Source organism: Tamandua tetradactyla, chromosome 2, assembly GCF_023851605.1.
Source record: "Tamandua tetradactyla isolate mTamTet1 chromosome 2, mTamTet1.pri, whole genome shotgun sequence".
Taxonomy (NCBI): Eukaryota; Metazoa; Chordata; class Mammalia; order Pilosa; family Myrmecophagidae; genus Tamandua; species Tamandua tetradactyla.
In genome coordinates, this window is record NC_135328.1 from 51375293 (window position 1) to 51627676 (window position 252384).

General features: G+C 41.9%; 6 protein-coding genes and 1 pseudogene across 27 annotated transcripts; 4 read left to right on the forward strand and 3 right to left on the reverse strand.

Moving 5' to 3' along the window:
* Positions 1–12429: 12429 nt before the first annotated feature.
* Positions 12430–110046, forward strand: SPTAN1 (spectrin alpha, non-erythrocytic 1). Of its 9 annotated transcripts, none has more exons than XM_077146491.1 (58): positions 12430–12562; positions 23693–23932; positions 25099–25224; positions 30533–30673; positions 31062–31208; positions 41992–42125; positions 42287–42431; positions 42510–42664; positions 43473–43608; positions 47960–48061; positions 52468–52605; positions 54279–54389; positions 55561–55638; positions 55778–55933; positions 56833–57037; positions 57598–57779; positions 58112–58355; positions 58544–58666; positions 59207–59424; positions 59728–59820; positions 60150–60284; positions 61456–61604; positions 62736–62795; positions 63887–64085; positions 66074–66178; positions 66672–66695; positions 67548–67583; positions 68013–68060; positions 68944–69035; positions 70841–70985; positions 71122–71303; positions 73518–73617; positions 73761–73958; positions 74058–74204; positions 74921–75024; positions 75196–75358; positions 75886–75900; positions 77532–77663; positions 77937–78074; positions 79233–79337; positions 80409–80617; positions 92359–92479; positions 92706–92827; positions 93113–93245; positions 94599–94697; positions 100988–101147; positions 101856–101932; positions 103319–103528; positions 103958–104254; positions 104475–104587; positions 105084–105101; positions 106367–106429; positions 107755–107809; positions 108264–108460; positions 108599–108652; positions 108742–108888; positions 108978–109125; positions 109562–110046. In XM_077146491.1, the coding sequence occupies exons 2-58, from the start codon at positions 23696–23698 to the stop codon at positions 109685–109687; spliced, it is 7497 nt and encodes a 2498-aa protein (XP_077002606.1). In that variant the 5' UTR covers positions 12430–12562; positions 23693–23695; the 3' UTR covers positions 109688–110046. The 9 variants fall into 9 exon arrangements, with proteins under 9 accessions (XP_077002606.1, XP_077002614.1, XP_077002633.1 ...); XM_077146499.1 differs by having other exon boundaries at positions 66675–66695; XM_077146518.1 differs by lacking the exon at positions 106367–106429.
* On the reverse strand, positions 110035–169318 carry DYNC2I2 (dynein 2 intermediate chain 2). 2 transcript variants are annotated; one of them, XM_077146568.1, is made up of 9 exons: positions 169118–169318; positions 146444–146692; positions 114025–114134; positions 113318–113475; positions 112608–112717; positions 111929–112096; positions 111409–111641; positions 110894–111051; positions 110035–110444 (listed from the first exon to the last, which is right to left on the reverse strand). In XM_077146568.1, exons 1-9 carry the CDS (start codon positions 169301–169303, stop codon positions 110206–110208), a joined length of 1611 nt encoding a protein of 536 aa, XP_077002683.1. In that variant the 5' UTR covers positions 169304–169318; the 3' UTR covers positions 110035–110205. The 2 variants fall into 2 exon arrangements, with proteins under 2 accessions (XP_077002683.1, XP_077002681.1); XM_077146566.1 differs by having other exon boundaries at positions 113318–113487.
* Positions 159580–160070, forward strand: LOC143660112 (peptidyl-prolyl cis-trans isomerase A pseudogene; annotated as a pseudogene).
* Positions 169319–188829: 19511 nt separating the features above from the next.
* On the forward strand, positions 188830–199186 carry SET (SET nuclear proto-oncogene). Of its 6 annotated transcripts, none has more exons than XM_077146604.1 (8): positions 188832–188955; positions 195172–195229; positions 195876–196018; positions 196349–196452; positions 196564–196677; positions 197252–197422; positions 197507–197653; positions 198278–199186. In XM_077146604.1, the coding sequence occupies exons 1-8, from the start codon at positions 188847–188849 to the stop codon at positions 198299–198301; spliced, it is 870 nt and encodes a 289-aa protein (XP_077002719.1). In that variant the 5' UTR covers positions 188832–188846; the 3' UTR covers positions 198302–199186. The 6 variants fall into 6 exon arrangements, with proteins under 6 accessions (XP_077002711.1, XP_077002719.1, XP_077002735.1 ...); XM_077146620.1 differs by lacking the exon at positions 188832–188955 and adding an exon at positions 190811–190889; XM_077146617.1 differs by lacking the exon at positions 188832–188955 and adding an exon at positions 193136–193582.
* A 4122-nt stretch (positions 199187–203308) lies between these two features.
* On the forward strand, positions 203309–214356 carry PKN3 (protein kinase N3). 3 transcript variants are annotated; one of them, XM_077146574.1, is made up of 22 exons: positions 203309–203481; positions 205374–205602; positions 205850–205995; positions 206483–206594; positions 206695–206822; positions 207030–207213; positions 208612–208755; positions 208842–208951; positions 209069–209212; positions 209639–209714; positions 209812–209980; positions 210157–210259; positions 210381–210448; positions 210756–210819; positions 210991–211082; positions 211513–211689; positions 212411–212473; positions 212609–212685; positions 213127–213269; positions 213359–213466; positions 213628–213708; positions 213816–214356. In XM_077146574.1, the coding sequence occupies exons 1-22, from the start codon at positions 203458–203460 to the stop codon at positions 214026–214028; spliced, it is 2655 nt and encodes an 884-aa protein (XP_077002689.1). In that variant the 5' UTR covers positions 203309–203457; the 3' UTR covers positions 214029–214356. The 3 variants fall into 3 exon arrangements, with proteins under 3 accessions (XP_077002689.1, XP_077002701.1, XP_077002694.1); XM_077146586.1 differs by having other exon boundaries at positions 213628–213664; positions 213816–214015; XM_077146579.1 differs by lacking the exon at positions 203309–203481 and adding an exon at positions 203689–204621.
* Positions 214357–214485: 129 nt separating this feature from the next.
* On the reverse strand, positions 214486–217806 carry ZDHHC12 (zDHHC palmitoyltransferase 12). 4 transcript variants are annotated; one of them, XM_077146636.1, is made up of 5 exons: positions 217628–217806; positions 215975–216111; positions 215539–215616; positions 215170–215375; positions 214486–214946 (listed from the first exon to the last, which is right to left on the reverse strand). In XM_077146636.1, the coding sequence occupies exons 1-5, from the start codon at positions 217725–217727 to the stop codon at positions 214619–214621; spliced, it is 849 nt and encodes a 282-aa protein (XP_077002751.1). In that variant the 5' UTR covers positions 217728–217806; the 3' UTR covers positions 214486–214618. The 4 variants fall into 4 exon arrangements, with proteins under 4 accessions (XP_077002751.1, XP_077002764.1, XP_077002757.1 ...); XM_077146649.1 differs by having other exon boundaries at positions 215170–215333; positions 217628–217805; XM_077146642.1 differs by having other exon boundaries at positions 215170–215336; positions 217628–217804.
* Positions 217807–222401: 4595 nt separating this feature from the next.
* ZER1 (zyg-11 related cell cycle regulator) lies at positions 222402–251873 on the reverse strand. 3 transcript variants are annotated; one of them, XM_077146673.1, is made up of 17 exons: positions 251739–251873; positions 251507–251577; positions 240300–240551; positions 238814–238964; positions 238155–238591; positions 237645–237821; positions 236994–237108; positions 236696–236842; positions 236107–236280; positions 232970–233185; positions 232073–232114; positions 231785–231904; positions 230964–231079; positions 230423–230611; positions 229286–229383; positions 226044–226146; positions 222402–224125 (listed from the first exon to the last, which is right to left on the reverse strand). In XM_077146673.1, the coding sequence occupies exons 3-17, from the start codon at positions 240455–240457 to the stop codon at positions 224068–224070; spliced, it is 2301 nt and encodes a 766-aa protein (XP_077002788.1). In that variant the 5' UTR covers positions 240458–240551; positions 251507–251577; positions 251739–251873; the 3' UTR covers positions 222402–224067. The 3 variants fall into 3 exon arrangements, with proteins under 3 accessions (XP_077002788.1, XP_077002797.1, XP_077002782.1); XM_077146682.1 differs by lacking the exon at positions 251507–251577 and having other exon boundaries at positions 236113–236280; XM_077146667.1 differs by lacking the exon at positions 251507–251577.
* Between the last annotated feature and the right edge of the window lie 511 nt (positions 251874–252384).

Here is a 252384-nt window from a genome sequence, read left to right on the forward strand (position 1 = left end):
ACCCTATACCTTATAAATTGCATCATTTTCTGTGTGTCTCTTGAAGGAACAAGTTAGGTAAACAGGTTATGACAAAGGACATGCCAAGAGGACAGAACTCAGCCCATGCCTTCAGGTAACATGGGAGATATATGCAAAATTTGAAAAGGCACCCCTTTCAAGATACTACTGCAATCCCCTGGAATATTGTTCTGTTAATGATTATAAAATCTATGATGACTAGGAGGTAGATGATGCCCTAGTACTAGAGTTGTACAGTTCATCTCTTGTACAGCCATTAAATTGGGACCTAATGAAGCTCTGGGAATCTCCCTACCACAGCATTTTTGCTTTATATGCTTTATGTATTAGGGTTCCATGGAAGATTATATATGGGTGAAGTTCTGTTAAAAACATAAAAAAATCACTGGACAAGATGATCTCTAAGGTCTCTTCCACTTTGAATTTCTAGCACCCCATAGAAAATTTGATAGAATTTGAATATTCTTTCTCTAAATATGTTTAACATTCTTGTCTATGTCATTTGATGCTGGTATTTCTAATGGATTCTCAATGGTAAACGAAGAAAGGAGAGCATTGGGGAGGCTAGGTTTTTGATACTCACTGATAATGGCACCCTTACAGATAATGACTTCTAGTGAATAGGTGCAACTCCTGATGGGCGCTAGCATCAGATTCCTTGAAGTAGAACACTAAGGACTGAATTTAGTTTCGAATTCAAGTACTAGCCTGCTTGCTTCCCTTCAAGCTTGACCTCATTTCTCAGACTGGCTGCTCATATTTTTGTCATACCATTTTCCTACATCATCTTAAAGCAAATTTTTTTTTGTTTTTTTTTTTAATTAAAGAAAAAAAGAAATTAATACAACATTTAGAAATCATTTCATTCTACATCTTAAAGCAAATTTGATGATGAATTGCAAATTCCAACAGAGCAGAAATACTACACATCCTTTATAGGGAAGAATTGAGTTGTTCTGGGTATTTTGCATCCATGCACTGGGAGCCTTCCCCTACTTCCAAGCTTCCTGTAACGTTAGCAGTGACATACTTAGATTTGTGTCTCTTCTGTCTTAGTGCCAGCACAATCAAAATGGATCCATAAATCTTCTTACAGATACCTTATTAGTCTTGGTCATTCACTTTTTTCTGTCCTTCCTAATGAGTTCCTGATAATAGAATGCCTATGGACCTGCAGAAAGCTGATGAGATCTGTGGTCCTCCAACTATATGATTAGTGTAATAACACTCATTATAAAGGGATTTGGCCTCTAATTTACATTCAACCTCCATTTTTTTAAATAATAGTTTACACAGATCCATGTATTCGAGAAAAAACTTATTTTTTTTTTTTAGCTCTTTCAGGATGTTTACATTAAATGCAATACATGACCCTGGATTGGAAACTGGAACAGAAAAAAAAATTTTTTTTTGAATTTGTTTTGTGCTTATAAAAGATACTGGGACAATTGGCAAAATATGAATCAAGGTCTATACATTAAATAATAGTATTAATTCAACATAAATTTTCTGATTTTGTTCATTGTACTGTGATTATGAAAATGAGTGTCTTTGACCTTAGGAAAGAGACTTTAGAATACTTAGGGGTAAATAGACATGATGTCTGCAATTTATCCTCAGGTGATTTGCGGGGAAATATATCTGTTCATATGCATGCATAGAATGATAAAACAAACATGGCAAAATGTTAATGATTGGGGTGTCATGTGGAAGCATTCTTGTAACATTTTTGTAAATTTGAAATTATTTCCAAATTAAAAGATACCCCTTTCCTCCCCCCAAAAAGATGCCTGCAGTTCTGATGAAGTGACAGAATCAAGCTCTAGAACTCTGAAAACAGGACCTTGGTGACTAATATTGTCTTGAAGCTCTCAACTTGTGCCAAGGATAGAAAGTTGACTATGAATATGTTTTGCAAAATATTTTTCTAATTAAAGTAAAATATGTGACATGGGGGAAGAACTTTAATTTAATGGAAAATGTCTTTAAGCACTTGTACAAATGCTTGGTAGTTTGAGCTAAATGCTATAAGATCGTAAAAGGTAGGCTCATTTCCTGTTTTTTTGGTTTTTTTTTTCACATGGGCAGGTAGCAGGGATCAAACCTGGCTCTCCAGCATGGCAGGTGAGAACTCTACCTGCTGAGCCACCGTGGCCCACCCAGGTTAGGCTCATTTCTGTCAAGTAGAGCAGCTTTTCCCAGAGTTTTATGACCAGGATCCTAAAAAAGGGTTTTATAGTAAAATAAGTTTGGAAAATATTGTTTCAAATAAACCAGGTGCCCTTACCTCACACCTGACAAAAATTAACTCAAAATCATCAATAACCTAAATATACCAGCTAAAACTATAAAACTCTTAGAAGAAAACAGGAGAGAATCCTCAGGACCTTGTTTGGCAATGTTATCTTAGATATGACACCAAAAGCACAAGCAACAACAACAAAAAATATGTACATTGGACATCATCAAAATAAAAAACTTGTGCATTACAAGGACATTATCAAGAAACTGAAAAAACAACCCTCAAAATGGTATAAAACATTTGGAAAAACAACCCAGTTTAAAAGTGGCTGAAGGACTCAGACATTTCTCCAAAGAAGGTGTACAAATTGCCAATGAGTATATAAAAAATGTGCACCCTCATTAGTCATTAGAGAAATGCAAATCAGAATCACAATGGTAACACTTCACACCTACTAGGAAGGCTATTATTTAACAAAATGGAAAACAACAAGTTGACAAGGATATTGAGACATTGGAACCCTTGCACGTGGTGGTGGGAATGTAAAATTGGGCAGCTAGAAAATAGATGATAATATTTTAAGATTTCACCTTATGTGTGAGACTAAAGCAAAAACTGTTTATTTGATACAAAATTTATATTTTGACTAATGCATTTCCTAATATAATTTATGTAGATACCTTGATTGAACACCATAAGTACTTGGAACCTTGGTTAGGACATGAGATTTGGTTGGTTTGTCCAGAGATGCCCCGATGAATCCCAGAGCGATTCTGTTAGTGAGTGAATAAGTATTTGCAATGTCCCCTTCGGGGAACGGTGAGAACGGGGAGAAATTCAACTTCCCCAAGTTGAATTCTTGATATTCTCAGAAGCAGTGTGGACAACCAAAGCTATAGGCTGAGCCCCCAGTCTTGGGGTTTGTTCATACAAAACTTAACCCCACAAAGGATACATCAAGCCTACTTAAAATTTAGGCCTAAGAGTCACCCCCAAGAGAGCCTCTTTTGTTGCTCAGATGTGGCCTCTCTCTGCAGCCAACACAACAAGCAAACTCACCACCCTCCCCCTGTCTACTTGGGACATGACTCCCAGGGGTGTGGACCTTCCTGGCAACGTGGGACAGAAATCCTGGAATGAGCTGAGACTCAGGATCAAGGGATTGAGAAAAACCCTAGAATGAGCTGAGACTCAGCATCAATGGATTGAGAAAACCCTCTTGACCAAAAGGGGGAAGAGCGAAATGAGACAAAATAAAGTGTCAATGGCTGAGAGATTCCAAACAGAGTCAAGAGGTTATCCTGGAGGTTACTCTTACGCATTAAGTAGATATCACCTTGTTATTCAAGATGTAATGGAGAGACTGGAGGGAACTGCCTGAAAATGTGGAGCTGTGTTCCAGTAGCCATGTTTCTTGATGATGATTGAATAATCATACAGCTTTCACAATGTGACTGTGTGATTATGAAAACCTTGTGTCTGATGCTCCTTTTATCTACCTTGTCAACAGACGAATAGAACATATGGAATGGGGATAAATAATAGGGGGAACAAATGTTAGAATAAGTTTGGTTTGAGATGCTGGTGATCAGTGAAGGCGAGGAGGGGTGGAGAGTATGGTATGTATAGTCTTTTTTTGTTTGTTTTTGTCATTTCTTTTTCTGTTGTCTTTTTATTTCTTTTTCTGAATTGATGTGAGTGTTCTAAGAAATGATGAATGTGCAACTGGGTGATGATATTGTGAATTGCTGATTGTATATGTAGAACGGAATGATTACTTGTTAATGTTTTAGTTTGTTGTTAATTTTTTAATTAATAAGTAAATAAAATAAAATTAAATGGGGCAGCTAATGTGGAAAACAGTTTGGCGGATCCTCAAAAAGTTAAACAGAATTACCATATGCCCCAGCAACTCCACTCCTGATTAAATACCCCAAAGAATTTAAAGCAGGGACTCAAATAGGTACCTTTATACCAATATTCATAACAGTTTTATTCACAATTGCTAAAAAGTGGAACCAACCCGTGTCCATTGACAGATGAATAGATGAACAAAATGTGGTTTATCCATTCGATGGAACGTTATTCAGCTGTAAAAAAAGAAATGAAGTTATGATACATGATACAACATGTGTAAATAAGTTAGGATTTAATAAATGATTATGATTACTGAATTATTTTAATGATTTTTCTTTTTTACTTTATAGTATATTAGAATAACTAGAGGGAAATACCTGAAATTATTGAACTGCAATCCAACTGCTTTGACCCCATAATAATTGTATAACTAGCCTTTCTCTTATGATTGGAGAAAAAAAACCTTGTGGCTGATGCCTACTTGTACCCTCTCATCCTGTTTTTCAACTTCAAAGTCTCATGATCACTAAAGACAGCCCTAACATTTATTAATGAGGGAACTAGAGTCAGTCAGAACTAACCCACCCCAATTCTAAAACTATCTTGCTTAATGGATCTGACTCTAACCAAAATTGGCCTGCCTGACATGCACAGTAGCTTAAACTTTAAATCCTAAACCCTGCCCATTCTTTGATACTATAAAATAATGAGACTTTGAAGTTGAAAAACAGGATGAGAGGGTACAAGTAGGCATCAGCTACAAGGTTTTTTTCTCCAATCCCAAGAGAAAGGCTAGTGTTCTAGTTTGCTAGCTGCCAGAATGCAATATACCAGAAACGGAATGGCTTTTAAAAGGGGTGATTTAATGAGTTGCTAGTTTACAGATCTAAGGCCGAGAAAATGTCCCAATTAAAACAAGTCTATAGAAAGGTCCAATCAAAGGCATCTGGGGAAAGATACCTTGGCTCAAGAGGGCTGATGAAGTTCAGGGTTTCTCTCTCATCTGGAAAGGCACATGGTGAACGCAGTCAGGGCTTCTCTCTGAGCTGGAAGGGCACATGGCAAATACAGCATCATCTGCTAGCTTTCTCTCCTGGCTTCCTATTTCATGAAGCTCCCCGGGAGGCACTTTCCTTCTTCAACTCCAAAGGTTGCTGGCTCGTGGACTCTGCATCGTGGTGCTGCAGCATTCTCTGCTCTCTCTGAGTCTCTCTGAATCTCTCATTCTCCTCTTTTATAGGACTCCAGTAAACCAATCAATACCCACCCAAATGGGTGGAGACATGTTGTCCCTTAATCCAATTTAACAACCACTCTTGACTAAACCACATCAACCAGGGAGATGATCTTATTACAGCTTCAAATATACAGTATTGAATAGGGATGATTCTACCTTTTAGAAATGGGATTTATATCAAAACATGGCTTTTCTTAGGGGGCATACTTCCTTTCAAACCAGCACAGCTAGTTATACAATCATTATGGGGTCAAAGCAGCTGGATTGCAGTTCAATAATTTCAGGTATTTCCCTCTAGCTATTCTAATATACTATAAAGTTATATTATACTAATATAATATAACTTACTGCAGTTCAGGAAAACAGATTTTTAGGCCAGTAGGTCGTCTGATCTACTTTGCACTTAACAATAAACTCTTTCCCTCTTTGAAACCCGGGTGTCTAATGAATTGATCATTTGAGCACATCAGGCAGAGAATGCACTGCTTTTGATCTGTATAACACAGATGAACCTTGAAGACATCACGTTGAGTGAAATAAGCCAGACAGTAAAGGACAAATGTATGATTTCACTTATATGAGACAACCAGAATAAGCAAATTCACAGAGTCAGAAAGTAGATTAAATGTTACTAGGGGAAAGGGTGATGGGAAGTTATTGCTTAATAAGCTCAGAGGTTGTTTGAAGTGATGAAAACATTTTGGTAATGGATGGTGGTGATGGTAGCACAACACTGTGAATATAATTAATGTCACTGAATTGTATATTTTAAAAAAGGTTAAAATAAAGAGATGGAAACAGCCCCAAAATCCATCAACAGACAAGTGGATAAACAAACTGTGATATATACATATGATGGAGTATTATGCAACTGTAATTCAGAATAAAGTTATGAAGTATGTAACAACATGGATGGACCTTAAGGACATTATGCTGAGTGAGATTAGCCAGAAACAAAAGGACAAATACTGTACGGTCTTACCGATATGAACTAACATTAATGAGTGAACTTGGAGAATTTCAGTGAAGAACAGAGGTCATCAAGAGATAGAAATAGGGTAGATATTGGGTAGTTGGAACTGAAGGGATACAGAAACATGCAACGGGACTGATTGTAAAAATTGAGAAATGGATGAAATGCTAGTGATCAATGAAAGCAAGGGGTAAGGGGTATGGTAGGTATAATCTTTTTTTTTCTTTTCTGTGTTCGTTTTATTTCTTTTCCTGTATTAATGCAAATGTTCTAAGAAATTATGAATATGCAAATAAGTGATGATATTGTGAATTACTGATTATATATGTTGATGTTTTATTTGGTTTGTTAATTTTTTTAATTAATAAATTTTTTAAAAATTGAGAAATGGATAGCACAATACTACCTAACTGTAATACAATAATTTTAGAACACTGAATGAAGCTGAATGTGAGAATGATAGAGGGAGGAGGCCTGGGGGCACAAATGAAATCAGAAGGAAAGATATATGATAAAGACTGAGATGGTATAATCTAGGAATGCCCAGAGTGTATAATGATAGTGACTAAATGTACGAATTTTAAAATGTTTTCCACGAGGAAGAACAAAGGAATGTCAATAATGCAGGGTGTTGAAAATTGATGGTAATTAATATTTTAAAACTTTACCATATGTGTGAGACTAAAGCAAAAAATGTTTATTTGGTACAAAATTTATATCTTGACTAGTGCATTTCCTAATATAACTTATGTGGACAGCTTAATTGAACACCAGAAGTACATGGAACCTTGAGTAGAGCATGAGATTTTGTAGGTTTGTCCAGAATGATACCTTGATAAATCCTGGAAGGATTTGAACAGTGAATAAAAAAGTATTTGCAAAGTCCCCTTGGGGGAATGGTGAGAAAAGGGGAAAATTCACCTTCCCCAAGTGGAGGATTCTTGATATTCTCACCAGCAGTGGGGACAACCAAAGCAATAGGCTGAGCCCCCAAACTTGGGGTTTGTTCATATGAAACTTAACCCCTCAACAGATAGGCTAACCCTACTTAAAATTAGGCCTAAGCATCACCCCAAGAGAACCTCTTCTGTTGCTCAGATATGGCCTCTCTGTCCCAGCCAACACAACAATCAAACTCACTGCCCTCCCCCTCTCTACATGGGACATGATTCCCAGGGGTGTGGACCTTCCTGACAACGTGGGACAGAAATCCTAGAATGGGCTGGGACTCAGCACCAAGGTTTTGAGAAAACCTTCTCAACCAAAAGGGGGAAGAAAAATGAGACAAAACAGTGTCAATGGCTGAGAGATTCCAAACAGAGTCCAGAGGTTATCCTGGCGGTTATTCTTATGCATTAAGTAGATATCACCGTTTTAGTTAAGGTGTAACAGGCTGGAGGAACTGCCTGAAATGTAGAGCTGTGTTCCAGTAGCCATGTTTCTTGAAGATGATTGTATAATGATAAATCTTCCACAATGTAACTGTGTGATTGTGAAAACCTTGTGTCTGATGCTCCTTTTATCTACCTTATGGACAGATGAGTAAAACATACGGATTAAAAATCAATAATAGGGGGAACAAATGTTAATATAAATTTAGTAGATTGAAATGCTAGTGATCAATGAAAGAGAAGGGTAAGGGGTATGGAATGCATGATTTTTTTCTCTTTTTATTTCTTTTCTGAATTGATGCAAATGTTCTAAGAAATGATCACGATGATGAATATACAACTATGTGATGGAAAAAAAGAATGTTCATGTTGTATGTTGATTGGTTTTATTAATAAAAATTTTTTTAAAAAGACTACTCCAAAAAAAAAAAAATTAAAACTAATGGTGTCAAATAAGAAAAAAAATAAAAAGAACAACAGCAAAAAAAAGCTAATAGTGCCTAAGAGATCTGTGGAACACCATCAAGTGTACCAATATACTCATTATGGGAGTCCCAGAAGGAGAAGAAAGAGAGAAAGAAGTGGAATGAATACTCAAAGGAAAAAAAAATGTTAATATATAAAATTTTATGATATAAATATATATTTGTCACCGCACTAAAAAAAACAAAACTAAATCAGGTGATATAATAAATGGAATAAGAATGAAAGTTGATAATTGTTGAAGCCAGGTGATAATCATATGGAAGTTTACTATATCTATCTTTGAAATAGTCTAATAAAAAGTTTAGAGAGTAAAGAAAATAAAAACTCTGTCTTCTAGAATTTTTTAGTGCTTTAATTGTGCTCCTTCGAGTTATTAACCTCCAAGAGTTTGCATTGTGTACCAAACTGACAGTGGGACTTCTATTTCCAGAGCTTCTCTTGGGATTAGTGTTTCTGGGAATACACTTTTTGAAATGCTTTGCTTGTAGGTTGGGATAATCAAGAAGGTATCTTGTGGATAGTATTTGATCCAGATACTTGAAATTTTAAAAAAGATAATAAGACCGGGTTCGATTCCCAGAGCCTGCACATGCCAAAAAGAAGAGAGTAAGAAAGTCCCACAAATATTTTCAATTTTAGTTACCCATTTTGAAAGTTATTTTAGTCATGTCTATGCACAGATACACAGATATATGAATATAGTTCTTAAGTAAATGGACTCAGTACCCATATTGTTCTGTAACTTGCTATCATTCAGTAATATCTATTTTTTCATGTCAACCTATATGAGTTTACATAACCATTACAGTCTGTTGAATTTATGAATCATAATTAGCCAGTTTTCAATCGATGACTAGGTTGTTTCTAATTTCTTATAATTATTACATTCTTCAGTCTTGTCCTACTTCCTTAGGATAAATTCCTAAATGTAACATTGCTGGGTCAAATGGTATGTAGAGTTTATATTTTGATCCATTTTGCCAAGCTGTTCTTCCAGAAAAGTTCTGACTACACATATTCAAAATGGCTAAGATTTGCCAGGCAGAAATGAGAGGTGGGTGTCAGGGAAGAAGGACATTCTAATTAGTGGAAAAAGTAAAAGCAAAACCATGAAGTTGGAAAATACACGATGTGTTTAGGAAGTGGCTAAACTCAGGGTTAGTGGAGAAAACAATGAGATACGATGCCGGGAAGATAAGTTGGAACAAGATTGTGGAGGCTCTGGACTCTAAATAGTTTGGGCTCTCCTATAGGCAATGGAAAGCTATTAAAGGTTTAGAGAAGGTTTGATGTAGTTTATGCAACTAGTTCTAATAGTGTGTTCAAGATGAATGTGAGGGAAGGAGACTGGGCCTAACAGGCAGTCCCACAAGAATACAGATGTGAAATGACCCTGATTAGGACAATGAAGGTAGGGAGGGAGAGGAGTTCACTTCTTTGCCATTACATGGAGGTCCTCTTAAGCAAGCCAGCCTGGCAACACCACGCTCCAAGGTATTGGGATTCTTCTTCCATCAGCCTCTGCTCTAATGCCCCCTCTTTCAGAAGCAGTAACTGCGTTTGAAGATCTGTGCTATTCCTTGTTGGCTCTGATACTGCAGAATGTCACCAGGGAAAAAGTACAGTCCGCTTGCCAGCCCATGACTCTTCCCAATCAGCTCCCTTGAAGAGAGGGTAAATAGTGGAAGTGCTTGCCTGTCAGCTTTGCTGTGTGTGTGTGTGTGTGTTCCCTCCCAGGGAGTGGCAACTGACTTTACATGGCTGCAACTCATTACAATTAGTGTATTTCCCAGTGTTTGTCCATTCTGAACAACTTAAATAGATACTGGGATACAGAGATGCTTAAGCTTAAAAGGTGCATGTCAAACCTTCCGAAGACTGCTGTAGATATAAAGGAACTTAAAATTCAGTCTTGTGGCTGCTATTCCAGCAACCAAGAGAGATGTGATTGAGAATGTGGAATTGATTGTTTACAGAGCTGCTGTACCAATGTGTGTTTCCTATGTGTGTGTGTTTCTGAATGAGTCTCAGAAAACGAAGAGGGTCGTTATCTGCTTTATCCTTTCCCTCTCTGCACACCTAAGCAGAGTGTTAGGCTTTCAGTGAAATAGGTAGGAGGTGAGGTAGGCAGACAATAGAATTACGTGAAGAAAGAATGCTTTTTAAATGTTTTATTTCCAGCATCAAATGCAGAATAGAGTGGATGAGCGAGTAGGAGGTAGGGAGGACCGGGAATACTGTTTCTTGGTCATGTTTCAGATCAGACAAAAGATCAACAAACAAGATTTTAGGTTTTGTATTCATTCAGGAGCCCTTAATCTCCAATCTGTTTTACATTTGGCAAAAGCAGCAAAACACTCATTTCACTGAGGCCAGGACGATTTAAAAGAAAAATTCTCTCTCTTTATAGCTCCTACCCGCAGCCTTCAGATCCTATTCCTTGCTGGAGCAGAGTGGTCTTGGCAATTTTAGAATAAAAAACATTTTGTGTTAGCCATTTTGTACCCATGTTTGATGAAACATTTTGCTGCTACTTACTAGAGAGGAGGCTTGACGCCATCAGCTGTTTGCAGAAATGCACACACTCTAGGGAGGAGTTACCAGGCTTTGTTTTCTCTACATAGAAGATTGCAGGAAATGCCTCTCAGCTCCTACATGTTTCCTTCACATTTCTGGGGTGTGACCACTCCTTTTCTTTTTCCACCACTCTGGTGGAGTGAGGGACTGGGGGAATTTTTCCTCACTATCATGGCTATAACCAAGGCAGCTTAGAAACTAGATTGCAGATTCCTGGCACAGAGAAAGAAGACAAACTGAAGGGGACCAGGAAGCTCAGGGCTGGGCCTGGCCCAGGTTCTGGTGCAGTGCCCAGTGCCTTTATATTTATTTAAAGAGGAGGGCTGCTTGGTAACCAGGAGGCTGAGACCTTCATGAGCTGCTTTCATGAGTTTCTAGTCTGCCTGGCTGCACAGGAATGACCTGAGTGTTGCACAGGAATGACCTGAGTGTTGCTCTCAATGCCGTGACCCAGCTGTCACCAGAATGGGGATGAGAAAGGTTTCTGGTTTAGAACCAGGCCCTTAAACTGCTAGGAGGTATCTTATTTTTCCCTTCTAAGCAGCCCAGCATTCATCTGCACCACAATGCCTCCCTTTCCTGTGGAAAGACAGTATAGCACACTGTTTGAGAGAAGATTCTGACCACTTGGATTCAAATCTAGATAGTTTTTCTGCTTGCTAGCTTTGTGACGTTGGGCAAGAGGCCTCTGTCAGGGTGCTCATTTGTAAAATGCGGGAAATACTATCTACTTCATACATTCATTGCAAAAATAATTTTTTTAAGGTAATATACATGAAGTGCTTAGCAGACTGCCTAGTACATGAGGATAGTTGAGTTCATTGTGGCAGAGAAAACAATGTGTTGTTTATAAAATAAGATTAATACATCCTATTCTATTGGCAACTGAGACCGTGAGAATGCTTTTGTTGTAAAAACATAAGAAATTAACTCCCCAGATTTCAGAACGACAGATTTACATTCCAGTAAATAAACCGATTTTATTTTTTTATGATGTAGATCTGACCTTTTCTCGTTACCACCCTCTCAAACTGGGCCCAGTATCATTGTCGGTTTTTTTGACCCTTGTCCCCATCAGAGCATGGCTGCGGGGAGAGCAGACTGGGCTCACCAGCAGCAGCCTCCTCCTACCGAAAGTGGGCAGGAAAAAGAAAGCTTACTGGTGACCTCACCCTTTGGGACTAGGCGTTTTTCCGGCGCGGCGCAGCATCCCCAACCAGACTGCAACCATGGCCCCTGCCCCGCCCTTCGCCGCAGTCCTGGAAGGGCTCCCAGGGGCGGAGGGGTGGGGTGCAGAAGATCTCTGCAGGGAACGGAGGGGCAGGATTAGAGGACCTAAACTCCACGGATTGGGGTGCAACTGAAGCATCTCGGTCCCATGGGCGAAGGGCACTGACGCCGGTGCACCACCAACCCCCACTCCTTGCGCGCGCCCAGTTTCCCCACCGATCTGCTTCCCTCCCCACCCTCGCCTCTTCCTCTGCCTCGCCTCTTCGGCTCCTTCCGGGAGCGTTCGGCTCTTTCCGCCAGGCGGTGGCGAGGCGAAGCCGCAGGAACTCCGCCCCCTTTGCTCCGCAACAGCTCTCCCCCGCCCCTTGAATAGCGTTAGGGCGCTTCCCCCGCGCTCGCGCCCGCCGGCTGCCAGAACGCGCTTGGCCGTCTATAAAAGAGGCAGGGCGCGCGCGTCGCCGCCACTATCCGCTGCGGAGCGAACGGCGAGGATCGGAGGCTGAGGTGGCGGGTCGGTCCCTCAGCACCCTCTCATCCCCCAGGAGCGGGTGAGAGGGAGTGCGGGGTAGCTCGGGGTGGGAGCAGGGCCCGAAGGCAGGAGACCTGAGGTCCGAGAGCCGGGCCACCGGGAAGCGGCGAACAGGGAAGCCCCTAGGGCGGGGCGGGGCCAGCGCGCGGACAGGTGAGCCGAGCCCGCCTCACTGCTCCCTTCGGTCTCCAGGAGCCGGCCGAGCCGGCCGCGACCGGCTTTGTGGCGCGTGGGTTGCGGATAGGCAGCCTGGCAGAGCTCCGGCGCCGGCGGCTGGAATGTCATTTACTGGGGGGAGGGGGGAAGTGCCGTCGGGTTCTTCTCAGCACCCTCCTCTCAGTCCCAGCCGGGTTGCGGCCCCGCCCTGTTCCACCCGGCTGCGGCAGGTGGGGTGGGGGCCCTCGTCGGGATCTTTACCATCCCCGTTTTTGAAGAGTGCCCCCATCAACAGCCCCAATCCTTTCCCTCTGTGGGAGCGACTCCTGCAGCTCATTTTCCCAAATCACCGCAAGATTGAGGTTCAGCAGCAGTGCCTGCCCGACCCCTGAAGGAGGAAGGGCCCAAAAAGCATAAGGATCTCTTGGAACTTCATTTCATTCTGTATGGCGATTCTTGACTCACTCTAGGCGCGGAAAGGTCCGAGACTAGCCGTCTCGTTTTCTTCCTTGTAATAAACATTTCTTTCCTCCTCAGTTGTGCTCTCCTTGTAAACAATAGGTAGATGCAGTGCTTGCTTTGTAGAAGACCCAAATCGAATAATTTAATGTCTTAGGGTCTTTTTTCTCCCGAAGGCCGGGTCTTTCGGTCGAGAGCAGTATGTTACTAGACAGAATTTTTACAATCATGCTAATGTTGAATAATTGGGCAGTCTTTTGTTTGAAAGCCGTGTCTCAGAATTTGGTGCTTTCCAGTGAAATTTGCTTTTCAAGATCTCTTTACTGTATTGGGATAAAAGAGATTTGTTAAAGTTAAGGGTTGAGATGTTTCAAAGGAAAGCCTGAGTAGCCCATGGAATTGGGCTGAGATGATGCTTGAACTGCTGTAACACCTTGTCAAATGTCTTTTATGTAATAGATCCTAAAATATTTAAGGCCCTTTATTCTGTCTTCATCATGGTGTTTTAGAAAAACGTAGAATCATGGCTGTGAGGGGAGAATAGAAAAGAGACCATATGAAGTATTTTCATAATGTGTTGAGAAATTGCGTCGTCATAGCAATTGGACTTAAGTGAAGCAGAATGTATCAAAGATGGAAGGGTGGGGGTGTCCTGCACAGCCAAGGCCCAGCAACAATCCCAAGAATAGCAGTGGGAACACTAGCTGTATGAAGCCATTGAGCCAAGGTTCCAACTTAAACTAGAAAATTTACCTTTCGTTGTAGCTAATGTCTTAGATTTTGAAAGGTCAAAATGAAGTCAAAGTTATTAAAAAAAAAAGTGCTGCAGGAAAAAAATATGCTCTGCAGTAAGTGCCTCTGTGCAGGAAATTAACAATCCCTTTTTAGTAACTGGGCCAATAATTACTCAAAGGGACCCTCAAAGTGTGTTAGCAGTTATCTAGGGACCTAAAATGGAAAGATTCAAAAGGAGGATTTACTCGATAGTGGACAGGTGTGAAGCGTTTCTTTTTTTTTTTTTTTTAAAGGAAGGAAAGAAAGACAGAGAAGGAAGGAAGGATGGGAGGAAGAAAGGGAAACATCTTTATTTTTATTATATTTTGTTTGTTTGTTTGTTTTTCACATGGGCTGGGGCCGGGAATCGAACCGGGGTCCTCCGGCATGGCAGGCAAGCACTCTTGCCCGCTGAGCCACCGCGGCCCGCCCTGAAGCGTTTCTTGTTGGTAAACTATCAGTTTAGTAACTAATTCTGATATGCTTTTTTCTTGGTGCAGTGTGTTTTGTAGTAATCTAGTATTTGGAGAAATATGGTATGTCACAGGCTCTAATGTGAGCCTGTGAAGCAATCCGATGAATAAATTTAGGTGTGGAAGAGCTGTTTTAAGTATATCGTTTGGTTTCCTGGGTCAGAATTTTCCCTACTTTTCCTACCCACCTTCATCCCAAAGGGAGGGGCCAGTTGCAGATCATGAGAAATGGAGCTCTGGAATATTCCACCACAGTCCTGTCATTGCTGAACCTACACTAAGGACAGGGGGCCTGAAGCCGGCCTGCCTGTGTAATCAATCCTCAGTGGACTGTGCGAGGACTTCACTAATTATGCACGCCTGCCTGCTTCAGCTTTTCAGCTGTGGTTGTCTGAGTCCAGGAGAAGAATGCAACACCCTGATTGCAAATGCTGACTCTAGGAATGCAGAGAAAGAAGGCATAGTTGATCACTTGGAACCAGTTGACTGGAGCAGCTGTGCATTTGAACCATCATCCCCCTTCCACCTTTTTTGCGTATTCTCTTATACCATGTTTGAGCAGGAAGTAGTATTTGCTGGAAATTTACCTGCAAACTTGGCCCAAGTCAGATGTTTTTAGCTTGAGTTCATTCTTGTTTCTGATAATTTCATGAAAGCATGCTATTTTATTTGTGAATGAGAGGGAGTTTAGGAATCATCTAGTCCTGAGATTCTCAATGAACTTGGAGTGTGGGTCGTGGGGGGAGGCATGTTTTGTTTTAAAGAGTATTGTAAATTTATTGGATGAGTGGGTAAACAGGCTGAAAAGGAGCCGTGACTTGGTTGAGGCAGCACACAGAGATACTAACAGTTAAAGATCAGAGAACCTTGGTTCTCTTTCCACATTTTAAATCCCTGGTGAGATAGAGATAGAAACTGTATAGAATGTCAAAGGAGATAGGAAAATATCTGAAAATTGATTTTTATCTGTATTCATGTATTTTTAAAGGTCTGTTTTCTTCATTTTGAAATTTTGTTCAGTTTGCCCATAGATGCTTGTTATTTTGCTCTTCCCCCTCCCTCTTTAGACTCCGCATTCCTCCATCATGTTGTCATCATTTCGTAAACGCAGAGTCCAGGTATTTGACCAGCATGCAGGAAATGTGTTGCCTTTTGAGTTTTGCCTGGCTTGCGGTGAAGATACATTTGTGTCAAAGAGGTTGAATGATAGAAAGAGGGTGGGGGGAATCCTTGCTGGCATGCCTTTCTGTTAGGCAGATTAATTAGGGTTTTTTGGTGTTACCTGAGCAGAAGTCTTAGTAAATTTACTCTAAAATTTCCTTTTTTTACCTTCCTCTCTTTAAGGCATGAATATTTATATATATATAATAATATATATATATATATATATGTTTCTTATCACCCTACCATTTGCATGTAGTGTTTGCTAATTTTTTTTTATTGATGGTTACTTGGTTCTTTAGAACCAAGGATCTAAACAGATTATCCTAGATGCTTGGAAATAGTAATAATCTGAATGTACTAAAAGTGATATTTTTAATTTGGCAAATATTATAAACATGGGTTACCTATTCCCAGTGACTTATTTCTTCTGCCGAAATCCCTACAATGAAGTAGAGCTTGCATTTTCTTATTTAAAAAGCTCAGTATATGTATCTGTTTTGTTTGTGTACAGCTTTTGATGTTTGCTAAATTGGACCTTCCTCAGAAAGAAAAAAATGCTTTAATTATGTCTTGATATCCCATAATAAGAAATATAAAGTTTACAAATTTCTAGTGATTATAAGTCATAAATCCAAGGCAGGCCCTTTTATAAATTGAAATTTAATTATTCGAATGAGGTTTATGAAAATGGGCCACATTATAACCTCTTTGTGTTTTTGAATCATAGTAACAATATGTTGCACTTAAATACCTCTCATCTGAATTTTGCAGGTTAAAAGGTAAGTAGCAGCAAGATAGTTTTTGGGAAGCATTCAGAAGTAAGTTATTTCAGTGTTGCTCTGCATTTCTGGATTTTGATGCAATGCAGTATGAACCTTTTGCTTTCTTAGAGCTAAGTCCCTACTCATCTTTCTAGAATTCTGCTAACAAGTTGAAATGAATTAATCAATTTGAAGGCTGAAGTGCAGATCCACAATCCTGATTGGAATGTGGTTTAAGCAAAAATATTTGTTGTTTTTATTATGGCATCCAAAGTCTTAACTTATGTATTATTTACCTATCTGCTTATCAGACCTGCCACTAAAATCTGCAGCTAAGCTGGTTTTGAGTTAATTTGTTTGATCTGGGAATCAATTTGTATAAAATTTTTTGGGTGCTTAACCAATTCTTTGGTAATTTGTTCTCAGGGGAGCCCTTTCACATACATGGATTTAGTTCTCTTGCTTTGCAAATCTAAAATTTGGTAGTAGGCTGACTTTCTAAGCCATGGAAAATGGTATTGTCAGTTCTGCACATGTGGGCTCTGACTAAGCACAAAAACAAAAATGATGAATAGTTTCTGTGACCTTTGCTTTGGATGATGTTTATGAATTGTTCCATAGAGCAGTGATTTGTTCATCCTGTTAGTGTGTCCCCAACATTCCTTTCCTTACAAAATGGTTTATCTGGTACCCTTCCTGAAAATTGGAATTCATGATAGTATTCTAAATGCCTTTAAGTCCCAGCACATTCAGCTTGGTGAAAGAATGACAGTCCCAATACTTTGTTTTTAATAGAGACTTCCATCTTCCTTACAATTTTTTTTTCTTTTCTGGGGTTCCGTGGAGAAACTGTAATTACCAAATTCTTTTTTCACTCTTTATGAGGATCCTAACCACTCGATGCAGATGCCAAGTTTGCAAGACCAAAACATTTGACCTTTGATTTGAAAATGTTTGTATCTACAGTCTTTTGTGTTGCTTAACACAGTGTGATTCCCGCCCTCTGCTTCCTTCTCTTCCAAAAATAAATGTATTCTATACAAGAGCATATAATTTCTCTAGATTAGATTAAGACATTTAAAAAGTCCCCGAGTACCAAGATCTGCCTCGGTTTTCTCTTGGCATTTGTCAAGAGGGCAAATATATTAATGACTAACCTCTCTTGTAGGGGTCCATTTTCAGCAGATAATGTGTATACATTTGTATTATATATGAGCAGTCATTCCTAGGCATGTTAAATCTTTGGATTAAACTAGAAATTTTTAGCCAACGTTCATATCTTTGGACCCCCTCTGTTATATCACAGAGATTTGGCAGTATTGTGAGAATGCTGATGAGTCCTTTTTACTCATTACAGTAGATGACATAGTTGTAATTCCTCTTTCATCCCCCTGAGATCAATTCACATTACTTGCTGAATGATGCAACTAACATTTTGACTGCTGCATTGCAGCATTTATAAATAGCATTACATCTTCAGTCTTCTCCAATATATAATATTTGAAAAAATGTGGCCTTTTTTTTTAAGCAGTCCATTGATTGCACTCCTAGGAAGTCTTCTCATTTGTGGTTTTTAGACAATTAGTGGAATAGATACCACTATTAAGCTAGTAAGACTGGAGATTGTTTTTTAATGGCATATTTCCCAAATTCCCTTTCTAGCACCGGCAGAAGGCGTTAATCCCATTAGAACTGGGAATAGCTTGGAACTTTCTGGAATCTGCCTTTTTAGTCTGCTGCATATTTCCAGGGCAGGGGCGGAGTTTTTGCGGTATGCAGCTTCAGTCGTGAAAGGAATGTGGTGTGCTCAGGCAGGGTCCAAGAAATTCCAGTAACTCGGACATAGTTTTGGCTGAGAGATTGTAGCACCTTTGGGTAGCAATAGCTCTTAGTGATAGATATGAATACTTTTCCTGTTTTTAATGTAGTCTCTACTCCCTTTTAGGAGCAAAAAGAAGGTGGAACTTGTTTAGATAAACTAGAAACAGCTCCCTATCAGGTTAAGAGGGGGAAATTCTATGTGATGATATTAAGAATTACTGATTGTACATGTAGAATGGAATGATTTCTAAATGTTTTGTTAATTTTTTTTAATTAATAAAAAAAAAAAGAGGGGGAAATTCTTATTAACCCATAATCTTAGGCCCCTGAAATTATGGAAGTGAAAACTTCTAATGCCAACAGCAATGGGAGAGCATTGATAACTTGCCAGTTGTGGCTTGGCAAATGTCCCACCTCCTGACGTCAGCTGTTCTACTGCAGGAAAGAAAAGTCCATTATTACTTGACCAAAGCACTTGGTATAGAATTGACTTGTTCTACTTCACTGGGGTGACAAAGAGGTCCTTTTAGGTTGGTTAATTTCAGCAGAGCCTCCTTGGACTGTCTCCCTGAATTCGTAGGGTCAGATCAGCAGGCTGCGTCCAACCAGGCAGATTTGCTCAGGTGAGCCTTTGTGACATAATGATGGAGATTCCTTTTTCTTGGGAAAGGGCTGCTCCCCAAAAGTGATTTCCATAGCATCTAAAGGATTTTAGTAATGCAGTGAATCTGTGATATGAGAAGACAGGACAAATTCCATAAACATTAATCCTGAAAACTTTGATATCTTTCTTTCAGGAACTCATGTACAGTATAGTTATTGTTTCCTACATAAACTATACCTTTCTTGGTATTTGTAAGCAAGCAAATGAGATGCATCATTCCCCTATTTTTATATCTTTATTTCTCCTGAGGGATGAGAACAAAGGAAGTACATAAATATGTGATTCTTAACTCTGCTTGTTTACTAACTTAAGTTTTGATCTTGAAAACAAAAATAATTTTTATTTTTAAAACTTAATGTATCTGGATATGTGACAGTGACTCAGTGGCAGAATTCTCGCCTGCTATGCCAGAGATCTGGGTTCGATTCCTGGTGCCTACCCATGCAAAAAATAAATAAATATATATATAATCTCCCCATTTTCCTCTCCAGAGTGGGCATGAAAAAGATAAGGGGGTGGTGGTGAAAGGAATAAATAAATAACCAAACAGCTTTCAGTAAAGAAAACTAAACATGTTAGGAATCACTGGTGCTAGTGAGCTAGCCTGGGAACCAGACTTCATGGGCCACCTTAGACTCCATGACTTGTTTACTAGCTTGTGTTTCTGAACACTTAATTATAAAATGAGCAGTTTCTTTATTTCCAAGTTTAGAATATGATTGACTCTCTAATATATTCCAAGTCCTGAGTTCTGAGTAGATCCAAGTTAGAGTAAGTTATGATTTACCCTTAAGGAACTTACAAGTATGGTAAGGAGAGAACAATAATTAACACAGCAAAATGTGATTATGCTGTAAAAGGGGAACACAGAGGGAGTGAGGACCCCTGATTCAGAAAAACTTAATGGAGAACCAGAGATTTGTTTTAGACTTTGAGAAATGTATATGATATTAAATGGCAGAGTTGGGAGAAGGAGAGAAGGGAATATTCCTGTCAAAGAGAACTTTTTGAAAAAGAGCTGGGAAATGGACCCTGCTCAAGGCCTATCATATGGAGTTAGTAGAGGAGTTTAATTTGAGATATGGCTGGAGGAGACAACTGAAAGGTAAATCAACGAGGCCATGTTTAAACTCTAGGAAATGTGGCTGGTGATGGTAGTGATCCTTTGTCAGAATCAGCCTTTTTCCAAAATAAGCTGATATACTTAGGGCAGGCAGTGGTATAAACCAGAACTGCCTTGCTAGTACTTAATTATTACAGAAATTCTGCTCTGATCAGACACTTAGTTTTTCAAGGTTACCCTCAATTTTTTATTTTAAGGACTCTTTTGAAGCCTGTTTTAAGAATAGAACATACTGTTTTTAGACATAGCTGTCGTACTGATAGAAATTGTGCCTCCTTGAGCTTTATTTCCAAAGTACCACTCTACCACATCAAAAGAGCAGCTATTTTCTCAGAATATGCTATCATTTGGTATATTAATATATATGTTCTTAATCATTAACAATCATTATTAACATGTACTTAATCATTTATTCAGTAAATACTTATTAATGAACTCTGCTGTAAATTGGGGATTTGACGAATGGGTTGCTTAGTCTGTGGGAAGTGTATGTCAGTGCTCTGTGAATCTACAGAAGAGTGTGATTAAATCTGGAAAGACAGGAAGGAAAGAGCATTGAGTATAGCTTAATCCTGCAGTTTGCTCATTTTAGTTGGGCAGTCAAATATAAATAGGAGTTATCCAGGGAGAGAAGAGATAGACATTCTAAGCAAAGGAAGCTTGTATAATACCTTGGCATTTTTAAAGGGAGGTGTGTATTTTGGAGAAGGAATATTTTCATATGGCAAGGGGGTAGGGCACAGGTGAGAGATGATACCAGATTGAGATTTTGAGCCAGATTTTGAGGAGCCTTAAACGTCCTGATAAACAGGTAGACTCACTCTTCAGCCAGACAGGACCAATAAAATTATTTAAAGCATGGGAGTGTCATGGCAAAGACATTTTTTCTTATAGTTAAAAAAAAAAATTGGACTTTGTTTTTAAAATATACAATAAAAATAATTGATTATTACATGGAGAGTAATTTGGAAAGAGTGATTATATGACTAAAATTACCTTATGTACTCTTCCCAAAGAAGATGCTCTCTTCATAGAAAGGTAGCTTGCAGAGTTGATCAGGTGCAAACAATGTTTTCTTACCTCCTCTTGGAGCAGCTAAAAAGAGCTGGAATGTGAGCTAGAAGCTCTAATCTCATCCAGTTCTCACCAGTGTTTGTTTATCTCAGAGCTGAATGTGTGTGCGCACTCTCACCAATTTCCAATTCCTAATCCTTAGTCTGCTTATCCTTTTCTATTAACTGGGACAGTCTAACAGGAGGATAGAGTAACTCCCAAATGTTACCCAGGTGACACAGTTTTTCTACTTTTTATTAATAATATAACAACAGCTGGAAGGAACCATAAAACTTATCTAGACTGCTTTCTTCCAAATTTCAGAATCCTGTCTGTGTAATTTTAAAATTGGAAAAGATTTGAGAGACAATCTCATTTAAACCTACCATTTTTAGTAGGAAATTGAGGTGTAGAGAGGCAAAGTAGCTCATACAAGATCACACATTACTGACAAATTTAGCTTTCTGTCATTCATCTGTACCTATTTCCTTCTGTGATCCTTAGAAGATAAAATGACTTCTTTTTTAAAAACATTTTTTATTATGAAATATAACATATACAAAAAAGTTGCAACCTTCCAAGTACCTTATAACAAGTAGTTATAGAACAGATTTCAGGGTCTGGGATGGGTTATAGTTCCACAATTAAAGGTTTTTCTTTCTAACTGCCCCAAGACACTGGAGACTAAAAGAATTATCAATATAAAGACTCAGCAGTCATACTCATTTGTTAAATTCTCTCTTTGTTGTAACTTCTCCTCCTTTGATCCTTTTCCCAGTCTTTAGGGGTATTGGAGCCATGCCCATTCTAACTTTTTCATGTTGGAAAGGGCTGGTGATAATATGGGATAGGGGTATGAACCTAATTGATGTTTTTGAAGAGGCTAGCTGACTTATCTGGCCTAGGAGCCCATCTGGAGGTTGTAGATTTCTGGAAAGTAATCTTAGTGCATGAAATTTTGTAGAATCTCAGAGCCCTAGTTGTGCTTTAGGGTTAACAGGAATGGTTTTGTTTTAGGATTGGCAAACTGTGGTAATTAGCAATATCTAGTTAAAGCTTGTGTAAGAGTAGCATCCAGAATAGCCTCTCCACTCTATTTTAACTATTTTAGCCACTGATACCTCATTTTATTACATTACTTTTCCCTCTTTTTTGTTAGAAAGGTGTTGTCTATCCCACAGTACAGGGCCAGGCTCATTCCTGGGAGTCAGGGCCCACATTGCTAGGGAAACTTTCACCCCTGGATGTCATGTCCCATGTAGGGGTAAGGGTAATGATTTTCTTTGCAAAATTGGGCTTAGGCCACATCTGAACAACAAAAAAAGGTTTTCTGGAAGCAACTCTTAGGCATAACTATAGGTAGGCTTAGTTTCTCCACTATGGAAATAAGCTTCATAAGAGCACATCTCAAGATCAAGGGCTTAGCCTATTGACTTAGGAGTCCCTAATGTTTGATACAGTATCCAGGGTTTCCCTACCATAAAGTTTAATAGTTCCATATTTTTTTCTCCAGTTCCTCCCTCAAGTGACTTTGCCAATACTTTTTAATTATCTGCCCAACATACTCTGGGATGTATCTGGGTATTACATTAAGCTATGCAGAATTCAGGCCTTCATTCCCATTCTGGGTTCCATGTGTTTGGGTTATTTGAATGAGCTATCCAGACAGATTGAGTTAGATTATGTGCTAAAGAAAATTTAGGTTTTGGACAGAGTAAACCTTTCTTCCTTTGGTCCCATACAGTAGATGAAGTTCTAAAATACGTCATTCTTACTCCGTATTTTGATTTACCTTAGTCCTGACTGGTTGGCTTCATTCTTATCTCTAATTGAAGGCTGATCTCTTTTTTGGTTTCTTTAACAGTTGAGTACTACAAAAAATGTCCGTCTGTCTGATTAGCCTGCATTTGCAGTTAAATTGACATTGATGCTGGAATACACTGTCCTTACTTTCCAAATTAACAGGTAGTCTATAACAAAATAAGGCAAATCTTTCCCAACACCCTTTTTTTTTTTTTTGATACCCCTTGAGTTGGTTTTCTTTTCATTGTGCCCATTTGAATGAAACTGAGCCTGTTCATTGCCCCGGCATTCTGATAATCTGAAGGAGACTTGGAGGGGTGACATTTGGGGGTAACCAAGAAATCAGTTCCTTTGTCTAAATAACTTTTATTAATTGTTGATATTAAGGATCCAATTATTTTATATTATTCCCCTTTTTTTCATTGAATAACAGGCTGAGATCTGGAAAGAGAGAAAAGCTGATTTAACTAAGGGTAAATTATTTCTAATCCTCACACAAAGAAATTCAGAGACCAGATGAAAGGTATTTTGAATGAACTTGTTAATAATTCTTTGAGTAAGAAAATTGTTTCCTTTGAATCCTAAAAACCCTGTAGGATTAACAACATGAACCATAGTCCTCCCATTCATATTTCTCCCTTGGTTTCATTGCCATATGGGCATCCTTGCAGGGAGTGGTGGGGCACCTGTGTAGTTAGGTGTTCTGGGAAAGTGGATAGCCATTTTATAAAGGAATAGAATGAGTTTATTGTCAGATCCTTAGGACGGGCTAACTTCTCAGTTCATTTGTTTGCCAGGACCATCTGAAAATTCTTTCTCTTTCCTTCAGAAAGGTTGATTCTATTGAATCTATTTTGGTGTCTTGTGGTGCTTATCTTAGGGTATTCTCTCTTTGCAGAAAATGGACCCAAGTGGGGTCAAAGTGCTGGAAACAGCAGAGGACATACAAGAGAGGCGGCAGCAGGTCCTAGACCGATACCACCGCTTCAAAGAGCTCTCAACTCTTAGGCGCCAGAAGCTTGAAGACTCTTACAGATTTCAGTTTTTCCAAAGAGATGCCGAGGAGTTGGAGAAATGGATTCAGGAGAAACTTCAGATTGCATCTGATGAGAATTATAAAGACCCAACCAATTTACAGGTGTGTCTGAGCTCCTTGACATTCCTGCCAAAATTCAAAGAGCACAAATGTTCTTGCCCTAAAATCAGACAAAGAAAGTTATATTAATTATGACCTTGAGAGATTGAGCAGCAGGAAGAATGTAGATCAGACCTAGGAAGTGCTGACTCACTATTCTGAAAAGGCCTTAGTGTAATAGAGTGAACGTGGAATCTTACAGGTCTTTAGTTATTTTTTCTGAATGCTTGGGCCCTTTGTTCTTTAGCTCCACTGCCTTGCAACCATTAGTGATATTGAAGCATTTTTCAGAAGTGTGAAGTGATCTCTTGGAATATATGTTTTTGAGAAAGACAAGCTAACAATATTGTGGCTGGCAAAAATTCATAGTTATAGTCCATTAAATCCCATTTGAGAGATTCATTGGTAAGTTTTAGCAAAAGCAAAACTTTTTTTTTTTGAAAAAAAGCAAAGCTTTTAAAAATCATTGAATTGTGTATTTAATATGAGTGAATTTTATGGTATGTAAATTATACCTCAATTAAGTATTATAAAGTAAATATTAAAAAAACCAAAGCCTTTCTTTTCATTGATTTTGGTGAAAGTCTTTTTTTTTGTTTGTTTGTCTTTACATTGTTTTGGTACTGCACCAAAGTATTCTAAGAACAGACAATTGATGAGCACTAGCTTAAGTACAATCCTGTGTGGCAGACCCCTTCCGAGCTCGTGGTTGATGAAAAAAGAGGTATTGAGACGCAGAACACATGCAGGATCAAAGAGTGGCTTCTAAAGTAGTTTGAATAAAGTGTCATGAGTGAATGTGGATGGATCATTCAGGAGTAAACACTGCATGCTAAGAAAACCGTCAGTATGGTTCTATATTTATAGAAGAGATTGCGTGTCCATTTAAGGCTAATTTCCTGATGCACAACAAAATTAAGATATTTTATAACATCGTCCTGTATGCAAAGTTGGTGGTTCTCTGTGGTTTTAAGTTTTCAGAGAGCCAGTGTAGATGCAGTCAAAATACTTGAGTAATTGGGCAGTTAGGGGGATGGGTGAGATGTTGAGTGATGTGTCCATAATTAGAGGGTGTAGTATTAAGGAGAGGAGGAATAAAGGGGATGAGGACCAAAGATGAAGTGCTGTGTTGGTTGCACCTCTTGGCTCACTTTATGGTTCACCAACAGGGAAAGCTTCAGAAACATCAAGCCTTTGAAGCTGAAGTACAGGCCAATTCAGGAGCCATTGTTAAACTGGATGAAACTGGAAACCTGATGATCTCAGAAGGGCATTTTGCATCTGAAACCATAAGGGTAAGTATGAGTAGTGCTTGATATAGATGGCCTTCATCTGGTTGGTAGAGGAACATGAATTAAAGTGACAGGTCAATTAGGTTTCTTAAAAAATAGACTTCACCAACATTTTAAAAGAATTTATGAAGTCTTTTAAAAGTATTATCAAAATCACACCTTTGGAATATGATGACTTGACATGAATTTAAGCAGGGGTTTATATACTCAGTGAAGAAAGTAATATTCTTTTTGTAGAACAAACTAGAATGTGATTACAACGCAGCGCTTTAAAGAAAATCGACTAAATTGAACTCCAACTACAGATGATAAAAAAGTGGGAGAGCATATTACTGAAATAGAGAATTAAGGGATTAGAACACAACAATAAATAGGATCAGTCATCAACACTATGAAGAAAGTTCTCTGTTGGAAAGCTTGCTGTCTGAATCTCAGTGGCTTATTTATTGAGCTCCAGTCAGCAAGCCAGTTAAGGGTCCAATTGCGTAATATCTGTTGGTCAGTGACCATGGTGATGTGACTGACTTTGAGAACAAGTCCTCAAACTCTGGTCTGGCTCATTTTGGGGTTGGTTCACTGAAGTTGGGGCAATAATTGATCTTTCTGTTTGTTTCACATTTCTAAGACCAATGTATTTAAAGCAAAACAAGCCTTTTTAGGGTAAGGTATGCACACTGAGTTTCTCAAAACTGGAAGCTCTTGTGTATTTTTGATATACCCTGCAGTCTCATATTGAACACTTGGAATTATCCCTAAACTTATTAGTAATAATTATTGATTGTTGTTAGTGATTGTAAATAGGAAATAAAAGTAAATCCTAAATGCTATTTGACCAGCTATTTCTTTAATTACGTTCTGCCTATTTCAGTAATGTAATGTCTTTGCAGTTAAATGCAAATATCTGCCCATTTTACAACTATTTTGTATAGTCTTATAGCAGATGAAATCAGCATTCCTTATTGTTGTAGTTTGCTAGCTGCCGGAATGCAACATACCAGAGATAGATTGGCTTTTAATAAAAGAGCATTTATTTCGTTAGTTCTTCAGAGGAAAGGCAGCTAACTTTCAACTGAGGTTCTTTCTTAGATGAGAAGGCACAGGGCGCTCTCTGCTGGCCTTCTCTCCAGGCCTCTGGGTTCCAACAACTTTCTCCAGGGTGATTCCTTTTTGCATCTCCAAAGGCCTGGGCTGAGCTGCGAGTGCCGAGATGAGGTATTCTGAGCTGCTTGGGCTGTGCTACATTGCGCTCTCTCATTTAAGCACCAGCCAATTAAATCAAACATCATTCATTACAGCAGGCATGCCTCTTAGCCGACTGCCGATGTAGTAAGCAACAGATGAGGTTCATGCACCATTGGCTCATGTCCACAGCAAAAGAACTAGGTACCATCACCTGGCCAAGTTGACAACTGAATCTAACTACCACAGTTATTATTTCCCTAATAGAAATTATACTTCCAGAGAGAATGGGACTACTTTGTAGTATAACCAGTAAACAGATGGCTTCATGAGGATAGAGTAAAGGTTTGTCTTGGGTAATTGATCTGGTCTGTAGTACCGTCTGCCCTGTTTAGAGAGCTTATTAAAACAACATTAAAAAGTACTAAGAGATGTTTATGCAGCTCTGGTTTAATTTTTTAAATAGACATCTACAGACTGAAGAGTATGGTTTTACTCCTATACCCATCTAGCTTCTCACATTTCTGTTCCCTTGATCTTCCCAAGTGTTGATTAAATATTGTATTTACATTAAAAAAGAAATACTGTTAGAGGAGTTGGGGGCATGGGGATTCCAACCTAGGGGCCCTTGAAGGCCCTTGAGGTAGCAGCAGGCAGCTGAAGAGACTTTAGAGATAACTGTGTATGATGCAGAGGTACCTATAAAACTATGAATGATCTAAGAACTTTACTCGAAATTAAAGAGTACCCTGATAATTAGGTGCAAAAACACTGAGTACTAATTCTGAAAGTGGGAGAAAAAAAGTGGATGAGCCACAAAATTGGATTTCATAAGAACAAGGACATGGAAGAGGTTTTTAGATACTTTCCTTAATGGCAAGAATGGACTCAGGGTATTTTTTCCTCGCTGTGTAAAAGCAGTTGAAATGAGATGGTTTACAGACCAGGGACACAGTGAAAATCAGTGAACTTGGAATCCAATAATTTTTTACAGAGAGGAATCTTTCTCACTCTGAAGAATCAATTGTTGAAATCCCTGGAGCTAGAATATTCAAGAGTTCTTCAGGGAGTTTTCATTGCACTGTTACAACATATTTTTGTTAATATTGGCAAGTTTGGCAGGATTTGGGATAGAGGAGCATTAGTCACTATTAATCAGGTGATTGAGAACACTATGCTGATATAATGTTGTCTCTAGCAAGAAAAGGGTTTCACTACCTTGTGCTTCACTACCTTCTTATGATCTCACTAAACATGTAATTAAAAGGTCTTTAATGGAAATGAAAAAATTATTTGGAATAATATGCAATATTCATTGTAATGAGAAGATTGATTCTGAAGAATGACATAAAAGTTGGGAAATTTATTTATAGAAAAATAAACTAGACAAAGTCTAGTATATCAACATGTATTTCTAAACAATTGAAATTATGCTCAGGCATGAAAATATAATCAATGACTAAAAAAATCATTTACAAATCATATAACAGGTCTGTTCAAAAATACATACAACTTTTTAGAGAAAAACACACACTAAAATGTTAAAGTGATTACCTTTGAAGAGAAGAGTGTAATTAGGGGGTGAAAGCATACTATATCTGTCTGTTTTATTTACCGATTGTAAAAAGTTTTTACCATTAGCACATGTTACTTGTATAATTAACGTATAAAATAAATGCAATGAATATAACTTAAAGAAATATAATAGACATTAAAAAACTGACATTGAGTGTAATACTTTAATAAGGTACAAGGTAAGAAGAAAGTAATCTAAGAAATTATATAAAATGTTAATTTTGGGTGCATGGGTGGTTCAGTGGTAGAATGCTCACCTTCCATGCGGGAGACCCGGGTTCGATTCCTGGACCATGCACCCACCCCACCCCCCCAAAAAAAGTTAATTTTTACTATCAACACTCATTATGCTCAAATCCTAGCACCCCTTTTCACATTTTGTCTCTTTATATAATAATTTTATATATAAGAGAATCAAGACACAAATTAAAAATTTTCAGTCAACCTATAAGATGCAAAATGTTTTCCCCAAAACTAAAAATTTAAAACAAAATTTTTTTTAAGTACTATTAGCTGCCATTTGTTGTATAGCTGTTAGTAGCTGTTTATGTGCAGATACTTTGCTAGGCTTTTTTCATGTGTTATCTCTAATGTTCCAAAAATCTTTCAGGAAGCCATTATCCCCCATCGTTATAGAAAGAGTAAGGATAGAAACTGAGGGTGAGAAGTTTGAGTAACTTGTCCAAAGTCCCACAGTTAATAGGCAACAGAACTGGAATTTCATTCTTCTTTCTTTTTCTAGTCATAACTATTTGCTTTATTTTTCCAACCTACATTTTATTCCCATTGGCTTTCCTTAATTTTTCCTCCAACTCCTTCTCTGTAAGCTTTTGCTGCTAGCTCATGCCTCTGCTGAGAAATCTGAGTCAGAACCAGGATTTCTTCTCCTCCCTGTCAGCTTTCAGCGTGTCTCTTAAGTACACCTGTAATGTTTTGGGATTTTTTTTTTCCCTGACTAGAAACACTACCTTCTTGCCCCCCTTCTCTCTCAAACAATAGTAAGCTTGTGAAACTGGACGCTCTCTAGCCAGGATTATTTATAAGATCAGACACAGCAGGAAAATTGTTCCAGTACTGGAATGGGCCTTGCTCTAGTTCTTAACTTGAAAGTGTGAAAATGAAATTTGTGAGAGATTCACAATTGATTTGAATATGAAGTTTTTGCTAGCCTTCTGTGTCCTTATTTTTAATTTGAGCAGAGGCCTCTCATTTAATTTTTATTTTTGTGCTTACAGTTCTTACAGAGTTCTTGGCTGGCTTGGTAATTTATCTGGTACCATAAGTTAATAACTAAGTTTGTCAGACAGAATTAACGTAGAAGAAAGTGGGTGGAGTGCAAAGGCTATTTTTCCTGGATAACCTTTCTATCACTGGTTTAGACTTTCACACCGTACCGGACAGCGTGGCGCCCCATAGTCACTGCCACCCACATTGGGTCCCATATCCGAGTAGGTGGAGTATTATTGTGGTTGCCTTTTCCCTCTTGCTTTGGAATGCCTTTCACTTCGTTTTCATTGGTGGGTTACAGTTTAACAAACAGTGGTAGAAGTGATTGCAGTGGTAGAAGTGAATTGTGTGAGCATTTATTCCCCCCCCACTCCCACTGCTTTCTCCTTTCAAAATAAGCATCTAAGCTTTTTTATAAGAGAATCCACCCATGTTGACTATCCCATGGCTTTCAAGTATTTATTTTGCTGGGAGTGGCATCTCAACAATGGGTGGATCCCAGGCTTTTTTTCTGTTAGTGTAAATCGTTTGTGTTTGTTTTTCTTATGTCTGTCAGTGTTATATAGAAACTCCCAGTATCTTGGGTAGGCATAATTAAGGTATTGAAATTGGAATGGAATATAGAATATTTTACCTAAACTGGGATTGATTATCAATTTGCCCCACTTCTTACAAGCCCTTACTGGGCCTATGCTATGAGAACCCAAAGATGCTGGGAAGTGAATATGTTTGGGCCTGTGTTTGAAATAAACTTAAGATGTATTTTGCCATAAACTATGTATTTTCTCAGAGGTTCTGAAACTTTTTCTGTCAATAATCCTTTTTGATAGTGGATTACATTTTAGGAAAACATCTTTTCTACTTTGATATGAAGGTTTTTTTCTTTACATATGCCTCATAATTATTTCTTTACATTTTTGATGTCTGGAGAATCTATTTTTGTTTTTCCCCCTCTTTCCTCCATGAATTCAGAATATATTCTTCAGTGATTTCTTTTCAGTTTTCATGTTAATTGCTTCTTTTTCCCTTTATAATAGTATTCTGAAGTAGGAATCCCATTTGGGGGAATAATTCCCCTGAAGTAAACGAGATTAAATATACTTATGGAGGATCAGTTATTTTGTAACTTTAAGACCTACCAGACTACTATAAAATGTGAACTTTTTTCCTATTCTCAGTTAAATCTGTACTTTCCTCTGAGTTTAGGGATTATTTTTAAAAAGATTTTTCTTCAGAGTTCCATGTGGTTTTTATCTCAAAGGAACTTTTTAGAAGAGCCAGATGCCATAGAACTGGTTGTAATCTATAGGGTTGAATTTTCATCCTCCAGACTCGTTTGATGGAGCTGCACCGCCAGTGGGAATTACTTTTAGAGAAGATGCGGGAAAAGGGAATCAAACTGTTGCAGGCCCAGAAGTTGGTGCAGTATTTACGAGAATGTGAGGATGTAATGGACTGGATCAATGACAAGGTGTGTTTTGGGAAGAAAGATTTGCTAAGCTTTACCGAAAAGAATGGAAGAAATTAATCTGTCATTTGCAGCTGAGCGACAGTGTTTATGACAGTTGTAACCAGTTTAAGCAGAAGGGGTGGGTGGGTGGGATTGGGATTGTTATATTTCTAGCTCTCTCTAGGTCTGTTCTCTTCTGCAGTCCTGAAATCTTTAGTCTCTGAGAAAGAAATGACGTGAAGTCAAGCTCGTATCTGTGAGAGGAGCTGAAATCACAGACCACACTGATAACTGCTTCCACTAAGCTAATACAGCCCCTTCCTAATGTGTCTGTTTCACAATAAAGTTCTGGGAGGCATTGTTAACCATATGTTGGTTGGTGACTCTGGCTCTGTTGGTTCCTAAATAGGAAGCAATTGTGACTTCTGAGGAACTGGGCCAGGACCTAGAACATGTGGAGGTTTTACAGAAGAAATTTGAAGAATTTCAAACAGATATGGCTGCTCATGAAGAAAGAGTTAATGAAGTGAACCAGTTTGCTGCCAAACTCATTCAGGTAAATAGCAGGGAATGCTGTTTCTTGCAGTATCATTATGCTAACTTTCTAGTGTATTTAGAAGCAAATTTTGATGATCACTTCCTTAATTTCTGAGTGAGCAAGTTTCTGTAAGCATATATAAGAGTTTTGTTTAGATCTAAGTAGGACCACAATATTGAGTACTCCTAAATGCTTTTTAACTTACTGTGGGCAGGAAGGGCAGAGTTCGTTTGCTATGTTTTTTTCATCCACAGAGTTTCTTAGAAAAAGGTGGATGTCTGATTGGCAGAAAAAAATGCCTGATTGCTCTTCCTCTTTGATTTGACACTTCCTTCAGCTCTTTTGGAAGCCTGGAGAAACCTTGCAATGAATAGACTATCCACTGGTAGTTCTGGAGCCCATTAAGTGGGGAGTGACTCCAACTAACCTTTCCCTATTGCCAATATGTGCAATTCCATAAGCTGCTTTTTTATTCTCACTTTCCACTATGGGGTTTAAAGTGTTCCAAAGACATTAAGTAGTAGCAATTAGTTTTTGTTTTTAAGGAAATTTGATTTTAGGGATACAAATTTTATATTTATGGCTGTCCTTCAGAACTGGTGGTCCTTTTTCATTGGTGATGAAGATGGAATATCTAGTCATTCCTCAAAAGTACCTTACCCATATTCACAGATGTGCTGCCCCCCAGAATCCTGAGCCATCCCAAGGTTCTGCTTTATTAGAGTAGTCGGCCAAACTCATGGTTTCCACACATGGACTTAAGAACCCTGAAATGCTTGACCTTTTTACTTTATATTTACGTGTAATTTTTTTTGTTTGTTTAACTTTTTTATTGTATAGTGTAACATATATACAAAGCAAATAAAAAAGCAATAGTTTTCAAAGCACTCTTTAACAAGCGATTACAGGACGGATCCCACAGTTTGTCATGGGCTACCATACGATCCTCTCATATTTTTCCTTCTAATTGCTCCAGAATATTGGAGGCCAGAGGGCTTAAATAATTTTTGTTATCACAATCGACTTGTTTTTCCTTTTTTGGTGTGTGTGTGAACAATAACATATATACAAAACTATAAATTTCAAAGCACAGCGCCACAGTTAGTTGTAGAACATATTTCAGAGTTTGATGTGGGTTACAATTTCACAATTTTAGGTTTTTACTTCTAGCTACTCTAAAATACTGGTGACTAAAAGAGATATCAATTTAATGATTCAGCATTCGTAGTCATTTGTTAAGTCCTGTCTTCTACGTATAATTCCCATCCCCTTTGATCTTTCCATACCTCTCTTTGGGGTTGTTTGGGCTATAGTAATTCTGAATTTTTGATATTGAAAGGGTCTGTCACTAATATGGAGTAGGGAGATGGAACTAGCTGATGTTCTAGAGAGGCTGGGCTAGGTTTCAAGACTTATCTGGACCAGGGACCCATATGGAGATTGTAGGTTTCTGGAAAGTTACTCTCATGCCTGGAACCCTTGTGGAATCCTATATATTGCCCTAGGTGTTCTTTAGGATTGGCTGGAATGGTCCTGGTTAGGGGTTGGCAGGTTATGATAGGTAGCAGGGTCTAACTGAAGCTTGTGTAAGAACAATGTCCAGAGGAGCCTCTTGACTCTATTTGAACTCTCTGCCTCTGATACTTTATTAATTGCACTTCTGTTTCCCCTTTTGGTCATGATGCAATTGTTCATCCCTCGGTACCAGGTCTGGATTTATCCCTGGAGATCATCTTCCATATCACCAGGGAGATTTTCACCTCTGCATGTCATATCCCAAGTAGAGGGAGGGCAGTGATTTGCAGAGTTGGGCTTAGAGACACTGAGACCACATCTGAGCAACAACAGGTTCTCAAGAAGTTACTCTTAGGCATGCCTATAGGTAGTCTAAGCTACCTACATAAGCTTCACAAGAGTAAGCCTCATGATTGAGGGCATGGCCTATTGATTTGGGTGTCCCTAAAGTTTGACACAGTATCAGGGGATTCCCTAATGGTAAGGTTTAATAGTTCCATAGTCTTTCTCTCCTCCCTCAGGGGACTTTGCCAGTACTTTTTGATCATCTGCTTAATATACTCTAGGATGTTTCCAGGCATTATACCTGTAATTTTTAATTAGAACAAAACTAAAACCAAAATGTAATTGGTAGAGAGAACTACTTTGTTTTCCCCCTATTGTTTATTTTTATTCCATATGTTCTGCTCATCTGTTGACAAGGTAGATAAAAGGAGCATCAGACACAAGGTTTTCACAATCATACAGTCACATTGTTACAGCTGTATCATTCAATCATCCTCAAGAAACATGGCTACTGGAACACAGCTCTACATTTTCAGGCAATTCCCCCCAGCCTCTCCATTACATCTTGAATAACAAGATGATATCTACTTGATGCATAAGAATAATCTCCAGGATAACCTCTCGAATCTGTTTGGAATCTCTCAGCCATTGACACTTTGTCTCATTTCCCTCTTCCCCATTTTGGTCAAGAAGGTTTTCTCAATCCCTTGATGCTAAGTCTCAGCTCATTCTAGGGTTTTTCTCAATCCCTTAATGCTGAGTCTCCACTCATTCCAAGATCTCTGTCCCACATTGCCAGGAAGGTCCACACCCCTGGGAATCATGTCCCATGTAGAGAGGGGTAGGGTGGTGAGACTGCTCGTTGTGTTGGCTGGAGAGAGAGAGGCCACATTTGAGCAACAAAAGAGGCTCTCTTGGGGGTGACTCTTAGGCCTAATTTTAAGTAGGCTTGACCTGTCCTTTGTGGGGTTAAGTTTCATATGAACAAACCCCAAGACTGGGGGCTCTGCCTATAGCTTTGGTTGACCACACTGCTTGTAAGAATATCAGAAATTCAGCTTGGGGAAGTTGAATTTCTCCCTGTTCTCACCACTCCCCGAAGGGGGCTTTGCAGATACTTTTCCACTCACTGATTGAATCACTCTGGGATTCATTGGGGCATCACTCTGGACAAACCAACAAAATCTCATGTCCTACCTGAGATTCCAAGTACTTATAGCATTCAATCAAACTATCTACATAGGTTATATTAGGAAATGCACTAGTCAAAATATTAATTTTGTAACAAATAAACATTTTTTGCTTTAGTCTGACACAGGTGACATTTTAAAGTATTAATTATCATCTGTTTTCAGCACCCTGTAATAATGACATTCCTTTGTTCTTCCTCATGCAAAAACATTTTTAAAATTGTACCTTGTACATTTCACTATTATTATACACTCTAGGTATTCCTAGATTATACCATCTCAATCTTTAACATCTATCTTTCTTTCTGATTTCATTTATGTCCCCAGTCCTCCTCCCTCTAACATTCTCACATGCAGCTTCATTCAGTGTTTTAACATAATTATATTACAGTTAGGTGGTATTGTGCTGTCCATTTCTGAGTTTTTGTATCCAGTCCTGTTGCACACTCTGTATCCCTTCAGTTCCAATTACCCAATATCTTACCGTATTTCTGTCTCCTGATGGTCTCTGTTACGAACAAAATATTCCAAGTTTATTCACTAATGTCAGTTCATATCAAATGAGACCATGCAGTATTTTTCGTTTAGTTTTTGGCTAGTCTCACTCAGCATAATGTTCTCAAGGTCCATCCATGTTGTTACATACTTCATAAGTTTATTCTGTCTTAAAGCTGCATAATATTCCATCGTATGTATATACCACAGTTTGTTTAGCCACTCATCTGTAGATGGACATTTTGGCTGTTTCCATCTCCTTGCAATTGTAAACAATGCTGCTATAAACATTGGTGTGCAAATGTCCGTTTGTGTCTTTGCCCTTATGTCCTCTGAGTAGATACCTAGCATTGGTATTGCTGGGTCATATGGCAATTCTATATTCAGCTTTTTGAGGAAACACCAAACTGCCTTCCACAGTGGTTGCACCATTTGACATTCCCACCAACACTGAATAAGTGTGCCTCTTTCTCCACATCGTCTCCAGCACTTGTCATTTTCTGTTTTGTTGATAATGGCCATTCTGTGAGCCATTCTGTGAGATGATATCTCATTGCAGTTTTGATTTGCATTTCTCTAATGGCCAGAGACATTGAGCATCTCTTCATGTGCCTTTTGGCCATTTGTATTTCCTCTTCTGAGAAGTGTCTGTTCAAGTCTTTTTCCCATTTTGTAATTGGGTTGGCTGTCTTTTTGTTGTTGAGTTGAACAATCTCTTTATAAATTCTGGATACTAGACCTTTATCTGATATGTCGTTTCCAAATATTGTCTCCCATTGTGTAGGCTGTCTTTTTACTTTCTTGAGAAAGTTCTTTGATGCACAAAAGTGTTTATTTTATTTATTTTTTAAATTTTTTTGCAGCTTCATTCAGTGTTTTAACATAATTACATTACAATTAGGTAGTATTGAGCTGTCCATTTTTGAGTTTTTGTATCTAGTCCTGTTGCACGGTCTATATCCCTTCAGTTCCAATTACCCATTATCTTACCCTGTTTCTAACTCCTGATGATCTCTGTTACCAATGACATATTCCAAGTTTATTCTCAAATGTCGGTTCACATCAGTGGGACCATACAGTATTTGTCCTTTAGTTTTTGGCTAGACTCACTCAGCATAACGTTCTCTAGGTCCATCCATGTTATTACATGCTTCATAAGTTTATTCTGTCTTAAAGCTGCATAATATTCCATTGTATGTATATACCACAGTTTGTTTAGCCACTCGTCTGTTGATGGACATTTTGGCTGTTTCCATCTCTTTGCAATTGTAAATAATGCTGCTATAAACATTGGTGTGTAAATGTCTGTTTGTGTCTTTGCCCTTAAGTCCTCTGAGTAGATACCTAGCAATGGTATTGCTGGGTCGTATGGCAATTCTATATTCAGTTTTTTGAGGAACCGCCAAACTGCCTTCCACAGTAGTTGCACCCTTTGACATTCCCACCAACAGTGGATAAGTGTGCCTCTTTCTCCACATCCTCTCCAGCACTTGTCATTTTCTGTTTTGTTGATAATGGCCATTCTGGTGGGTGTGAGATGATATCTCATTGTGGTTTTGATTTGCATTTCTCTAATGACCAGGGACATTGAGCATTTCTTCATGTGCCTTTTGGCCATTTGTATTTCCTCTTCTGAGAGGTGTCTGTTCAAGTCTTTTTCCCATTTTGTGATTGGATTGGCTGTCTTTTTGTTGTTGAGTTGAACAATCTCTTTATAAATTCTGGATACTAGACCTTTATCTGATATGTCGTTTCCAAATATTGTCTCCCATTGTGTAGGCTGTCTTTCTACTTTCTTGATGAAGTTCTTTGATGCACAAAAGTGTTTAATTTTGAGGAGCTCCCATTTATTTCTTTCTTTCTTCAGTGCTCTTGCTTTAGGTGTAAGGTCTATAAAACTGCCTCCAATGATAAGATTTATAAGATATTTCCCTACATTTTCCTCTAACTGTTTTATGGTCTTAGACCTAATGTTTAGATCTTTGATCCATTTTGAGTTAACTTTTGTATAGGGTGTGAGATATGGGTCCTCTTTCATTCTTTTGCATATGGATATCCAGTTCTCCAGGCACCATTTATTGAAGAGACTGTTCTGTCCCAGGTGAGTTGGCTGGACTGCCTTATCAAAGATCAGTTGTCCGTAGATGAGAGTGTCTATATCTGAGCACTCTATTCGATTCCATTGGTCAATGTATCTATCTTTGTGCCAGTACCATGCTGTTTTGACCACTGTGGCTTCATAATATGCCTTCAAGTCCGACAGTGTGAGACCTCCAGCTTTGTTTTTTTACCTCAAGATACTTTTAGCAATTCGGGGCACCCTGCCCTTCCAGATAAATTTGCTTATTGGTTTTTCTATTTCTGAAAAGTAAGTTGTTGGGATTTTGATTGGTATTGCATTGAATCTGTAAATCAATTTATGTAGAATTGACATCTTCACTATATTTAGTCTTCCAATCCATGAACACGGTATGCCCTTCCATCTATTTAGGTCTTCTGTGATTTCTTTTAACAGTTTCTTGTAGTTTTCTTTGTATAGGCCTTTTGTCTCTTTAGGTAAATTTATTCCTAAGTATTTTATTCTTTTAGTTGCAATTGTAAATGGAATTTGTTTCTTGATTTCCCCCTCAGATTGTTCATTACTAGTGTATAGAAACACTATAAATTTTTGAGGGTTGATCTTGTAACCTGCCACTTTGCTGTACTCGTTTATTAGCTCTAGTAGATTTGCTGTGGATTTTTCAGGGTTTTCGATGTATAGTATCATATCATCTGCAAACAGTGATAGTTTTCCTTCTTCCTTTCCAATTTTGATACCTTGTATTTCTTTTTCTTGTCTAATTGCTCTGGCTAGAACTTCCAACACAATGTTAAATGACAGTGGTGATAGTGGACATCATTGTTTGTTCCTGATCTTAGGGGGAAAGCTTTCAGTTTTTCCCCATTGAGGACAATATTAGCTGTGGGTTTTTTATATATTCCCTTTATCATTTTAAGAAATTTCCTTGTATTCCTATCCTTTGAAGTGTTTTCAATAGGAAAGGATGTTGAATTTTGTCAAATGCCTTCTCTGCATCAATTGAGATGATCATGTGATTTTTCTGCTTTGATTTGTTGATGTGGTGTATTACATTAATTGATTTTCTTATGTTGAACCATCCTTGCATACCTGGGATGAATCCTACTTGGTCATGATATATGATTCTTTTAATGTGTTGCTGGATTCGATTTGCTAGAATTTTGTTGAGGGTTTTTGCATCTATATTCGTTAGAGAGATTGGCCTGTAGTTTTCTTTTCTTGTAATATCTTTGCCTGGCTTTGGTATGAGGGTGATGTTGGCTTCATAGAATGAATTAGGTAGCTTTCCCTCCGCTTCAGTTTTTTTGAAGAGTTTGAGCAGGGTTGGTACTAATTCTTTCTGGAATGTTTGGTAGAATTCACATGTGAAGCCGTCTGGTCCTGGACTTTTCTTTTTGGGAAGCTTTTGAATGACTGATTCAGTTTCTTTACTTGTGATTGGTTTGTTGAGGTCATCTATTTCTTCTTGAGTCAAAGTTGGTTGTTCATGCCTTTCTAGGAAGTTGTCCATTTCATCTACATTGTTGTATTTATTTGCATAAAGTTGTTCATAGTATCCTGTTATTACCTCCTTTATTTCTGTGGGATCAGTGGTTACGTCTCCTCTTCCATTTCTGATCTTATTTATTTGCATACTCTCTCTTCTTCTTTTTGTCAGTCTTGCTAAGGGCAAGATCAATAAGAGAGAAATCTTATTGATTTTCTCATAGAACCAACTTCTGGTTTTATTGATTTTCTCAATTGTTTTCATGTTCTCAATTTCATTTATTTCTGCTCTAATCTTTGTTATTTCTTTCCTTTTGCTTGCTTTGGGGTTAGTTTGCTGTTCTTTCTCCAGTTCTTCCAAGTGGACAGTTAATTCCTGTATTTTTGCCCTTTCTTCTTTTTTGCTATAGGCACTTAGGGCAATAAATTTCCCTCTTAGCACTGCCTTTGCTGCACCCCTTAGGTTTTGATATGTTGTGTTTTCATTTTCATTTGCCTCGCGATATTTACTGATTTCTCGTGTAATTTCTTCCTTGACCCACTGGTTGTTTAAGAGTGTGTTGTTGAGCCTCCACATATTTTTGAATTTTCTGGTGCTTTGCCTATTATTGATTTCCAACTTCATTCCCTTATGATCTGAGAAAGTGTTTTGTATGATTTCAGTCTTTTTAAATTTGTTGAGACTTGCTTTGTGACCCAGCATATGGTCTGTCTTTGGGAATGATCCATGAGCACTTGAGAAGAATGTGTATACTGCTGTTGTGGGGTGTAATGTCCTATAAATGTCTGTTAAGTCTAGCTCATTGATGGTAATATTCAAATTCTCTGTTTCTTTCTTGATCCTCTGTCTAGATGTTCTGTCCATTGATGAGAGTGGGGAATTGAAGTCTCCAACTATTATGGTAGATGTGTCTATTTCCCTTTTCAGTGTTTGCAGTGTTTGCCTCATGTATTTTGGGGAATTCTGGTTCGGTGCATAAATATTTATGATTGTTATGTCTTCATGTTGAATTGTTCCTTTTATTAGTAGATAGTATCTTTCTTTGTCTCTTTTGACTGTTTTACATTTGAAGTCTAATTTGTTGGATATTAGTATAGCTACTCCTGCTCTTTTCTGGTTGTTATTTGCATGAAATATCTTTTCCCAACCTTTCACTTTCAACCTATGTTTATCTTTGGGTCTAAGGTGTGTTTCCTGTAGACAGCATATAGAAGGATCCTGTTTTTTAATCCATTCTGCCAGTCTATGTCTTTTGATTGGGGAGTTCAATCCATTAACATTTAGTGTTATTACTGTTTGGGTAATACTTTCCTCTACCATTTTGCCTTTTGTATTTTGTATGTCATATCTAATTTTCCTTCTCTCTACACTGTTCTCCACATCTCTCTCTTCTGTCTTTTTGTATCTGTCTCTAGTGCTCCCTTTAGTATTTCTTGCAGAGCTGGTCTCTTGGTCGCAAATTCTCTCAGTGATTTTTTGTCTGAAAATGTTTTAATTTCTCCCTCATTTTTGAAGGACGATTTTGCTGGGTATAGAATTCTTGGTTGGCAGTTTTTCTCTTTTAGTAGTTTAAATATATCATCCCACTGTCTCTCGCCTCCATGGTTTCTGCTGAGAAATCTGCACATAGTCTTATTGGGGTTCCCTTTTATGTGATGGATTGCTTTTCTCTTGCTGCTCTCAAAATCCTCTCTTTCTCTTGACCTCTGACATTCTGACTAGTAAGTGTCTTGAGGAACATCTATTTGGATCTATTCTCTTTGGGGTACGCTCCACTTCTTGGAACTGTAATTTTAGGTGTTTAATAAGAGTTGGGAAATTTTCAGTGATAATTTCTTCCATTAGTTTTCCTCCTCCTGCTCTCCTCTTCTCCCTCCGGGACCCCTACAACACATATATTTGTGCGCTCTATATTATCATTCAGTTCCCTGAGTCCCTGCTCATATTTTTCCATTTTTTCCCTATAGTTTCTGTATCTTGTCAGATTTCAGATGTTCCGTCCTCCAGTTCACTGATCCTAACCTCTGTTTCTTGAAATGTACCACTGTAGGTTTCCATTGTTTTTTCATCTCTTTTACGGTATCTTTCATCCCCATAAGTTCCGTGATTTGTTTTTTCAGACTTTCCATTTCTTCTTTTTGTTCGTTCGTTGCCTTCTTCATATCCTCCGTCAATTCATTGATTTGGTTTTTGATGAGGTTTTCCATGTCTGTTCGTATATTCTGAATTAGTTGTTTCAGCTCTTCTATCTCATTTGAACTATTGGTTTGTTCCTTTAACTGGGCCATATCTTCAATTTTCCTGGCATGATTTGTTATTTTTGCTGGCGTCTAGACATTTAATTACCTTAATTAGTTTATTCTGGAGATTGCTTTAACTTCTCTTACCTAGGGTTTTCTTACTAGATGAATTTGTTTTCTATCTGTTCTTTGACCTGTTCAGTTCAGCTTTTTCTGGACCTCTAGCTTAGGTTTCGTTTAACAGAGGATTATTTTTCAGTTCTTGTTTTCTTGTTTCTTGCCCTGCTTGTATGGTGCCTTTTCCCTCCCACCCTTAGGAGGGTCTACATAGGTATTATAGACTAAACTGGCCTCCTATCAGGGGCAAGGAGTGACCTGCATCAGTTTTCCCTGAGGGTGAGACCCAGCAGGTTAAAAGACTTTCCTGTGAAGTCAGTGGGCTCTGTTTTTCTTATCCTGTCCAGTATGTGACGTGTTTGTCTGTGGGTCGCACCAGCAAAAGATGTTTATATAACTTTGGAAGATGTAGGCTGGTTTTAATGGCTTCAAATTGCCATGCCCTGGGGTCTGAATTCCTTGAGGGAGGGATTCCACCTGAGTTGGGCTTCACCCCTCCCCTGGGGAAGGGGCAGGTGGGAGACAGTCCTGAAAGCAGCCCATTTCTGCCTATGCCTGGGGCAGTTTTGCAGCCCAAGAAGTCCTGCCGCTGAATCCAGAGACTGCCAAGTCTCCATAGAGACACAACCACTAAAGCCTCTGTTTCCTCCCCTTTCCTCTTTTTTCGTGAGCCCAATGAGTGACCTCTGCCTTGACCAGGTTTAGAGTCTCTTTCCTTTCCCTCTGGGAAGCCACCTCTGGGGGAGGGGCGCTAGCTGCTGTGGCTTGGGGAACTCACGGTTTTGGGGAGGCCTGCAGCCGGTCCAGCTGGTCCACACTGGGGTACGCTGTGTGTCTAGTCACTTACGTGGCTCTGGGAGCTGTTTGGTACTATTTCTGTTTATTTAGTAGTTGTTCTGGAGGACGAACTAAAACGCACACATTGCTAAGCCACCATCTTGGCCTCTCTCCGAGAGGACTACTTTTAACGAAATGTTTCCAATCTGAAGTCAGGAATAAATACTTAGATCCCTGAAAACCATGTGTTTAGGCAGGGATGCTTGGCAGCCTCATGAGCATTTGAAATTTGGGGCAGGTGGTTACATGATTAAGCTACTACAAATTTGCAGTTGAAATTTCTCAGCTAAAACTTTTTCGTAGATGTATAATCATTCTCTATAGATTCATCACCTTACTCTAAGTGGTAGATAATAGCGCTTCCCTTTTTATAGAAGAGGAAACCAGTTCTTTTAAGATGTAGTTCAGTTAATTTCCCAGAGAAGACCATTTTTTCTGTCATTGATTTTCTTCAGAATGGTGGAGATTTACAGTTTAAGGAGCTGACCCTAGGGTAACTAGTTGTAAGAACCAGAGTTATAACCAAATTCAGGCTCTTCTACTGCTTCTTGTTTAGGAACAGCATCCTGAAGAGGAATTGATCAAGACTAAGCAGGATGAAGTAAACGCAGCCTGGCAGCGACTGAAGGGACTAGCTCTTCAGAGACAGGGGAAGCTCTTTGGGGCAGCTGAGGTTCAGCGCTTTAACAGGTACCAAGTCAAAGTGGACATCCACCTAAAGGGGCTCAATAAAGTATGTGGTATATGTTAACAAGATGCCATAGTTGGCTGAAACTTGGCCCAGTATGGCTGTCCCAGTTCTTTTAGAGACTGATCATAACTGTGGGTTAACTGGCGCCTTTAATCCACAGGGATGTGGATGAAACTATTAGCTGGATTAAGGAAAAGGAGCAGTTAATGGCCTCTGATGATTTTGGCCGCGACTTGGCAAGTGTTCAAGCTCTGCTTCGGAAGCACGAGGGTTTGGAGAGAGATCTTGCTGCTTTAGAGGATAAGGTGGGTTTTGAAAGCAGCTGATTTTGTACATATGTTACCAAGGGTTAGGAGAGTAGTTCTGACGGTATATATCACTAGGTCAAAGCCTTGTGTGCTGATGCTGACCGCCTGCAGCAGTCCCACCCTCTGAGCGCAACTCAGATTCAAGTGAAGCGAGAGGAACTGATTACGAACTGGGAACAGATCCGCACTCTGGCAGCAGAAAGACATGCACGCCTTAATGATTCATACAGGTAGAAATAATCATCCTGTGCCCAATAGCCTGTATCTTTTTAAAAAAATATATTCTTAAATATGGTTTAATGCTCTCCTCCATTTCTGTACATTGCAATGCCAAGATAGCCTGTTATCGTTTATCTGTCTTAGAAAACAGGGGAATGTATAGTTAAGGGTCATTTCTATATATTGGAAAAAATTTCTGTGTGCCTGCCAGGTTTCACTTAAGAAAATGCAGGTGATTTTTTCTTATCGATATTATATTAGTTTGGAGATTGGCAACTTTATAGTACTCTAAATATCTTTTAAGCATTCAATATCTTTGGATTATAACTGATAAAAATGGAAATATCCTCTAAGCCATCCGAGCACTACATGAAATATCCAATTAAAATTAATCACATTGTAGTGGGAAAAATGCTTCTTTACTAAATCGGAGTTGAACATGAAAATAACAGGGAAGTTGAAAATGGACAAGATTGGAGCTCTATAGGGATGGATGGAATCTGAGTTTTTTTTTTTTGTTTTTTTTTTTTTCTTTTTTTATTATCACTGTATTTCTACTTTTCACACAAACTACTAGCTCTGCAAAACCCTAAAGCAGAGCCTCCAAAAATTTTAGGAATCTGAGTTTTAAGGACTGATTTCATCCTTCCTTTTGCTTTCCTTTTCAGTCTAGAGTGGGAGGCTCCTGTATTTCCCAGGACTAGAGTTTTGTATAGTTTTAGACTTTTGAGAACATAGAATTCAGATGTTTTAGAGAAACTTCTCCCACCTGGGACCTCCCCAGAAAAAGTTTAATGACTTAACTTTGGTTTTCTCAAGGCTTCAACGCTTCCTTGCCGACTTCCGTGACCTTACCAGCTGGGTGACTGAGATGAAAGCCCTCATCAATGCAGATGAGCTTGCCAATGATGTAGCTGGGGCTGAAGCTCTGCTGGATAGACATCAGGAACACAAGGTAATGTCTCCAGAATGTTCCAGAAATAAAGACATTAGCTTATTGTACATTAGAATGTCATTGTCCAGTGAGGTCATTTAGTCAGTTGTTAAAACCTTGTTCACAGGTAGCACTCATCATAAGAATGGTTATTGGCCTTACTTTTGTAGATTTCTACTACTTCTAGTAGATTGCAGAAATCTTGGGTTAAATGTCAGGGGCATATCATAATAATCTGTAAAAGCAAAGAGACAAGCTCTGGCAAGATAGAGGTGCTACTATTTTGCACACATCCTTTGCTATCTTAAAAAAAAAAGTCTTAGATTAAATGCTAAATTTCATAGTTGAGTACTATGAAATACTAGTATTACCCTAAGGACTGTTCCATGGAAAACTTAGTGACATGAAATCTTAGTAGGTCTTACCTTTAAAAAGAAAGGGGGTTTTCTGTGGCAGAGTAATTTGGAAAACACTGTTGAACAGAATTTTTTAAATAGCTGTTACTAGAGAGGTTTTAATATGCTAGGTATAAAATCAGTGTACAAAAGTTAAGCATGTTCCTTTACACTAAGAACAGAGTTAGAAAGTGATTCTTAAAGATACCATTATATTGGCATCAGAAACCATAAGATATTTGGGAATAAATCTAGCAAAAGTTATAAGACATTTGTAGAGAAAGGTACATAGCCTTTTTTTTTGAATATTTTTATTGACAAATCTTCACAAACATACAGTCTGCATATGGCATACAATCAGTGGCTCAAAATGTCATGACATAGTTGTGTATTCTTCACCATAATCATTTTTTTTATGAAACATAACCACATATAAACTCAAACATTCTTACCATGTGATCATTCCATTCTTGTTATGTAATCAGTAACTCAAAAAATCATCACATAGTTGTGTATTCATCATCATGATTATTTCTCAGAACATTTGCATCAATTCAGAAAAAGAAATAAAAAGAAAACAGAAAAAAATTCATACATAACATACCCCTTACCCCTCCCTTTCATTGATCACTAGCATTTCAACCTAAATTTATTTTAACATTTGTTCCCTCTATTATTTATTTTGAGTCCATATGTTCTACTTGTCTGTCAATAAGGTAGGTGAAAGAAGCATCAGACACAAGGTTTTCACAACCACGCAGTCACATTACGAAAGCTGTATCGTTATACAATCATCTTCAAGAAACATGCTACTGGAGCACAGCTCTGTATTTTCAGACAATTACCTCCAGCCTCTCTATTACACCTTAACTAAAAAGATGATATCTATTTAATGCATAAGAATGACCTCCAAGATAACCTCTGGACTCGGTTTGGGATCTCTCAGCCATTGACACTTTATTTTGTCTCATTTCACTCTTCCCCCTTTTGGTCTAGAAGGTTTTCTCAGTCCCTTGATGTTGAGTCCCAGCTCATTCTAGGAATTTCTGTCCCACGTTGTCAGGAAAGCCTACACCCTTGGGAGTCATGTCCCATGTAGAGAGGGGGAGAGCGGTGAGTTTGCTTGTTGTGTTGGCAGACAGAGAGAGGCCACATCTCAGCAACAGAAGAGGTTCTCTTGGGGATGACTGTTAGGCCTAATTTTGTTTTTTTGACATGTAATGATTTGTTATTATTATTATTTTTTTAGACTTTTTTTATTAATTAAAAAAATTAACAAACAAAACATTTAGATATCATGCCATTCTACATATACAATCAGTATTTCTTAATATCATCACATAGTTGCATCTTCATCATTTCTTAGTACATTTGCATCAATTTAGAAAAAGAAATAAAAAGACAACAGAAAAAGAAATAAAATGATAATAGAGAAGAAAAAGACTATGCATACCATACCCCTTACCCCTCGCTTTCATTTACCACTATTTCAAACTGAATTTATTTTAACATTTGTTCCCCCTATTATTTATTTTTATTCCATATGTTCTACTCTTCTGTTGATATAGTAGCTTAAGGGAGCATCAGACATAAGGTTTTCACATTCACAGAGTCTCATTGTGGAAGCTATATCATTGTTCAATCATCATCAAGAAACATGGCTACTGGAATACAGCACTACATTTTCAGGCAATTCCCTCCAGCCTCTCCACTACATCTTGAACAGCAAGGTGTTATCTACTTAATGCGTGAGAATAACCTCCAGGATAACCTCTCAACTCGGTTTGGAATCTCTCAGCCATTGACAGTTTGTCTCGTTTTGCTCTTCCCCCTTTTGGTCGAGAAGTTTCTCTCAATCCCTTGATGTTAATTCTCAGCTCATTCTAGCGTTTTTCTCAGTCCCTTGATGCTGAGTCTCAGCTCATTCCAGGATCTCTGTCCCACCTTGTCTTAGGCCTAATTTTAAGTAGGCTTAGCCTATCCTTTGCAAGGTTAAGTTTCTTATGAACACACCCCAAGATTGGTGGCTCAGCCTATTTCTTTGGTTGTCCCCATTGCTTGTGAGAATATCAAGAATTCTCCACTTGGGGAAGTTGTATTTTCCCCTTTTCTCACCATTTCCCCAAGGGGACTTTGCAAATATTGTTTAAATCACTCTGGGATTTATTGGGGCATCACTCTGGACAAACCTACAAAATCTCATGCTCTGCTCAAGGTTCCAAGTATTACGGTATTTAGTTAAGCAGCCCACTAAGTTATATTAGGAAATGTACTAGTCAAGATATAAATTTTGTCCTTTGTCCTTTGAGTAGATACCTAGCAATGGTATTGCTGGGTCGTATGGCAATTCTATGGCACAACAATGTTTATAGCAGTATTATTTACAATTGCAAAGAGATGGAAACAGCCAAAATGTCCATCAACAGACGAGTGGCTAAACAAACTGTGGTATATACATACGATGAAATATTATGCAGCTTTAAGGCAGAATAAACTTATGAAGCATGTAATAACATGGATGGACGTAGAGAACATTATGGTGAGTGAGACTAGCCAAAAACTAAAGGACAAATACTGTATGGTCCCACTGATGTGAACCGACATTCGAGAATAAACTTGGAATATGTCATTGGTAACAGAGACCATCAGGAGTTAGAAATAGGGTAAGATAATGGGTAATTGGAGCTGAAGGGATATAGACCGTGCAACAGGACTGGATACAAAAACTCAAAAATGAACAGCACAATACTACCTAATTGTAATGTAATTATGTTAAAACACTGAATGAAGCTGCATCTGAGCTATAGTTTTTTTGTTTTTTTAATATATTTTTTGTATTTTTTATTTTTATTTTTTTCTCTATATTATCATTTTATTTCTTCTTCTGTTGTCTTGCTATTTCTTTTTCTAAATCGATGCAAATGTACTAAGAAGTGATGATCATACATCTATGTGATGATATTAAGAATTACTGATTGCATATGTAGAATGGAATGATTTCTAAATGTTGTGTTAATTTTTTTTAATTAATAAAAAAAGATATAAATTTTGTACCAAATAAACATTATTTGCTTTAGTCTCACGCGTAAGTTAAAGTTTTAAAATATTCATTACCATCTATTTTCAGCAGCCTGCATTATTGACATTCCTTTGTTCTTCCTCATGCAGAACATTTTAAAATTTGTACATTTAGTAACTATCATTATACACTCTAGGCATTCCTAGACTATACCATCTCAGTCTTTATCATCTGTCTTTCCTTCTGATTTCATTTGTGCCCCCAGGCCTCCTCCCTCTATCCTTCTCACATTCAGCTTCATTACATAGTTTTTTAAAAGACATTCAAGAAAAACTAAATGAGGTTACTTATCTATTTCATGATGGATTGATCTTTATTCTTTTGCTTTTTTAGAGCAGTTGTAGGTTTACAGAAAAATTATGCAGAACGTACAGGTCCCACATACCCTCTGGAACAATCTTTTTTTTAAAGGTATAACTCTCCCCAAAGTAAGTAAATTCAGTGCAATTCCAGTCAGAGCGCCAGAGGGTTTTCTGTTTATTTTTAGAATGAGACAAGCTGATTCAAAAATTCGTTTGGAAGAAAACCATAGCTAGGACAATTTTGAAGAACAAGGTTGGGTTTTGAGAGGAACTTTCCATACTAGTAATATAAAGTCTTAGCAAAGAAGACCATTTGGTGCAAGGAAAAGAAATAGACGAGTGGAACAGAGGTGAGAGTTCGGTCCTGTGGGAATGTATGGAAACTCAGAGGTATGAAAAATCAATAGGAAAAGGACATATGAATAAATGATATACTCATGTTTGATGAATTAGACTGATTATTAGGAAACCTGGCCTAATTTCTTGTTCTAATTCTTCTAGATGTGATGTTCTGACTACTAATGACTATGTGAAATGTGACATGTAATTGTTCTTTTACAAGATGTTGAACATAATTGTGCCTTTTTTGTACATAGGGTGAAATTGATGCTCATGAAGATAGCTTTAAATCTGCAGATGAATCTGGACAGGCCCTGCTTGCTGCTGGTCACTATGCCTCAGATGAAGTGAAGGAGAAGGTAAGAGGAGAAAAGGAGTTTTCAGAGGAGAGACTTTTTTTTCTTTTTAGTCTCTCATAGTTTCCATCCTTAAATATCCAGACATTGCATATCGCTGTGATGTATGAGAAAAACTTAGATTCAAATTCCATTTCACAGTAATGCAAATGTTCTAAAAATGATCATACTGGTGATACATGAGCTAATGATTGTACACCGTGTATGGACTATATGTGTATGAAGATTTCTCAGCAAAAATATATTTTAAAAAACAGCAACTTTATAATAAGAAAAAAAAAAGAAATCAGTTCTACTTTGCTAGCTGCTAGAATGTGATATACCAAACAGAAACAACAGAATGGCTTTTTTTTTTTTTTGGTTCCCCCTATTATTTATTTTTATTCCATATGTTCCTCTCATCTGTTGACAAAGTAGATAAAAGGAGCATCAAATACAAGGTTTTCACAATCACACAGTCACATTGTGAAAGCTGTATCAGTATATAATCATCATCAAGAAACATGGCTACTGGAACACAGCTCTACATTTTCAGGCAGTTCCCACCAGCCTCTCCATTACATCTTGGATAACAGGGTGATATCTACTTAATGCATAAGAATAACCTTCAGGACAACCTCTCGACCCTGTTTGGAATCTCTCAGCCATTGACACTTTGTCTCATTTCACTTTTCCACGTTTTGGTCGAGAAGGTTTTCTCAGTCCCTTGATGCTGGGTCTCAGCTCATTCTAGAGTTTTTCTCAATCCCTTGATGCTGAATCTCAGCTCATTCTGGGATTTCTGTCCCACGCTCCCAGGAAGATCCACACCCCTGGTAGTCATGTCCCACGTAGACAGGGGGAGGGTGGTGAGTCTGCTTGCTGTGTTGGCTGGAGAGAGAGGCCACATCTGAGCAACAAAAGAGGTTCTCTTGGAGGTGACTCTTAGGCTTAATTTTAAGTAGGCATGACCTATCCTTTCTGGGGTTAAGTTTCATATGAACAAACCCCAAGACTGGGGGCTCAGCCTATAGCTTTAGTTGTCGACACTGCTTGTGAGAATATCAAAAATTCAACTAGGGGAAGTTGAGTTTCCCCTGTTCTCACCATTCCCCAAAGGGGACTTTGCAAATACTTTTCCACTCACTGATCAAATCACTCTGGGATTCATCAGGGCATCACCTGGACCAACCAACAAAATCTCATGTCCTATACAAAGTTCCATGTACTTAAGGTGTTCAATCAACTATCTACGTAAGTTATATTAGGAGATGCACTAGTCAAAGTATAGATTTGTACCAAATAAACATCTTTTGCTTTAATCTCACACATTAGTTGAAATTTTAAAATATTAAGTACCATCTGTTTTCAGCACACTGCAGTAGGGAAATTCTTTTGTTCTTCCTCATGCAAAAACATTTCTTTAATTTGTACATTTAGTCACTATCATTATACACTCTGGGCATTCCTAGATTACACCGTCTCAATCTTTATCGTCTCTCTTTCTTTGTGATTTCATTTATGCCTCATCCCTCCTCCCTCTCATTCTCATATGCAGCTTCATTCAGTGTTTTAACATAATTGTATTACAGTTAGGTAATATTGTGCTGTCCATTTCTGAGTTTTTATATTCAGTCCTGTTGCACAAACTGTATCCCTTCAGCTCCAATTACCCAACATCTCACCCTATTTCTATCTCCTGATGGTCTCTGTTACCAAGGAAATATTCCAAGTTTATTCACTAATGTCCGTTCATATCAGTGAGACCATACAGTATTTGTCCTTTTGTTTCTGGCTAATCACACTCAGCATAATGTCCTTAAGGTCCATCTATGTTGTTACATACTTCATAACTTTATCCTGTCTTACAGCTGCATAATATTCCATCTTATGTAAATGTCACAGTTTGTTTAGCCAACTGTCTGTTGATGGACATTTTGGCTGTTTCCATCTCTTGGTAATTGTTAATAATGCTGCTGTAAACATTGGTGTGTAAATGTCCATTTGTGTCCTTGGCTTCGTGTCCTTTGAGTAGAGACAGCATATAGATGGGTCCTGTTTTTTAATCCATTCTGCCAGACTATGTCTTTTGACTGGAGAGTTTAATCCATTAAAATTCAGTGTTATTACTGCATGGGTAGTACTTTCTTCTACTATTTTGCCTTCTGGATTTTATATGTCATATCTAATTTTCCTTCTTTTTACCTTTACTCATAGTCTTCCTTTCTACACTCTTCTCCACACCTCTCTCTTCTGTCTTCGTATCTGTCTCTAGTGTTCCCTTTAGTATTTCTTGCAGAGCTGGTCTCTTGGTCACAAATTCTCTCAGTGATTTTTTTGTCTGAAAATGTTTAAATCAGTTCTACTTTGCTAACTGCCGGAATGTGATATACCAAACAGAATGGCTTTTAAAAGGGGAATTTATTAAGTTTCGAGTTTACAGTTCTAAGGCTGTGAAAGTGTCCCAATTAAAGCAAGACTATAGAAATGTCCAATCTAAAACATCCAGGGAAAGATAACCTTGGTTCAATAAGGCCGATCGCATTCAGGGTTTCTCTCTCAACTGGAAAGGCACATGGCAAACATGGCAACTTCTGTTAGCGTTCTCTCCAGGCTTCTTGTTTCATGAATCTCCTTCAGGGGTGTTTTCCTTCTTCATCTCCAAAGGTCTCTGGCTGTGTGGTCTCTTGTGGCTTTGGTGGCTCTGATGCTTTCTACAAAATGCTTCCTGTTTTATAGGATTCCAGTAAACTAATCAACACCCATCTGAAATGAGTAGAGTCACATCTCCCTCTAATCAAAGGTTAATACCCACAATTGGATGTGCCACATCTCCGTGGACATAATCTAATCAAGTTTCCAACCTATAGTGCTAGAATAGGCCTTAAAAGAAGCAGCTGCCTCCATAAGATGGATCAGAATTAAAGCATGGCTCTTCAGGGTACATAATCCTTTCACACCAGCACAATATCTGTCTGCTCCAACTTTCTTTAAAATTGGTAGGAAGAGATTATGCCAATAGGGAGTTGGATACATAAGTCTGGAGCTCAGAAATGAGCCTGGAGCTGGAAAATCAAAATCAGAAGGATACTTCTGTGATCCTGGTAATGTTTCCTGACTTGGGTGTAGGTTACTTAGGAGAATTCACTTTAATATATTTCTGGGCTGTACATTTATGATTTGTGTACTTTTTTCTATGTATGTTAATCTCAATAAAATTTATGTTAACAGCAAAAAAAAAAAAAGATTCCATCTCACAGTTGAGGAGCAACTTCTTTCTTCAGAGAGTTAAAGAGAAACATTTGTGGTATGGTATGGTGATTTGTGTCTGATAGGAAAGAGACTTTTTTTTTTGCTTTGCTAAAGCTGCCAGAATGCAACCTACCAGAAATGGATTGGCTTTTACAGGGGAGAGTTATTAAATTAAAAACTACAATTCTAAGGCCATGAAAATATACAAATTAAGGCACCAATAAAGAGCGGTTCCTCTGTCACATGGGAAGGCACACGGTGACATCTGCTGATCCTCTCCAAAATGTCTCTGTGGGCATTTTCTTTCTCTCTTTGCTCCTCTTGGCTCTGGGGTCTCACCAAAATGTCTCTCTTAAAGGACTCCAGCAAGCAGATTAAGACCCACCTTGAATGGGCAGGCAGGGACACATCTCCATGGAAACACCTAATCAAAAGGTCCCACCAAGAGTAGATCTTTCCCTGACAGTATTGGATTAAAAGAACATAGGCTTTTCTAGGGTACATAACACCTTCAAACCAATACAATATATTTGTCAAACATGTGACACGTTTCCTACTTAAAGGGGACTTTGCAGGGACCTGAGTCCTACATTAGTAGTTAAGCCAAGAGCCAACAAATTTTTATGAATTTATATACATAAGCGTTTATGTGGGCCTGTCTCTGAATATAAAGTTGCCTGGGGAGCATTAGAGGAATAATATCTTTTTAAATATATGATACATACCAAGAGAAGGCATTTCATAGACATACTGAAAATAACTTTGGAGCCTAAAGCCTAAAACTTGTGTCTAGGGCGTTGGTGGGTTTTTTTCTTTTTAACATATTTTGTGGAGCATACACTCAATTGGCATTCCTCAGGTGAGAGTCTCTACTCCATTTACACTGCCTCTTTTCTAGATGGATACACTTTTTCTCCTTTCTAGGGGTTTACTTAGCATTTTTACCTAGAATCCTTTGTGATAAATTCTATATTAGTTAGAAGAGGCCATCTTTTTTATATTCAACATAAACATGCAAGTTAGTATTTATGTTATTCTTCCCGTTTTGCAAATCAGTAAAAAGGCTTCAAAGTTTAGTGTTAGGATTAGAAGTTCTGTGGCAGCCTTCTGTCTGACTAGAGGGCATTAGGAGTGATATTACATCCAGTAGTGAATCTGATGTTTCCTGTCTCTTCTAGCTGACCATCCTTTCTGAAGAAAGAGCTGCCCTGCTGGAACTGTGGGAACTGCGCAGACAGCAGTACGAGCAATGCATGGACCTGCAGCTCTTCTACCGAGACACTGAGCAGGTGGACAATTGGATGAGCAAACAAGAGGTAATTTGTGAGCAAAACTCTTTGCCACAGAGGTGAAAGAGAAGTGTTTGTTTTGTTTCTCTTTCAGATAGTTTGCTTTTTCTGTTTAGGAAATCAATGCCATGTCAGTTCTGAATCAAATGAAGAGACGATGCTGAGCAAGCTTTCAGTTAGCTATACCAGCATTTCTTCCTGCTGCATTTGCAAGTTCCTAAGAAGAGGCCCCAGTTTTTTTTTTTAAACTTTTTTTATTAATTAAAAAAAATTAACAAAACATTTAGAAATCATTCCATTCTACATATATAATCAGTAATTCTTAATATCATCACATAGTTGCATATTCATCATTTCTTAGTACATTTGCATCGATTTAGAAAAAGAAATAAAAAGACAACAGAAAAAGAAATAAAATGATAATAGACAAAAAAACTATACGTACCATACCCTTTACCCCTCACTTTCATTTACCACTATTTCAAACTGAATTTAGTTTTAACATTTGTTCCCCCTATTATTTATTTTTATTCCATATGTTCTACTCGATATAAAAATAATATGGAATATTTTTATTCCATATGTTTATGACAAGGTAGATAAAAGGAGCATCAGACACAAAGTTTTCACAATCACACAGTAACATTGTGAAAGCTATGTCATTATACAGTCATCCTCAAGAAACATGGCTACTGGAACACAGCTCTACATTTTCAGGCAGTTCCCTCCAGCCTCTCCACTACATATTTTTTTAAACTTTTTTTTATTAATTAAAAAAAATTAACAAAACATTTAAATATCATTCCATTCTACATAAACAATCAGTAATTCTTAATATCATCACATAGTTGCATATTCATCATTTCTTAGTACATTTGCATCAATTTAGAAAAAGAAATAAAAAGACAATGGAAAAAGAAATAAAATGATAATAGAGAAAAAAAACTATACGTACCATACCCCTTACCCCTCGCTTTCATTTACCATTATTTCAAACTGAATTTATTTTAACATTTGTTCCCCCTATTATTTATTTTTATTCCGTATGTTCTACTCTTCTGTTGATGTAGTAGCTAAAAGGAGCATCAGACATAAGGTTTTCACATTCACAGAGTCTCATTGTGAAAGCTGTATCATTGTTCAATCATCATCAAGAAATATGGCTACTGGAACACAGCCCTACATTTTCAGGCAATTCCCTCCAGCCTCTCCACTACATCTTGAACAACAAGGTGATAGCTGCTTAATGCGTAAGAATAACCTCCAGGATAACCTCTCGACTGTTTGGAATCTCTTAGCCATTGACACTTTGTCTCATTTCACTCTTCCCCCTTTTGGTTGAGAGAGGCCCCAGTTTTTTGATAGGTGTGATGGTGTAAAATTATTTTTTATTAAAGAAGATCATTTTTTCTTAGAATTTAGCATTATGCATAATCTATAATATTATAGATGTTTTTAATATATTGAAGCAACGAAATTATTTGAAAAATGTTTCAGTGGAATATGGAATAAAGATTTCCTGGTATTGTTGAACTGGTTTTAAGTGGATCCAAAAGGACTTTTAGGCCTTCCAGAGGAGATCTTAGAAATTTAATAGCTATAGACTCTTTTCCCTCCTTTCTGTATTTGGCAAAATTATCCTTTGTTTTCCAGTTGAGAAGATAGGACATTATTCTGAACACTTTGCTTTCTTTTGCAAGGCATTCTTATTGAATGAAGACCTGGGAGATTCCTTGGATAGTGTGGAAGCACTTCTGAAGAAGCATGAGGACTTTGAAAAATCCCTTAGTGCCCAGGAAGAAAAGATTACTGTAAGGGTCCTTATTGTTCTCAGTGCCTTCAAATGATCCTTAGAATAAGCCAGAAGTCTCTTCTTTTCTCGAAAGATTCTGGGCAGATTTGTGAGTGCTTAAAACCTCATGGTGATGATATACCATCTTGTTGGAAATACACATAACTTTATAGAATGAAATTTTTACTTGCTGTAAACCTCCAAATTGAGGTACAGTTTTCACTAAAAGTAGTTAGGAATTACTGTAGGAGGTGATCTTCCAAGTCAGAACATATCTTTGAAGTAGGATTTGGGAGGCCATCAACTTGCATCTGATCTCCTATAAAGAAATCGTGTTGTGGCTAAGGTCTCCAGTCTACAGTGGAGCTAGCATAATATTGTTATATCTGGCTAATAACCTCAAGCAAAAATTCTAAAGCTAAGGGAAAGCAAGCGTCCATCAAAACTTACCAGATAAGCAAAATGTGGTATATACGTACAGTGGAATATTATACCACTGTGAAAGGGAACATCATCTGATACATGGATGAGTGTCAAAGGCATCATGTTGAATAAGTGAGACACAAGGACAAATATATAATCTCACTGATTTGAGATAATTAGAATAAGCATATTCTTAGACTCAGAAACTCAATTAGAGGTTACCAGGGAGTTGTTAAAAGAATTTCTGTTGGGTTTGGAGGATGGTGGTGACAGCATAACATTGTGACTGTAATTACAACCACTGAATTACATATCTGAGTGTTGTTTTAAGGGAGAAATTCTAGGTTGTGTGTGTATTACTAAGATAAAAAAAAAGATTGACATCAGAAAAGATGGAAAGTTATTAAATCTCAAGAAAAACCTGAGCATCGTGCTTGAGGTTGAAAAAATAAGCATCCTAATTTAGTTAGTCCTGCCAAAAAATATCTCTCTTGGAACTCTGTCTCTTTTTGAAGTGTCCTTGTTAATATTGGTGTTAAAACCAGGAATCAAAATGAACTGAACTTAAGACTAATGTTTTAAATCACAAAGTGTTAAAAAAAAAAAAAAAGTTAAGGGAAAATGTCATACAAAACTTTAGAATGAAACCTTGTTCCATGTTAGGATTAAAAGTGTTATGTGACCTGTACAGCAGTTACTTTTTTCTGGTAGCTAAGCTACACAATAGTATGCTTATTAGTGAAGAATTCTTTTATCTTCCTTCCTAGGCATTAGATGAGTTTGCAACTAAGCTAATTCAGAACAACCACTATGCAATGGAAGATGTGGCTACTCGCCGAGATGCTGTAAGTCTGTAGGCTCTTTATACTTCTTTCTGTATGTGTATATCCCTTCTAAGACAGATATCAAAGTTGTCTCTTCAGCTGGAAATTACAAAATCTTGGGAGTAAGAACAAGAGATTGACATGGATCCTTGCCTTTCAGCTGTTGAGCCGCCGCAACGCCCTTCATGAGAGAGCCATGTATCGCCGGGCCCAGCTGGCTGATTCTTTCCACTTGCAGCAGTTTTTCCGTGATTCTGATGAGCTCAAGAGTTGGGTCAATGAGAAGATGAAAACTGCCACAGATGAAGCTTATAAGGTATTGTACTGTTAGCATTGTCATGTAGTTCTTGGTTAATAAAGCTAAACACAGGGTAGTTCTCCAAAGTTCTCACAAATAAATTGTAGCTAAAAAAAAAAAGAGGATTGTTCTGGTTTGCTAGCTGTTAGAATGCAATATACCAGAAACAGAATGGCTTTTTAAAAGGGGAATTTAATGAGTTGCTAGTTTACAGTTCTAAGGCTGAGAAAATGTCCCAATTAAAACAAGTCTAAAGAAATGTCCAATTAAAGGCATCCAGGGAAAGATACGTTGGTTCAAGAAGGCCGATGAAGTTCAGGGTTTCTCAAGTGAGAAGGCACATGGTGAACACAGTCGGGGCTTCTCAGCTGGAAGGGCACATGGCGAATACGGCGTCATCTGCTAGCTTTCTCTCCTGGCTTCTGGTTTCATGAAGCTCCCCAGGAGGCATTTTCCTTTTTCATCTCCGAAGGTCGCTGGCTGGTGAAACTCTCTGCTACGTGGTGCTGCAGCATTCTCTGCTCTCTCTAAATCTCCCATTCTCCAAAATGTTTCCTCTTTTATAGCACTTCAGAAACTAATCAAGACCCACTCAAATGGGTAGAGATATGTCATCCCCTAATCCAGTTTAACAACCATTCTTAACTAAATCACATCAACCAGGGAAATGATCTCATTACAGTTTCAAATATACAGTATTGAATAGGGATTATTCTACTTTTATGAAATGGGATTTATATCAAAACATGGCTTTTCTTAGGGGGCATACTTCCTTTCAAACCAGCACAAGGATTCAAAAACCCACGCTATTTAATATAAATTGACTGTTTTATACATCTCCCCCATAAAGATAGATATGAAGGTAACTTGACATGTTCAAGTTTAAGGTAGAACGCCCATCTTTCTTTTATTGGCAGGACCCATCCAACCTACAAGGAAAAGTGCAGAAGCATCAGGCTTTTGAGGCTGAGCTCTCAGCAAACCAGAGTCGCATTGATGCTCTGGAGAAAGCTGGGCAAAAGCTAATCGATGTCAACCACTATGCCAAGGATGAAGTAGCAGCTCGTATGAATGAGGTCATCAATTTGTGGAAGAAGCTGCTAGAGGCCACTGAACTGAAAGGTAAGAAGAAATGTTTTCATTAGATTATAACTGGAATATTCTAGGAACTCAGTCTTCTTTTTTAGTTCGGTGTTTTAGGGGACATTGTCCACCCAGTGAAGTGAATTACCACTTGGGCATTAGGGCTAATTTCTTGTGTAGGAGTTACTTGATTTAGGCTCTGATACTTAGTTGACTTAGTAAATATGGTTGAGTGTGCTGATTGGTGGGGGAGGCCTGACTAAGAAGTGAATGAATTGGCCAGTCTACCTGGATTAAATTGGGCCTCATCACAGAATATCAAGGTTCAGCTGTAAGCCAAGGGCATTTGATAATTCTCAGGTGTCTATCTCACAGAGGTTCGAATACTTTTCAGACAACTTCTAATTCTGCCTCTAGAAGGTAGAGAGGTGATTGGAATTCATATTTTCATTACCTGTGAGACAGAAACTAAGCAGTAACTAAAATTCTAATCCATAGTCTTTCATTGTTTATGAGCAAGATATCATTGTTTATGAGCAGTGTTCATAAACACTTTGTCATGTTAACAAAAAGAAACTTAAACTTGCTTCTTTGAATAGGAATAAAGCTTCGTGAAGCCAACCAGCAGCAGCAGTTTAATCGCAATGTGGAGGATATTGAATTGTGGCTGTATGAAGTGGAAGGACACTTGGCCTCGGATGATTATGGCAAAGATCTTACCAATGTCCAAAACCTACAAAAGAAGCATGCTTTGCTGGAGGCAGATGTGGCTGCTCACCAGGTAGAGTGTGAATTGGGGGCTGTTGAATGTAAAAGCAATAGTAGTGAAGAATGGCAAGCAATTTCAAGATCAAACTAGTTTGTGGAGGGATGAAATGAATTGATTTTTTTAGATAATCTTACATATTCTGTATGCTTCTGCAAATTAACTCTCTTTCCACAGAGCTTTCTGGGAGCCAAGATGTGGGAAAGATATCAAAAAGAATACTCTCAGTGGTGGGAGGAGGACCATATTAATTTTTCTTCTTATCTGATAAAAACCACACCTAGAAATATCACCCTAGAACTGTATATAGTCAGAGCTTTCAAGTTTCTATTCTTTCCCATTCCCAGGATCGAATCGATGGCATCACCATTCAGGCCCGCCAATTCCAAGATGCTGGCCATTTTGATGCTGAAAACATCAAGAAGAAACAAGAAGCCCTTGTGGCCCGCTATGAGGCTCTCAAGGATCCTATGGTTGCCCGGAAGCAGAAACTGGCTGATTCTCTGCGTTTGCAGCAGCTCTTCCGTGATGTTGAAGATGAGGAGACATGGATTCGTGAGAAAGAGCCCATTGCTGCATCCACAAACAGAGGTCAGTGTGCCTCCAACACGTAAGAATTTATTTGGGAAGGACTATATCCTTGTAGTATTAAAGCGACACATCTCAGAATGAGCAAGGGAAAGTTAACGTTATTAAACTGGAATCATGGTAGCTAAGTGATGTTAATGCTGACATTTCTTTCATGGCTTGGATAACTAGGGAGTGCTTTCTGCTTTTAGGCAAGGATTTGATTGGAGTCCAGAACCTGCTAAAGAAACACCAGGCCCTGCAAGCAGAAATTGCTGGTCATGAACCCCGCATCAAAGCAGTTACACAGAAGGGAAATGCTATGGTGGAAGAAGGTGAGTATTGTGGAGATTATCATCAGCAGAAGTGGTTTTGCTTTTGTTTTTTCTATCTCCTATTTGATTAAATGTATGGCCTTGAGTGAGACCAGGCTGTGAGGTTGAATACATACCCATTCTTTCCTAACAGTGTGACCTTGACTAGACCTTAATCTCACTAAACCTCAGCAGCTTATCTATAGAACAGGGTAATAATACCTAGTGTAGTTGAGGATTGAATGAGATCAAGTAGGTGAAGTGCGTGGTACAATGCCTGATGCACATAAGGCTCATTCACTGATAACATTAGTAATGCCACATTTGGATTATCTGCTTCTTAGATTCTGTACTGAGGTCACAGTTTGAGGAAACAAAATGAGACAGTCTCTTAAAGTGTTGGAACTCAAACCTTTCATAAAACTTGGAATTAGAACAGGGCCTCGCTTAACAAAATGTAATTAAGTTCCATGAACGCACGGAAAGAAGACCTCTTTTTATCTTCCTATAATGTGTCAATATGCATTACATTGTCTTCCCTTCCCTCTGCCCATCTTCCAGGCCATTTTGCTGCAGAAGATGTGAAGGCCAAGCTTAATGAACTGAACCAGAAGTGGGAGTCGCTGAAATCCAAAGCTTCCCAGCGTCGGCAGGACCTGGAAGACTCGCTGCAGGCCCAGCAGTACTTTGCCGATGCCAACGAAGCTGAGTCCTGGATGCGAGAGAAGGAGCCCATTGTAGGAAGCACTGACTACGGGAAGGATGAGGACTCTGCTGAGGTAATCCCTGAGCTAGAGAAGCATTGTGCTTTCCAGGGAGACTGATCAAGGCTTGGATTAGGAAGCAAGTTAGGGAGAAGTGATAAAGTATAGAACGTATGGCTTCATAGTTGATCACATAGTTGTATATTCATCACTGTGATTGGTTTTTTTTTTTTTTAAGGGGGGAAAAAGTGCAGTATGAGAGGTGATCAAATAATCCTGTAATTAAAGATTTCAGAGGGAGGATGGCATGTTGGTGGGAGCCAGGACAGGAGGCTCAGACTCCTTGTGCAAGGTGTCCATGTATGATTTTGGTTTCAGGCACTACTAAAGAAACATGAAGCTTTGATGTCGGATCTCAGCGCCTATGGCAGCAGCATTCAGGCTTTACGAGAGCAAGCTCAATCATGCCGGGTAAACTTGGCTTTATTTTCAGCAGCTATGGGTTATTTGAAGGGGCAGGAAAAGTTCAGGAACTCGGGATACTGACAGCAGCAGGTGTTATGGTCATAGATAACATTTTTTGTGACTATTACTGTTAACTCGCGTGAGGTGTTTTTTTGTCTTTTTTTTTTAACGATATCAGACAGTTAAAGTTCTTGAATAGTTTTACTGGTTGTTTCAGGCAAGAACTCATAAATGCATATTTAGTAAATTTGATATAGCCATTGAAGTTGGGATCTGTTGTATACTTAGATGATATGTCATAGACATACTTTAACAATGTTGCCCTGGATTTTTAGCAACAAGTAGCCCCCATGGACGATGAGACAGGAAAGGAGCTGGTCTTAGCTCTCTATGACTATCAGGAGAAGAGTCCTCGAGAGGTCACCATGAAGAAAGGAGATATTCTTACCTTACTCAACAGCACCAATAAGGCAAGGCATAGAAAGTGGTTGTATGTTTGTTCTTTCACCACCACCAAGTGTGCTCAGTTGGGTGTCCTTGGGTGGTTATGCCTCCCCAAATGTGGCTGATTTAGAATTTGAAGTGATAAAAAGAATTTCCTTGTTGAATCTCTCATTTAGTATAGTTTTATTCTTTATTGCATATAAACAAGAAGTTATTAAATTTGTCTTCTTGAATACTTGTAAATAGTATAGAGACTCACTCTCAGTGGTTGCTTTTTTTTCGTGATCGAACACCTTCAGGTGGATTCTTTCTCATTTGAGTCAGTCTTCTTCTCTGTAACTTGCACCTATTGGTTCTTAGTCCTAGACTATGCATCTGCATCTCAGCCCAGGAGAGTTTTGAAGACAGCTGTGACAACACCCTACAGCTTTGTCTTCTCCAAGTCAAATGCCACTTGGTTCATCAGCCTTTTTTCCTTGACACATTTTGTTCTGATAGTGGCCTGGAAATGAGGTGTATGATACTCCACCAATTATCTGACTGATCCAAAGGAGGCTATCTCCCATCTTGGTTAAGGCTAGAGAAATGTTCTCAGCTATTGTTAAGAACCTCCTTATTCCCACACTTTCAGTTTACCCTGGTCATGAGACATTGAGAAAACATGACTTACATCTTTCTGCTGATTTACTAACCTAAACCAACCTGGCTGGTCTGACTTCAGTTTATTCAAGAGTGGCATTGTCCAATAGACAATTCTGTGGTGACAGAAATTTTATATATGTCTGTGCTGCCCATACAGTAGCTTCTCCCCATGTGTGGTTATTTAACACTTGAAATGTGGCTAGTCCAACTGAGGAACTGAATTTTTTATTTAATTTTAATTTATTTTAAATAGCCGCATTTGGATAGTGGCTTCAGTATCAGACAGCATAGTTTTTGAGTCTCTAAGTAAAGAGAAGGATGCCTTTCATGTTTGGGTGTCAATTATTTATATGCTTGGCAGGTCATGAAAAGATGGGACCACAATTTCAGTCCTTGGGCAAGAGTGACTTTGAAACTGTAGCAGAATCCTCCTAAAATGATTACAGCTCTCTTTTGTGTATGCATGTGTGCAGACACACACATCTTTGAATTCTCCCTTCCTATGGGAAGTATTTTTCTTTCAGCTTACTCTCACACATACCCTTTGTTCTTTAGGACTGGTGGAAAGTCGAAGTGAATGATCGTCAGGGTTTTGTGCCAGCTGCATATGTGAAGAAATTGGACCCCGCCCAGTCAGCATCCCGGGAGAATCTTCTGGAGGAGCAAGGCAGCATTGCGCTGCGGCAGGAGCAAATTGATAATCAGTAAGGGCGGTATAGTCTGATCACAAAAGTCCAGTCAGCACAAGGGGCTTAATCTGCAATGCACGTGGGCACAGTCTTTAAGCAGAGTGTCCTGAGGCTTCTGGAGTGAATATTTCTTCTGGTTCCCAACTAAATTCAAAGGCTTATTCTTCCTGCTTTTCCCCAAATCATTTTTAACCTGCAAAATTCTCTGTTTTAACCTAAAATCCCCGATATCTTATTTTCCTTTTTTTTTTATTCCCCTGAGTTCATGGGTTTCTTTTCCTAAACAGCATTTTTTGTAATCATTGCAATCTTAACCTCATCCTTTGGTTTGAGATACTTTTTGAAATTGGGATTTTAGAAGTTCCATATCCCTACAGCTCTACCCCTTTTTTCAGGCTGCTACAGAGCTTATCTCTCGTACCATGGCTTTCTGTTCTGAGAATGGAATTTATTTTAATGAAATGGCTCTGTCTTCTTTCCTATAGCTAAACCACCACTTAACCCATGTCTCTCTTTTATGGCATATCTTACTCTATTGATGAAGTCACTGGCTTTGGATACTTGAGAAATTCAAGGAATTCACATTCCCTCTAGAACTGAAACTGATTTAACATTTCTGACTCTGACGATCCTTGAAAAAGGAATCAGAGTTACTTGCATACTCACAGTCTCCTTCTCTTGCTTGTTGAGACAAGAATGAGAGGTGTTGGTTTGTATTCTTACCAATGACCTGAGTCATAATGTGAGAGCAAAAAATATATATAGCCAAAGTTGCTTGTTAGCTCTCAGCAAAAATTTCTTTTAGAGGTAGTTTTATTCTCTGACCTTGCTTTGTGAAATTACTGGTGTTTACAGTTCAGGAAAATCTATTGCCTTAGGCATGACAGACTTCTCAGGAAAATAAAAGTGAAACAACCCTCTAATTTAGTTTCCTACTATTTCTTAACTGTGATTTCATTCGTGCCATGCTTCTAATAGCTTTCGAATGACTCCTTAATTTTCCCTACTAATAGCTTTCGAATGACTCCTTAATTTTCCCTACTTAAAGCATCCACCATCATGGCACTAACTGGAGCTGCCACTATTCATTCCTGTGGATTAATCCCACTAATTTGTGCATGCTTTTGCTGTGCCCCCTCTATGCAGGACACGCATAACTAAGGAGGCCGGCAGTGTATCTCTGCGTATGAAACAGGTGGAAGAACTGTGAGTAGGCTGAAAGCTTTGCTGAGCACTCTTGTCCATTGCTATACTTGTCCATTCTCCTTTTGCACTTCTCTTGAAGGCAGTTGTTCATCCAGAAAAGATGAGGTGGTGGGAGGAACTGTTTCTGTGCTGCAACTTTCGCTCACAAGGGAAGAGTTTTGGTGAAGCTGTGTAGTTGATGACCGCTTATCTCATTGGTTGCTTCCATGTGCTCCCCCTCCTTTTGGTTCTTCATGATAGCCCAGCCACTATCAGCAGCAAACCTGAAAGCTGATTATAGTCTTTCTTGGTAGAAAGGAAATTAAAGACCTCTCTTAAAGAGCTCTGATCTTGGTAAATCATTGCTTTTTTATTTCAATACAGGAGATTTAGATTTGATGATTCTAGATTTTTTTTTAAACTTTTAACTTAGTTTTATTGAGCTTATCATTTTTATATCTCCAAAGATAGTAGTGATAAAGTGATGCAGCTTTTTATAGTTTAGTTTACAAAGGTTTGGAATGTACTTTGATTCTTCTTAACGTATCTTCTGGATAACAAAATGGTATGGGTATTCTGTACTCTACCTGATTTTCCTTCTGAAGTTGCCCAAAATTTCTGAGAGGTAAGCATTATTTCAGAAAATTCCTGCTGATCCAGATACATCCTGAAGCTACTGGAAAGCTCAGTGTACCTTCAACTTCCCCTGTCAGCCTGGAGCTCTTCAGAGAATTATATGAGAGGAGAAGAAAAAAACCTCTGTATACCTTATGCCCAGCAAATTCAAGTCATCTCTCAGCTATAGTTGCATGAACCCGGTGTTACTGTGCTAATGCTTGGTTTCAGTCATTTGTGGTTGTAATAAGTGCAAAATTTATCTGGGGCTAAGTGTACCTGGTTGTTGTAACCACTCAGTTGTGAACAGTACAGCATATGCTTGTCCTGGAGCTGTGGTGTGGGTACTTCAGTTCTCCATCTTCATTTACTTTGTCACGAGACAAACTCATAGCCTTGGATCCACATCCTGGAGGCACCTGGTGGTTTGCCATTATATCTATAGGAAGCTAACTGCCTTCCTTGCCCCTTCTTGTCACCTTCTTGAATTAAATCAGATATCATTCTCTGCTGGAACTGGGTGAGAAGCGTAAAGGCATGTTAGAGAAGAGTTGCAAGAAGTTTATGTTGTTCCGTGAAGCAAATGAACTACAGCAGTGGATCAATGAGAAGGAAGCGGCTTTGATGAGTGAGGAGGTCGGTGCAGACTTGGAGCAGGTTGAGGTGCTACAGAAGAAGTTTGATGACTTCCAAAAGGTAGGGGAAGTCTCAAGTATGCTGAAAAATATCACAGATAATAACTAGAATGAAAATTATATAGATTATATTCCACCATTTCTGTAGCTATTGTTTTGAAAACTTTATTTTGAAATAATTTCAAACTTATGGTACATGCAAAAATAATACAAATCCAATCAAAAGAACTCCAACATACCCCTACATTTCCAGATCCGCCACTTTTTAACATTTTCCCATTTCTGCTGTCTGTCCCACTTTGTCTATTTTCTGAATATTTGAGTGCTGATTGCAGCATCATGTTCTTTGAATACACACTTCCACGTACATTTCTTACGAACAAAGATATTCATGTATGTAATCACCTTAAGTGCATTTGTCATGTTCAATAAATTTAACATTGATATAAAGCTTACGTTTTATATTCTGATTTCTTTTATGAGCCCACATGTCCTTTTGAGCCTTTACTCCTCCATTCTTAGATCCCATTCAGTATCGTGTATTGCATTTAATTATCATTATCTCTCTCTTTTTTTTTAATTTTGGAAACAAATGTACAGCATAAATCTCTCCATCCCAGCCCATCCCTAGCATACCATTCAGCGTATTAAGTGCATTCACAATATTGTTGTACTGTCACTACCATCAATTACTAGAACTTCCCTCCACTACAAACAGAAACCCTATACTCATTTTGCGTTAATTCCCGTTGCCCCTACCTCTCAACCCTGGTAACCTGTACTCTGCTTCTGTTTTATGAGTTTACACATTCTCTGATATTTTCTTTGTGATTGCCATGAGTTTAAATTTAACATCCTCAATCTATAACGATCTTGTTTGCTTTGATACCAACTTAACTTCATACAAAACTATGGTCCTTTACTCCTTCACCCCCCTACCTTTATATAGTTCTTGTCACAGATTTTGTGTATTTATACATTATAATCCAAAACTATTGATTTATCCTTACCTTTTATTCATTTGCCTTTTAGATCCTATAGGTAATAGGAAAAGAAGTGTAACAAATAAGATGTCAGTGGCTGAGAGAGTTCAAAGAGTCAAGAGGCTACTCTGGAGGCCACTCTTATGCAAACTTCAGTTAGACATTACTACCCACCATAACTTGCCAAACCCCAACCAAAACCATTCCTGCCAGTCCTAAAGAACACCCAGGATGTTATATAAGATGCTATAAAGGCTCCATGCACCAGGGTAACTTTCCAGAAACTTATAACCTCCAGGTTGTAAGTTTCGTGGACCAAATAAGTTCTGAAATGCAGAGAAACCAGCCTCTCCATAACATCAACAAGTTCATCCCCCTATTCCATATTATCAACAGCCCTTCCAACATGAAAAAGTTAAAATAGGCATAGCCCAAATACCCCTAAAGAGTGAGATAAAGATCAAAAGTGATGGTGAAGTTAAACAGAGATGGTAGGGTTTAACAAATGAGTATAGCTACTGAATCATTATATTGATATTTCTTATAATCTCCAGTACCTTAGAGCAGCTAGAAGTAAAAACCTAAAATTGTGAAATTGTAACCTGTACCAAGCTCTGAAATCTGTTCTATAACCAGTTGTGATGTGCTTTGAAATTTATTGCTTTTTTGGTATGTATGTTATGTTTCACAAAAAAATAAAAGACCTCTGCTTGACTAGAGTGATGGTCACAGTTAAGTAAAATTTGAAATGGTATTCTATTATTTTCTTCCTTGATAGTAGCAATCACTATTTCCTGATTTAGGTCACTGGTTTAGGAATAGAAAAACCAATTGAAAGAATGCCTATTGAGCAGAAATTGAAAATGATACGTTCATGCTATAGTTTATGAATATCGGTTGTGTTCCTTCCCTTTTTTTTGGAGGCATGGGTGGGGTGGGATGGTGGTGCATGGTCTGGGAATCGAACCCAGGTCTCCCACGTGGAAGGTGAGCATTCTACCAGTGTTCCTTCTCTTTTGACTTGCTCTTATGGGTTTTAGTGATGATTATGGCTTTTGCTTTAAAGGATCTGAAGGCCAATGAGTCGCGACTGAAGGACATTAACAAGGTATCTGAAGACCTGGAGTCTGAAGGTCTAATGGCAGAGGAAGTGCAGGCAGTACAACAACAGGTGGGTATGTCAGTATTGGCTCAAAGCTTTGTTGCCATAAGGAAGCAACTTGTTCCTTCCTGTGCCCTTCATACGCCAATAAGCAGAGTTTCATAGTATAGAATTGTAGCTAGGATGTAGTTCAGGTCCCTTAGTAGACCTGAACCATTTTGTTTAGCTTCCTTGAGCCAATATCCTTTACCCTCCTACAGGGGTAGGAAATAACTCCTATCTTCTCCTTAATCCCATTGAATATTGTGAAAGTTGTTTAATATTTCTATAGTCATTAACTAATAATAAACTCATGAGTTCCTTAAATAAATAAAAGGGTTTGCATGTAAATATGTGGCCTCTCTAGTGGACAGTAGATCTTAAAAAACTTGTTCTAGCCAACTGGATCAATATTTCTATACGCTTTTGTATAACTCTCATATCTCCAGATTTGGGAGTAATGAGTATTCCTGAGGTGTGTATTTCCTCTAATCATGAAACTGGTATCCCTCTCTCCTTGTAGGAGGTGTATGGAGTGATGCCCAGGGTAAGTCCTAACTATTCCATGTGGAACTTGAAAATAAGAAGGATTAGATCTTGGGAAGAATATAGAGTCAAAGCCTCTTATGGATTTCTGTCCCTGGACCTCAGAAATGCCTTTTGTCAAAGTATAAAAGCCTGTGGAAAAGAAATACCAGAAATTAGTTTCCATTTGCCATTTTCCAAACGACCAAAAAGGTCTTTATTTCTACATTTTTCTTTACTTTTTTTTTTTTTTTTTTTAAATATTTTTGTTAGGACATAACTGCACATGTACAGTCCAACCGTATTATATAATCAGTGGCTCACAATATCATCACGTAGTTGTGTATTCTTCACCATGACCATTTTTAGGACATTTGTATCACTCCAGAAAAAGAAATAAAAAGAAAAAAAAGACCTCACGCATCCCATCTCCTTTACTCCTCCCTCACATTGACCTATAATATTTCAGTCTACCCAATTTTTACCGTTTACCTCCACCTTATTTCTTCATTTTTCTAAGACTTTTCCTCCATCTAACATTTGTTTTTTTTTTTAATTACCCTTTTGAGAGAATCCTGTGAATATGACATAAAAAAAAGTTGGTCATTTTATTAATAAATTTCCTCATTCTCTCCAATTCTTCTATTGTGATAGAAAAAATAGTTTTTTGTTTGCTTACGTCTTTCATCTAGCCTAGCAATTTGCTACCAGCTAATTATAAACTCTAAATTATGGAGGGACAATGCTGTTCTGGATAATTTATCTATGAACACTCCCTTGGAAAATAATAGGATTATTAAAAGGAAAGGTTGAGGCTGTTACATTGTTTTGTGGTCAGTTGCATGGTAGCCTAAACTATTCCTCCTTTGAATAGGATGAAAGTGATTCTAAGACAGCCTCTCCATGGAAGGTAAGGACTCCTTTGCATATTACTGTTTTCAAAGGTTTTATAGGAGCATAAATATATTTTATGTCCTGTGTTTGCATTTTTTCTGTCCATCCCAGCTATTAAAACCGTGGTTTTTGCCATTACGTTTCACTATTCATTGGGTAAAGTTAGTCATTGATCTGGGTCTAACTGTGCACTTTGAGTGTTTTCATGACTTTCTAGTGGTCAATTCTTTTATTAATGCCTCTGCTCAGAATGCTGAAAATTTTCAAGTTAATTATAATTTTGTTAGGACATAGACTTGTTAATAGTATTTTTCTAGAAAAACAAAAAGGTTATTTTGGCTGACAGTTGGGACCTAATTAGTGGCACTTGCATCTCAGATTTCTGTATTTTTATTGGCTAACATTTGATTAGTTTTGCTTTTCTGCTTTCTTTGCCCCTACATAGTCTGCTCGCATGATGGTTCACACCGTGGCCACCTTTAATTCCATCAAGGTAAGAAACTGATGCCTTCCTTGCCTCCTGGTTTTCTTCACTCTCCTTCCCCTGACTATAGTGAAGCTCTTGTCCTATTTCGTTATGTGGGCTATAGCACTGCTAACTCTTCCTGGGTGCAAGAGTGTCCCAGGCAAATATCAACACTTTTTGTGGCAACCACGAGGTTTGGTTGGTTCTAAGCTATGAATGCAAGCCTTTATAGGTATTGGCATCTTCTAAGCTTGGGGAAATAGTCTCCATTATTTATTTGGGATCTTTTATTATCATTGGCAATTTCCTGGTTTGAAAAATATTCATCCTTAACAGTAAAGTTGCCTTCCCTTTGGTTTCCAGTAGGGCTGGGATCTATAAAGAACATACTCTCAAGAAAGAAGAGAATGCCTTCCTTACCTCCTCACAGGAGAGGTTTTGCATTTCTTTTTCCGGAACTCAATATAATTTGTCTCTTCTAGTACAAGGTCTTGTAGCAATCCAGCTTTTGTTTAGGCCTACGAGTAGCTATGTTAAATGTTTGGAGGCTGTAGACTCTTTGGGATTTATCCACTGAATTGTTTATGAAGCAATTGCTACATTCCTGGCACCAAGCTAGGGGTTGAGAGTGAGGACAAGTCAGCTGCATGTCCTACTTCAAAGGCAATTCTTTGACAGGTGTTTGTGGTGTGACGAAACCACAGCTAACTTTGTCTTGGTTCTAACTTTGAATTTTTGCTGTAGTGTATAATTTATTTTACTAGGAAGGTTGAAAACAGGAAGTTATATGTGTCCTAAACATTTCCATTCATATTAAGCAACTAGTCCTTTGGCCCTTTTCCCCTAGACTGGTGTGGGCATAACAGAAGAGGGGTTGCTGCAGAGCTAACACTTTGCTGTCCTCCTGCAGGAGCTAAATGAGCGTTGGCGGTCTCTGCAGCAGCTGGCCGAGGAGCGGAGCCAGCTCTTGGGGAGTGCCCATGAAGTGCAGAGATTCCATAGGTGAGGTGTCCAGGGTGGGGGAGTAATAGGTGGCTGTTGTTTTTACACCAGTCAGTCTCCAAATTTGCTGATTGAGATCGCTGAGTGATGTCTAGATCTTGTTCATATTTGTGCTCTAGCATCTAGGACTACATCTAACACAGAGTTGGTTCTTAAAAAATATAGCTGAGTGTCTGAAGTTGTTTTCTATCTTTTCTTTCAACATTTTTTTATTGTGAAATATAACATATATACAGAAAAGCTTAATAAATTACCAAGTATGTTTCAGCAAGTAGTTACAGAACAAATTTAAAGTTTGGTATGGGTTACACTTCCATGATTTTTCTTTTTTTCTTCTAGTTGCTCTAAGACACTGGAGACCAAAAGAAATATCAATATGATTCAGCAGTCATACTCGTTTGTTAAATCCTGTCTTCTCTGTATTATTCCTTCTCTTTTTTTTTTCTTTTTTGTGGAAACATATATACAAAAAAGCAGTACATTTCAAAGTGCATTGCTACAATTAGTTGTAGAATAGATTTCAGATTTTGGTATGGGTTACAATTGCACAATTTTAGGTTTTTACTTCTAGCTTGCTCCTAAGGTTCTGGAGCCTAAAAGAAATCTCAATATAATGATTCAGCACTCATACTCATTTGTTAAACCCTGCCATCTCTGTATAACTCCACCATCACCTCTGATCTTTCTCTCACTCTTTAGGAGTATATGGGCTATGCCCATTCTGACTTTTTCTTATTGAAAGCGGCTGTCGATTACATGGGATAGGGGAATGAAACTAATTGGTGTTCTGGAGAGGCTGGCCCCTCTTCATTTCAGGACCTATCTGGAGGTTGTAGGTTTCTGGAAAGTTAACCCAGTGTATGGAACCTTTATAGAATTTTATATGATGCCCTAGATATTCTTTAGGATTGACAGGAATGGTTTTGGTTGGGGTTTAGCAAGTTACGGTAGGTAGCAATGTCTGACTGAAACTTGCATAAGATTGACCTTCAGAGTAGACTGACTCTGAACTCTCTCAACCACTGCTACCTTGTTTGTTACACTTCTTTTTCCCTTTTTGGTCAGGATGACATTGTTGATCTCATGGTACCAGGGCCAGGCTCATCCCTGGGAGTCATCTCCCATGCTGCCAGGGAGACTTTCAACCCTGGATGTCATGCCCTTCAAAGAGGGGAGGGCAATGGTTTCACTTGCAGAGTTGGACTTACAGAGAGAGACCATATCTGAGCAACAAAAGAGGTTCTCTGGAGGTGACTTTTAGGCGTACCTATAAGTAGGCTAAGCTTCTTGGCTACATACAAAGTTTCACAAGAACAAGCCTCAAGATCAAGGGCTTGGCCTATTGATTAGGTATTTGACACAGAATACAGGGTTTCCCCAGTAATGAAGTTTAATAGTTCCGTATTTTTCTCCCATCCTTCAAGGGACTTTGCCCGTACTTTTTTTTTTATGTTGTACTTTATTGTGAAATATAAAATATATACAGAAAAGCAGTGAATTTCCAAGTACAGTTTAATAAGTAGTTATAAAACAGATTTTAAAATGTGTTACAGTTCCATGATTTTTCATTTTTTCTTCTAGCTGCTCCAAGACACTGGAGAGCAAGAGACCTGCCGATACATTTTGATTATCTGCTTAATTTATTCTGGGATGTGTCCATGTGTTTTCTAGGTTTTTAGAGCTACTGGTAGTAGCCACTAACAAATGTACAAATGCCAGTAAATTGATTATGTTCCTGTGTTTGTCCTATAATCAAGACAACTATACTCAGCATTTGCTAACTTGAATGTATCCCTCACCTATAGAGATGCTGATGAAACCAAAGAATGGATTGAAGAGAAGAATCAGGCTCTAAACACAGACAATTATGGCCACGATCTGGCTAGTGTTCAAGCCCTACAGCGCAAGCATGAGGGCTTTGAGAGAGACCTTGCTGCTCTTGGTGACAAGGTGAGAGGATGTAAAGTTATCTTCTGGCATTTTCGTCCAATGCAGAGCAAAATCTTATGTTCTGCAGAATGGAGCTCCCTTATTTCTTGCTTGGTTTTTGTTTTTGTTTTGTTTTGTTTTTAACATCTTCCCATAGGTAAATTCCCTTGGAGAAACAGCAGAGCGCCTGATACAGTCCCATCCTGAGTCAGCAGAGGACCTACAGGAAAAATGCACTGAGTTAAACCAGGCCTGGAACAGCCTAGGAAAACGTGCAGACCAACGCAAAGCCAAGCTGGGTGACTCCCATGACCTACAGCGCTTCCTTAGTGATTTCCGGTAAACAGCAAAGTATTTGCTCAGAGCTCTAACGATAGAACTTTCTTTTTAATGGTGTTTTTATTATGAGAATCAAAAAATGCTCAGTGTAAAATATAGACAGGGCAGTGCATCGGTGGCTCAGTGGCAGAATTCTTACTTGCTGTGCCAGAGACCCAGGTTGGATTCCGGGTGCCTGCCCATGCAAAACAAACAAGCAAACAAAAAATATACAAACAGTGCCAAATGCCAAACAGTCAAAAAATTAAGTTTCTACTTTCTTGTCCAAGCACATATAAATACAAATACATCTCCCCCTGCTGCCACCATATAGTATTATATTTTTTCCTCAAACTTACTTTTCACTTAATGGATATAGATACACTTTAGTATTTTCTGCCAATTTTTTTTATTTAGAAGAATTTCAAGACTGCAGAAAAGCTGAAATAATTTTTAGCCAGGATTTGTTTTTGATCCAGGATCTAATCAAGGATTACGCATTGCATTTGGTAGTCTTGTCTCTCTGGTCTCCTATAATCTAGAACAGTACCCCTCCACCTTTTTGGGGGGGAGTTTCCACAGTACTGACGTTTTTGAAGAGTCTAGGCCTTTTGTCTTATAGAATGTCCCATAATCTGGTACCTCAGATTTTTTAACCACAACATAGCATTCCACTGAATTACAAGTTGTTTAATGGTACCAATTTAAGATAGATATTTCTTTTACATATTTTTCTGCTAACAGTATTCTTATATACAGTCATCCATACCACCACCACCCTCTATGTCTCTCTATATATATTATGGGCATTTCCTCCACTTATATGGGAGTAGGCAGGCAGTAATCCTCCCATTCACTGGCCTGTGGTAGTAGATATCAGTGCTTGTTTGCTTTTTCAGGTGAGAGTCACATAACATACAATTAACCATTTTAACGTATACAAATTCAGTGGTATTTAGTGTCCTCACAAGGTCAAGTAATCACTGCCTCTCTCTAGTTTTGAAACTTTTTCATCACCCCGGAAGAATACTCCCATACCCATTCAGTAATCACTCCCCATTGTCCTCCATCTCCATCCCCTGATAACCACTAATCTACTTCCTGTCTCTTTAAATTAGCCTATTCTGTATACATCACATGAAAGGAATCTTATAATATGTGATCTTATACATATACTTTTGTACTTTGTGTCTATGCATCTGTAAGAAGCCATATTAAAAGTATGAAGTGGGCCTAGGTCTTTATTTACTTTTAAATTTTTTTATTTTTTTTTCAACATAGCAACATACAAACATGAACATTCTTGCCATATAATCATTCCATTCTTGGTATATAATCAATAACTCACCATATCATCACGTAATTGTGTATTCATCACTATGGTCATTTCTTAGAAAATTTGCATCAATTCAGAAAAAGAAATTTAAAAAAAGAAAAAAACTCATACATACCATGAGCTTTTACTTACCCCTCCCTCTCATTGACTGCTAGTATTTCCATCTGCCCAATATAATTTAGCCTTTGTTTCCTCTATTTTTTTCTATACCCCTTATCACTCCCTTTCATTGATCACTAGCATTTCAATCTACCAAATTTATTTTAACATTTGTTCCCACTATTATTTATTTATTTTTAATCCATGTGTTTTACTCATCTGTCCATACTGTAGATAAAAGGAGCATTAGACACAAGGTTTTCATAATCACACAGTCACATTGCAAAAGCTGTATCATACAGTCATCTTCACGAAACATGGCTACTGGAACACAGGTCTACATTTTCAGACACTTCCCTCCAGCCTCTCCGATATACCTTAACTAAAAAGGTGATATCTATATGATGTATAAGAATAACTTCCAGGATAATCTCTCGATTCTGTTTGAAATCTTTCAAGGCCTAGGACTTTTTAAAGCTTAATCCTAATAAAAGGGTTTCATTTGAAACCACAGAAAATGCAATCATAAATTATCGCCTCTGTTAAAGCCTGTTATTCTGTAAGGTGAAAAGACCTTAATTATAAAGCTATTCATTTTTGCTCTAAGAAATTCTTGAGGAATTTTTTTTTTTTAATATCCCAACAAGAGGAAAAGAGACTGCCCAGAGATCTAGCCCCATTAGATTAAATTAAACCAAAATAACCTTCTGAGGCAAGAATTACATGGTTCTCTTTTCTGGGGCAGAAAGCCTACTTGCCAGATAATGTAATAGCTGTTTGTCTGTGGATCTGGGTTTCAGGGACCTCATGTCTTGGATCAATGGAATACGGGGATTAGTGTCCTCAGATGAGCTGGCCAAAGATGTCACTGGAGCTGAAGCTTTGCTGGAGCGACATCAGGTGGGCAAACCTGTCTGCTGAGTAGCAAAAACATGGCTGCTCTGCTGGCCGTGGAAGACCTTACGCCTTTACCTTTTGTTTTGCATTGATGGTTAAGTGGGCATCAACTGCCAGTAATTTAATCCCTTCCCTCCTCTTGGCAGGAACACCGGACAGAAATTGATGCCAGGGCTGGCACTTTCCAGGCATTTGAGCAGTTTGGGCACCAGCTGTTGGCTCATGGACACTATGCCAGCCCAGAGATCAAAGAGAAACTAGATATTCTAGATCAGGAGCGTGCAGATCTGGAGAAGGCCTGGGTTCAGCGTAGGATGATGTTGGATCAGTGCCTTGAATTGCAGGTATGTGTGCTCTGGACAGTAGCTGTATGTATGCTACAGGGTTCCGACTAGGTATTCACTGACAGAGCTTCCACCTCACCTGCCTCTCCTCTTCCTTAGCTCTTTCATCGGGACTGTGAGCAGGCTGAGAACTGGATGGCTGCCCGGGAGGCCTTCCTGAATACTGAAGACAAGGGAGACTCACTGGACAGTGTGGAGGCTCTGATTAAAAAACATGAAGATTTTGACAAAGCAATTAATGTCCAGGTGATATCTTTGTGCCTTACTTTGAATCTGAATTTTTCCAGATTATCTTCTCTTTTTGTTGACTTTCTCCTTTCTTCTCTTGATGATTAGAATAAAAATAATCTGGGTTATTTCAGCTAGAGGGCTTTTGCAGCTACCTTAAATTAAAATACTCCATATCGATCACACAAAGGAAGCAACATAGTCACTGTATATCTCATAGGAATCCTTTTGTGGTCTGTGAAAAATGATATGCCTATAAATAATAGAAAACACTTTTTAAATGTAAATTCTGCTACTTCTGAAGTTTCAGTAATGGGAATGTCACAAAAAAATTTATTGTGAAAACAAATTCATGGATAGGTAAGGGAATACATGAACATAAACAATTCAAGATATAAAACTATTTGATTTATAAATGGTTTTGTTGAAAATCTGATACCCTTTTCCTATTAAGCCTAATTTTGCATATGACATCTACTAGAGTTCTAGTCCCTGCCTCACCCAATGTGACCTGGAATCTTCTTGAGTTAACCTCTACCCTAGTAATGATTGAAATCAAGCCTTTCTGGCGTTTTATGCTCCTGCTTCTAAAGTTTCAATGTATTCTGATCCTGTCGCCAACTAGTTGCTCCTAGTTACCCAAAACAACCATTCTCTCCTCAATACCTGGTTCAGGTCTAAGCAAAGCAGAGTTGTCTGCCCCACCTTGACCTTTCACCTTTGTTTGCCAACAGGAAGAGAAGATTGCTGCTCTGCAATCCTTTGCTGACCAGCTCATCTCCGCCGGTCACTATGCTAAAGGAGACATTTCTAGCCGGCGCAATGAGGTTTTAGACAGGTGAGGTTTCCGTAGTGCTGAAGTACCTCTTCAGCTCCGAGCAAACACGTACTTTTGTGTGACAGCTCTGATCTGTTTGGTTCTACAGGACCACAGATTGCTCTGTTTTCCAGTCTGCTTCTCTACAAGAGAAGGCGTGTTCACATTGATCTGATGGTTTCACTTTCTCAGGTGGCGTCGTCTGAAAGCACAGATGATTGAGAAAAGGTCAAAGCTAGGAGAATCTCAAACCCTCCAGCAGTTCAGCCGAGATGTAGATGAGATTGAGGCTTGGATCAGTGAAAAATTACAGACAGCAAGTGATGAGTCCTACAAGGATCCCACCAACATTCAGGTGAGCTGAGCCTGTTTGTCTCTGAGATAGCCCTGTGCTATTGAGCAGGTTTTGTTAAATCTGGTGCTTTGTTATGCATATATTGGGCATATACATATAAAATAATCTACTTGCCCCCATGGTACGTGTGCTCTGGACAGTAGCTGTCTGTATGCTACAGGATTCTGACCAGGTATTTCACTGGCAGAGCTTCCACCTTCTCACCTGCCTCTCTTCTTCCTTAGCTCTTTCATCAGGACTGTGAGCAGGGTGAGAACTGGATGGAAACCAGTGAAAATTATTTTGACAAACTGTGCCAGGGGATAAGTCCCAAGAAGTTGTCAGAGCCATGTAAAAAGTGCTTTTCTTATGTCTGTATTGAAACCATGCCTGCTCTTAAAGTCTATATAATCACCCTTTTATTTACTGTTCCCAAGTGCTGAGCTTCCCAGAGGAAGTATGACAGCAAAATGAATTTCTGTTTAATAGCTGATATGTATATTCACATCAGTATACTGAATTTTTGTTCTTTCAATCTATTTTTGTAGCTTTCCAAGCTGCTGGTAAGTTTTTTTGTTTCTAATTAAATGAGCTCCAATATTTGTGTTCTGCTATACAGATTATTGTTATTGTAGTCACACACAGTCTGCTAGTGTCTCTTCATCCTTTCTTTTCATTTCTAATCACACTCCATTCAAATGTCCCCGCGGGATGTGGCTTTCTCTGTTTAGCCTGCAACCCCTCACTTCCCCTCTCCCCTAGTTTATCACTTAGGCAAATTTTGTGTACAATGTTTGATTCTGGAGGCAGTAGTTGCTTGTAGTCTTTCTTTCAGGAGGTGCTACTTTTAAAAAATGAAATAATCAGCTTTTCCTCTGTAGACTGTGGTTCAGTCTTGTCTGTAGAATCATGGTAGGGCATCTAGTGGTCTGTGGGAGTTTCATTGTATCCCCAGTCGGGCATCCAGAGGTACTGGTCAGTGAAGAGAAACCACTAGAGAACTACAGAGGATGAGAGGCTACATAATTGGGGACATTTCTCAAGTGGCAGGGCAAGGCACCTTTCCAGTCAATGTGTAACTCAGAAATTGCTTAAATAGGTGAAAGAATTAAGTAAATAAAAAAGAATGAACTAAAGAGTGATCAGAACAAGAAACAGAGGAGGGGGGAAATCGGACTTCTGTCAGGATAAATGAGTCTTTGAGACCTTTTTTGTTCTTGTATTTTGAGTCAGGTGGTTAGAATACTTAAAAAGTGTATTTCATGTGAGTGCTGAATTTAACCAGCCAGATGGCTCCATCCTTTCACAAATGCTGCCTCTGAAATGAAACATTTGATGTAAAATTTTTCCCCACCTATACTGCTTTTTTCTTTTTAATTTTTTACCCAAATAACACTTTCTCTTAAGACTGTGTTTCTCAGCCAGCCAAATGTTTTTACCCTAGTATTGTGCCACAGCTGCCATGTCCTTGCGGTTGTCTTTTGTTGGTAATGTTGCCACACTTTCTGTTCCTCTATGATGCTTAAAAAACATTCCATTATTCTCGTGGCCCTCTCTTTTCCTAGCAAATATAAATGGCTACCTGCAGGCAAGCTTGACTTTTTACAGTATTTTGAAATTTTTGATTAATGACAGTTACCAAATGATAGTCAACGAAGCCAAGGGCTATGGCAGCTGTAGACTTTTCCTCCTTCAACACAGGTGTAAGACCAACTGTCAAATAATGCTTTCTAGTGATTGCTGCCTTACATCATGAGATATCTGTATGTGTGTGATTTGTTAAAGCTCCTGTCCAATTAGGAGAAAGCCATGAATGGAAATTGATGTACTAGTAGATTCAAACAGAAATTGGCCATAGCCATCTTCTGCAAAATGTTAAAAGTATAAAATTCTAGGACTTAACTCCCAAAAAACCTAGCCTAGCTGTTTTCATATTGACTCTCAATTCACTTGAGCAGATACATTTTGTTTCTGCTCTCACACAAACTGTGCTGAACCCCCTTATATAGTGACTCCTAAAATATCTCACATAGATTCTGTGATTACCTTCTATAAAAAAATATTGTTCCTTGCCCCAGGTTTTTAGATTTACTACCACTCTCTCCCCTATAAGAATCCCTTCCTTCAAGAAAACATGTAATGTAGCAAAATCTGGTTTTTCATTTTTTTTTGTTGTTTTTTTTTTTAACTTCAGAGCAAGCACCAAAAGCACCAGGCCTTCGAAGCAGAGCTGCACGCCAATGCCGATCGGATCCGTGGGGTCATCGATATGGGCAATTCCCTTATTGAGCGTGGAGCCTGTGCTGGCAGTGAAGATGCGGTCAAGGTATAGTCCTGTAGCTCCTCTTCTCTTGGTTCCAGGAAGCATAGGGGCTGGATTTGACTGTCAGTGTGTTATTGTCAACTTACAATTTTGAAATATGGTTTTAAGAAAATAAGCAGAGGGCTTTTTGCTGCATTATAGGTAGTTAAGTGCTGGTGAGAATGACTCTCCTACACATGATTTCCTTTCTTTTAGATCATATCAAATGCGGCTTTAGGAGAGGAGGGAATTCTTCAAGGATTTCACCATCTCTGATGGCTTCCTTTTCTTCCCCAGGTCCGGCTGGCTGCTTTAGCTGACCAGTGGCAGTTCCTGGTACAGAAATCAGCAGAAAAAAGCCAAAAACTCAAAGAAGCCAATAAGCAGCAGAACTTTAACACTGGAATCAAGGACTTTGACTTCTGGCTCTCTGAGGTAATGCTAAATGATTTTCCCTTTGCACCAGTGAGGGATTTATAGTCATTTGGGATGATAAGTCACAACTTTGAAAAAGTAGGGCATGCTAGATGCCACTTTAACAGAAGTCTTCATTATCGTGGTATAAACTGTGTACTGCAAGAGACTTATAAGCCGAAGGAATGAATGTTAAGAGAGAGGGCGGGCCACGGTGGCTCAGCAGGCAAGAATGCTTGTCTGTCATGCCAGAGGACCTGGGTTTGATTTCCAATACCTGCCAATGTAAAAAAAAAAAAAAAAAAAAAAATAGAGAAGAGAGAGCTCATTTTTAGTGGGACTTGACCACAGATCACTAATCTTCATAGGATATGCAAATTGAAAGAAATCATGGAGTCTGTGGCAGACAGCTCTAAAGAGCCTATACTGAGATAGAAGCCAAAATAGCAAGGAGCCAGGAAGCCAGAGTCAGTAATGCATTTTCTCTGTAGAAAATTTGGGTAGTATGTAAAGTAAAATAAGCAGAAATCTTTCAGAGATCACCATGGTTAACATTTTCAGAGTATTTCTTTACATATATTTCCATGAATGTTCGTGTAGATATAGTTTTGTATATAGATGAATTCACAATGTAATGTTTCCTTTATTAGTATATATTGGGGGTATTATCTAAAAGTTCTTCTTAAATATTTGAATAGTTACATAATGGTTCCAACACAGAATTATGCCATAATTTAACTTCCCATATTGTTAGACATTTAGATGTCCACAGCTTTTTGTTAGTATTAATTTTGCTGTGGGGAACTTCTTTGTATATTAATTTTTGTCCATGATGCTGATTGCTTTACTAGGAGAGTTTCCTTGAAGTAGCATTACTGTGTAAAGGTTCAGTGACCTCTGCCTTTAGCCATGATATTTAAATTAAAAGGCTCAAAAGTCTGCATTGATTTGACAGTGGAGATAGGTGCCCTAGGCCCTGCAGGCTAATACAAGTGAGTAAGTAGGTATAACAAGCTTGTTGTGATCAAGAAGTGTCCGAACAGGAACCTGGAATAACAGCTACAATGGGGACATCCTGAATTTTCCAGAACCCTTAGTATGTAGCATACAATAGCCTTTTTCAGAACCCTTAGTATGTAGCATCCAATAGCCTTTTCCTTCTGTGTTTCCACTGCCAAGGTGGAGGCCCTTCTGGCATCTGAAGATTATGGCAAAGACCTGGCTTCTGTGAACAACCTGCTGAAAAAACATCAGTTGCTGGAAGCAGACATATCTGCTCATGAGGTGAGTAGAGAAAGGGACATGAGGACACAGGGTATCTGGGGCATGACTTTCCATGGCTTCTAAGGAAAACAAATGCATTTGAGGAAGGAGAGTAATGTACATCAATTAAAGCAGCAGTTCTCAAATATTTTAGTCTCAAGACCATTTTCTATTCTTAATTATTTGGAAAATATTGGTTTATTGAGCTATGCAGATCATCCAAATGTTGATGTTTTTTCATTATTCAAGACCAAATATTACAACCAATCTCATTAGAAAAATCTTTACATAGTGAAAACTTGTCAAGTTCATGGTGATAGATACAGATTTTCCAAAATTCTAATTTTCTCATAAAAGCTCATATTTTATTGTTAACAGACTTTCAGGTTTCCTTGACATGTAACAGGCTTAATCCATTGATTTTCAACAAAATATCTGCCAAATACCCAAGTCTAAATGGCCCTCCTTTATCTGTTGTTCTTTCAAGTAAAAATGGTAGATCACCAAAAAAGCAGCTAGTTCACCTTGCAACACGTTTTCCTCAAGATAGTCCTTGAACTTCTGTTCAGCATGGGTAGCTTTATGTGTATTTCCCACTTTGTCACACATAATATTAAAGTGGCATGTACTTAAAGGTGGATATTTAGTAAAAGTAACAACTTCTGTTGCTTTTTCAAGGATGTTAGGTGAAACCAGCATTTTTTATTGTGAGTGCATGGCAGTGAGGAATCTGATTTCTACTATTACAGTTTGCCACTGCTGAGTCACCAGCAGTTTTACCCCTTCCCCAACCCTATTGCTTTTGTGCCATCACTACAAATGTCTATACAGTAAAACAGGCAATAATGTCCTAATATTGTTATGGAAATAATTTTGCCTCAGAATCCCAGGGGTTCATATATCACTTTTTTGAGAGCCACTGTGCTAAAGAATATTAATACTCCATGGGATGGATTGTAAATTGTGGATTGTTGTTACACAAACCTATTAAATCTCCTGGTTCCATCACCTTAGTGAGGAATTCCTGAGTTCTTGGTTTTAAGCAGCTGTACATGGAAGACCCAGAGATTTCCCTTTATGTTCCTTGCTCAGGATCGCCTGAAGGACCTGAACAGCCAAGCAGATAGCCTGATGACCAGCAGTGCCTTTGACACTTCTCAAGTAAAGGACAAGCGAGACACCATCAATGGTCGCTTCCAGAAGATCAAGAGCATGGCAGCTTCCCGGCGAGCCAAACTGAATGAATCCCATCGCCTGCACCAATTCTTCCGTGATATGGATGATGAGGAATCCTGGATCAAGTATGTATTCCTGGAACTTCATGTTCAGGATGCTCTGGAATGACCCTTTAACTTTTAAATTTTTATTTTATTTTAATTGTTTAAAAACTTTTCATTTTGAAATATTTTCAAATTTACGTGACCTATTTTACATTCTGTATTTACATTTTATATTTTAGAACCACACGTATTTGAGACCAAAGGAAGAAAGTTTTATTTGGGCTGGAACATAAATTTTCTGTAGCATATAATCTAACTCATCCTATCTGTATAGCTCACTTGAACAATTGAAACACAGCCCAGAATAAGAAAGATGTCCTTTAATCCTGTATAACTTAATATAATGCCTAGATACATCCTATAGTATGTTAAGCAGATAATCAAAAAAATATTGGTAAAGTCCCTTGAGAGATGGGAGAAAAATATGGAACTATTTAACTTTATCATCAGGGAATTCCCTGATACTGTCAAACTTTAGGGACACTCATATCAATAGGCCAAGCCCTTGATCTTGAGACTTACTCTTGTGAAGCTTATATTGGTAGTGGAGAAGCTTAGCCTACCTATAGGTATGCCTGAGAGTTATTTCTGGAGGACCTCTTTTGTTGCTTATATGTGGCCTCACTCTCTCTAAGCCCAACTCTGCAAGTGAAATCATTGCCTTCCCCACTACATGGGACATGATATCCAGGGGTGAAAGTCTCCCTGGCAGCATGGGAGATGACTCCCAGTAATGAGTCTGGTCCTGGCTCTGTGAGATCAGCAATTCTAATCCTGACCAAAGGGGGGAAAAGAAGTGTAACTAATGAAGTATCAGTGGCAGACAGAGTTCAAATAGAGTTGAGAGGCTACTCTGGAGGTGTTTTTATGCAAGCTTCAGTTAGACCTTGCTTGCTACCTATCATAACCACCAAACCCCAACCAGGACCATTCCAACCACTCCTAAAGAACACCTAGGGCAATATATAATAGATTCCACAAGGGTGTTCCATGCACTAGAGTAACTTTCCAGAAACCTACAACCTCCAGATGGGTCCCTAGACCAGATAAGTCCTGAAACCTAGAGAGCCCAGCCTCTCCAGAACATCAGATAGTTCCATCTCCCTACCCTATATTATTGACAGACCCTTCCAACATGAAAAAGTTAAAATGGCCATAGCCCAAACACCCCTAAAGAGAGGAATAGAAAAATCAAAGGTGATGGTAGAGTTATACAGAGAAGGTAGGATTTAACAAATGGATATGATTGCTGAATCATTAAATTGATACCTCTTTTTTTAGTCTCCAGTATCTTAGAGCAACTATAAGTAACAACCTAAAATTGCGGGATTGTAACCCATGCTAAAGTTTGAAATAAGTTCTACAACTAATTGTGGTGCTGTGCTTTGAAATTTATTGCTTTTTTCATATATATATGTTTTTTTCACAAAAAAAGGAAAAAAAGTCCACTGTGAGGATTTAAAAAAAATTTACATGACACTTTCAAAATAAATACAAACTCAAAAACAAGGATTAAAAGAAAATACTAATAAATACGAACTCCAACAAAGCCATACCCCAGATACCCAGATCTATCAGTTTTAACATTTTGAAACATTTGTTGTATCATTCTGTCTATCCAGCATTTGTTGAATCTATCTGTCAGTCCATTTTCTGAACACTTGAGCGTAGGTTGTATAGCCCATGCTCCTTGGACACTTAATATTGTCATGTACATTTCCTCAGAACAAGGACATTCATTTATGCAACCACTGTAAGTACAGTTATCAAGCTCAAGAAATTTAACATTGACATAAACCCTACAGTCTGCATTCCAATTTATTCATGTCCCAGTAATGGCCATTTGAGCCTTTTCTCTTCCCTTGTTAGATTCTGTGTGGGATCACATATTGCATTTAGTTGTCATTGTCTCGATACTGTCTTTTTTTTCTGTTTAATTGTGGGAACATATAAACATAAACTTTCCAATCTCAACCGTTCTGAAGCAAACCATTCAGGTGGGATTGATCACATTGTCAATGTTGTGATACCCTCATCACCTTCCATTACTAAAACTTTCTTGGGGGCGTGGAAGGGGGATGTCAGAGTACTCCAGTGGGGTTTGTACTATTTTTACGGTAAGTTTGAAATCATTTCAAAATAAAAAGTTGAAATAATTAAATACAAAAACCATCTCCCTAAATTGAAACTCCCATTATACATTAACTTCTCATTCCCTGTGCCCCACCAACCCTGGCAACCTCTCCTCTAAATTATTTTGGCCCTTGAGCTTTTTTTTTCTTTGGTTCTTTTTTTTTAAAATTTATTTATTAATTAAAAAATAAAGAAACAAAATAAAACAACATACATAATCAGAAATTCACAATATCATCACTTAGTTGCATATTCATCATTTCTTAGAACATTTGCATCGATTTTAGAAAAAGAAATAAAACGATAACAGAGAAAAAAAAAGTTATACATACCATACCCCTTACCCCGTGCTATCATTGATCACTAGCATTTAAACTAAATTTATTTTAGCATTTGTTCCCCCTATTATTTATTTTTATTCTATATGTTCTACTCCTTTGTTGACAAGGTAGATAAAGGGAGCATCAGACACAAGGTTTTCACAAACACAATCACATTGTGACAGCTGTATCATAATTCAATCATCCTCAAGAAACATGGCTACTGGAACACAGCTCTACATTTTCAGGCAGTTCCCTCCAGCCTCTCCATTACATCTTGAATAACAAGATGATATCTACTTGATGCATAAGAGTAACCTCCAGGATAACCTCTCGACTCTGTTTGGAATCTCTCAGCCATTGACACTTTGTCTCATTTCCCTCTTCCTCCTTTTGGTCGAGAAGGTTTTCTCAATCCCTTCATGCTAAATCTCAGCTCATTCTAGGGTTTTTCTCAATCCCTTGATGCTGAGTCTCCGTTCATTCCAAGATCTCTGTCCCACGTTGCCAGGAAGGTCCACACCCCTGGGAATCATGTCCCACGTAGAGAGGGTTAGGGTGGTGAGACTGCTCGTTGTGTTGGCTGGGGAGAGAGGCCACATCTGAGCAACAAAAGAGGCTCTCTTGGGGGTGACTCTTAGGCCTAAATTTTAAGTAGACTTGACCTATCCTTTGTGGGGTTAAGTTTCATATGAACAAACCCCAAGACTGGGGGCTCTGCCTATAGTTTTGGTTGTCCACACTGCTTGTGAGAATATCAAGAATTCAACTTGGGAAAGTTGAATTTCTCCCCATTCTCACCACTCCCCAAAGGGAGATTTGCAGATACTTTTCCACTCACTAATGGAATCACTCTGGGATTCATCGGGGCATTATTCTGGACAAACTAGCAAAATCTCGTGTCCTACCTGAGATTCCAAGTACTTACGGCGTTCAATCAAACTACCTACATAAGTTATATTAGGAAATGCACTAGTCAAAATATTAATTTTGTAACAAATATTTTTTGCTTTAGTCTCACACAGAAGGTGACATTTTAAAATATTAATTACCGGAGCAGACCGTGGTGGCTCAGCAGGCAGAGTACTCGCCTCCCATACTGGAGACTGGGGCTCGAGTCCCGGTGCCTACCCATGCAAAAAAAAAAAAAAAAAAAAAAAAGATTGATTAAAAAAATAAATTAATAAAATATTAATTACCATCTATTTTCAGTACCCTGCAATAATGACATTCCTTTGTTCTTCCTCATGCAAAAACATTTTTAAAATTCTACCTTGTACATTTTACTATTATTATACACTCTAGGCATTCCTAGATTATACCATCTCAATCTTTAACATCTATCTTTCTTTCTGATTTCATTTATGTCCCCAGTCCTCCTCCCTCTAACATTCTCACATGCAGCTTCATTCAGTGTTTTAACATAATTATATTACAGTTAGGTGGTATTGTGCTGTCCATTTCTGAGTTTTTGTATCCAGTCCTGTTGCACAGTCTGTATCCCTTCAGCTCCAATTACCCAATATCTTACCCTATTTCTGTCTCCTGATGGTCTCTGTTACAAAGAAAATATTCCAAGTTTATTCACTAATGTCAGTTCATATCAATGAGACCATACAGTATTTGTTCTTTAGTTTTTGGCTAGTCTCACTCAGCATAATGTTCTCAAGGACCATCCATGTTGTTACGTACTTCATAAGTTTATTCTGTCTTAAAGCTGCATAATATTCCATCGTATGTATATACCACAGTTTGTTTAGCCACTCATCTGTAGATGGACATATTGGCTGTTTCCATCTCCTTGCAATTGTAAACAATGTGGCTAAAAACATTGGTGTGCAAATGTCCGTTTGTGTCTTTGCCCTTAAGTCCTCTGAGTAGATACCTAGCAGTGGTATTGCTGGGTCATATGGCAATTCTATATTCAGCTTTTTGAGGAACCGCCAAACTGCCTTCCACAGTGGTTGCACCATTTGACATTCCCACCAACAGTGGATAAGTGTGCCTCTTTCTCCACATCGTCTCCAGCACTTGTCATTTTCTGTTTTGTTGATAATGGCCATTCTGGTGGGTGTGAGATGATATCTCATTGTAGTTTTGATTTGCATTTCTCTAATGGCCAGGGACGTTGAGCATCTCTTCATGTGCCTTTTGGCCATTTGTATTTCCTCTTCTGAGAAGTGTCTGTTCAAGTCTTTTTCCCATTTTGTGATTGGATTGGCTGTCTTTTTGTTGTTGAGTTGAACAGTCTCTTTATAAATTCTGGATACTAGACCTTTATCTGATATGTCATTTCCAAATATTGTCTCCTATTGTGTAGGCTGTCTTTTTACTTTCTTGAGGAAGTTCTTCGATGCACAAAAGTGTTTAATTTTGAGGAGTTCCCATTTCTTACTTTCTTTCTTCAGTGCTCTTGCTTTAGGTGTAAGGTCTATAAAACCGCTTCCAATTATAGGATTTATAAGATATTTCCCTACATTTTCCTCTAACTGTTTTATGGTCTTAGACCTAATGTTTAGATCTTTGATCCATTTTGAGTTAACTTTTGTATAGGGTGTGAGATACGGGTCCTCTTTCATTCTTTTGCATATGGATATCCCGTTCTCCAGGCACCATTTATTGAAGAGACTGTTCTGTCCCAGGTGAGTTGGCTTGACTGCCTTATCAAAGATCAGTTGTCCATAGATGAGAGGGTCTATATCTGAACACTCTATTCGATTCCATTGGTCAATATATCTATCTTTATGCCAGTACCATGCTGTTTTGACCACTGTGGCTTCATAACATGCCATCAAGTCCGGCAGTGTGAGACCTCCAGCTTTGTTTTTTTACCTCAAGATACTTTTAGCAATTCGGGGCACCCTGCCCTTCCAGATAAATTTGCTTATTGGTTTTTCTATTTCTGAAAAGTAAGTTGTTGGGATTTTGATTGGTATTGCGTTGAATCTGTGAATCAATTTAGGTAGAACTGACATCTTAACTATATTTAGTCTCCAATCCATGAACATGGTATGCCCTTCCATCTATTTAGGTCTTCTGTGATTTCTTTAAACAGTTTCTTGTAGTTTTCTTTGTACAAGCCTTTTGTCTCTTTAGGTAAATTTATTCCTAAGTATTTTATTCTTTTAGTTGCAATTATAAATGGAATTTGTTTCTTGATTTCCCCCTCAGATTGTTCATTACTAGTGTATAGAAACACTATAAATTTTTGAGGGTTGATCTTGTAACCTGCCACTTTGCTGTACTCGTTTATTAGCTCTAGTAGATTTGCTGTGGATTTTTCAGGGTTTTCGATGTATAGTATCATATCATCTGCAAACAGTGATAGTTTTCCTTCTTCCTTTCCAATTTTGATACCTTGTATTTCTTTTTCTTGTCTAATTGCTCTGGCTAGAACTTCCAACACAATGTTAAATGACAGTGGTGATAGTGGACATCATTGTTTGTTCCTGATCTTAGGGGGAAAGCTTTCAGTTTTTCCCCATTGAGGACAATATTAGCTGTGGGTTTTTTATATATTCCCTTTATCATTTTAAGAAATTTCCTTGTATTCCTATCCTTTGAAGTGTTTTCAATAGGAAAGGATGTTGAATTTTGTCAAATGCCTTCTCTGCATCAATTGAGATGATCATGTGATTTTTCTGCTTTGATTTGTTGATGTGGTGTATTACATTAATTGATTTTCTTATGTTGAACCATCCTTGCATACCTGGGATGAATCCTACTTGGTCATGATATATGATTCTTTTAATGTGTTGCTGGATTCGATTTGCTAGAATTTTGTTGAGGGTTTTTGCATCTATATTCGTTAGAGAGATTGGCCTGTAGTTTTCTTTTCTTGTAATATCTTTGCCTGGCTTTGGTATGAGGGTGATGTTGGCTTCATAGAATGAATTAGGTAGCTTTCCCTCCGCTTCAGTTTTTTTGAAGAGTTTGAGCAGGGTTGGTACTAATTCTTTCTGGAATGTTTGGTAGAATTCACATGTGAAGCCGTCTGGTCCTGGACTTTTCTTTTTGGGAAGCTTTTGAATGACTGATTCAGTTTCTTTACTTGTGATTGGTTTGTTGAGGTCATCTATTTCTTCTTGAGTCAAAGTTGGTTGTTCATGCCTTTCTAGGAAGTTGTCCATTTCATCTACATTGTTGTATTTATTTGCATAAAGTTGTTCATAGTATCCTGTTATTACCTCCTTTATTTCTGTGGGATCAGTGGTTACGTCTCCTCTTCCATTTCTGATCTTATTTATTTGCATACTCTCTCTTCTTCTTTTTGTCAGTCTTGCTAAGGGCAAGATCAATAAGAGAGAAATCTTATTGATTTTCTCATAGAACCAACTTCTGGTTTTATTGATTTTCTCAATTGTTTTCATGTTCTCAATTTCATTTATTTCTGCTCTAATCTTTGTTATTTCTTTCCTTTTGCTTGCTTTGGGGTTAGTTTGCTGTTCTTTCTCCAGTTCTTCCAAGTGGACAGTTAATTCCTGTATTTTTGCCCTTTCTTCTTTTTTGCTATAGGCACTTAGGGCAATAAATTTCCCTCTTAGCACTGCCTTTGCTGCACCCCTTAGGTTTTGATATGTTGTGTTTTCATTTTCATTTGCCTCGCGATATTTACTGATTTCTCGTGTAATTTCTTCCTTGACCCACTGGTTGTTTAAGAGTGTGTTGTTGAGCCTCCACATATTTTTGAATTTTCTGGTGCTTTGCCTATTATTGATTTCCAACTTCATTCCCTTATGATCTGAGAAAGTGTTTTGTATGATTTCAGTCTTTTTAAATTTGTTGAGACTTGCTTTGTGACCCAGCATATGGTCTATCTTTGAGAATGATCCATGAGCACTTGAGAAGAATGTGTATACTGCTGTTGTGGGGTGTAATGTCCTATAAATGTCTGTTAAGTCTAGCTCATTTATTGTAATATTCAAATTCTCTGTTTCTTTCTTGATCCTCTGTCTAGATGTTCTGTCCATTGATGAGAGTGGGGAATTGAAGTCTCCAGCCATTATGGTAGATGTGTCTATTTCCCTTTTCAGTGTTTGCAGTGTTTGCCTCACGTATTTTGGGGCTTTCTGGTTCGGTGCATAAATATTTATGTTTGTTATGTCTTCTTGTTGAATTGTTCCTTTTATCAGTATATAGTATCCTTCTTTGTCTCTTTTAACTGTTTTACATTTGAAATCTAATTTGTTGGATATTAGTATAGCTACTCCTGCTCTTTTCTGGTTGTTATTTGCATGAAATATCTTTTCCCAACCTTTCACTTTCAACCTATGTTTATCTTTGGGTCTAAGATGTGTTTCCTGTAGACAGCATATAGAACGATCCTGTTTTTTAATCCATTCTGCCAGCCTATGTCTTTTGATTGGGGAGTTCAATCCATTAACATTTAGTGTTATTACTGTTTGGGTAGTACTTTCCTCTATCATTTTGCCTTTTGTATTTTGTATGTCATATCTAATTTTCCTTCTCTCTACACTCTTCTCCACACCTCTCTCTTCTGTCTTTTCGTATCTGTCTCTAGTGCTCCCTTTAGTATTTCTTGCAGAGCTGGTCTCTTGGTCGCAAATTCTCTCAGTGACTTTTTGTCTGAAAATGTTTTAATTTCTCCCTCATTTTTGAAGGACAATTTTGCTGGGTATAGAATTCTTGTTTGGCAGTTTTTCTCTTTTAGTAATTTAAATATATCATCCCACTGTCTCGCCTCCATGGTTTCTGCTGAGAAATCTACACATACTCTTTTTGGGTTTCCTTTGTATGTGATGGATTTCCTTTCCATTGCTGCTTTCAAGAGCCTCTCTTTTTCTTTGACCTCTGACATTCTGACTAGTAAGTGTCTTGGAGAACGTCTATTTGGATCTGTTCTCTTTCGGGTATGCTGCACTTCTTGGATCTGTAATTTTAGGTGTTTCATAAGAGTTGGGAAATTTTCAGTGATAATTTCCTCCATTAGTTTTTCTCCTCCTTTTCCCTTCTCTTCTTCTGGGACACCCACAGCACATATATTCGTGCGCTTCATATTGTCTTTCAGTTCCCTGAGTCCCTGCTCATATTTTTCCATTTTTTCCCCTATAGTTTCTGTATCTTGTTGGATTTCAGATGGTCCATCCTCCAGTTCACTGATCCTAACCTCTGTCTCTTGAAATCTACCACTGTAGGTTTCCATTGTTTTTTCATCTCTTTTACTGTATCTTTCATCCCCATAAGTTCCGTGATTTGTTTTTCAGACTTTCCATTTCTTCTTTTTGTTCGTTCCTTGCCTTCTTCATATCCTCCGTCAATTCATTGATTTGGTTTTTCATGAGGTTTTCCATGTCTGTTCGTATATTCTGAATTAGTTGTTTCAGCTCTTCTATCTCATTTGAGCTATTGGTTTGTTCCTTTAACTGGGCCATATCTTCAATTTTCCTGGCATGATTTGTTATTTTTTGCTGGCATCTAGACATTTAATTACCTTAATTAGTTTATTCTGGAGATTGCTTTCACTTCTCTTACCTAGGGTTTTCTTACTAGATGAATTTGTTTTCTATCTGTTCTTTGACCTTCAGTTCAGCTTTTTCTGGACCTCTAGCTTAGGTTTTGTTTAACAGAGGATAATTTTTCAGTTCTTGTTTTCTTGTTTCTTGCCCTGCTTGTATGGTGCCTTTTCCCTCCCCACCCTTAGGAGGGTCTACATGGGTATTATAGACTAAACTGGCCTCCTATCAGGGGCAAGGAGTGACCTGCATCAGTTTTCCCTGAGGGTGAGACCCAGCAGGTTAAAAGACTTTCCTGTGAAGTCATTGGGCTCTGTTTTTCTTATCCTGTCCAGTATGTGGGGTGTTTGCCTGCAGGTCGCACCAGCAAAAGATGTTGCGGCACTTATAACTTTGGACGACTCTCCCTGCTGGGGGCATGGTGGAGACCGAGGAGAGGTTGTAGGCTGGTTTTAATGGCTTCAAATTGCCATGCCCTGGGGTCTGAATTCCTTGAGGGAGGGATTCCACCTGAGTTGGGCTTCACCCCTCCCCTGGGGAAGGGGCAGGTGGGAGACAGTCCTGAAAGCAGCCCATTTCTGCCTATGCCTGGGGCAGTTGCAGCCCGAGAAGTCCTGCCGCTGAATCCAGAGGCTGCCAAGTCTCCGTAGAGACACAACCACTAAAGCCTCCGTTTCCTCCCCTTTCCTCTTTTTTCATGAGCCCAATGAGTGACCTCTGCCTTGACCAGGTTTAGAGTCTCTTTCCTTTCCCTCTGGGAAGCTGCCTGTGTGGGAGCGGCACCAGCCGCCACGGCTTGGGGAACTCGGTTTTGGGGAGGCTTGCAGCTGGTCCATCTGGTCCACACTGGGGTACACTGTGTGTCCAGTCACTGACGTGGCTCCAGGTGCTGTTCTGTACTGTTTCTGGTTATTTAGTAGTTGTTCTGGAGGACGAACTAAAACGCGCACATTGCTAAGCCACCATCTTGACTCCCTTGAGCTTTTAATAGCAGGTGGTAGGAGCCATAGGTCTGCTTTTGTGAGTCAAGACTTGGTCTGCGTTGCCGTAAGGTTTCGGTCTTTCCTGGACTGTATTGGGAATAAAGGGAAGTATGGCAGGAAGGAGGCAGGCTCAGAGGCCATCCTGGGTTGGGATCTCTGCTCTTCCACACACTCATGTAGGGCACTTTCAGTTTCTTCATCTAATGTCCAGGTGTAAAGTAATAATTATCAGTAATAAACTCTAAAATGGTAGTGATTCATGATGAACACACTAGACCCTATCTAAACCCTACCTTTTATTCACTGGAAGAATTAATGAACTTTGTATTTGGAACAGGCATTCTGATCTCCTGGTGAAGAGCTGAGCTCCTTGAAAGGAAATTGAATTTTGTTTAATCTTCTCCCTCAGAATTTCAATCTACCTTTCTGATGTAGCATACAAATTTTTTTAATGTTTTTTAAACATAACAGCGTACAAACATTCTTAACCATATGATATATATGATATATATATATATATGATATATATATGGTATATAATCAATAACTCATCATCACATGATTGGGTATTCATCACCAAAGATTATTTCTTAGAACATTTGCATCAATTCAGAAAAAGAAATAAAAGAAAAAAAACTCATTGTTTGCTAGTATTTCCATCTACCCAATACATTTTAGCCTTTGTTTCCCCTATTTTTTTCTATATCCCTTAGCACTCCCTTTCATTGATCACTAGCATTTCAATCTACTAAATTTATTCTAACATTTGTTCCCCCTATTATTTGTTTATTTTAATCCATATGTTTTACTCATCTGTCCATACCGTAGATAAAATAAGCATCAGACACAAGGTTTTCACAATCACACAGTTCACTTTGCGGAAGCTATATCATTATACAATCGTCTTCGAGAAACATGCCTAGTGGAACACAGATCTACATTTTCAGGCAGTTCCTCTAGCCTCTCTGTTACACCTTAACTAAAAAGGTGATACCTATTTAATGCGTAAGAATAACATCCAGGATAACCTCTTGACTCTGTTTGAAATCTCTCAGCCATTGACACTTTATTTTGTCTCATTTTGCTCTTCCCCCTTTTTGGTCAAGAAGATTTTCTCAATCCCTTGATGCTGAGTCTCAGCTCATTCTAGGATTTCGGTCCCATGTTGCCAGGAAGATCCACACCCCTGGGAGTCATGTCCCATGTAGAGAGGGGGAGGGTGGTGAGTTTGATTGTTGTGTTGGCTGAGAGAGGCCACATCTGAGGAACAAAAGAGGTTCTCTTGGGGGTGACTCTTAGGCTTCATTTTAAGTAGTCTTAGTCTCTCCTTTGCCAAAGATAACTTTTATATGAATAAAACCCCAAGATTGAGGGCTCAGTCTGTTGCTTTTGTTGTCCCCACTGCTTATGAGAATATCAGGGAATCTCTACATGGGGAAATTGAATTTTCCACCTTTCTTGCCTGTCCCCCAAGGGGAATTTGCAAATTCTTTTTTATTCACTTAGACCATTTTTAAAGATAAAATCCCCTCTTTCTTTCTTCCTTAAAGGAATATGTATTTAAGATAAATAGGGTCTCCCGTGTTCTCTAATGCATTCCCAGCCCTCTGCACAGAGTCTAGACCCAGTAGGTGCTCATAGATACATATATCAGTAGAGGAGATTCTTAGATATTGTTCATTTGAGAAATGCAGTGTTTGTTTACCAGAAGACTGGTAAGGGTTTTCCCAGAATTTGGTAGGTGTAGATCAGAGCATCATGGGGTCTATAAATTTCAAAACTCTTTTGACTACACATCTCATAGTGAAAACAAGGAGGAGCAGACTGACCCTCTACCTGCCTGTGTTATCCAGAGAGAAAAAATTGCTGGTGAGTTCTGAGGACTATGGCCGAGACTTAACAGGTGTTCAGAACCTGAGGAAGAAGCACAAACGGCTGGAGGCAGAACTGGCTGCTCATGAACCAGCAATTCAGGTGAGGCCCTAAGAGACCAGGGGAGCTTGAATGGGCCCAGAAATTCTTTGCTTTTGTTTATTTCTTTGAGATCATTATTAGTATTCATGATGTACTAGCCCAAACCAGGTAGGGGCATTTTTGAATTTGATGTTGAGCCCTTTCCCTTGAATCCTAGAGGGGGAGTAACCAAGAACAGGCGACAGAGGACCTCCCACTATTAATCTAATCATTTCTTGCCTGTCAGGGTGTCCTGGACACTGGAAAGAAGCTGTCTGATGATAACACTATTGGGAAAGAGGAGATTCAGCAGCGTCTGGCACAATTTGTGGAGCACTGGAAAGAGCTGAAGCAGCTGGCAACAGCCCGGTGAGTGGTTAGAGGGAGGGGCATGTTCTCCTGCTCTTGGGTAGAGTGTAGAAGGAAGGCCAGCATCCTGAGGTCAGGCTGGCCCAGTTGGCTAGCACCACAGTCAGCTTGTGCGAAAACCACCTTGAACAGGCCAATACTGAGCTGTCTCATTACGTGAATCTCTTATTTGTAGTATGTGAAGGCTGGACTGAAACGTTTACATGCCACCCTCTTCCTAAAAGATTATGGCTGATTTTTTTGTCCCTGTTTTTTTGCTATTTTTTTCCTTGTCTCCTGTATTAGGGGTCAGCGGCTAGAAGAGTCCTTGGAATATCAGCAGTTTGTAGCAAATGTGGAAGAAGAAGAGGCCTGGATCAATGAGAAAATGACTCTTGTAGCCAGTGAAGATTATGGAGACACTCTTGCTGCTATACAGGTCAGAGAGAAACTAAAGATGCCACCGGCTTTCCCTGTTAAAAGTGCCTGTGGTTCATCATTTTCCTGCTGGTTTGCTAAATAACCTTATTCTTACCAATAGAGTATTCACAGAGCGAGCAGCCATGGCCTCACTGGTTGATTTTAGCCCTCAAGATCCCACGCTAGGGATGTTGCCCCTTTGTAGGTAAAATTGGCCTGACTTGTCAAGCCCAGTTCCTAGAGCCCTATTGTCAGTCAAGCAGTTACCATAGGTTAGTTGTAACCCCTAAATATATCGGTTAACTGTTGCTGTGTAACAGCACACCTAATACTTAACCAATTGAAAACAACAATTGATGATTTCCCAGGATTAAGTGTAAATTGGCAGGCATTTCCTGTACTGCTTTCACTTTGGATTGGGATCACTCATGCAGCTGCATTCAAATGAAGAGTGGGCTAGACTGAAAGATCCACTATGGCCTCACCCACACATCTGACATCTGACCCTGTCTGTTGGCTGGGATGAGGATAGCCTCTCATCCTCTGTAGGTCAGACCAGCTTCGGCTGTGGTGCTTTCAAGGCAGCATTTAAAGAGGCAAAAGTAAATGCCGCAAATTCTCTTAAGGCCTAGTCCCAGACATCATCCATCATCATACTCAGTGCGTTCTACTGATCAAAGCAAGTCACAAGGCTGTCCAGAATCATGTGGTGGAAACACAGGCTCACTTCTTGATGGGAAGGAGTTATAAAATACCATAGCCATGCTTTTCAGTCTACCAAACCAAATGTTTCTAAGTTCCTGCCACCAGATGTGAAAGCAGAGTCTGCATTCCCCAAAATCAAGATATTCCCTGAGCCACATTTCTCTCAATTGGAATCATTTCGAGCTAAGTTTAGGATGATTTGGGTAGAATTCAGGTGAAGTAAATGATATCCTATCTTTACATACCTTAGAAGCAAACAAAAAAGGACATTGTCTTCAATGTTCAAATTGTACTAAAGAAAAGAAAGGACTTGATAGGTCCTTTATGAATTTTGCTCAAGTTAAGTCTTAAAAATAAGTGGCATTATTTTTTTGGATGTTTATCATAAGCTCCTTTTTGTTCATTCTTGTAGTCTCCTAGAGGGAAAGAGGGACATTATACAGATTGATAGGAAGAGCTCAAATGTAAACCCCTTCAGAAAAGCCTTCTTTAACTGTAGGTTCTCAGCCCACATCCCACCACAGGTTATTTCCTGTGTTTGTTGTAGTCCCCAACTAGATTGTCATGTGTGTCGGGGTAGGGGCCATAACAGTTTCCTTGCCATCTATCCCCTATACACTGGCATAAAATAGGCTTTTAATAGCTGGCCTTGTTGCTTCCACTCTAGGGCTTACTGAAGAAACATGAAGCTTTTGAGACAGACTTCACTGTCCATAAGGATCGTGTGAATGATGTCTGCACTAATGGACAAGACCTCATTAAGAAGGTGAGCCTGGCCCAATGGCAAAACCCTCATTTCCCATTTCAGGACAGTAGATGCTGATATAACAGTTGCCGTACAAAGCTCATCTCCTGGGATAGTCATGAAACAAAGGTTTGCATGAAGAATAATAACAATTCCATTACAGAATTTCCAAAATAAGACAGATTAAATCCTGAATTGGATATTTTCTTCCTTTTCCTATCCAGTTAGTAAAGTTAGTCTACAACTCTTATTTTTTCTGCCTTAATTAAGCAAACAGAGAAGCATCTTTGTTGTCTTATCTGCTACTCTTTCTAAGACATTGGCACTCCCAAATGGCTGCTCTCTTAGTTTATTATTTCTCAAGTGATATAAGTTCATTATAGCAATAGTAGAAAATACAAATAAGCAAAACATTTTTTAAAATCAGCCATCAACCCACCACCCAATATTACTAAGATTTTGGTGTCTAAACTTCCAAACTTTCTTTTCACATATATGGAGTTCCCACTGTATAAAATAGATGGATACCTGTTAAATAGGGTTATCCTGCTTTATAACATTATCAGAGACCTGGCTGCTATAAAGGAAATATAGAAATGAATCTGTTAGAATCACAAGGTTTATTTTGTTCAAATGAAATTTTTCCCTTTATCTCTTTAGGGATAAAGGAAAAAATAAATCGCCTTGATACTTTTTCACTAGCAAGTCAAGTCACTTACTGAAGTGGAAATTCTAGACTAAAGGCAGTGTAGTTGTCGGTCATGAATTAATCACCACTGATCACTTAGGTAAATAAACTCAATGCCACAGAATAAACATTTTAACAAGCATAATTTCCTGTAGAAAACAATTATGAGTAAATAAAATTTCTTATCAGAAAATATGGCCTTAGGGAAAATAAAAAAGAAAATATGGACTTGAGATTAGGATTTTGTTCTATAGGAGGTAAAAATGTAGTTTAAAACTTTTCAATGGATAGTTTATTTTGCCTTGCCCGTACAGCAAATAAACTAACATGAAACTTATTTCTGATACTGATGTAGGTGCTGATAGAGATGTAGATGTAGCCTTAGGTAAGGAATCCCTCACTCCCTTACACTGTTCTTGTTCTCTCTCCACCACCCCTCCCATCTCTCTCTCTCTCTCACACACACACATATAAACCTGGATAATGTTCTCTGTTCTTTAAACCTGTGAGATAACAGGTTTGTGAATATTCTTCAGCCTTCTGGCAAAAAGTTCAGTACTTTATTCCCAGCAGCACTTGGGTCAACAACTTTGTTTCCTCTTTATATTCTATGGAGACTTGTCATCTCCATTTTCAAATATGGTTTTAACCCAGGCTGAATCAAAGTGTTTGCTGCTTAACAATTTTCTGTCTCGGCAGTGTCAAATTTTTTTTTAACCATTGATTTCATTGCATATATATAGTAGCCATTCTTGGGTGATAGTATTTTAATCCATATTTTTCCTGTCAAAAATAATACTTGTAGATACATCATTATGAGTTAACATTTAAGCATTTTCCTTATTATGTCTTTAGAAGAAATTTCTCAAAGTAGAATTACCAATATAAAGAGCATTTTTCTTTTTAAAAGGCTTTTACAGTGTTACTCTTTTTTTAACTTTATTAATTAAAAAAATTAACAAAACATTAAGATATCATTCCATTCTACATATACAATCAGTAATTCAGTAATTCTTAATATCATCACATAATTGCATATTCATCATTTCTTAGAACATTTGCATCGATTTAGAAATGAAATAAAAGGACAACAGAAAAAGAAATAAAACGATAACAGAGAAAAAAAAAGATTATACATACCATACCCCTCACCCCTCGCTTTCATTTACCACCAGCATTTCAAACTAAATTTATTTTGACATTTGTTCCCCCTATTATTTATTTATTATATATATATTTTTTTTATTAATTAAAAAAATTAACAAAACATTTAGATATCATTCCATTCTACATATATAATCAGTAATTCCTAATATCATCACATAGTTGCATATTCATCATTTCTTAGTACATTTGCATCGATTTAGAAAAAGAAATAAAGACAACAGAAAAAGAAATAAAATGATAATAGAGGAAAAAAAGACTATGCATACCATACTCCTTACCCCCCACTTTCATTTACCACTATTTCAAACTGAATTTATTTTAACATTTGTTCCCCCTATTATTTATTTTTATTCCATATGCTCTGTTCTTCTGTTGATATAGTAGTAAAAGGGGCATCAGACATAAGGTTTTCACATTCACAGAGTCTCATTGTGAAAGCTATATCATTGTTTGATCATCATCAAGAAACATGGCTACTGGAACACAGCACTACATTTTCAGGCAGTTCCCTCCAGCCTCTCCACTACATCTTGAACAACAAGGTGATATCTACTTAATGCGTAAGAATAACCTCCAGGATAACCTCTTGACTCTGTTTGGAATCTCTCAGCCATTGACACTTTGTCTCATTTTACTCTTCCTCCTTTTGGTCGAGAAGGTTCTCTCAATCCCTTGATGTTAATTCTCAGCTCATTCTAGGGCTTTTCTCAGTCCCTTGATGCTGAGTCTCAACTCATTCCAGGATCTCTGTCTCACATTGCCAGGAAGGTCCACACCCCTGGGAGTCATGCCCCACGCAGAGAGGGGGAGGGTGGTGAGACTGCTTGTCATGTTGGCTGGAGAGAGGGGCCACATCTGAGCAACAAAAGAGGCTCTCTTGGGGGTGATTCTTAGGCCTAAATTTTAAGTAGACTTGACCTATCCTTTGTGGGGTTAAGTTTCATGTGAACAAAACCCAACACTGGGGGCTCAGCCTATAGCTTTGGTTGTCCACACTGCTTGTGAGAATATCAAGAATTCAACTTGGGGAAGTTGAATTTCTCCCCACTCTCACCATTCCCCGAAGGGGGCTTGCAAATACTTTTCCAGTCACTGATCAAATCATTCTGGGATTCCTCGGGGCATCACTCTGGACAAACCAACGAAATCTCATGTGCTACCTGAGATTCCAAGTACTTACGACATTCAATCAAACTATCTACATGAGTTATATTAGGAAATGCTCTAGTCAAAATCTAAATTTTGTAACAAATAAACATTTTTTGCTTTAGTCTCACACATAAGGTGACATTTAAAAATATTAATTATCATCTATTTCAACACCCTGCAATAATGACATTCCTCTGCTCTTCCTCATGCCAAAACATTTTAAAAATTTGTACATTGTACATTTCACTATTATTATACATGCTAGGCATTCCTAGATTATACCATCTCGATCTTTACCATCTATCTTTCTTTCTGATTTCATTTATGTCCCGAGCCCTCCTCCCTCGATCATTCTCACATGCAGCTTCATTCAGTGTTTTAACATAATTACATTATAGTTATGTAGTTACGTAGTATTGTGCTGTCCATTTCTGAGTTTTTATATTCAGTCCTGTTATACAATCTGTATCCCTTCAGCTCCAATTACCCAATATCTCACCCTATTTCTATCTCCTGATGGTCTCTGTTACCAAGGAAATATTCCAAGTTTATTCACTAATGTCAGTTCATATCAGTGAGACCATACAGTATTTTTGTTTCTGGCTAATCACACTCAGCATAATGTCCTTAAGGTCCATCCATGTTGTTACATACTTCATAACTTTATTCTGTCTCACAGCTGCATAATATTCCATCTTATGTAAATGTCACAGTTTCTTTAGTCACCTCTCTGCTGATGGACATTTTGGCTATTTCCATCTCTTGGTAATGGTTAATAATGCTGCTATAAACATTGGTGTGTAAATGTCCATTTGTGTCCTTGGCCTCATTTCCTTTGAGTAGAGATAGCATATAGATGGGTCCTGTTTTTTAATCAGCTCTGCCAGACTATGTCTTTTGATTGGAGAATTTAATCCATTAACATCCAGTGTTATTACTTTCTTCTATTATTTTGCCTTCTGGATTTTATATGTCATATCTAATTTTCCTTCTTATTACCTTTACTCATAGTCTTCCTTTCTACACTCTTCTCCACACCTCTCTCTTCTGTCTTCGTATCTGTCTCTAGTGTTCCCTTTAGTATTTCTTGCAGAGCTGGTCTCTTGGTCACAAATTCTCTCAGTGATTTTTTTGTCTGAAAATGTTTTAATTTCTCCCTCATTTTTGAAGGACAATTTTGCTGGATATAGAATTCTTGGTTGGCAGTTTTTCTCTTTTAATAATTTAAATATATCATCCCACTGTCTTCTCACCATGGTTTCTGCTGAGAGATCTGCGCATAGTCTTATTGGGCTTCCCTTGTATGTGATGGATTGCTTTTCTCTTGCTGCTTTCAAGATCCTCTCTTTCTCTTTGACCTCTGACATTCTGATTAGTAAATGTCTTGGAGTATGTCTATTTGGATTTATTCTCTTTGGGGTATGCTGCACTTCTTGGATCTGTCATTTTAAGTGTTTCATAAGAGTTGGGAAATTTTCAGTGATAATTTCCTCCATTAGTTTTTCTCCTCCTTTTCCCTTCTCTTCTTCTGGGACACCCACAACACGTATATTCGTGCACTTCATATTGTCTTTCAATTCCCTGAGTCCCTGCTCATATTTTTCCATTTTTTCCCTATAGTTTCTGTTTCTTGTCGGATTTCAGATGTTCCATTCTCCAGTTCAGAAATCCTACGTTCTGTCTCTTGAAATCTACCATTGTAGTAGGTTTCCATTGTTTTTTTCATCTCTTCTACTGTGTCTTTCATTCCCATAAGTTCTGTGATTTGTTTTTTCAGACTTTCAGTTTCTTCTTTTTGTTTTTTCCTTGCTTTCTTTATATCCTCCCTCAATTCATTGATTTGGTTTTTGATGAGGTTTTCCATGTTTGTTCATACATTCTGAATTAATTGTTTCAGCTGCTGTATGTCATTTGAATTGTTGGTTTGTTCCTTTGACTGGGCCATATCTTCAATTTTTCTAGTGTGATTTGTTATTTTTGCTGGCGTCTAGGCATTTAATTACCTTAATTAGTTTATTCTGGAGATTGCTTTCACTTCTTTTATCTAGGGTTTTCTTGCTGGATGAATTTGTTGTCTGTCTGTTCTTTGACATTCCATTCAGCTTTATCTGGACCTTTAGCTTAAGTTTTGTTTAACAGAGGAGAATTTTCCAGTTCTTGTTTTCTTGTTTCTTGCCCTGCTTGTGTGGTACCTTCCCCCTCCCCCCACACTTACGAGGGTCTACTTAGATATTATATACCCCAGCCAGATTTTCCCAGACCAAACTGGCCTCCTGTCAGGAGGAAAGAGTCACCTGCGTCGGTTTTCCCTGAGGTGAGACCCAGCAGGTTGAAAGACTTTCCTGTGAAGTCTCTGGACTCTGTTTTTCTTATCCTGCCCAGTATGTGGCACTTGTCTGACTGCAGGTCCCACCAGCATAAGATGATGCGGTACCTTTAACTTTGGCAGACTCTCCCTTTGGGAGTGTGGTGGAGACAGAGCAGAGGATGTAGGCTGGTTTTAATGGCTTCAAATTACCAAGCCCTGGGGTCTGAATTCCTTGATGGAGGGATTCCACCTGAGTTGGGCTTCACCCCTCCCCTGGGGAAGGCACAGGCTCCAGACAAGCCCCCAAAAGAGCTCACTTCTGCCTATGCCTGGGGCAGTTACAGCCTGAAAAGTCCTGCCGCTGTATCCAGAGGCAGTCAAGCCTTTATAGATACACAGCCACAAAAACCTCTGTTTCCTTCTTTTTTTTTTTCCCCCCCTTTTTCTGTCAGTCCTGCCCCCTTGGCGCTGGGGCAAAAATGAGCAACCTCTGCTTTGATCAGGTTCACCTAAGCTGGGGGCCTATTTTTAGTAGTCAGAATTTGTTAATTAGTTCCACAATTGACGTTTGATTGTGCCCAGTCCCTGCTGCTGGTAAAGTCCTTTCCTTTCCCCTCTGGGAAGCAGCCTGTGGGGGAGGGGCGCTGGCCACTGCAGCTTTGGGAACTCACGGTTCTGGGGGGTGCTCGCAGCTGGTTCAGCTGGTCCAGACTGGAGTACGCTGTGTGTCTGGTGACTGCCGTGGCCCCAGGAGCTGTTCTGTACTGTTTCTGGTTATTTAGTAGTTGTTCTGGAGGACGAACTAAAACGCGCATGTTGTTAAGCCGCCATCTTGACCCGGCTGTGTTACTCTTACAAATTATTCTTCCCCTGGCTGTGGACAGGGGAACAAATAGTCCTTCTTATTGAAATTGAGAGCCTTCCCAACGAGGGCACGGATCAGGTGACAGCAGCAGGAGGGGAAGCTGACCACTGTGTGTTCTTCTCTTTGTGGCCTAGAACAATCACCATGAGGAGAACATCTCTTCAAAGATGAAGGGCTTAAATGGAAAAGTATCAGACCTGGAGAAAGCTGCAGCTCAGAGGAAATCTAAACTTAATGAAAACTCTGCTTTCCTTCAGTTCAATTGGAAGGCTGATGTGGTGGAATCCTGGATTGGTAAGCACTATACCAGTAAGGCCCGAAGTTTCTTAATCTATTCTTCTAAGCCAGCAAGATTGTTCCCAGAACTATTTCCCATGCAGCTGTTTTTCTTCTGCAGAGAATAAACTAATTGAATGCAGGAGTATCCAAGAACCCTGCCAGTGGGGTAGACCATTGGCCACCAGCTAGAAGACAACCAGAGAGTTGGGGTCACAACAGTACCTGGCACTGGACTAACACTAGGGTTAACAACACAAAGACCCATAAATGCTGAATGCTGAAGTGAGTTGTAGACATCATAGCACAAACAAAATGGAACACTAAAGGCAACCTAGGCTGCATGAGAACTGTCCCCCCACCTCCTCCGCCAGCTACACGGGTCACATGTATGGTCTAGTTCCTTGATGAGAAAGAACTGGATTCTGATATCTGGACCTATTTGTCCTTGGTAGCTGCTTTTACCTAAGTAGCAACTGAACACATCTAGTACAGGCTGAAGGGCCCAGTCAATGTGATAGTCCTGGCCAGCCTCTTCATGGCATAGATGGAAAATGGAGCCTGTGGTGCAGGAAGGAGCCAGCTAATGTGGGTCCAGAGTTTCCTGTTAGTAATTCTTGGAACTTAATTGTAAACAAAATAATAGTTTACTTTCGTTTTTGATGTCTTTAATTTACCTCACTGTACTGAGAAGGGTTGGTGTATTTTCCACACTTGATTTTCTAGGTGAAAAGGAGAACAGCTTAAAGACAGATGATTATGGCCGAGACCTATCTTCTGTCCAAACTCTTCTTACCAAACAGGTCAGTTGTGGCCAATTTATTGATAGATTGAAAATTATTCAAATAGTATTTCCTGCTAGAGGAATGATGATCAATATCTTTTTCACTGAGATGTTTGACTGTTTTATGTTAGGCACTAGAGATTCAGCGGTGGTAAGATAGAGTCCTGGTCCTTGGGGAGCTTCCAGACTCATTTGGAAAACAAGTAACCAGGCACTTATGCCATGGTATGGTCGGTGCTAACAGGGATGAGCATGGAGAACACTGTGAACTTACATGGAAGAGGCATCTGACTCAGTTTTCAGCAGGAAAAGGTTGATCAGGAATGTCTTCCCAGGTGTATTAGTTTGCTAAAGCTGTCAGAATGCAATATAATAACAGAAATCAAATGGCTTTTATAAAGGGAATTTATTAAGTTGCATATTTACAATTCTGAGGCCATAAATATATGTAAACTAAGGTATCCAGAGAAAGATACCTTGGCTCAAGGAAAGCTGATCTGGAACAGCATGTGGCTGGCATCTGTTGGTCCATGTTCCTGATTTGTTGCTTCCACTTCTGATGCCAGTTTCCTCTCTAAGCATCTGTGAGCCTTCACTTTGTTCCTCTGGGTACAATACTGGGTTCTGGCTTGCTTAGCATCCAGAAGACACATGGCAATGTCTGCTAGGCTCTGCCTATATTTAGGCACCTTCTCTCTGTCACCACTCCAAACATCTCCAAACATCAGTGTCTGTCAACTCTGAAGCAACTGCCCTCCAAACATCTGCAGCTTAGGTTTCTCTAAGATGTTTCCCCTTTTAAAGGACTCTGGTAAACTAATGAAGACCTACCTTGAATGGGTGGGGTCACATCTTCATCTAATCAAAAGGCCATACCCACAATTAGGTATGTCACATCTCCACGGAAACAATCCAAAGTTTCCCACTCTAAACAAAGGGTCTGGCCCCATAAGACTGGATCAGGATGAAAACATGGCTTTTCTGGGGTATATAATAGTTTCAAACTCGTACACCAGGGAAGACTACATCTAAGCTAAATCATGAAGGATACACTGAAACTAGTCAGGTAAAGAGACAGGGCAAGTGTTCCAGGCAGAGGTAATGCTGAGACCCTGGCATGTTTAGGGAACTCTGGTGTATCAGCCTGCCTAGAGCCAGGAGTGCTAGTGTGGAAGAAGGGAGACTGGGAGGATGCTGCGCATTCATTTGCATGAGAGAAATGGTCTCAGAGAAATGCAGGAAAGGGGGCAGGACAACCAAGTGTCAGGAGAAGGGGGGAACCTCGGATGACAGTCTGGCTTGGTCTTTGGCAGACAGAGATATTGGTGCCATTCTGAGCTGAGATGCCCAGGAGGAGCAAGTTCCAATCTTAATGCAGTCGCTGTAAATTGTTTCCTTGTTCCAGGAAACCTTTGATGCTGGCCTGCAGGCCTTCCAGCAGGAAGGCATCGCCAACATCACTACCCTCAAAGATCAGCTGCTGGCCGCCAAACACATTCAGTCAAAGGCCATTGAGGCCCGGCATGCCTCTCTCATGAAAAGATGGAGCCAGCTTCTGGCCAACTCAGCCACCCGGAAAAAGAAGCTGTTGGAGGCGCAGAGTCATTTCCGCAAGGTGACGATGAAACCTGTCAAAGCTCAGCTGGCCCCAGTAGCACAGGAAAGGCCAACCCAGCTTCTGTTTACCATAAGCTCCTGTTTTTAAGGTATAACTGAAGCAATGCAACCTAGAGGTTCCAAACATGGTCATGGAGTCGACATAAATCGAGGCAAATGGGACCTTTGCCTTCATAAGGCTCCCCTTCAGTAGCACAAAGGACAAACTTGAATTTGAATTTATACTTAGGGCAAAGGGTAGAAAGGTTTAATGAGAGAAAGGAGGGGTTGAATGGAGCTAAGACCCAGCAGACTGTACTGAAGCTCTGATTCTCTTTAAACTACCCTCTGCCTTTCCTGTCATCACAGCCCACAGTCCCTGCCCTCCTGCCAAGGAAGGCCCATCAAGCCCTAGCAACTTTCCTAAATTGGTCTCTTTTCTTTCCAGGTAGAGGACCTTTTCCTGACCTTTGCCAAAAAGGCTTCTGCATTCAATAGCTGGTTTGAAAATGCAGAGGAGGATTTAACGGACCCGGTGCGCTGCAACTCTCTGGAAGAAATCAAAGCCTTACGTGAGGCCCATGATGCCTTCCGCTCCTCCCTCAGCTCAGCCCAGGCTGACTTCAACCAGTTGGCTGAGCTAGACCGTCAGATCAAGAGCTTCCGTGTGGCCTCCAACCCTTATACCTGGTTCACCATGGAGGCCTTGGAGGAAACCTGGCGGAACTTGCAGAAAATTATTAAGGTATACTTTTTCTCCTGTTTCCCTCCCATTTGGTACCCTACTCCTTCAGAGAACTTTCAGACTGGGAACCCTTGTCAGAGGAGCCCATTCTCTCACATTTTAAGACCAGCTGATGAGTTGCTGAAGGTAGAGCCTTCTTTATCCCAAAGTCAACTGTGAAGGAGAGGCTAGGGATGAAGACCCCAACAGTCCATAGTATCTGCTTCCCTTTGGTCCTTAGGAAAGGGAGCTGGAGCTGCAGAAGGAACAGCGCCGACAGGAGGAGAATGATAAGCTGCGCCAGGAGTTTGCCCAACATGCCAATGCATTCCACCAATGGATCCAAGAGACCAGGTGCCCAGCCCTTGCAGAGCCCCTGGGGACAGAGGGATGGCTGGGCTGCAGCAAGTCCCCATTGTGCTTGGGCTCTAGGGAGCACTCTGGCCCCCAAGGCTGAATCCCCAGGCCTCCAGCTCCACACTGATACAGTGAAGGACAAGGTATCACATTAGCTTCAGGGTATGGGCTTTAAACCAGAAGCCAAGCCTAAAGGAAGGGTTAGAAACACAGCCTGGTCTGGCTCTGGAGCCATAAGGAGTGGGCAGAGTTAGAAGCAGCACTGAACAAGATTCATTTCCCCAAAGGTTATATTATTAGATTTCCTAGGATTGGGTCAGACCATGGTCAGCCCCCCAACAGCAACCCAGAGACAAAACAGGATCAAATGCAGTATGGGTACTCATGTTGTTGATTTTTTATTTTCTTTTGTCTTCTCGCTGTTCTCCACCTCCCAATGCTGATGTCCTGGACACCACCTCATCTTGCGGCTGCTTGGCTCACATCTCCACAGAACATATCTCCTCGATGGGTTAATATCATCTTATTATTATTCTGGGCTCATGATGTAGTAGTGTCTCATGTGCTTGCCCCTCTGCCCTTCCATCCCCCTGTGGCCTGGCTTGCAGAGGATCCCAGGATGGGCCTTCCTACCCAGAGTGGGCTGCACTTCCCTCAGCCTGTGTGATTCTCTTTACCCTACAAGGAATGTGTTCCTTGCCCCACAGCCCACTGTCTTTGACAGAGCCTGCAGTCTGGGGAGAGGAGCCACTCCTACTTTTCTTTTCTGATTCTAAGGGTTCTCTGGTTAGGTATTGTGACCAGGCAAAAGGCCAGAGTCTGAAGCCTCTGAGAATCCTTATACTTGTTCAGCTACTGGGATTATATTGGACCTCTCTTTTGTCTCTATTTCCCCAGTGTCCAAAGAGATTGTATTTAGCCCCTAGGTGGTCATCAGGCATAAAGCTGGTTGGCAGTATTTTCAGGACTCAGGCTGGGTGCAGTAAGTCCACAGCTCAAAGAAAGGACTGTGCATGATCCCCCAGGCTGAGGCTATCCCCTGGCTTTTCTGGAGGGAGGGAAGTAAAAGTGCTGTTGGCCTGAATAGAAGACCAAAAAGCACGTTTATGATGCGATGGAGTTAACAGGGCTTAGAAGGAGCCAGCAGAGAGCAGAGCTGTCCCATCCAGATGTGGTTAGGGGCCCCTCCTCTAGGCTCAGCCTCTGCCTGGGTCAGGCCCTGCTGCACTCTCCGACCCTCTATAAATCTCTCTATGTGCTTAAAGAGGCCAGTATTGGTGGGACTCTAGTAGTGCCTTAGACTAGCAATTCTAAGGTCTTGCTATCAGGTAAATTAGGCATTTAAAGGTAGTAATGGGGAGAGAGCTGCCCAAATCAGACTGCACATGCTAAAGCCAGTGCAGGTTAAGGATTTAAGGTTTGTAGTTTCTAGTTTGAGGCCCCCAAGATCCCCTAGCCATTTGGCTCTTCTCCCCAGCCCCCCAATGGCTGTGTCTGCTGGTTTTGGTCTTGTCTGCTTGAGATGCAATGTTCCACTTACCTGGTGGCTCCTCCCAAGCCCTGTCCTGTCTTGCCCAGCCCCATTGTGAGCTGCCCCGAGACCACCTGTCCTCCCAAGTCAGCCATCGGGTCTACCACCAGGTACATGCCTGGGCACCATGTTGCCATATCCTGTGCACTGCGAGCTTAGACCTTGTGCCATGTGTGTCTTGATGTGTTCTTGCCTCTTCCTCCTTTCCCTCTGGTATATTCATTTGGTTTCTTTTCTTTGAATAGCATAGCATATCGTCGGGTCATTCGTGTCTATCAGTATGAAGTTGGGGATGATCTGTCCGGAAGGTTTTTCTCCTCTTATTTCTCTTCTTACCTCACCATGGTTTTACCAATGCACTCTTGACTTCCCCAGGCGGCTCCGCTTTCTGACTAACCCACCGCCCTCGGCCGCTTGGGAAGGAGGGGTCTGTCCTCCTCCCACTGCACCGGCACCCAGCCTCCTGCCCCCAGATTCTGGGGGTGTGCTTTTTTCCCTTGGGGACATGGCGTGACTGTGAGTCTGATCTGCTGGGGTAGGAGGAAGCTTGGTGCCTTGCCTTGCCATAGAGCACTTTGAACTTGGGGGAGTTTCAGAGCTAACCCTGGCTCGCTGGGTTTTAAAAGGGTAGGTTGTGGGGGGCGGAAACAGGCATAGGGGAGGCTGGGCTAAAATCACACAAAGGACACACGAGCACAGTGTGAACTGCCCCTGCACTATAACCCCTTGTTTGCTGTCATTGTTCACTAGTAGCCTTCTGTGACCTTGTACCATGTTATGTTAGGAATATAGAAGCTTTCCAAAGCCCACCTGTTCTTTAGAACTTGACCTGGAAAGGAGTCTCAAGTCTTGGCTGTTTTCTCTAGAATATGAAACATGAATTCCAGGGCTTAGCCAAAGACATCTCCCTCCTTTGGGCTAAAACTAATTAGAACCATTGTCAGAACCCAAATCTGGTCACGATCTCTTAGTACTCCAGTTGTTTTTTTCTCTGAGGGGTCAACTGACTATTCCCCCAACTGCTGTCACTCACCCTAGAATGTGGCTCCCCTCCTCAGAAACTGCAAGGAGACTCCAGTGTTTTCTGGTGGGTGGTTGTCAGGTTCTGAGCCTCCCTTCCTTCATAACATCTCCCTGTTGGGTATTCGAGTTACATGGAGTGTCTGTCTCCCATGTAGCTACAGAGGGGTCTGTGCTGTGGTCAGACCTGCAGCCTCTCTCTGTTGGTATCAAGGAACTTAAGATTGATTCCTGAGTCACCCTTTAAAGGCCTGCCTTGGCTTGGGTCAGGCACCATGTTGCAGTCTGGCTGAGTCTGAGGACCCCCATGAGCAAAGGTCCTGGCCTGGGAGCACCGTGGGTGGGTCTTAGCCATTGCCCACCACTTGACCTTGGTCATGTGACACACTGCAGCAAATAGCAGGTGCCTGTCTCTGACATAGGGGCAAGATTACTGGCTCTCCCTGGTTCACAGGGCTGATTAGGAAAAGATAGCCTATAGCAGATAGGTTTTATGTTCCTTAACAAAAGGGATTTGAGACTGCAGGCATTGTTTTATCTGAGAAGGGAGTTAATTTTGAGCTCTTGATCTATTGTGGTTAGCCTGCTGTCCTCACTGTGTCTCTGTGTTTAGGTCCTGCATGGTGGAAGAATCGGGCACCCTTGAATCCCAGCTTGAAGCTACCAAGGTATGTGATCGTAAGACTTCTGGCCCACTTAAGACCCTTAATCCCAGCACCCCTGAATAGGCCTGCTAGTTCCTTGGCTTAACGTGAGAAGAATGAGATAGGCCAGTTAAGCCTTGTCTCTTAGCTTAAAGCAGTGTGGGATCCTGTCCTTCTAAAGATGACAGTTGCTACCTGGAGCCCTACTTGTAAAGGGACAATCTGCTTTGGTCCTCAATATATACTCTTTCCTGGGAAGTCTACCACTGGTTTGTAATTCATTACATTCAGTCTTTCCCTGTTCTGAGGCTGTTTTGGATTTCTTGATTTCACCCTAGCCTGCCTTTTTCATTTTAGTTAGCAGCAACACACTGGGTCCTGGAGGCCTCAGGCCACGTTGGGTGGCAGAAGAGGGGCAGCCCGGTGACTGAGGCAAGAGCTCCTATCCTAAGAATCTTTGCTCCCTGACCCTTTACAGCGCAAGCACCAAGAGATTAGAGCCATGAGGAGTCAGCTCAAGAAAATTGAGGACCTGGGGGCTGCCATGGAGGAAGCACTTATCCTGGACAACAAGTACACAGAGCATAGCACTGTGGGCCTGGCCCAGCAGTGGGACCAGCTGGATCAGCTGGGCATGCGCATGCAGCACAACCTGGAGCAGCAGATCCAAGCCAGGTACTTGCACTTTGAGCTGGGTAGGCACTGGTAGTAGGAAAAGTCACCCCAGAATCCAGTGGTTAATAAAGCCCCAGACAGCAAAAGAAAATCAACTGCTGTGAAGGGGCTGGTCCCTAATTCTGTACTTACTTCCAGGAACACAACAGGGGTGACTGAGGAGGCCCTCAAAGAATTCAGCATGATGTTTAAGTGAGTATATCCCTCACCCTCCTAGGTATGGGGAGATGGGTTCTGAAGCAGGGCCCGTGTGCTGAGCAGCCCTTGGTTTTGTGCTGCAGACACTTCGACAAGGACAAGTCTGGCAGACTGAACCACCAGGAGTTCAAATCCTGCCTCCGCTCCCTGGGCTATGACCTACCCATGGTGGAGGAAGGGGAACCTGACCCCGAGTTTGAGGCAATCCTGGATACTGTAGATCCAAACAGGTGAGCTTCAGGGAAGGTATTGAAACTTCTGCTTTTGGCATCAGTCTTTCTTCCCTGCTCACTCTGCTTGTTTCTCTGCCATCTCTCAGGGATGGCCATGTTTCCCTGCAAGAGTACATGGCTTTCATGATCAGCCGTGAAACTGAGAATGTCAAGTCCAGTGAGGAGATTGAAAGCGCATTCCGGGCCCTCAGCTCTGAGGGAAAGCCTTATGTGACCAAGGAAGAGTTATACCAGGTATGTGAGCTCTGTTATCTAAGACCTTCCCTTGTCGCTTGGGAGGTAGGTTAAGATGTCCCTTTGAAAAATAAAGCTGAAAGTTGCCTTTGAACTAGTGGCAGAGCCAGGTAGAGAGTGAAAATCTTCAGTTTTAAGCACCTAGCACAGGGTAAGACTCAAAACACATAGCTTACTTGATCCTTCCAAATCTTACCCTGTCAGATTTTTCCCCGTTTACAAGCGAAACTCAGTAATTGACCACAATCCCAAAACTGTTGGTAGAATTTGCCTTGATACCCCAATTAAACTGTACACTCTGAGCATGTACTTGGTATTACTTCCCTAAGGCAGAGCTTCTTGAAAATGGGATTTAAGAAATGTTTGAAGTCAGGTCATCTATCCCTGCCTTGGTGTAGGTGTGGCTAAGTTGACAGGTGCCTTCTTTTTCCCTCAGAACCTGACTCGGGAACAAGCAGACTACTGCGTCTCCCACATGAAGCCCTACGTAGACAGCAAGGGCCGTGAACTGCCCACTGCTTTTGACTACATTGAATTTACCCGCTCACTCTTTGTGAATTGATCCTCAGCTTTTAGGGTTAGCTTGGCCCCACACTGCTTGTTGTCAGCCTTGCTGCATGTCAGTTCATGTTTGTGCTCTTAAGAAAAATATTCCAGACAGTGTTACTTTCCAGTTTAACCTTAAAACTGCTTAGCTTGGGATACAACTTAGTAGAAAATGGTGCTTCAATAAAACGCTTCTGGTCCAATCACAATTGCCATGTTGCTGTGGGGACCCAGGGCAATGTCTTGAAGCTACTGCCTTCATTCTGCCTTCAGAAAAATCTAAAAGCTGGATAGTTCCCTTCTTGTTCTCCCTTCTTCTCCCAAATTTCTCTTTTCACATAAAAGATAAATAAATGACTTGACTCTCTACCTAAACCTTTTATTTTCATTTGGTTTACATCAAATATATACACGCAATAGATCTAGGCTCATAACCAGTTGCCTCTGTGTTTGGGGCCACTCCCACCTAGCCAAGGCCTCAGCGATTCCTGTCAGCCCCGTCCCCACTGAAGGAAGCTGAGCCGCAGGAGCATATCAGGTGGCCACCTCTGTTGCCAGCTGGTCCAAGTCCTCTGCTTCCCGGGGTCCTTGTTCTGTGAACTCTGTGCTAAGCTGCCAGATCTTCACTATGCCCTTGGCATCACCAGCAGCCAAAAGCTGAGTCTGTTGGCTGTTAAATTCCAGACAGTAGACAGGGCTTTCATCCTGGGTTTGCTTGATAGAAACTCTGGGTTTCTGGGAGCTTTTCTGGAGATCAAACAGCTGAACATTCCCTTCACGGAAAGAGAGTTGTGGATTAAGAGGGGCCTAAAATAGTGGCCTCTGAGCCTCTTAAATTAGTTCCATGTATACTACCTTTAAAAAAAAAAATCAGGGCGGGCCGCGGTGGCTCAGCGGGCAAAGTGCTTGCCTGCTATGCCGGAGGACCTCGGTTCGATTCCCGGCCCCAGCCCATGTAACAAAAACGGAGAAACAGAATACAATAAAACAAGAAAATGTTTAAAAATGTTTCCCTTTCTTCCTTCCTTCCTTCCTTCTATCCTTCCTTCCTTCTCTCTGTCTTTAAAAAAAAAAAAAAATCAGTCTACCATATATGCAACTATGTTTTTTGAAGTTGGGTTTCTGGAGAGGAGGCATCCTAGGTCCATGTGAAAAATTCCCATTACATGCTAGCTCGTAATACAACTTAAAATTGGTCCAGGCCTGGTGTCCCATTTCTTACCTTCCCCAGAAGCAGCTGCAAAAACCAAGGGGCGCACTGGAGACCAGCGCACGGCAAACAGGTACTTGTGGGACAGCTGCAGCGAAGTCAGGGGCTGGGCCTGCAGCATGGAGTAGAGGTGCACATGGCCATCGGTCCCTGCACTCAGGAAGAGATTCCTGGAATGGATGGGGGCCAGGAAGAACAAAGAATGTGGATCAGTGCCAGGCATCCTGGGACATTCCCTAAAGACTCCAGGCTGTCAGGCTGGTGAAAACACCTCCCTTGGCCCCTAAACCTGGGGTCTGTCCTCCACCATATAGAGGGAAAGACTCCCTGCAGCCAAGTCACCAAAGCTCTAAATACTAGAGTTCACATGGGGAAGATGTAGACTCAGAAACAGTCAATAGGCCCATTAAACATTTCTGTTGAGCGGCCTGTTGGGCAAGAGATCTGTGCTGTGAGGACACCTCCTTTCCCTGTCCCAGAGGTGCTTTGGCTGATGGAGGTAAAAAGGAGCTCCAGGCCTTTCTTACCTGTGGAAAGGGGAACAGCTCACAGAGTAGATAGGACCACCATGGGGAGAGAAGGTAAATTGTGCAGGTGCCCGCAGGGGCACCGAGCTGGGCATCCGCGTGAGGGCTGCCTCTTCTGCTGCTAGAGAACACTTGAGCGGGAAGCCGCCTTCAGTGCCCAAAACAAAAAGGCTGGGGTCAAAGCTGGAGAAATCCACAGTCGTGACACCCACTTCAGTCTCACCCCGGGTAGGCTGTGGAGAAATAGCAGCACTAGGGTCAGAGCCACGGGACTTCCAGATCTCTCTGTCCCAACAAGGCCAATGTATGGGAACGTAAGCTGTGGCCCTAAGGTCACAACCCAGCTGACAACAGTGGCTACAACAACCCGGGAGGCTTGGTGCCCTTGCCTTCCCACCACTCCCTGCCACCAAGGCTCACTCATGCAGAGAAGCAGACTCTTCCAAGCCCCAAAGTCCCCCAGCCCAGGGGCTGCCTTCAGGACCTGTCTCCAGGTACAGCAGCACAGCGCCCAGCATACCTTTTTTAGCTTGGTGTTGCGTGGGAGCTGCTGCACAACCAAGGCAAAGCCCTCCGTAAGCTGCAGCTGGCCCACCCCGACCCCCTGCCAGAGCAGCACCTTCCCGTCGGTGGCCACACTTAGCAACTGGAAGCGGTGGCTATGCTGGGGATCCGGTAGCCAAGCCACCTGGGACAAAAGAGTGACAGTGACAACATCTAAGAACAGAGATGCCTGACCTCAGCAAAATCAGACATCTTCCTTGGCTGGGACTCAGGATCCACTTCTACCCTCCCCTTCTCTTGTAGAAAAAGAAGGGAGAATTCTGGGAAAGAGCAGCCTCACCCATCGGGTGCAGTCACGGAGGGTTCTCAGGTCCTTCCCCTAGTCCTAGAATTCCAGTGCCAGCAGAAATCTGGACAACTGGGAGCCACTCACTGCAACTCCCATGTAGGAGGCTGGGAGTGGACACAGGGTGGTTCCTGCTGGGACAGAGAGGTCTGACGCAGGCCATGGAGCGTTAAGAATACAAAAGGCTATCCAGCTGCCAACTCCTCAGTGACATTCCTAGGAGAGCAGGCCCACAACTATGCCAAGTGGCTGCCTTCTCTCCCACTCTGCTTCTAGGGTGAGGCCCACGACAATGAAGTCCCACTCACAGAGGAGGTGGAAAGATCCCACCCAGCCCCACTGCCCTGACCTGGTAAACGGGATCTGTGTGGGTGTCGTCCGTAAGGCCTGTGCGCCAGAGCAGTGAGTCATCAGGCCGGCTCATGTCCCACACCAGCACTTCGCCACTGTACAGCCCCCCTGTGGAGAACAAGTGGGCCTGGGCAGAGGCTTACCCACAGCCCACAACCTGCCATCCTGGCCAAGCATTTGCTCCCTCCTGCCCAGTGAGCCAAGCCCAAAAAAAGTGAGACACTTCCCAAAAAATCACCCCTAAGAAGAAAAAGTCCTTGGCCCCCAGGCCTCAACCTCAATCCCTCTTTGCTCCATGACCTATCAACCTGCCATCCCATTGCCAGGCTGGTCTGCCCCTATCAGTCCCTCTAGCCTCATCTGCTCTTTTGCCCAAAAATCATTTCACACTACCAGTAGGTTCCCTGCTGCTTCTGTCTACTTTGACCAGACTGCCCCTCTGTCAAGGCCATATCTCTGTCCACTCCCTTTTGAGACTCAGCTAAGGACACCACTTCCTCTCCCTCCATGCTCCCACTCCCAGAAGCACCCATTTAATTTTCTCTGCCTAGCTGAGCTCAGAGGCCTTGCTTCCCCTCTGCCTCCAAGTAAGCCTGGCCCTGGTTGTGCTCAGAGACGAGCTGAAATTTGTGTTTCCCTTTCCTTAGGGTTCTGAGAAGAAGTGAGTCAGGCCAATGGCAAGTGGAGGGGTGGGGGAGTCAGACTTACCAGCAATGTGGGACGGCTGCATGGGGTGGAAGGCCAGGCACATGACCGCACTGGGTACCTCCACCACTGCTGACGGCTGCCTGGGACACAGGCCTCGTCTGTCCAGGTTCCAGGTGCACACGAAGGACTTCAAGGTGCTCCAGTCACCGTCATCCAGTCTGCGCAAGGACCTGCCTAATGGCACAGCCCCTAGGCCAGGAGCTTCATGCCAACCTGCCCTCTCCCTACCTTGTTCCTAACACCTAACCCACCTCTTCCCTGGCTAAACCCAATCACACCTAGGCACTGTATGTGGGCATCGAGGCGGTACCCCAAGGGCATGACTTTCTCTGGAAAGGGGGTCCCCAAAAACCAAGGATGGGTTCATGCATTGGGTAGGGAGGAGGAACCCTGTTGCATCAAGGAACAGGGAAATGACTCGAGGAGAATATGAGAAAGGCCCAGGTTTCAGTGTCCCATGCTGGCAGGTGGGCACCAGGAGTCCTGGGGTCTCAGGCCCTCCCACCCTTGCTCTTTCCCTAATCCTTTGCTAACCCTGCCCAGGCAGCCCTGAGAAGACAGAGACTCCCCAAATGACCAAGTTCTCTGGGTTAACCCTTCACTGCAGATAAGGAGACAGAGGCCCAGATAAGGATCAAAACAAGCCTCCTTAATGCTTAGTCTAAGGGTCTCCCATCATTTCACCTCCGTACCCTACTGCCACTCACCGACCATAGGCACAGGCCACCACAGAGCCAGTGGTATTCCAGGAGATGCTGGTCACATGCAGGCCCTGTGCTTGGGCTGGAGGGTAGCACAGGGTGTGCAGGCAAGACACCTGCAAGAGACAGGCCACCCTTAAGCCCCAAGAACCACCCTTTAGTTGGCTCATGGCACCTGACAGAAAACCACACACAGTCTTGGGCAGACCAAAGCCCAGCCCTAATGGAAAATATGGAGGCTTCATTCTAATATCTCCCACATAAGGATACTCCTGGAACCCAGAAGGAAAGGCTTTAACAGAGAAGGACAGACACAGACTCCAGAACAGAGCTGTGTCCTTGTCTCACATATGTTCTATACACAATTTCAAAAGCTTTGGCACTTATTTCCTCAGCCTATAGCAACTGAAGCAGCAAATGAGAAGGGCTGAAAATGCTAGTAACAACGAGGGGATCAGCACAATTTTCCAAGTGGTACTATGCAGTGCAGGTCAAAACTTACCTTAAAAAGTTCATACCTGGGGAGAGGGGCCAAGATGAAGGCTTAGTGAAGAGTGGGATTTAGTTCGTCCTCCAGCAGAACATGAAAACAATTGAGAAAATCAACAAAACCAGAAGTTGGTTCTATGAGAAAATCAGTAAGACTGATGGACCCTTAGGTTGACAAAAAGAAAAGAGAGGATGTAAATAAATAAAATCAGAAATGAAAGAGGAGACATACCACTGACCCCACAGAAATAAAGGAAGAAATGAGAGAATACTATGAACAACTTTATGCTAATAAACTCAACAATGTAGATGAAAGGGATAACTCCCTAGAAAGTCATGAACAATCAACACTGACTCGAGAAGAAACAGATGACCTCAAAAAACCAATCACAAATAAAGAAATTGAATCAGTCATTCAAAAGCTTCCCAAAAAGAGAAGTCCAGGACCAGATGGCTTCACATGTGAATTCTACCAAACATTCCAGAAAGAATTAGTACCAATCCTGCTCAAACTCTTCAAAAACATTGAAGAGGAGGGAAAGCTACCTAACTCATTCTACGAAGCCAACATCACCCCCATACCAAAGCCAGACAAAGATATTATAAAAAAAGAAAACTACAGACCAATCTCTCATGAATATAGATGCAAAAATCCTCCACAAAATTCTTGCAAATCGAATCCAACAGCATATTAAAAGAATTATACACCATGACCAAGTAGGATTCATCCCAGCTATGCAAGGATGGTTCAACATAAGAAAATCAATTAATGCAATACACCATATCTACAAATCAAAGCAGAAAAACTACATAATCATCTCGATTGATGCAGAAAAGGCATCTGACAAAATTCAACATCATTTCCTATTGAAAACACTTCAAAGGATAGGAATAGAAGGGAACTTCCTCAACATGATAAAGGGAATATATGAAAAACCCACAGCTAACATCATCCTCAATGGGGAAAAACTGAAAACATTCCCCCTAAGATCAGGAACAAGACAAGGATGTCCACTATCACCACTGTTACTCAACATTGTGTTGGAAGTTCTAGCCAGAGCAATAAGACAAGAAAAAGAAATACAACGCATCAAAATCAGAAAGGAAGAAGTAAAACTCACACTGGTTTGCAGATGATATGATACTATATGTTGAAAACCTAAAAAAAATCCACAGCAAAACTACTAGAGCTAATAAATGAGTACAGAAATCTGGCGAGTTACAAGATCAACACTCAAAAATTTGTAGTGTTTCTACTGTTGGTATGAAATGTCAAATGGTACAACTGCTGTACAAGGCAGTTTGGTGGTTCCTCAAAAAGCTAAATATAGAATTGCCATATGATCCAGCAACACCATTGCTAGGTATCTACTCAGAGGACATGAGGGCAAGGAAACAAACGGACATTTGCACACCAATGTTTATAGCAGGATTATTTACAATTGCGAAGAGATGGAAACAGCCAAAATGTCCATCAACAGATGAGTGGCTAAACAAAGTGTGGTACATACATACTATGGAATATTATGCAGCTATAAGACAGAATAAAGTTATGAAGTACGTAACAACATGGACGGACCTTAAGGACATTACGCTGAGTGAGATTAGCCAGAAACAAAAGGATAAATACTGTATGGTCTCACTGATAAGAACTGACAGTGAATAAACTTGGAGAATTTTGTTGGTAACAGAGATCATCAGGATATAGAAATAGGGTTAAGATATTGGGTGACTGGAGCTGAAGGGATATAGATTGTGCAACAGGACTGAATGTAAAAACTCAGAAATGGATAGCACAATACTACCTAACTGTAATACAATAATGTTAGAACACTGAATGAAGCTGAATGTGAGAATGATAGAGCGAGTAGGGCTGGGGGCACAAACTGTTGACTGGAGGAGAGAGAGGCCACATCTGAGCAACAGAAGAGGTTCTCTTGGGGGTGACTCTTCGGCCTAATTTTAAGTAGGGTTAGCCTATCCATTGCGGGGTTAAGTTTCATATGAACAAACCCCAAGATTGGGGGCTCAGCTTATTGCTTTGGCAAACTCACCACCCTCCCCCTGTCTACATGGGATGTGACTCCCAGGGGTGTGGACCTTCCTGGCAACGTGGGACAGAAATCCTACAATGAGCTGAGACTCAACGTCAGGTATTGAGAAAACCCCTAGAATGAGCTGAGATTCAGTATCAAGGGATTGAGAAAACATTCTCGAACAAAAGTGGGAAGAGTGAAATGAGACAAAATAAAGTGTCAATGGCTGAGAGATTCCAAACAGAGTCAAGAGGTTATCCTGGAGGTTATTCTTACACATTAAATAGATATCACTTTGTTAGTCAAGATGTAGTGGAGAGGCTGGAGGGAACTGCCTGAAAATGTAGAGCTGTGTTCCAGTAGCCATGTTTCTTGAAGATGATTGTATAATGATATAGCTTTCACAATGTGACTGTGTGATTGCGAAAACCTTGTGTCTGATGCTCCTTTTATCTACCTTGTCAACAGACAAGTAGAACACATGGAATAAAAAACATAAACAATAGGGGGAACAAATGTTAAAATAAATTTAGTTTGAAATGCTAGTGATCAATGAAAGGGAGGTGTAAGGGATTTGGTATGTATGAATTTTTTTCTGTTTTCTTTTTATTTCTTTTTCTGAATTGATGCAAATGTTCCAAGAAATGATCATGATGATGAATATGCAACTATGTGATGATACTGTGAGTTACTGATTATATATGTAAAATGGAATGATCAAAAGTTAAGAATGTTTAGGTTTGTTTGGTGTTTTTTGGTGTTTTAAAAAAATTAATTACTTAATTTAAAAAAAACTACAATGAGATATTATCTCACATCCACTAGAATGGCCATTATCAATAAAACAGAAAACAACAAGCACTGGAGAGGATGAGGAGAAAGAGGCACACTTATCCACTAGTGGTGGGAATGTAAAATGGTATAATAACTGTGGAAAGCAGCTGGGTGGTTCCTCAGGAAGCTAAGTATAGAATTGCCATACGACCCAGCAATACCATTCCTAGGTATCTACTCAGAGGACATAAGTATTTGCAAAGTCCCCTTTGCGGAATGGTGAGAAAGGGGGAAAATTGAGCTTCCCTAAGTGAAGAATTCTTGATATTCTCACAAGCAGTGGGGACAACCAACACAATAGGCTGAGCCCCCATCTTAGGGTTTGTTCATATGAAACTTAACCCTACAAAAGATAGATCAAACCTACTTAAAATTAGGCCTAAGATTCACCCCAAGAGAACCTCTTTTGTTGCTCAGATGTGGTCTCTCTCTCCAGCCAAGAGAACAAGCAAACTCACTGCTCTTCCCCTGTGTACGTGAGACACGACTCCGAGGGGTGTGGACCTTCCTGGCAACTTGAGAAAGAAATTCTAGAATGAACTGAGACTCACCAAGGGATTGAGAAAACCTTCGTGACCGAAAGGGGGAAGAGAGAAATGAGACAAAGTGTCAATGGCTGAGAGATTCCAAACAGAGTCGAGAGGTTAGCCTGGAGGCTATTCTTACACATTAAATAGATACCACCTTTTTAGTTAAGGTGTAACAGAGAGGCTGGAGGGAACTGCCTGTAAATGTAGCACTGTGTTCCAGTAGCCATGTTTCTTGAAGATGATTGTATAATGACAGAGCTTTCACAATGTGATTGTGTGATTGTGAAAACCTTGTGTCTGATGCTACTTTTATCTACCTTATGGACAGATGAATAAAACATATGGATTAAAAATAAATAAATAATAGAGGGAACAAACATTAAAATAAATTTAGTAGATTGAAATGCTAGTGATCAATGAAAGGGAGGGGTAAGGGATTTGGTATGTATGAATTTTTTTCTCTTTTCCTTTTATTTCTTTTTCTGAATTGATGCAAATGTTCTAAGAAATGATCATGAAGATGATACACAACTATATAATGAAAATAAGAATGTTCATATTATATGTTGATTGGTTTTATTAATAAAAATTTTTTTTAATGTTCATACTTTTCGATCTTATAACCTCAGGCAAACAGCTACTCAATGGAAAAAATCTAAAATCCATAAAAAAAACTACTCCATGGGAACCCTCATACACTGCTAGTGAGAATGTAAAATGGTATAGCCACTTTGGAAAAAAAGCTTGGCACTTCCTAAAAATGGTTAACATGGAGTTATTTCCTGACCCAGCCACTCCACTCCTAGGCCTAGGGTGTGCCTAGTCCTGTGCCCGGGAGCACACTCAAGAGAACTGAAAACGTCTTTCAATGTAAAGACTTGTACACCAATGTTCTCAGGAGCATTTTCCCTAAATCAAAAGGTGGAAATAACCCAAATCTCCATCAATAAATATGTGGATTTAAAAAATGTGGCATGTCCATATGATGGAATATGACTCAGCAATAAAAAGGAATGAAGTTGTGATACATGCCATAACAGGGACTTATACTAACTAAAAGAAGTCAATCACGAAAGACCACATATTGAATGATTTTTTTTCATATGAAACATCTGGGATAGACAAATCCAGTGAGAAAGTAAATTAGTAGATGTCAGGGGTGGGGAGAGAGGAGATGCTAATGGGTTTGCTTTTTAGGGTGGAAAAAAAAATGTTCTAAAACTGTGCCATAAAAGTTTAACATAAAGTATTTTGGAGAGGGCTGTTCATATCAAACTTATTAACCCCACAAAGGATAGCTCAAGTCTACTTAAAATTTAGGCCTAAGAGTCACCCCCAAGAGAGCTTCTTTTGTTGCTCAGATGTGGCCTCTCTCTCCAGCCAACACAACAAACAATCGCACCACCCTCCCCATGTCTACGTGGGACATGACTACCAAGGGTGTGGACTTTCGTGGCAACGTGGGACAGAAATCTTAGAATGAGCTGAAAATCAACATCAAGGGATTGAGAAAGCCTTCTAGATCAAAAGAGGGAAGAGTGAAATGAGACAAAGTGTCAATGGCTGAGAGATTCCAAACAGAGTCGAGAGGTCATCCTGGAGGATATTCTTATGCATTAAGTAGATATCACCTTGTTGTTCAAGATGTAGTGGAGAGGCTGGAGGGAATTGCCTGAAAATGTAGTGCTGGGTTCCAGTAGCCATGTTTCTTGATGATGATTGAACAATGATATAGCATTCACAATGAGAATCTTTGAATGTGAAAACCTTATGTCTGATGCTCCTTTTAGCTACTATATCAACAGAAGAGTAGAACATATGGAATAAAAATAAATAATAGGGGGAACAAATGTTAAAATAAATTTACTTTGAAATGCTAGTGATCAATGAGATCACATCAAGGGATTGAGAGAACCTTCTCGACCAAAAGGGGGAAGAGTGAAATGAGACTAAGTGTCAATGGCTGAGAGATTTCAAACAGAGTTGAGAGGTTATCCTGGAGGTTATTCTTATATATTAAGTAGATATCACCTTGTTGTTCAAGATGTAGTGTAGAAGCTGGAGGGAACTGCTTGAAAATGTAGAGCTCTGTTCCAGTAGCCATGTTTCTTGATGATGATTGAACAATGATATAGCTTTCACAATGAGACTCTGTGAATGTGAAAACCTTGTGTCTGATGCTCCTTTCAGATACTGTATCAACAGAAGAGTAGTACATATGGAATAAAAATAAATAATAGGGGTAACAAATGTTAAATAAATTCAGTTTGAAATAGTGGTAAATGAAAGCAAGGGGTAATGGGTATGGTATATAATCTTTTTTTCTCTGCTATCATTTTATTTTTTTTTCTAAATCGATCCAAATGTTCTAAGAAATGATGAATATGCAACTATGTGATGATATTAAGAATTACTGATTGTACATGTAGAATGGAATGATATCTTCATGTTTTGTTTGTTAATTTTTTTAATTAATAAAAAAAGTTTAAAAAATTAAAAAATTAAAACATTTGGACTGCTGAGTATAAGCTCCAAGCACAAATAAAACCAGAGAGGGCTTCCGGAGAAGATGGCGGCTTAGTAAGGCATGCGGGTATTAGTTCCTCCTCCAGAAGAACTAATAAAGAACTATAAACAGTACAGAACAGCTCCCGGAGCCACGACTGAGAGCAGACACACAGTGTACCCCATTCTGGAATGGCTGGACCAGCTAAGAGACTCCGCTCTGGTGAGGTCCCCGAGAGGCGCGCACTTCCCCGGGCCGCAGCGGCTGGCGGCTGGAGCCCCTCACTCCCTCCTTCCCGGGCCTGCTGGGGGCTTCAGATCGGCGGTTCCCCAAGCCACGGCAGCCGGTGCCCCTTCCCCAAACGCGGTTTCCCGGGCCAGCTGGGAGCCTCGGATCGGCAGTTTCCCAAGCCGCAGTGGCCGGCGACCGGAGCCCCTTCCACACACGCAGCTTCCAGGGCCAGCTGGGAGCCTCGGGTCAGCGGTTCCCCAAGCCGCGGCGGCCCTCCCACACATGGCTTCCCGGGCCGGCTGGGAGCCTCGGATCAGCAGTTTCCCAAGCCACGGCAGCCGGTGACCGGAGCCCCTCCCCCCACGCGCAGCTTCACGGGCCAGCTGGGAGCCTCTGAACAGCAGTCCCCGAAGCCGCGGCGGTCAGCGCCCCTTCCGAACAGGCGACTTCCTGGAGGGAAAGGAAAGAGTCTCCAACAGTAGTAGAGACTGAGCCCAACCTAACACCAATAGTGGCATTAATGAACAACTTCTGACTACTAAAAATAGGCCCTCAGCTCAGGCGAAACTGATCAAGGCGGAAGTCGCCTATTGGGCTAACTGAAAAAGAGGAAAGGGGGCGAAACAGAGCCTCATGTGGCTGTTTCTACGGAGGCTTTGTTGCCTCTGGACTCAGCGCTGGGATTACACAGGTTGCAACAGCCCCAAACGCAGAAACAGGCTGCTTTCAGGGCTCTCTACCACCTGAACCTTCCCTGCGGGAGGGGTGAAACACACTCAGGTGGAATCCCTCTCCGAAGGAATTCAGATCCCAGGACTTCACAATTTGAAGCCATTAAAACCAACCTACAACCTTTCCTCTGTCTCCACCACACACTCAGCAGTGACAGTCTTCCAAAGTTAAAGAACCACAACATCTTTTACTGGTGGGACCCGCAGACAGACAAGCACCACATACTGGGCAGGATAAGAAAAACAGAGCCCAGAGACTTCACAGGAAAGTCTTTCAATCTGCTGGGTCCCACACTCAGGGAAATCTAATTAAATGCCCAGACGCCAGCAAAAAATAACAAATCACACCAGGAAAATTGAAGATATGGCCCAGTCAAAGGAACAAACCAATAGCTCAAATGAGATACAGGAGCTGAGACAACTAATTCTGAATATACGAACAGAAATGTAAAACCTCTTCAAAAACCAAATCAATAAATTGAGGGAGGACATGAAGAAGGCATGGGATCAACAAATGGAAGAAATGGAAAGTCTGAAAAAACAAATCACAGAACTTATGGGAATGAAAGACACAGTAGAAGAGATGAAAAAAACAATGGAAACCTACAATGGTAGATTTAAAGAGACAAAGGCTAGAATTAGTGAACTGGAAGATGGAAGATCTGAAATCCAAAAAGAACAGAAACTATAGGGAAAAGAATGGAAAAATTTGAGCAGGGGCTTAGGAAATTGAATGATAATATGAAGCGCACAAATAAACATGTTGTGGGTGTCTCAGAAGGAGAAGAGAAGGGAAAAGGAGGAAAAAACTAATGGAAGAAATTATCACTGAAAATTTCCCAACTCTTATGAAAGACCTAAAATTACAGATCCAAGAAGTGCAGCGCACCCCAAAGAGAATAGATCCAAATAGGCATTCTCCAAGACACTTACTAGTTAGAATGTCAGAGGTCAAAGAGAAAGAGAAGATCTTGAAAGCAGCAAGAGAAAAACAATCCATCACATGCAAGGGAAACCCAATAAGACTATGTGTAGACTTCTCAGCAGAAACCATGGAAGCTAGAAGACAGTGGGATGATATATTTAAATTACTGAAAGAGAAAAACTGCCAACCAAGAATTCTATACCCAGCAAAATTGTCCTTCAAAAATGAGGGAGAAATTAAAACATTTTCAGACAAAAAGTCACTGAGAGAATTTGTGACCAAGAGACCAGCTCTGCAAGAAATACTAAAGGGAGCACTAGAGTCAGATACAAAAAGACAGAAGAGAGAGGTATGGAGAAGAGTGTAGAAAGAAGGAAAATCAGATATGATATATATATACAAAAGCCAAAATGGTAGAGGAAAGTATTACCCAAACAGTAATAACACTAAATGTTAATGGACTGAATTCCCCAATCAAAAGACATAGATTGGCAGAATGGATTAAAAAACAGGATCCTTCCATATGCTGTCTACAGGAAACACACCTTAGACCCAAAGATAAACATAGGTTGAAAGTGAAAGGTTGGGAAAAGATATTTCATGCAAATAACAACCAGAAAAGAGCAGGAGTAGCTACACTAATATCCAACAAATTAGACTTCAAATGTAAAACAGTTAAAAGAGACAAAGAAGGATACTATCTACTAATAAAAGGAACAATTAAACAAGAAGACATAACAATCATAAATATTTACGCACCGAATCAGAAAGCCCCAAAATACGTAAGGAATACACTACAATCACTGAAAAGAGAAATAGACACATCTACCATAATAGTTGGAGACTTCAATTCGCCACTCTCATCAATGGACAGAACATCTAGACAGAGGATCAAGAAAGAAACAGAGAATTTGAATATTACAATAAATGAGCAAGACTTAACAGACATTTATAGGACATTACACCCCACAACAGCAGGATACAACTTTTTGTCAAGTGCTCATGGATCATTCTCAAACACAGACCATATACTGGGTCACAAAGCAAGTCTCAACAAATTTAAAAAGATTGAAATCATACACAACACTTTCTTGCATCATAAAGGAATAAAGTTGGAAATCAATAAGGCGGAGTGCAAGAAAATTCACAAATACGTGGAGGCTCTACAACACACTCCTAAACAACCAGTGGGTCAAGGAAGAAATTACAAGAGGAATTAGTAAATATCTCGAGACAAATGAAAATGAAAACACAACATATCAACACCTATGGGATGCAGCAAAGGCAGTGCTAACAGGGAAATTTATTGCCCTAAATGCCTATATCAGAAAAGAAGAAAAGGCAAAAATTCAGGAATTAACTGTCCACTTGGAAGAACTGGAGAAAGAACAGCACACTAACACCAAAGCAAGCAAAAGGAAAGAAATAACAAAGATTAGAGCAGAAATAAATGAAATTGAGAACATGAAAACAATAGAGAAAATCAATAAGACCAGAAGTTGGTTCTATGAGAAAATCAATAAGACTGATGGGCCCTTAACAAGATGGACAAACAGAAGAGAGAGGACGCAAATAAATAAGATCAGAAATGGAAGAGGAAACATAACCACTGACCTCACAGAAATAAAGGAGGTAATAACAGGATACTATGAACAACTTTACGCTAATAAATATAACAATGTAGATGAAATGGACAAGTTCCTAGAAAGGCATGAAAAACCGACTTTGACTCAAGAATAGACGACCTGAACAAATCAATCACAAGTAAACAAATTGAATCAGTCATTCAAAAGCTTCCCAAAAAGAAAAGTTCAGGACCAGACAGCTTCACATGTGAATTCTACCAAACATTCCAGAAAGAATTAGTACCAACCCTGCTCAAACTCTTCAAAAACATCGAAGTGGAGGGAAAGCTACCTAATTCATTCTATGAAGCCAACATCACCCTCATACCAAAACCAGGCAAAGATACTACAAAAAAAGCAAACTACAGACCAATCTCTCTAATGAATATAGATGCAAAAATCCTCAACAAAATTATATCAAATCGAATCCTCCAACACATTAAAAGAATCATATATCATGACCAAGTAGGATTCATCCCAGGTATGCAAGGATGGTTCAACAGAAGAAAATCAATTAATGTAATACACCATATCAACAAATCAAAGCAGAAAAATCACATGATCATCTCAATTGATGCAGAGAAGGCATTTGACAAGATTCAACATCCTTTCCTCTTGAAAACACTTCAAAGGATAGGAATACAAGGGAACTTCCTTGAAATGATAGAGGGAATATATGAAAAACCCACAGCTAATATCGTTCTCAATGGGAAAAAATTGAAAACTTTCCCCCTAAGATCAGGAACAAGACAAGGATGTCCATTATCACCACTATTATTCAACATCGAGTTGGAGGTTCGAGCCAGAGCAATTAGACAAGAAAAAGAAATACAAGGCATCAAAATTGGAAAGGAAGAAGTAAAACTATCACTGTTTGCACACGATATGATACTATACATCGAAAACCTGGAAAAATCCACAACAAAACTACTAGAGTTAATAAATGAGTACAGCAAAGTAGCAGCTTACAAGATCAACATTCAAAAATCTGTAGTGTTTCTATACAATAGCAATGAACAAGCTGAGGGGGAAATCAAGAAACGAATTCCATTTACAATTGTAACTAATACTTAGGAATAAATTTAACTAAAGAGACAAAAGACCTATACAAAGAAAACTACAAAAAACTGTTAAAAGAAATCACAGAAGACCTAAATAGATGGAAGGGCATACCGTGTACATGGATTGGAAGACTAAATATAGTTAAGATGTCAATTTTACCTAAATTGATTTACAGAATCAATGCAATACCAATCAAAATCCCAACAACTGAGACTTCCGCAGAAGATGGCGGCTTAGTAAGACGCGCGGATCTTAGTTCCTCCTCCAGAACAGCTACTAGGGGAGTAGAAACGATACAGAACAGCTCCCAGAGCCACAACAGAGATCAAAAAGACAGCGTACCCCATCCTGGAACGGCTGACTGGCTGAGAGAACCCGCTCCGGTGAGATCGCCGAGGGGCGCGGGCTTCACCGGGCAGGGCGGCAAGCGGCCGGTATTCCTCCCTTCCCCCTTCCCAGGCTGGCTGGGAGAATTGGACAGGCAGTCCCCTCAAGCCACGGCGGCTGGCGCCCACACCACGCGCGACCCCCGGACAAACTGAGAGAATTGGATCGGAAATCCCCAGGCCGTGGAGAGCGGTGACGGGGGAGGCCCCTTCCAAGTACGTGACTCCCCGGGAACGGTGCACTCTCCCGGGCGGCCCACGGCGGCTGGGGTCCTCCCACCACGCTTGGCGCCCCGGGCCGACTAGGAAATTCGGACGGGCGCTCACCCGGGCTGCGGCGGCCGGCGACCCTCCCCGCGTTCGGACCCTGGGCCGGCTGGCACACTTCCAAGCCGCTTGGGCTGGTGAACCTCACCGACGGCGAGAGTTTTCCAAAGCAAAAGGACCCACAGCACCTTTTACTGGTGGGACCCGCAGACAAATGTGTGCCACGAGCGCAACCTACTGGGCAGGATAAGAAAAACAGATCCCAGAGATTTCATAGAAAAATCTTCCAAACTGTTGGGTCCAGCACCCAGGGAAATCTGACTAAATGCTTAGACGCCAGCAGAAGATAACAGATCACGCTCAAAAAATTGAAAACATGGCCCAGTCAAAGGAACAAACCAATAGTTCAAATGAGATACAGGAGCTGAGACAACTAATGCTGAATATACGAACAGAAATGGAAAACCTCTTCAAAAACGAAATCGATAAATTGAGGTAGGACATGAAGAAGACATGGGCTGAACAAAAAGAAGAAATAGAAAAACTGAAAAAACAAATCACAGAACTTCTGGAAGTGAAGGATAAAGTAGAAGAGATGGAAAAAACAATAGATACCCACAATGATAGCTTTAAAGAGACAGAAGATAGAATTAGTAATTTGGAGGATGAAACATCTGAATTCCAAAAGAAACAGAAACTATTGGGAAAAGAATGCAAAAATTTGAACAGGGTATCAGGGAATTCAAGGACAATATTAACCGTACAAATATACGTGTTGTGGGTTTCCCAGAAGGAGAAGAGAAGGTAAAAGGAGGAGAAAAACTAATGGAAGAAATTATCACTGAAAACTTCCCAACTCTTATGAAAGACCTAAATTTACAGATCCAAGAAGTGCAGCGCACCCCAAAGAGATTAGACCAAAATAGGCCTTCTCCAAGACCCTTACTAGCTAGAATGTCAGAGGTCAAAAAGAAATAGAGGATCATGAAAGCAGCAAGAGAAAAACAATCTATCACATACAAGGGAAACCCATAAAGACTATGTGTAGACTTCTCAGCAGAAACCATGGAGGCTAGAAGACAGTGGGATGATATATTTAATTTACTAAAAGAGAAAAACTGCCAACCAAGACTCCTATATCCAAAAAAATTGTCCTTCAAAAATGAGGGAGAAATTAAAACATTTTCAGACAAAAAGTCACTGAGAGAATTTGTGACCAAGAGACCAGCTCTGCAAGAAATACTAAAGGGAGCACTAGAGTCAGATACGAAAAGACAGAAGAGAGAGGTATGGAGAAGAGTGTAGAAAGAAGGAAAGTCAGATATGCTATACATAATACAAAAGGCAAAATGGTAGAGGAAAATATTATCCAAACAGTAATAACACTAAATGTTAATGGACTGAATTCCCCAATCAAAAGACATAGATTGGCAGAATGGATTAAAAAACAGGATCCTTCTATATGCCGTCTACAGGAAACACATCTTAGACCCAAAGATAAACATAGGTTGAAAGTGAAAGGTTGGGAAAGATATTTCATGCAAATAACAACCAGAAAAGAGCAGGAGTGGCTATACTAATATCCAACAAATTAGACTTCAAATGTAAAACAGTTAAAAGAGACAAAGAAGGACACTATATACTAATAAAAGGAACAATTAAACAAGAAGACATAACAATCATAAATATTTACGCGCCGAACCAGAATGCCCCAAAATACGTAAGGAATACACTGGAAACACTGAAAAGGGAAATAGACACATCTACCATAATAGTTGGAGACTTCAATTCCCCACTCTCATCAATGGACAGAACATCTAGACAGAGGATCAATAAAGAAATAGAGAATCTGAATATTACTATAAATGAGCTAGACTTAACAGACATTTATAGGACATTACATCCCACAACAGCAGGATACACCTTTTTCTCAAGTGCTCATGGATCATTCTCAAAGGTAGACTATATGCTGGGTCACAAAGCAAGTCTTAACAAATTTAAAAAGATTGAAATCATACACAACACTTTCTCGGATCATAAAGGAATGAAGTTGGAAATCAATAATAGGCGGAGTGCCAGAAAATCCACAAATACGTGGAGGCTCAACAACACACTCTTAAACAATGAGTGGGTCAAAGAAGAAATTGCAAGAGAAATTAGTAAATACCTCGAGGCGAATGAAAATGAAAACACAACGTATCAAAACTTATGGGACACAGCAAAGGCAGTGCTAAGAGGGAAATTTATTGCCCTAAATGCCTATATCAGAAAAGAAAAAAAGGCAAATGCACTTGGAAGAACTGGAGAAAGAACAGCAAACTAATCCCAAAGCAAGCAAAAGGAAAGAAATAACAAAGATCAGAGCAGAAATAAATGAAATTGAAAACAAGAGAGAAAATCAATAAGATCAGAAGTTGGTTCTATGAGAAAATCAATAAGATTGATGGGCCCTTATCAAGATTGACAAAAAGAAGAAGAGAGAGGATGCAAATAAATAAGATCAGAAATGGAAGGAGACATAACTACTGACCTCACAGAAATAAAGGAGGCAATAACAGGATACTATGAACAACTTTACGCTAATAAATACAACAATTTAGATGAAATGGACGGGTTCCTGTAAAGACATGAATAACCAACTTTGACTCAAGAAGAAATAGATGACCTCAACAAACCAATCACAAGTAAAGAAACTGAATCAGTCATTCAAAAGCTTCCCAAAAAGAAAAGTCCAGGACCAGACGGCTTCACATGTGAATTCTACCAAACATTCCAGAAAGAATTAGTACCAACCCTGCTCAAACTCTTCAAAAACATCGAAGTGGAGGGAAAGCTACCTAATTCATTCTATGAAGCCAACATCACCCTCATACCAAAACCAGGCAAAGATATTACAAAAAAAGAAAACTATAGACCAATCTCTCTAATGAATATAGATGCAAAAATCCTCAATAAAATTCTAGCAAATCGTATCCAACAACACATTAAAAGAATTATACATCATGACCAAGTAGGATTCATTCCAGGTATGCAAGGATGGTTCAACAGAAGAAAATCAATTAATGTAATACACCATATCAACAAATCAAAGCAGAAAAATCACATGATCATCTCAATTGATGCAGAGAAGGCATTTGACAAGATTCAACATCCTTTCCTCTTGAAAACACTTCAAAAGATAGGAATACAAGGGAACTTCCTTGAAATGATAGAGGGAATATATGAAAAACCCACAGCTAATATCATCCTCAATGGGGAAAAATTGAAAACTTTCCCTCTAAGATCAGAAACAAGACAAGGATGTCCAATATCACCACTATTATTCAACATTGTGTTGGAGGTTCTAGCCAGAGCAATTAGACAAGAAAAAGAAATACAAGGCATCAAAATTGGAAAGGAAGAAGTACAACTATCACTGTTTGCAGATGATATGATACTATACGTCGAAAACCCGGAAAAATCCACAACAAAACTACTAGAGTTAATAAATGAGTACAGTAAAGTAGCAGGTTACAAGATCAACATTCAAAAATCTGTAGCATTTCTATACACTAGTAATAAACAAGCTGAGGGGGAAATCAAGAAATGAATCCCATTTACAATTGCAACTACAAGAATAAAATACCTAGGAATGAATTTAACTAAAGAGACAAAAAAACTATATAAAGAAAACTACAAAAAACTGTTAAAAGAAATCACAGAAGACCTAAATAGATGGAAGGGCATACCGTGTTCATGGATTGGAAGACTAAATACAGTTAAAATGTCAATCGTACCTAAATTGATTTACAGATTCAATGCAATACCATTCAAAATCCCAAGACCTTATTTTTCAGAAATAGAAAAACCAATAAGCAAATTTATCTGAAAGGGCAGGGTGCCCCGAATTGCTAAAAACATCTTGAGGAAAAAAAACGAAGCTGGAGGTCTCGCACTGCCTGACTTTAAAGCATATTATGAAGCCACAGTGGTCAAAACAGCATGGTATTGGCATAAAGATAGATATATCGACCAATGGAATCGAATAGAGTGCTCAGATATAGACCCTCTCATCTATGGACATTTGATCTTTGATAAGGCAGTCAAGCCAACTCACCTGGGACAGAACAGTCTCTTCAATAAATGGTGCCTAGAGAACTGGATATCCATATGTAAAAGAACGAAAGAGGACCCATATCTCACACCCTATACAAAAGTTAACTCAAAATGGATTAAAGATCTAAACATTAGGTCTAAGACCATAAAACAGTTAGAGGAAAATGTAGGGAGATATCTTATGAAACTTACAATTGGAGGCGGTTTTATGGACCTTAAACCTAAAGCAAGAGCACTGAAGAAGGAAATAAATAAATGGGAGCTCCTCAAAATTAAACACTTTTGTGCATCAAAGAACTTCATCAAGAAAGTAGAAAGACAGCCTACACAATGGGAGACAATATTTGGAAACAACATATCAGATAAAGGTCTAGTATCCAGAATTCATAAAGAGATTGTTCAACTCAACAACAAAAAGACAGCCAACCCAATTACAAAATGGGAAAAAGACTTGAACAGACACCTCTCAGAAGAGGAAATACAAATGGCCAAAAGGCACATGAAGAGATGCTCAATGTCCCTGGCCATTAGAGAAATGCAAATCAAAACCACAATGAGATATCATCTCACACCCACCAGAATGACCATTATCAACAAAACAGAAAATGACAAGTGCTGGAGAGGATGTGGAGAAAGAGGCACACTTATCCACTGTTGGTGGGAATGTCAAAGGGTGCAACCACTGTGGAAGGCAGTTTGGCGGTTCCTCAAAAAGCTGAATATAGAATTGCCATACAACCCAGCAATACCATTGCTGGGAATCTACTCAAAGGACTTAAGGGCAAAGACACAAACGGACATTTGCACACCAATGTTTATAGCAGTGTTATTTACAATTGCAAAGAGATGGAAACAGCCAAAATGTCCATCAACAGACGAGTGGCTAAACAAACTGTGGTATATACATACGATGGAATATTATGCAGCTTTAAGACAAGATAAACTTGTGAACCATGTAATAACATGGATGGACCTAGAGAATATTATGCTGAGTGAATCCAGCCAAAAACTAAAGGACAAATACTGTATGGTCCCACTGTTGTGAACGGACATTCGAGAATAAACTTGAAATATGTCATTGGTAACAGAGTTCAGCAGGAGTTAGAAACAGGGTAAGACAATGGGTAATTGAAGCTGAAGGGATACAGATTGTGCAACAGGACTAGATACAAAAACTCAAAAATGGACAGCACGATAATACCTAATTGTAAAGTAATCATGTTAAAATACTGAATGAAGCTGCATCTGAGCTATAGGGTTTTTTTTTGTTTTTGTTTGCTTGTTGGTTTGTTTGTTGTTGTTGTTTTTTACTATTACTACTACTTTTATTTCTTTTCTTTATATTGACATTTTATATCTTTTTCTGTTGTGTTGCTAGTTCCTCTAAACTGATGCAAATGTACTAAGAAACAATGATCATGCATCTATGTGATGATGTTAAGAATTACTGAGTGCATATGTAGAATGGTATGATTTCTAAATGTTGTGTTAATTTCTTTTTTTTCTTTCCGTTAATAAAAAAAAAAAAAAAAAAAAAAAGAAACAGGGTAAGATAATGGGTAATTGGAGCTGAAGGGATACAGACTGTGCAACAGGACTAGATACAAAAACTCAAAAATGTACAACACAATAATACCTAATTGTAAAGTAATCATGTTAAAACACTGAATGAAGCTGCATCTGAGCTATAGGTTTTTTTTGTTGTTGTTGTTTTGTTTTGTTTTTTGTTTGTTTTTGTCTGTCTGGTTGTTTTTTTTGTTTTTTTATTTTTTTTTACTATTATTATTTTTATTTTTTTTCTCTATATTAACATTCTATATCTTTTTCTGTTGTGTTGCTAGTTCTTCCAAACTGATGCAGATGTACTAAGAAACGATGATCATGCATCTATGTGACGATGTTAAGAATTACTTATTGCATATGTAGAATGGTATGATTTCTAAATGTTGGGTTAATTTCTTTTTTTCCGTTAATTAATAAAAAAAAAATCCCAACAACTTATTTTTCGGAAATAGAAAAACCAATAAGCAAATTTATCTGGAAGGGCAGGGTGCCCCGAATTGCTAAAAGTATCTTGAGGGAAGAAAACGAAGCTGGAGGTCTCACGCTGCCGGACTTTAAGGCATATTATGAAGCCACAGTGGTCAAAACAATATGGTATTGACACAAAGATAGATATATCGACCAATGGAATCGAATAGAGTGCTCAGATATAGACCCTCTCATCTATGGACATTTGATCTTTGATAAGGCAGTCAAGCCAATTCACCTGGACAGAACAGTCTCTTCAATAAATGGTGCCTAGAGAACTGGATATCCATATGTAAAAGAACGAAAGAGGACCCATATCTCACACCCTATACAAAAGTTAACTCAAAATGGATTAAAAATCTAAACATTAGGTCTAAGACCATAAAACAGTTAGAGGAAAATGTAGGGAGATATCTTATGAATCTTACAACTGGAGGCGGTTTTATGGACCTTAAACCCAAAGCAAGAGCACTGAAGAAAGAAAGAAAGAAATGGGAGCTCTTAAAAATTAAACACTTTTGTGCATCAAAGAACTTCATCAAGAAAAAAAAAAGAAAGTAGAAAGACAGCCTACACAATGGGAGACAATATTTGGAAACAACATATCAGATAAAGGTCTAGTATCCAGAATTTATAAAGAGATTGTCCAACTCAACAACAAAAAGACAGCCAATCCAATTACAAAATGGGAAAAAGACTTGAACAGACACCTCTCAGAAGAGGAAATACAAATGGCCAAAAGGCACATGAAGAGATGCTCAATGTCCCTGGCCATTAGAGAAATGCAAATCAAAACCACAATGAGATATCATCTCACACCCACCAGAATGGCCATTATCAACAAAACAGAAAATGACAAGTGCTGGAGAGGATGTGGAGAAAGAGGCACACTTATCCACTGTTGGTGGGAATGTCAAATGGTGCAACCACTGTGGAAGGCAGTTTGGCGGTTCCTCAAAAAACTGAATATAGAATTGCCATACGTCCCAGCAATACCATTGCTAGGTATCTACTGAAAAGACTTAAGAGCAAAGACACAAACGGACATTTGTACACCAATGTTTATAGCAGCATTATTTACAATTGCAAAGAGATGGAAACAGCCAAAATGTCCATCAACAGACGAGTGGCTAAACAAACTGCGGTATATACATACGATGGAGTATTATGCAGCTTTAAGACAGAATGAACTTATGAAGCATGTAATAATATGGATGGACCTAGAGAACATTATGCTGAGTGAGACTAGCCAAAAACTAAAGGACAAATACTGTATGGTCCCAATGATGTGAACCGATATTAGAGAATAAACTTGGAATATGTCATTGGTAACAGAGACCATCAGGAGTTAGAAATAGGGTAAGATAATGGGTAATTGGAGCTGAAGGGATACAGACTGTGCAACAGGACTAGATACAAAAACTCAAAAATGGACAGCACAATGCTACCTAATTGCAATGTAATTATGTTAAAACACTGAATGAAGCTGCATCTGAGCTATAGTTTTTTGTTTGTTTGTTTGTTCTGTTTTATATATATTTTTTATTTTTATTTTTTCTCTATATTATAATTTTATTTTTTTCTGTTGTCTTGCTATTTCTTTTTCTTAATTGATGCAAATGTACTAAGAAATAATGATCATACATCTATGTGATGATATTAAGAATTACTGATTGCATTTGTAGAATGGAATGATTTCTAAAAAAAAAAATCTGAAAAAAAAAAAAACCAGAGAAGGCAGGAAAGTAACTCCAAGGTCCCATGCTCCCAGCACAGAGGAAAAGGGGCTGATGAAAAAAAAAAAAAAAGAAGAAAGAGAGGCTTCTGGAGTCAGACAAGTTCACAATACTACAAAACGGCTGTAACCCTTATAGAGCCAGGTACCAACTCTGGCTCCCAACTGGTGCCCTTGGGTGAAGGGGACTGGCTCTAAAAAGGAATTTTAATTGTTTTTTCTATCTCTTTTTTTCTGCCCTTTTTTCTTTCTTTTCTTTTCTTTTTTTTGAGTATTCTAAGTAGATCATTAGAGAAAGCCTCAGGCAAGGGTGGAGTTAAGACAGATTTGAGAGTCAAAGTAGCAAGTCAAGTGAAGGAGGTAATTCCCTAAATGGGGGTAGGGGTGGGTGGGGGTGGGTGGGATCCAGTTCAAGTGGTTGAGGATTAAAGACACTTTACCACTCTACACCAGTGGGGAGCTGTGAGCTGATAAACCCCACCTGGTGGGCAGGATTAGAAAAGCACAGTGATAAGAGGCTCCACAGGACAGTCAAACAATCTGCTGTGTCTCATCCTCAGGGAAACTTGATACTGATTACACACCCTTCTTCTGAGACCTGGCCCTGCCAAGTCTGGGAAAATCTGATTAGGGTCAATCATATCTCCTCAAAAAAAAAAAGATTCACAAAGGCAAGACAAGATCCAGAAAAACAAGAGCTGAAAAACCCTGAACAGTTAAATAGAAATTATGCTATAGGTCTAGAATAAGTTGAAGTGAATGCCAAGAAACAGAGACCAAAGCCAACCAAAAGGAAAACCCTAGGTAAAACAGTAAAGATAACCTCCAGAATAAACTAATCAAGGAAATCAGATGTTGAGACACCAACAAAAATTTTGAGCTAAACTAGGAAAACTGAAGATATGGCCGTCAAAGGAACAAACTAACACTTCAAATGAGATACAGGAATTGAAACAACTAATTAATGTTCAATCAAACATGCTAAATTAAGTAAAAAATCAAGTCAATGATTGAGGGACTTTATGGCAAAAGAGATGAAGGATATAAAAAAGACATTGGGCTACTATACAGAAGAACTCGAAAACTTAAAAACAAATAGCAGAACTTGTGGGAATGAAAAGCACAATATAAAAGATGAAAAACACAATGGAGATTTAACAGCAGACTTGAAGAGGGAGAAGAAGGATTAGTGAACTAGAGGACAGGAAATCTTAAATCCTACACACAAAAGGATAGGGAAAAGAATGGAAAAATATGAGCAGCATCTCAGAATTAAATGACAACATGAAGCATACAAATACACGTTATGAGTGTCCCAGAAGGAGAACAGAAGGGAAACGGGGTAGAAAGAATAATGAAGTAAATTATCACTGAAAATTTCCCATCTCTCATGAAAGACATAATACAGATCCGGGTGGGACACGGTGGTTCAGCAGGTAAGAATGCTTGCCTGCCAAGCCCGAGGACCCGGGTTCAATTTCCGGTGCCTGCCTATGTTAAAAAAAAAAAAAAAAATTACAGATCCAAGAAGTGCAGTGTATCCCAAACAAAATAAATTTGCATAGACCTACTCCAGACACCTACTACTTAGACTATCAAATGTCAAAGACAGAGAGAATTCTGAAAACAGCAAGAGAAAAGCAATCCATCACATACAAAGAAAGCTCAATAAGATGATGTGCAGATTTCTCAGCAGCAGAACCATGGAGGTGAGAAGGCATAAGATACTGAAAGAGAAAAACTGCCAACCAAGAATTATATAGTGGCAAAACTGTCCTTCAAAATTGGTTCAACCACTCTGGAGGGCAGTTTGGTGGTTCCTCAGGAAGCTAAGTAGAGAACTGGCATATGACCCAGCAATCCCACTACTAGATATTCAGAAGAACTGAAGGCAAGGACACAAGCAGACATTTGCACACTGATGTTTACAAGGGCATTATTCATGATTTCCAAGAGATGGAAACAGCCCAAATGTCCATTGATGGAGGAGTGGCTAAACAAGCTGTGCTATATACATATGATGGAATATTATGCAGCTGTAAGACAGAATAAAGTCATGCAGCATGTAACAACATGAATGAACCGTGAGGACATTATGCTGAGTGAAATTAGCCAGAAACAAAAGGACAAACACTGTATGGTCTCAAGAACATGAACTAATGTTAATGAGTAAAATTTGAAAGTTAAAGTTGAGAACAGAGGATATCAGGAGATAGAAACAGGGTAAAGCATCTAATGCTGATGGAGTACAGAATGTTCAATGAAATTGACTGCAAATATTTAGAAATCAATATTATCTGATGGTAGCACAATATTGTAAGTATGCTGAACGAAGCTGAGTGTGAGTATGGTTGGGGGAGAAGGGCTGGGGGCATGTATGATACCAGGAGGAAAGTTAGAGGGGAAAGACTAGGACTGTATAACTTAGCAATGCCTAGAAAAAACAATGATGATAATTAAATGTACAAATATAAGATCGTCTTTGCATGAGGGAGAACAAATGAATGTCAACATTGCAAGATGCTGAAAATGTGACGGTATGGGGGGGAATATGATCAATGCAAACTAGGGTCTATATTTAACAGTAACCTTGTATTATGCTCCCATTGAATGTAACAAAAACAATATACCAAAGCTAAAAGTCAGTAATGGAGACATGGGGAGAGGGGGCAGTATGGGATTCTTTGTGAAAGAAATGGACTTGTCCTCATATGGATTGTGGTGGTGAAGGCACATCTATGTGAATATGCCAGAAACCACTGATCTTTTACTTAGATTGGATTGTATGAAGTGTAAATAAAACTATTTAATAATGAGCAGAGAGTGAACAGAGAGTGGGAAGGGACAAGAGATTAGGGGAGATTTTGATTTGATATTTGGTGAGGCTGTGTTTATTGGTTCTTTGTCTCTTTGGACCAAAGAAAAATTGTCTAAAATTGAAAGTGTTCTGATTCTACAACCAAGTAAGGACACTGTAAGGCATGGTTATTTTGGACATTATCCATAAGGTCCAATGGATTGAGTGGACCAAAGGGTACAATGATTGAGAAGCCGAAAGGTGAACTATCATATATATATGATGGAATACTGTGCCTCTACCAAAAGGAATGATTTGTGAGGCATGCAACTAGGTAAATGAACCTTGAGGACAGTATGTTGAATGAAATGTCAGAAAAAAAAAAAGAAATATTATCATGCCTCACTTATATAGGCTAACCATAATAAACAAACTCAGACAGCTGAAGTTGAGAGCATGGGTTATTAGGTTGGAGCCAGTTGTAAAGAGTTCTAGATTGTAAGCTCTTATAGCAGTCACTTATATTCAGGAGTTGTAACTGTTATTTCTAAATTCTGAGATATTGAGCTATTTGTGTATCACCTGGTTGTTCCCTGAAACTCTGGGTATTGATGTGACACCTGAGACTCAGAGCACTGAAGCTGTGAAAGTCAGCATTGTCCCATATGGCAACTGTAGCAGCACTTAGTCTGAAGCTGTAAATGTACTTGTAAGATTTGGGGGAGGGGGGGGTGCAGTTTTATGTACTAAGGTTACTTACCTTAAACCTATAACCTCCAGAGGGTTCTGAGGCCAGATAAGTCCTAAAACTCAGAGGGGCCAGCCTCTCCAAGAATAACAACTAATTCCATCCCCCTATCCTATATAACAGACACCCCTTTTCCACATGAAAAAGTTAGAATGGGCATAGCCCAGAGACCTTTAGAGATTGGGAGTAGGATCAATAGAGGAGGAGTTATAATAGAGAAGACAGGATTTAATAAATGGGTATGATTGCTGAATCACTATAATGATTATTTCTTTTAGGTTACAGTGTTTTGGAGCAACTAGAAGTTTTCTTTCTACCTCTCCAAGCATCTCTATCTGTAGGCTCTGAGCTCTTTCCCTCTCTATGATCTCTCTTAAAGTTACTCCAATAAACTAATTAAGAATCATCTTCAATGAACAGTCACATTTCCATCTAATCAAAAGTTCCTACCCACAATTGTGTGTGTCACACTTCCATGGAAACAATCCAATCAAAGTTTCTACCCTAAACAATAAGTTTGCCCCCACAAGACTGGATTAGGAAAAAGAACACAGCTTCCCTAGTATACATAACATCTTCAAATCAGCATACAAGAATACAAATAGGTTGAAAGTGAAAGGGTGGAGAAAAGATATTCCATGTAAACAGTAACCCAAAGAGCTGGGGTAGTTACATTAGTATCAGACAAAATAGACTTTAACTGCAAAAATGTTATAAGACAAGGAGACATTAAATATTAATAAATGGGGCAATCCACCAAGAATAACAATTATAAATATTTATGCATCTAACCAGGGAGCCCCAAAATACAGGAGGCAGCAAACACTGGCAACACCGAAGGGAGTGATAGATGTCTCTACAATATTACGTGGAGACTTCAATGCACCACTCCCACCAACAGACAGAACATCTAGACAGAATATCAATAAGGAAATAAAGAATGTGAACAGTATAATACATGAACTAGACCTAACAGACATATGCACAACACTGCACACCAGGATAAACATTCTTTTTAAGTGTTCTTCATTCTCAAGGATAGACCACAGGTTGGGTCACAAAACAGGTCTCAATAAATTTAAAAAGAATGAAATTATATGTACTATACCACATTAACAAATTGAAAGGGAAAAACCACATGATCACCTCAGCTGACACACAAAAAAGGCAATTGACAAAACCCAGCATCCTTTCTTGATTAAAACATTTCAAAAGGCAGAAATAGAAGGAAACTTTCTCAACATGATAAAGGGCATATATGAAAAGCCCACACAGCTAACACCATACTGAATGGTGAGAAACTGAAAGCTTTCCCTCTAAGTTTGGGAACAAGACAAGGATGCCCATTGTCACCACTGTTATTCAGCAGTGTGCTAGCGTTCTAGCCAGAGCAATTAGGCAATAAAAAGAAATAAAAGGCATCCAAAGCAGAAAGGAAGAAGTAAAACTTTCACTATTTGCAGATAACATTATCTTATATTTAGAAAGTCTCAGAAAAATTATAAGAAAGCTACTAGAGCTAATTAACCAGTTCAGTAAAGTGGCGGGATACAAGATCAACATACAAAAATCAGTTGTGCTTCTATACACTAGTAATAAGCTATCTGAGGAGGAAATCATGAAAAAAAATCCATTTATAATTGTAACTAAAATAATCAAATATTCAGAAATAAACCTAAGCAAGGATATAAAGGATATATATTCAGAAAACTACAAAATGATGCTATAAGAAATCAAAGACCTAAATAATGGAAGGACATTCTGTGTTCATGGACTGTAAGGCTAAATGTTGTTAAGATGTCAATTCTACCCAAATTGCTCTACAGGTTCAATACAACACCAATCAAAATTCAAACAGCCTACTTTGCAGAAATTGAAAAGCTAATTATCAAACTTATTTGGAAGGGTAAGGGGTCTGAAATAGCCAAAAAGGTCTTGGAAAAAGAGAAGAATGTAGTTGGAGGACTCGTGCTTCCTGACTTCAAAGCATATTATAAAGCTATAGTGGTCAAAACAGCATGTACTTGCATAAAGATAGACATATTGATCAATGGAATCAAATTGAGAATTCAGAAATAGACCCTCAGATCTATGGTCAATTCATTTTTTTTTTTATTAATGGAAAAAAAAAGAAATTAACACAACATTTAGAAATCATACCATTCTACATATGCATTCAGTAATTCTTAACATCATCACATAGATGCATGATCATCGTTTCTTAGTACATTTGCATCGGTTTAGAGGAACTAGCAACACAACAGAAAAAGATATAGAATGTTAATATAGAGAAAAGAAATAAAAGTAGTAATAATAGTAAAAAAATAAAAAAAACCCTATAGCTAAGATGCAGCTTCATTCAGTGTTTTAACATGATTACTTTACAATTAGGTATTATTGTGCTGTCCATTTCTGAGTTTTTGTATCTAGTCCCGTTGCACAGTCTGTATCCCTTCAGCTCCAATTACCCATTATCTTACCCTGTTTCTAACTCCTGCTGGACTCTGTTACCAATGACATATTTCAAGTTTATTCTCAAATGTCCGTTCACATCAGTGGGACCATACAGTATTTGTCCTTTAGTTTTTGGCTGGACTCACTAAGCATAATATTCTCTAGGTCCATCCATGTTATTACATGCTTCATAAGTTTATCTTGTCTTAAAGCTGCATAATATTCCATCATATGCATATACCACAGTTTGTTTAGCCATTCTTCTGTTGATGGACATTTTGGCTGTTTCCATCTCTTTGCAATTGTAAATAATGCTGCTATAAACATTGGTGTGCAAATGTCCATTTGTGTCTTTGCCCTTAAGTCCTTTGAGTAGATACCTAGCAATGGTATTGCTGGGTCGTATGGCAATTCTATATTCAGCTTTTTGAGGAACCGCCAAACTGCCTTCCACAGTGGTTGCACCCTTTGACATTCCCACCAACAGTGGATAAGTGTGCCTCTTTCTCCACATCCTCTCCAGCACTTGTCATTTTCTGTTTTGTTGATAATGGCCATTCTGGTGGGTGTGAGATGATATCTCGTGGTTTTGATTTGCATTTCTCTAATGGCCAGGGACATTGAGCATCTCTTCATGTGCCTCTTGGCCATCCGTATTTCCTCTTCTGGTAGGTGTCTGTTCAAGTCTTTTTCCCATTTAGTAATTGGATTGGCTGTCTTTTTGTTGTTGAGTTGAACAATCTCTTTATAAATTCTGGATACTAGACCTTTATCTGATATGTCATTTCCAAATATTATCTCCCATTGTGTAGGCTGTCTTTCTACTTTCTTTTTTTTTTTCTTGATGAAGTTCTTTGATGCACAAAAGTGTTTAATTTTTAAGAGCTCCCATTTCTTTCTTTCTTTCTTCAGTGCTCTTGCTTTGGGTTTAAGGTCCATAAAACCGCCTCCAGTTGTAAGATTCATAAGATATCTCCCTACATTTTCCTCTAACTGTTTTATGGTCTTAGACCTAATGTTTAGATCTTTGATCCATTTTGAGTTAACTTTTGTATAAGGTGTGAGATACGGGTCTTCTTTCATTCTTTTACATATGGATATCCAGTTCTCTAGGCACCATTTATTGAAGAGACTGTTCTGTCCCAGGTGAGTTGGCTTGACTGCCTTATCAAAGATCAAATGTCCATAGATGAGAGGGTCTATATCTGAGCACTCTATTCGATTCCATTGGTCGATATATCTATCTTTATGCCAATACCATGCTGTTTTGACCACTGTGGCTTCATAATATGCCTTAAAGTCCGGCATCGCGAGACCTCCAGCTTCGTTTTTTTCCCTCAAGATGTTTTTAGCAATTCGGGGCACCCTGCCCTTCCAGATAAATTTGCTTATTGGTTTTTCTAATTCTGAAAAATAAGTTGTTGGGATTTTGATTGGTATTGCATTGAATCTGTAGATCAGTTTGGGTAGGATTGACATCTTAAGTATATTTAATCTTCCAATCCATGAACACGGTATGCCCTTCCATCTATTTAGGTCTTCTGTGATTTCTTTTAGCAGTTTTTTGTAGTTTTCTTTATATAGGTTTTTTGTCTCTTTAGTTAAATCTATTCCTAGGTATTTTATTCTGAAAATTTCACTGAAAATTTCCCAACTCTTATGAAAGACTTAAAATTACAGATCCAAGAAGTGCAGCGTACCCCCAAAGAGAATAGATCCAAATACACATACTCCAAGACATTTAACAATCAGAATGTCAGAGGTCAAAGAGAAAGAGAGGATCTTGAAAGCAGCAAGAGAAAAGCAACCCATCCCATACAAGGGAAGCCCAATAAGACTATGTGCAGATCTCTCAGCAGAAACCATGGAGGCAAGAAGACAGTGGGATAATATATTTAAATTATTAAAAGAGAAAAACTGCCAACCAAGAATTCTATATCCAGGGGACTTCCGGAGAAGATGGCGGCTTAGTAAGACGCGCGGGTCTTACTTCCACCTCCAGAAAAGCAACTAAAGAAACAGAAACAATACGAAACAGCTCCCGGAGTCACGACAGAGACCAAAAAGACAGCGTACCCCATTCTGGAACAGCTGAACGGGCAGGGAGAATCTGCTGCGGTGAGATACCTGAGGGGCGCGCGTTTTCCCGGCCGGGGCGGCTGGCGACTGGGGTCCCCTCCACGCACGTGGCTCCCCGGTCTGACTGGGAACGTTGGATAGCGGGGCCCTCCCGTCAGGCTTGGCGTTTCGGGCCAGCTGGGCAATTAGGACCGGCACTTTCCCAAGCCGCGGCGGCCAGCGACCCCCGCCTCCACGCGCGGTTTCCCGGGCCGACTGCCGTGCAGACAGACGAGCGCCACGAGCGCCACCTACTGGGCAGGAAAAGAAAAACAGAGCCCAGAGATTTCACAGAAAACGCTTTCAACCAGCTGGGTCCCACATCCAGGGAAATCTGATCAAATGCCCAGACACCAGCAGAAAATAATGGATGACGCTCGGAAAATTGAAGATATGGCCCAGTCAAAGGAACAAACCAATAGTTCAAATGAGATACAGGAGCTGAGACAACTAATGCTGAATATACGAACAGAAATGGAAAAACTCTTCAAAAACCAAATCAATAAATTGAGGGAGGACATCAAGAAGACATGGGCTGAACAAAAAGAAATAGAAAATCTGAAAAAACAAATCACAGAACTTATGGGAGTGAAGGACAAAGAAGAAAAAATGGAAAAAACAATAGATACCTACAATGGTAGATCTAAAGAGACAGAAGCTACAATTAGTGAACTGGAGGATGGAACATCTGAATTCCAAAAAGAAACAGAAACTATAGGGAAAAGAATGGAAAAATTTGAACAGGGTATCAGGGAACTGAAGGACAATATGAAGCGCACAAATATACGTGTTGTGGGTTTCCCAGAAGGAGAAGAGAAGGGAAAAGGAGGAGAAAAACTAATGGAAGAAATTATCACTGAAAATTTCCCAACTCTTATGAAAGACCTAAATTTGCAGATCCAAGAAGTGCAGCGCACCCCAAAGAGAATAGACCCAAATAGGCGTTCTCCAAGACACTTACTAGTTAGAATGTCAGAGGTCAAAGAGAAAGAGAGGATCTTGAAAGCAGCAAGAGAAAAACAATCTGTCACATACAAGGGAAACCCAATAAGACTATGTGTAGATTTCTCAGCAGAAACCATGGAAGCTAGAAGACAGTGGGATGATATATTTAAATTACTAAAAGAGAAAAACTGCCAACCAAGACTCCTATATCCAGCAAAATTGTCCTTCAAAAATGAAGGAGAAATTAAAACATTCTCAGACAAAAAGTCACTGAGAGAATTTGTGACCAAGAGACCAGCTCTGCAAGGAATACTAAAGGGAGCACTAGAGTCAGATACGAAAAGACAGAAGAGAGAGGTATGGAGTAAAGTGTAGAAAGAAAGAAAATCAGATATGATATATATAATACAAAAGCCAAAATGGTAGAGGAAAATATTATCCAAACAGTAATAACACTAAAAGTTAATGGACTGAATTTCCCAATCAAAAGACATAGAATGGCAGAATGGATTACGACCCAGCAATACCACTGCTAGGTATCTACTCAAGGGACTTAAGGGCAAAGACACAGATGGACATTTGCACACCAGTGTTTATAGCAGCATTATTACAATTGCAAAGAGATGGAAACAGCCAAAATGTTCATCAACAGACGAGTGGCTAAACAAACTGTGGCGTATACCTACGATGGAATATTATGCAGCTTTAAGACAGACTAAACTTATGAAGCATGTAATAACATGGATGGACCTAGAGAACATTATGCTGAGTGAGTCTAGCCCAAAACTAAAGGACAAATACTGTATGGTCCCACTGATGTGAACCGACATTCGAGAATCAGCTTGGAATATATCATTGGTAACAGAGACCAGCAGGAGTTAGAAACAGGGTAAGATAATGGGTAATTGGAGCTGAAGGGATACAGACTGTGCAACAGGACTAGATACAAAAACTCAAAAATGGACAGCACAATAATACCTAAGTGTAATGTAACTAGGTTGGAACACTGAATGAAGCTGCACCTGAAATATGGTTTTTTGTTTGTTTGTTTGTATCTTTTGTTTTTGTTTTTTTCTTTTTCCTTTTTATATATATATATATTATTAGTATTATTATTTTAATTCTCTTCTCTATATTAACATTCTATATCTTTTTCTGCTGTTTTGCTAGTTCTTTTCCTAAATCGATGCAAATGTACTAAGAAATGATGATCATACATCTATGTGATGATACTAAGAATTACTGAGTGCATTTGTAGAATGGAATGATTTCTAAATGTTGTGTTAATTTCTTTTCTTTTTTTTGATTAATAAAAAAATTTAAAAAAAAAAAAAAAAGAATTCTATATCCAGCAAAACTGTCCTTCAAAAATGAGGGAGAAATTAAAACATTTTCAGACAAAAAATCACTGAGAGAATTTGTGACCCAGAGACCAGCTCTGCAGGAAATACTAAAGGGAATACTACAGACAGATACGAAGACAGAAGAGAGAGGTGTGGAGAAGAGTGTAGAAAGGAAGACTATGAGTAAAGGTAAAAAGAAGGAAAATTAGATATGACATATAAAATCCAGAAGGCAAAACAGCAGAAGAAAGTACTACTCATGCAGTAATAACACTGAATGTTAATGGATTAAACTCTCCAGTCAAAAGACACAGTCTGGCAGAATGGATTAAAAAACAGGACCCATCTATATGCTGTCTCTACTCAAAGGACACGAAGCCAAGGACACAAATGGACATTTACACACCAATGTTTATAGCAGCATTATTAACAATTACCAAGAGATGGAAACAGCCAAAATGTCCATCAACAGGCTAAACAAACTGTGACATTTACATAAGATGGAATATTATGCAGCTGTAAGACAGAATAAAGTGATGAAGTATGTAACAACATGAATGGACCTTAAGGACATTATGCTGAGTGTGATTAGCCAGGAACAAAAGGACAAATACTGTATGGTCTCACTGATATGAACGGACATTAGTGAATAAACTTGGAATATTTCCTTGGTAACAGAGACCATCAGGAGATAGAAATAGGGTGAAATATTGGGTAATTGGAGCTGAAGGGATACAGATTGTGCAACAGGACTGAATATAAAAACTCAGAAATGGACAGCACAGTACTACCTAACTGTAATGTAATTATGTTAAAACACTGAATGAAGCTGCATGTGAGAATGATCGAGGGAGGAGGGCTCGGGACATAAATGAAATCAGAAAGAAAGATAGATGGTAAAGATCGAGATGGTATAATCTAGGAATGCCTAGCATGTATAATAATAGTGAAATGTACAATGTACAAATTTTTAAAATGTTTTTGCATGAGGAAGAACAAAGGAATGTCATTATTGAAGGGTGCTGAAAATAGATGATAATTAATACTTTTAAATGTCACCTTATGTGTGAGACTAAAGCAAAAAATGTTTATTTGTTACAAAATTTAGATTTTGACTAGAGCATTTCCTAATATAACTCATGTAGATAGTTTGATTGAATGTCATAAGTACTTGGAATCTCAGGTAGGACATGAGATTTTGTTAGTTTGTCCAAAGTGATGCCCCGATGAATCCCAGAGTGATTTGATCAGTGACTAGAAAAGTGTTTGCAAGCCCCCTTCGGGGAATGGTGAGAGTGGGGAGAAATTCAACTTCCTCAAGTTGAATTCCGGATATTCTCACAAGCAGTGTAGACAACCAAAGCTATAGGCTGAGCCCCCAGTCTTGGGGGTTGTTCATATGAAACTTAACCCCACAAAGGATAGGTCAAGTCTACTTAAAACTTAGGCCTAAGAATCACCTCCAAGAGAGCCTCTTTTGTTGCTCAGATGTGGCCTCTCTCTCTCCAGCCAACATGACGAGCAGTCTCACCACCCTCCCCTTCTCTGCGTGGGACATGACTCCCAGGGGTGTGGACTTTCCTGGCAACGTGGGACAGAGATCCTGGAATGAGCTGAGACTCAGCATCAAGGGACTGAGAAAAACCCTAGAATGAGCTGAGAATTAACATCAAGTGATTGAGAGAACCTTCTCGACCAAAGGGGGAAGAATGAAATGAGACTAAATGTCAATGGCTGAGAGATTCCAAACAGAGTTGAGAGGTTATCCTGGCGGTTATTCTTATGCATTAAGTAGATATCACCTTGTTGTTCAAGATGTAGCAGAGAGGCTGGAGGGAACTGCCTGAAAATGTGGAGCTGTGTTTCAGTAGCCATGTTTCTTAATGATGATTGAACAATGATACAGCTTTCACAATGAGACTCTGTGAATGTGAAAACCTTTGTGTCTGATGCTCCTTTTAGCTACTATATCAACAGAAGAGTAGAACATATGGAATAAAAATAAATAATAGGGGGAACAAATGTTAAAATAAATTTAGTTTGAAATGCTAGTGGTAAATGAAAGCGAGGGGTAAGGGCTATGGTATGTATAATCTTTTTTTTCTCTGTTATCGTTTTATTTCTTTTTCTGTTGTCTTTTTATTTCTTTTTCTAAATCGATGCAAATGTTCTAAGAAGTGATGAATATGCAACTATGTGATGATATTAAGAATTACTGATTGTATATGTAGAATGGAATGATATCTTAATGTTTTGTTTGTTAATTTTTTTTTAATTAATAAAAAAAGTTAAAAAAAAAAGAATGCTTGTATGGTTGCATGTTGTTTTATCAATAAAAATAAATAAAAAATAAAAAGACTGTAGTGAAGGGTAAATGCCTTATTCTTATAAAACTTAGTACCTGACAAAAAGTAAGAGCTTGTCAAATGATGCCTGGTATTATTTTGTATTGTTATTCTTTAGGTAAAGCAAAAGAAGGATTTAAAGTGAGGTAGAAGTGTGGCCTCTTACACCCACACAACAATCCCACTCCTTACTGTCTGCTGCTGCTCAGTCCAGTTCACCTCGAAGCCATCAAATGCATGGCTCTGCCAGTTCTTGTTCAGCTCTAGGATGACCATGCCCTCCACTCTCTGAAGAAAGGCTGCCAGTTGGGGGCTATCCTGCTGGAACACAGACAGCACTCTGATGGGCACAGGGGGCTCAGTCTGCACCTCGGCATCTACTTGCTTCTGGGTCTGGATGGATACTTCAGCTGTGGCAATACTGGCCGTCTGGCAACTTTTCTGGAGGGAAAGATCAAAACACAGCAGTCATCACCCAGCATCACTCACTGAGAGCCCAAAATACTCACTCACATCCCCTCTACTCAACAGCTCACCTTCAATGCTACCTTCAACACTACTGCTATCCTCAGACTAAGGACCTCTTATTCATTTTGTCTGCCCAAAGACTGTCCTCTACCTCATGTAACAAGCCATCTTCCTTAGCAGGATCCCAAAATATGTGGTTTGAATGGAGATAATCCCTCAACCCTCCTATATTCCCCTAAGGGGGACACATGACCTCTAGCTAGCCAATCAGTACTGGAGTCCTCCTCCAGCCACAGCAATTGGTCCAGGAATGGCCACATGATCGAAACAGGCCAGATGAAGCCTGCCCCAGGACTTTTGGTACGACTATCTGGAGGGGTTAGAGGGATGAACAAGTGACCCTTTTAAAGAGACCCACAGCTATAAGATCCGTGAAACCCTAAAGCCAGCAGTACCCTCTTCAGCCAGTGAATGGATGAAACCTCAGACCTGGCCAATAGCAGAATACTCAGCATGTCCCTTGCTTGGCAGGCAGCATTCTCCGGTGGGGTACCTTCACTGGTAGTGGTTCCTACCAAGGAACCCACACGATCAAAGAAAAATATGTGTCCATGATGTTAGTGGAAGGCAGGTGCTTCTTTCCTGCCATCTGTCTCTAGTTCCTCTTCCCTTGCTCAGCTGGGCACAGAGAGAGACACTAGAACTGGGAAGGAGATACCAGCCTCCCTTTCTTATGGGTATATCCAATCTTTACCAAACAAGTTTGTAAGCTAGTGTGATAATTAGGGTTGTTTACAACATTCCCTACCTGGCGGCACATCAGGTTCCTGTACTCCCAGAGCAAGGATAAGTCCCTGGATCCCGCTTGCTCAGCTCCTACTCCAGCTCACTCAGTCTTGGTGGGGTGATGCTGGACATCATGGCCGGTAACAGGGCCAGTCTGACCATCTTAATGAGCCTGAAGGAAGATGACTCCTACACAGGGGCAGCCCCCTTCAGAAGATGGAATACTCAGCACTTGTACCTCAATCTCACCTTCACACACTTAGTTCTCTCTCTCTGCTTGTCCATCTCCCTGCTAAACTGTGAGTTCCTCCAGCACAGGAACTCTGATCTACCCTGGTACCCTCATGGTATCTGGCACACAACAGATGCTCATTTATACCAAAAAAAAAAAAAAAAAAAAAAAAAACGCTACCTAGAACCAGGCATTGCTCTAGGTAGAGGATACAGCAGAGAAAAAAAAAAAAAAAAAAACAGGCAAGATTTCTGTGCTCAAGGAGCTTACATGGGGACAAGGAGGAAAAATCAAACAAAGGAACAAGAAAAGATATCAAATACAAACATATGCATTTACAATGCAGTGATACGGAGGGAGAAAGAATGGCAAGGGAGGCTATCTGGATTGGATGGTATGAGAGGCCTCTCTGGAGAGATGGCTTTTGGGCTAAGACAAAAGGACAAGAAGTTGGCCAAGTGAAGAAAGGGTATCCTGGCCAGCAAGGAAAACAAAAACTTTACAGTGAAAAGGCCCACATGATCAGAATCTAGAGACTGTATATCAGTATGCCAAGGAGCATGGGTGAAGGTAGGGTGGTACGCTGGGCCTAAGCCAGGTCCAGGCTGTAATGAGAGCCAAGATGAAGAGCTGGGATTTTCTCCTAGGTTTAACCCACAGGATGGCTGTAAGCAGGGGTGTGACATATACAGAGTGAATAACTAAAGTGCAGGATCCCAGGTGGCAGGAGGTTTGTAGTCCTGGCAAGAGGTGAGGGTGGCTGGGATGATAAAGTTCCAGATACAGGGACACATGGGTGACTTTGAGATGTTTTGGAAGGAACGTTGAAAGGATGTGATGGGTTGGAAATCAGGGATGGAGGGTGAAAAAAAGGGATCCAGGATAACTCCAGAGTGTTTGACTTGAGAACCTGGTGGATGGACGTGTCCCTGAATGTGATGTCAAATTCTGGAAGAAGAGAATATTGTCCAATTGCATTGGACAATGCCTTTATTGAGATGCCTCTTAGATATCCATACGAAGGTATCAAATATTCCCAAAGGGTCACGAGACGTGACTTCATGATGACAGAAAGCACCTCAATAGAGAGGTGACTTGAATTGACGGTCTAAAGGAGGCCCTGAAGGGAGCTGTGTGCACAGAGAGAGCTATTGGTCAACACTTATGGAATTAATGGATGGACATGGGATCAGAAAATATGCATACTGAGACAAAGCTTAATTGAAGAGCTCATGGATGTTTGACGGCAATAAGCCAGAAACTAAAGGGCAAATATTGTATGATTCCTCTTATCTGAAATAACTAGAATATGCAAAAATTCAGAGAGACAGAAAGTAGAATTCAGGCTACCAGGGGCAGGAAGGAGGGGGACAGTGAGTTAATGCTTAATGGATACAGAGTTTCTATTTGAAATGATGAAAAAGTTTTACTAAACTTTTTGATACTAATGGTAGCCCAACTTGAAAGTAGTTAAGATGAAAATTTTCACATTGTGTATTTATTACCAGAATAAAAATTCTAAAAACCTAGGAAAAAGCTCCTTGGCAGCTCTGGGAATCAACAGGACAGTGCTGGGAAAGCTGGTCCTACAGCCCTCCTCCTACACCTAGGAAGGGAAAACAGAGGGGCTGGGTCCTGTGGAAAACAGTTTGGTGGTTCCTCAGGAAGCTAAGTATAGAATTTCCATATGCTCCAGCAATCCCGCTATTAGGTATATACTCAGAAAAACTGAAAGCAGGGACATGAACATACATCTGCACACTGATACTCTTAGCAATATTATTTACAATCACCAAAGGATGGAAACAACCCAAGTGTCCAACAACTGATGAATGTATAAACGAAATGCGGTATATACCTACAATGGACTATTACTCAGCTATAAGAAATGCTGATGTATGTGACAACACGAATGAACCTTGAGGACATTACGTTGAGTGAAATAAACGAGACATAAAGGACAAATGTATGACTTTACTAATATGAACTAATCATAATAAGCAAACTCATTATCTAGAGTACAGGTTACCAAGAGATGGAATGAAAGTAGAGAATGAGAAGCTGATGCTTAATTTGTAAAGCATTTTTAATGAGGTTGATTGTAAATGTTTGGAAATGGAGAGAGGTGATGGTAGCACATTGTCATGAGTATAATTAATAGCACTTAATTGTGGGTGTGACTGTGGTTGAAAGGGAGTTTGGAGTTGTGTGTGTCTAGAATGAAAGCTAGAAGATGAAACACAGGACTGTGTAACGTAGTGAACCTTCTTGTGGATGATGATTGTGGTTAATTGTACAAATATAAGAATGTTCTTCCATACACTAGAACAAATGTACTTCACTATTACAAGGTGTTAATAATAGGGTGGTATATGGGGAAAAATACACCCAATGCAAACTATAGACTATATTAACAGTAATATTTCAATATTCTCTCATCAATTTTCTGGAGGTATGTAGAATTTTCAATCCAGCATATTCTTTTTTTTTTTTTTTTTTTTAAACGTGGGCAGGCACCAGGAATCGAACCCAGGTCCTCGGGCATGGCAGGCAAGCATTCTTACCTGCTGACCTGCTGAGCCACCGTGGCCCTCTCTCATCAATTTTTTTTTTTCTCTCATCAATTTTAACAAAGGGACCAAACCAAGGCTAAGTGTCAATAATAGGAGGGGTGTAAGAATATGGGTTTTTTATTTTTGGTGCAATGAAAATGTTCTAAAATTGACTGTAGTGAAGACTGCACAACACTGATTATATTATACTGAGAGCCACTGACTGTACACTTTGGATGCATTGTATGGTGTGTGAATAAAACTGCTCACAAAACAAAAACACACACAAACAAAAAAATGAGGGACTGAGGACTGAATTTACATAATCATATTGGAAAGCTGGGCAGAGATAAATGGGAGAATATTCCCAAACTAAGACCATCAAGCTCCAAGCACTTGAGAGCATGAAGCTCTGGTGGCCTTTAGAGGAACAGGTAGGTGGTGGGCCTCAAGGAGCAGAGACCATACAGGAAGCCTAGGGGTCCAAGGATGGGAGGTCAGATCCTACGCAGCCTGAAGTCCAGCTCTCCCGTCCTAGAAGAGACTATAGACACAGAGAACCCAGAACAGCAGGACAGGAAGAGGCTTTATAACTGTTGTATCTTACTGATGAAGGAACAGCCCCAGAGAGGAGAAGTAATACCTTCTAGAGAATCTGGCCACTCCAGAGGGAATCTGTTGGACAATGAATCACCCAAACCCTGGGCCTGTTAATGTGAACCTACCGTAAATAGGACCTTAACATCTTATTAGTTAAGATGTGCCCAAACTCAGTGAGGATGGGACTTTAATCCAATATAGCTGAAGTTCTTAAAACAAATGGAATTGGACACAGAAAATAAGTCATGAGGAGCAACCAGAAGCTGAAAGTCAACAGAATACAGAAGAAAAAGGAGAAAACTCTGCAGTGTGCATTGCCATGTGACAGAAAAGCCAACGACCAAGGATAAGCAGCAGCCAGCCCCAGAACGTCAGCCTTCAGGGGAAAAGTATCAGCTTGTTGACACCTCAATTTTGGACTTCTCCTCGCCTCAAAACTATGAGACAATAAATCCCAGTTGTTTAAGCCAATCCCTTGTAGGGCTAGGAAACTAAAATAAACCTCTTTCTCAAAAAACTTCCTAGTCAAGCCACAGGCTGGACCCCAAGAGCTATATTTTACTGGGGATCCCAAACCAGGACTATAGATACGAACTGGACACTAACCCAAGCTGCGTCTAATGAATTCTCTCATATAAAAGATTTAACAAGTTAGTCTGCACATGCCTGGAACTGAAACATGTAAATTTGGGGACCAAGAATCAGCCAGATTCCACAAAATGGACAGGAGAAGCAAGCAGTGACGCCCACTCAGCAGAAAGAAAGCTCTCAAGAGGATGGGTGGGAACAGCAGAGCTAAGTCATGGAGCAAGTACCCCCAAAACTTTCTAGATTCTGGTTCCTGCCCCTTCCTCAAGACCTGTTGCACCTCCTGCACTGAGATCCATAAGACATCTCTGCAATCCTTAAGTGTCTGATGAAAGCTCATTTGGGTGGGCTTCTGTTACTTCCTACAAGTTGTCCTTAACGAACAGCTAAGATGGCACATCAGGCTACCTGGACTCCCTGACTACAAAACCACCACCCTACAACAAGACCTCCCTTCTAAAACAAGTGTGCTCTGGCTAGCCATTCTGGGACTGGCCAATTTCAAGAACACTTAACATGACAGAGGAAGTGGCCCCAGACAGGTAAATATCCATTCAGCTTAGCATTTAGCTGCCAACAGTTGCCCCCAGGTATGCTGTGAGAGGACAGGGGTGTTCCTTGCCTTCAGCCTCGACAGTTAAGGATGCTATTATCTCCCAAGAACTGTTCGTGATTTAGTTATTCAGAAACTCCTTAGCCAGAGATATCAATTCATGTTGTAACATTATGAAATGGATAACTTTCAAAGTCACGACTACATTACAGGAATTTCTTATCAAAAATTATACATCCTGGGAAAACTGTAGAAAGATAGTTAAGTACGAAGTTCCAATTATTAGTCCCTCCACCAAAACACACTATTGAACTGGCAGGAATTGCCTAAATAAAATATTTTGAAACTCTGGTGTCTAGTAGAACACTGTGAAGCATCCAGGGAAGAGCTGGAGGAAGTGGATGCTAAAATGCAGTAAATATCAGTGAATTTTTCATCCTCTTTACAGTAGCTACCATCCCCCATCCCCAAACAGTATGGCAGGCAGCAGTGGGGACTGCATGCCTGGGCTGCAGTATGAGCTCTAGGGATCTAGTCCTCCAAAAATCCAAGAGTGTGTGGTCTCATCACTGATCACTGCTTTTCATGAGCTACTTGTTCCAACCACTCTTAGACAAAAGTGGAAGAGGAGGGAATGTTTGTGTTTCTTGTAATTTTTTTTAATTAATAAAAAATTTTAAAAAAAAGTTCTCTCTTCTGACTGCTGAAGTCCTCACCTCTCCCTTAAAAGTCTTCAACTGACTGGATTAGATAAAGCTGATTGGAGTCTCTCCTTTTGGAAAACACTCCCCTCCCCTTAGCTGATCATAGATGTAATCAGCCACAGATGCAATCAACTGACTAATGATTTAAGTCCAGGAAATATTCTTGTAGCAATTGTCAGGCCAGTGCTTGCTTGATCAGACAACTGGGCACCATCACCTGACTAAGCAGACATATGAACCTAACCATCACAGTGACTTAACAGGCAAATGTAAAACTTAACATTGTAAGTCTATGCTAACGAAAACACAATGTACAAAGATGTACTCCAAGACAATAATGGTACAAAGGGGGAAGGACAGACATACATAGGAGTAGAGAGTTTGTACACTATTAAAACTAGGTTGGTACTACTCCAATTAATTTGTTTTTAGATTAAGATACTCAGTGTAATTACAAAGGTAGTTTGTGCTAAAAAAAAAAAATTAAAATTAAAAAATAGAGAAAAGGAAAGAAAAAGGGAATCAAGGACTTTGGGTACCTGGGTGACATCTAACACTCAGAGTAGGAGTTCTGCAGCTCTGAAAGTCAACATTGCCACATACTACAACTGTTAAAGAAACTACAAAAGAGATCAGTCTTCAATTAGGCATAAGAACAAAGCTGGGAGTGGCGGGGGGAGAGGGTGCAAGCGTAGTTTAGTGGCAGAATTCTCAACTGCCATGCAGGAGACCCAGGTTCGATTCCTGGCCCATGCACTTCCCAAACAAACAAACAAGCAAACAAAAAAAAAATTCAACAAATGGTGCTTCAATGATACTCACATGGAAAAAGAATGAAATGTGACCCCCCTACCATAAAGCGTGCAAAAAAAAGAACATTATTTACAACTGCCAAGACATGGAGACAGTCTAAATGTCCATCAACAGATGAGTAGCTAAACAAGTTGTGGTATATACATACAATGGAATATTATGCAGCTATAAGACAAAATAAAGTTATGAAGTATATACAAACCTGGATGGACCTTAAGGATGTTATGCTGCATGAGATTAGCCAGAAACAAAAGGACAAAAACTGTATGGCCTAATGGATATGAACTGACATTAGTGAATGAACTCGAAAAACTGCAGTTGGTAACAGAGACCATCAGGAGATAGAAATAGGGTAGATATTGGGTAACTGGAGCTGAAGGGATACAGATTGTGCAACGGGATGGATTGTAAAAATTCAGAAATGGAGACTTCCGGAGAAGATGGCGGCTTAGTAAGATGCGTGGGTCTTAGTTCCTCCTCCAGAACAGCAACTAAAGAAACAGAAACAATACAAAACAGCTTCCGGAGCCACAACAGAGACCAAAAAGACAGCGTACCCCATTCTGGAACGGCTGAACAGACAGGGAGAATCCGCTGCAGTGAGATACCCGAGGGGCATGCGTTTTCCTGGCCGGGGCGGCTGGCGACTGGGGTCCCCTCCACGCACATGGCTCCCCGGTCTGACTGGGAACGTTGGATAGCGGGGCTCTCCCGCCACGCTTGGTGTCTCAGGCCAGCTGGGCAATTTGGGCCAGCACTCCCCCAAGCCGTGGTGGCCGGCGACCCCCCCTCCACGCGCAGTTTCCCGGGCGGACTGCGAGATTCGGATTGGCAAGTTAAAGGAGCCACAGCATCTTTTACTGGTGGGACCCGCAGACAGAGGAGCGCCACGAGCGCCACCTACTGGGCAGGAAAAGAAAAACAGAGCCCAGAGATTTCACAGAAAAACCTTTCAACCAGCCGGGTCCCACACCCAGGGAAATCTGATCAAATACCCAGACACCAGCAGAAAATAATGGATGACATATTGAAGATATGGCCCAGTCAAAGGAACAAACCAATAGTTCAAATGAGATACAAGAGCTGAGACAACTAATGCTGAATATACGAACAGAAATGGAAAAACTCTTCAAAAACCAAATCAATAAATTGAGGGAGGACATGAAGAAGACATGGGCTGAACAAAAAGAAGAAATAGAAAATCTGAAAAAACAAATCACAGAACTTATGGGAGTGAAGGACAAAGAAGAAAAAATGGAAAAAACAATGGATACCTACAATGGTAGATCTAAAGAGACAGAAGCTACAATTAGTGAAGTGGAGGATGGAACATCTGAATTCCAAAAAGAAACAGAAACTATAGGGAAAAGAATGGAAAAACTTGAGCAGGGGATCAGGAAACCGAACGACAATATGAAGCGCACAAATATACGTGTTGTGGGTATCCCAGAAGGAGAAGAGAAGGGAAAAGGAGGAGAAAAACTAATGGAAGAAATTATCACTGAAAACTTCCCAACTCTTATGAAAGACCTAAATTTACAGATCCAAGAAGTGCAGCGCACCCCAAAGAGAATAGACCCAAATAGGCGTTCTCCAAGACACTTACTAGTTAGAATGTCAGAGGTCAAAGAGAAAGAGAGGATCTTGAAAGCAGCAAGAGAAAAACAATCTGTCACATACAAGGGAAACCCAATAAGACTATATGTAGATTTCTCAGCAGAAACCATGGAAGCTAGAAGACAGTGGGATGATATATTTAAATTACTAAAAGAGAAAAACTGCCAACCAAGACTTCTATATCCAGCAAAATTGTCCTTCAAAAATGAAGGAGAAATTAAAACATTTGTAGACAAAAAGTCACTGAGAGAATTTGTGACCAAGAGACCAGCTCTGCAAGGAATACTAAAGGGAGCAGTAGAGTCAGATACGAAAAGACAGAAGAGAGAGGTATGGAGTAAAGTGTAGAAAGAAAGAAAATCAGATATGATATATATAATACAAAAGCCAAAATGGTAGAGGAAAATATTATCCAAACAGTAATAACACTAAAAGTTAATGGACTGAATTTCCCAATCAAAAGATATAGAACGGCAGAATGGATTACGACCCAGCAATACCACTGCTAGGTATCTACTCAAAGGACTTAAGGGCAAAGACACAGACAAACATTTGCACACCAGTGTTTATAGCAGCATTATCTACAATTGCAAAGAGATGGAAACAGCCCAAATGTCCATCAACAGACGAGTGGCTAAACAAACTGTGGAGTATACCTACGATGGAATATTATGCAGCTTTAAGACAGACTAAACTTATGAAGCATGTAATAACATGGATGGACCTAGAGAACATTATGCTGAGTGAGTCTAGCTAAAAACTAAAGGACAAATACTGTATGGTCCCACTGATGTGAACCGACATTCGAGAATCAGCTTGGAATATATCATTGGTAACAGAGACCAGCAGGAGTTAGAAACAGGGTAAGATAATGGGTAATTGGAGCTGAAGGGATACAGACTGTGCAACAGGACTAGATACAAAAACTCAAAAATGGACAGCACAATAATACCTAAGTGTAATGTAACTATGTTGGAACACTGAATGAAGCTGCACCTGAAATACAGTTTTTTGTTTGTTTGTATCTTTTGTTTTTGTTTTTTTCTTTTTCCTTTTTATATATATATATTTTTATTATTAGTATTATTATTTTAATTCTCTTCTCTATATTAACATTCTATATCTTTTTCTGCTGTTTTGCTAGTTCTTTTCCTGGATCGATGCAAATGTACTAAGAAATGATGATTATACATCTATGTGATGATACTAAGAATTACTGAGTGCATGTGTAGAATGGAATGCTTTCTAAATGTTGTGTTAATTTCTTTTCTTTTTTCTGATTAATAAAAAAAAATTTTTTTAAAAATTCAGAAATGTATACCACAATACTACCTAACTGTAATACAATAATGTTAGAACACTGAATGAAGTTGAACATGAGGATAGAGGGAGGAGGCCTGGGAGCACAAATGAAGCCAGTGGGAAAGACAGAAGATAAATACTGAGATGGTATAATCTAGGAATACCTAGAGTGTATAATGATAGTGACTAAATGTACAAATGTAAAAATGTTTTTGCATGAGGAAGAACAAAGGAATGTCATTACTGCAGGGTGTTGAACACAGATGGCAATTAATATTTTAAAGCTTTAACTAATGTGTGAGACTAAAGCAAAAAATGTTTATTTGTTACAAAATTTATATATTGACTAGTGCATTTCCTAATATAACTTATGTAGATAGTTTGATTGAACACCATAAGTACTTGGAATCTCAGGTAGGACATGAGATTTTGTTGGTTTGTCCAGAGTGATGCCCCGATGAATCCCAGAGTGATTCGATCAGTGAGTGGAAAAGTATTTTCAAAGCCCCCTTCGGGGAATGGTGAGAACGGGGAGAAATTCAACTTCCCCAAGTTGAATTCTTGATATTCTCACAAGCAGTGTGGACAACCAAAGCTTTAGGCTTAGCCCCCAGTCTTGGGTTTTTTTCATACAAAACTTATTTCTGCAAAGGATAGGCTAAGCCTACTTAAAATTAAGCCTAAGAGTCACCCCCAAGAGAACCTCTTTTGTTGCTCAGATGTGGCCTCTCTCTCAGCCAACACGACAAGCAAACTCACCACCCTTCCCCTGTCTACGTGGGACATGACTTCCAGGGGTGTGAAGCTTCCTGGCAACATGGGACAGACATCCTAGAATCAGCTGGGACTCAGCATCAAGGGATTGAGAAAACCTTCTTGACCAAAAGGGGGAAGAGCGAAATGAGACAAAATAAAATGCCAATGGCTGAGAGATTCCAAACAGAGTCGAGAGGTTATCCTGGAGGTTATTCTTACATATAATATAGATACCACCTTTTTAGTTAAGGTGTAATGGAGAGGCTGGAGGGAACTGCCTGAAAATGTAGAGCTGTGTTCCAGTAGCCATGTTTTTTGAAGATGACTGTATAACGATATAGCTGTTGTAATGTGACTGTGTGATTGTGAAAAACTTGTGTCTGATGCTCCTTTTATCAACAGACAAGTAAAAATATGGATTTATAAATAAATAAATAATAGGGGGACTGTGCTGGTTTAATAGGATGTATGCCCCCTAGAAAAGCCATGTTTTAATCAAAATCCCATTTCATAAAGGTAGAATAATCCCTATTCAATACTGTATGTTTGAAACTGTAATCAGATCATCTTTCTGGATGATGTGATTTAATCAAGAGCGGTTGTTAAAATGGATTAGGTGACGACATGTCCCCACACATTTGGGTGGGTTTTGATTGGTTTATTGCAGCCCTATAAAAGAGGAAACATTTTGGAGAATGAGAGATTCGGAGAGAGCAGAGAATGCTGCAGTACCACGAAGCAGAGAGTCCACACCAGCGACCTTTGGAGATGAAAAAGGAAAATGCCTGCTGGGGAACTTCATGAAACAGGAAGCCAGGAGAGAAAGCTAGCAGATGACACCGTGTTCACCATGTGCCCTTCCAGATGAGAGAGAAACCCTGACTGTGTTTGCCATGTGCCCTTCCACTTGAGAAAGAAACCATGAACTTCATCGGCCTCCTCGAACCAAGGTATCTTTCTCTGGATATCTTATATCGGACATTTCTATAGACTTGCTTTAATTGAGACATTTTCTCAGCCTTAGAACTGAAAATTAGCAACTCATTAAATTCCCCCTTTTAAAACCATTCTGTTTTTGGTATATTGCATTCCAGCAGCTAGTAAACTAGAACGGGGGACAAATGTTAAAATAAATTTAGTAGATTGAAATGCTAGCAATCAAGGAAAGGGAGGGGTAAGGGGTATGGTATGGATGAATTTTTTTCTGTTTTCTTTTTATTTCTTTTTCTGAATTGATGCACATGTTCTAAGAAATGATTATGATGATGAATATACAACTATGTGATGATATTGTGAGTTACTGATTATATATGTAGAATGGAATAATCATATGGTAAGAATGTGTTTGTATGTTGGTATGTTTAATAAATAAAAAATAATAAAATTTTAAAAATATTACTTTATTGAAGGTGAATATGATTGAAAGGGGTTGTATAGACTTGTGTCCCACCATTTAACACTACAAATACAAATAAATTCTTGCATGAACTACTGCAAAGGTTTAAAAAAAAAAAAGGACAAATACTATATGACTTCTCTTACATGAAATACTTTGAATAAGCAAATTCATAGAGAGTGAAAGTAGAAGTGTGATTTCCAAGGATGGCGGGGGAGAGGGGGTTAGTGCTAAATGATAAGAATTTTTGTTTGGGATGATGAAAATAGTCTGGAAAAAGTGTTGAAAGTTACACATAATTGTCAACATACTTAATGTCAAAGAACTGTCCACTTAAAATAGTCATAATGATTTTTATGTTATGTATATTTTACCACAACCAAAAAATCAATCAATTGCTTTAAAAAAAGGAAATGAGCTATCTAGCCACAAAAAAAAAAAAAAAAACATGGAGGAACCTTAAATGCATACTGCTAAGTTAAAGAAGCCAGTCTGAAAAGGCTACATACTGTATGATTCCAACTATATGACTCTCTGGAAAAGGCAAAACTACAAAGCCAGTAAAAAGATCAAGAGTTGCCAGGGGTTCAGGGAAAGGGAGGGAAGGATGAATAGGTGGAGCCCAAGGCATTTTGGCACAGTGAAACTATTCTGTATGATACTGTAATGGCGGTGATATTGTACATGATATTATGCAGCTGTCAAAACCCACAGAACTGTTCAACACAAAGAGCGAATCCTACTGTAAATTATGGACTTCAGCTAATAATAACATACCAATTTTGGCTCATCATGTAAGATGTTAATAATAGGAGAAACTGGGGAGGATGGTAGGGAGGGTTATAGGTTATATGGGAACCCTGCACTTTCTAGCAATTTTTCTGTGATCCTAAAACTGCTCTAAAAAATAAATGTCTAGACAGACATCACCAACTGTTGCCCTACTTCCCCACCTGCAGCCATGTTTAACCCCACGGTGTTCTTTCACATCGCTTTCAATGCAAGCCTGTGGGCAGTGTCTCCTTTGAGTGTTTACAGACAAAGTTCCAAAGACAGCAGAAAATTTTCATGCTCTGCGTACTTGGGAGAAATAATTTGGTTATAAAGATTCCTGCTTTCACAGAATTATTCCTGGGTTTATGTGCCAGGGTAGTGACTTCACACACCATAACAGTACCAGTGGCAAGTTCATCTATGGAAAGAAGTTTGATGATGAGAACTTCACCCTGAAGCACTCATGTCCTGGCATCTTGTTCATGGCCAATACCGGACCCAACACAAACAACTCTTCAGTTTTTCATGTGCACTGCTAAAACTGAGTGGTTGGATGGCAAGCACATGGTCTTTGGCAAGGTGAAAGAGGGAATGAATATTGTGGAAGCCATGGAGCACTCTGGGTCCAGAAATGGCAAGACCAGCAAGATCTCCACTGCCAACTGTGGACAAATCTAATAAATTTGATTTGTGTTCTGTCTCAACCATCAGACCATTCCTTCTGTGGCTCAAGAGAGCTTCCCACCTCCCCACTTTCTACTGGTCTCCCTCAGTATCCTATCATTGAGCTCTTGCTGCAGTTCTTTGGGTTCTAAATTATTCTTCCCTTCCAAGTCTAGCTGAATTAGAATTAAGTTTATGATCATGAAATAAAAACTTAAACAAAAACTTAAAAAATAAACGTCTATCTAAAAAATAACAGGACAGGGAAAGGCAGAGGCAACTGGCTTGTTAGCAGACCCAGAGGAGCTGTGCTTTCGCAGCTGTCCTGCACGACACCCTCTCCAGACCCAGGATAGAGGTGCCGGGCAGCCACCATGAACTCCGGAGCTATGAGGATTCATAGCAAAGGACATTTTCAGGGTGGAATTCAAGTCAAAAATGAAAAAAAAAACAGACCATCTTTGAAATCTCTGAAAACTGATAACAACAAACAATAAAAATTCAATTATAAGCCACTTTGGGGAAAAGTATTTTACCTGGACTTACCTTCTATCACAGTATGTGAAAAACTGTAAAAAGACATTAAAGATCTTGGAGGGCAAGTTGAAGAATTTCTCAGCAAAGATATCAGTTATCTTATTTCAAATAAAAAGGAAGCTAAATTTGCACAATCCTTGTGTAGAACTTCTCCCTTACCAAGTCCAGAATCTGTGTATACTGCAGAAACAACTTCACCTCACCCCAGTCATGATGTAAGTTCATTTAAGGCTCCAGACTCAGTGTGTTTAAGCAGAGGAAAACTGTTAGTTGAAAAAGCTATCAAGGACCATGATTTTATTCCTTTAAATAGTAAATTAACAATTGCTTTATCATGGGGAGTAAAAACTCTTCATATTGATGACATTAGATACTACATCAAATAAAAGAAAAAACAGTTGTATTTACTCAAGAAATCAAGCACTTCTGTAAGAGATGTGGGGAAAAGAGCTAGTACACAGAAAACAAGGACAAGTAAACCGAAAAAGTCTTTTGTAAAGGTGGAAGATATGAGTCAACTTTATAAGCCATTTCATCTTCAGTTAACCAACGCGTCTTTTATAAATCATTCTATTCAGAAACCCTATAATCCATGGGATGTGGATAAACCATTTATCATCCAAAAGCAAACTCAGGTTAAACTAAGGATCCAAACAGATGGTGATAAATATGGTGGTACCCCAATTCAACTCCATTTGAAAGAGAAGAAAAAAAAAAGAATATTGTGAATGTTGCTTGCAGAAATACAAAAATCTCAAAACTGCAATGTGATATTATATATCTGGGATTGATATTTCTAAAACTATGAGTAATATTTGTTGTTTACATTTTAGTGTATTTTTCATACTGTAGTTTACAATTTGATAATTATAACTAGTTAGTAATTCTTTTTTATAGAAATATCTTAAATTTTAAGAACTCAAAGAAGGAAGTATTTTTATTCATTTACTCAACAAATATTTATTAAGTACCTACTATGTACCAGTCACTTTCTGGTACATAGTAGGTGCTCAATTTTTACTTTCTAAAGAAGTACACTTTTTGTCATTGTACCAGTTCAATTCTGGGTGAAGAGCGTTGAACGAAAGAGACCATGCCTTTGTAAAGATTGCATCCTATGAGGTGAGGGGAAGGGTGAGGAGGGAAGACGAGTAACCACAGGATAAAAACATAAGGCAAGAATGGGGATGTTGTTATTTATGTAGACTAGACAAGGATTTGAGATCAGGGACCTGAATGAAGGGAGGTAATGACTTGTGGCTCTGGGGGAGCAGCATTCCCAACAGAGGGAACAGTAAGCACAGAAGTCCTAAGTAAAGTGATTGATGGAATCTAAAGACAGATGATGGTGGCCTGTTCTAAGCAGTAATGGTAGAAGTGATGAGATGAGGTCAGATAGTAGATATATTTTAAAGGTGGGCAAAGAGGATTTCCCAGTGGATTTGAAGTGGGAAATGGAGAAGATGATGAGTCAGAGAATGGCACTAATATTTTGGGCCTGAGCAATTCAAAAATGGGTTTGTCATTTTCTAATGGGAAAAGAAGAGAAAGTGGTGAAAATTCCCTGTAGTAGTGGAAAGAGAAATACCATTTTGAAAGATACATGAGATTAAAAGAAAATTTTAAAGATGAAAGCTATTACAGCTGGTAAGCTGTTAAAAAGAGCAAGATTCAGGTTGGCTAGATTGGAATCCTGACTTCCTATCTCTGTGAATTTGGACAGTGACTGGAACATAGTAAATGGTTAATAAATGTTAGCTGTTATTTAATATATATGAATTATCAGTTTTTAAGACAATAGATACTCATTAGATGTTTGGTTTTGGTTTTGGTAGAATATAGAGGGAAGCTTAAGGAAAAACAATATTACTTTAAAATATCTCATTTATGCTAATATAAATTTAGTTTGAAATGCTAGTGATCAATGAAAGCGCGGGGTAAGGGGTATATAGGTATAATTTTTTTATCTTTTCTGTTTTCATTTTATTTATTTTTCTATTGTCTTTTTCTTTTTCTGAATTCATGCAAATGTTCTAAGAAATGATGAATACGCAACTAAGTGATATTGTGAATTACTGATTATATATGTTAATGTGTTATTTGGTTTGTTAATTTTTTAATTAATAAATTTTAAAAAAAGAAAAAATATCTCATTTATAAACTCTGTCTTCAGACTCTTAATTGAAGCTTCATTATTTTATAACTCAAAATATAATAGAACTTTGTATCAGTTTTTTGTGTTTTATTTACATAATAAAGGAAAAGAAATACAGTCAGAAAAAAAATAACAGGACATATATTCAAGAAAAATTACAACATACGTCCTCGAAAAATTATAAAACACACCAGTTATTTAGTAACAGTTCTTCAGGCGAAACCTACATTTAATATCAGTATGAGATCTTCTTTTTCTAAGATATGTCAAAAACGTGGTGGGGGAGGAGGAATATATCCTACAAGTGAGGAAATACAGTACTATACAGTGTATGATATGCTCATCGCTTTGCTACTGAAGGCAAAGTTTCCAGTTTTAACCTCCCCACCACCACCAAACACTGAGCACTGCCTTAGAGCCAGCCTCTGGCCTAAGCGCACACTTTCTCCTTTCATCCTCCGAACCAGCCTGAGCTGGCACACCAGACTCCAGAGTGGAAAGGAACCTCAGAAACCACTGTAGACCACCAGCCTCAGAATCTTAAATTGGTGCCCTCCTATCCACCCCTCCCTTCTTCAGATCCAGTAGGTCTGGGATGAGACTGAGAATTTTCTTAGCCAACAAACTACCTGGCAATGCTGATGCTACAGTTGCAAGGGACCTACAACTCAGAACCCATACAGGCTGAGCCCCTCATTTATTTGCTTCTTTAGGCTAGAACTCAAGGCCCATCACTTGTAAATCCTCCCTATTTCCAATTAGTTCCATCCCAGCATCTCCCTTCTGACTGCCTCTCCTGATCACCCACCACTCTGTGGTTTCACCTGGGGTAGGGCAGAGGGTAGACAGGGCTCTTCCCCAGAGGCTGAGAAACACTACTGAAGGAGAGCCTACCAAAAGGACATTGCCTGACCTGTGTGGGAGTGGCTGGCCTAAGTCACTTCCCCCTTTCCTCTGGCTCCCTTCATTCCCAAGCCCTCTCTTCCTTGTTCAATTTCCTTCCAAGTCCTGCACACCCACCTGAGGAAAACTCGGGCATAATGGGAGCTTCAACTCAATGGCATAATCCAGTGGGCTCTTGATCAACACCCTGTAAATCCCAGAAGGGTAAGCTACCAAAGACTGACCACGGATTTTTTATCAGATACAATGTGAGAAAAATATCTCTTCAGATACAATACTCACCTAGTAGGTTTTGGGATGTGTTATGGATCATTAAGTCACCTCACACGACATCTCTAAGAGTGTGAAGTAACAACCAGCATCAAGGTACAATCTACTTGCCATCTTGAGTATAAGAGGGCAACAAACAACTACTCAGGGAATGACTTGGAGCTGAAAGACAATCAAGTGAAGAGGGCAATAATCAGAAATTTTCATAGACGCTGGGAGGCGCTGCTATGCTACAGTGACTTTTGTGTTGTAATTACTGCAGACTATTTTGATGTTGTCCTGAGTATTTTAATCCCTTCATGTGTATGCTGAAAAAAAATCTAGTATCAAAACTATCCAGCAAACTCAAAAAGACTGAGTGTCACCAGTTTAATTCCAAGATTGAAAATCTCGAAGAGGTCAGACCCCAGGTTAAGGACAAACAGGCTCCAGCAAGGAACCCAGTTTAGGAGACGAAGCAGCCAGATTTAAGTCAAACCAGAAAGGGAGAACTGCTGAAGCACTCGGTATGAAAGGACACAGGGAAATTATTGAATTAGCATTTCCAGGGTGCTTCTGGGAGATGTAAAAATACACAAGACTTACTCCCTTCCCTCAGGGAGCTCACAGTCCATCAAAGGAGACAGCCCACATCAGAATGCACCCCACATTCTGATAGGATCAGAATACTACATTAAAAAGACAACTCTCTTTCCGTAAGCAACCTGAGGTGATCTCTGCAAATGGTTCGCTATTCACTTGACCCAGAAAACCCTACAAAATCATGCAAGAGGTTCAAATCTTCGTGTTCACGTTAAGAACACCCGATAAACTGATCAGCTTCAAGGGTATGCATATTTGAAAAGTCACCAAGTATCTGAAACATGTCACTTTACAGAAGTAACGTGTGCTACTGTCATTACAATGGTGGTGTTGGTAGGTGTACCCAGACCAAACAGTGGGGCAGAGCCGGGGCCCAAAAGGAGTGCTGAATTTTTGTTGCATATGCTTAAAAATGCAGAGAGGAATGCTGAACTTAAGGGTTTAGATACAGATTCTCCGGTCATTGAGCACATCCAGGTGAACAAAGCCCCTAAACTGCAGGATTTAGAGAGCTCACGGTCAGATTAACCCATATATACATGAGTTCCCCTTGCCACACTGCAATGATCCTTACTGAAAAAGAACAAATTGTTCCTAAACCAGAAGAGGGGGCTGCACAGAAGAAACCAGATTCCCAAGTCACACCACATACCAATTAAATCAATCTGTGCAGCAAAATCCCAGGTATCCAGATTATTCAAATCTCTCTAGGGCATTCCAGCATCAGCCATGTTTAAGAAAAAGTGGCTGAGCAGGTTAAGGGGTGATCAGGAGCCTTCTATCTCAAACAGCTGGACTGGTCATAAGCACAATATCTCCCACCTGAACAGTACTTTGCTTTTAAATCATTTTATTATCAGTAATCTCATTACATCTCATAAGAAGTATTATAAAATACCCATTGTGCAGAAGCCTCCAGTAAGAAGGGTCCACACATTAAACTCAGGTCTTTTGACTCTAAAATTGACGCCCCTGTCCCTCTGTGAACAGATTCAGATATGACAAAAAAAAAGTCAAGTTAGGTGAAAGACCATTAATATTTTTTAAAAATCCATCATTGCAAAATATATTCCAAAATATGCACTGCTATATGTGCTAAGCAAAGACCACTATCTGACTTTTCCAAAAGAACTTACAAAATAGTTAAGAAACTGTATAAAATTTAGCTACAACACTCATCACAGACTGTCAATAATAGAGGAAAACCGAAAACAATCTAAAGGTTCTTCCAACAAAACTGGTCAAAAAAAATGAAGTTATAGAAAAATATCTTAAAACACAGAAACGTATTCAAATATATTAAGTGAAAATAGTGGGTTCATAAAATGCTGTGTACAATGATTCCACTTTTGTTTAAAAAAAGAAGAAAGAAAAGAAAAAAACATGTGGGGGGAAATGGGAGAGAAAACAAACAAACAAATGAAAAAACTGAATAGACAAACAAATGGCTGGTGACTTTTACTTCCAGTGTATTGCTTATCCAGATATTTTTTCCTCTTTAAAGGACTCTTTATTATGAGTGGTCAATGTAAAAGTTGTGACACATTTGGAAGCCACTGCTTGTGAAATCATTTGTGTACTCAAGCCTCAGAGATGCAACATCTAATTCGTTGCTATATATGAGTACAGATTTTCTTCCTATATCCAGATTTTTTCCACATTTTTACATGTAAAAGATTACTTTTACAAAGAGGAAAAATAAAGTTAATTTTGAAAAAGCAACTTACTACTTTTTATGGCCCCTGAAACATTCTTACAACTTAATAAGGAATCTATCCCTCATTCAATAACATAGGAGAGCCTCTGATTCAAAATGAACCACCCTCATAGACAAAAACACTTTTATACCTCCAAGTATTAGAATCAGTTCTTAGAACTTTAGAAATTGAAACTGTATCTACAAGAAAATTAGCAAGCTGTAATCACATTCTCTGCAAAAAAAAAGGGGGGGGTGGGGGAGTCAGGGGTTAGACTAAAACAGTGGTTCCCAGCCTGAAGTCTTCTAAACTCTGAATCTTCAACAAGCAGGGGCTATTTCTTAAAGGCCAGTGTATGTATGGGAAATATATCTCCACCTGTGATAAGAATGGGAAGATCTAATTTAAATGTTCACTGCCTTTACTGCCGACTAAAATCATACCTATTCAATACGGGGCAGTAGAAAATGTTTTGAAGCCAGCTGACAAACTGGCTTGAGACCAGCAGACTGTTTGGCCTGAGGCAAGAAACCTGTCCTCAGCCTACTTAAAATTAGGCCTAAGAGTCACCCCCAAGAGAATCTCTTTTGTTACTCAGATGTGAGCTCTCTCTCCAGCCAACACAACAAGAAATCTCACTGCCTTCCCCCCCTGTCTACATGGGACATGACTTCCAGGGGTGTGGACCTTCCTGGCAACATGGGACAGAAATCCTAGAATGAGCTGGGACTCGGCATCAAGGGATTGAGAAAATCTTCTCAACCAAAAGGGGGAAGAGCGAAATGAGACAGTGTCAATGGCTGAGAGATTCCAAACAGAGTCAAGAGGTTATCCTGGAGGTTATTCTTATGCATTAAATAGATATCACTTTGTTAGTTAAGATGTAATGGAGAGGCTTGAAAATGTAGAGCTGTGTTCCAGTAGCCATGTTTCTTGATGATGACTGAACAATGATATAGCTTTCACAATGTGACTCTGTGAATGTGAAAACCTTGTGTCTGATGCTCCTTTTATCCACCATTATCAACAAACGAGTAGAGCATATGGAATAAAAATAAATAATAGGGGGAACAAATGTTAAAATAAATTTAGTTTGAAATGCTAGTGATAAATGAAAGCGAGGGGTAAGGGGTATGGTAGTTATAATCTTTTTTTTTCTGTTATCGTTTTATTTCTTTTTCTGTTGTCTTTTTATTTCTTTTTCTAAATCGATGCAAATGTTCTAAGAAATGATGAATATGCAACTATGTGATGATATTCAGAATTACTGATTGTATATGTAGAATGGAATGATATATTATTTTTGTTTAATTTTTTTTAATTAATAAAAAATGATGGGCTGAAGCTATTAAAATAGTCCCACTGTAAATTCTTAAAAAAAATTTTTAAAAAAGACATAATGGAGAGGCTGGAGGGAATTGCCTGAAAATGTAGCGCTGTGTTCCAGTAGCCATGTCTCTTGAAGATGATTATATGATGATATAGCTTTCACAATGTGACTGTGTGATTGTGAAAATCTTGTGTCTGATGCTCCTCTTATCTCCCTTATCAGCAGACAAATAAAGTATATAGAATAAAAATAAACAATAGGAGGAACAAATGTTAAAATAAATTTAGATTGAAATGCTAGTGATCAATGAAAGGGAGGGATAAGGGGTATGGTATGTATGAATTTTTTTCTGTTGTCTTTTTATTTCTTTTCTGAATTGATGCAAATGTTCTAAGAAATTATCATGATGATGATATGCAACTGTGATGATATTGTGAATTACTGATTATATATGTAGAACGGAATGATCATTTGTTAAGAATGTTTGAGTTTGTTTGTTGCTATACATTTTTTAATTAAATATTTTTTAAAAAAAAGAAAGTAAGAATAAAAAGAAACCTGTCCTCTTCTTTCTAACAAAGACTTCATAGAATCTCCCCAAGGCTCTCTGCAGGTTCTCCTGCGTGGCAAGCTAAGCCTCAGTTTTCTCTTCTAGACAATGTACAGCACCCAGCAAGCTCATTTTCATTCAGAGGAAAAGCCAAAGTGCCTCTTCTTACCTTCTCTGACCTCAACTGGGACCACTCTCCTTCCCTCTAACGTCTCCAGTCGCACCTGCTTCCTCAAATACACCAGATTTGCCTTAGCCTCAGGGCCCTTGCACTTGCCCTTCACTCTACCTAGACCCCTCTACTGAATGGATCCACCTGACCAACCCACTCACTCCTCCAAGTCTTTGCTCAAACGTTCCATTCTTACGGAAACCCAACCTGGCCACTCTGCAATCCACCCTCCCATTCCCCAACCAAGTGTTACCATCCCTCATCCTTCTTTTCCTATTGTCCATGGCACTAGTCACCTTCTAACACACCACATAATTTACTTATCTGTTTCATATGCTGTTTATTTTCTATGCCCAGCAACCATCCCATGTCAGCTCCACAAAGGAAGCCTCAGTCTCCTTCACTGATGAATCCCCAGCAGCAAAACAGTGCCAGGCACAAGGCTGGCAGGCAAAGTCTACACAGACGCCTCCAGAAAGGGCTCGGCACCAAGTACACCCGTCCCGCATCACATGAAAGCATCTAGTTTTATGCCCTACTGATTAAACAACTTGAAAACCAGCCCATCTGGATTTTACGACGCAGTTTGATAATTCTGTAAAGTGAAAGTTAATTTGAAAGGTCTAACAAGCGCAGTTCACGCAAAATCTTTCAGAAGTGGAGCCCACAGAAGTTTAAAAACTCTTTTTTTCGGGACGGGACGAGGTTGTAGGCTGGGAAACCTCTGGACAAAAGTATAGGAAGATCTAGTTTCTGTGGATTAAAACGTAAAACGACCAGACGGCAAGAACTTCGCCCCGCAACCGCGCAGCGCTCCCCGCCCGCACTCCCGCCTGCGGCGCCCCGCGCCGGGCCCGAGCCCTCACCGTCTCTCCGCGGATGCCCTGGACGCCCCTCCACTGTGAGGGTACCGACACCACGCCCAGGGTCTCATCCTGCAGCGGCCCGGACCGCGCGGGTCCCTCAGCACTCGTAGCCCCTCCTGTCGCCAGCGTAGCAACACCCGCGCTCGCGGGTCTAAAGAACTGCGCGGGCTGCGCACGGGTTGCCATGGAGACGGCTCCGCCCTTTAGCGCCGGCGCACTGCGCCGCGACCTTCGCCCTCGCGCCTCCGAGAGCGGACGACCGGGTAGATGAGGCGCACCGTGCCATTTTAGAATCGGTCGCACCGCCTTCTTCGCGGCCCAAGAAAAAGGGTTGAATTATTCTTCTTGGCCTGTTAGACAAGCGTGACTAGTTTGGGTTACCCTGTCCCCAGTGGGCACGTTTGGGGCAGGCGCAACTACTCCTGAGCAGAGAGAAAAGAGAGAGTGACGCTGGTGCCAGGCTTAAAGATGGCGCTGAGCGACCAAGGGCGGGAGGCTGCAGCGGGGTCGGCTCGGTGATTGCTGTGTCTTGGGGGCGCAGAGCGTTCAGAGCTGCTGGCTGTATCCCGCAGATCGTGTAACCGCCTTACTCCAATTGGCGGCGGCTCAGAGGCCAAGTCCGCGACCTCTCGTCCTCAGTGTCTGCTTCAATAGAATGTGGTTAAAAATATCCATATGCAAATCCCAAGTATGGTTGAATAGTTGGGAGGCCCAAATGAGATCGTATACAGAAAAATCCTTGTTAAATTGAATTTAAAGACTCGAATCAATTATTGAGTTCCCGCTATATGTCAGGCAAAAAGCCCACAACTTTATGCATGTATTATCTTACTAAAGCTTCACAACAACGCCCCAAGGAAGCAACTGTTATTTATACATACGTCGCTTGAGGGTGCTGATGGTCAGAGAAGTGAGAGCCCCCAATCACCCAGTGAGGCCGAGATCACTTTTGCCCAAGAACCCGCAGGCAGGATACCAGGCTCCAAAGTTCCGTTCTGAGCCTCGATGAGAAGGTCCGGGTCAGACTCCTGGACCTCTTTCCTCCTATCCTGAACCCTTAGGGATGGAAACTTGCCCACGTTAGGGGCCGCTCTGCACCTCCCTCATTGAGGCCCACGATGGAGCCCTCCTCATTAGGACTCTGTTCCAGCCAAAACCAAGAGGTCGGATTTAGATTAGCAACACTGGAAATAGAAATCTATAGGAATTTCTTCCTAGAAAGAAAGTGAAACGACATAACTCTCCTTAACACTAGAAGAATTTGCAGACATCACCAATTGCTCCAAAACTCACATTCAAAAAAAAAAGAAAGAAAGAAAGGAAAAAATACACAAGGCTGTGGGAGTGGAGAGCCCTGGGTTTGACGTTTCTTTTAACAGGCTTGATACATCTCTGGGTTTCTTAAGTAAAATGAAATTAACAAGACTGGATGTGTTTTACCTGACCAAAGAAGCAGAGCCTTTCAGGAAGAGATGGTTGGCCCCAGGTTTTAAATGCATAAACAAATCAATAGAGATAAGGCCAGAAAAGAAATCACTGAATTTGGCATTTTGGATGATAAATCTGGTGGCCTCTTAAGAGTTTTAATGAGGTAATGGGGACAAAAGTCAGAATGCAGAGGGTTGAGGAATGAAAGGAGGCAGTAAAGTGAGTAATGGATGCTATTGGGAAGCTAAGCACAGGAAGAGAGTGTAAATGTAAATTGGTGAAACCTAATTGGAGGGTAATTTAGCCTTTAAGTGTGCCTCCTCTTTAATCCAGAAATCCTACTTCTGGGAATTTTTCCTGAGGCAATAATTATACAGATTTACACAGACATTGAGCCCCAAGGATTTTTCAGCAACACAACATTTGTAATAAATAGTACTGCTTTTATAATAATAAGATACCATAGTCAGCCTAAATGTCTAAGCAAAGGCCTGACACACAACAGGTGTTCACTACACACACTTGCATATGCATCGACAGGAGGCATTTGGTTACATACATCTGACACATGGTACAGAATCTTAGGCAACCATTAAAAGCCTTGTTATATAGATGTATATATATGACGAAATGTTTGTAGCATCCTAAAGTGCTATTTTTTTCATGTTGAATGTTTTTTAATGCAATTTTATTGAGATATATTCACACACCATACAAACTACCTGAAGTATACAGTCACTGGCTCACTTAAAATGCTTTTTAAAATGTAATTTGCATAACTTACCAGACCCCAACCGAAACCATTCCAAACAATCCTAAAGAACACCTAGGGCAATATATGAGATTCTACAAAGGTACAACACACTACGGATAACTTTCCAGAAACCTACAATCTCCAGATGGATACCTGGATAAGATAAATCCTGAAATCTAGAGGGCCCAACCTCTCCAGAACATCGACTAGATCCATCTCCCTACCCCATATTATTGACAGCCCCTTCCAACATGAAAAAGTTAAAATGGGCATAGCCTAAATACCCCTAAAGAGTGAGAGAAAAATCAAAGGTGATGGTGGAGTTATATAGAAAAGGTAGGGTTTAACAAACAAATATGATTGCTGAACCATTGATATTTTAGTCTCCAGTGTCTTAGAGCAGCTAGAAGTAAAAATCTAAAATTGTAGAATTGTAACCCACACCAAACTCTGAAATCTGTTCTACAACTAATTGTTGTTATGTGCTTTGAAACGTGTTGCTTTTTTGTATTATGTTATTTTTCATGCACACACTCACAAAAAAGTTGATTGGAATGATAAAAAAATCTGAGATGATGGTATGGTAGCCCATGACAAATTCTTGCTTTTTTCATGGCAATATACCAGAGCTTATTAACCTATAACCATATTTTATCTACATTGCTCTATTGTATTTAATTATAAATTATTGTTAATGTAACCAGTCCCACCACTGTTCTATTCTTATTGTTTTGTTCTTTGTTTTTTTCACTTTTAACTATTAATGTAAATTACATTCTTATTTACAAACCTTTCATTCATTCTTAATAATTCATTGGGAAAATATTTCTAATCATGGAATTATATAGCATTGCATAGGTATGTACATTTATAAATTTAACATTTATATTTTTCTAATTAAATATACTTCCTCTTTTAAATATGTTTAATATTTGCCTGTTTATAACCACATACACCAACAACTTATGTTTTTTTACTTTGAGGATTTCTATACCATGAATTCTTCATTTTTAAGCCTTTAATTCTGCTTTACTTCTAATTGATTGTGAAACACCTTTGAGTATTTTTTGTTCATTCAGTCTTTTTTTATTTTTATTAATAAAACCAATCAACATACAATATGAACATTCTTTTTTTCCATCACATAGTTGTATATTCATCATCATGATCATTTCTTAGAACGTTTGCATCAGTTCAGAAAAAGAAATAAAAAGAAAACAAAAAATTCATACATACTGTGCTGGTTTGAAAAGATATGGACCCTAGAAAAGCATGTTTTAATCAAAATCCCATTTCATGTAAGTAGAATAATCCCTATTCAATACTGTATGTTTGAAACTGTAATCAGATCATCTCCCTGGATAATGTGATTTAGTCAACAGTGGTTGTTAAACTGGATTAGGTGACTGGAATGTCTCCACCCATGTGGGTGGGTATTGATAAGTTTCTGGAGTCCTATAAAAGAGGAAACATTTTGGAGAAAGAAGGACATTCAGAGAGAGCAGAGAAGAACGACACAGCCATGAGAAGCAGAGAGCCCACAAGCCAGTGACCTTTGGAGATGAAAAAGGAAAACGTCTCCCGGGGAGCTTCATGAAACAAGAAGCCAGAAGAGAAAGTAGCAGGTGACGCCTCGCTCGCCATGTGTCCTTCCAGCCAAGAGAGAAATTGTGACTGTGTTTGCCATGTGCCTTTCCAGATGAGAGAGAAACCCTGAATATCATCGGCCTTCTTGAACCAAGGTATCTTTCCCTGGATGCCTTTGATTGGATATTTCTATAGACTTGTTTTACTTGGACATTTTCTCAGCCTTAGAACTGTAAACTAGCAACTTATTAAATTCCCCTTTTTAAAAGCCATTCTGATTCTGGTATATTGCATTCCAGCAGCTAGCAAACTAGAACACATACCATACCCCTTACCCTTCCCTTTCATTGATCACCAGCATTTCAATCTACTAAATTTATTTTAACATTTGTTCCCTCATTATTTATTTATTTTTAAACCATATGTTTTACTCATCTGTCCTTAAGGTAGAAAAAAGAAGCATCAGACACAAAGTTTCCACAATCACACAGTCACACTGCGAAAGCTATATCATTATACAGTCATCTTCAAAAAACATGGTTAGTGGAACACAGCTGTACATTTTCAGGCAGTTCCTTCCAATCTCTCTGTTATGCCTTAACTAAATAGAACCAAAATTTTAATAGCAGTTACTTTTGGGTGATTTAAATTTTATCTTTCTCTCTTTCTAATGACCAAGTTTTATATGGTTTATTTGTGAATAGAAAGGAGTGAGTGAATGGATTAATGAATGAATGAATGAATGGGTTAGCTGTGCTAGAGAGGAGAGACTACTAGACTATGGGCAGGTAGCACAGCTGGGGAAATACTTGGGGGGTGGGACAGTCTTGAGCAGAAACCTATGCCAAAAAGGAGGCTGAAGGCAAAAGCAAGGCTCACCAAGAAGCAGCCAGACCAGAAGTAGCTCTGCAGAGTCTCTCAGGCCTCCTTCTCTTCCTTTTCAAAGCAGCAAACACACTGGCCTGTTCTCAGGTAACTTGGCAGCAAGCCAAGCTCTTCCTTTGCCTGGCCTCTGATCCCCAGCTGGAGGCTCCTCCTGTCCTCTCTGTTCTCGGGCCTCCTGGGAAGTGTTACTTCCTCAAGGAACCAGATCCAGAGCCCCTATTACTGGTTCTCAGGGCACTGTGTACCTCTACTCTAGAGCACTCCTCGCGATTGTTAATTACTTAACAAGTGGTGATAATGCCAGTTTTTGCCCTGGTGAGTCAGCTCCACCAACACAAGGACTTTATCTGACCACAGAGCCCAGCACTGTGCCTGGCACACAATAAAGACTAATTGAATGACCAAATAGCCATCACTGGTAAAGACACAATACAGTTCCTGTCTTCACCAGAAGGGCAGAATTCCTGGTGTATCTCCACTGGGCCTCACCCCACCTATCAGGCCATTTCCTAGAGGCCTCCTGTTTCTTTTGTCCACTTCTCCTTGCCTCACAGAAAGTTCATGTCTATTCAGAGAATGTCCAAATGTCGTCAAGGAGGCTCTTGCAAAGGGGCAAAAAAAGAGAAACCATCCCCATTTTAACATTGGTGGCAATTACTCTAGGAATACTCAGTTCTATTTAGTAAATAACTTTTGAATGCCTACACCATGTGCTAAAGATGGAAGAACTAATTATAGTAACACCTACTAGCTATGGAGTTCTCACCCTGTGATAAGCGCTTTGCATGAATCCTCATGACAACTGACAACCTGCTGGATCAGATATTATTATTACACATTTTACAGATATGGGAAAGAACAAAGGCTCAGAGACATTTAGTGACTCACCCAAGGTCTCACACAGCTAGTAAGTGGTGGAGATTAGATTATAACCCAGTACAGTCTGTTTCAAAAGCTCATGCTCAATTTTCTTGTCTGTAAAATTGGGACATTAGAGTCAATCTCTTCATGCTGAAATAGGATTGAAAGAGTTGACATGTGAAAAGCACACAATGCAGCAGCTCATATATTATCATACCTATAACTTCTTAATTATTAACATGCCATAGGGGATTAGGGAGACTTCACAAAAGGAGATTTATGAGAAGGGAACGATCTGGACTAGGTAACGAGGTATAGGGTAAGTTTTCAATATATTTCTTACAAATAAATGCTGTCTTCCCTGAAGTTGCTGCCAACTTTGTACCAGATGCCAGGGACTGTGATGGTTTCTATCCTCAAAGAGCTGACAGTTGAACAAGTTAGACAGGCAAGGAAACGAACAATTACAAAACTCTGTGAGCGGGGTTGTTCCAGGTATTGGACAGGGACTATGGACAAGAAGAAGGTGGGCTCGTGAAACGTGTTCTTTCGGAGAAGAGCACACATAGGCTATGGTCTGAAGAAAGAGAAGTCAGCCAGGCAAAGAGGAAAGATAGGAGGGAGGAGAGTCTTAACAGGAATAACACTGTAGAGGCCCGGAGAAGAGACAGAACATGGTAGCTTTGATTGGCAGGTAGACAGGGGCTAGATAAGACAGGTACTAAAGAGACAATGAGTTAGGACTTTATCACCAGGATACTAGGGAACCATTGAAGGGTTTCAGCAAGGAAGTAAACTAAATCAGATTTACATGTTTTAAGAAGATACCCAACTGCAAACTGGAGAATGGATTGTGAATAATATAGATTCCCTTAGTCCACAAGAGCCCATTAATTCATTACCTCTTAAGGTGGGCTCTGGGACTCCAGCTTCCCTGGTGGTTATTTTGTGCTCTAAAGCTGCCACTTACTCAAGAGGAATTCCAGGACTATTTGGGGTAAAGGCAATATTAGAGAAATAAGGTCAGAACCAGCTCCCATCCCCAGAACTACATGGAAGAAAAATCCCATAGATTGTTCTAGTCTGCTGACCTTAACTTGAATTCACACAGCAGGCGTCCTAGGTCTGGAAAGTCATTACAGCCATGAACGGATTCATTCATTCACTAAACAGATGATTACCCCACACCTACTAGAAGTCAGTCACTGAGCTAGGGGCTATGCCACTGAGTGGCCCTGCTTTCTGGCTTTCTTAGAATTTATATTCAGTCAATTGACAATGCACAAATAAGTTCAGAGTGCAAGATGCTTGCAAGAACCTGTGGTCATTAAAGCAGGGCAGTGGTCACCACTGCAGAGATGGGAGGGCTGAAAAATGGCCGAAGGTCATGCCTCTCACATGAAGTGCACAAATAAATATTTGTTTATTTACCAAGTATTAAACGAACACCTACTGCATGCCAAGCACTAGAAGAAAAATATATCAGGGGCAGGGACCAGAGGACAGAAATGTCTCTGGGAACAACTGTTTTATCCAAGGTAGGTGAGGAAGGCCTCTTGGAGGAGGTGACAATTAAGAAGTGAATTCAATCCTTCCGGGCCCCAAGATTCCCTCCCCTTCCCTGTCCTCTCCCCACCCTGTGGCCTTTGTGCTCACAGCCCTCCCCCAGGTCCCAGCCTGCCCCCACCCGGAAAGGCTTCAGCTCAAAGGTGGAGTGAAGACAAAGGGGCCCTTAATAAACTCATTAAAACAGCTTTGTTAGAGCTGGAGTTGGAGAGCCAGGAAGGGAGGACAATTGGGTAAAACTCCCTAGTTGTGTCTCCCGCCTCCTTCCCCAACTGTGTCCCAGAAAGATAAATCCTTCAGAACTCACCAGCCCTTCCATAGGCTGCGTCCCAGCCCTCAGCAGCCATCCATCCCGGATGAAGCAAGAGCAATTTTTATTCAGGACCTGCTGTGTGCGAGCTTCCACATGAGACCAAATTAGGGGAAGAGGAAATGAGTAGTTTATTAGAATGTCTTGGATACGAGTTTGGCTCTGGTATTGGGATCACCAGTTTTCAAATCCTGGCTTTTCTATGTAGACACTATGTGACCTCATACCCTTCCTGACCCTCTCTGTGCCTCAGTTTCCTCTGCCTGGAATGCTTATCTCCCAGCTCTTTTGATCATTTAAGTCTAAGACTGAAGATCCTCTTTGTGGACTTACCTTCCCTGAAACTTGATTGAAAGAGACCTTCTTTGTTATTTTTATTCTCCACTGCAACCATGGTTGGCTACCTTCTTGGTTGGTTTTTCAACTTCAGATTATATATTCACCATTTGTTTCCCCCTTTATGGGCTGTGTCTTCCCATGCTACCATGGGCTGGGTGTATGCCGTTTGCCTAATAAGTTTGTGCCCTCTTTGAATGACTACATTAAGTGGGATAACAATAATTAGCATACCTCATCATTGGGGAGATTAAATGTGTCTGGCAGCAGCCAAGAGCTTGGTAATCAGTAATAATAACTCAAGTGTCTATTCTGTGCACACTTCTTGTGTTTTGATGATACTGTGACCCTAAAAACAGATAGTAGATGTAAAGCAACTAGACAGTCAAGTTATCTAAGGTATAGGTGTTCTAGTTCCCATTATATAAAGAAAAAAAACTGTGTATCATTTTGTTTTGTTTTAGGAAGCAAACCAGAACTTATACATGAGTGCCCTTCAAAGTAGTTACCGTGTAAAGTCATGATGTATATTTCTGGGGCTACTGTTTAACTCAGAAAGAACATTTTGGAACTATCTTTGAGTCTGGTAGCCCTTCAAAATAAAATACTCTCTCTGTCCCTTGAAGATGGATTTCACTTTGAGAGTCAAAATTTATTCAGCTGGGATATACCTTTTGATGTATAAAATGAGCTGTGAACCCGGCTTTTAAAGTTCATCGCAAAAATAAACACATGAAAATACCAATAAACTTTTTTCAATGAAGAATAATGAAAGAAGGCAGGTCCTACCACATATTAAGAAATAAGCAAAGTAGTCAGACAAAAAAGACCACATGTTGTATGATTCCATTCATATGAAATGTCTACAATAGGCAAATCTATACAGACAAAGTAGATTAGTATTTGCTGGGACTGAGGGTGAGAATAGGCATAAGGTTTCTTTTTGAGGTAATGAAAATGATCTAAAATCAGATTGTATATTTATTAACATCATTGCATTGCACACTTAAAATTAGTTAATTGTATGGTGTGGTAGTTAGATTCAGGTGTCAACTTAGCCAGGTGATGATGCCTAGTTATACTGCTATGGACATGAGCTGATGGCATGTGAACCTCATCTGTTGCTGATTACATCTGCAGTCGGTTAGGAGGCGTGCCTGCTGCAATGAATGAAGTTTGATTTAATTGGCTGGTGCCTAAATGAGAAAGCTCAAGGTAGCACAGCCCAAGGAGCTCTGCAAATCTCATCTCAGCACTTGCAGCTCAGCCCAGGCCTTTGGAGATGCAGAAAGGAATCACCCTGGGGAAAGTTGTTGGAACCCAGAGGCCTGGAGAGAAGGCCAGCAGAGATCACCCTGTGCCTTCCCACATAAGAAAGAACCTCAGTTGAAAGTTAGCTGCCTTTCCTCTGAAGAACTATACATTAACTAAATAAATCCCCTTTTATTAAAAGCCAGTCCATCTCTGGTGTGTTGCATTCCAGCAGCTAGCAAACTAGAACAGATTGTCTGTAAATTACACTTAAATGAAACTGCTAAAAAAAAAAAAAAGTAAAACAATTTAAAGAATGTGCCATTTCAATTCCTGGTGCCTGCCCATGCAAAAATAATTTTTAAAAAATGTGGCATTGCTATTTTTTAATGTATGTCACGGTGGCATTTCAGAGTAGAATGGCATAGTTAATTGTTCAATAATTTGTGTTACCTGCTTGTCCCACCCCATCCCCACCAGTCTATGAGGTTTGAGTGATGGAGCTATATCATTCTCATCCTCGCCACTCTGAGGCCTAGCTCAGTATCTGGCAACATGTAATATGCGTTCTATAAAAGCCTGAGTCGTCATTTCCTTGCAATTGTCAAAGACTCAGAACAAGAGAACTCTCATTTCTTAAAGAGAAAGTTCCTCACAAATACTTTCCCCAAGCCAAAACTTCCCTCTACCTAAAATTTTCATTCTCCCATTCTACTTGTAACTTCAATTCATTCTTCTTTTTTTCTTTTTTAATATAACATCTTTATCATGGTAATACATCACATACTATACAATTGACCAGTTTAAAGTGCATAATTCAATGATTTGTAGTATACTGCCATAACTGTGCAAGCATCACCATAATAAATTTTAGACCATTTTCATCAACCTATATAAGAGGTAAAACCATGAAGCTACTTAGAAGAAATTATAGGAGTAAATCTTCATGAACCTGGATAGGATTTGGCAATGAGTTTTTACCTATGACATCAAATGCATGACCAGCTACTTTTGTGAGTCCAAAAAAAAAAAAAAGAAAATCACAAAAAAAACATACAATGACAAGCAAATAAGAATTTAGGGAAACATATTTTTTAATATATAAGAAATAATTCTTACTATATAAAATCCATATACATTAATAAAGAAAAGAGAAACACACCAATAGAAAATTGGGCAAATCAACATGGATGGGTGCGCTGGTTTGAGAAGATGTATGTCCCCCAGAAAAGCCTTGTTTTAATCCTAATCCCATTTTATAAAGTCAGCCATTTCTTCTATCCCTATTCAATATTGTATGTTTGAAACTGTAATTAGATCATCTCCCTGGAGATGTGATTTAATCAAGAGTGGTTGTTAAACTGGATTAGATGGGGGCATGTCTCCACCCATTTGGGTGGGTCTTGATTAGTTTCTGAAGTCCTATAAAAGAGGAAACATTTTGGAGAAAGAGGGATTCAGAGAGATCAGAGCAGAACAACATAGCCAAAAGAAGCAGAGTTCACCAGCCAGTGACCTTTGGAGATGAAGAAGGAAAATGCCTCTCGGGGAGTTTCATGAAACAGGAAGCCAGGAGAAGAAGCTAGCAGATGATGCTGTGCTCGCCACGTGCCCTTCCAGATGAGAGAGAAGCCCTAACCGTGTTCACCATGTGCCTTTCCAGATGAGAGAGAAACTCTGACTGTATTCACCATGTGCCTTCTCACTTGAGAAAGAAACCCTGAACTTCATCAGCCTTCATGAACCAAGGTATCTTTCTCTGGATGCCTTAGATTGGACATTTCTATAGACTTACTTTAATTGGGACATTTTCTCAGCCTTAGAACTGTAAACTACCAACTTATTAAATTCCCCTTTTGAAAAGCCATTCTGTTTCTGGTATGTTGCATTGCGGCAGCTAGCAAACTAGAACAATGGGTAATTTGCAAAAGAAGAAATGCCATCTGTTAAGAAGCATATGTTTGTGCATCAAAGGCATTATCAAGAAGGCGAGGTGGGTGGGGGGTTCAGTGGTAGAATGCTTGCCTTCCTTCCACGCAGGAGACTGTGGTTCGATTCCTGGACCATGCATCTCAGCCCAACCGCCCCCCCCCCAAAAAAGTGAAAAGACAACCCAGAGGTTTTTATTTACAGAAAATAAAAAGAATTCCTATAACTCAACAACATAGTCTATGTAAGGCTCCCCACCTGTATGGATGTCATGCTGTGTCCAGCATATATCATTCTAAGCATTCTAGAAAATGACTGATCTGTATGCTTCAAAAATGTCAATGTTAAGAATGGCAACAGAGGTTGAGAAACTTATTTCTGATTAAAGGAGACTAAAGAGACATGTCAATTCAGTGTAATTACAGACTGGGTAATGGACTGAGAAAATAAAGGAACAAAAAGGGCATTATTGGGGAAATTGTTCAAAAAAAAAGGAGCATATGAACCTCTATTTCATACCATAAAAAAAATTAATTCAAGAGGGATTGGCAACCTATATAAGAGGTAAAACCATGAAGCTCTTAGAAGAAATTATAGGAGTAAACCTTCATGAACTTGGATAGGATTTGGCAATGGATTTTTACCTATGACATCAAATGCATGACCAACAAAAGAAAAAAACAGATAGACTGGATGTGCTGGTTTTAAACTGTTGTGTACCCCAGAAAAGCCATGTTTGTTAATCCTCCTTCAATATTATGAGAGTGGGATCTTTTTGATTAGAATGTTTCCATGGAGATGTGACCCACTCAATTGTGGGTGGGACTTTTTGATTAGGTGGTTTCCATGGACATGTGTCTCCACCCATTCAAAGGTAGTTGCTTACTGGAGCCCTTTAAGAGGGAACAATTTTAGAAAAAGCTTCAGTGCTGACACAGCCCGCACAGCCAAATACCTTTAGAAATACAAAAGAAAATGCTCCTGGGGAAGCTGTATCAAATGAAGAAAGAAAGCTAGCAGGCGTTGCCATGGCCTTCCCAGCTGACATAGGCGTCCAGAAGCCAAAACTCCAAAACCCCAGAAGATGCCAGCCACGTGCCTTTCCAGACAGTGGTGTCCTGGACAGCATCAGCCTTTCTTGAGTGAAGATAACCTTTTATTGGTGCCTTAATTTAGACATTTTCACCACCTTAGAACTGTAAACTTACAATTGCAGACTTAACAAACTAATACACTGGACTTCACCAAAAAAAAAAAAACCCACACAAAACAAACAAAACGCAACTTTTGTGCTTCAAACGACACCATTAACAAAGTGAAATGACAACCCACAGAATGGGTGAAAATATTTGTAAATGATATATTGGACAAAAATCTAGTATTCAGAACATATAAAAAATTCTCATAATGCAACAACAAAAAGACAAACCAATTTAAAAATGGGCAAAGGACTTGAACAGACATTTCTCCAGAGAAGATATACAAACGGCCAACAAGCACATGAAATTATGCTAACATCATTAGTCATTAGGAAATGCCAATCAAACTATGAGATACTACTTCATGTCTACTGGGGAGGCTATTATTAAACAAATAAACAAACAAAAAGCACAAGCCTTGGCAAGAATGTAGAAAACTTTGCACCCTTGTGCATTTGTGGGAATGTAAAATGGTGCAGCCGCTGTGGAAAATAGTTTCATGGTTCCTCAAAGAGTTCCTCATAGAATTAGCAGGTGACTCAGCAATTCTACTCCTGGATATGTACCCAAAAGGATTGAAAACAGTGACTCAAACAAAATACATCTACACACATTCATAGAAGCATTATTCACAATAGATGAAAGGTGGAAACAATCTAAATGTTCATTAAGGAATGAACAGATAAACAAATTGTGGTATATACACACAATGGAATATTATTTGACCATAAAAAGGAATATAGTGGGTGCACGAGTGGTTCAGTGGTAGAATGCTTCCATTCCATGCGGGAGACCTGGGTTCAATTTCCAAATCATGCCCCCGCACCCCACTGCCAAAAAAAAAAAAAGGAATATAGCATGCTACATTTAGGATGAACTTAAAAAACATTATACTAAGTGAAAGACATCTGCCTAATGCCACATAACGCATGATTCCATTTATATGGAATATTCAGAATAGCTAAATCCATAATGGCAGAACCAGATTAGTGGTTGTCAGGCACAGGGGGAGGAAGGAATGAAGAGTAATTGCTTAAAGGGTATGGGTTTCCTCTTGGGGTGATACAAGTTTCTGGTATTGAATAGAGGTGATGATTACACAATTGTTCATTTTATGCTACATGAATTTCACTTCATTTTTTAAAAAAGGCATATGGAAAACTATTCAATCTCACTAGTAATACCAGCTCCAAAATAAAACTTTCCACCTACCAAATACAATATGGGGGGGAACGAGGCTGGGTTCAGTGAAACACATTCACACACTACAGAATATACCAATAACTCTGAGGTGGAATAACTGGACTACTTGGCTATATGTTAAAAAACCCTTATTATTTTACTTGCTTTTTCATTCAAGTAAGATAGTTCTAGGAATGTATCCTAAAAAAAAATCATGTACTTGTGCCAAGATTTAGCTACCAGGACTTTCATTACAGCATTGCTTCTAATGACCAAGAGTAGGAACTTCTTAAATTTCCAATATGGAGGCTTGTTTAAATAAAATATAACACAGTTACCCAGCAGAAAACAATGCAGCAATGAAAAACATTGCCAAGAAGAATATATAATGACATGAAAAGATGTTAAAGAAAATTGTTAATGGGAAAATTAGATTAAAAAGTAATTTTATACTCTATTCCATATATATATATATATATGATTTATGATTTATTATAAGGAATTGGTTCACATGACCATGTAGGCTGGCAAATCTCAACTACATAGGGCAGGCTGCAAATTGGAAACTCCGATAAAGGCCATACTAGAGTTCATACTAGAGTGGAAGCTGGCTGACTCAAAATTCCAGCAAGAGTCAATGCTGAAGTTGAGGCAGAAATTCTTCTGACCTTGAAGCCCTCAGTTCTGGCTTTTAGGAATTCCAACTAATTGGATGAGGAGCCTCCCCACCTTGCTGAAAGCAATCTTCTTTGTTGACTGTAGGTGCAATCAAGTGATTATAGATGCAAATCTCATCTACAAAATATTTTCAGAGGAACAAGCAGGCCAGTGCTTGACAAAACTGCTGGACACCATAACCTAGGCAAAGTGACCAGGGAATTAACCATCACACAGGTCATGTTATGTTGTTTATGTTAGAAATTACTATCTCTGGGTGTTGGGTTACCTGTATATCCTTTTTTCTTATTATTTTAATTTTCTAAACCTTAATAAAACCGCTAATATAGATAATCCACTGTGCAGCCACATCCTCGGTGTACTTAGGGCTCGCTTGACCATCTGGCTCTGAGATCACCCTGTTCGTATTATGCTACAACCAAAAGACACAGATTTTGGGCTGTTAAGTGGTAGAATGCTCGCCCACCATGATGGAGACCTGGGTTTGAGTCCCAGTCCATGAATAAAAAAAAAAAAAGACACAAGTTTGAATCCTTGCTCTTCTACTCCTAGCCCTTTGATTTCTGAGCAGGTCACTTCTTTGAGCCTTGATTCTTCATCTGATTTGGCATCAGCTTTGACTCTCCCATCTGTAAAATGAGAACATACAATATTCTGTAAAGGCTGCTGGTAGGGTTCAAAAAAGAGAATGTTTAGTCCATGCTCAGATACAGCCAGCCAGACAACACATATCGTAACAGACAACTCAACGATATGATGTTTTTGAAACTGCTGATTCCCAGAGACCCCCTCAAGAACCCTGTGAGCTTTTGGGTAGGGTGGAGGGAAACCATTCCCCTGCCCCACCACACCATTGTCTGCCCCCTCCCCCCTCCCCAGCAGACTTTCTGGAATCGAGTAGTTGCCACAGTTGTGTAGTGACACCCTGCGAATCCAGGAAGTTAAAATTTTGGAAGCTGCAGAGGAAAGGAAAGGTGGGGCCTTGCATGTTTGAATGTAAGCTAGTTGTGTGCCAGGTGGGAACTGTACTCAGTGATCTAAATGATTACAAGTACTGGAGGGAGCCCAGGGCATCTTTTTTATTTCCTCCTTGTTAGATTCACAAGACTTGCGATTCAAAATGTAAAGCACAGCACAGAGTGAAACATCTCCCTTCCATGCCTATCCTCTCTCTCACCTTTCACCACCCAGACCCCTCCTCAGGGACAACCATGTTACCAGCTTCTGGGAGTCCTTCTAGACACGTGTTTTTATAGGTATACAGGCAAATAAGAGAACACAAATACTAACATACTAACTCCATGGTTTGGGGCTTTGCTTTTTTTCACTTCCCCAAAAGCTCGTGTCCCACTGGTTTTCAGTGCTGCAGAATATTCCACCATAGGGATGAACCTACTACCCTTTGTTCCCCAGAGCCCTACTGAAGTTCAGTAACTTTTGTTTCCAAGCTTCTGCCCTTACAATGTTTCAGTGAATTACTTTCTGCAGGTGCCATCCCCCGGCTATACAGTGAATTTGTAGGATAAATCCCTACAGTGAATTTGTAGGATAAATTCCTACAAATTTCTGGATCAAGGGCACATGCTTTTGCACTTTTGATAGATTGATTACTAAATTGCCCTTCAAATGGGCTGCATCATTTACATTTCCACTAGCAGGGACCGTGTCTCTGCTTCTCCTCACACCCTCAACCAAAAAGGGTGTTATCAAACTTCTATATCTCACTGGGGAAGCTGGAAGCTGCTGGTGCTGGGGGTGGGGAAATGGACTCTCAGGGTAGTTCCAATTTGCATCCATCTTATAAAGCTGCTCCCTTTTGTTTCTAGGAAACAAACAGGTCCAGGGAAGATCCTGCGGCCTGTAGGTACACCCTGCTCTGGTTGCGACAGGCAAAAGATTTGATTGGCCTCTCACCCTCCAGAAGCGCCTTTTTAGAAATCTGTCGCTGGGGTGCTGTCCTCTGGAGGATTTCTCTTGCACACATTCCTGGTCCTTCTCCCCACTTCTGGCAGTCCCGCCCTACTTTGTGGTTTGGAGGTTAGCAGTCTGACAGTTTAATCAAAGTGGAGCTTTCATTTTTGTTTCCTGTTCTGCTTTAGGATAATTTCTGGAGGGTAACAGGAAACAGATGACCCTTTCTCTTCAAATTGAAAGCCCTTCAGGTAATCTTACAATAAAACAAAAGCAGGTATCATAATCATGCATTTTGTAGATGTAAACACTAAGACGAACTGGTTAAAAAGCATGCCCCTGTGGAAAGGTGATTCCAGAATGTGAGTCCTAGCTATAAGTCAGTTGTTCCTTAGACAAATCACTTCCCGTAGGGCCTCAGTTTGCCCATCTGTAAAATCTAGACACCAGGCTCAACTTGTGACTTTCCAACTGTATTCAGTGGAGCCAAAACTCCCTCAGAAGCTGCCAAAGAATGAAAGAGAGAGAGGTGGTAGTGGTATATGCGTGTTGAGGGGTGGGTATCTCCCACCTGTGCTGCTACCAGAAAGCTCAGTTTTTTATCAGTATAGACATAACTGATTTATGTTTTATTTTGTTGAAAGGATAATTAATTGGGAAAAACAAACATTAAAAAAAGGGAAATACTTGGACTATCTCAGAAATTGCTAACTAGTGGTCCGTCAGGTGGAAATGGTCTGATATCTAAACCTCATAGTATTTTAAAAAATATTTAATTAGTTGCCCACATTTAAAAATCCAGAGACTTGACATAAAAATTTGCATCTCTAGTTTCTTTCTCTTTTCTTTCTTTTTTTTTTTTGTTTTTTTTGTTTTTTTGAATCTAGTATCAGAGGGTTCACCTTGCTATTTGGCAGTGATTGCCTAGAGTTCGGCGTGGCCCCCCTCAAACTGAGCACTGCCAGGATCCCAGAGGATCCTAATGCCCCCTTCCAGTGATGCTCCCCAATTTCTGCCCAGTGTAGGGGTAACTGTGCTCTGGATTTCTAATAGCATAGATTAGTTATGCCTGTTTTTGTGCTTTATACAAATGAAATCATACAGTCTACACTATTTTGTGTGATGTGTCTTTTGCTCAACATTACGCTTGTAGGCTTCATTTACGGCAAGGCAGTATAGCTGTAGTTCATTTATTTTCATTGTTTTATAATGTTCCTTACTATGACAATCCCATAATATATTCTTTCTACTGTTGATGGGCATTTGTATTGTTTCTAGATTTGGGCTATTATGAAGCTTGATGTTATAACATTCCTGCACACATTTATCACACATATTGATGCACCTATGTATGCATTTCTGTTGGGTTCATAGCAAGGAGTATAATTGCTGGGTAATACATATGTACACATTCAGCTTTGGTAGAGCCGGCTTACAGTTTTCCAAACTGCTTGTACCAATTTAACCTTTTCACTAACTGTTTTAAATTCCAGTTGCTTGCCTAAGAGTCACTCCCAGAAAACCTCTTTTGTTGTTCAGATGTGGCCTTTCTCTCTAAACCAATTTGGCAGGTAAACTCACTGCCCCTTCCCCCGCACCCCCCAAGCGGGATATGACTCCTGGGAATGAGCCGGGACCCAGCATTGTGGGATTGAGAAAGCCTTCTTGACCAAAAGGGGGAAGACAGAAATAAAGTTTTAGTGGTTGAGAGATTTCAAACAGAGTCAAGAGGTTATTCTTATGCATTATATAGATATCCATTTTTAGTTTGTGGTATTTTGGAGTGGCTAGAGGGAAGTACCTGAAACCGTTGAACTGTCTTCTAGTAGTCTTGACTCTTGAAGACAATTGTATAACTATATAGTCTTTACAATGTGACGGTGTGATTGTGAAAACCTAGAGGCTGATGCTCCCATCATACAGGGTATGGACAGATAAGTAAAAAAAAAATATGGACATAAATAAATAAATAATGGAGGAAGAAGGGGTAAAAAAAATTGAGTAGATTGCAATACTAGTGGCCAATGAGAGGGAGGGGGGTAAGGTGTATGGGATGTATGAGGGTTTTTTCTTGTTATTTCTTTTTCTGGAGTGACGCAAATGTTCTACAAATGATCGTGGTGATAAACACACAACTATGTGATGATATCCTGAGCCATTGATTGTATACTTTGGATGGACTGAAGTGTATGAAGATATATTAATAATAATAAAAAGAGGACATGGGCAGGACACAGTGGCTCAGCAGGTAAAGTTCTCACCTGCCATGTCAGAGACCCGGGCTCAATTCCCAGTGCCTCCACACACACACACACACACACACACACACACACACAAAAAGACTCTGTGAAATAATTATACCCTTAAAAAAAAAGAGAGAGAACACAATTCCAGTTGGTTGCTGTGCTGGTTTGAAGGGAAGTATGCCCCCTAAGAAAAGCCATGTTTTAATATGGATCCCATTTCTTAAAGGTAGAATAGTCTCTATTCAATGCTGTGTATTTGGGACTGTTATGGGATCATCTCCCTGGTTGATGAGATTTAGTTAAGAACGGTTGTTAAACTGGATTAGGGGATGACATGTCTCCACCCATCTGAGTGGGTCTTGATTAGTTTCTGAAGTCCTATAAAAGAGGAAACATTTTGGAGAATGAGAGACTCAGAGAGGGCAGAGAATGCTGCAACACTACAAAGCAGAGAGTCCACCAGCCAGCAACCTTCAGAGATGAAGAAGGGAAATGCCTCCCGGGGAGCTTCATGAAACCAGAAGCCAGGAGAGTAAGCTAGCAGATGACGCCGTGTCTGCCATGTGCCCTTCCAGCCGAGAGAGAAGCCCTGACTGCGTTCGCCATGTGCCTTTCCAGATGAGAGAGAAACCCTGAACTTCATTGGCCTTCTTGAACCAAGGTATCTTTCCCCGGATGCCTTTGATTGGACATTTCTATAGACTTGTTTTAATTGGGATATTTTCTTGGCCTTAGATCTGTAAACTAGCAACTCATTAAATTCCCCTTGTTAAAAGCCATTCCTTTTCTGGTATATTGCATTCTAGCAGCTAGCAAACTAGAACAGTTGCCTTGCTTATTGTTATTACCTGACAAGCCCCCAAAAGGCATTGGGATTTATGACTCCCAAACAAGATGCCTCTTAAGAGTTCTTCTAACTCTAACTTTCTATACTTTTCTGAAATTCCCTATCTAGTTGTTAACGCTAAGTGAAGAATGAATGGATGGGACAAGTGTTCTCAAGGGTACCTGTTTTCCTCCTCTGCCTTTGTAATTCCTGATTGGGAATCTCTTATTTCACCATTCATTTACTCTAGTCCTCCAAAGCTGAGACCTGGAAGTTGGGAAGGAGTTTAGCTGAACTTGGTGGGGGTGTGAAGAATATTCCAGGTTAAGGTGAAACAACAGCATGTGTGTAAGTCTTCTGGAAGCCAAACGGAAAAAAGAGAAGGACAAGTTGTCAACAGGGGCAGGACTACCTGCGGTTTGGGAAAGGACTGGAGGATGGGCTGCTGGGATGGTTTCATGTCTAAGACCAGGAGACTCCTACTGAGTACAAAACTGCTCCCCACGAGGAAGACCCTCCCCCATGCCCAAAGCACCCGTGCAGAGAAATACAGAGATAGCAACTAAAAGGCATTTATTCTGATTGGAGGGGAGTGAGAAGGGACCAGGCTGGAGAAGAAGGCGGGGGCGTGTGTCCAATGTCATGTAAATATCCCCTCCAGGCGGAGCGTCTCCAGGGCAGACTTAAACCCCTCTTCAGCTGGGGCAGTCTCAGTTCTCTGAGCTTCTTCCCGGCAAACGCTTATCTTTGGCTCTGGTTATTGGACTTAGCATTAGCAGCATGGCCCCCAAACGCCAGTCTACGCATCAGCCTCAGACGAAGAAAGTAAAGCTGCTTCCTGCCCCCAGGCTGGAGGAAACATCCGCTGCCCTGGACTTGCCGAAAGGAGGTATGACCCTGCACTACACTCTTACTGGCAATTTAAGGGATTCGCGAGGGTCGACTGTGATTTTTTTTGCCCACTCCCTCGTAAGATGTGATTCCAAATTTCGCTGAATGGCTTTCGGCACGAGGTGAGTGGATATTTGGTTTGTGTGAAGAAAAAACGGAAGAGGCAAAACTAGGAGACCGGGGGCACAAGAAAACACACCGCAGCCCCCATCCCAATGTCGAGTTCATCTCCCCACCCCCCAAACCCATTCCTTTGGGTTCCCCGGGTTGGTGAGTGGCACCCCCTCAGCCAGCCTGAGGCTGTAGTGAGGCGTGGCCCCCGCCGCACCTTAACCCATCCACAGGGAGTCAAAGCCCCACGTCCGGGTGACTCTACCTCCTCAAAATCTCTCATCTGACCACCTCGCTCCTTCCTGCTGCTGACGCCTGCCGAAACTCTGGCCCAGGCTACTTTCTCTTCCTCCTCTGGCTTCCAGCTTCCTCCTCCCATCTAGATTGAGCAAAGCTGATCACGTGATCCCCTGCCTTAAAACTCTTCCTTGCTTCCCCATTGCCCTCAAGGTAAAGATCTAGAAGCTTCCGGGATCCTGTCCCATTTATTTGTTGTCAACCCCCTACTGCCCCCTCTCTAGGGCCACACTCCTGACACTACCCTCCTGGAGGCCTCCCTCCAGCACCCCTAACCTCTTCTCATTTCCTGGGGCTCTGGTAAAACTTATCTCTGCCGGCCAGATACCTACTTTCACTCTACTTGGATCACTCTTTTCCCTACTTTTCCACATCCCCCTCATTCTCCAGCTCTGCTGAAAAGCTCTGTGTTACCTGCATTCTCCTTTGAACCACAACTTCTGCCAGGATCCCTCTTCTGCCCTTGGGGTGCACAGAGCCATCCCATCAAAGCCCTTAGGTCATTACATTATAATTGTTAGTTTCCTGTCTGATCACCCCCACCCTAGCCCCCCCACAACCCATTAAACCGTTAACTTAGGCCAGAATGCATTTCTTAAGACACAAACTTGGAGTCACATACGAAGTTGACTGTTTTGAAGTTGATTGTTCTGGTGATTAAGCCTGATAGAGTAGGGACGTGGTGGGGCCTGGGCCAGGGGTTGGCTTGGACAGATACAAGGCAGAAAAGTAGGATGAAAGGCATGCCCTAGGGAAAATGTGACAGCAGGCTGGCTTTGAGGGCAGAGGGGGCTTAGAGCAGATACGGCTAAGCCCCAGTCATGCTTGTGGAAGGAGCACTGGGCAAGGAGTCCTCATCCCTGTGCTTGTGCAGACCCGCTGACTGTTCCTTGGCAAGTTTTTTAACTTTACTGAGTCTCAGGTCCCCTGGCTTTCCTAATGGGGATGCAAAAAATTCCTGCTCTGCCGCAGTGCGGTGAAGCTCCACTACCAAAGTTTGAAACCTGTCTCTGCCTGGTGCGACCTTGTTAGGCAAGTTACATTAACCTCTATCTATTTCCTCTTTTGTAAAATAGGTTCAACAGTACCAGTCTGTTAGGGTTGCTGTGAGGCTTAAATATAAATAAGGCATTTAAGGCTGGTGCATAATCAGTTCCCTGAAATGGGCAGTCATTTCTTTCCACCCATCAGCAGCAAAACATGGATGCGTTCCCCCTTGTCTCCTTCTGTTTCATTCTCTGAGAGAATTAACAGATTCCTCCAGAAGGGATCTGAAGGTGCAACAACAGATCTTCCCAGGCTCTTTATCTAAAGAGATAAGTCTCCATCAGTCCTCAGCACCATGCCATAGTGTTATCCCCCTTTTACGAATCAAGTAAAGGAAGTACAAGGAGGTGGGAGGGGCTGTTTCAAGGCTACCAGAGCTAAAATTTCCTGCTTTGTACAGTGAACCTTGGGAAATGCCAGCATCTTTCTGGTCCAATTATTCAGCTGTGGGATTTTTCTCCCCTTCAAAGGATACTGGTGAGAAGAGGAGTGGGAAGAATTCTGAGTGAGGTGAGAGGCCAAAGAGAGAATGCAGAACTCATGGCCTTGGGGGAGGGCGAGAGACCACAGTACTTTGAGTGGGTGCATTATCTCCGTGTCATGCCATGACACTCCCTTGTTTACTGAAACTCTGGCCTTTTTGCTTTCTCTTTCTCTTCCAACATCCTAGCGTGCTCTTTACATCTTTACATCTTGAGAAGTACTTGTGGGAAAGGTTGGGAAGAAGAGTAAGGATGGTTCTAAGAACTAGAGATGATTGGAGGGAAACCTCGAAGGCAATTGTCTGGTCAGAAGGCATTACAAGGTTCCCTGGGGCCTCTGCAGATGCTCAGAAAACAGGTGGGTCAGGTGTGTAGGAGAGGCTGTGGGTCAACAGAGGCTGTGGGTCAACAGTAGCCTATCAGAAAGTTTGTGGATGTAAGCAGATCTCAGCACAGTGCTTTTCAGTGTCATCCCATTAGCGAGTCAACAATTTAGAGGGGTGCAGGTTGCATTTGAAAAAAAAAAGAATAGAAAATAACAGTCACATTACACAAGGGCAAGTATCCTTTTGTTGGTAGGTAGGTACTGGGTCATGATGTAAAGTATAGATCCTGTCAAAAAAAATGAAAAAACACTGACTTGGGACAAGGGCTTTTTCATCTGCTAGCTTGTTTTAGAGTCTTGGTGCTGCCAGTTACAACAGAGATCAATTTATTTATCTGTGAAATAAGAATATTAACACCTCCCTTATATTTTTTGTGAGGATCAAATGAGAAAATGCATGTAAAGTACTTATCACAGCCTGCAACCCATGGTTATTTTTCAGTGGTGTAGAGCCTGCTCACAAGAGCCGATTGTGCAATTTCTTTCCAACTCTGTTCAGTGACATTAGTGGTAGTTTAAAATTAAGTATGGTCAGAGTATTTATGCCACTGAAGTCAGCAAATGCTACAAATCAGCTCCCCCCACCTACCCAAGAGCTGGTTAAATACTTAACAGCATATTGCCAGTGTTAATTTCAAAAAGCTGTACAATTGGGTAGGTATTAATTGAGCTGGGACTCAATTGGGAATAAGGTTTGCAGGGAAGGATTGAATGAATTTCTGAGTTTTGGGGACAGTCCCAAGAAGATATTTGTATTCTCTACCAATGGGCTGCATGCTATGTTTTTAACATTTTATTGATCACCCACAATGGACTGCCTGCACTTTGAGTGTACTTGAGTGCTGGCAGACATCTAAGCCAACCCCATGTTCTGGTTACCTTTGGAGAGATTTCAGGGTTTTGTGGTCCATGTCTTGGTGCCTCGGAGGACACAGTAGAGCTGAGCCATTTGCTGGTTGGACTGGAACTTAGCATTTAATATAGTTTGTTTCTTGCAAGCATTCCCATACTGAGGCCAAAAGACACACAGATAAATGTGGCACCTTCCTGTTTTCGGAGGGCTTCTACTTTAGCGTGGTTCTACTTAAGTGCCACCACTGACACAACCTTTCCATTATTTAGTCTTTTTTTTTTCTTGTTCGTCTTTTTTGAATTTTATAATTTCATAGCAGAAAGGGGTCCAGAAAGTGAAAGTGACTTGCCTAAGGGCGCACAGCCCGCTGGGGAGGGCTTGGACTAAAACCAGGAAATGGCATGTGAATGGACTGGACAGCTTTGGGTTTTGTAAATAAACCTGACTTTGAGTGTGAATGATGGCTTCCCATTTGAAAAATAGGATGGGGATGCCATCTTCCTTCCCCCTAGAAAAGGGAGGCTACGAGATGTCCCAGCATTGTCCTAGGGTGTAATACACCGGGCAGGTGGATTTCCCGCGCCCTTTAGGCCTGGCTGTGAAGACTGTCTACTACGAGGCCTGCACTCTCAGGGGGTTGAGAAGACCTCTTTCCCCGGCTCCTCGCGCTCTCCTGCCGAGAAGGGTAGCCGCGCCGCCACCACGTGACACACCCGCGCGGGGGGCCCGCGCACTGCCAGGCGAGGCCCCGCCCCTCAGGCCTCCGCGCGCCCGTCGCGCGCAAATGTCCCGGGTCCGGCAGGGGAAGGGGAAAGAGGGGGAGGGGAGCGCAGCGCGGAGGGCTGGCCCCTACGTCTCTGCGTTCTTTCCTCCCGCCTCTTTGCTAGGCCCAGTGTCTTCCCGCCGCGGCTCCGCCCCCTCGTCCCGGCGCTCCAACCAATGGCGAGGCAGCGCGAGCCTCTCCGGCTGGGGGCGGGGCCTGCGCGCGGGGCCTGGCGCGCCTGCGCTCTGCAGCCCGCCCCTCGCAGCGAGGAGGAGGTGGAGGAGGAGGCGGCTCGGGGAGAACGAGCAGCGAGCTAGATCGCGGAGCGTGAGTGAGGGAGCCGAGCCGCCTGCCCGCAAGCCTCTGTCGCCGTCGCCGCCTCCCCTCCGTAAGCAGGAGCCCCAGCCGGGGCCCGGCACCCTGCCCCAGCCCCTCCCTCGTCGTCAGGCCGCGAGGGCAGCGAGAGCGAGGGGGAGGGAGTGCAAGCGCCGGGAGGAGGCGGCCGGACCGAGTGAGCGCCAGCGCGTGTGGCTTGAGGGGAAGCCGCCTGCCCGCCCCCTTCGCCTTCCCTTCTCTCCCCCTCCCCGCTCCCCCCCCGACCGCGGAGCAGCACCATGTCGGCGCCGGCGGCGAAAGTCAGTAAAAAGGAGCTCAACTCCAACCACGACGGGGCCGACGAGACCTCAGGTGAGGAGGAGGCGAGGCCGGGGGCCGGCCCGCGCCGCCATCTTCGCCGCCCTCCCCGGCCCGCAGGCCGCCGGCGGAGCCCGGGACGCGCGCGGGGGGCGCTGGGCGGAGGGGGGCGGCGGGCGGGTCGGGAGCGGAGCCGCCGCAGGCCTCGGCGCCCTTTTTTGTGCGCGGCGGGGCCGGGGGCCTGGGTGGCGCCGCCGCGGCGGCGGCGGACTGCGATGCGAGGCGGGGGCGCTGCGGGCCTGCGAGGCGCGGGCGGAGGAGACCCCCCTTCCTCTCCCCCCTCCCTCGCTCTCCTCCCCCTCCCTCCCTCCCGAGAAGCCTCTCTTTATTGTGCTCCGCCATGATGCCTCGCTCCCATCAGCCGCCGCCGCCACCACATGGTGCGGCCGGACGTGGCCCCGCGCGCAGGCCTCCCGCGCGGCTCCCCCTTTCTGCCCGCCTCGCGGGCGGCGCCCCCGGCACCCCCAACCGGAGGCTGGCTCCAGCGCGGCCTTCTGTCGCGAGGTTGGGCGGGGAGAGAATGCGGGGAACCACGCGGCCGGCCGTGCACTGGGCCTGGTCCGGCTACGAGGATGCTCCGGTCTGCCCCGGGCACACTCTCCACGTGGGGTGGCCACCCCGACGCGGCGGCGGGCGGAGAAATCTGCCGGGAGCGGCCAGAGTATCGGAGGGTCTTTAAAATGACTATTAGAAAACATTCTAGCCATTTCCGTAGAGGCTTTCTCTGCAGGGCAGGGGGGTGGCTTGCAAATCCGAGGATGGTTACCGGAAATGAACCACCGGATCAAGCCCCTTCACGCCCACTTAGCTTTGTAGGATTTGCGGTACTTACAGGACAAAAAGGACACCTTTCCCTAACACAGTTTCTATTCTTGCCCTCCTTTCCTGTGCTTAATAGTTTTCTGACTTTCTAGTTGCTCCCTGTGTGCTCCGAAACCGTGAGGTGCCGCATCTGAAGCAAGTAGTCCGTGCGAAATTGGGTTGGGGGGAGGTGAGAAAGGTCACATTCAAGTCCTGGGGTTCAACTTACTGTAAGAATTTAGAGTGTTTAGGATGGTGTAGTAGTTCCGCGTGGCTTCTTCTCTTTGTAGGTGTGTCTGATGTCTTAATGCAATAGATGCTGAGACAGAATCTTCAGCTTTGTAGAAAAAGTACTTCTGTCCATGGTGTGCTGATAGTCTCATGAATGGGTTTCCTTTTTCTAGTCAGCAGCTGGTATTCTATAGCAAGTATTTAATGTAGTAATCATAAATCCTGAATGAGTTTTTTTTTTCATCTTTCATAATAGAAGTTAAATAATTGGCTCTTCCCCCCCAGTAATCGAACTCTTAAAAGTGCTACAGTCAAAAACATTTTCTAAGTATCATAGCTAAATAGCATGATTTGCAAATGGCTCTTTAATTAAAAATTTGTCAACTGAATGAACACGTGGAAAGCATGCCTTATAGTAAACAGTTTCTTGCTTTTTATTAAACCGTTTTATTGCGATGTAGGTCAATACCATAGACAGCGTTTCTCAACATCGGGGAAAACTAGTATTTTCTTCTAATTAGTATTGAGTTTTATGCAACTTTTTCTTGCAGAAAAAGAACAGCAGGAAGCAATTGAACATATTGATGAAGTACAAAATGAAATAGACAGGTAAAGTTTATAATTTTTTTTGGAGATATTTTCTAGATGTATTTAATGGTCTGATAATCGTTAAAAATATAGTCAATTAAATTTGTATCCTTTAGGTAGAGAGACCAGTATAACTTGATTAGAAATGGTTTGAAAATTCATTGTTATTTTTCTGTCATGTATTTGTATGGTTACAAAAAAATATTTCATGAAAGTACATTGACTTTGCTAAGATGAGGGTTCCTTTCAAAGGCTACAAATTGCCTGAATTGCAATTTGTGGACTTCTGACTGTTCAGCATTATGGCATCAGTGTTTCTCTGGCTTGCTTTATAACTTTGTTACTTGATTATTAGCTTTGAGGAAAAAGTCCTGCCTAACGGAAACAATTGAAGTTGGCCTGGTAATAGAGTAGATGGAAGTAAATATACAATGTTACCAGTGTGCTCAGTTTGAGTAATTTTAAGAACTGTTTTATTGAGTGCTTATTGTAAAGCAAGTTGAACTTTTTTAATTGCCATCTTAATATTGGCTTGAGTTTACATCTGTAAAAAACTAGATTTGGTTATTATGAAATAGGTAGTTATAAAAAAGCTAATGAGAATATTCATTCTATAGCCTCATAAAGTTTAGTAGTCATTGTCAACATATCTTTTCATTTGCTCCAGACTTAATGAACAAGCCAGTGAGGAGATTTTGAAAGTAGAACAGAAATACAATAAACTCCGCCAACCATTCTTTCAGAAGAGGTCAGAATTGATCGCCAAAATCCCCAATTTTTGGGTAACAACATTTGTCAACCATCCACAAGGTATGTTTTTCCCTCCAGCTAGTGGAAGGGTATTGCTAAAAGAAGATGCTGACATGTTAATGAGTAAAGGGACCTCATGGTAGATTGCATATAGAAGATGAAACACTCGAAAGCGAAGACTTGAAGTAAATGCCTTTTATCTACTTAAACTGTAATTTAATTTGGAACTGTTTGATTACTTGATAAGATGGTGACAGCTTTGGTACTTTTAAAAACCACTTGATTTTCTTCGGTTAGTAATGGAGCTATGAAACCAAAGATGCTCACTAAGTTATTGTTATTAGTGTTTGCTTGTTTAAACTTTACTTGACCTGTAATTTGTTGGTCTAGTGTCTGCATTGCTTGGGGAGGAAGATGAAGAGGCACTGCATTATTTGACAAGAGTTGAAGTGACAGAGTTTGAAGATATTAAATCAGGTTACAGAATAGATTTTGTAAGTATCAGTAATTCATATTGTTTGCCACTATGGAAATTAATCTCAGCTTTGGTTCGAAGTGGGGTTTTTTTTGTTTTTTATTGATTTCTAATCCTCTGATTATTCTAGTATTTTGATGAAAATCCTTACTTCGAAAATAAAGTTCTCTCCAAAGAATTTCATCTGAATGAGAGTGGTGATCCATCCTCAAAGTCAACTGAAATCAAATGGAAATCTGGAAAGGTATGCTTTGAGGGATTAGGCAAGAATATTTTGTGTATTTTAGTTTAGTTGAATTTACCAATTCTTGCTGCTTTGTTAATATGCTAAATACAAAAACAGTAAATACGAGAACTGCTAGTGTGATAAAGCATCGAAGTCTTGTGAAAATTATAATGGAAGTTTGAGAGTCAGACAGACTTTGGAGTTTCCATATTGGTAATTGAACTCTTCAAATGGTTTGCCCTTTTTCCAAAATCCGTTAATGCTCACCTTAAAGTTATATTTATTAATTATAATACTGTGTATTGGTACTTGGTGAAAGTGGAACTAATCTTATGAAAAATTTAGTTGTAACTTTATCTTTAGGAAAAGTTTGTCATAAAACTTAAGAGAACACACTCTTGTGGACCTAGGATTTTAGAGTTTGCTCTTTATCTCCTGTCAATTCTATAACATCTCTTAGACAGTAATAGTGTTGACAGTATACTGATGTTTATTTTTCATTCTGCATTTAGGGAAAATTTACTTTTTTAAATTACAGGAAATTTATTGTTATAGAGAGCCTATGTCAAAAGGTCTTTCCATCTTCATTTAGGATTTGACGAAACGTTCAAGTCAAACACAGAATAAAGCCAGCAGGAAGAGGCAGCATGAAGAACCAGAGAGCTTTTTTACCTGGTTTACTGACCATTCTGATGCAGGTGCAGATGAGTTAGGAGAAGTCATCAAAGATGATATTTGGCCAAATCCATTACAATACTATTTGGTGAGTGGTGAATGCTTTTGCATTTAATGTTGCACTTGTCTCATTTGATTAAAAATAAGTGCTTAAGATAACTTTTTTTTTAAGGTTCCTGATATGGATGATGAAGAAGGGGAAGGAGAAGAAGATGATGATGATGATGAAGAAGAAGAAGGATTGGAAGATATTGATGAAGAAGGGGATGAGGATGAAGGGGAAGAAGATGAAGATGATGATGAGGGAGAGGAAGGAGAGGTAAAAGAAAAATTGGCTAAATCTTAAAAGAGTAGAATCTTTATACCCTTTCAGAATTGAACTACTACTTAAAGAATTCACCATTTTACTTTTATTGTGTAATGAAACTAACCCGGAACTGATTGTGTGGGTAATACAAGCCATTTTCTGTCTTAAGAATCAATAAAATTTTGATAATCTCATTGTTTCTATAATTTGACTAGTACTGCTTTTGAATTAATTGAAGCCTGTCTTTCTCTAACCCATACTTAATGAAAGTGATGGACAGGGCAGCTGGTTAAAGTCCTAAGAAATCTCCCAAATAACAGAAGTCTGCAAACTACAGGATTCTTAAGTAGTCAAATTGGAATAGATGAGTTTTCATTTTGGTTTGAATTGTATGGAATATGTCCAATGATGTCGTTAGTGCTGAAAAGCTACTAATTTATCTGAAACACTGTCACTGGGCCTTTTCAATGTAGATTGGAAACAGATTGATATACAGGTTCAGAAATTGGGTGCCCTGCAGTATGTTTTCTTTATGTCCTATAGAATCCATCATGGTCTATAGAGCATATGAAAACTAGTGAGTAACCCTAGGTAGGATTAACCCTGAAGATTTAACCGCCCACTTTTTTCTTACAGGAGGATGAAGGAGAAGATGACTAATAGAACACTGATGGATTCCAACCTTCCCTTTTTAATTTTCTCCAGTCCCTGGGAGCAAGTTGCAGTCTTTTTTTTTTTTTTTTTTTTTTTTTTTTCCCTCTTGTGCTCAGTCGCCCTGTTTTTGAGGTCTCTTTTCTCTCCTTTACACCATGGTTCACAACTTATTTTGGGGGAAATACCTTGCGCAGAATACAGTGGGAAAAGAATCTCTACCTGTTTCTGTTTCAAATTCATTTTTATCCCTTCCTGTCTCAACAAAAAACTTTATGGAATCAACACACCACCGTGCTCTGTGGGAAAAAAGAAAAACCTTCTGCTCCCTTCGCTCTGCTAGAAGCTGGAGGGTGCTAGGCCCCTGTGTAGTAGTGCATAGAATTCTAGCTTTTTTCCTCCTTTCTCTGTATATTGGGCTCAGAGATTACACTGTGTCTCTATGTGAATATGGACAGTTAGCATTTACCAACATGTATCTGTCTACTTTCTCTTGTTTAAAAAAAGAAAAAAAAAACCTTAAAAAAATGGGGTTATAGAAGGTCAGCAAAGGGTGGGTTTGAGATGTTTGGGTGGGTTAAGTGGGCATTTTGACAACATGGCTTCTCCTTTGGCATGTTTAATTGTGATGTTTACCGGACATCCTTGCAGTTTAAGATGACACTTTTAAAATAAAATTCTCTCCTAATGATGACTTGAGCCCTGCCACTCAATGGGAGAATCAGCAGAACCTGTAGGATCTTATTTGGAATTGACATTCTCTATTGTAATTTTGTTCCTGTTTATTTTTAAATTTTCTTTTTGTTTCACTGGAAAGGAAAGATGATGCTCAGTTTTAAACGTTAAAAGTGTACAAGTTGCTTTGTTACAATAAAACTAAATGTGTACACAAAGGATTTGATGCTTTTCTCTCAGAACAGATATAACTTTAAAATGTTCCAAGTTTGACTTGTTTAACACAGCCTTGTCAAACTTTGTCACCCTAACCGAATTTTTTGATATGCACTTTGCAGGATGACCTCAGGGCTATGTGGATTGAGTAAAGGGATTTGAGTCAATGTATTAATGTCTCTAAAGCTGGGAAACATTGTGGGTACAATTTGCCATCAGTTTCTGAATATTGACATCATTGGTGGAAATCAGATTGCCCAGAATTCAGTTGAGTGTTTGTACCCTTTTTAAAATTTCTAGTTTTTTGTTTTTTTTTTTTAACTGGGTTCTTGTTTACCTGAATATAACAATGAAAATAGTGCCTGCCACCACCATCAGCCAGACCATGTGCTCTGAAGCCAATTTACATGTGGGGCAGTTGCTGGCATGTCTTCACTGGCACTAGAATGTGGCCAAGAAGATGGGCTCTCTCTGTAGGAAGTCTGTTGGTGAGAAACTCAGGTTTGGATTACTTTTTGTCTCAAGTACCAGCTATCTAACAAAGCTATCTCAAATGAGACCCATTTGTAAATCTAGGTGATATGAACTCTGCTTGGTCTACTAAATGCCACTGTGCATATGACATTTTGAGAAGCTACCTAATGCATAAGCTATTAATGGTGTAAAATCATTGCCACTTAAGTTTTCAGAAAAGAATGGCCAGGCTGGTCAAATTCAAAGCTTTTGATGTATAAAACTTTATAAATGGAACTATTCCATCAAGAGGCAAAGTGTATCAAAACTTGTTTAGATGGATATAGTATGTAACTTTTCTGCACAGGTCTCTGTTTAGTAAATACATCACTGTAAATCAGTCAGGAATCTTGCTCCAATAAAGGAACCTAAAGATTTTTTTTTTGACTGGGGTCATTCTCCTTGTTTTGTAGAGAAACGTTACTTGCTTTTGGGTTTAGATGGTAAGCTATATTTTAATTTTTTGGCTTGTTTACATTAGTGACTGGGGAGTTGGAGGGAAATTGCTTTGTGGGGTGGTGGGCAAACTGTCCTTTATTTAGTATCAGTTAAATGTAGCATAGCTCTAAATGAAAAGGCTTGAGTTGGTCTATTATAAGTTATGCGTAAATTACTGACTTAAATCTTGAAGTATAGTTAATCGTTCCTGAGGGGATTCTGTATTTAGATGTAGAAGACTTTCACTGGGAAAAACGGAACAGATTAAATATCCATTAGGTAATGCTCATAGTGTTTTGCAAAGACAGTTTGCCATAAATGTATGTTATGGCAAATTGTAGGGCTGTTAGGTTAAACATTTTCATTGAGATGTGGAGCTACTTATGGTAGTGTGTCTCCCAGCTATTGAAATAGCTGTAGAATCCCTTGTGTCTATAAATCTTGTAAAAGAATGCTAGACTGCTACACTCCAAAGTTAACAACCTTAGTTTCCTAAAAAGTTGCTACAGAAGAACTGTTTTCTACCGAAATACAAGGGTAGTTCTCTGTCCGCCTTTAATCAGATGTGTATTGAAAAGAGTTGATAATGGCTCAATGTGCATGTACCTGATAGTTTGACAATAGGAAGCACATACTCCTGAAGCTATCACTCCATTTATGAGGGGAATTTAATAACTTCATGATTTGGGACAGTAACTTATAATGTGTTCTTACATTCAAACCTTAAGGAACAATCTGTTGCAGACCATCCCTGCAGTTGAGGTTATTTGATTTCTCATTTAATGGACTCCTATTTCCATAGCAGGTTAATACTCAGGTGTTGATATCCAATTCTGGCTCTAAAATTTAGAATTCAAATGACCCATAGGGTTCCTGGTTATCTTGTTTGGTCAACAGATTTGCTTTACATCTGGCCAGCTTGCTTCACTTGTGTTAGCTGCTTGGTTTCTAAAATGGATGACTTTTTAACTCTTGCATGGATTTGGGGGACCCTTTGGACTTCAGGATTTCTGAATAATTGTTTTTTAATTCATTCATAAATCATTACTGCTTTATAACAAAAAACAGTTTCATGGTCTCAGCTGTTTCCATTAATAGGTTTCATATGCCTTTTTTTTTTTGGTCTAGATTTGGATAGGAATCCTGGCTGCTGGAAAATGGAATTCTGTTGCAAAGAATGAAGACTGAGGATTTTCTGAAGACTGAGACAAGTTCTTTAGATGAGGGACTAGCCACTCCAATTGTTTAAGGGGGGCAGCAGTTTTGCATTTTGAAAAGTTTGTCCTCCGCACACCTTTAGCATCCATTCCCTTTTGAACATGTATCTGTGTTTATGAAAGGTTGCAAGTTAAATTTTTAACAAGTCTGAGGGAAAGGACTGATTTTGTGATGAGAACGATAGTGAGGACTTGGAAAGTGGAGTAGGGGTGTGCCAACTTGATGGTAACGTTCCAATACTGAGCAAACCAACAAAATGTATATGGAAAGGGGGAAAGTTTGATTATGTAGCCTGCTAGGAAGTTTTAGGTTCTTTGACAGCTGGAGAGGTTGCACTATTCACTGTCCACAGGATGTCTTCCTAAGAATTGCAATCCCATAAGTTGCCATCACCATCAAACATAAAATGCACATAAATGAACTTAGCTGCTCAAACTTCCATCAGCCCAAGACTTAAGTTCCTTGTAGTTTTCGTAATAGAGGCCGTGAAAGCTTTGCTTTTTGCCCAGCTTTTGTGTATTAGAAAAGAGGTGCATGAGTTAATTCCAATCTACTTTCCTTCAAGTGTGATGTGTGAGGCAGTGGCACACTTCATGGCAAACCCAAAGCTATCTTATTCCTCCATATAATTCAGCTCCCAGGCTCAGGGAGTAGGTAAATAAATGATCCTCAAGATGGGAAACACCCTCCTGTGGAGAATTACTTATATCGGGTAACCCTATTTGGCTTCCAGAAGTGACGTCACCCATCAAATATATATATATATATATTTTTATGGGCAGGCACTAGGAATTGAACCCGTGTCTCCAGCATGGCAGGCGAGAACCTTGCCTGCTAAACCAAAAGAATCTATGTGCTCTATGTACTGCAGTGTTTGTCTTAGTTCTGCCTAAAGTGCTACAACTGATTTGTGGAAACAGTTTGCCTCTAATTACAGAGTCTGGACGGGCATGTCCTGCTAAAGCAAGTTGCCTCTGCATATGTTGATGACACTTTGATTTCCCATTGCAGGATAACCCAGGATTGTTCATGGCTTACAAATTTCTTTTCCAATCCATTGCGAGGAAGGTGGTCAGAGCAAAATGGAATAGACGTGGTTTCCTTCAGTGAAAGCATTAAGCAAATAAGCCACCCTTGATCCTTCCTCACTTGAGATGTTAAATTTCTTTTTTGTTCCTTGTATGAGGCTCCTGGTGAAGACCTGGCAGAAAGTGCTCGCTCGTAAGCACACTATGCCCAGCAGTGGTGAAAAAACAGACTAGGCAATACAAAGAACCGGGATCCCCCCCGTCCCTCGACAGGCAAACCAGTGCCAGCTCAAATCGTGCAGGCTTGTTATCACTGTACTGAGAATGCATCTCACAAGATGTGAATACTTCTGTTTAGTTGGGTTTTGTGGTGCAAAAGTGGAACAGTGGCTCTGTAATTTATAACTTGGGTGTGGTTTTACTATTTTCCACAGATGCATTCTTATAGTGATTAATACCGCCTAGGGAGGGCCAATCACATCGTGGGGGCGACAGGATTGGGATTAACCCGTTTTACACCGCAATAACCAAGACCCAGAGACGGAGGGACTTGACCGAGGAGACCTAGCGCGTTAGTGGCCGAAGCTAGGTCCTGGCAGAGCAGGGAGGAAGAGGGGTGGGCCCTCCGCACCGGCTGCGACCCCGACGTGGCGATTTAGCGCCCCGCCCCGCGGTCGCAGCTGGTGCTATGTCCACCCAGGCCTGCCTCTGCGTTCGGTGGGGCAACGCTACAGACTTCTGCTCCTCCATCTTGCGCTTGTTGGGGTGAGTGTCAGCGGAAACTGGGCTCAGAGGAGAGGGTCCTGGGTCTCAGGTCCGGCGGAATTTCGAAGCCGGGCGAGGCACTAGGGCCTCGGAATTCAGAAGTGGAATTGGGGGCGCACCTTGGCGCAGCCGAGAGGCGGCGCTAATCCCAAGGTCCCGGAAGGGCCAGCGAGTCTCGGGAGGGGGCGCCCGATCCCGCCTCTTGGGCGCCGCTTCCCGGGAAGTTTCAAGTTTGAAAGTCCTGGCGGAGGGGCCAGGGCTTCCGGAACTGAAGTGGTCGAGAGGAGGGGCCCGAACGGCCTGAGCTGCGCCATGGAGGAAGGGGCGCCGCAGCAGGTGAACGGCGCCGGGAGAGACCGGGCTGCGGCCGGGGGCTGAGGGGGTGCGATGAAAGCCTCCCTCATACCGCGGGCACCCCAGGCTTCGGCCGCATCTCCAAGCCCTGCCCCCTAAAGTCGCTACCCTGACTCCGCCTTGCGTCTCTCCCAGCCCTTGCCTGGGATCCCCGCTACACCTTCGCAGGGGAGAACTGAGTACTGGGGTTAGGTCGTTCCTGCCTCTTGGAAATTGTCACACATGAGCCCTCCGGGTGATTCAGAACCTCTAGTCGGATCAGCTTAGGAGCTTGTCTGAATCCGCAGTCAGGACCCCCAGGGTGGGCTCCAAAATTTCCTAAAACCTGTTCTCCAGGCAAGAATGTAAGGCCGATGGGAATTAGCCAGGAAAGCAAAGAGGTACCTGGTGGGAGAAGGCCGTGTGAGCACAGGGAGGGGGGCCTACCTGTGCACTTCTGGGGTCCTTCGCAGAACACACAAGGCGTGTGGGGTGTGTGTACGCGTGAGGAGGCACCAGTTGCAAATGTGGAGGGATGCGGGGTTCCTGGGCAGAGCTGGCAATCAGTGCGCTTTGGCACGGAGGCCAAGGCAGTGTGTGTGTCTGTTTTTAGGGATGGAGAGGTGTCCTAGCCCAGAACAAATAAGAGGGGACAAATGTGTACAAGATAGGTTTCCAACTCAGAGCAGAAAGGAGGTGTGTGAATATATGGAGAGATTCCAGTCCAGAGCAGACAGGACGGTGGGGTTTGGTTTCAGCTTCAGCATGGGATATTGTAGAGATTCCAAATGCTCAGGGAGCCCTCAGGCCTGCAGTCCACCCTCTTCCACCCTCTTCCTCCAGAGGTCCGTCTGCCTGTCCCAGCGGTGACTTGTACACATTTTCCGATTTCCTGTGAACCTCCGCCCAACAGCGGCAGGGTGACTCAGGACCCCGGTGGCCGGGCCCCCAGCTCCATGGGATCTTTGTTTGCTCAGGCCTTTGGCTCTGGCCGTCTCTCCTAGGGCGGTCAAAGGATTTCCTGAGCCTCGCCCCTGCCCTCTGAGAGCCAGGCCCAGCTGGCCAGCAGAGGCCTGGGTTGAGAGTCCCTGAGGCTGGGGTGGTCACCCCTTCCACTGGGCTCAGGAGATGGAGAGCCAAGAGGTAAGGTGAGGGGCCTGGGGGCCCTGTAAAAGTCCACGGGAAGGCATCGTGGGCTACTCTGAGCTGAGGAAAGCTTTGGCACTGATTAGTTTGAAATGGCTCCTGGGACGTAGGTTTTCCTTTTCCTTGTTCCAGCCTGGGGTAAAGTAGTAAGAGAGACTCATACTTCCTCCCAGGAGGAAGCAAGCCTTGGCCTCCTACTCAGGCCTCCAGCTGCCCTCTCCATGGGTAAATCCCTTCTCAGTGCTGAGCTTTTCCCATCTACTCCCTGCCCAGATTTAGAAAACAGCTTGATTAAGGTGCTTGGCAGGCAGAGACTAGGACCCAAGAGATGGTGACCTCTTTTTCTATATGGCCGTGGGTAACATCGGGCAAGTTACTTAAATCTTGCTTTGTCTCAGTTTCTTCATCTATAAAATTGGGATAATAACTGCACCTACCTAGTGGGGTTGCTGTAAAGATTAAATAAGCTAATATATGTAAAGCTTGTAGAACAGAACCTGGCATCCAGTAAGCATCAAAGCATTAGCAGTTTTTTTTTTTTTCACCCTTCTCTTTTTCTGAATGGCAGAGAAAGGAGCATGGGCTGGATAAGTAGCCTTTGGAATTCCATCTGGCATAGGGATATTGAGCTCAAAGGTCAGAGAAACTTCCCAAACCCTGTGTCTGTCCTGGCTGCCGACTACTTCTCTCTCTCCCTGGTGCCCCCTGGGAGGGGCTGTATGGCCTGACTTCTTTCTGTCCTTCTGCAGCCTGGAGTGGGCCAGCGGCCCCCAGAGGATGAGAAGGAACTGATCCGCCGGGCCATCCAGAAGGAGCTGAAGATCAAGGAAGGTGTGGAAAACCTGCGTCGTGTGGCCACAGACCGTCGCCACCTGGGGCATGTGCAGCAGCTGCTGCGATCCTCTAACCGCCGTCTGGAGCAGCTGCATGGGGAGCTGCAGGAGCTGCACGCCCGCATCCAGCTGCCCAGCCTGGCTGGTGAGTAGGGGGTCTGAGCAGATCCCCTCAAGAGGTGGGACCAGGCTGACCTGGCTCCTAGGCCTTGTCCTTGACCACTGTGTGGCCCCAGACAGGCTGTCTCACCTCTCTGAGCCTCCTCAGGATATCCCCTGCTGCTGCCCATTTGGAGGGGAGATGAGGAGATTGCTAGGCTACAGTGGGGGTGAGGGAATGGAATCTTGCCTCTAGAGGGAGGGCTCGTGTGCCTCACATTCTCTGTGCATAGAATCTGCAGCCTCAGAACCCCGGCCATGGGCAGAGCAGCCAAAGGCTCGGCACCTGGAGGCTCTACAGAGGCAGCTGCAGGTGGAGCTGAAGGTGAAGCAGGGGGCTGAAAATATGACCCACACATACGCCAGTGGCACTCCTAAGGTAAGGTCCTTGGAGTACGATAGGGAGGCAAAGCCCCAGCCTCCAATCTAATGGGGGAGGCATGGCTCCCAATTATTAGGGGAGGTAACCCCTATTCTGGAAATGCAACCCAGCCTTTGACCTTATAGGGGAGACACAATCCCAAGTCTGATGGGGGAGACAGAGCCCCAACTCTAACCCCTAGTCTAACACAGAAGGCACTATACCAATCTAATGGGAATCCCAGGCCAAGTAGAGAAGGTCCAGCCCTAGTCCTGCCTCCCAGCCTGAGGTAGAGAGCTTGGCCCCAGAACACATCATACAGGGGAGGCTTACCCCAGCCCCGATACTGTGAAGAAGCTTAGTACCAACCTTGACCTGATGGGGAGGGTCTGACTCCAGCCCTTTTCTGATGGGGAGGCTTGACCTCTCCCAGCCCTGGTCTGGTCTGAAGGAGGAGGCTCTGGCTCAGCCCTGGTCTGATGGGGCATATGCCGTGGCCCCGCAGGAGAGGAAGCTCCTGGCAGCTGTCCAGCAGATGCTGCGGGACAGCCAGCTGAAGGTGGCTCTGCTGCGGATGAAAATCAGCAGCCTGGAATCCAGTGGATCCCCTGAGCCAGGTGAGGCCTTGAGCAGTGGGAAAGGACGGGCAGGACAGAGAAGACTGGGTGTGGGCCTCTGGGCCGGGAGGGAATTACCTGACCCTTCCGTCCTCCGCAGGCCCTGAGCTGCTGGCAGAAGAGCTGCGGCATCGACTGCGAATTGAGGCTGCTGTGGCCGAGGGTGCTAAAAATGTGGTGAAGCTGCTTGGCAGCCGGCGAACACAGGACCGCAAGGCACTGGCTGAGGTCAGACCATGACCTTTTCCTCTTCCTGCTTCCTTCTGAGGGTCTGCTTGTCCCCATACCACCCTCTGCAGTGGTGGGAGGCACCTCTGGATGGCTTTGCTGGAGTAGAAAGGAGGAAGCAGGGAGGGGTCTCAAGGTGGCCTGGACTGCTGTGTCCCCCTCCCTGATGCCCCATGGGTTTGTGCCTGCCTGTATCCCCTCCTGCAGGCTCAGGCCCAGCTCCAGGAGTCCTCCCAGAAACTGGACCTCCTGCGGCTGGCCTTGGAGCAGCTGCTGGAGAGACTGCCTCCTGCCCACCCACTACGTGGCAGGGTGGCCCGGGAGCTGCGGACTGCTGTGCCTGGGAACCTCCAGCCTTCAGGGATACTCGTGAAGCCCACCGCCATGACAGGTAGCCAGGATTCCCACCCTTTCCCCACCTTCAGAGCTCTTCCTCCCTTGTGGAGGAGGACCCTAAAGCGTGGTGGGGAGGAATTTTGTAGTCCAATCCTGGCAGCTGACATCTCCTCCCTGGACATCACTTTATAGGGTTGCTATGTAGATTCAGTGAATTGTTGGAAGTGCAGTATAGTGCCTGGCCCTTGGTCAATGCAGCTGTTATTTGCATTGGTAACTATGATAATGGTTAAAGCACCAGTGTTGGTGAGCTTACAACTCTGGGACTCTGGTTCCCAGTCCCAGGCCTGGGCAGCTCAGAATAGTAGAAAGTTATTTCTTATAGAACTGAGCTGTCTCCTTGAAGCAGCAGCTCAATTGCAATCAATACATAATCCAAGAGCACTGGCTTTGTGCTGGGCCCTGAGTTTTCCCACTGGGATACAGTAGGAAATAGAGAGCCCAGCCCCTGCTGGCATGGAGTACTGGCCAGTTCTGGAGAGTGTGCAGGGGACGACATTTCATGGTAAGCAGTGCTGAGAAGGGAAAGTACCAGGGCTGGATAGGACGGTTCACTTGGCCTTGGGGAATCAGGGAATGCTTCCTGGAGGAGGTGGTGTCTGAGTCTGGCCTTGAAGGACATACAGGAGTTGTTCAGGTAGACAAGTTGGGGAAGGCAGAGGGGGGACAGCATGTTAAAAGGCTGGAATTCAACTATTTGGGGTCATCTCATATCCTGTCTGCTGGCTAAACATGCCAGCTCCTCCTATCATTTGTACTAAGTTAATCTTCCCACCCTGGGCATCTGCCTTTGTTTATAAAGTCTCTGTAATTTCCGGGCCTGGACTCCCTAAATTGTGTACTTGGGCCCAATTTTTATCCTCAAAAGCTGCTTGATTCCTACTGCCCCCTCTACCCTTTGAGAGACAAAACTCTAGTGACTCTAAAAATAAATCCTCTTGGTTGACAAAATACATTTTGCACCCATTGTGGGAGGTGGGGTGGGGCTGGGAGTCATCGCCACTGTATAGATGGGGAAACTGAGGTCCAGGAAAGGAGTGGGACAGGAAGCCAGGCCTCCTGTTACCTGACCCAAGTTCTTGTCTCTGCTCTAATGCTTTCTAGGCCCCAGTCCTTGGGCATCTTTTCATGTACTGTGGCTTTGTGTGGCCTGGACTTGGGCCTGAGCCTCTGGCTCCTTTGCCTGCCTGTATGTCCCTGCAGTGTTATGGGAAATGCTCAGAAGGGGTGCTAGTTGTTCTGCTCCAAGGATGACATATAGCTGCCAGGGCCTAAGGGGGTTGGGGTCTGAGTTCAGCCACCTTCAGGAGAGGATGGCATTCCTGGGGTCCCCAGGGGCCCATTGGTGAGAGGATGGCACCTGACAACGCACCTACCCTGTGCATCTTCACAGGGACGCTGCAGGTCCGTCTCCTGGGCTGTGAGCAACTCCTGACCGCCGTGCCTGGACGTTCTCCAGCGGCCGCCCTGGCTGGGAGCCCCTCGGAAGGCTGGCTTTGGGCCAGAGCCAAGCAGCGTGGTGGGGGTGAGCTGGCCAGTGAGTAGGGGCTGTCAGGAGCTGTCGGGGGAAACAACGGATCCCCTGCTCATAGCCTGCCCTGAGCTCCAACTCCGGCCCTGCAGGCGAGGTGCTGGCTGTGCTGAAGGTGGACAACCGTGCTGTGGGCCAGACAAGCTGGGGGCCAGTGGCCAGGCAGTCCTGGGACCAGAATTTTGTCATCCCCCTGGAGCGGGTAAATCTGGCCTTGTGCAGTTAAGGGTAACCTTGGCCATGGGGTGGAGGCTGACCAGGTTGGGGATGGTGCTCTGGGTCCCGCCCCCATACCCCAACCTGGCCTTCTCCACTGTAGGCCCGTGAGCTGGAGATCGGGGTGCGTTGGCGGGACTGGCGGCAGCTGTGTGGCGTGGCCTTTCTGAGACTTGAAGATTTCCTGGACAATGCCTGTCACCAGCTCTCCCTCAGCCTGGTGCCACAGGGGCTGCTCTTTGCCCAGGTGCTCACTGGCCCCCCACCCTTGCAGGCCCTGGGTCTATCAGAGCTAGAGGAGCTTTGAGACCGTGTGACCCACCACTTGTAGGTAGGAAATTGAGGCTCAGAGCGAGGAGTCTCTGGGAATGTTTGAAGGATTCTCAGCCCCTCTCGGAGGGGCAGTGGAAAGAGCACTTCACAGGACTCTGGAGGCCTGCGTCCTTGTCCTGACTCTGCCCCTGCTTCATGTGTGACCCTGGACATACACCTCTTCTCTGGTCCTCAGTTTCCCCACTGGTACCAATGAGGGCCTTGAATCCATTTCTGGCCCCTTCTGGCTCGTGTATTCATTGACATTGGGAGCTCAGGCTGGGACGCTGGAGGCTGAGAAGTTGACGTGGCAAATAATTGGGGGAGGACTGGTCCTTAGCCCCGAACCCTGACCCCACAGGTGACCTTCTGTGACCCTGTCATCGAGAGGAGACCAAGGCTGCAAAGGCAGAAACGCATTTTCTCTAAACGCAGAGGTGTGTGTGTGGGGGGTGGGGGGTGAGGGCTGTGTGTGTAGGAGCAGGGCTGGGGTGTCAGGTGCCCTGGGACTGAACCCCCCGCTTTGCCCCTCAGGCCGGGACTTCCTGAGGGCGTCCCAGATGAATCTCAGCATGGCAGCCTGGGGGCGCTTGGTCATGAACCTGCTGCCTCCCTGCAGCTCCCCAAGCACCATCAGCCCCCCGAGAGGATGTCCCCGAACCCCAGCTATGCCCCAGGGGTCTGCTGACCCTGTCTCCCCTAGGTGAGGAGCTCTTCACCCCAGACTGTTTGCTTCTCTGGATCCACCTTTCTCTAAGCTAAGTCTGTAGCTGTCTTTCTGTCCCCATTGTCAACCCTTTCTGTCTGTCTCTGCACGGCTGTGTTTGTCCCCACCAGCCATTCCGTCTGTCTGTGCCCGGTCATGCTTCCTCCCCACAGTAATTTCCCACCCAGGAAAGCCCCCGTGGGAGAAGAGATGAAGCCCCCTCCCAAGCCCCCACGCCTCTACCTGCCCCAGGAGCCCGCCCCTGAGGAGACTCCGGTGAGGGGCAAGGGGAGGGCAGAGCTGTTGGCCCCTGGGGGCTGCCCGGGAAATGGGGGTGGGACTCAGGGAGAGAGGAAAGGAAGCCCAGCTCTGCCCTGAGTACCCTCTGCCCTCCCAGCGCACCAAACGCCCCCACGTGGAGCCCAGAGCCAGATCGGGGCCGCCTCCAGCAGCCTCGCCCACCAGGTACCTCTGTCGGATACCCCACGTGTGCTTGCGCTGTTTAGCCACTTGCTTGAGTCTTTGTGTATCCCTCCAGTCATCACTCTGTGACTCTCAAGTTCTTAACTTGCTGAGCTCACCTTATTGAGCTCCAGCTATATCCCAGACCCCAGGAAACTGCTAAGAGCCCCTACCCTGGGTTCTCCATCCCCTCCCCTGCGAGCCGCATAGGTGGGGACAGCTCAGGACCAGGCATGTAAGGGTTTGGAGCAGCTCCTGGTGGGGGCCAGCACTTGTCCTAGGGGCTTCCTGTGCCCTCTCTCTCTTGCAGGAAAATCCTCCGGCTTCAGGACTTCCGCTGTTTGGCTGTGCTGGGCCGGGGACACTTTGGAAAGGTAATGGGCTGAGGAGGGTGCAGTGGGGCTGGGGCGCAGCACACTGGCCAGGTAGACACTGGAACTCTGGGTTGTGGGGGAGAATTGATAGGAGGTGAAGACTCGGTGGGGGGAGCGGGGAGGGCTCTCGTATGGTACCCACCTGGGGCCCAGCCTCTCTCTGGTCCCCAGGTCCTCCTGGTCCAGTTCAAGTTGACAGGGAAATACTACGCCATCAAAGCGCTGAAGAAGCAGGAGGTGCTTGGCCGGGATGAGATAGAGAGGTGTGTAGCCAGGTCCATGTAGGCTGGTGGGCTTTCCCCAGCCACTGACCCCAGGGGGTACAGGAGGTCCCTGCATCCCAAAGGCAGGTGACGGCTCGTGGGGCTTTGAAGCGGTGTCCCAGTGAGGGTTGAGCATGCAGGCTCTGGGACTAGACATGCCTGGGTTCTCTTTTTAGACCCTGTAATTATTAACTGTATATCCTTAGGCAGGTGACCTCTTCTCTCTGAATCTCAGTCTCCTCATCTTTAAAATGGGGACAGTGGTGGTTTTGCGGGTTCATTGACCCATGGGAGCCCTCAATACATAGACAGCATCTCTACTTGCCTGGCACTTTCACTGAAGCCCCTTGGGTGAGGGGTGCCATGGGAGTGGCAGGGCACAGCCAGTGGAGTGTTTTCTACTTTCTAAGACCCACACCTTCCCCCGCAGCCTCTACTGTGAGAAGCGGATCCTGGAGGCTGTGACCCGTGCGGGGCACCCCTTCCTGCTCTCCCTCCTTGCCTGCTTCCAGACTCCCAGCCATGCCTGCTTTGTGACTGAGTTTGCGCCCGGCGGTGACCTCATGATGCAGATCCATGAGGATGTCTTTCCCGAACCCCAGGCCCGGTAGGTTCCCACCCCTCCCTTTGGCTTCGGCTAGCAGTTTCTCTGCTTCCCTGTGTCAGACTCCCTTCATCACAAAAGGCATGGAGTCAAAGACGTCTTGGTTCAGATCCTGGTTCCAATTTGCACAGAGTTCTTGACCCCATTGGTCCTCAGTTTATGTAGCTGTGAATTGGGCTAATGATATCTATAGCATAGAATAGTTGCATAGATGAGAGTAGCATTTATAAATTGCCAGCATAGGGATTGGTGAACAGTAGGTACATGTTAGCTGACAGCTGAAGCTGTCACATTTTTGCCCATCAGTGTACAGGCTCTCGACTATGAGTACCTGGGTTTGCATATCAGGTGTTTCCTCCCCACAGTGACCTTTCCCTGGGAAGGTCACTTACCTGGAGTCTGAGAGCCTCATCTGAAAAATAAGCATAATGAGTATCAGCTACAGAGGCTACCTGGAGAATAAGGCATGTGGAACTCCTGGTTCTGTCCCCATCACAACTTAGGAGCCCAGGAAGGGTGATGCACAGCAACCTTGAGACAACCTTGGGACAGTCACCTGGAGGAGACACCCCCATCCTGGGCATAAGTCTTGCCCATATCTGTCACCCACACCAGACTCTGGTTTGGACATCCAGGGGTCTCCAGGCAGGCCATCCTGGCACCTCCATACACAGCCCCCCGCAGTCCTGGGCCTGAACACTCTCCCCACATTCTATTCCCCCAGGTTCTACCTGGCCTGTGTGGTCCTGGGATTGCAGTTTTTACACGAGAAGAAGATCATTTACAGGTAACTTTTGCCCCAGAGGTGTGAGGGGGAAGGGAGAGGAGATGCTGTCTTTCTCTTGGGCAGCTCGGGGGGTGGGTTGCTGTGCCCTGGGCTTCCGCCCTTCTCAGCCCCTTCAGCTGTTCCCCTCGCCCTCAGGGACCTGAAGTTGGATAATCTCCTGCTGGATGCCCAGGGTTTCCTGAAGCTCGCAGACTTTGGACTCTGCAAGGAAGGTAGGTGCTTCTGGTCTAGCATCCCATGTCCAGGCTTGCCCACCCAGCCCAGGTGAATGGGCAAATGGCACCTGGTTCCCCCACTCTGGGCCCCTTCTAGGGGATGGCTGGGCACATTGGTTTTTCTTTCCAACCTCAGAGGATCTTAAAAAGCCTCAGCTTGCCAGAGAGGGGAAGCCTGTGGTCATGGCTGGGAGAAGGAATTGGGTTCTGCTCTCTGCGTAACCTTGGCATGTGAGCTCGGCTGTCTGAGACTGTGCTTCCTCATCCAGTCACATGGCGATAATAACTGGGTCCACCTCCTGGGGTTTTGGGGCAGGGTAGGAGCTTGGCATGGGGTTTGGCACATGGGCTCATACGGATTGGCTGTTGATTGTCACAGAGGTTATTTGTGATCAGGGCATGCAAAACAGGCATCAGGTGTGGGTGTCATCGTTGCAGGGATCGGTTTTGGGGACCGGACGAGCACCTTCTGTGGCACCCCGGAGTTCCTGGCTCCTGAAGTGCTGACCCAGGAGGCCTACACACGGGCGGTGGACTGGTGGGGGCTGGGGGTGCTGCTCTATGAGATGCTGGTGGGTGAGGTAAGCCAACTGGGCCTGGGCTGCTGCGGCTGTGGTCAGGGTGGGGTGGGGATGGCCCAGGGACCCTGCTGAGCCCCCCATCTCCACAGTGCCCGTTCCCAGGGGACACCGAGGAGGAGGTGTTTGACTGCATCGTCAATGCGGATGCCCCATACCCCCGTTTTCTGTCAGTGCAAGGGCTGGAGCTCATCCAGAAGGTAAGCATTGCCGGGGCCGGGGCCGGGGCAGACAGCTGCTTGTGCCTCACGTGCCCTCTGCCACCATCCTTGGGGCCGAGGCCATCTTGCTTGGGGCATCTGGGAAGGTGGGCTGGGCCTGGGCTGAATGCTCGAAGGGACAGCCCTGTACTCTTCCCCAGCTCCTCCAAAAGTGTCCAGAGAAGCGCCTGGGGGCAGGCGAGCAGGATGCTGAGGAGATCAAGATACAGCCTTTCTTCAGGGTGAGTGACCAGGTGGCAATGGCGCCTAGCACTGGCTGGGGTGGGAGGTGTGGCATGGCCCCTGGGGACTGCTGCTCTTTCTCAGGTCCCTCTTCCCTTGCTCTCAGACCACAGACTGGCAGGCCCTGCTCACCCGCACCGTCCGGCCCCCCTTCGTGCCCACCTTCTGGGGCCCTGCAGATCTGCGCTACTTTGAGGGCGAGTTCACGGGGTTGCCGCCTGCTCTGACCCCACCGGACCCTTGCAGCCCACTCTCCGCCCGCCAACAGGCTGCCTTCCGGGACTTTGATTTCGTGTCCGAGCGATTCCTGGAGCCATAAGGGCCTCTGCCAGTATTTCCAGCTCCCCCTGCCCTGGACTCAGGGCTGCTGCCTGCATGCCCACCTTTGTGCCCTGTTCTGGAGGCCCAGGCTTTGCCTAGTATTTAGGAGCCCTCGGGGCTCCATGCGGGAGCCATGGTGCTGCTCTGTTCTGGGGTTTGCTCCATGTCACTGGGCCAAGGGCTTGCTCCTCCCTTTCCCGTTCATCCCTCCTCTGCTCCCAGCGGGACCTGGACCAGAAAGGGCGCCACACAGGGGAGTGGTTTGGTTTGTATTTTTTTTTTAATACTTGACTTGCTTTATGGACTATTAAATTTGTAAAACTGTGCCTAGAAGGCAGCTTGGCTTGGGGTGGTGGTGGAGGGCTCAGAATTGAGAGGTCCAGGCCCCCACAGGTCCTCTTCCTTCTCTTCTTCCTTTGGAGGGCAGAATTGTCCACCGAGGCAGGGATTCTGTATTTAGGCTTAGCCCAGAAGCCTGGGAGGAGTGGGCAGGACTGAGGGGCCCCAGGTTCTCTGAGGGCAGACCCCAGCTGGAAACAGCCCCTCTGGTTTTCAGACTCAAGAAGGCGGCCCTGCCTCCCAGCAATCCTAAACAGCTTGGCTGCTGCCCTCCTCCTCCTCCTCCTCCTCCTCGGCCCAGAGGGTTTCCCAGGACCCGGAGGGCCAACCACAGAAGTGGGCCAGGTTGCGGGTCAGGCCTCTGTCGAAGGGGTTGCCAGAGCGCTGGCGGAGGTAGGCAATGCGATGTGAGGAGATGAACTCCCAGGTGGTGGTGTTGCTGGCCACCAGGTAGAGGTGTGAGGCCAGGAGTAGGCCGGCCACCAAGGAGAAGAGGGACAGCAGCAGGAAGGTGGCAAACAGGAGCCCACTGGACTGTAGCCACAGCCCCCAGGGCTGGAAGAACCGGAGTCCGGACCTGCAGGACAGGGACGGGGACCTAGAGCTGGCAGGGGACAGAAGTGCTGCTCTGTCCCTCTCCTGGGCCCCAGGGAGTCTGGCTGAGTAGGTCATTTGGGAGCGCGTCCCGGGCTCCTGAAGAGGGACCCTCCCCCAGCCAAGGGAGACCTGGCACTCTGTACACCTCATGGGAACCCACTGGCTGCCCTCCCCCCAGGTCCTGGGGCTGTAGCAGCACCTACCATGCCAGGTTCAGGCCCCACAGAAGCACCACCAGCTGCAGCGCCAGGTAGGCCACAAAGAGCGGGTGGTTGCGCTCTCCGACGCAGTTCTCCATCCAGGGGCAGTGGTGGTCATAGCGGCAGACACAGCGGCGGCACTCACGGCAGTGCCGGGCCCGCAGGGGCTGCTGTGGGCAACGAGGGGGCCAGGGCTCAACACCAGTTCCCTTGTGGGCAAGGGGAGGGACAAGGGTGTGAATACTGAAGGCCTTCCTAGAGAAGGGGTGAAGCCAGGGCTTGGCCTAAGAGCCAGGACACCAGGGCAGGAGGAGGTCAGGGAGTTTGGACTGCCCCACTGGCCCTTCCCACAGGGGTCCCTGCATCACCCACCAACACCAGGCAGTATCTGCAGCGCCGAAGGGGGATGGCCTGAGGAACCATGGCCGTCTGCTCCTCCTTGGGCTCCACCTGAAAATTGGGGGGACAGAGCATAAGGTGGGGATCCCCTTGGGAAGCAGATGGCACTGATGGGCTGGCTTAGCTCTGGGCATGGACAGTTTGGGGCACATCCCGTGCAGAATGCAGGTAGTAGGTGGGGCAGAGTGCCATGGACTGAGGGTGGCTGTGTGACTTTGCAAGTCACTTTTCTGAATCTTGGTGATTTCCTCATTTGTAGGATGGAGTTTTAGCTATTCTCGCCACACAGGGCTACCAAGGGGATTTACAGAGATGCCCCACGAAAGCCCTCAGCACCGACAGAGCCTGGCATCTAGACTTCTGGGGCCTCGAGTAGGAGGGATTCAGGTCTTAGGGGCCGCCTGGTTACCTGGGGCTGCGGCTGAGCGGTCACGTAGCCTGGGTCCATAAGCGACACAGCCAGGTAGAGCAGCAGGGAGCCCAGCACGAGGAGAAGGAAGGTGAGGGGCAGGAGCAGCTCTCCCTGCTCTTCCCATTGCCGCAGCTCTGGAGAAGCCAGAGGAGAAGAGTGAGGCCAGGGCTCAGATAGAAGGGGTGGGGTGCCGTTGGAGGTGAGGAAGAGTGTATCTGACCGAGCAAAGGCCTGGAGATGGGGTTCAATGGGGGGGGGGGGGGTCGGGTGCAGCTGCAGCATAGGATACAGGAGGGAGAAGTTGGGGCCCAGCCAAAAAATCACTGTACACTTTATCCAGAGGGCAAAGGGAACCAAGAGAGGTCACAGGGTCCGATTTGTGTTTCTGAAAGGCTTCCCTCTGGTGGCAGAGAGTCCTGTCCAGGTGGGAGAGTCAGTTGAACTGACTGAACAAGGGCACTGGCAAGGGGGGTGAAGGAGAGAGGATGGATGGGGTGGGAGGGGAGCGTATGGAGGTCGAAGCAGTCGGACTTGACTGGATGTGGGGGGAGAGGGAGGAGATCTTTGCCGTGTGCTATGAGGACTGCAGAAGGGAAATACTGGATGCATCGAAGGTGCCCATGGGACAGAAACCTAAGAAGGTGGGGCTGACAGGCCCCAGGGACAGCACAGTTCAGGGAAGGGTATGGCAGGTTTATGCCCATGCAGGTGACAGGATTTGGTGGGTCATGGGTCTGAGGAGTAAGGGACATAAGACAATCGAAGGGCAGAGTGTGGACAACTAGGGTGTTGCTTAAAGGGACAGAGAAGGAAGAAAGGTTGGGGAGGGGATCATTTTCTGATGGGGAGACCTGAGCAGGTTTTTTAGGATGATGAGCAAAGGCAGCTGAGAAGACTTGCAAAAGTTTTGGGATGAAAGTAAGAATACCCGAATCCTTGCCCCAGGGGCTCAGGCTGGCCAAGGAGGAAGGGGTTAGGGATTGCACTGTGGTGGCTGGTGCAAACTTTCCTGGAGGACAAATGTGGCAGGTAAAGCGCTGCGTAAAGGGACTGCACGGGAGTAGGACTGAAGGTGAGTTGGTTAGCGGATGCTAGGAGGGCAAGGAGGGTGGAGGAGAAGATGAGGGACTGGCCACTCCCTGAGCTGGTGTTCTTTTTTTTAGGGAGGGAGAAGTGCAGGGTCCAGGAATTGAACCCAGGGAGCTGGTGTTCTCTTGATTTGGGGTGGAAACCCTGAATTTGGGCGGTTAGTGGCCACGGAGGTGGGTGGGATGACGGTTTTCAGTCCTTGAGATTTTATAGACAGGGAAAGTTGAGAATCAATTTATGGTTACAATCGGGTGCCTCCCAGAATCAGGAGAGACAGGGAGTCGAGTCAGCCTTCGGATCTGGTGGGCATCGAATAGGTCCTGGTTGGCGTGGACATCCGGCTTGGATCAGGAAGATGCTGGGATTAATTAGCAATCAACCGGATAGCAGGTGAAAAGCAGGTGGCTCTAGGGGTGACAAGTGTGGAGGGGACTCAGGAGCTGGTGAAATTCGAGTGGACCTGGGATCTCTGGGGATTCAGCGGGGGATCAAATGAGTCCCAAACGTTCGGGGAACCACGCGAGGTCGGGTGGGTCCGGGTTCGCGCGGGGTCCGCCTCACCGGTATCGTGCAAGAAGAGCACCAGCGTGATCCCCCAGGTCAGCACGGTGTGCCCGGTCCGCACCAGGACCCCTGGGCTGAGGAGCGCCCAGGGCGCCATCGCCTCGGCCCCGGGCCCCACCCGGAAGAAGCGCCCAGAGGGGCGGGCCCTCCGCGTGCCCGAGAGAGGGGAGGGGGCCACAGCTTCCCGGAGATTGGTGGATCCTCTGGGTGGTAGGCGGGGCTGGATGGGGTCTGCGAGGCTGCTTATTGGGTGGCAGCTGCGGGCGAGTGGGCCCTCGGGCCAACAGGTGCCTGAAGAGGCTGAGGGCGGGGCCGGCGCGCGCGCAGCCGGTTACTGCCCCAATCCCAGCCCCCACCAACCAGGTAACTTGAGAGACAAGGAGTAGGCGCCTCTCCGCTCCGCCCCTGGGCTCCACAGTCTTGCGCTTGCGCTCAGCTCTTGTCTGGGAGCGCTTCAGTACTTCACAGGCTTGATCTGAGTCCAGGATGCAGCTTTGTGCCCATCGCAAAGATGTGGTAACTGAGGCCTCAAGACGAACAGGACTCGCCCTAGCTTGCGCCGCGGTGAAACCCGTATACCCGGTATTCATGCTTAGATATTGGCAAACGGAATCAGAAAAGACAAAGTGGAGTTTTGCGGTGTGCTGATTCTGGCTATGGGGGTCCAACGAGTCAGATAATCAGAAACACCTGCACTGCCCCTTCCTACCTGTGTGATCTTGAGTGTTACTGGACTCCTGAGCTGAGTTTTCTATCTGTACAATAGCGGTGGTGATGGTACCCACACCCTAAGGCGGTTGGGAGGGATTAAATAATGGAGTTTCCCTTGCTCTAAGCCATCACCATACCCTGCCAGATCGGCTTTCCCAAACTGAGGTTTCAGACTTTTATGAGACGAAACCTCGAGCTGCGTTGCTCAGACTCCATCAGCTGGTTCTCAAGGTCTTCCCCATCTCAGCCCTGCCTCGCTTCTCTCCATCCTGCTGATACCAACATCCACTTTCTTCCCCGTCGGATGGGCCCTCACTCAGCTCCTTAGCCTGACATTCTGACATTTGTTGTTTATAGAGAATTGCTTTCCCTATCCCCTTGTGGTTCTGTTTGGAAGGTTTCTCATCCAATAGAGAAGTGGGAAGCTGGGTATGGGTCACCCTGTGACTCAACAGGGCTAATTAGAATCATTCCATAAGATTTACTAAATAGATGCTGAGAGAGAAAGGGGTATCCTTTTAGGACAACTGGCAGCCATATTTAGGCTAGGTGAAGAAAGCCTGTCTGTGGTAGGAGAAACTGAGGCCAACTTGTAAAGAGATACAGAGATAAGCACCACTGAAAGAGGGAGCAAGAGACCGTCTTCATGTCATTTGAATCCCCTGGATCTAGCTATGCCTGAAGCTGACCCTAACCTTGGGTTTCCAAGTCGCATTAGCCAATGTTGTCCTGAGCTGGGTAGGGGTTTGAATTGGTTGTCACCTGCAACTCAGTCTTGATCGCTGCAATGAATGCACGATTGTACTGAGTGCACATTGCTCACTCAACAAATAATTTTGAAGCTTCCATGAGTCAGGCACTGTTCTGAGTGCTGGGCACAAACCTGCCTGGCATCCATTCCCCCTCGATCTATACCAGCTCCTAGACTCTCCCGCCTGTTGGGTATGGCCTTCATGACACTATCAATCAGATTGCTCTGACCTTCCTACCCCCAAACAAGGTGAGGCACAGCATCTGAGCTGGCCAATCACTCTCTCCTGATTTGGGACTTTTCATCTTGAGGTAGAGTACAGGGAAGGAGAGTAGCCAGCCAGCCACTGGATATTATTACCCAGAGCCCCTACACCACACTCGTGTGCATCCCTCTGGAGACTTGGCTGACTAGCTTGTCTTTTGGTTTCATAGGCCCTGCCACATCCTGAGATTATCCAGGAGGTAACCCAGGGTGGGTTTTTGTTTCCTGCATCTAAAACACCTTAACTGGTTCCATAGATCCCTGCCTTTGGGAGCTCACATCTTGCTGGGAAGAGACAAGCAATAAGTCATTTACAGTTTGGGGTGGCAATAGGACAGGGAGGCGGATGGGTTCATCCAGCGTGGAAGTTTGCACAGGTGTATCCCCACAGTACATAGGGTGACATCAGGTGATTGCAATTTGATGGCCTTGACTACTGGGATCACTCAAAACCCTCTTGCTCAGAGACTGCTCTCCAAGCACCTCCCATCTGACACTGAGCTGCACATAGAGATTTACACTGATCAGTCCGTAGGAAGATTTTCATTCCCATTGCAGGTCATATTTCTTATGGAGAATCAACAAAATGACTTTCTGGTTTAGACATCAGTCTACTTTTGAAGAGATGGGTCACCTCTGAGGTCATTGATTAAAAAATGTAATTTCTTAACCTGTAAAACAAGATTGGACCCTGGACTGTATATAACTAATGCTCCGAAGTCCAGCTTATCCTCATTCCCTCCCTTCCATTCATCTACGTTTATAATGAATGCCCTGTGCTGTGTGATGGGCCAGAGTGGAGCCTTGACGTTGCTCACAGTTTATTGGAAAACACAAGGCCATTTTAGTCTTGTAAGTGCTATGAAGGGGGTGACTAGGAACTAGCCAGGCAAAGCAGAGGGGGAATCGTGTCCCACACATAGGAAATGGCATATACCGGGGCTGGTGAACTAGGGGAGAAGATCATGGCATATTTGGGGAATTCACATTTTTTCCTACTTTACTGTGGTAACTGTGAGGCAAGTCGCTTCACTTCTCTGAGTCTCAGCATTCTTATCTGCAAAATGGGTTGTTGTGAGAATTTTAACAAGGACATAGAATGTAACAAGGACCTGGCCCACAAATGAAGGGTTCAGCAATGTCAACTGCCATTGATAGGCCCCCACCAGGCACCACTTTAGTTCCCTCCCAGACACTGACTGCCCACCAGGATCTAAAGGCAAACCCTTGTTCCCAATGCCCTTTCTGCCCAGGTGTCACAGGTGACCAGTAGCAGGAGGCTGGGGGTGGGGACCACACCCAGTGGAGAGGCCTGGCCCCGAGTCCTGCTCAGAGGACAGAAAGGGGGGATTGGCCCAACAGAGGAGGGTGAGAAAGGTGCCAGAATGCTCTGGTTTCAGGAGCATGTTTGATTGGGTTCTGATGCCCCCTGGCTTAAAACCCTCTGATATCTTTCCCTCACATAGAGAAAAAAAATCCACACTCTTGTTGTGGCCTATGAGGAACATGACCATATAATTTATTATTCCAACTGGGGCACATTTGAGAGTAAAAGAGGACACTGTAAATAGTTACACTGGGACAACAGTTTTCTGGTGTAAACCAGGACTGTCTTGGGCAAAGCTGGAGGTCTGGTCACTTCATGATTTGGCCACAGTTACTTCTCTGGCCTGGGACTCTTGCTCCCTCCCTCTTTCCTTCACTCTGCTGCTGCCATGAAGGGCTCCCTGCAAGGCCCTTCTCCTAGCACGACACTCTGTCTTGGATGCTCTTCCCCTGGACCCCTAGGGCCTGGCCTGGCAGCCTGTATTTTTTTCACTAGATTCAGCTCAACTATTTCCTCTTGCGAGATGCCTCCCAACTGCATCAGGAACACCATGCTATCTCTCACCTTGACGTGTTCTTCTTTCTCTAGTCTTGCCCAAACCCCCTACACCCACCCATCAGCCTGCAGGAGGTGCCGTCTCTTGTGTTCCCCTCCCCCTGTACATTGCATATTGTGTTGTAATCACATATTTAACATCCATCTCCACTTTCAGACTGAGCCATACACGGCAGGGGCCCCCAAGTTCTGGTTGTCAGCAGGGTGCTTCATGCCCGGGCACATGGACATGAAAAGAATGCAGAGGAAACAGGCACTTTGGCCCGCTCTACCATCTCTCCCAGGCCTACAGTCAGTTGGCCCTGTGTGTTGGCACATAATCTGAACCAATGCACCCCTCCCAACCACAGAATTTACCTCACTCAAGGCCCCACTGGGCCCAAACCTCTCTGATTCTGGAAGCCAGGCTAGTGTAAAGAATGTGGCCTTTCCAAAGAGATGGCCGGCCTTTGCCCCTGGTTCCTAGGAGCCATGGTCTAAACCCTTGAAATTTCCCCCGTTCTGAGTATCTTTTCATGTTGGGTCCCTCAGACCATATTTGATAGTGTGTGCCAACAGGGTGGACCCCTTGGGTCACATTGTATCAGCCCAACCTCTTGAGAGTGGGCAGTGCTGAAGACTGAGCCCAACCATACAGGCGTTCAATCATGTCTACATAATGAAGCCCCAATAAAATCTCTGGACACTGAAGCTCACGTGTGCATCCCAAGTTGGTAGTATTTGGTACTTATTGTGACACATGGATACAAGGAGGGTAACAAATCCCGAGGACAAAAGAAGCTTGGCCCTCCCTCCCTTCTTGTTTCGAACCTCCCCAGACTCTAACCTATGCATTTGTTCTTCCTTTGGCTAATTTTCTGTATCCTTTGCCTCTAATAAACCATAACCATGAATATAATAGTTCTCAGAGGGTTCTATGAGACTTTCTAGTGAATTATCAAACCTGAGGGTGCTTTTGGGAAATGCTTGGACTTAACAATTGGTGTGAGAGTGAGGGTGGTTTGTGTGGATTTTCCCCTCTAACTTTGTAATTAGACTCCTTGCAATTGGAATCAGAAGACTCAGGCAGACTTGGCAGTCTGGAGGACTGTGTCCTTAACCTCGCAGTCTTGCTAACTCCAGGTAGTAACCTCTACCCCTTCTGCAAAAAAGACGCTGTGCTCTTCTTCACTTTGCACAAAAATGTATTTCTGTGACATCCCAAATTACAGACATTTACCCAGGCCCCAGGTGGTAAAGCAATACAACTGAGCTCTGCCTGGGGTCTGGCTTGGGCAGGTGAGCATGGAAGAGAGAGGCAAATGCAGCCCACCTACCAAGCTGGTGGAATATGACAGGGCAGCTGCCACCTACCCAAGGCTGGGAGGGAAAGGCTTCAGGAGATAAAGGCCAATACCTCTCCCCTGAGGATGCTAACCTAGCTTGATCTGCCTGGAGGCAGAAATGCTGGGAGAATTAAAAAAAAAAAAAAAGGCTAAGGGAAGGAGGAGGGAAGAAAAGACATCCCCCAAGGGCTGCCTTCAGGGTCAGCTCTGCCTTCCAGGCCCATTTATTCTGTATGGGCCCTCTCACCACCCACCTGTCCCTATGAGAAGCAATTCAGAGTTATATCAAGGGAGGACCACAAGATACTTAGAAATACACCTGTGTCTCACACTTCTCTGAAACACAGCACAGAGGTTTCCAAGGTAAAGCCTCAGGGCAGGGCAGAATGGGGAAGGGAGGGGCCAAGTGGTGCCACTGAAAGGTGTTCTAAGTGCTGGTCTGGAGGCATCTGCCTGTTGCCACAGTGAAAGGCTGGCATGGGAAGGTGGGACCACCTGCCTCTGAGAGAAGTGTGGGGTCCTCCTGGGCAGCAGGGCAGGTGGGGGAATGTGACAGGCTCAGTTCTGCTGGTTGGAGTGCCTGGGCACCTTGGGTGCTTGTGGGCAGATGAAGGGCTATCGAGTGAGGGGAGCAACCCCTGGCCCGGGAGGTGCTGGCTTCTAGGGCTGAGGGCAGTTTCTGGATATGTTTGGCAGAAGGGGCAGTGATCTGCCCCTGAATTCTAACCATCCCTGGGGTGGGGACCTTCAACAACCTGGGACCTAGTGGGAGACTAGGAGACAGCCTCCATAGCAGCATGGCCTCAGGCAGGCCTGACAAGAGAGTAGCAGGGCCATTGGGGACCCTGCTCCTTGAGGGGCCTCTGTGGCTGGGGCTGCCCAGTTCTAGGCCTAGAACGGCTCAATTTCTTGCCCCAGATGGCCCACAGCTGGGAGCACCAAGGCATTTGGGAGACCCAGTGGGGTTAGTTTTAATCCCCAAACCCTGTCGGCCAAGCCCAGGAGCCTATGTGGGGTCCTCAGGCTACGGTGGGTAGGTTGGGGTGCTGAAGTAGGTTGTTAAAGATCTGTTGCCTGTCATAATAGGAAGTGAGGGAAGGGTTTGATTTTACTGGGAAAGGATCAGACACTCACAATGTTAGAGGCATTTAGCCTGGGTGGAATACATATGAGTGTGGCAGCGATGAAGGCTTTCAGTTGGGGTTTGAGAATGGCCAAGGAAGCTGCAAGGACTCAGGGAATACTTCTTTTGTTTTTGTACAGAAATCATACACACAAAACTTCACACTTCCTAACCAAAAAAAAAATAATAATATATATATATATAATATATATATATCTCACTAATGTTTAAGGAAAAGCGTCGGTTGTGCAAAAGTTCCCCCGTGCCTCTTCATCTGGTGGGAGGCTCCCCAGAAGGGGGTCTGCCAGCTGGGCTGCTTGAGAGAATGCTTCTTTCTGGCCTCGTGGTCCACAGCAATGGTGGCTATGGGGGCAGAGGCTTCTATCTGGACGTGTCCATGTTCTCCTCTTTAAAGTTACTGCAGTGCTCAATCACCTTGCTGGAGACAATGGGAGAGAGATGATTGGAGGGTGGACTTGGGCCCGGAGGAGCCAGGCCCCTCCTGGGAGATCAGGCAGCTGAATTAATAAATGTTAATATGATGCTGATACTGCCTAAGATGATGTATATAAAGTGGATGGCGGAGTGGCCGGCATGTGCAAAGCACCCAGGAAATGGTACCTGTGCCCCTGAATATCATCACCATCATGTTCTCCCCTCCTTCCTCTTCATGCCCCCTTTCCCTACCCCTCAATGTCAGAACATCTGTGGTTAGGGGATCCCTTGAAGCAGCCCAGGCCTGACTTCCCAAACCCTTTGGTGCTTTCTTTAGAAATATCATCCTTTATTTTTTCCCACATCCCCAGGCCTTTTTCTTTCCAAAAGTCCACAAATGGACCCCAAACAGGCTACACATCAGATTTACCCAGAGATACAGATTTAGCAGGAGTAGGGATAGGGAAACTGTGTTTGTACAAGGACCCCAGCCTGTAGCTGCCAAGCCCTAGGCCCCAGTGCAGCATTTAGGAACCACCACTCATATTCAGATCTCAAGTTTCTTGCCCACTCCAGACTGACCCTTGGCACTACTGTCACATTGCTGTTAAGTGTCAACCCTGGATGGCCCAGCCTTTTTGTTCAATTCTAAGCCTCTAGGCTTAGAAGGTTGTGTTGGTGAGTCTCAAGGCAATGAAGAGGTGGCCTGATGCCTTTTAGGAAGTAAGGGATGCCTGGGGTGGGGTAGGGAGTAATGGACAAGTGGAGTGCCTTCTAAGCATCACCCCAAGTGATCACCTACACAACTCAAATGCCGTTCAAAACTTGCTGTGAAATAGGCCTGCCAGTTCAAGCATACATTTAAGGTCTTAGAGAAATATTTAAAGTGACTGGGGTAGGTTACTGGTCAGTCTTACTCAATGCTTCTCAAATTTCCTGGAATACATATATTTATTTATTTATTTATTTATTTTTGCATGGGCAGGCACTGGGAATCAAACCCGGTCTCTGGCATGGCAGGTGAGAACTCTGCCACTGCACCACCATTGACGGCCCTGGAATACATTGTTTAAATGAATATTCCTAGGCCCACTGGAAAAGAAAATCTAAGGTGAGGGGGGTAAGCTGTACATTTTAACATTCTTTCCAGGTGATTCTTTAGGAAGACTAAGTTTAAGAACTGCTCATTTTACCATTCTCAAATGCAAACAAATCTGTCAATTTTTAAGCAGCAGTTTTTACTGAAAACAATGGCGGAACCAGCTGATGTCTCCTATCCAGTGAGTCATTGCCTAGGGAGCCTCTGAGCTGCAGGCTCCTCCTCCATGTTGTTTTTTATTCTAGACCATGTTTAGAACTATGGCAAAAATTTGCTGTGTAAAATTAACTACCGTCTCTGTCAGAATGGATCCCGGAAAAAGTAAGTTCCTGCTGATTCTGACATATTGGGTCTGATAATCACTGGTACACTGATGGATGCAAGAAATCAAAGCCGATGTCACTTTTAAGACATTTTAGTTAAAACAACGTAGCAATGAAAGGCCTGATGACCCTGCCCAGTCAGTGACTTTCATAATCAGAAACTCGCTTGCACACTGCTCTATTTTGATCTCCAAACTGTATTTTACCACACTGTGTCCTTTCTTTAGTTGGAATGTATTTGATGAAAGATACTGAAAAATTCTGACCTGATTTGCTAATGCCCAGAGAGATTGGAATCTGTTGGGAACAAAAGAAACTAAACTTATGAATAAGGGCAATAACGCTCCTTATTGGACACTCAGGGGGGCCCCAGCCTCCACAACCCAACCCAAAATTGCATCTGGAAATTTCAGTCATTCCTCATCACCAGACTGCCCCTGCTGGGTCCCTCAACTCCCCTAAATCAAGGCTCCAACAGAAACAAATAGCCTGCCTCTTACCGCGCCATTTCCTTGGTCTCCTGCCGGGCAGTCGTCATTTTGATCATGTCCCTCAGAAGGGGCATCCCACCTTCTTTGATCAGTAGAGGGCAGTACTTGTCAGCTGTGGGGTGAGGGCAGCCAAGCAGATTATCAGGGTGAGTCTTCTATCAGCCTGTGACCTAGAAACCCACCTACCGCTGCAGGACTGCCCTCCCAAGAGGGGCAGATGCAGATGCAGGCCTAGGGGGGTGGGGTGGGCAATGCTGGAACCAAGGGATGAACCATGTTCACCCAGCCTCCTGGGCCAGAGTTCCTGCGTCCACTGAGGAAGAAACAGGCGCGGCGAGTACTTAGAAAGGGCTCTTCCCTGTTTCAGTTTTGAGTTGCTGCATTTATTTTCCAGAGCTCGCCCTATGTAAAATATCACCCAAACCAGTAGCTCCTAAACATGAGGATCCTCTAAGAAATTTTTATAAAATACAGATTCCTAAAGCCCTGCTCTTGGGTATTCTGATTCAACAGATCCAGGGACCTGTACTTATTTGTATTTTTAGTAAAACACCATCAGGTGATTCTGGTGACCAGCTGGGTTGGAGACCAATGACTAAGAGATGTCAACCAGGTAGAAACCCCATAACTTCCTATTGGGTGGTTTGGGTGGTTTAATGTTCACACTCCATTAAAGAACAATATCCAGAGCTTTCCACCACCCAGAGAACATGGACATCTTATTTGCAGCTTTCAGCAGCTCTACGCAATAGGAGCTTTTTTTCAAAATTTTATTGTAGTATATGTACAGCCTAAACTTTCCCATTTTAACCACTTTCATTTTGTTAATTAGATTGAAAATATATTGAATAGGAACTATTTTTATCACTTCCATTTTATAGATGAAGGATGAGGTTCAGACAAGTGAAGTAATTTATCCTAAGTCCACCCTGGAGGCTTGTCTGAGGGAGTCCCAGCTTAGGACTCTTTCCTCTATTCTGTGCTGCCTCTTTGAGGTCAGGTGCTACTTACAAAGACTAATGTCACAGTAATAATAAAAAAGTCACAGTAATAATAAAAAAGGTGAACTTCTTAAACACATAGCATGTGCCAAGCATTGTTCAAAGTATTTTATGTGTCCTATTTCACAACAAGCCTAAGATGTTAAGCTATTTTAAAGATGAAGAAACTGAGGCACAGACAGGTTAAGAAACCTGCCCAAAGTAACACAGCAAGTGGTGGAACCAAGTTTAAATTTCAGGCAGTCTGATTCCAGAGCCTACACTCTTATCCACTCAGCCTGTGAGCACAACTGAGCAGTGTGGCAGTGCAGGCAGACACTGGGCTAGGTACTATAGATTGGTTCCCTTTTCATATAAGTATAAGGAGGCAAGTGCATTTTATCCCTATTTTACAGATGAGAAAACCAAGGCACAGAGAAGTCACATAACTGGTTAGGGAGAGAACTAAGGGTCAAACCTGGTCTGCCATCAAAATCTCTTAGCACTGTACCCTCTCTCTCTTTTCTTTCAAAAGCCACCAAGCAGAGGAGATTTTAGGCTCTTCAAGAGTGTGGTTTTCTACCCTAGAATGAGCTGAGACTTAACATCAAGAGACTGAGAGAACCTTCTCGACCAAAAGGGGGAAGAGTAAAATGAGGCAAAGTGTCAATGGCTGAGAGATTCCAAACAGAGTCGAGAGGTTATCCTGGAGGTTATTCTTACGCATTAAGCAGATATCACCTTGTTGTTCAAGATGTAGTGGGGAATTGCCTGAAAATGTAGAGCTGTGTTCCAGTAGCCATGTTTCTTGATGATGATTGAACAATGATATAGCTTTCACAATGAGACTCTGTGAATGTGAAAACCTTATGTCTGATGCTCCTTTTAGCTACTATATCAACAGAAGAGTAGAACATATGGAATAAAAATAAATAATAGGGGGAACAATTGTTAAAATAAGTTCAGTTTGAAATAGTGGTAAATGAAAACGAGGGGTAAGGGGTATGGTACGTATAGTTTTTTTTTTCTCTATTATTATTTTATTTCTTTTTCCGTTGTCTTTTTATTTCTTTTTCTAAATCGATGCAAATGTACTAAGAAATGATGAATATGCAACTATGTGATGATATTAAGAATTACTGATTATATATGTAGAATGGAATGATTTCTAAATGTTTTGTTTGTTAATTTTTTTAATTAATTAAAAAAATTTAAAAAAAATAGGAGAGAACTTTAAAACCACTCTAATTTGTATCCTCAAGGAGAAAACCACACTCTTTTATTATTATTATTAATTTAAAAAAATTAACAAACAAAACATTTAGAAATCATTCCATTCTACATATATAATCAGTAATTCTTAATATCATCACATAGTTGCATATTCATCATTTCTTAGTACATTTGCATCGATTTAGAAAAAGAAATAAAAAGACAACGGAAAAAGAAATAAAATAATAATAGAGAAAAAAAAAACTATACGTACCATACCCCTTACCCCTCGTTTTCATTTACCACTATTTCAAACTGAACTTATTTTAACAATTGTTCCCCCTATTATTTATTTTTATTCCATATGTTCTACTCTTCTGTTGATATAGTAGCTAAAAGGAGCATCAGACATAAGGTTTTCACATTCACAGAGTCTCATTGTGAAAGCTATATCATTGTTCAATCATCATCAAGAAACATGGCTACTGGAACACAGCTCTACATTTTCAGGCAATTCCCCACTACATCTTGAACAACAAGGTGATATCTGCTTAATGCGTAAGAATAACCTCCAGGATAACCTCTCGACTCTGTTTGGAATCTCTCAGCCATTGACACTTTGCCTCATTTTACTCTTCCCCCTTTTGGTCGAGAAGGTTCTCTCAGTCTCTTGAAAGTTCTCTCCTATTGTCTCTGATGTCTGTTTCCTCAGGGGTTAATTCTTCCCTTTGCTTGGTCCTGTGGTTGGACCCTGACATGCAGAAGGCATGGAGATTTTTGACTATTCACTCATTGAAACAGAAAACAGTAGGAAGCTGTCTGGAATCTGTGGGTGGACCTTCTCACCTACCAGGCCTGCTTCTGGGCGGTGAGGTGGGAAGCCAGCCATTAGACAGGGTATTCCACAAACGCTACAAAGTAGAGGGCTGTGCTCTGGGCACAAATGCTTATACCTGCTCTCTTAGCCTTCCTCAACTGGATTATAAGCTACCTGAGGGCAACTGTGCTTTCAGGGGGTGAGCGTCCCTGTGTCTAAACAAAGGGCAAATGAGTACTCACGGTAGACAGACACAAGGTTGTACAGGGCCCAGGTTGCCCAGTGCTGGCTCACAGGGGAGATGCCCTGGGGAAGGAGGCGGAGGATTGGCTCAAAGGACCTGTGAAAAAGAGAAATCAAGGTCACTGCCTGGGGTGAGCCGGGAGGGGCAACTTCTCTTGTTCAAGGTTTCTCCTCCCTGAAAGATCCTAAGGACAAACCTGAAAGTAGGATACAGGAAGAAAGGGTATTAGGCTCTTCATCCTTCTGTCAGGTTCCTTGACACCTTGGATCCGTACTACACAAAGGGCGCTCCCTTGTTAGAGATCAAAACAGTGGGCATGTACAGGAGGTAGGCGGGACACGGATTAGGTGCTGCAGGAAGCAAGAGATTTTGGCAAGGAGGAAAGACCCAGCCTCAGTGTGTGTGTGTGTGGAGGGGGGGTGGTGGGGAATGCACTGGGAAATAGAAGAAAATGTGACCACATTTCCGAAAGGGCCTTCTATGGGCCATCTGGAGTCATGGTTCCAAAGCCTGAAAAATGTACATGCGAATCTTCTGGCCCAGCAATTCCACTTCCCCTCTCCTCAGGAACTTCAGTAACTGGAGCATGGACAAAACCACAAGCAGAAGCTCATTTCTGCCAGTATGGATGTTCAATTTAAATGTCAATTAGTACAGGATGGCCTAAGCTGACCCACAGTGGAAAATGGCTCAGTTGTTACAAAACCAGGGAGACCCATACTTGTGACTGGAAAGTTAGCTAGCAACATGGTAAGAATTGTTGCCAATTTGAATTGAAGTAACTAAATCTGTGCTAAGAATGGACACTAGAATGTTATCAGGGCTTCTCTTATAGGGGGTATGACCAGGAGTGATTTCTGCTTTGCTTCCTATTTTCCTATCTGTATTTCCTCATCAAATGTTTAGTAATTACCCAAAAGTATTTGTAAAGAGTGTTTTTGGGCATATACAGGTGTAGATGTGCATGAGAAATGTACATTCGAGACTTGTGCACATTAGGCTCTTATGTGTGAACTTCCTCAATAATAAGAACAAAAACCCTGACAAAGGACTAGAAGAAAGACAATAAGCTCTGACCAGACCTTGCCCCAGCACTTACTACAGTTCCACACCCCAGCCCCTCCCGACCCTGCACCTGTAATTGATGTTTCTCCGTGAGTTGATGTCCCAGCTTTGGATGGCTGTCCACATGCGCTCCTCTACCTCCTCCCGCTGGGGTTCACAGATGCCCCAGGCCTCAGGCCCGTCAAACATGATGTGGGAGAGGACACCGCAGGCATTGTAGGAAACTTCAATCCCATCTGCTTTGCTCTCCAGCAGATTGCTGACAGGGAGAAGAAAGAGAAGTGGAGTCCTATTTGCCCCAGTTCCTCTTCAGACGCCAGCTGCTGGACCCCAATTCAGAAACCAGATGCCAGAATACTATTTATTTTGTATAACTTAGTATCTACATCCAGACTACTTTTAAAAGGGAGTTGAAGTCACTTAAGATAAGATCTGGCTCAACACGACCATCTAATGAAGGGCTGAAAGAATAAGAAACCACATTATAGAGGGAAAGTGATATTTCTAACAGAAATCTCAGCTAAGAGGAACTGCAGCAACTGAATGCAGACTGGACAGAGCGCTGTGCATCCTGGCAACCAAGGCAAAAGAGAGAGGAGGGAAGTACCAACCTGAAGACACTGATGAATTGGGAGGTCATGAGCTGGGGCCGCAGCTCCTTCACCTCTGCTACATTCCCTAAGAGTCCCAGCATATTCCGATGCAATTCCTGCTTTTCTGGGAATTCCTGGCAAAATGAGGCAATTGGGGCCATCTCAATTAGAATTCAATTACTTTGTCCCTGGAATTGTTACCTAAAAGCTTTCTGGGCTTCAGTCGGGCCATTCCAGCTAGACAAAGAGGGAGTGCAACCTGCTGCCCACATACCTTCCAATGAACCTAGGACAGTGCTGGGTACACTCTATAAGGGATTTAAAATGGAGGCTCCCTGCAACCAAGACAAAGGTGGAATGGAGATATGACCTATGTGGCTATGAGTGGGACAAATGTGTTTCTATTTACCAGAACTCAAAATATTAATTTAAGGGGATCCCCTGAACTGAGACTGGAGCAAAGAAAATAGAGGAAGAGTTTTAGGATGAACAGACAATCCTACCGGACAGATTCTGTCCTCTGTCCAGCTGATATCCCAATGGACGCCAGCCAGCTCTAGGCAGCCTGAGAAATCACTGCTGAGAAGGAAAGGGCCAGGTTTTCCCTTGGAGAGCTCTTAAGAGAGGACCCAGCCAGGCCGTCTGGGTCAGGGAAGGTCTGTGGAGCTTCTTTTAGCAGCAGAGCCTGGGCTGGTGGACCCATGAATTTGTCCCACTGCCCTTCAGCGGGAACCATGCGGTGAGGGGGGTGCTGATGGATTTGGTGGTGGGGAGCCTAGGGACAGAAAAGTGACCATGTGGACATCAAGGAGGCTGCTGCCATTGGAGGTCAGTACTACCTTCAGGCAGTCTAGGAAGAGCTTCATGCCATTGAAGTTGAGGAACATCTCGCAGTTGTCAGGCGTCTCATCCGTGATGTTCCACAGGGCGCTCCAGGAGAACTCCATCACCTGGTCACACTGCGAGGAGCAGGGAAGAACTCAGCAAAGGTTTGCCTGCACCGGCCCTTCAGGCTGGCGGCACTGGTGAGGGGGTCCCCTGACAAAACATGGATATCCCCCAAGGGCAAACCACTCCCCTCCCAGGGTAGGGCAAGGGCAGAATGGCGCCACGAAGACTCGACTTACTATTTTGTCTAGCAGCTTCTTCTGAATCAGCTTCAGCATGGTCTGTGGGCAAAGAGGGCTTGCTGAGGGGCCAGGACCCAAGAACTACCAAATCTCCCAACAATCCAGGATGGAGAGAGTATCTTCAGAATCAGTGATTCAATTCCTGGTTAAAACATTCTGGTAAAACCAAATCTCCGTATCTATTTGGGAGGCTATTTGAAGAAATTCAATCCATAGGAACTCAGCATGTGACATCAGGAGGCCTGGGTGCTAGCCTTGGTTCTACAAACCTCTGTGACTTTGGGCATGGCCCTTCCCCTCTCTGGGTTCAGCTTCCCCAGTGAAAAAATATGAGGAGGAGACTGGATACTCTTGAGTCCCTTCCTCTTTCTTTCCTTCTTTTCTTCAGCAAATATTTATCATCTCCCCATTGTGCATCAGGGCCCGTGATAGGAAGTGCTGGGGCCGTAATGATGAAATGACAAGCTGACAATCAAGCGGGGAGGCCAACATTAAACAGATATTCCTTTAAATATTTATTTAATCACAAATGAAATGGTATAACAACGGCACCCAACCTGGTCTGGGGAGGCAGGGAGTGACTTTCTAAGTGGGACTAAGTGAATGAGTGAAGGGGGCTGGGAGAGAATGGCACAGTGTTCTAGATGGAGGAAATCTATAGAGGTCATAGCAACACTGTTGCTACAGTGAATGTTGCTATGGAAGGAAATTCTTCCTTTGGTATATGCCTTAGCATAAAGGTACCCTCTACCCCCACCCTAGGTCCTCGTCTGAGACTCTCACCAAAAATGGAGAGGTGTGGAATGTGATGGGGGATGGCTCCATTGTTACTGGAAGAGAGCCCAGGAGGCAGGGCTATGGGGGAAGAAAGGAGGGAGGGTGCAGCTTACATACCACCACAAAGCCCATCTTGCCCACGGCCTCCTTGTGGTCATTGTCCACCTGGCATACCAGGGCATTGCAGAGGTGCACGGCGATGCGCTGGATTGACTCATCCTGCCTTGTGGGGTTGAGGATGCTGAGTAGGAGCTCATTGACCCGGCGATACTGGAATTCCAGCTCCTCAGGGATACTGAAGTTGCAGAGGGTCAAGCAGCAGTTCCGCTGGACCTGGGCAGTACAGGAGACAAGTGGACCACGTTTGGGGTCAGATTCAGCTGCTAGTTTGAAGGATTATCTAGAGGCAGGAGATGCATCTAGAGCTGCAGTGGTTCAAGAAAGCTTCCCAGAAGCTTCCCAAAAGGGGAGATTGCAAGCCTTCTTCTTTTTAAAAAGTATTTTTTAAACAAATATGAAATATAATCTTTGTACAAGAGTACAAAAAACCAAACATATAATTTACAAATAGTTATAAAGTGAGCACTCACATAACCACCACCCAGGTCAAGAAATAAAACATTGCCAGTTCTCTGCAGCCCCCATATGTCCCTTCTTGATCATAAACCCCTCCTTCCCCACTAGAGATAAACCTGTTCTTTGCTTTGCTCCATGAATGATTCTGTTGCTTTTTTCAATCACAGAATTGTAAGATCAACCAAATCGTTAGACATTCATTTGCTGGAATTCATTCCTTTTTAATTGCAGTGTAGTATTCCATTGTGATGTTATCTTACTTTATTCATCCATTCTACTGCTTCTGATGGTAGGCTGCCTGCAATTTTTGGCTACTGTGGACAATGTTTTATACATGCATTTGGTGTCCAAGTACATGGGTTTCTCTAGGGCACAGACACCAAACAGTGGAACTGTTGGGTTACAGGTATGTGTGTCTTCAACTTTACTAAATAACACCAGTCTATTTTCCAAAGTGGTTGTACCAACCTACACTCCTACCAGCAGTGTATGAGAATTCTAGTGGCTCCACATCCTTCTCTTTGTATTATCTGCAGGTTTATTATATATTTTTACAATGGTCTCAGTATTTTCCTCAAAATGTAATTTCCTTCCTTCTTTTGTAGATATTGGTGGTTTGCCATAGCTCATTAATCATATAATTTAGAAGACATCACCCTTAGTTAACTTTTTGTCTTTTTTCTCTCTGATATAGAGTTTTTTAATTGAAAAAGAAAATTATTTTTAATTATAAAAGCAATATTTATCCACGTTAAAAGCTCACATACTACTATCTGAACAGAAAGTTAAACTCCCTCACCCCATTTTGTTCCCCAGAAGAAATCACTGTTAAAAGTTCGGTGTACATTCTTCCACAGTTTTCTATCATACAAATTCAAACATATATTTGGGAGAGAGGAGGAACAAAAAAAATATTATACATATTGGTCCAAATTTGCTTCTCTTCACTTAACAGTACACCGTGGACGTCTTTCCATGATAGGATGTATGGATCCACCCTAACATCCCACTGTGCGGGTGGACTGTACGTTACTTCTCCTGGCCCCTGTGGCTAAGGCATTTTGGTTTCCTAATCAAATGAGTGTAGATTTATGTGTAGCTTTTTCCTCTAAGAACATTTTCTAAGTGTGAAGTGCTTAGGTCAAAAGATACATATTTTTACAATTTTGGTAGGTCCTGACAATTGCCCTCCAAAAAAGTTATACACTTCACACCCTCCCAGTAGAAAAGTGTACATGAGCTCTTCTCCCCAATCTTTGTCAATGCTGGGTCTCATCAATCTCTTGAGATGAAATGTGGTATTTTATTTTAATTTCCATTTCTTTAATAGGATTTATTAATTCACACGGGGATCTTAAACTAGTATTTTTTTCCATTACAAGAAAAAGAGACACCTGATTATGAAATCAGTCTTAATGTAAGAACAACAACAAAAAAATCACTGGAGTTGGCAAAGTGGAGGGGAAGTGGACATTCTCATCCCTACAGAGAGAGGACAGCACACCACAGCCTTTCTGGAGGAAATTCAATAATATATATCCAATGCTTTAAAAATACACATACCTTTTTCCCTGGCAAGTCTACTCTAAAAATGTATTATAAGGATTATCAGTCAAATGTACTCAGCAAAGCATTGTTTGAAATAGGAGAAATAAAAAAAGCAACCAAAACGTTCACCAGCAGGGACTGCCTGAATAACTGCAGCCCGTGCATGCGGCAGGGTCCTGTCCTGTGAGTCCGTGAGCCTGGGGCTGGGCCTCTGCCTCTGGCCTGAGCACACTGTCCATGACAGAGTGGCTGCTCCGTGGGTGCTGAACACCACGCTGGCACTGACAACTATGAAACAAAGCTGTAACACTGACTGCCTGGGGCAGGGGAGATGGGATTGCGAACAACTTTGACTTTCCAGTCAATATATTCTCATATTCCTTGAAGTTTTTTTGTTTTTAAGCATTAAGCATCTTACTTTTATAATCGGAAAAAAAAGCATTGTTAAAAATGTTGTTGAAATGTTATAGAAATGTATTTGTTGATATGGGAGATGTTCACATTCACAACATGCTTAACATGATGTTTAACATTCACTGTTAAACTGAAAATCCATGTGACACAAACAGGACATACAGTATAATCCCATTTCCTAGATATATATGCAGAGACTAAAATTCATAGCAATAGACAGCCAACATTAATGGTGGTGGGATGGTGGGTGATTTTTATTTTCTTTATTTTTATATATGTATAACTTTTCTGTGATAAAATGTTTAAAATTACTTTTATAATCAAAGTGGCTATTGAGGAAAATAAGTCCCCAGCAGAGTGCTGTCAGGCAGATGGCTGAAGATACAGCACTAGCTAGGGCTAGACACAAAAGGACAGGGTCTCTGGGTAGAGCAGGGTCTGAGGGGATGGAGAGCAGCAGTGGGCCATGAAATGGACTGGTTAGGTGGGGCCAGGTAATGGGAGATCTAAAGGCCGGGTCCTGGGAGCCTGGGAGTATTGTGGTGGGGAGGGGAAGTTGGAGAGGGAGTGGTTTGGATCCAGGAGGGAAAAGGTCGAGAGTAGGCATGGCACCCTGAGGGACCCATGAGTCGGTCGGCATGGCTGGGGCCCAGGGAGAGCAGGAACAGAGGTGGGTGGGGCCAGAGCATGCAGGCCTTGGTGGGTTGGGGGCTCACCGTCACCTCCTGGTAGGATTCCATGCCATTCAGCACCACCTGGATGACCTGCCGGCGTAGCTTGACACTCTGCTCTGAGCGGTACTCAGAATTGGTCAGATAGAAGAGGGCGGCACTGCCTGTCACTTGAATGTTCTTGTCATACTTGTGGCACTTAAGGGCTGTGATGACCAGCTAGATGGAGACAGGACAGGGACCCGGGTTGGCATATCCCATAAAAGTTGTGCTGGGATAGGCCTAAGGCTCTATAAGGAAGGAAACTAGGATCGGGAAGTAGAAACTAGGATGGGGCCATAGTTCTGGAGGCCCTGCTGTTGTGCTCCAGGGCCTTGTGTGGAGCGGGGCCTGAGGGCCAGAGCTCCGGGCAGGGAGTGAACAAGCCCAGTGCTTCAGCAAGTGAGGCACTGTAGGGGCAGAGATGGGGCTTGGAAGGTAGGAGTGCCAGGGCCCTCAGAATGGGGGTGGTGTAAAGGAGGGACAGTGTCCCAAGGGCAGGGCTGGGGCTCTGGGAACATGGCTCAGACAAAGTCTAGTTCCTCCTCAGTGGGAATGGACAGAAGCCTGAGAGGCCACAAGGGTAGGGGCTGACCTTCAGGGCCCGCAGAAGCTGGTTGCAGCGCTCGATGCGTGCAATGTCAAAAAGCAGGTTGATGGCCCGCGAGGTGATCTCAGGGCGGTGCTCTGTGTAGGCCTCAATGGCGTTGAGAACCTGCTCCTCATTTTTGTCACCGCTTACCTGGGGATAGGGCATGCTCAGAACAGTCAGTAAGAGGCTGAGTGGTGGGATTCCCCCATCCCAGGTCAGTACTCTAGGCCCAGGGTGGACACCTTGGTGCCTCCAGCCCAGCCTCCTCCATTCTCCCTGGTCATCCCCACCCCGCTCTCACTTTGTAGGCTGGAATGTGTGTGAGGCGGCATAAGGAGGTCTCGAAGAGCCCGAGGAACTGCAGTGGCCTCTTCAGAGCCCGGAAAGGCATGATGCTGCTCTTAGAAGGCTCGATGCTAGGGAAAGATGATGCTGGGGTCAATGGTGTGGGGCCTGGGGCTGCCCTGGGCTCAACACAAAGAGGGCTTCTCCCTGGGAGTGCCCTCTTCTATGCCATCCAGCCTCATCTCAACATCACCCCAACACTGTGCTCCAGTCAGTGTGAGTATCTGGTAGTTCCCCGATCACTGCTTACACCTTCAGCTACCAGCACTTATACCTGCTGTTTCCTCTGCTACACTTTCCTCTGGCAAACTCATAATGATTCTTCAGGATAATCTGGATGCCATTCCTCCTTCTTCTTTGTTCCAGATCCTCAGGGCAACCCCAGAGCCCTGTGCTTCCCCAACCACAGCCCTTATCATGACCTACTTACTGGTCTGTACCCCACTATCTCACACGGACTCTGAGGGCAGGGCCTGATTCATTTCTTTATCTCCAGAACCCAGAACAGTAGTTGGCAGTGACAACACTTGGTAAATGCTGTTGAATGACTCCCCACCTGCAATCAAAAAGGGTAAGTTCCCAGGAGCTCTCCTGTCTGCAGCCCCACCTGGTCTGCCCTGCTTCCTCGTCCATCTTGGAGATACTGCAGTTCTCTAGGATCATGTGGCCAGAAATGTCCAGGGACATCAGGTTCCCCAGCTTCTGCACAAAGAGGCTCAGCACCTTCCTAGTCAGCTTGAACTTGTAGTAGCTGGAGAGGCGGTCTCGGGAGATGTCCAGGTGCCTGGAGATTGGGGTAGGGGCCACAGGTCAGGATCTGGGCACAGGAGGGAGCTATCTCATAGACTCCTGCTCCCTCAGTCCATATCAGGAGAGGGCCCATCATTGCCACAACTGCTCCAGAGCATTCTGGGGAAAAACCTGCTGGGACCCAAGTGCCCCAAACAGCCCCAATCCAGCTGAAATACTGGGTTTAAGGACTAGAACTTCTCTTCCAAACCCATGCTCTGCCTGGCCAGGGGTTCATAAATCCTCTGAGACTAACAACACTCACCTCCCTCCCTTCCCACCCCTCCCCACCTCCCATCCATGGTAAGCTCTGGGCTGGGCAGCTCACCGCAGCTTGTGCAGCTGAACGATGACACGGATGTGATCATCTGATAGGTCCATGTTGTAGAGCACAAGGGATACTAGGCTATCTTTCCACTGGGTTAGGAAGGCCGCATCGCTTGTCTGAATGCCTGAGAGGTCCAAGGCGGCCAGCGAGTTGAGGGGCCGCAGCAGGGACTCCACGGGGACCCCATCAATCATGCGGCCCAAATTGAGGAAACGTAGGCGGCTAAAACCTTCAAAGGTGAAGTCCTTGACCAGCACCTGGCATGTGGGGTTGACGAGGCACTCATCTTCGCAGCCCCCTGGGTTTTCCTCCTCATAGAAAATGTTTGCACAGCCAAAGAGGCTCAGTGACACCAGGGTATGGCTAAAACTCCTCAGTGTCTGCAGGCTCTTGGCGGACAGCTTCTCACAGTTGGTCAGGTACAGCTCCACCAGGTCCTGGTAGCAGGCACAGCTCTGTCATCACCCCTGCCAACCCCTGCCCTAGGCATTGCCCCTTACAGGTAGATATGGTGGGATTTCACAGTGAGGTAAGAGTGGCTTTGGGATCCCTGGGTAGACGGCTAATGGCCCCAGCCTTGACTACAGTTTGATCCTTTTTGGGCTGGCCTCCCCCACCCCCCATGGCCATCCCCAGTACCCTTGAGATGCACATCTCACCTGCTTGCGAATGGCTTCCAGGTCCTGGTCCTGCACCAAGTCCTCACGGAGATGGATACGGGTGAGGCGTGTGCTGCGGGGGTCTGAAAAGAGGCTGAAGAAGCTTTCATGTGGCTCAAAGTTGCAGGCGGCATTGACTAGCTCCACATACCTGGAAGAGAAGAAAGGTTCAGGGAAGCTGCCCAAGAAACTCTGCCCTTCCTCCAAGGCCCAGCACAAGGCCTTCCTCTTCCTGAAGCCTTCTTTCATCATCCTAGCCTCCTTCTAATAGTACCTGCTTGGATCCTGACCACACTACAGGTGAGACTGGGAGTAAGGGTAGCCCGAGAAGCAGGAACCCAAAGGTAGCTCTCTGGGTAACCTCCTGGTGTTGAAGTGGTCTCAAGAGAAATCCCCGCCCCCCCCCCCCAAAAAAAAGAGCAAATCCCAAGTCTCTTCCCCTCAAATCCTATACATTCCCGTAGCAAACACATACATCTCCTATCCAAATGCATACCCGTTACAAGTCCTCCACAGATGGAGCAGCAGTGCCACTGCCATATACATGCTCATCCTCTTCTTTAAGCAAGCTTTAGTTTCTTTATCATCCCTCCCTTTCAAATGGGACAATTAAGCCAAGTGGTTGGAGTTTCCAGCTGGGTAGGGCAAGCCCTCAAAACACCCTGTTGATGTATTAGCTCATAAAAGAATTCTGGTCTGGTGGAAAAGCTCTGGAGTCGAACCTGGCTTGGTTGCTTATGTCTGTGAAACAGCATGCAAGTAAATGAATGCCTCCTGTCCCGTTTCTTCATCTGTAAAATCAACCTAACATTGGTCTGCAAAGGGTCCAACTTAGTGCTTGCCCCACATTAAATGCTCAGAACAAAAATATTATTACAAGTGTGGGTCCATTCTCAGGTCACACACATGTTCCCACTTTCACATGCAACTGTCTGGGCTAACAGTCTCCCTCTGGGCATCCAGAGAGAGCTTCTGGCAGTCAGTGAATGCATATCATGCTTTTCAGAGCCCCCATCAGTAGGGAGTCCCTTGGGGAGGGTGAGAGGAGAGGGCACATAAAGATTTTCCAAATGATTCAATCCCTGATCATGGATCATTATTCCAACACTGATATATAATCTTTCATGTCCGCATTCATTTAGTCCACAAACACGTTAGCCTTTTCTCTCTCTCTCATACACACACCTAAATATACACATGCATTCTCACATTCCAACATACCTTTGTGCCACAGAAGCCTACATGTATACGTACATTCATTCCTTTATGTGTACATAGCCACACACATACTAACATGCACACATATACCTTTATGGTTATGGATACACAAATATTCTCTTACAGCCACGGACAACCTGTGCATGAGCATCCTCTCACAGGTGCATACATATCCACACCCCGATGTGGTATACACACACAGTCCATCTCTCTCCACACATGCTCGTGCTAAGACTTGCACACTGCCCCAACCCTTGGCCCTGCTCACTCATTGACAAGTCGATCACAGATTTCACTGGGCAGGAAGATGTCTGGATGTAGCCGCAGGGTCTCCTTGTCCAGCAGATAGCCCAGGGTGCCATCCAGGTTGCGCAGGCAGAAGTCGGTACAGAGGGCCATCAAGGACTCAGGAGTGTCTGACGCCATGCTGGGGGCAGGCAGGTGGGCCACTCCAGCATAGGGGCCCTCAGGGGCAGGAGTGAGTTCCCAGCACTCACAGGATCATTGGCAGAGCCAGAGCCTGGGGAATGAAAAGAAGCCAACTGAGTTACACAAAAGTGTCAGAACCATCAGCTGAGCTATGTCTACTCTCCAAGCAGGGAAACTGAGGCTTTGGAGATTATGTTTGAAGTAGACGCTCAGCAGGGCTCCAGGACTTCTGACCCCTTGCCTCTCTGATGTACCACCACTTAAGCATGATTTGACCTACAAACAGCACAGGGCTTTGTCCAAGTATCTCTATGCCTTCACAATGCCTGTGGGCAGACATATTTGTGTTGGGGACAGAATGCTTGCAGGAGATTTCACCATTTGCTCTTGACAATCTTAGCAGCTATTCTGAGGTGTCTCTTACTGTGGGGTATTTCTTAACTTGTATACAGCTATCACTGATTGAGCATATGGTAAGTGTCAGAGTTTTGTAGATATTATATCCCTCAATTAAAAATGAAGACTCCTCCCAAGAGAAATGAAAACATATACCCAAATAAAGACTTCCCCATAAATGTTCATAGCAGCATTATTCATAATAGTAGAAAATGGAAGCAACTCAAATGTCTATCAACTCATAAACAAATAAACAAAATGTGGAATATCCATACAGTGGAATATTATTTAGCCATAAAACAAATATAGTACCGATACATGCATCAACATGGATGAACCTTGAAAACATAATGCTTAGTGAAAGAAGCCAGACACAAAGGACAAATATTGTATGATTCTATTTATAGAAAATGTCTGGAATAAACAGAGGCAGAAGTAGATTAGTGGTTGCCTAAGGCTAGGCAGCTGGGGGAAAATAGAGCATGACTGTTAATGGGTACAGGGTTTCTTTTCAAGGTGATGAAAATTATCTAAAATTGACTGTGGTGATGGTTGCACAGCTGTGAATATACTAAAAATTATTGAATTGTAAATTTTAAATAGGTGAACTGTATGTATGGTATGTAAATTATATCTAAAAAAAATTGTTATACAAAAAGGTAGTCTCCTACTATCTTCATGACCTTAGGATAGGTAAAGATTTCTTAAATAGAACTAAAAAAGTGTTAGGGGAAATTGATAAACTTTATCTGCACTGAAATGAATTTCTCTTCATACAAATGTGAAAGGTAATACAATAAAGCTTCTAGAAGAAAACACATGCATTTATCTGTATGACTTTGGGGTAGGCAATGATTTCTTTAGTAACACATACACAGAAAACAAACCCATAAGTCATAAGGAGAAAGAAATTGATAAGCAGGACTTTGTCAAAATTAAAAACCGTTCATCAGAAGATACTATTAATTGCAAATGTTCCAAGAAATGATCATGATGATGAATATCCAACTATGTGATGATATTGTGAATTACTGATTATATATGTAGAATGGAATGATAAATAATTATGAATATTTGCATTTGTTTAGTGTCTTTTGGTATTAAAATTTGTTTTAATTAATAAAAAATACCATTAAGAAAGAGAAAAGACAAAAAGATAAATATTGTATGAACTCACTTACATTAAATAATCAGAATATACAGATTCACATTCACAAAGACAGAAACTTGAATACAAGTTACCAGGGGTGGAGTGAAGGTGAGGAATGGGTAGTTAATGCTTAATTGGTACAAAGCTTCTATTTGAAGTGATGAAAAAGTTTTGGTGGTGATGGTGACCCAACATTGTGAATGTAATTAAACAATGAATTATATAACTTAAAACTGATAAAATGGGGAATTTTAGGTTTGCATAGCTGTTACTAGAATAAAAATTAAAAGAAAAAGAAAAAGGGCAAGCCACTGGGCCAGGATGAGATATTTGCAATAATATATCCAACTATGGGCTCATATTCAAAATATATAAATAACTTCTATAAATCAGGTAAAATATAAAAAACCCACATAGCATCCAACTAAAGAATGAGCAAAAGACTTGAATAGGCATTTCATAAAAAGGGAAAGGTCAATGGTTCAGCTTCATAGCTAACAGGGAAATGCATTGTAAAACCACAATGAGATAACATTTCACATCCGATGCTAAATGACTCAATTGCAAACAACAATACAAACAATACCAAGCACAGGTGAAGATAAAGAACAAGAAGTCAGACTGGTAGTGGGAGTGTGAACTGGGGTAAACTGGGAGTTAACTGGGAAACCAACACTATCTACTAAAGCTGTTCAATATTCAGCAATTCCACTCTTAGGTATATACGCAATAGAATGCATACATAAATGTTCACCAAAAGACATATAGCAGAATGTTCACAGCAGCACTACTCATAATAGCCCCAAACAGAAAATAATTTGAATGTCCATGGACTTGAAATTACTACATGGTAATGAGAGGACACACAAACTACTGTTAACAGCTTGGATGCTCTTAAGATGTTCACTGAAGAGGCAGACACCAAAGAGTATACACTGTATCAATCCATTTATACATTACTCCATTAAGTTCAAAACCAGGAAAAATTAATCTGTGATAGCAGGACTGTGGTTACTTTGGTGATGGTGGGAGAGGACTGGTAGGGATATGTGAGAAAGTTTCTGGGGCTGCAAAGCTTCTAGTCCTTTATCTGAGTGCTGTACACTCAGGTATGTTCACTTCGTGAAAATTCATTGAGCTGTACATTCATGATGTATACTCATGTTGTACATTTTAAAATGTACATTATAATTCAATAAAAAGTTATGATAGTGGCCTGGACACCTAAGAGGTCCATGCTTAGAAGGGATCTGACATTCAGTCAAGTGAAATTCTGATAGTGCATCCCTAGCTAAGTGGGTAACAGAGAATGAAAATGGAAACTTCACATTCAAATCGAGTGATTAAGATCGAAAATGATTAACCATTTATAGAACCAAAGATAGCCAAGATTCAACCCCAAATCAACATTTCCCTATCAGTCTACAACAGAGAGGGGTGAAAAAAAACAAAAACAAAAACAGGTAACACTCATCTGGGGTGTTAGAAGTCAGGGCAGGGATTACCTTTGCAGGTGATCGGTAATGAGAAAGTGGCAGAAGGAGCTTCTGGGAGTGCTGTGTTGGTGTGTTCACTTTTGAAAATTCGTCACACTGTGCACTCACATTCTGTATGCCTTTTCTTGTTATACTTCAAAATAAGTTAAAAAACAAACAAACAAAACAACAGAAGTGCAAGCTCTGTGATGAGACAGATATGTTTTAACCTGGTCCCACACAACTCACTGCCTGGTAAACTACTTTACCTCTCTGGATTTCAGTTTCCTCATCTGGAAAATGGGGAGAAGAATCCCCACCTCCCAGGGCTATGGGAGTAAAAGAGATACTGTCAGGAAAATGCTCGCTCCCAAAGCCTGACATAGACTAAGGCCAAGAGAGAAGGTACTTGGTCCTAAACAGGATTTGAACCTGGTCTCTCTTGCCTCTATCCATGCCATCTCTTGGAGGGCTCCAACAGGGTATAATGCCCAGTATTGCATATGGCTTCTTAGAGTCTCCCTGTCACAACTATGAGCCTTCCAGGCTGCCCAGAAAATCCAATGGTTGGCTACAGAGCATCTAGACTTTGGAGTCAGCCAGTTCTGAGTTCAAGTTCTGACCTCAATTACTGATGACTATGCTCAAAGAGCTCTGGAGTCAGGCAGACTTGGTGTCAAGTCTCAGCCCTACCACTTAAGAGTGGATGAATTTGGCAAGTGTCTTCATCTCTCTGTCCCTCATTTTCTTCTTCTCTGATTTAGGGGCAACAGTACTCTTTCCATGGCACTATGGAAGATTACATGGAATAATAGAGAAAGGGTGGGCCTGAAATACTATAGAAATAATATAGAAAGGGTGGGCCAGTGGGCCTGGGTGTCTGGCAGGTAGTAACCACTCAATAACAGGCAGCTATTGTTATTATAATCGTCACCTTCTACTTCAACTGCAATAGCCCCAAACAGAGGAGCATCTGTTCCACAACCAGGCCCACTGCCAGTTGTCTCACCGACAATGTGACAATAACCAGGATGACTGGGCTTTAGGCACAGCCTTCCTTTGCCTTCATTCACTTACATATCAACAGCCCAGCAGCCTCCCCTGCCTGGGAAATGAGCCAGAGGGAGCACCGCTGGCAGGGAAACCCTGCTCTGCTGGAAACTGACAAGTCCAATCTCTTTTACAAGTCATTCAAGGACTCCAGAATTAGAACCATCTTTCTGGCCTATTTGGTCCCTACTGATCCCCTGCTTCAGCCAGTCTGGCCTCCCTCATGGTACTAGAAATATACAACATACACAGGGTCACCTTCAGATCTTGACTCAGTCTGTTCTCTTTCAATTGGGGCTGTCCAAATTCAATTAATAAATTCCTTTCATTGCTAAATACTGCCTCCCTCCCCAAATATCCATACCTGAATCTCTTCCAGGACACATCCCCTGACCACTCCAGTCTACTCTATCTTTGAATTCTCCTCTTTATTTAGCTAATGCCTCAGTGCTTTCTCTGGGTGCTTCTGTGACCTGTCAGAGAGCTCTGCTTATGCCCTCACAGGTCGTACCACATCAACTAATGCTTCGTACCAATGCCTGTTTAGTTATCCTTCTTCTTTGCCTGCTGGTCAGTTCCTTGAGGGGCAGGGACCAGGATGGCCTTGCTTGGCACTGCATCCTGGGCCAAGCCCAGGTCATTTACTTATTCATTCAATAACTATCTATTAAGCACTGAGGGTATAAGGATGAGCAAAACTGGACAAGGTCCTTGCCCTCATGGGGCACGCTGGCACCAGCGGGAGATAGATATTCATCTAAGAATCACACACAAATGCACGTCAATTCATAACGGTTCCAGTGTTCTAAAGGAGAGGAGGGGGATCTAAAGGAACCTGCCCAGGACTAGGGAGTCAGAACAGGCTTTCTTGGAAGTGACATTTTCAGTTGAGACCCAAAGGATGAGTCACAGTCAACTCTGGTGCTGGGGAGAGAAAGGAAAGGCGTTCTGGGAAGAAAAAGATCTGCAAAGGCTGCAAGGAGAGTGGATGTGTGGGATGTTGGCACTTCGGACCCAATTCCATAATAAGTATTTGCTGAATGAACAAAGGAAGGACTAAGCACCTATTCTGGGGCCTGATGTAAAAGAGGGGTTCAACAACTGCCCGTGGAAGGAAAGAGTAGGGCCTTGCAGTTTGTACCACAGATGCTCTTGTATCCTCCCTGCCTACTGTGTGCAGGACATAGTGGACATCTATCTAGTCACAGATGAAGCTTCACAACTCTGAATGAGAGAAAGCCACCAGGACTTTGCCTTTTCTGTAGGTTTGAGCCCAGTTACCAAGGTAACACCCTGACTCCGCTCACCAAGTGGAAGAAATATCATACCAGGCACCAAGATTAGCAAAAGTCACCCCCCTCCCAAGGTAAACCATGCAGATGGCACCATCTGCTAACTTTCCTTTGGCCATACCAACCCTGGCTATCTGGAACTAGAGTGAGTGGAGGAGGAAGGAGCTGTCCTCATGTTAGCACAAAGGCTGAGAGGCCTGGGGGCTGGGATACCCTACCAGTTGTGCCATATCCAGCCGCAGTGCCTGGCACCCACCAAAGGCATCCCATCTCTGCCCATCCTATACCCTAGGGACCCTCATTCTCATGGCGGGCATTGACCATCTGGAATTCTGTCAACTGAGGACAGAGGAAACTCTGATTATGACAGAATGTCACACAGCAAAAACCATGCATCTTTGTCTATCCCTTTTCTTGCAGGTTCTCCATCATGAGCCTATGATACCCAGGAGGGAAGAGCAATAAGGAGAAGAGGAAAAGAACAAAAACATCAGCAATAGCAGCAGCTGCCATGCTGCCTCCATGTTGGTGGCTTGTGTTCTTGCAGACGTGGTACTATGCTTTTAAACGCTTTATTTCATATACTCTCTTATTTAACCAACAAAAACAATGTCTCCTAGTACCCAGTATTTGTAATTGACGAATTAGTTGAATGTGTGTGATCACCGCCACCACCACCACCACCACCCTGCCAGCCCATGTGCTCTGGGAGGACAGGAACCACATCTGCTCAGACACTCCTGTATCCTCAGTGCCTGCCCCATGCCTGCCATTTACAGAATAAAGATTTGCTTTTGCCTTTTTTTTTGAATGACCTCAGAATAGCATTATAAGGTAGAGGTTGCTATCCTGTTTTTTTGGATGAGGACACTGAGGCTCTCACAATTAAGAAGATTGTTCAAGGTCATGGTACACAACTAACAAGAGTGGAATGCAAACCTAAACCAAACCTGTGCTTCTCATCAAACCATTCGGTCCTCCATCCATTCAACAGAATGGGAAAGAGAAACTGAGGTCCAGAGGAAGGATCAGTGGGACCCTGGCAGCGTCCAGAAGCTCTGAGCCTTGGAGCAGTGCCCACCCTGTGAAATATTAATCTTGGAGCTGGGGGTAAACTCAAACAAATGCCCTATTTACAGAGGCTGGAAGCTCTCCAGGAGAAAGCCAATCATGGGCCAGAAACTAGGGGTGGGAGGCTATTGTGAGGGGAGTAGGGGCAAGCTCCAGGAGTCTGCCAAGGATAAAGTGGCAAGTAAAGGTCAGAGGACATGCCAGATGTCCTAAATCCACAGGGCAGGTTATATTAGGAAGACGAAACAGAATGATGGAAGAGGGCACCTCATCACAGGGCATGTGCTGGTTCCACATGGAGGAAGAGAACTTGGGACGCTGCTGGGTTAGCCTAGGAATAAAATTATCTGGGTTTGTCTTTTGGCCTTAGCGCCATCTTGCTAGAAACTTCCGCGCCATGAGAGCCAAGTGGAGGAAGAAGCGAATGTGCAGGCTGAAGTGCAAAAGAAAGATGAGGCAGAGGTCCAAGTAAACATTAGCCTGTGCACCCATGGAGAGGAGGGGAGCAGAAATAATGGAATGCCAGAGGCCAGGGATGCTGATAAAAGTTGTTGACTGCAGGCTACTGTCTTGATTCTCTCAATGGATCTAGAACTTCCAACATTGTTCAACTTTCCAAAGACCTTTGAAAAACCTTGTTTGTACCAAAACAGTCCCTTTTGGTCCTTTGCCCTGGACCTGTGACATTCTGGACTAGTTCTGTACTCAGTTGTGGCCTGGTGTAACATGTGTATAATAAACCATCTCTTTCGTCTTAAAAGAACAAACAAACAAACAAACAAAAACTATCTGGGTTCTTTTCTTGCAAGCAAATTAATAATCATACCCATATTGAAGTATGTAGCAAGAACTATGCTAAGCATAGCAGCACTTTTTATTCACAATCACCAAAAGGTGGAAGCAACCCAAGTGTCCATTAGCCAATGAATGGATAAACAAAATGTGGCATATCCATACAATGTAATATTATTCAGCCATCAAAAGGAATGACGTTTTAGATATGTGCTACAACATGGATGAACCTTGAAGACATCATGTCAAGTGAAATCAGCCAGACACAAAAGGATAAATATATGATTTTATATGAAATAACTAGAATATTCAATTTTATAGAGACAGAAAGTGGAATACAGGCTAAAAGGGGTGGGATAAGTGGTATGGAAGGAGAGTTAATTCTCAATGGGTACAGAATTTCTGTTTGGGGTGACGGAAAAGTTTTGGTAATGGATGATGGTGATGGTAGCACAACATTGTGGATGTAATTAATATCAATGAACTATATACTTGAAAGTGGTTAAAATAGGAAATTTTATGTTGTATATGTTACCACAATAATATTTTTTTAAAAAAAGAACTATGCTAAGTACTTGACGTGTTAACTTATTTAATTTTTTGAACAATCACATGAGGCAGGACTTATAATCTACAGTTCACAAATGAAACAGGTGAAGTGCTCCGTGGTGTCATATTTTGGGCTCTACATGCATGTTCATAGTGAAGACACACAATAACCTATGAGGTAATATCATTTGGTTTTTCAGGTAAAGAAACTATGGTTAAATATGTGCAATAATCTGCCCAAGGTCCTCCAGTAGTGCTTAGGCTCTTTATCATTATGCCTAAAGAAACTTCCTCCAAACCTCAACTTTTTTTGTAGTATGAGCTTCCACTGCTTCCTTACAACTCTGAGCGTCCTTGGGCACTGAGCAGGTATCACCACTAAATGTTTCATGAGCACGTATCACTTTTTTGCCATGAGACTGGAAGCTTCCTGAGGGTAAGGATCCCGTATGATCCATGGGGTCTGCCTGACACAGTGACTGTGTGACTGGCTAGCTGAAGTGAAGGGACCTCAGTTCTTTGAGGTCTCTAGCCAATATTTATCAGCCATTCACCACTGTCCTTAATTGTCAAGATGTCTGTAAGTGGCACTTACCTGATTGGGTTGCCAAGAAGAAGCCTTGAAATAATGGCAGAAAAGTGGTAACCAATAATTATGAAGAGAGATGGTCCTAAGAATAATGTGTGGAGACCCTTCTGCTCATTTCTGAAGCTGGAGATCAGCTTCAGTGATCGAGCCATATATAGGACACTGGTCCCCAAATAGATGACCCAACAGGGTCTCTGAACTCACATTTCAGGAGGCAAGAACAGCTGAGGTACCAAAGTCAACAAAATAACTCTGGTACAACCCTATGTTTGGTAGCTCACTAAAATATGTCTACGGTGGTAGTAATAATAACAAGAACTGCTCTTTCCCGTTGTAGCGAGCTTTAGATTGTGCTGAATTCTTTTACAATCAGCGTCTCCTTTCATCCTCCCAATAGCCTTCAGAGTTAGCTGGTGGTGGGTGGGAGGGAGACCATTATTCTCAGTGTACAGAAAGGAAAACCAAGGTCCAGAGAAGGGATGGGACTTGCCCAAGTTCGTGTAGCAAGCCAGCAGCAAAGCTGGGGCTTGAACCCAGCTCCCCAGATTGTTAAGTATAGGGTTCTATCACAACAGCCTGTTCTAACATGCTAGCTCTCAGCTTCTAAGTGCTCTGACTTCTCAGTTTCAAATTCTCTGAGCCCAGCTGCCCTGTTCAGTATGGGACCCAAGCCTGAGAAATGTTGTCAGGTTTGAAGGGTGAGGAGGAAGATCAATCACTGTTCTGGCCCTTTAGGATATGATGCAAATTTTCAGCCTCTGCTGGACACTTCTAGATCACAGCCTCCACCAGCAGATTAGCTACCATACATATTTCAACCACACATATAGGCCCAATATAGACTACCTTTTCCAACCTTTCTCCAAGTCACATTTATTTTGACACCATCATTTTGCCTGTTTTATGTTGCAGAATGGGAATTTGCTGGGTACATAAAACAAAACAAAGCAAAAAAACAAAAAAACATCACTTTCCAGTGGCATCAAAAAAGCCAGGATCAAACTACAATCTTTCTGGTGGGATATTCAACCATTCTATTACTACTGAGAGATGTCAGCAAGTTTTCACCTTGTCCCTCGCACTGTTTCCCCAAATACTACTAGCTTAGAGAGGCAGCCAGAGCTGGTGACAACACTAGCTGGCGCTAAAAAGAAAGGCTCTGAGGCAGACCCACAAGCAGAGTTCATCATTATTGTCTTTGTCATCATCATAACCTCTATATAGTCCGTTCTTGCTACATGCCAAATTCTGCACTAAGCCCCTCAGTGAATGATCTCATTTAACCTATTTTACAGATACGGGAACTGAGGTGGAGAAAGTTCCCTTGCCCAAATTCTCACAACCGGGAAACAAAGGCATGACCTGATTTAACCACAGTGCTTGCTCTACGGCCATCCTTTCTGTGTTTATTCCTCCCATGGTCATTACAAAGATGGAAAAAGGGTTATTCCACACAAGACCAGAGTACAACGGCCATTTGTCATCTACAACAAATCTTATTTTTTCTGACCACTGGACATTTCAACAAGTTAGTACAGTTGTAAATGGGTGCTCCTTTAGATACCCCATAATCATCACGTGAACAGCTCCTGACATTCCCAGCATTATCTAACCCTACAGTTCTCTAACCTTCTCTCCAATACTCTTCCCCTCCTTCACTCTGCTCCAGACCCACTGTACTCTTGCTCTTTCTTAAAAGCATCAAGTACATTACTACTTCAGTACTTTTGCACTTGCTGTTCCCCTTGGCAGGAATGCTCTGCCACTACAGAGCTGCATAACTCACTCACTTTCTTTGGGTGTCTGCTCAAATATCACCTTAGAGAGACTTTCCCTGACCACCCTCTCTAAAAAGGCAACTCCTCCGTCTCTGGCCCTCCCCATGGCTCTTCTCTGCTTCCCCACAGCACTTATCACCACCAGACATTTTATATGTTTATTATTTGCTGAATGAATGAATGAATTAAAGAGAGAGAACCTGCATCCCTGCCAACTCCTTCTCTAAGTGTAGCCTCCTATGACCTTTCTCAACGTTGTCTTCCATGCTTATTTGAAACCTGATGAGAAACACTGTGTGGGAAAGATCATAAAAGGTGATTTTCCTGAGGCCTCAGGCATTCTTCACCTCCTTAAAAACCAAATGCAATAACAAGCACAGGCAAAGGTTGGAAATCTTAGTCTCTTTTAGCCTAAGAGCAGCCAATTCAAATTCCACCTACTGAAGTCAGTTTCACTTTCAACTTACCTTTGGGGCTCCTTTGGCCCTCAGGTTGCAACCCCATCCCAGCCCTTCCCCACCCTATTGGATTTCCTTGCACCTTGTCATCCCTTTTGGGAGCTGATCCAGAATGTAAGCGGTCCCTGAGCTTTTAAGCACTACTCCGAGGGAACTTAAGCTCATCCAACAGGTAGGAGGGGCAGTGGCTGGCCCTTTCAGCCCTACATCGATGCTCCATCTTGGAGGGGCATTCGCCAGGGTGTCATTTTCTTTCTGGAGGAACGGGGCTTAGTTTAAAGGTACGTTTCTCTGACTTGGGGGCAGGGATGGAAAAGGAAGCCCGCCCACAATTGGCCGGGATGGATTTATGCAAGTGGCTGCAGGGGCGATGCTGAGGCCCCGGACGCAGTAGGGAGAGAGGAGAGGAGGCGAGCATATCCTTTGGCCCGGGGTCTGGGACCTACCCTGGGATGGGGCTGCCTTCAGCGTTGGGGAGCGGATGGGATGCTTCGTCGGCGAGGAGCGGAGGATGAGGCTGGGGAAAATCCAGGGCCGGTGAGCCTCGAGAGGCAGGGGATCTCGTCAGACTAGGGTCGGGGTCCAGGGGAGACAGGGGTCGGCGGGGCGGAGCTTGGGATCCAGGGACTGGAGCCTCGGACGGGAGGAGGTCGCGACGGGGGACCCCGTGGCCGTTACCTTGCCCTTGGGGCTGCCGGCGGGGCTGAGGGCCGCCAGGTGCTGGCTTCAGGGCCCGGCCCCTCCCCCGATCCGGCTCCTACGGCTCAGAGCCTGCAGCCGCCGCCGCCTCCGCTGTCAACAAACCCCGGGTGCGTCACATCCGGGGCCGCCCCTTAGCAACAGCGAACCGGTTCCCCCAACCCGTCCCACGGCTAACGTGGGCAGCGGTGGCAGAAGGTTCCGGAGCGCCGCGGGGGCTCTTCTCCCTAATACCTGCCAGGTCTAGGGTTGGAGTAGGGAGTGATGTTGGTTCTCCACCCCGGCCCGGAGAACCCTTCCTCCACGGATCTCGCCCTGGTCTCTGAGGGGCCTGTTCGCGTGAAACCGAGGTTCAGTTCCAGCTTTGGCCCTGTCTTAACCCGAGTTCAGCCAGCGGTTAAGAGCAGGACTGACTCTACCTTCCATCGCCGGCGCAGACCTCCCTCTGAGCACCGGCTGCCTACATCCAGAGGCCTGTTGGCCATCTCCTCTTGGCTGCACTCGTACATCCAAAACGCAGTAATCATCTCCCTCCTCACCACCGCCCCCAACTGCTCCTACATCTCCATCTTAGTAAATGGGCCCCTGAACAACTGGACTGTCGGAAAACCAGGAGGTCTGGGAC

Bases quoted from the DNA above. Each gene is read 5' to 3' on its own strand.
- SET (XM_077146596.1), top strand. From the start codon at position 188,847: ATGGCCCCCAAACGCCAGTCTACGCATCAGCCTCAGACGAAGAAAGTA. The intron at 196,678-197,251 runs GTATGCTTTGAG...ATCTTCATTTAG, and splicing joins TCAAATGGAAATCTGGAAAG to GATTTGACGAAACGTTCAAG. The intron at 197,423-197,506 runs GTGAGTGGTGAA...TTTTTTTTTAAG, and splicing joins ATCCATTACAATACTATTTG to GTTCCTGATATGGATGATGA.
- DYNC2I2 (XM_077146566.1), bottom strand. From the start codon at position 169,303: ATGGCAACCCGTGCGCAGCCCGCGCAGTTCTTTAGACCCGCGAGCGCG. The intron at 112,718-113,317 runs GTAAGTCTGACT...TGTTCTCCACAG, and splicing joins GCAGCCGTCCCACATTGCTG to GGGGGCTGTACAGTGGCGAA. The intron at 111,052-111,408 runs GTAAGAAAGGCC...CATCCATTCCAG, and splicing joins AGCTGTTCCCCTTTCCACAG to GAATCTCTTCCTGAGTGCAG.
- PKN3 (XM_077146574.1), top strand. From the start codon at position 203,458: ATGGAGGAAGGGGCGCCGCAGCAG. The intron at 205,603-205,849 runs GTGAGTAGGGGG...CTCTGTGCATAG, and splicing joins CCAGCTGCCCAGCCTGGCTG to AATCTGCAGCCTCAGAACCC. The intron at 208,756-208,841 runs GTGAGTAGGGGC...CCGGCCCTGCAG, and splicing joins TGGTGGGGGTGAGCTGGCCA to GCGAGGTGCTGGCTGTGCTG.
- ZER1 (XM_077146667.1), bottom strand. From the start codon at position 240,457: ATGGCGTCAGACACTCCTGAGTCCTTGATGGCCCTCTGTACCGACTTC. The intron at 226,147-229,285 runs GTGAGTACTCAT...CTCACCCCACAG, and splicing joins CAACCTTGTGTCTGTCTACC to CTGACAAGTACTGCCCTCTA. The intron at 224,126-226,043 runs GTAAGAGGCAGG...CATTGTCTCCAG, and splicing joins GAGACCAAGGAAATGGCGCG to CAAGGTGATTGAGCACTGCA.
- ZDHHC12 (XM_077146636.1), bottom strand. From the start codon at position 217,727: ATGGCGCCCTGGGCGCTCCTCAGCCCAGGGGTCCTGGTGCGGACCGGG. The intron at 215,376-215,538 runs GTGGGTGATGCA...CTTGCCCACAAG, and splicing joins GCAGATACTGCCTGGTGTTG to GGAACTGGTGTTGAGCCCTG. The intron at 214,947-215,169 runs GTAGGTGCTGCT...CCTGTCCTGCAG, and splicing joins TGGGGCCTGAACCTGGCATG to GTCCGGACTCCGGTTCTTCC.
- SPTAN1 (XM_077146491.1), top strand. From the start codon at position 23,696: ATGGACCCAAGTGGGGTCAAAGTGCTGGAAACAGCAGAGGACATACAA. The intron at 74,205-74,920 runs GTGATATCTTTG...GTTTGCCAACAG, and splicing joins ACAAAGCAATTAATGTCCAG to GAAGAGAAGATTGCTGCTCT. The intron at 108,653-108,741 runs GTGAGTATATCC...TTTGTGCTGCAG, and splicing joins GAATTCAGCATGATGTTTAA to ACACTTCGACAAGGACAAGT.